General features: G+C 32.4%; 6 protein-coding genes, 1 long non-coding RNA gene and 1 pseudogene across 11 annotated transcripts; 3 read left to right on the top strand and 5 right to left on the bottom strand.

The window, feature by feature from the left end:
- Nucleotides 1-3576: 3576 nt before the first annotated feature.
- Nucleotides 3577-12021, bottom strand: LOC135123464 (sodium/potassium-transporting ATPase subunit alpha-2-like; annotated as a pseudogene).
- A 25677-nt stretch (nucleotides 12022-37698) lies between these two features.
- Nucleotides 37699-38355, bottom strand: LOC135123044 (uncharacterized). Its single transcript, XR_010279528.1, has 2 exons — nucleotides 38178-38355; nucleotides 37699-38123 (listed from the first exon to the last, which is right to left on the bottom strand). It is a non-coding gene; the product is annotated as an uncharacterized LOC135123044 (long non-coding RNA).
- Nucleotides 38356-44456: 6101 nt separating this feature from the next.
- Nucleotides 44457-61501, top strand: LOC135123789 (uncharacterized). The gene is made up of 3 exons (XM_064048666.1): nucleotides 44457-44510; nucleotides 44566-44651; nucleotides 60801-61501. The coding sequence occupies exons 1-3, from the start codon at nucleotides 44457-44459 to the stop codon at nucleotides 61375-61377; spliced, it is 717 nt and encodes a 238-aa protein (XP_063904736.1). The 3' UTR covers nucleotides 61378-61501.
- A 6882-nt stretch (nucleotides 61502-68383) lies between these two features.
- On the bottom strand, nucleotides 68384-69774 carry LOC135123788 (uncharacterized). The gene is made up of 3 exons (XM_064048665.1): nucleotides 69009-69774; nucleotides 68734-68948; nucleotides 68384-68677 (listed from the first exon to the last, which is right to left on the bottom strand). The coding sequence occupies exons 1-3, from the start codon at nucleotides 69772-69774 to the stop codon at nucleotides 68384-68386; spliced, it is 1275 nt and encodes a 424-aa protein (XP_063904735.1).
- An 11254-nt stretch (nucleotides 69775-81028) lies between these two features.
- On the top strand, nucleotides 81029-87676 carry LOC135123463 (cilia- and flagella-associated protein 57). The gene is made up of 9 exons (XM_064048121.1): nucleotides 81029-81258; nucleotides 81314-81587; nucleotides 83970-84235; nucleotides 84397-84851; nucleotides 84901-85610; nucleotides 85657-85974; nucleotides 86028-86312; nucleotides 86359-87426; nucleotides 87475-87676. Exons 1-9 carry the CDS (start codon nucleotides 81050-81052, stop codon nucleotides 87607-87609), a joined length of 3720 nt encoding a protein of 1239 aa, XP_063904191.1. The 5' UTR covers nucleotides 81029-81049; the 3' UTR covers nucleotides 87610-87676.
- On the bottom strand, nucleotides 87657-93886 carry LOC135123467 (platelet-activating factor acetylhydrolase-like). The gene is made up of 6 exons (XM_064048125.1): nucleotides 93589-93886; nucleotides 88950-89050; nucleotides 88785-88899; nucleotides 88211-88724; nucleotides 87990-88160; nucleotides 87657-87941 (listed from the first exon to the last, which is right to left on the bottom strand). Exons 1-6 carry the CDS (start codon nucleotides 93632-93634, stop codon nucleotides 87713-87715), a joined length of 1176 nt encoding a protein of 391 aa, XP_063904195.1. The 5' UTR covers nucleotides 93635-93886; the 3' UTR covers nucleotides 87657-87712.
- LOC135123474 (deoxynucleoside kinase-like) lies at nucleotides 93430-102236 on the top strand. The gene is made up of 5 exons (XM_064048142.1): nucleotides 93430-93600; nucleotides 93883-94042; nucleotides 101454-101760; nucleotides 101801-102025; nucleotides 102077-102236. Exons 1-5 carry the CDS (start codon nucleotides 93524-93526, stop codon nucleotides 102094-102096), a joined length of 789 nt encoding a protein of 262 aa, XP_063904212.1. The 5' UTR covers nucleotides 93430-93523; the 3' UTR covers nucleotides 102097-102236.
- Nucleotides 102123-284351, bottom strand: LOC135123475 (protein dimmed). Of its 5 annotated transcripts, none has more exons than XM_064048143.1 (7): nucleotides 284275-284351; nucleotides 207458-207512; nucleotides 160837-160918; nucleotides 117211-117378; nucleotides 117011-117171; nucleotides 103371-103507; nucleotides 102123-103317 (listed from the first exon to the last, which is right to left on the bottom strand). In XM_064048143.1, exons 4-7 carry the CDS (start codon nucleotides 117362-117364, stop codon nucleotides 103182-103184), a joined length of 588 nt encoding a protein of 195 aa, XP_063904213.1. In that variant the 5' UTR covers nucleotides 117365-117378; nucleotides 160837-160918; nucleotides 207458-207512; nucleotides 284275-284351; the 3' UTR covers nucleotides 102123-103181. The 5 variants fall into 5 exon arrangements, with proteins under 5 accessions (XP_063904213.1, XP_063904217.1, XP_063904215.1 ...); XM_064048147.1 differs by having other exon boundaries at nucleotides 117011-117156; XM_064048145.1 differs by lacking the exon at nucleotides 284275-284351 and adding an exon at nucleotides 256354-256385.
- Nucleotides 284352-288358: the final 4007 nt, after the last annotated feature.

Raw genomic sequence — 288358 nt, 5'->3', positions numbered from 1 at the left:
TGGAGAGAGGGAGAAACAATAGAGCATATGCTGGAAGGATGTGAAGGATTGAGAGAATCGGAGGAAAGTAAGGAAGAAGTTCTAAACGAGGATGGAAGAGGACTGGACTGGATGAAAGAAGTACGAAAGATAAGGGAACTAAGAAAGCTCGAATATTTATTTTGATGATTTATTTGTATTATGTAGATTAAGTTAATTTGTACTTGCACTGGGAATCTTATTAAGCCTGTAAGGCGAATAATAAATTAATACTACTACCCTACACATATTAAGAAAACTAAACTCCTGAGCGAGAAAAAATTGGAAATGAATCTTTGTTTCGGACTAAAAAAGGAAGCAAGATGTTATTTTTTTTATTATTTTTGAAAGAAATGTCGAAATCTAACTTTTTGCAAATTCTTGAAGTGGATTAATAAAAGATAATGAAAGTAGGGAAAAAATAGTTGTCGAACGTGGTCGAGCGATTAAATTATAATTTTCATAATTAAATGTGTACAGAAATTGTTATAGACTGTTATTTTTTGGATGATGTCAAGTTCTTTTTCGACGGCTTTTCGGCTTAACGGAATGTCTAGTAATCTAAAAAAAAGGGAATTGAAAGTTGAAAATTACTTGTTTCAATTTACCAGCAAAGTCATAATTATCCTTGATTGTGTATTTATTTTGTAAGGGAACAACTTTTCTTAAGTCATTTTGTTAATTAATGACATGGGTAAGTGATAAAGGAAACTACTAGTTTAATAGGGTAACTCCAGTAACATTTTATATGTAATAAATATTGAAGTTCTAACATTTAAATAATATGGGTAACGACGGATTTTTTTTTAGAAAATCAATATTGGTTTTAAATATTAAATATATATTTATTTTCAATGTTTAATACTTATTTAGTTCAGAACATTTAATAAATGTTCTTCATGTGAAAGGGGGTATGGATATAAAAAAAAACTTGTATGGAATACAATATAAAATTTATTAAACACAAAAATACATTGTCACTGAAAATAACAGTGTATTTGAAACGTTGCGGCAATATTTATACATTTAAAAATTATTTGTCCTAGAACCAATTCCTTGAAAATTTGTACCAGGTGATTTTTTTTTTAATTTTTGCTGTAGTTACCCATGATACTTATGTCAGCAGTGAAACTGAAACTGCTGACATAAGCTTCATGGGCAACCAGAGCATAAATTTTAAAAAATCACCTGATGTGAAACACAATCTAAATTTTTTAAACATAAAAATAGACTGCCAACTTAAAATGAAATAAAAATACATTGTCATTGTCATCGTCATGTTCTGCTACATTTCAATCGTTATACAGAAATATTTATTTAATAATTATTTGCTCTATAACCAATTCATTGAAAAGCGATATAATTAATTAAAATAAAAAAAAATCATACCTCATGTTTTTTTCAATGAGAATTCATTCTTGCTTTTGTCTGCGCTTAATGAGGTCCTACCATTTTTTAAATTTCAGTAGTTGTGGCGTTTTTGTGACGTTTCCGTGTGGTACCTATTATTAAATTAACTTACCAAGTTCGTAATTTTTAAGAAATCACATAACTTTACATATTGTAGCCTTGTTAATTGTGAGTTCACTAAAAGAGAGCTTATTTTTTTCCTTGCCCTGAGAACTTGAAAGCAATTTGGTTCGTTATTAATAATTTCTTCAAAATGGCATACATGCTTTATTACGTCTTCTCTTCCTGACAAATAAACATTATTATCAGTCTGAAACTAGTTTATAAATACTAGGAGTTAATAATAATGATAATAATAAATGCTTATTTTTTCAAATTAATTGTTAATATTGCTCCAATAAAAACCCTATAAAATAAATTACTTACAAGTTGTCCCAACATGGTACTTTTTTTTTCATTTTTGTTGTTCGGTATCTTGATAAAAATACATTTCAAATTCATATATAAATTTATAAAGATAAAATGAATATTATATAAATATTTGTAATATCTAGTCAACATTTAATATTATATCAATCTTGTATAAATATTAGAAAAATATTGCTTGCTACTGGGGAATGAAGCTAGTGGATCTTGGGAAGATCATATAGTCTGGGAGTTGAAGGGTCCATTGGTATGAGAAAGGGTTTATTTGTCTCAAAAAAAATGTTAATGTATTCGTTATGCCTTCTAAGGTCAAACGTACAACTGACATGAAATTGGGAGTGATATATTTGAGTAACATATTGAAAGTGTCTGTGCTTAGAAAACTATTTACTTTCTTAATGTAAGTACTCCTCTTTGTTCATAATAATTATGCAGTTACCTTTATCAGTTTTTGATACTAATAGATTGTTTTTCTTAATTTTCGTTCGTAAGGACTCAATTGTTTGAACTTCAGTATTTGGGTCACAAGAAATTTTGTTGTTGCTGATTGAAGTTTTGAGAAATTTTTGTAAAACAGAATGGATTTTTGGAATGTCATTATTTAGACAGAACTTACCTAGCCCTTGAAGTACAATACAACAAATCCGGCTTTTAAGAAAAATGATAAGGTTTAATTTTGCGATTTTTTTTTAGGATAACTCTTATAAATTAAAATTAAATTATGTATACGTCATCTTAAAGTAAAGGTGAAGGAGCACGTTATGTGTATGTTTCAAGTGAATATTCCCATTTCAAAATTTTGTAAAGACGTCTTGAACATTTATGCAAACACACGACTATCAGTTTGGAGTGAGCTGTTCTTGACTTAATCAATAAAATAAATTGATTCATTCTTCAATTTCTGAGTCACTCTATATAAACAATTCTAAAAAACATGAATGCAATAATAAAACATGAAGGTAGACATTCGTCCGATGGATTATATTACCATACTTACAATAACAACACTTGTTTTACTTCATTTTTAATGGATTAAGAAGTAGACGACGATTCCCAATTTTCAGAATATGAAAATACTGCAATTTTCTGAAAATTGAAAAGATGTTAAAAAAAGTCTTTTATCACTTTGAGTTTTTCGCATACAGATTATATTCACACATTTATGGTTACATGTTGCCGTATACCTACCAGGATAATAATTTGTCAAAATACAAATTTAATTACCTCCCTGAGCATGACCAATCCTGGCAAATGAGTTCTTTGTTATCGTGCTCTCAAGAAGACCTTCAACGCGCTGATGGAAACGACTATTTAAGTCTTTTCGATCGCTATAATTACGAAAAAGGAAAATGCTCGGATGGAATGATTTATGGCAGTGCGACTGGCGGCAGTGCCCCATTACTACTTCCAACTGTTTTATATCAAGTCGCAAATCATCATTAGATCTATAAAAAACGAATGAGCAACATCAGATTACCATTAACGCATACTGTATGGATGCGTTTTTCATTAGTGCTCTTCTTGTACTACTTACATGAAGCTTACTTTACTAGTTATATTTTTTCATAATTTAACAACTATACTTGAAATTTTGTCGTAGACCACTCTTAAGTTGAATCATTGCAAAAAAAAAACAGTTACTATCCTCAAGAATATAATTTATTCTAACTAATAAATAAATATTATAAAAATAAAAGCATATCCTTAAATATTGTTACTACTATCAATAATACGTCTCTACGTCAATAACACCCTCCGGATATTTCCTTATCATGAACCTCCTCAACTCATCATACCCAAAAATAATAAAAGCGAAAGGAATCGTCGGCAAAATAACGTCGACCCCTACAGGGTGAAACTGCAAGAACATGTTAATCCCCGGACAGTACACCGCAATGGCTGCAATACTAAGCTCGACAAAAATCCCCATATTCAGCACCCAGTTCGTCATCCCTTGCTGGAACAACGACAATCGCCTCGTCTTACAAATAATCAAATCTGCCACTTGCGTTATAACGATCGACAAAAAGTAAGCACTGTAACACTTATGCATCAGAACCTTCCTCTCCTCGTACGTCCACTCCTGGTCGTACGAGTCCGTCACAATCGCGTCGTTGTCAATCCACGCCTCCCTCAAACCTGGAAGAACATGGCCAAGAGTAACGGGAAAGCACGCCGGTGGTCCTTGTACCTACGAGCTTGTCCCAGTGGAATCCGTGCTCCATCATGCACAGGAAATAGGCCGCGAAGGCCGCACACGTCTGAATCACCCCGATCTGGGCGTAGGTCAACAGAATGAGGCGGTGGTTCACTAGTTTGTCGTAGAAGGGGTCGCGGGGGCGGCGGGTCATGATATCGGCCTCGGCTTTTTCGTAGGCGAGACTGATGGCAGGCCAAAGGTCGGTTCCTCGAAAAAAAGAACTGTGAAAAAAGGAACACTGGGCGATAATTAATAATTACCGACGTCGATGACCATGATTGCCAAAATTCCGACTACTGGGGGGAAGTTGATGAAGACCATGGCGATGAAGGGGACGATTTCGGGGACGTTGGAGGTTAATAAGTAGGCTATGCTTTTCTTGAGGTTGTCAAAGATGAGTCTGCCTTCTTCGACGCCGGTGACGATTGAGGAGAAGTTGTCGTCTAGGAGGATCATGTCGGCTGCGTCTTTGGATACTTCGGTTCCGGCAATGCCCATTGCAATACCTGTTGGAGAAAATTTCAATTCAAACAAGCCAAGTTTGTTGCGAACTAAGTAATCGCATCTTCCTTCTGACTCAGGAAAATACCAAGCTCACAACAGCTCACTTTTGATCCCTTCTTACCAATATCAGCCTTCTTCAACGCCGGCGAATCGTTGACCCCATCCCCCGTGGAGGCCACTATGTGCCCCAGTTTCTGGAACGCCTCCACGATCTTCAGCTTCTGCTGGGGACTCGTCCTGGCGAAGACGATCTCCTGGTAGTTCAGCATGTTGTTTTGCAGTTCCGAGGAACTCATCTCTCGAAGATCGTTCCCGGTGATGACAGCGGCATTGCACATGCTTTTCTCCTTCTCGCTGACCATATTGACCGCGATGTCCCGGTTCAAGGCGATGTCGTAGGCCGTGACGCTGCCTGGCGACAGGATGCCCACTTGTTTCGCGATGGCGGCGGCCGTCAGGGGGTGGTCCCCCGTCACCATGATGACCTTGATTCCCGCCGTCTTGCACTTGTTGACGGCGTCGGGCACGGACGCGCGGGGAGGGTCCATCATGGAGATGAGGCCGACGAATCTGAGTCCTGGAAATAGTGAGGGATATCTCATTTTTACAGAAGTCTAAGACGGAGTTGAACTTACCGTTCAAAGGAAAGTTTTGTTTGTCGGCGTCGAATTTGTAATTCCTATCGTAGGGGTCAGTGGGAAGATTCAAGTCTGCAAATGCTAGAACCCTTTCTCCTTTGTTGCCTAAGTGGTTGATGGCTTTGGAGATGCCTTTCTTTAGGTCTTTGGTAAAGGGTTCGGTTTCGTTGAAGCGAACTATCGTAGTACAGCGATCTAGAATTCGTTCTGGGGCACCCTTCATTAAGAGTACGAAGCCGGTTCTCGTTTTGTGGATCGAGACCTGGTATTTGTTTGTGGAGTTGAAGGGAATTTCGCAAACCTGAAAATATTTCACAGGTAGTTACTTTACCTGGACATTAGTAATATACAAATTTACTTTGATATTCTTAAAATTTTTAAATAACATTTACTATGCAAAATTTTGAGGTGACGTCATCACATTATTGGTGGGGGCGTTAAGACAAATTTTGGTTAGCGTTTTACCATCCACATGATATTCCCAACATACACACTATATGTTTTTGCAAAGAGAATTCGAACAATGGGAAAACTCGAAAAATTAGATTCGTTATCTACGAGAAATTTTCTATAAAAGAAAAAACATCGAAAAATCTAAAAAATCGAAAATCAAAAGACCATAAAATACTTATAATGGAAAAACGAACAATTCAGAATTCAAGAAAACGAAAAATCAAAATGGACATCCAAAAATCGAAAAATTGAGAAATTGAAAATCGAAAAATCGAAAACTCGCAAATGTACAACTCAAAGATTGAGAAACTGCGAAATCGAGAACTTGAGAATTCGAAAAATTGAAAAATGAAAAGAGTGAGAATTCGAAAAATCGGGAAATTGAGAAATTGAGAAATGAAGAAAACTAGAAAACGAGAACTCGAAAGACTGAATCATCAGAAAACCAGAAAAGAAGAAATTTGAAAAATCTAAAAATCGAAAATTGAGAAATTGAGAAATTCAGAAGTCGGAAAATTGAAAAATCGAGAACTGAGAACTAGACAACTTGAGATATTAAAAATTGGAAAAAGTGAGAATTCGAAAAATTAAAATGAAAATTCGAAAAATCGAGAAATCGAGAAATCCAAAATGAAGAAATCGAGAAATTGAAAATCGAAAAGTAGAAAACTGAGAGCTCGAAAATCGAAAAATCTAAAATTCATAAATTGGGAAATCAAGAAATTGAAAATCGGGAAATGGAACACCCGGAAAATCTGGAACCAAAAAATGGAGAAATCGAAAAATCCATAGATTGAGAATTTGAAAAATAAAAAAAATAAAAAAATAGAGAATTCGGAAAATCGGAAAATCGAGAAATAGAAAAATGTAGGAACAAAACTCTGATAAAATTGAGAAACTGAGAAAACAAGAAAAAAGAAAACGAAAACTGAAACATCGGAAACCGTAAAATCGGGAAATGCAGAAGTCGGAAAATTGAAAAATCAAAACATAGAAAATCCGAAAAACTGGAAAATCGAACAACTGAAAAAGCGAAAAATTGAGAATTCGAAAAATCGAAAAAGTCCATACATCGAAAAATCCAAACACCGAAAAATAGAAAATTCGAGAATAGAGAACTCGAAAAATTGAAATAAACTACACGTCACAAGTTAGGGATATTTTAATTAATTTAACTTAAGCTTAGTTAAATATTTGGAAAAGTTAAAAGGAAATAGTAATAAACATGGCTTTCGTCGATATCACTAATTTTTGACGCGCAGTTTATTGAAATCCGGAAAAATTGAGAATTTGAAAAATCAAAATAATTTCGAAAAATCGAGAGATCATGAAATCGAAAATCGAGAAATCTAAAATTGAGAAATCGGGAAATACAGATCGGGAAATTGAGAATTCGAACAATAGAAAGTTTACAAAATTGAGACATAGGAAAATGAACATCGAAAATCGAAAATCAAGAAATGGGAGAAACGAGAAATTGAGAAATCGAAAAATCGAAACACCAAAAAACCAAAAACTCAAAAAAATGAGAATGCTAAAAATCGAGAAATTGAAAAATGTAGAAACAAAAATCAGAGAAATTGAAAAATTAAGACGACTAGAAATCGAGAACTCGAAAAACTAATCATCGGAAAACCGAAAATTCGAAAAACCAGAAAAGAAATTTGAAAAATTTAAACATCGAAAAGTGAGAAATTGAAAATTCGAAAATTCAAAATGAAAATTCGAAAAATCGAGAAATCGAAAATCGAAAAATTTTGAATCAAAAAATGGAAAAATTGGGAAATTGGGAAATACAGAAAGAACTCCAACACTCGAAAAATGTAGAATTGAAAAATCAAAAAATTGAAAATTCGAAAATCCTAAAAATTTTAAAAATTCGAAAAATTCGACAAATCGAAAAAATCTTTATATCGAAAAATCTAAACAGCGAAAAATATAAAATTCGAGAACTCCAAATATTGAAATATTGGAAACTAGAAAAATTGAGAATTCGAAAAATCAAATTGAAAATTGGAAAAATCGTGAGATCAAGAAATCGAAAATCGAGAAATCTAAAATCGAAAAGTGTTAAATCAAAAAATGGAAAAATCGAGAAATTGTGAAATACAGATCGAGAAATTGAGATTTGGAACAATCGAAAACTAATAGAATTGAGACATGGAAAAACGAAAATCGAAAATCAAGAAATCGAGGAAACGAGAAATTGATATATAGAAAAATCGGAACACCGAAAAACCAAAAAATCGAAAAAAATTGGGAAATTTGAAAAATGCAGAATCAAAAATTTGAGAAATTGAGAAATTTTAAAGTTGAGAAATTGAGAATACTAGAAATCGAGAACTCAAAAAGTGAATCATCGAAAAAACAAAAATTTGAGAATACGGAAAATCCAAAATTCAAAAAATCAAAAAGCAAAAGTTCGAAAAATCTAAACACCGAAAATCCGGAAATTGAAAATTAGGAAAATTAAAAAATAAAAAAAGTGAAACATCGAAAAATACGAAAAAATCCATGTTCAAAAATTTAAACACCGAAAAATCGAGAACTCAAATAATTGAAATATCGAAAAGCAAAAAATCTGAACATCGAAAATCGAGAAATTGGAAACGCGGAAAATTAAAAATTCAGAAAAATGAAATTCCTAAAATCCAGAAATCAAAAATCGAAAAATCGAAAAATTGAACAAATTGAAGAAAAGATGAAAAACCTAAAAATGCGAAAATTCGAAAAATCGAAAGAAGGAAAAATTGAGAAAATCGGAAAATCAAAATGAAATTTCGAATAATCGAAAAATTTAGAACTTGAGAATTTGGGAAATCGAGAAATCGGAATTGAGAAACCGAGAAATCGAGAAACTGAGAATTCGAAATATCAAAAGGTTTAACAATTGAAAAAAATCTCGAAAATCGAAAAATTTAAAAACTACACATTGAGAATTCGAAAAATCAAAACAACAGAAATCGAGAAATTGAGATTTTAAAAACACTTTTTTAATAAATAGTTATAAACATATTTTCACTTTCCGAGCGTAAACTAAGGAAATATTGTAATAGACTCTATCGGGCGACTGGCTACTTTCATGTTTTCTGGACATTCCATGATCCTTAAGAGTACGAAGATAGATCGTTCGTTTACGTTTGTCTCTCTAATAATCTCCGACTTTACTGGAGCGATTGTGGTCAAATTTTGACTCTATATTTTATAACTTTTAAAGAAGCGGGATTTGCTGGACTGTGCTTCAGGTGCGAGAGGAGTTCTGTCTAAATAATCCGAGAGATAAAGAAGCATGTTATGCGTGTGTTTCAAGTGAGTATATGCATTACCATCATTTTAGCATGATATATTTTTTAGGCGCCTTGTGTAAACTATTCAAACATAAAACTGCAGTCTTCAGAATTTCTAAATTTTCTACAATAGAATTAGAACTACGGCCACAGTCACACAAAATTTATTAAGTGTAGCGTCAGTCGTTTATAAAATTTAAAAATCTAGATCACTGATATCCTTTTCCTGAGAGGATCTTTATTAGAAAAAGTAAATATTAGTGTTAAGCATTGATTTTTGATGTAATGAAATAATTATTATAAATATTCTTTTGTTTAAATATTATTTACATAATGTTATAATGACGTTTATTAAATATTTAGAAAAAAATTTGGTAAATTTTGATTAAATATTGTGGTTACACGTAATGCAGTTTACAGAGGGAAAAAACACGTCAGCTTCGAACTATTACAATGGTTCTCATGCAATTTATATCTGCGTATTTTCTAGGACATCTTTTCCACTATCGCATTTACGTGCATTTACCTTGGATGTTTTTTAGTTTATTTTGACTAAAATATATGGTGGTCCAAATTGATGGTTTCCTCTCCAGCAGATGAAATCTTCAGTCGGTGAAGGTTGTTATTCATATAGTTAACTCAAAGATTTATAAAAAAATTAATGGATGAGAGAAGAACGAGAGCTTTAAATCAAGTGGATCAAGTCAAGGAAATAAAATCCTTGTGTCTAATTTTAGCCAACTTTTTAAATTTAATAAGTTTAAGCAATTTTGTACGAAATGAGTTCGAATTGTAGTCAATTTCTAGCCATGCCTTTGATTTAAACCAATCGTAAATATCGGTAATTGTTAAAGTCGTAATAGTCCACGGTCTTCCAGGATCTCTTTTTATTCCGGACTAATTAAATACACATTTGCAGAATCACGTTCTGATCTTTGTTTTCTTTTTGTTCCTTCTTTCGTTCTCTTGTAGCAATTCAGAGAAGCGTTTATCTAAATTAATCCCAAAAAAGCTTGTGTTTTCCTCTTAACAATGTTGGCGATCAACTTTCAATTAAGCGAATTTATAACTAGTTTTTTCAGCGCTCTCGTGACGCGTAACGGTAGAACAGATACCTGAATGTTTATTCAATTCGTCTCCAGACGACCAGAATAAATTAAAAGTTCGCAATAATTTGTAGTTTCGGTTGATGACAGTTTTGATATTTTTAGGAAATTGTCAACATTGTAATTTGTATAATAAATTCCAGGTCATTATTCCTAACGATCTTGATTTCCGACTACTAATTTTAAGACGTCATAAAATTTATATTTATTGCATGGCTCCGTTACTCCGCCAATTGTGGATTAGAACTGTGGCTTAAATGTTGCGCTTGGCTATAAATTAAAGGTTGTACAACAGTAATTACAGGCTATGTTAAAAGTAAAGGACAAAATGAAGAAGACTGTAAAAGGCTAACTTTGTCTTGTCGTCTCAGCAACAATTTGATGACGTATCAAATAAAATCGTACAGTCTAGTCTTTACCTTTGGAGTCTCCCTTCGTTTAGCTTCAACGTTCCCCGCTATCATCTCCATACACTTGAGCACAGCCGACTCGCTGGCATCCCCCAGGGTGGCTCTTTGGTCTACAGGAAGATTTTCTTGCCCAGGCACGAAAGTAGCTCTACTGCACAAAATAGCTATCTGAGTTAGAGCGGCAAACGCTTGACTTTGCGAATCTAAAGATTCTAGACCTGCCATAACATAATAGGCCTCGTTATCGTAAAATAAGTGCACCACTGTCATCTTGTTTTGTGTCAGAGTCCCGGTTTTGTCTGAGCAAATCACACTCGTGCAGCCCAACGTTTCGATCGCTTCTAGTTTCTTCACCATGCAGTTTTTCGAGGCCATGCGCTTGGAGGTGAGAGTCATACACGCGGTAAGGGTGACGGGAAGACCTTCTGGTACGTTGGCGATGATCAAGGCGATGAAGTAGAAGAAGGAAGTGAAGAAGTCGTAGCCGTACGCCATACACACTATGAAGAACAGGAGTCCGATGGCTACTGCCAGGACTGTGATGAATTTGATGAAGTAGTTGATTTCTTTTCGGATTGGGGTGTCTCCTTTTTCGAGTGATGTGGCTAAGTTGGCGATGGCCCCGATGAGGGAGTCGTCGCCTCGTCTCACTACTATTCCTCTTCCGGTACCTGCAGGAGTGTGAATTTTTAAAATACTCGTAGGTGAATACTGACTAACCTTCAATCACACAAGTACTGAAAAACGCCATATTCGGCGACTCTATAGGTATAGGGTCTGACCTATCCACAGCTCTGGCTTGGGGAGACGACTCTCCTGTAATCGCACTATGATCAACCTTAAGACCTTGACACTGGATGAGCCTCAAGTCTGCAGGAATCCACTGTCCCGCTTTAAGTTCAATCACATCTCCGAGTACCACTTCTTCGCTTGGAATCTCCGAAGCCGTACCACCTCTGATGACCGTAGCACTTTTCGGAGTGAGCTTCTGAAAGCTTTCTATGATTGCCACGTTCGCGGATTCCTGGTAGAAGCCGAAAAATCCCGTCACGAGAATAACTATAGCGACTACAGTAGCTACAAAAAAATTAACCGTGTGATTATTCCACCGACAAAACTTTACCAAAATAGAGCTGCTCGGTAGCTTCTTCTTTTCCCTGACTATACATGATGCCGAACATCACCACCGCCATGATAACTGCCACCCATAGAAGAGCCGCGAAGCCGCAGAACAAGAAATTGGCCAGAATGAGCCATTTTGATTTGACAGGTGGGGCGGCGAGGAGGTTGGGGCCGTCTCGGGCAAGCCGGTTTTGGGCTTCGTGGGGGTGGAGGCCCTTTTTGAGGTTTGTGTTGTATCTAGAGGGGATATATGGGTGAGTGGTTGTTTCCGCGGGGGATTTTTTACCTCCTTTCTAGTTCCAGAAACGATATTAAATGGTCGTCGATTGAGTATTCATTTTTCTTTTCTTCTAGTTCTTTTTCTGTTAGTTTAACTTTTGATCTCGACTGGTACGAGTTTCCACGTTTGAGGTGAGACATTTGGGGAAAATTTGGGGCAAACTTCAAGTGTACTTCAAATGCGTGACATGTGGGTTTGCCACATGACAGATGGGTGAATTGTTTGACGAACGAATATAAAAATAATATCTAAGTACCCTGTGCAGGTTGGGACGTACTTTTTCATAAAGTACAAGTTGTAAGGTACCGTAATAACACCCAAGCTGACTTTTCATCATCTGGTATTCATCAAGGCTTCACCTTAGGTGCAGTCTTATTCCCGTTATTTATTAATAACCTAACGTACATGCCGTCTTTTAATAAATTGCTTTTGCTAACGGCTTGAACATAGTCATGATTATTGACTTCCAGGAAGGCATCATGTATAAAAGTTTAAATAATAGATTTCGATGTTTTACTTTCCGAGTGTAACCTAATAAAGCATTGTAATCAATCGAGTCCATCTGGTGATGTTTCATGATTCCTAGAGTACGAAAAACTAGGTCTCCCGGTTCCACCTGGCCTCTGTCGTCTGTCGTCTGGCGTCTGTCTGTGTCTATTTTTATTAGACAGATAATCTTCGAAACTACCAGACTGATTGTTGTCAAATTTTACATATAGATATGTTAGAAATATCGTCTAGATGGTTGGATAATCATTCCCACCAACAACGGGATGACGTCATCTCCAAAATTTACAGTCCAGATACTCCTGCACTTGTGATTTGTGAATCCGTGTTGATTTGTGAGCCTAGAGGTCTACGAAAATTGTATAACAATATTTTGCTGTTTAAATTAGAAACTGCAAAACGGATAGCTCTGAAATTTTGCAAATGTTTTAGGGTTATGGTAAGCATGGTCGATCATTAATCAAAATTTATTCGGTTATCCTCTCCCAAAAAATTGATTACGTCAACTCAAAATGTTACCGAATAAATGCTCTCAAATATGCAAATATTATGAATTTATACTTGTGGTTTAGCAGTGCTTTCACGTTTTTTAAAATTACTTGTACAAAATTTTTGTTATGGAAAAACTCACTTAAAATATAGGCATAGCATGCTTTTTTAGGGGTTATCACAAAAAAAAAAATTCGAAGAGTCTGTATTTGTTCTTCTACACTTCAAAATAACATAGACGATCTATTTACTAAATTCAAAATTATCTTTAACTATACAGAGTGTTTTATTTTTAAGGCGTAACACACAACTTAGTTTTTTTAACGAAACAGCCTGTATATATCTTTACGCATTTTGATTCCTTAGCCTTTACAACCTCAGTTTACTTTTGAAATTCCGATACGACGTTGCCACGGTATTCCAATTTTCTTGAAATTTTTTGGCACAAAAAAATCACAGTAGGGTTATTTGTAAATTCTGTTTTACAATATTTTGTGCGGAAATAAAACAAGGTACGCCCTTTGTTGTGGTGTAAATGAGATTAAAGTTTCATATACAGAGTGTTTATCAAAAATATTTTAATTATTACAATTTTCAAATATCGTTGTTTCAGTTTTTTTCAAATGGAACACCGTATATTTTAATATTGCAGCTTATTCCACTTTTTCTCTTTCTTCTTTGCTGAGTATTTTCTATATTTAAAGTTGATAGTTAGGAGATTTTTACTTTTGTATGAGACACGTCGACATATTAGAAGATTGAGGACAAAAAAAAAGAGTAAGAAGATACAATAATAAAATACAGTGTTCCATTTGAAAATCTGAAATATAAAATAAATTGTAAAGTTTCCACAAAATGTAAGACAAACTTTAGAAATAACTCTATTGCAAGTTTTTTGTGAAGCCTTCTACTGCCACAAAATTTCAAAAAAAATGACAACGTCGCATCGGAATTTCAAAAGTAAACTGTGGCAAGAAGAGCTCAATCGAAATGTCTAAAATATATAGGGTGTTTCATTTAAAAAAACCAAGTTGTGCATAACGTTTTATAAACAGAACAGTCTGTGTAGTTAAAAATAATTTCAAAGTATAGTCCTCACAGAAACATTTTTTTTTTTTTCAATTTTGGTCTTGACTTTTTCTTCTATTTCTAATAATTAATTAATGAGACATCGAGGATCGCGCCTTCAGTGACTCATTCTGTAATCAAGAAGCAGAAACACTGAATCTGACGATTTTTATTTCCCGAGCGTAGGCAAAGGAAGTATTGTAATCGAGACATATCATGACCCTTAGAGGACGAAGAAATAGGTCTCCCGTTTCCGTCTGTCTGTCAGTCTGTCTGTCTGTCCGTCCGTCTGTCTGTCTGTCTGTCCGTCTGTCCGTCCGTCTGCCGTCCCGGTTTTTATTAGACAGCTAATCTCCGAAAGTACTGGGCCGATTGATGTCAAATTTTGTATTTATCTTAGATATGTCATGCAGATGGTAAAACGCTAACCAAAATCTGTCTAATCATCCCTACCACTAATGTGATGACGTCACTTCAAAATTGTACGTAGTAATTGGGTTTTAAATTGTATCAAATAACATAGTCTTACACATGTAGTTTATGACTCCGAATTGAGATTTTACCCGAAAAGTCCAGATTTTTGAAAAAAAATCAAAATTAGGAAACAACATTTTGACATTTAATTTGAAATCTACAAAACCGAATGCTTTGAAATCTTGCATAAAGTTATCATAAGTATGGTAAATTTTTAATCAAAACGTATTAGCTCATCCCCCCTAAAAAATTGATGACGTCACCCCAAAATTTTGCTGAATAAATCTTGTCTAAAAGGTACAAAATATGATGAGTCTGTACTTGTAATTTATCATTCCCTTCATATTTCTTGAATTTGCATATACAGGGTGAGTAAAAAAAAAATAATGAATGCGTGAATTTATTTTATTGATTAAATCAGAAACTTCAAAACCAAATGCTTTGAAATTTTGAAGATGTTTTAAAGTTATCATAAGCACGGTAAATTTCTGATCAAAATGTATTTGCTCATCCCCCCTAAAAAATTAATGACGTCACTCCAAAATGTTGCTGAATAAATCCTATCTAAAATGCACAAAATATGATGAGTCTGTACTTGTGATTTATCATTCCATTAATATTTTTTGGATTTGCGTATACAGGGTGACTCAAAAAAAGTCATTGTATTTGACCTCACCTGACCTGACCTGACTTGACCTGACTTGACCTGACTTGAACCTACTTGATTTGGCCTGATCTGATCTAACCCGAGTTCAAGCTAAGGAAATATAATGAAGATCCATCGGTCGAATAAGTACTTTTATGTTTTTAAACGTTTCATGACCCCTAGATTACGAAAAAATAGGTTTCCCGTTTCTGCCTCTCTGTCTGTCCGTCAGCCGTCATCTGTCTGCCTGTCTGTGAGCTTTCGTCTGAATGCCAATTTTTATTCTAAACTACTGGACCGATTGTTGTCAAATTTTATAAGTATATGATTTAAGAATATCGTGTAGATCGTAAAACGCTAATCAAAATTTCTCCAGTATTCCTACCCAAGAACTGACTGACGTAAATTTAATGTTTTCATTGTAACTCCTATTTAAGTTTTATAAAATGATATACTTTTGTACTTGTGGTTTATGGATTCGCTTTGATGTTTATTAGAATCACTGTGTAAACATTTTTATCCAAAATTTCGTCACCTAAAATAATTTTGGTGTGTAATAAAATCGTTAACACAGACAGACAGACGAAAACCACTACAAAAAAAAGAAGGAAAGTAGGTAAATTTAGTATTAAACAAGTTTTTTTACAGTTTTTAGAAAATTGTTCAATTTTCCAGGTTTCTGAAAATTTTGAATTTTATTCAATCAAAATAGTATATTACATATCGAGGGTGGTAAGAAGCTAATTACGAACGAAGTTTACACACGAGCGAGCGTAGCGAGCGAGTGATGTAATATGAGTTCGTAATTAGCTTACCACCAGAGTTGTGTCATATACTTTTTCTACGATCTATAATGAAGAATCACTTTCAGAAGAATTTTTTTTGGGAAAGCAAATATTTATAGTTGCTATGGAAACTACCCAAACAGGCACGTAATATATATATATTACGTGCCTGTTCATTCATTACATGCCAGTGGGTGTAACTATGGTTTTACTATGAGGCTAGACAGTTCGTAATTCATGGATTACTATGTGGGAGTAGAAAAAGGTTTATTTAATGTTTAATGACAATTAAAGAGGTTGTCATTAAACCTGTCAAACATTTTTAACCGCTTCAGGAGTTTATTTTGTTAATGTGCGACTTCCTGATTTCCTCTTAATGCTACCATTCTTACGAAATAATTTTATCGCATAACTGACTCCCTAAAAATTAGTTTCATGAACAGCAAAATCCGGGAATTTTCAGAATGAATGTATTAGCAAGTTACTATGGTGCACGTAAACTTACTAAATCTATTTTCCGTATTTTTTAAGTTATTACGTTAGGAGAAAAATATTCAATACATTTTTTTACTCTCAAAGTTCTTAAATTTGCTCATAAATCCTCGATTTTTTTTATTTCGCGGCGAATGCGGATGTACATTTGTAGCAACTATTTTATCATCCACGTCTGAATTTATTTACGAGCGTCAACAAGCCTAAACATTTTTTCTAATTCCACAGTCCGCTCCAGCTCCCGGAAAGTTCACGTTTAATTTGCACAAATATTTGTTGGTAAACAAATTATATTAACATAAACCAGTGTAGGAACAGCAGTGGCGTAACGAACGAGTATTTGGTTTTATTTATTTATTAATGAAGGATTTTAGCGAAAGAACTCTAATTAAAGACCATGAATGAGAACATTTATTAAAGCCATAACTTACTCGGGCTGGTGAGGCATCTAACGGAATTTTCAACGTCTCGGTGTGATTAATAGGTAATATATTGTGACCAAGCGCGTTTTATTGCACGAGACACATAAATCCAACGGCTACATCTGTTAAATTACAAAGTTACAAGCGTGAAAAATGGCGAACTTTTTCTAATAGGTGAACGAGAGACTCTTGTTTCTTGAAATTTGTGGACTTCAGCTACAACGGTATCTAATTTCTTCATTCCTTCATTCCTTCATTCCTCTTGTTTCTGAAAATTTATGGGCCTCATCCACGTTATAGTCTGTCTAATTGTCGTAATTACGTTAGATCGTTCTCCGCATACTCGCCACATTTCACAACAATTATTACATCTTCGAGATACTGCTCCGATAAAGGATGATATATGTTTTTCCTGTCTAGTTTCGATGATGGATAACAAAGGATTGTTTAGATAATTTCAGCTAGATAATAAGCAGCAAGCGCAAGCTTCGCTTGCAGGCGAAGAACGAACCCGCTATTCATAATTTTTCAACTGCAGGTGCTTTTATTTTTGTTGTAGTAAATAGAAAAGATTGTCGAAAGATCTCGCGAGATCACTAATGAAGAAACTCGGTAAATCTTGCGTGGTAAAATATGGCTGTCTTAATTTGGCAACAAAGGACGTATGCATACAAAAGGAGGATGATTATATGGGTCATAAATAAACCCAGCCTGACCTCCGAATTTTAAATAAGTTATTTGGGAGGCACGTAATTCCAGGTGGTCACTCATCTTGTAACTTATAAATATGGAAAATTATTTGATGTGGATGCAGCAAAATAATAAGCTTGCATTCTTTTCAGTGGCGAAGGTGACGTACAGAGGCTTGCAAAAGTGTAGATCTGGTCGTATATTGCAATCACTGATTTAACATTTTGGACCGCAAAAGTCTGAGGAACAAGTAATTTGTTTAATAATAGTCTTTGCTAATAGAATGATAATTCATTTCCTTTTATTAATTTGGCAATTTGTAATTTATTGTTTAATAATACTTATTAAGTTATATTTCGGTCAAACAACTTGAGTTGAAGATCCAAATTATTTTTTAATAAAAAATGAAAATATAGTAATATAATATAATAATTTTAAGAAATATTAGGTTTTTGCTTTTTATTAAATGTGTTTTGTAGTTAACTTGCTTCGATAAGTGATCGAATGACGCTCTTGAAGGAACCAGTGGTACACAGTTAAGTATTTGTTGTAATAAAACAAACCTTGTGAAATATGTTACCCCCAATAGTTCCCCACAATTTAGACTTTAAACATGTTTTGTTTTTTGTTGTGAAAAGAGGACTATGTATATTAAGAAAAATATATATATAAAATATAAGCCCCGCCCACCCACCCTATCTCAATTGTAACGAATTTTTCATTTGCTGTCAGTGCAAGGGACGGAGCATAATTGCAAAGTTCTCATTCTCCACAAAAATGAGCGAGAAAATGTAGTTGGAATTTTTTCAAAAATTTTCCGTAAAATCCGTTGTCATTATGATGCCTTTAAATTAATGACAAAAAGGAATCCAAAATTTCCAAAAATTTTTCAGAAAATCGCAATCCTCATTTTTCTCCAAGAAATTGTAATGTGAAATATATTTTTAAATAATTATGTTGTTCAAAGAAAACTATATGATTAACCAAAAAACAAAGCCAAAAATTAAGCCCCGTCTATCTGGATCTCAATTGTCATTAATTTTTTATTCGTTGTCTCACCGAGGGCGGGGCATAATTACAAAATCGATATTTCCCTACAAACATTTACTATTTTAACCATGTTTTACGTTTCTTGTTGTGAAAAGAAGAATACGTATGTTAAGAAAAAAAATAAATAAAATATAAGCCCCGCCCACCCACCCGATCTCAATTTAGATCAATTTTTCATTTGCTGTCAGCGCAAGGGACGGAGCATAATTGCAAAATTCTTAATCTCCACAAAAATGAGCGAGAAAATGGAGTTGAAATTTGTTCAAAAATTTTCCGGAAAATCCGTTGTCACTATGATGGCTTTAAATTAATGAGAAAAAGGAATCCAAAATTTCCAAAATTTTTCAGAAAATAGCAATCCTCATTTTTCTCCAAGAAATTATAATGTGAAACATATTTTTAAATAATTATGTTGTTCAAAGAAAACCATATCATCAACCAAAAAACAAAGCCAAAAATTAAGCCCCGCCTATCTGGATCTCAATTGTCATGAATTTTTTATTCGTTGTCCCACCGAGGGCGGGGCATAATTACAAAAGCGATATTTCCCTACAAACGTTTACTATTTTAAACATGTTTTACGTTTCTTGTTGTGAAAAGAAGAATACGTTTGTTAAGAAAAAAAATATATGAAATATAAGCTCCGCCCACCCACCCTATCTCAATTTAGATGAATTTTTAATTTGCTGTCAGCGCAAGGGACGGAGAATAATTGCAAAAATCTTATTCTCCTCAAAAATGAGCGAGAAAATGCAGTTGAAATTTTTTCAAAAATTTTCCGGAAAATCCGTCACTATGATACATTTAAATTAATGAGAAAAAGGAATCCAACATTTCCAAAATTTTTCAGAAAATCGCAATCCTCATTTTTCTCCAAGAAATTGTAATGTGAAACATATTTTTAAATAATTATGTAGTTCAAAGAAAACCATATGATCAACCAAAAAACAAACCCAAAAATTAAGCCCCGCCTATCTGGATCTCAATTGTTCTGAATTTTTTATTCGTTGTCTCACCGAGGGACGGGGCATAATTACAAAAGCGATATTTCCTTACAAACATTTACTATTTTAACCATGTTTTACGTTTCTTATTGTGAAAAGAAGAATACGTATGTTAAGAAAAAATATATGCATAAAATATAAGCCCCGCCCACCCACCCTATCTCAATTGTGATGAATTTTTCATTTGCTGTCAGCGCAAGGGACGGAGCATAATTGCAAAATTCTTATTCTTCACAAAAATGAACGAGAAAATGGAGTTGAAATTGTTTCAAAAATTTTCCGGAAAATCCGTTGTCACTATGATGCCTTTAAATTAATGACAAAAAGGAATCCAAAATTTCTAAAAATTTTTCAGAAAATCGCAATCCTCATTTTTCTCCAAGAAATTTTAATGTGAAACATATTTTTAAATAATTATGTTGTTCAAAGAAAACCATATGATCAACCAAAAAACAAAGCCAAAAATTAAGCCCCGCCTATCTGGATCTCAATTGTCCTGAATTTTTTATTCGTTGTCTCACCGAGGGCGGGGCATAATTACAAAATCGATATTTCCTTACAAACATTTACCATTTTAACCATGTTTTACGTTTCTTGTTGTGAAAAGAAGAATATGTATGTTAAGAAAAAATATATATAAAATATAAGCCCCGCCCAACCACCCTATCTCAATTGTGATGAATTTTTCATTTGCTGGCAGCGCAAGGGACAGAGCATAATTGCAGAATTCTTATTCTCCACAAAAATGAGCGAGAAAATGGAGTTGAAATTGTTTCAAAAATTTTCCGGAAAATCCGTTGTCATTATGATGCCTTTAAATTAATGACAAAAAGGAATCCAAAATTTCCAAATATTTTTCAGAAAATCGCAATCCTCATTTTTCTCCAAGAAATTATAATGTGAAACATATTTTTAAATAATTATGTTGTTCAAAGAAAACCATATGATCAACCAAAAAACAAAGCCAAAAATTAAGCCCCGCCTATCTGGATCTCAACTGTCCTGAATTTTTCATTCGTTGTCTCACCGAGGGCGGGGCATAATTGCAAAATCGATATTTTCTTACAAACATTTACTATTTTAACCATGTTTTATGTTTCTTGTTGTGAAAAGAAGAATACGTATCTAAAGAAAAAATATACATATATAAAATATAAGCCCCGCCCACCCACCCTTTCTCAATTGTGATTAATTTTTCATTTGCTGTCAGCGCAAGGGAGGGAGCATAATTGCAAAATTCTTATTCTCCACAAAAATGAGCGACAAAATGGAGTTGAAATTTTGTCAACAATTTTCCGGAAAATTCGTTGTCACTATGATGCTTTTAAATTAATGAGAAAAAGGAATCCAAAACTTCCAAAAATTTTTCAGAAAATCGCAATCCTCATTTTTCTCCAAGAAACTATAATGTGAAACATATTTTTAAATAATTATGTTGTTCAAAGACAACCATATGATCAACCAAAAAACAAAGCCAAAAATTAAGCCCCGCCTATCTGGATCTCAATTGTCATGAATTTTTCATTCGTTGTCTCACCGAGGGCGGGGCATAATTACAAAATTGATATTTCCTTACAAACATTTACTATTTTAAGCATGTTTTACGTTTCTTGTTGTGAAAAGAAGAATACGTATGTTAAGAAAAAATATATGCATAAAATATAAGCCCCGCCCACCCACCCTATCTCAATTGTGATGAATTTTTCATTTGCTGTCAGCGCAAGGGAGGGAGCATAATTGCAAAATTCTTATTCTCCACAAAAATGAACGAGAAAATGGAGCTGAAATTTTTTCAAAAATTTTCCGGAAAATCCGTTGTCACTATGATGCCTTTAAATTAATGACAAAAAGGAATCCAAAATTTCTAAAAATTTTTCAGAAAGTCGCAGTTCTCATTTTTCTCCAAGACGTTGTAATGTGAAACATATTCTTAAATAATTATGTTGTTCAAAGAAAACCAATGTTCAAGCAAAAAACAAATCCAAAAATTAAGCCCCGCCTATCTGGATCTCAATTGTCATGAACTTTTCATTCGTTGTCTCACCGAGGGCGGGGCATACTTACAAAATCGATATTTCCCTACAAACATTTACCATTTTAACCATGTTTTGCGCTTCTTGTTGTGAAAAGAAGAATACGTATGTTAAGAAAAAATATATATAAAATATAAGCCCCGCCCAACCACCCTATCTCAATTGTGATGAATTTTTCATTTGCTGTCAGCGCAAGGGACGGAGCATAATTGCAAAGTTCTTATTCTCCACAAAAATGAGCGAGAAAATGGAGTTGAAATTTTTTCAACAATTTTCCGGAAAATCCGTTGTGACTATGATGCCTTTAAATTAATGAAAAAAAGGAATCCAAAGTTTCCAAAAATTTTTCAGAAAATCGCAACCCTCATTTTTCTCCAAGAAATTGTAATGTGAAACATATTTTTAAATAATTGTTGTTCAAAGAAAACCATATCATCGACCAAAAAACAAAGCCAAAAATTAAGCCCCGCCTATCTGGATCTCAATTGTCATTAATTTTTTATTCGTTGTTTCACCGAGGGCGGGGCATAATTACAAAATCGATATTTCCCTAGAAACATTTACTATTTTAACCATGTTTTACGTTTCTTGTTGTGAAAAGAAGGATACATATGTTAAGAAAAAATATATATAAAATATAAGCCCCACCCACCCACCCTATCTCAATTGTGAAGAATTTTTCATTTGCTGTCAGTGCAAGGGACGGAGCATAATTGCAAAATTCGTATTCTCCACAAAAATGAGCCAGAAAATGGAGTCGAAATTTTTTCAAAAATTTTCCGGAAAATCCGTTGTCACTATGATGCTTTTAAATTAATGAGAAAAAGAATCCAAAATTTCCAAACATTTTCCAGAAAATCGCAATCCTCATTTTTCTCCAAGAAATTATAATGTGAAACATATTTTGAAATAATTATGTTGTTCAAAGGAAACCATATGATCAACCAAAAAACAAAGCCAGAAATTAAGCCCCACCTACTGGATCTCAATTGTCATGAATTTTTTATTCATTGTCTCATCGAGGGCGGGGCATAATTACAAAATCGATATTTCCGTACAAACATTTACCATTTTAACCATGTTTTACGTTTCTTGTTGTGAAAAGAAGAATACGTATGTTAAGAAAAAATACCTATATATAAAATATAAGCCCCGCCCACCCACCCTATCTCAATTGTGATGAATTTTTCATTTGCTGTCAGCGCAAGGGACGGAGCATAATTGCAAAATTCTTATTCTCCACAAAAATGAGCGAGAAAATGGAGTTGAAATTTTTTAAAAAATTTTCCGGAAAATCTGGGAATTCGCCCAAAAGGAAAGAGATGTCGTAGAGAATTGCCTTTCAGTTACAAATCTGAAGCCGTCGTCACTATGATGCGTTCAAATTAATGAGAAAAAGGAATCCAAAATTTCCAAAAATTTTTCAGAAAATCGCAGTTTTCATTTTTCTCCAAGAAGTTATAATGTGGACCATATTCTTAAATAATTGTATTCTTCAAAGAAAACCGTATGTATCAAGTAAAAAACAAAGCCAAAAATTAAGCCCCACCTATACCTGTCTTGATTTCAATTGTCATGAATTTTGCATTCGCTGTCTCACCGAGGGGCGGAGCATAATTACAAAATCGATATTTCCCTACAAACATTTATCATTTTAATCATATTTTACGTTTCTTGTTTTGAAAAAAAGAATACATATGTTAAGAAAAAATATATATAAAATATAAGTCCCACCCACCTCAATTATGATGATTTTTTTTATTCCTCGTGAGCCTCGGTGGAGGCGGAGCTTAATTGCAAAGTTCGTTTTTTTTTCAAGAAATTACTCCACATGTATGCGCCCCGATCTCAATTGTGATGAATTTTTCATTTGCTCTCACACCGAGGGGTGGAGCATAATTGTAACATTCATATTTCTCAACAAATATTTAGGGCTAGTGGGTGGACCTTATATTTTACTTTATTCTTTAATATGCTGTATATGTATACATTAAGAAAGAAACACAAAAATTAAGTCTCCCTCCACCGATCTCAATTGCCATGAATTTTTAGTTCGTTTTCAGACTGAGGGGCGGAGCATAATTGTCAAATCGATAAAAAATAAAATCAAATTAATAAAAATCGAATATATGTAATTTGTCTCAATTATTATTTTTTTTAGTGACACTCACAGTAATCATACACATCGAAATATCAAATACAACACTGAATTGGTAGCGGCTCTTCTGCTGTCGGGCACTCGATTTTGCATTGACAGAACGCATTATTCTAAGAAACCATAAACTCAAAACAGGAAACCGAAACGACCGACGGTCACAACTTACGATTGTTTCTGCTCATTTGATAACTTGGTCCAACAAATTAAGGGAGACCTAGTTTTCCTTACTCTAAGAATGAAACGTGGAGAAAACATGGAACTACCCATTCGCCGTTACAGTAGTTCCATAGGGATGTAAAAATCCAGACCGACGGCAGACAGACGGACAGACAGACAGACGGAAACGGAGACCCATTTCTTCGTAGTCTAGGGGTCCATAAAAGGTCGAGAAAACGTAAAAGTAGAGAGTCGGCCGACAGACTCGATAAGTTGGTAACACACTATCATCATGCTTAGTGTAACATTGCTCGCATTTAAAATTAATATAGTTTTCCCTATCAAAAAATAATGTCACTTTCAGCACCTAAAATTTAGGTTTTTATTGAAAAATGCCTGTTCCAAAAAATGCTGGGTAAATTTTTCATTAATATATAATACATTTTTTATAATGTCACCAATATAATTTGATACTTATGTTACAATAATTATATGCCACATGACGTCAATTACTCTCTGCGGGGAATAAATAAACAAGTTTTAGTCTTAAGCGTTCTGCAATTCCTGATCATATCAGTCAGCGTGGAAAAAGCAGTTTGCCAAAAATGGACAAAACCGTACGTACTGGTGTGACAAAAACGCGAATTCCTTGACAAGATCTTTTATTCCAGTCGTCTCGAATGCGTCCTGACTCCTCACACAAACCGTAGGTTTTCCCGTACAAATAATCCCACCCGCTCTTGTTTGCTCAAGGGGTCGAATCCGCAAATACGGTCCTGCCTAGACGGTGGAGAAGTCAAGCATAGATCCTCTAGACGGCTTAATTGAAATGCACAAATTAGCATAACCACTTCTCGGTAAGGGAATAACTGGACCTGTGTGCTCAATGAGGTTCTGGACAGACCGTGTGTGTCTTTCGCTGAATTTCTGTTTTGTTTGTGGCGAGTTCCATGTGGGGTTTGAGAGAGCCGTCTGGATGCTTGCTTGGCTTTGTGGTAGTGCAGAGATGTTTGCGCAGATTTAATTTGCTGGAGCGAAGGTCAGAATGCAATTATTGGCCGTGTTGAGCATAAGTAATAATTCTTAAGCGTGATTAATAAACATTGTTATTTTGTTGTGTGGCTGGAAGGCTGTGGCAGTACTGGAGGTACGTTATGTCTGTGTGTACCTATGGAAGTAAATGGGTTTGTCTGTAGGCGGTGGGAATGCGGTCTTGTAGTTTCCTTGATTTTTGGGAAAACATTGTTTGCAGTAAGACGTCGGTCGCATGCGTAATTTCTCTAGGAATTTGGTGTCGTCAATTGTAAAGTCTATGAAGGTTGACATTATTATTATTATGTTTAGAATATTTTTCAATTATGACATTTCAATGATATAAAGAATAATATAAAAAATATCTAAACTGTTAAATACACAACAGTTTTTGGCGACGAGTGATTAAAAAACATGGCGGAAAATTTATCAACATTACTAACCGCCCTTATATATTACAAAACCAACGAACATCGACTGCAAGTATACAAGAAGTTTTGCAAACTCAGGCTATAATTTTCGACGGATTTGATGAAAGCGTTGAAAATTTTGAGACTTACAGCCTAAAAAGACTCGAAAATTTTTTCAGATTAAGAGGTTTGCATAAAACCGACAAAGAAACTAGTGCATTCATTAATTTTTTTTGAGTCACCCTGTATAAGCAAATCCAAAAAATATGAATGGAATGATAAATCACAAGTACAGACTCAACATATTTTCAATACTTTAGATAGGATTTATTCGGCAAAATTTTGAGCTGACGTCATCAATTTTCTGGAGGATATAAGTAAGGGGTTTTGCAGATTCAAAATTAAATTACAAAATATTGTTTTATAATTTTGATTTTCTTTTCCAAAAATCTGGACGTTTCGGGTAAAAACTTAACACGGAATCATGTGTAGGACTATGTTATTTTATACAATTTAAAACTATTTTACTATGTACAATTTTGAAGTGACGTCATCATATTATTGGTGGGGATTTTGGTTAGCGTTTTACCATCTACATGCTATTCCTAATATAAATACAAATTTGACAACAATCGGCCCAGTACTTTCGGAGATTATCTGTCTAATAAAAATCAGTGACGGCAGACAGACAGACAGACGGAAAAGGGAGATATATCTCTTCCTCCTCTGGAGACATGAGAGGTCGAGAAAATGCAAAAGTAGAGAATCGGCCGACGGACTCGATTACAATACTTCCTTTGCTTACGCTGGGGAAGTAAAAATGCAGGTAAAATGGAATTTGATTACGTCATATCAAAAAATTATTAAATTAACATTTACTAAATGTGGGAGCAGAAATCTAGTTTTGCTTTTGGTTTTTATTTCATTTTTTTTTTTTTTCATAAGATGCTAATAAAATTAACGAAGCAATAAAGCAATTTCCTTATCAATTAAATAAATTAGTCATAGCCAACAATGGGATAACGTCATCTCCAAAAGTTAACAATAGTAATGTTTTTTAAATTTTATAGAATAACGTACTCTTATATATGTGATTTATGAATTATGGTAAATCATTAAGCAAAATTTCTCCATTTATGCCTTCCCTCCAAAAGATGATGAGGACCTCTTACAAATTATAAATCCGAGTGTATTTAATTAATTAATTAAGTAATTAGTCCTCCTATGTGTTGAGGAGACAAAATCAGTCAAACTTCATTTTCATTTAACGCAAGTGCTTGTTATCTGAACGTGCTAATAGTCAAATTCTTTCGAAGTATAAATATAAACAGTCGAAATAAAGCTTGTAGTGAGAAATTGAAAACACATTTGTTCCCGTTGGTTATCTATTTTAAACAGCGGTAGATGGGACTTGCGGAACGAGCGCGGGAAAAATTTAGACCGGTGCTTGAAAAGCCGTATTTTACTTCATTTAAAAGTAGGTATATAAATTTTGGATTCGGGCTATTGGCGGCTCTGGAAAATTCTTGATTTCCAGACGGTCCCATGTGCCTCTGCCCGTGATATCTCTTGAATTAATTTGAATCCTTTGTGGGTTTTGTTTTTGAAATAGTTTGAAAGAATCTCGAGGACCCCTTTTTTGTTTTTGAAGTAGTTTGAAAGTACCTAGGGATCCCTTCTCTTGTTTTCGAAGAAATTTAAATGGATTTCGGGGACTCCTTGTTCCTGGTTTTTGAAGTAGTTTGAAGGAATCTCGGGGACCCTCAAGTCTAGTTTTTGAAGCAGTTTTAACGAATTTTGGGGACCATTTAATTCTGTTTAATGCGAATACGAATATGTTTATTGTACAAGTAAAATAACACACTAAAAGTCAAAATGCAGTTGTTTTTGAAATAGTTTGAAAGAATGTTGGGGATCCCTTGTCTCATTTTTGAAGTAGTTTGAAACAATCTTGGGGACCCCTGGTTTGAATTAAAAACGGTTTGAGTAAATCTCGGGGAACTCTCTTATTTCGTTCTTGAAGTAAGTAGAAATAATTTTGGAAATCTCTTGTTTTGTTTTTGAAGAAATTTGAAAGAATTTCAGCCCCCCCCCACCCGCCTTGTTTTTGCAGTAATTTGAAATAATCTCGAGGACCTAACAACACTCTATATTTCCAAATTGTTTAAAAATCTCAAAAGTGGTTCACCTTTTCAGAGAATAGAACGTAAAAGAAACAGAAAATTATAGATCTATTTCTATAGTACCGATGATTGGAAAAATAACTGAAAAAGTACTCTTTAATCAACGTAGCGACTTCGCAGAAAATTTCATTTTAAACCCTTTTGTTTTGTTTTTGAAGTAGTTTGAAAAAATTTCGCGGATTCCTTTTTTGTTTTTGAAGTAGTTTGAAACAATCTCGGGGACTTCTTGTGTCTGGTTTTTGAAGTAATTGAAATAATCTTGGGAACCTCTTGTGTTTTATTTTTTAAGTAATATGAAAAAAAATTGGGGATGTCTTTCTTTTTTTTTTGAAGTAAATTGAAGGAATCTCAGTGATCGCTTGTGTTTTTTTTAAAGAATTTGAAAGAATCTCGTGTTACCCTTTCTTGTTTCTGAAATTATTTCTTAGGAACCCTACTGTCGGATTTTTGAAGTTGTTCGAAACAATCGCGGGGACCCCTTGTATTCGATTTTTGAAGCAGTTTGAACGAATATCGGAGATCCCTTTATTTTGTTCATGAAGTAGTTTGAAAAAAATTTGGAGATCCCTTGTTTTGTTTTTGAAATAATTTGAAACAATTTTGGAACACCGCTTGTGTTTTGTTTTTGAACCAGTTTAAGTCTCGCGAACTCCTTGTGTCTGCTTTTCGAAGTAGGTTGAAAGCATCTCGGAAACCCCTTGTTTTATTTTTGAAGTAGTATGAAAAAATCTTGGCGACCCCGTTTATTTATTATTTTTTTATTTTGAAGTAATTTGAAAGAATCTCGGGAGCAGCTTATGTGTTGTTTTTGAAGTAGATTGAAAGAATCACGGTTGAGAAATGTTTAGCATTGATCCCAGACACACGTTTTCCGGGTTTGGGTATTGTTAGTTTTAAAGGGTTTCACATGGTTTCCTCTCGGTGAACTTTTAAATCTTTTTTTCTTTTATTTCCTGACGAAGGAATTGGACGAAACGTAGAAATCTCTTCGGAAATTGATACAGTAGAAACAACAGATATATGAAAACGCCACAGCTATTTAGTATTTCTAACGAAATTACAGTTATTGTTGAAATATTCAGCACATCTAAGGTCGAAGGAGCAAGCGTATAGGACTAAAGAAAAGCATTTACCACCGTGTGAGCAAAGTAAAAGAAAAAAGTTTACTTAAAAGTAAATATATATTTGGTGGTAAATTTGAAAAAACGAACTAAATCTGTGCAGTGTAGACGCCCCTCATTTATAACTAAGTACTAACTGCTGCTGTTATTAACACCAGTATGCAAAATACTACACGTCTAATTACCATTATCGCAGAATAACTATCACCTCAGATGCTCACTCTCATCCCATTCAAAAAACCCCAGACTCGCAAAAACTCCAAATTCGCCCCAACGTGCAAAATATGCAAATCCCCTAACACCGTCATTATCAGCAATTAGCGTGCACGCAACAGTCCACAAACAATCCTTTCCTCTTTAGCACCATCGTGCACCCGGCTGACCATTGCCACTGCACCCAACAGCAAACCATAACAAACGTTCTTGCAATTATCCCAGGCCTATAAATGACGAAATAATCTCGTGAATTGTTTCTATAAACAGCACAACTCCATCCATCCGTAATTACCACCCTCCATCTCCCTCCATCCACTTTCCTCGCAGGCGGCTGAAAAGAGAGCAAACATCCAACGTGAAGAGCACGACCTGGAGTGACCTTATGGTAATGCCGAGACCCTACGGCGTCCATGTTTGATCTTCGGCCGAAAAAATCGGACATGTGTACATGCAGGAGGAACACAAAACGTTGCGAAAAGAGAGAAGGTTCTGGGTCAAGTTTCAGTTGTCTTAGGCAGGATGGTGTTTGCCTGAGGTGGAGTGGAGGCCTTTCGAGACGAAATTCTAATTTTTTGACGTGAAATGAACTTTTTCCAGATTCAAGACATGAAATTTTTTATCGAGCCGAAGTCGAGATCAAAAATGTGGAAAAACACTTTTCCTGACAAGTTGCACACACGATTTTTAAAATTCGGTACGAGACTACGGAATTGAAACAGTTTGGGTTTGTCTAGATAATGCCAGAAACTTAATCGAGTTATGTTTTAGCGATAACAACGGTCTATTCTTTGGAATAAGACGCATTCATTGTGATGTCGTATTATCGGGATGAACCATTCCATAATGATGAATGCATCTTTACAATGGAAATCTTAGAAATGCTCCCTGAAATTAAGATGCAGGAGGCTGCTTAATTAAAACATATTCAAAATGTGATTAACAAAACTAAGCAGTAATAGAGTAAATAGGGGTAAATAAAACGAAAGGTCTCAAAAGTTTTAATTAATATTGTTGATCACTTACAAGAACGACGTGAGCACACTCCACAAACACTTGTTTAATTTTTTGAATACAAAAAAAAAATTATTCGTAAAAAGTCTTCATAATGTAGAAAATAATTCGCTTTTCTACTTGTCGTCGAGGCGTCGGCTGATTTCAAAACATTGACACAATTTTATTTCTCTTTTTTAAATTACCAATTTTCAAAAAATTATTATTAAATAGCTCAAAAATGCAGTTTTACAGGTATTTTAGTTTTTTTTAAGACAGTTAAAAACCATGAAACAGATTTTTTTTGTGTTTCAAGGTAGGGGAATATTCTGAATAACTTTAATAATTTTTTTGTACTATATTATTATGGACATAGCTAAGGAAGTATTATAATCGAGTCCATCGGAAGAAAAAAGTAGTCTCCCGTTTCTGTCTTTCTGTCTGTTTGTATACATTTTTATTAGACACGTAATCTCCGAAACTGCTGGACCGTTTGTTGTCAAATTTTGTATATGTTAGAAATATCATGTAGATGGTTAAATACTAGCCAAAATTTGGCTAATCATCCCCACCAACAATTTGATGACGTCATCTCGATGAACCGTATTTTAATACGAGTTGAATATTATTATTAATTAAATACACTCGGATTTGTAATTGTAATTAATTGTAGAAAACGATGTCTATTAACATCATACTTTTGTATTCTGAAAATTATTAGAAATATCTTCTAGAACCGTTGCCAAGTTGTCGTTGATAGTAACTTATGCCGTATTTAAAGGTTGATTACAACAAAAATTTACCATTTTAGACATGTTTTAAGTTTGTTGTTGTGAAATAAATTACTACACATATTAAGAAAAAAAGGCAACCTCAGTAATGGAACTTCATTAGTTTTCCATTTGTAACACAGAGAGCGAGAATTTCAGCGCGTTGTGTAGTGTTAGGTCAACTGTCAAGAAATCTCAATCTCTCACCGGAACTACTATACATTGTTATGAAAGCTTTTTGAAAAATTTAAATAAAAAATTACATTATTGAAAAAGATCAAATTAACATTGAAAAAACAAAGAATATTAGTGGAAATATCAGAAACCACGTTTAATATTCTCTCTTGGAGTCCTGGCTGCTTTGTGGTCTGTTAACATAAACTCGAGTTTTAACCCCACAGAAAAAAGTCAAGTGGGTTAAATTAGGTGACCCAGCTGGCCGTTCAACTGCTCCTCTTCGTCCTTCCCACCTTCCAGGAAAAGTTTCATTCAAGTAATTTCATACTTGACGTCCGAAGTGAAGTAGTGCTCCATCTTGTTAGAACCAGATGATAGACTCTGCAGCTAAATTTGGGTTGGTCGCATTAAAAATTATGAATTTTGAAGAATTTTAGATCTTTTTCGGTTGTTAACTTTTGGGAAAACAGTTTTTTTCGGGTGCCCAATTTTTGGTGGTTTACAGATATTTAGGTCAGAGAACATAGAGAAGCGTCATAGTTTAAATTAAATGACGGTTGAGGACTCCTCGACTTATGTTGGCAACAGTGTTTGTCTCCAACTAGGAATAAAATTAACTAGAAAAAATGTCATAATATTTTGAACGACGCGTTTTTCTTTCGACAAATTGACACTAGATTTACCAGAATATTACAAGCTGCTTACTGTTTCCTTCACTTTAATTCAGACCACACGAGTTACAGTACGTCGTCTAAGAACTTGTTTGAACTACAGACCAAAGCGCACTCAGGCCAATGTCGACTCTAAGCGTTCGGAAACGATTTGATTTATAAGCCATGATCCGTGATCGGATACACACCTAACCGGTTTCGACCATAATTTCTTGCTGTTTCAACTTTCGAATTGTCAGTTTTCCGAAATTTTAGTTTGGGGACTTTTCAGTTTACTCCTATTATTCAATTTTTGGATTTTACAATTTCTCAATTTTTCAATTTCTCGGTTTTCAGTTTTTCTCTCCAATTTTACGATTTTTAAATATTTTGACTTTTCAATTTTTGACTTTTATAAACTCTTTATTTGTCGATTTCTCGATTAATTGATTTTTCAGGTTTTTTGGTTTTTCAATTTTTCTATTTTTTCAGGTTTCGATTTTTCAACATCACTTTTTTGAGTTTTCTATTTCTCAATTTTTCAATTTTTTAATTTCTCAGTTTTTGGACATTTCAGTTTTGGGATTTTTCAGTTTACTTGTTATTAAATTTTTCCATCTTACGATTTTGCAGGTTTTTGATTTTTCAATTTTTCGATTTTTTTAAGATTTGGATATTTCGACTTCACTTTTTTTATTCTCAATGTTCCGATTCTTTAGATCTCAGTTTTGAGATTTTTCAGTTTTTCAATTCGTCCGTTTTTCTTTTCATTTTTCAGTTTTTCGATATTTCAATTTTGGGATTTTTCAATATTTCTGTTCTTCGCCTTTTCCAATTTTGACTTCTGGATTTTTCGATGTGTCGACTTTTTATTTTTTCGATTTTTAAATTTTAGATTTCTCAATTTTTTGGTATTTTAATTTTTCAATATTTAAAATTTTAAATTTTTAGATTTCTCGATTTTTCATTTCATCTCTTCCATATTTCAATTTTTTAAATGTTTCGATTTCTTAATCTTTCGACATTTCGACTTCCCGGTTTTAGATCTTCTGTTTTTCAATTGTTTTTTTTCAATTTTTAGATTTTTAAATTTTGGATAGATTTTTCAGCTTTTTGATATTTTAATTTTTGAATATTTAAAATTTTAAATTTTCGGATTTCTCGATTTTTCATTTCAGTTCTTCGATATTTCAGTTTTTCAAGTTTTCGAATTTTTCAAATGTTTTGATTTCTTAATCCATCGATTTTTCGACTTCCCGGTTTTAGATTTTCTGTTTTTCAATTGTCGTTTTTTCAAATTTTTGATTTTTCAATTTTTCAAATTTGACATTTATAAACTGTCAATTTTTCGATTTTTTCAATTAATCGAGGGTTTCGATATTCCTGTTCTTCAATTTTTTAATTTTGTGATTTTTCAGGTTTTTGATTTTTCAATTTTTCGATTTTTTAAGGTTTCTATTTTTCGAGTTCATTTTCTGGATTTCTCGCTTGCTCAATTTTTCGACTTTTTAGGTTCTCAGTTTTTGGATATTTCAGTTTTCGGATTTTCCAGGTTTTGCATTTTTCAGTTTTTCTTTCATTTTTCAGTTTTTCGATATTTCAGTTTTGGGATTTTTCAATATTTCGATTCGACTTTTCGATTTTTGGCTTCTGGAGTTTCGATGTGTCGATTTTTTTACTTAATTTTTCGGTTGCTTAATCTTTCGATTTTTCGATTTCCCGGTTTTAGATTTTCTGTTTTCAATTGTCGTTTTAAATTTTTCGATTTTTCAATGTTTTGATTTCCTGATTTAGTTTTGTGTTTTGATTTTCCTGTTCTTCAATTCTTTAATTTTTTGATTTTTCATATTTTTGATTTTTCAATTTTTCGATTTTTAAAGTTTCTATTTTTCGACTTCACTTTTTTGATTTTTCGATTTTTCAGTTTTTAGATATTTCAGCTTTAGGATTTTTCAATATTTCAATTCTTCGGCTTTTCTATTTTTGACTTCTGGATTTTTCGATGTGTCTACCTTTTTATTTTTTCGATTTTTCAATTTTTGAATTTTTAAATTTTAGATTTTTCAATCTTTTGATATTTTAATTTTTCAGTATTTCTTAATTTTTCGATTTTTCGGTTTTCAGTTTTTCTCTCCAATTTTACGATTTTTAAATATTTTGATTTTTCAATTTTTGACTTTTATAAACTCTTTATTTGTCGATTTTTCGATTAATTGATTTTTCAGGTTTTTCGGTTTTTCAATTTTTCTATTTTTTCAGGTTTCGATTTCTCAACATCACTTTTCTGATTTTTCGATTTCTCAATTTTTCAATTTTTAATTTCTCAGTGTTTGGACATTTCAGTTTTAGGATTTTTCAGTTTACTTGTTATTCAATTTTTCGATCTTACGATTTTGCAGGTTTTTGATTTTTCAATTTTTCGATTTTTTTAAGGTTTCGATATTTTGACTTCACTTTTTTGATTCTCAATTTTTCGATTCTTTAGATTCTCAGTTTTGAGATTTTTCAGTTTTTCGATTAGTCAGTTTTTCTTTCATTTTTTAGTTTTTCGATATTTCAGTTTTGGGATTTTTCAATATTTCTGTTCTTTGACTTTTCCAATTTTGACTTCTGGATTTTTCGATGTGTCGACTTTTTACTTTTTCGATTTTTAAATTTTAGATTTCTCAATTTTTTGGTATTTTAATTTTTCAATAATTGAAATTTTAAATTTTTCGATTTCTCGATTTTTCATTTCACCTCTTCCATATTTCAATTTTTTAAATGTTCCAGAAATTTCCATGAATAAACCTTGTAAAGGTATTACTGTTTGTCTTTTCCAAAGCTTTTGTGCTAATCAAATTCGAAGTGCCACATTTTTCACTGGTCAATGTTCCAACCAACAAATTGGCGACATGAATCTGTTGTTTCATTTAAATTAGATTATGGCCTGTAATTTATAACTTATACGTATAAGTATATACTATAGTGTGTTCTAACCATTAAGATGACTTAAACTTCATTAACATTATAAATTAAAAGTTAAAATTAAAACTTGACTGTAGAGATTAAAACTCCAAACTTTTTTCTACATTTCTACCAACGGAGAAAGCGGCGGAGGACGAATAACTGGACGGAATTCGAGCTTCCTGCCAATGTAAATGTCACTTAAAAATGAAATTCTCTAGTGATTTTCCTATGGACCTAACTTCGTTTATAAATGTCATTCATAATTTTTTAGGTTATAGTAACGAGAATTTTAAACAATGTCGAATGAATGCCTAGGGTAAAGAATCAAGGCAAATTCATAAACCTCAAAGACAGGAATATGTTATTTTATAAATTAAATGGCATTTACTAAAAAAATTGAGGAGACGATATCCTTAACTTACAAAATTTTCAAAAATTTGGGACATTTTTGAAAAAATCACACAAACTGTTTTCACGGTTAAATTAGTGGTGATGGACCTGCCCTTAACAAAGCCATGCTGATTAGGCGTAACTACGCTGAATGCATATGAGTAAATAAAATAATGAAAATATGTTCAAAAAATTTCCAATTGGCGCTGTTTTTTCTTTTTTTAAAAGCCTATCCCCGCCCGTTCGTTTCGCCTCCATTTCAGTGACTCAACAGAAATAAAATCGTTAGAATGAAAACGAGTGGACGGAACTAGACTTGCTAAGATAAGACTGACTTTGGTAAATGACATACTTTCTAGGAACAAAGGGTGGGTGGGCGGGGCAAGTACTTGAAAAATAAGACTGATTATGTCAAATTAACATGCCCTCTAAGAAAATAAAGGGCAGTTAGGTGGGGCTATTGCTTGCTTATCAAAGAGGGTAGGAAAAAGTTGAACTTAGTCCCGCCCACCCACCCGTTCTCCCATTTTTTTTCTTCTGATATAAAAAATAAATTTTATAACAAAGAGTATATAAAAAAAGATTAACGCTTTTTTAACAGGATACGTTCTATTAGTTCCCATCCGCACTATACTAACGAACATATAATAACCCCGCCCACCCACCCTGCCTACATTTCAGTGATTCATTCTATTGCGAATGAAAGGTGGATCTCAACTGAACAGAGATAAAATCGTTAGAATGAGAATAGCGTGTGTGGGTGGGGCTAGTACCTTGTAAGAGAAAACTGATTTTGGTAAATGACATACCCTATAAGAAAAGGGATCATGGGAGGAGCTAGTACTTGCTAAGATATGACTAACTGGCAAATAACATACCTTCTAAGAAAAGAGCGGGCGGGTTGGTGGGGTTAGTATTTGATAAGGTCGATTTCTTAATCTTTCGATTTTTCGACTTCCCGGTTTTAGATCTTCTGTTCTTCAGTTGTCGTTTATTCAATTTTTCGATTTTTAAATTTTAGATTTTTCAGTTTTTTGATATTTTAATTTTTCAATATTTAAAATTTTAGATTTTCCGATTTCTAGATTTTTCATTTCAGTTCTTCGATATTTCAGTTTTTCAAATTTTAGAATTTTTCAAATGTTTTGATTTCTTAATCTATCGATTTTTCGACTTCCCGGTTTTAGATTTTCTGTTTTTCAATTGTCGTTTTTTCAAATTTTTCATTTTTCAATTAATCGATGTTTTGATTTTCCCATTTCTTGACTTTCGAGGGTTTCGATATTCCTGTTCTTCAATTCTTTAATTTTTTGATTTCTCAGGTTTTTGATTTTTCAATTTATCGATCTTTGAAGGATTCTATTTTTCGTGTTCACTTTTTGGATTTCTCGCTTGCTCAATTTTTCGACTTTTTAGGTTCTCAGTTTTTGGATATTTCAGTTTCCGGTTTTCCATTTTTCAGTTTTGAAATTTTTCGATTTTTCGTTTTTGGAGTTTTCGATGTGTCGATTTTTTTACTTTTTCGATTTTTCAATTTTTCGATTGCTTAATCTTTCGATTTTTCGACTTCCCGGTTTTAGATTTTCTGTTTTCAATTTTTCGATTTTTCAATGTTTTGATTTCCCGATTTAGTTTCCCATTTTTAGCTTTTCTTTCATTTTTCAGTTTTTCGATATTTCAGTTTTGGGTTTTTTCAATATTTCAATTCTTCGGCTTTTCTATTTTTGAGTGCTGGATTTTTAGATGTGTCTATCTTTTTATTTTTTCGATTTTTCAATTTTTGGATTTTTAAATTTTAGATTTTTCAATTTTTTGATATTTTAATTTTTCAATATTTCTTAATCTTTCGATTTTTCGACTTCCTAGTTTTAGCTGTTCTGTTTTTCAATTTTTCAATTTTTTATTTTGGCCTATTTCGGTTTCTCAGTTTTTCCAGTTTTCCAGTTTTTCGTTTTTTGATTTTTCCGCTTTTCCAATTTTTCAACTTTTAACTTTTTGTTTGTCGATTTCTCTATTTTTCGATTTTTCGACTTCATCACTTTTCGATTTCTCGTTCTTTGATTTTTCAATCTCTCAATTTTTCAATTTTTCGAATTTTTAAGTTTTTTGATTTCTCGATTTATTTATCATCGATTTATCAATTTATAAATTGTTCCATTTTTTAATTTTAGATTTTTCGATTTTGACCTATTTCGGTTTCTCAATTGTTCGACTTTTCGACTCCACGATTTCTTGATCTTTTGATTTTTCGATTTCTCGGTTTTTAGATTTTCCAGTTTTTCGATGTTTCGACTTTTCAATGTTTCGGTTTTACGATTTTTTAAGGTTTCGATTTATTAGATTTTTCGAATTTTCGATTAATTTAATTTTTCATTTTTTTTCTCACTGTTAATATCATACAGTGTATCGAAAACAACCAGAAAAATTATCACTAAAAACATTTAAAAATTCATACAAAATAAAACACAGTGTTTCCAAAACATTTTCCCGAAAAAAATCCATTGGGTTAATACGATTTCAACAATATTCTTAGTTTAAGACGTTTTGCTAGTATAAAACACAAATAAAGAATTAAATCTTAGTTAAACAAAATATGTAAAATCATCTAAATATGTACCAAAAATATTCACTTGGTCGTTATAAAAACCGACCAAACAACTATTTCCCGCAGAAATTATAGTCCAAACCAACCAAATCGCTTAGAGTCGACATTGGCCTGAGCGCGCTCTGGTCTGTAGATCAAACAAGTTTTCAGGCGACGAACGTTTTAGGTCTTGTTCGGTTGTTGACTTTTGGGAAAACAGCTAAATTTGTAAGATTCAACCTTGATTTTTCAAACGCCAAATGTCGTGGTCCAGAAGTAACATTTTACACCCTACTATTTACTAATAATAATAGTGATAATCGTGAACAATGGACAAAATTTTCCAAAAAAAGAAAAAAAATGTTCAGAGAGAACGAAACGTCAGAAAAAACATCAACAATTCTTCAGCGCCTTTATTAAAATTGAATCCACAATGACAAATCACCGATTAGTCGAACTAAAAATTACACACAATCACAAATTGAAATCTACTATTCTCATTTCCAAGGACCCACCCAGAACCACGTCAAATTTATCAAAACCTCATAACTCTACAACTGATAGTTATACTGCCTTTGCATTCTCGAAGGCACAATGACCACCTCTAAATGTTCCAACTTATTGAACCGCTGAACATCTTCATCACGACGTATCGTAACATCGGGCAATTTTCGTATTTTCTCGATGTCAATTTTATCAACACCCAGCTCCTCGCAGCAGGTTTCGATCAGGTCACGATAGTTCAATTTGTTTTCGTCGTAGTCTATCTCGATGAAGTCTTTGTCGTCCAGGTTTGCGACCCGCATACGCAGGACATACGGAACTGAAAAGCGTTTTCGAAAGTTAGATAACTAATTAACGAATTTAATTAACTTGCCTGGTCGTGGTGCAGCTCGGGGACGCAGAGACATGTCTTTATTGGTATAAGTGCTTGTAAGGAGGAGATAAGCACGGAGCGACACTCTGATAAACAGTGGAGGTCTATGTGGTTTTGTTGGGCCTGCAAGAAACTGTGGGACTGAAAAAGCGGATGGTAAAAAGAGGCGGTTGTTGGGTGCTACTTGATTTGAAAACTACTTATTAATCGGTAGATAACGGAGGAATTAATTTTAGATAAATAATTTCATTAAGCACAGTTGCTTTATTGATGTTTTTGTGATTTTGATGAGACGATTCAAGCAGCTCGGAGAGTTGGTTACGTGTAGGCAAACACATTTACTGCCGGTTTATAACTTCGCAGAAACATTTTTAAAATCGTTTGGACGATTAAACAGTCGTTGGCTTTTGTGTAAAGCAGTCCCATAAGCGCTTTCGCTAAAAAATAATGTTATTGGGATAATATATTTTATTGCGGTGTTTGTCACTTGTGGTTTTTTAAAATGTATTGTAGTTGTTATTGTGTTTACATTTTCCAAATTTTTTGGGTACTCTAAAATCATCGAAATTTTAAAAAGTATTTTTCAGAAAGAGATTATAGAGTGTGATCTAGAACACAGGCAATTTTTAAAAATTATACAAAATCGGTAAAACTTGTATACAACATCCAAGACTGCGTAAAAAAGTCAAAAAACACTGTTTACAAAAGTCGTTTTTTATTCAAAAATTAGATTTAAAATAGGTAGAAGATGAAATTGATTTTTCAGTAATTCATACAACCAAAATATAAGCCCCGCCCACCCACCCTGTCTCATTTCTGATGATTTTTTTTATTCGTCGTGAACCAAGGGGGCGGAGTTTAGTTGCAAAATCCTTATTTCTTTACGAGAAATAAAAACATGTTTTTGAGTATCGTGTTGTTCAAAAAATACTATGTGTATTATATTATATATATATATATAATATATAATATAATATAGATAGTATAGATTTCAATAATTTGTTTCTATAGATTTTGTTCTCATCTGCTAAAACAGTTGCATTTTTCCTGTAATTTTCATAATTAAAATATCTCTAGCAACTTTCCTCAAGGGAACGCGGTCCGTACTAGTGTGAACAATTTAAAGCAGATAACCTACGGGAAAAATACTATTCGAAAAATTGAAAAACTGAAAAATGGAGATTTTGAAAAATTCCAAAATTAAAATGACGGATGATTGGGAAACCGAAAAGTCGAAAAATCGAAGCATAAAATTTAAAAATCGAAAAACTGAAAAATCGAAAATTTAAAAAATCGAAAAATTGAAAAACCAAAAACCCGAAAATTCAAAAACTCAAAAATTCAGAAGTCGAATTAGGCCAAAATCGAAATACTGAAAAGTTAACAATTGAAAAGTTAAAAATAAAAACATGATAAATCGAAAAATGGAAAAATTGAAAAATCGAAAAATCGAGAAACTGAGCAATAAAAAAATCGAAACATCGAAATTTTGATAAATCGAGAAATCGAAATATTGAAAATCCGAAAAATTGAAACATCGAAAAAGTAAAAAATCCAGAAATTGAAGATATCGAAATTTTGAGAAATTCCAATACTGAAATATCAAAAAATTAAAAGTCGAAAAATCGAAAAATTAAATATCTAAAATTAGAGAATAAGAAAAAAACTGACAAATTGAAACATAGAAAAGTCGAGAAATTGGAAAATCAATAAATCGATTAATCTAGAAATGAAGAAATCGAAAAATAGAAAATTTAGACACATCAAAAATTGAAAAATTGAAAAATATAAAAATTGCAAAAACGAAACATTTTAATTTCGTATAACAATGAAAAAATCGGGAAATCAAAAAATTTAGATAAATTGAGAAATCCTAAAACTGAAACATTAAAAATTTAGAAATTACGTAAATTAAAAAATTAAATAAGAAGAATTGAAAAATTGAAAACCCGGGAAGTCGAGAAATCGAGAAATCGAAACACCTAAAATTAAAAAAAATGATAAATTAAAATATCGAAAAATTGGAAATTCGAGAAATCAAAACAACAAAAAATCGAAAAATAAAAAAATTTAAAATCTGAAATTTAAAAATCGAAAAATTAAAAAATTTCGAAACTGAAAATTGAGAAACCGAAAAGTTAAAAATTGACAACTGAAAAATTTTAAATAAAAAAATCGATAAATCGAAACATCGATGAATTGAACAGTCAGAAACTCGAAACATCGAAATCTCAATAAATAGAAATATTAAAAAATTGAAAAAATTAGAAACCTAAAAATCAAAAATTTTAAAAATTAAAAAATTAAAAAACCGAAAAACAAAACTCAAAGTCTAATTTAAAACTCGAAAAACTGAAAAATCGAGATATTGAAAAATTCCAAAATTAAAATGACGAAAAATCAGGAAATCGGAAAGTCGAAGAATCGAAAATTTAAAAAATCGAGAAATTGAGGAACCAAAAACCTAAAAAATCGAAAAATTAAAAAGAGTTAGTAATAGAAAAATTGAAAAATGAAAAGAAAATCGAAAAATGGAAAAATTGAAATATCTAAAAATTTAGAAACCGAAGAATTTAAATTTAAAAAAAAAAAATTAAAATACCGAAAAATTGAAAAATCCAGAAACCGAAACTTCAAAAAACCAAAAATCTAAAATTTAAAAATCGAAAACTTGAGATATCGAAATATCCAAAAACCGAGAAATCAAAAATCCAAAATCGAAATATTGAAGAATTGAAAAACTGAAAAATCGAGATATTGAAACATTCCAAAATTGAAATGACGAAAAATTAGGAAATCGAAAAGTCGAAAATCGGAAATTTAAAAGTTAACGAAACGAAAATTGAAAAATTCAAAATAAAAAAAAGATATATCGAAAAATGGAAAAATTTAAAAATGGAAAAATTGAAGAATCGGAAAATTGAAAAATTCCAAAACCGAAACGTCGAACCATTGGGAAATCGAGATTTCGAAAAGTCGAAGAATGGGAAAATTAAATATCGACAATTAGAGAATAAGAAAAAAATTGACAAATCGAAACATCCAAAAGTCGAAAAGTCTTAAAATGAAAAAATCAATTAATCGAGAAATGAAGAAATCGAAAAATTGAAAATTTAGAAACGTCAAAAATTGAAAAATTGAAAAATAAAAAAATTGAAGGCTCGAAAAATTTTAATTTCGTACAACTGAAACATCGGAAAATTGGGAAATCGGAAAATGAAAAAATCGAGAAATCGAAAATTTGAAGAATCGATAAATGGAAGAGTCGAAAGCTGGAAAAATCCCAACACTGAAATATGGATAAATTGAGAAATCCTAAGACTGAAACATTAAAAATTTAGAAATTCCAAAAATTAAAAAATAAAATATCGAAGAATTGAAAAATTGAAAAGTCGAGAAGTCGAGGAATCGAGAAATCGAAACAACAAAAAATCGGAAAATTAAAAAAAATTAAAACTGAAATTTAAAAATCGAAAAACTGAAAAATCGAAAAATTGAAAAATTCTGAAACTGAAACGATGAAAAATTGGGAAATCAAAAAGTCGAATAATCGAAAAATTAAACAATCGCAACCCTGGAATAGAAATAGATCAAAATCTAAAAACCGAAAAGTTAAAAACTGAAAAATTTAAAATAAAAAAAAACAAAAACTCAAAATCTCAATGCATATTATAAAATTTGAAAATCGAGAAATCAAGAAATCGAAACATCAAAAAACCGAAAAACATAAAAACTCAAAAGTCTAATTTAAAACTCGAAAAATCGAAAAACCGATAAATCGAAAAATTGAAGAATCGAGGAACTGAAAAATCGAGATATTGAAAAATTCCAAAATTAAAATGACGAAAAATTAGGAAATCGGAAAGTTGAAAAATCGAAAATTTAAAAAATTGAATAATTGAAAAACCAAAAACCTAAAAAATCGAAAAATTGAGAACTCGAAATAGGCCAAAATCGAAAAATTGAGAAATTTGAAATAAAAAAAAAGATAAATCAAAATATGGAAAATTTGAAAAATCGAAAAATTTAGAAATCGAGAAATAAAAATTTGAAAAAATTAAAATACCGAAAACTTGGGAGATCCAGAAATCGGAACTTCAAAAAATCGAAAAATCTAAAATTTAAAAAACGAACAATTGAGAAATCAAAACACCAAAAAACCGAAAAATGTAAAAACTCAAAGTATAAAATTTAAATATCGAAAAATTGAAAAATCGAAAACCGAGAAATCGAAAATGCAAAATCAAAAAATTGAAGAAATGAAAAATTGAAAAATCGAGATATTGAAAAATTTCAAAACTGAAATGACGAAAATTTAGGAAATCGAAAATTCGAAGAATCGAAAATTTAAAAAATCGAGAAATTGAAAAACCAAAAATCTGAAAAATCGAAAAATTAAAAAGTTAGCAATAGAAAAATTGAAAAATTAAAAGAAAATTGAAAAATGGAAAAACTGAAATATCCAAAAACCGAAGAATCAAAAATTAAAAAAAAAATAAAAATTAATATACCGAAAAATTGAAAAACCCAGAAACCGAAACTTCAAAAAAACCAAAAATCTAAAATTTAAAAATCGAAAACTTGATATATCGAAACATCCAAAAACCGAGAAATCAAAAATCCAAAATCGAAATATTGAAGAATTGAAAAACTGAAAAATTGAAAAATTCCAAAATTGAAATGACGAAAAATTCGGAAATCGAAAAGTCGAAAATCGAAAATTTAAAAAATCGAAAGAAACCAAAAACCTAAAAAATCGAAAAAATTGAGAAATCGAAATAGGCCAAAATCGAAAAATTAAAAAATTTAAAACAAAAAAAGAAATCAAAATATGGAAAAATTTAAAAATCGAAAAATTTAAAAACCGAAGAATCAAAAATTTTAAGAATTAAAAAATTAAAACACCGAAAACTTGAAAAATCTAGAAATGGAAACTTCAAAAATTAGAAAAATCTAAAAAAAAAAATCGAAAAATTGGGAAATCGAAACATCAAAAAAACCGAAAATTGTAAAAACTCGAATCATAAAATTTAAAAATCGAAATTTTGAAAAATTCCAAAATTGAAATGACGAATAATTGGGAAACCGAAACGTCGAGAAATCGAAAATTTAAAAGATCGAAAAATTGAAAAACCAAAAACCTGAAAATTAGAAAAATCAAAAATTCAGAAATCGAATTAGGCCAAAAACGAAAAATTGAAAAGTTAACAATAGAAAAATTGAAAAATAAAAAATAAAAAAATGATAAATCGAAAAATGGAAAAATTGAAAATTTAGAAATGTCAAAAATTAATTTATTAAATAAATTGTAAAATTTTGATTTTCTTTTAAAAATCTGCATACGCGGGGTTAAAAATGAGGGTTACAATTCTAGGTGAGACTATTTAGCAACACTTTGAGCCGACGTCATCAAGTTTTTGTAGGAGATAAATATACATTTTTATTAGTGATGTTTGAATAATGGCTTTAGTTCTAATTGCGTTAGAGCCATGAACGTAAAAAGAACGAACGTGAACTGTGAATTTACAAACAGTTAAATAAAGTTTATGTCAATAATTGCACATTTCAAAATAAAAAATCGTTAATTAACTGACCTTACACTAATTATACTCGTTGAAGGGGGACCGGGACGTCCAGTTATGGTTTGCGACGAAAAAATCAATTTGGATTTACCATCACATGTAAACATTTATTCAAAACCACAACAAACTTTATATTTATTTACAGAAAAACATAAACAAGCTTTCGACAAGTTATAAATCTTTTTTCAGGAAATGCTTTTATTTCCACATAACGTAGTTTTTAAGGTCATCAAAGAAAATAGTGTGTGCAACTTGCGCGTAATTTAATTTTTCCACACTCACCAAACCGACCAAAGGCTTAGTAGTTTCTAAACACATTATCGTAATTTCATCATAATTAAATCACACAATAACAGTATCTCCTTTATTAATTCACTTCTCAACAGGAACCTTTTATTACTCCTCTAAGCAGTTTACTTTTCTCGGAACGGCCTCGGCTCTGATCAATCACTGCCAAAAATCGCTTCCTCTCCGAATCCCCATTAAATTTAATTAAGCCACAATTAAAACAGCTTCATTGAAGCCAGCCGAGAAAATATTTACAAACATCATTAAAAGTAGGTACGCGAGATCGTTATGCGGTTCCTCGATTCCGACGCGAGCAAGTCGTCCGAAGCTCGATTAATTAAGCGACCCTCGAGCCGAAACAAGGCCAATAACTTTCTTGACTCGAGTATTGAGACGCACTGCAATAAAAATGTTGAATGCTCTTCGGGCTGCCGCCATTGAAGTCGGGGTGGCGATCAATAAGGTAGATATTAAGCTGTTACTATTGTATTGTAACAATACAATAGTCATCATAACAGAACGGTTCAAGGCGGCACGACGGCAGACGGTGCTCTCGAACGTTGCTCGGTTTGTGGATGGAACTGCAGCATCCGAAGATGAAAACGTAAGTAGTCTGCAACCAGCAAAACATTTAGCGCACAAATGTTTGATAATGTCGCGATTATCGTACTTCTGGCAAATGTAGATATAGTACATAACTGCTGTGTGTGGTTTGCTTTCTTTATTTATTTATTGTGAGCGTAAACAGTAAAATGAACCCGATTTTATCAGCGACTGTTATTGATATTCTATCAGTGTTTGATATCGGTGACTCAATATTTCCGTGTACATAGTTACATGCATGTTGCAAGTGAATCGGGAACAATGGTAAACATGGTGGCGTAGGTCATGGATACTTCAGTTACATACTTTTAAAATATGTGTATCTACGAGTATTTCGGTTTTGAAATATATCATAAAATGGAGTAATATTTTGTGCGATATAATGAAGTTTGAACATCTGTGGAACTAACGAGAAACTTATTCGTTTTCTGACGTGGTGCACCCTCACCCTCTATAAACAACTTGGGGTTATCATTCGTTACTCAAGAATTGAACAGACTCCGCTATATCTTATTATTTTTTTATTGGTACAAATGGCTTTTTTAATGGATAGCTTTGTTGATACGCCAAATGCGTTTGATAAGTTGATGAATGAGATACTCGTTTACGTTTTTTGCCACGATTGTTTTCTTCAACGCACCATAGAACTGAAAATGTGTCTAAGTAATTAAGACAACTATCAGATATATTGAATGATAGCAAATACACAAAAACATTATATTGATTTTTACTTCCCGAGCGTAAGTAAGTAATGTAGTCGAGTCCATCGGGCGCCTGGCTACTTTAGTTGTTCCTCGACGTGTCATGACCAAAAAAGCCCGGAATTATATTCAGAAAAAAACATGTAAATATGCGTATATATGTGCAGAGAAATTTGGCATTATATGCAAAAATTGCTAAAATATGCAAAGAAAATGCAAAATACGCAAGAAAAAGTATACACTAATATTTTATTTCTATAATTTCTTACAACATCTATAACTTAGATAGTACATATTTGGACTTAAGCCAATCAGACACCCTACGGGCGACGAAACCATCAAATTTTAGCTATTTTTGTCGAATTTTATTAAGTCTGAACTTTATTTCGACTTAAACGTCCAGAAACGTTACTTTCGAAGCGTGTTGTGTATTTAACAGTTTCGATAATTATTCTTTATTTCATTGAAATGTCATAATTGAAAATTATTCTAAAATTTCATAACAATATTGTCTTCGTTTTTAACCGAGGGGTAAACCGCCGACCATCAAGTGTACAATTAATTTCCTTTTGACAATGACAATGATGTTGAATTTAAACCTTTTTTTACCAAGTGTTTACTAACGTACGGTGACTAGGTAAGCTGAGGTGTTTTCCCTTTAGACGAAAAAAATAAATAAATAAACTGTATTGTGCTGCTAAGCAACAAACTGAAATGTTTAAGAAAAAAAATCTGATTTTACTTACAAAAAGAACGCTACTCTAAAATCGAGGTTTTAGATGTCTAAATCAATAGAGTAAGTATACGTTCGAATTTTACACTTTCTTGGGTCAAATGTTTGTTCTAAAAGTGGACATATGCAATATTCTAGATTTTTTGCACATTCAGTCAGAAAACCTTATGGTCTATTTAATTTTGAAATTAAAAATGTCTGGTGTGTACAAATTAGTTCGTTTAAATCACTCAAAGATTTAATACATTATATTATATATTTTTATTAATTTTTTAATAAATTATATTATGAAATTTTGACTTTACGAAATTAAAAGTACATAAGGCCAAGGATATTTTTAGTTACGTCAGCAGTTTTTACTTATCAGTGAGTCATACTCATAAGGCAACAACGACTGGCTCATACGTTCACAGAGGTAATTAATGCATACCAAATAGTCCAAAATCATTTTATTAGGTTCATCCCTGTGTTGTGCATACAAGATCATGTTAAAGTTTGACCTACTAAATCAAACTTATAATAATAACTTAAGTCATTACTTTTTAAAAATTGGGTTTATTCATTTATTATGGTAGCATAAACAGAAAAAACAAATAGTTTCATTTATTTTATTAAATGTTAAAAAAAAAAACGCTAACTCTAAACATAAAAGTAAAGCATTTCTGTTGGATCATAACAAAATAACACAAAATAAAACAACTTCTTAAAAAATACTTACCCCATAACCTGGGTCGAGATTTGTGTATATATTGTAGATGATGTTGAAGTAAAAAACTGTGCTAAATTCTAGCTACCCATAAATACAGATGATAACACTTTCAATTTTTTGTTCACAACTTCCAAATGAAGGATATTAGAAAAAAACTTTTGAAATGCAAAATTTAACACGTAAGAATTTTTTTTTGTATAATAAAGGAGTGAATAACCCCACTTGATAAATTTTCAGAGGTAATTTTCCCATTTAAAAGTGTTCATGGGCACCTAGAATTTTGCACAGTTTCTTACTTTAGTATTCTCTACGATATATACTTGTACCATCCTCGACCCAGGTTGAGGTTACATTATCACCAGTGCGCGGAAATTTATCTTGCGGCTGCAATTCCCCAGTTGAAGTAAGGTGTGTTTTACGGCGAGTAGCGGGCACTCTTTGATCTGGTCCACAAGGTCGTAGCCAGTGCGTCTCTAGGAGTGTTTACAGCTAGTAAAAAAACTACTTCTATATTACTATATTACTTCAAATAATAATACTCGGTGCCCTTATTAATTTTTCAACCACAGGACCACAGATTTGTGATCTTGAAATATTATATTATGTTGATATAGTCCAAAAGAAAAATATATTTGTAATCTAAGTATCGACGCGGCAGCACTGGTACGAGCGTCTGAGATATTATTCCGGCCGTTGATTATCACAAATTTTAATCACATCACTTAAAAAAAAACTAGAATTAAATAAAATATTTTTTCAATAATTTTTTTCCAAAAACTAAACTGCCTCTTCTGAGTACCTGAGGTGGAGGTAGTTTCATTATATATTCATGTTCTTGGATCTCCCCCTGATCTTTAATGTCCGGAAACATAAAAGCATCCGGAATTTTTGGATTTTCAAAAAATCACAAAAAGTAGGGTTAAGTGATAACACTTTACCAATGTAACATTTTTTGTTTTGTTTTTGAGTTGTTAATTGCCCTATAATATAATCGTCTATATTTAAGTCTGGTTTAGAACGATCAGTCTTACTATTTTCAGCCTTGAGATTCAAACGAGGATTCAAATCATCAGAATAATTTGAAGAATTCAAACTTTCGGTGTCCGTGCTGTCATCATATTCGATACTACTTGGGTTGTCTAAATCAGATGAGTCACTTGATATATTATAGCGTCTTTTTTGTTTTCCAATTTGGACTGGTTTTTGAATTTGAGATGCATCTTTATGTTGAAGGCAGGTATCTGTTTCTGAGTTAACTCTACTACTAGTTATTACATTTCTTATTTTGAATAAATCTTTTGAGACGATCCACACTGACGCGATTCTTTTCATTGTCTAACAGCCAGCAAAGTGAAGACTTTTTTATAACTTTTGTTGTACAACTTTAATATTTGTCGAGCTGAAATATCATGCTGTCAGTTAATGATATTATACTGGAATTATCTATCATTATGGCCTTAAAAGGTTATTTAATCTCCACTTTCAAGATTAAATTGATATTTTCTTTCTTATGATGAATGCTATGACTTATGTCGTGCATGTTACGTTTATTAGTTCTAGAAAATATCTAGTTTAACTGGATTTGCTATGATAATTTTGGATTTCCTTTGTTTTCCTGTTGATTTCTCGTTAATTTCTCATTGATTTCCTCTTGATTTCTCGTTGATTTTCTCTTGATTTCCTTTTGATTTCCTTTGATTTCCTGTGATTTCCTTTGATTTCCTCTGATTCCCTTTTTGATTTCCTGTGATTTCCTTTAATTTCCTCTAGTGTCTACAATTGATTTCCTCTGCGGTTTACCCCTTGTTTTTAACACTGTAACTTGATTAATATATATAACAGTCTATCCTACCTTATTTCATAGTTCAATCAGTAAAATATTTAGATTACAAAATTAACCTCTGAACTGGTTTCTTAATTCTGGTAGATCGACGTATCGCGGGCTGTGCGCTTGTTTCTAGACTCATTAATTGTTGTTCAAGTTGATCATCTTCTTGAACAATATAAGTGGTAGTGACTCGACACCTGCCGGTACAATTTGTTCTTCTGTTGACCTAATTTCTTTTTCTTGAATGAGCTCTTGATTTAGTGTGTTTTCTGTTGACTGAATCAGAATGTTGGTGTTTGGAGAATTCTTATCTTATAATCAACTTCTAGATCCAAGGTAGTGCCAAAACATGTTTCAGTGTTGATGTTCATTTTCTTCTCCACATTACAGGAACGAAGTTAATTGTAATGATGCTTTAATTACATAACCATCATCTAGTTCTACTAAATACTGTAGATTACCAATACATTTTGTAATTATTTCATACTTCCATAATCCATGTCTTGAATAATTTCTGGATTGAACTCTATCGCCCACTTGAAAATGTTTCTCGAAACTCGAATTGTTTTTCTTTTTTGCTGATTCAGTTGGTCTCATAAAATCTAACTTGGTTCGTACATTTCTTCCTAAAAAAAGTTTAGAAGGTGCCTGTCCAGAAGATAGCGGTAACTCGATACCGCAGGAGGAACTTACAAAGTTTCGCGTGTAAATCACCGGGTTCATACATCATGCATTTAAATTTTGTTTTTATGTTTGACAGTATCCTTCTGCTTGACCATTTATGGCTGGATGTCCTGGTGCAATCATCTGTTGTTTAATACCATTCCGTCCACAAAATGCTCTGAATTCATTTGATTTGAAGATGGTCGCATTGTCACTAACTAATATTTCTGGTAATCCATACCGGCTAAAGATTTCTTGTAATGATACGTGGTGCTCGCTGATGTAGGAGATTTTTTAACCATAATTACTTCCGGCCATTTGGATTTGGCGTCAACAAGAATTAGAAAATGATGGTTGTTAAAAGGGCCTGCATAATCCATGTGTACACGTTGCTAATTCTTTTCTGGTATTTCCCATTGATGAATCGATGCCTTTGTAGGATTTTTCTTAACATCGCAACAAGCTTGACAACTTCTAACCATATTTTCGATGTCAGAGTCGATGTTTTTCCGGCAGCAATAGTGTCTTGCTAGATATTTCATTTTAACCATTCCTAGGTGTGTTGAATGAAGTTCTTGTAGAATAATGTGTTGTAATTTTTTTGAAATTACCACACGATGTCCTCGAAATATTATTCCATCGTGCAGTGAAAATACTAGATCTCTTCTGGTTCCATTTAGAATTTCTTTCTTCATTTTACATAATTTTGGATCTATTCTTGTTTCTTTTTCAATTTCGTGAGCTGTGACTGTTTCCGCATTAATCTGATTAACTAAAATCTTATTTAACACGTATTGATCATCAGTTTTTCCTTCTTCTTTTGGTGATAATTTCAATGGACTTCTGGAGAAATAATCAACATTTACAATCATGTTCACTGGATTTTCGACATCCGATGGAATAATTGAAACCGGTTAAAAATTGTGCCATTTCTTAACATTCTGGTTGCAGATAAGGTTGGGAGTTGTTTTTGAGGGTTTAAAATAATACTCAGTGGTTTATTATCCACAATTGGAATATATTTCCTTCCATAAATATAATGAAAAAATCTTTTGAAACTCCAATAAATGGCTGTTGCCTCTTTATCTAATTGACTATAACTACGTTCCGCTTTTGTCAACGACCTGGATGTAAAAGCCACTGGTCTTTCAGATCCGTCTGGAAAACGATGTGACTTTAACACCTGAAAGTCCATCCGGGCTGGCGTCTGTGGCAAGTGTTATGTCTAAATCAGGTGTAAATGACATGAGAACTCGTTTACTGGCTATTTCAGCTTTGGCTTTTTTGAACGCTGTTTCACATTCGATAGACCATTTAAAATTTGTGTTTTTTCTCAACAGACGGTTTAATGGATATAACATCCTGGATGCACTGGGAATAAATTTTGTAAGTATAATACATCACCATTCCAAAAAAACGTTGAAGTTCTTCTAAAGAGTTCGGCCTTGGTGCTTCTATGATCGCTTTGATTTTATCTTCAGATTTTTCGAGTCCTTTTTCTGAAAAAACGTGACCCAAATATTGAATTCTCTTCTTGAAAAATTGACATTTTTCTCGATTCGGATGCAGATTATATTTACATAATCGTTCGAGAACTTTAATTAAACTAAATTTACAGTCTTCAACAGAAGAACCTTGAACCATTATATTATCAAAATACGCTGTGGTACCTTCTAAATCGTGAACAATTTGATCGATGACTTTATGAAATTCATTTGGAGCCGTTTTGATTTCAAAGAAAGTTGTTTACGTAAATAGGTATTTCGATCAGTTGAAATTGTTTGTATTCGTGCACTTTCATCATCAATAGGAACATGTAAATATGCTTTGAAGACGTGTTCTGTACAGAAATATTTACAATTTTTCATTTTATTGAAAATATCTTCTATTCTGGGAATAGGATAACGATTATCTTGAAGTTCATTGTTGATAGTTACTTTGAATTCAGCACACAGTCTAATGTCACCATGCTTCTTCGGCACAATAACCAAAGGTGTTCCCCACTTGAAGTGATCAGTTTGTTAATAATACCTTGAGTTTTATAAGTCATATAATTCCTGTTCAACTTTCTCTTGGAGAGCGTAAGGAACTCGGTGGGGCTTTATAAAAATTGGTTGTGCATTAGCTCGAAGAGATAAAGAGCATTGATAGTTTGGAATTTCACCACCTTTTGGTTGAAAAACGTCTCTGAATTGATTGAAAATTTCTGACATTGATGGTTGACAAGTAGAAATAGAATAAAAAACATGAAGACTTATCCGTAGGTTTCGAATCCATCTTCTTCCTATAATGGCTGTACCATAATCAGAAACGACAAATAATTCTCCCATGAACTTCTTTTTTTTATATGTAAGAGGTATTCGTATGTAACCCTAGCATATAGAAATCCCACGGAGGTTCATTCAAGAACATGTTGACAAGACCGTCACATTCAAACATGTCGATAGCGGTAACCAACTTGCTGATATATTTACAAAAGCTCTCCCAAGAAAATTGTTTGAATCACTTTGTTCTAAGAAAATAATTAAGGAGGAGTGTGAAATTAATTATTTTATACATCTAGTGGTTAGTATGTTTGTAGGTGAGTGAGAGGACCAGATAGAAATGAGTAGTCAAAATGGCAACAAATGTTCGAAATGTTAGAGAATTTGTATGGCAAAAAGTCAGATTATGAAATTGAAGGTCTGCAGCGAAAATTTTTCGGCTTTCTGTTTGACAGCATAAAATCAGCTGTTGAAAACTGCAATGAGATACAACAACTAGCTCAAGATCTCGGCGCACAGGATGGAAACGACTATGAATAGTGGGCAATGACTCGAATGCTCACCATATTGCCACAACGTCTCTACCATTTTCGCACATCATGGGACAGTGTCACTGGAAATCAGAGAACCATCTCAAACCTGATTGAGAAGTTGAGATTAGAAGAGGACAGAATTAAAGCAGCTGAAGGATCAAGTGAAACTACAAGCAACAACGCACTCGTGATGCAGCACTAGAAGAGAAGCCAACAAGACAATCAAAAACAAAACAAGCAAGGTGGAAGTGCTGCCAGCATTTGTTTAAAATGTGGACAGAAGGGACATATAAAGAAGTACTGCAGAAACAAACCTTGTGGAAAGTATTTGGTCTACTGTAAAGAAAATTACCCCTGTCATCTCTGTGGTCAAATAGGTAATTTTACCAAGGAGTGCCCAAAGAAGAATGATGACAAATTGGATAATGAGAGATCGGAGAGGAATGAGAGAAGATTCGGAGGTCGTTCGAACAAACTTTATGTAGCCGTCGGTTTGTCGAGTACTGAGCTTCCAAAACAACAACGAGTGGAAGATGTCAATGCTAACTGGTACCAAGACAGTGGAGCCACACAACATATGACTTCCAACAAAACCTGGTTTGTGAATTTGATACAACTGAAGCAACCTGTAACAGTCATTATGGGAGACTCAAATCAACTCAAGGCCTCAGCGGTTGGAGACATAAAACTTGAAGCCTACAATGGTAACAACTGGAGACTAGTCATTCTGGAAGACGTGCTCTATGTACCAGGTTTGAACTTTAACTTGATTTCACTCAGTCAAGTGATGGACAGAGGACAGATTGAGACGTGCAACAAAGATGTATCAATTATCAAGTCAAGTGACAACCAAACTGTTCTTACCATGGCTCAACGAGAAGGAAATTTGTATAGAGTGAATCTCCGACTACCCAGTATGAACACCAGCCTAATTGCAACTTTAATTGTCATCTGGCATGAGAGACTTGCACATCAGAACCTGAAGTACGTCAAGGACATCCTAGACAGGAATAACATCAAGTACATAGATGACTGGAACAATCGAGTCTGTGAAGGATGCATTTATGGGAAACAACATCGAATTTCACATCCCAAAAATGAGAAGGTAGCAGCTCAATCATTGGATCTAGTTCATGTAGATCTTGGGGAAATGAATCTCACGTCGATCGGAGGAGCGAAGTATTTCCTGATCTTTAAAGATGGTTATTCGCACTTTGGAACCGTTTACTATCTAAAGTCGAAAGATGAAGCTCCAGACAAGCTGACGATATTTCTGACACAAGTTGAAAATCAATTTGGAAGGAAGGTGAAAGAACTGAGGTCGGATCATGGAACTGAAATAAAGAACAAAACCACATGTCAACTTTTGAAGGAGCGAGGAATCAGTCATACGTTCTCAAACGTTCACACACCACAACAGAATGGCAGAATTGAAAGGGAAATGCGAACCGTGGTGGAATCTACGAGGTCGGTCATACATGCGCGAAATTTGAAAGAAAATCTACGGGCAGAAGCTGTCAACTACGTCGTGTTCACCTTGAATCAGACTGGCACCAGCTCAGTCAACGCCAAGAGTCCAGCAGACTTATGGTTCGGTCGTTGCATTGATATCAACAAACTGAGGAGTTTCGGATGTGACTGCTACGTTCTGAAAACTGATCATAGAAGGAAGAAACTCGACAAGAAGTCTAGGAAGGGAATCCTTGTTGGATATGACACCGAGTCATCAAGCTATCGAATATACATACCTGGAGAAAGAGAAGTCATTTGCTCTGACAATGTGATTTTTGATGAAGAGAAAACAAGACACCGAGACATTATAGGAAGTGTGCCAATAATATCTGAAAAGACTGATCTAGGTCATGAAGATGAAGAATACGAGTTTGATACAAGTCTGAAGAATGAAGATCAACAGCAAGAAAATTTTGAAGGCGAAATTACTGAAGATGAAGATGAAGAGACAGCGCCTCAGACAAGGCGAGGACTTCGTGATCGATCAGCGATAACAATGCCACACCGACTGAAAGATTATGTACTCGACGATCTCACACCGAACAGAAGTGCAAATGTAGCTTTGATAGAAGAAATCCAGGATATCACTGTCAATGAGGCACTGAAGGATGATAGATGGAAACGTGTGATGCAAGAAGAACTTAATTCTTTGACACAAATGAAAACTTGGAGACTTGTGAAATGCCCGGAAGGAGTTCAACCGTTGACATGCAGATGGGTGTTACGTGAGAAGCCAGATGGATGATTGAAAGCACGTTTGGTAGCACGCGGTTTTGAACAAGAAGAAGGGATTGATTATACGGAAACGTTCAGTCCAGTAGCTCGTCATACTTCAATTCGTCTTATGCTGAGTCATGCAGCTACCCAGAAGATGAAACTTGTTCCCTTTGATGTCAAGACAGCTTTCCTATATGGTAACCTGGAGGAGGAAATTTACATGCATCAACCAAAAGGATTTGAAGATGGCACCAACTATGTCTGCAAATTACAGAAAGGATGATATGGATTGAAACAGGCTCCGAGGAACTGGCATGATACGATTTCAAAATTTCTTGAGAAGAAAATAGGATTAATGAACACCGATGATGATCCCTGTTTGTATTACAATAAGGATAAGACTATCCTAATAACTTTGTTCGTCGACAACGGACTTATCGCTGGCTATGATGAAAAGTACAAGATACTCGACATCATCAACTCAAAATTCGAAATCACATACAGCTGTCAAGTTCAAAACAAGGTCGCATACCTCGGAATGGAAATTCACATTGACAAAGAAGGCATCTTTGTAGGTCAACCAAAGTATACAGAGAAGATCATTCGACGCTTTAAATTCGATACGTGCAATGCAAAGTCAACTCCCATTGAGAAAGGCATGGTAGCAGGAGAAGAGGACAAGATGAACGATCAACCCATATCGCCATCTGTCCCATACAGAGAAGCGATTGGAAGCCTGTTGTACCTGGCCATAATTTCTCGACCGGATATCAGTTTTGCTGTTAACTTTCTAAGTCGCTTTAACGGAAAGGCAATGATGAGTCACTGGCGAATGGTAAAAAGGATTTTTCAATATCTCAAAGGAACACCAAATCATGGTATTTTCTTTGACGGAAGCGACACACTCGTTGCTTACTCGGATTCCGACTATGGTGGAGATCCTGAGACTAAACATTCAACTACGGGAGTACTTGTGATGAGAGGAGGACCAATCGTTTGGTACACACAGAAACAACGTTTGGTAGCAACATCCACTGCTGAAGCAGAGTACCGAGCAGCCGTGTCTGCAATTGACGATGTTTGTTGGATCAAAAGAATTTGTCTGGGACTTGAAATTGTAAAGGAAGATAAACCCATCGAACTACTTATCGATAATCAAGCGGCAATTCATATGATGTACAACGCTCATGAAGGTAAAACTACAAAAGGAAAGAAGCATACAGAAATCCCACGGAGGTTCATTCAAGAACATGTTGACAAGACCGTCACATTCAAAGATGTTGATGGTGGTAACCAACTTGCTGATATATTTACAAAATCTCTCCCAAGAAAATTGTTTAAATCACTTTGTTCTAAAATAATTAAGGAGGAGTGTTGAAATTAATTATTTTATACATCTAGTGGTTAGTATGTTTGTAGGTGAGTGAGAGGACCAGATAGAAATGCGTAATCCAAATGGCGGTGTAGTCTTGACATTTATTGAAGGTATTGAAAGCAAAGTCTGTGAGGGTTCGTCATTTTATTATTAGTATGTGAATTGTCAGGAATGTTTCTTTAGTTACAAGGCACCTTTTTGTTCAATAAAGAAACCCAAAGAAAACTTAACATTGTCTGACTTGAAAAACAAAGAGAGTTTAACACTTCTTCTTTTTATATGTCACAGGTATTCGTATGTAACCCAGAGGGTTAAATATTTGTTTTGTTTCGGAACGAAATTGAATGTTTGTACTTCGAAGAGTCACTTTAAAATTCAATTGCCAAGAATTTGTACTGTAATGCACATTCTTGGTTCATAAGCTGACGAAGAAGTATTCAAGATGTCGATAATATTATTTATTTGAAATTCTTCATCAACGGAGGAATTTGAGCCGATGTCGACGTTTTTGACAGTTTGTCGATTTTTTTGAAGTAATGTAGAAATACATAGGTACTTTATTTGTGTGCCCTTTTTTGCGACAGAGATTACAGTGAAGTTTTTCTTTAATGCGACAATTGTCAGTTTGATGATTCTTTTTTCCACAATGGAAGCACAATCCGGATAGACCCAATTTTTGTAAATTTATGCTTCGACCTGTTATTTTTGAAGATTTTTGATGTGAAGATCTATTTTGACTATATTTTGATGCTGACTGTCCTTTAGTAAAACCAATTTTATGTACATTATTTGACGCATGTGAAGAGTTGTTATAAAATTCTCGATTTTGAATTCTTGAAGCTTCGATTGCCAATGCTGTTTGTAATGCTGTATCAAAGGAGACGTTTATTAAGTGAAGAATTCTTTCTCTAATGCTGGAATCTTGTAGTCCTCGGATAAACTGAGTTCGTGATAACATGTAGATCACTGATTTCGAATAAGTAAAAGAAGGAGGTTCTTTTTCTTTACATTCCGTTTTGAATTCACTATTTTTTAATAATTCCTTCAATCCTGCAACGAATGTAGAAATTGATTCACCTGGTTGTTGAACTCTTGAAAAGAGTTTATGTTGTTCAGCTAAAACATTTTTCTTCGGTGATGATTTCTGAGAAGATCCATTAATTCTTGGTAGGTTTTTGTAGCTGGTAGTTCTGGAGGGGTCAAACTTGCAAGTAATTTGTAATGTCTGCTGCCCAAACAATTTATTAATAGCATAACTTTGGCATCACCAGTTTTTATGCAAACCTCTTAATTTGAAAAATTTTCGAGTCTTTGACTGTAACTCTCAACATTTTCAACGCTTTCATCAAATCCGTCGAAAGTTATAGCCTGGGTCTGCAAAACTTCTTGAACACTTGCAGTCGGTGTTCGTTGTTTCTGTTATGTAGAAACCAATCCACTAAGGGCCGTTACTAATGCTGATAAATCTTCCGCCATGTTTTTTTAATCACTCGTCGCCAAAAACTGTTGTGTATTTAACAGTTTAGATATTTTTTATATTAAGTATTCTTTATTTCATTGTAAGTTTCTGTCTTTTCTGAATACTATATATCTAGTTGTTCGAAAAAATTTCTGAAGTAGATATGTCATTAGTAACCCAAATTTCCGTGAGAAGTATTAAATCAAAATTAAACGATGAGACTGAATGAAAGAAATCAATAGTTTTGGAACGTAGTCCTCCGACATTTTGATATATGCAGCTGATGGGAAATCTGCAATTGGAAGAACTAACTAATTTAAAGATACTATCTTTGGTATACCATTGACGTGTCTTATCTCAAGATCTTTTTCTCCATTATTTAATCGATCATTCAGTTCCAGCTTCACTTGTTGATAAAAATCTAATTGTTTTTTGTTCGGTCGAAAGTAAGAAATATTAGTAAAATTTGGGTTATCCTTCAAACATTTAGTATTCCTTGAAACATCTATAACATCATTCCTGGAATTTAGACAAATCTTAATTTAAGGAATATGCATTTTGTATATAATAATTCGAGCCTTATTAATTAAATTTAAGGCATTGAATGGATGCTGGGAAAAATTTTGTTGTCCATAGAACGTTACGTAAAAGACCATTTCTGGACAGGCCGCACAAGGTGACACTGAAGATATGCTGCAGTGGAAAATATATGTTTCTACAAAATAGGTGCAACACAAAACACTTCCCCTCAAAAGAGTTACTAAAATTATGTATCAAGTAAAGGACAGAGTTATATCTCTACAATACTCTACATCGTTTGGCGTTCCCCACTTTATCCAATTCCTCGCTCTGTGGTTCGCTTGGTGCTACCTAAATTTTCTTTATGTATGTCATTTAGATCGACCGCAGAGTTCATGATTTGCGTGTTGTTTTCCATCACGAACTCTACTCTGTTTACCCTTCGCACCCTCTTTTAGCACCCACTTCGCTCTTTGAAATCTTAATATCGTACTTAAAAAACCACGCCTCGGATTGTTTCATAAAATAGATTTTCAAGTTGCAGAAAACTTACTTCTAGAAAATTCTACCGGAAGGATAACCACCTTTCTTATATTGCTCTGCGTGAGAATTTTCAATAATCTCATGAATTATAAAATGAGTTCATCAAGGATTTGATGTCAGAGTCATTTAGAACAAGTTCCCAGTTTACTGACGATAAATAGTAATTTATGTACTCATAATTTGCTTCACCAAAATTGCATAACCAGTTAACAGTTAATACCTACTTGAAGCGATGGAGTTAAAATTTATAGGTACTTTAATCGAAACACGACGATGATGGTCATTAATACTGTGAATAATTCATCACATAAAAATTTGTAGCATACGTTTAGTTGTCGCAGTTAGTGTGATTCACCGTTTTGGCATTGATTTTTTGACTTTTTTGCATGTTCCTGCATTTTTGTGTCCTAAATTCTTTCTTGTTTCACTAACTAGTTAATTTCTTTTGAAGTTATTTCATGTTTCTTCTCATTCTTTTAATTCCCATTTAATTCAATGAAAAACGGGTTATCTAATTTCGAAATTCTCAGAACACAATACCGTTGTTTTTATCATTTGTGCTTCAAGGTACACAAAATTCTGTCAAATTCATTTTGACCATACACTTTGTAAATTTTGAGCCGTAACTTAACTTAGACATGTATAATTTGAAATTTCACGGCTATTCTCACTTCCGCGTCTCCCTACAGCAACAAAATTTATTTACACTGTAAATTTAGATGTTTCTTAACTGTAAAAAAAGGTAATCGATTTTAATTCGTGAGCTGACAGACACTTTTTCACACATTTTATGTCGATTTTGATTTTACGTGTGTAAGTATTTTAACGGTATTTAAATGAATTTTAAATGTGTGTACTGTTTTATGTTAATTTATGCCCATATATTTTATTTAGACGCCGCTTGTTTGGAATTTATTTATGTAATTTAATATTTAAAATGGTCACTTTTCAAGGAAGGTCAGATGGCTATTTTTTATTCAGACCTTTCTTTAATGAAAATAAGTTAACAGCATGTGTAATTACAAACAAAAAAAAACGTAATTTCAAATACTTAAGCCACTACTAGTTTGAAATGATAATTCAGGCTAATCGACCTCCGGGAGAAAGGCAGATTGAGATTAACGTACATCGACGATCGTATGAATACATGCAACCAATTAAAGTCGCAGGTACATTTTGCCTCTAAAATCTAAGTACTCCAGGATGCATCTGCATGATGTAGTGCACGACCTGGAAAAAATGAATTGGCGCAAGCTATGATTATAAGACTGGAGTCGGCAATTCTGCACGGTATCATCATACTATGTTGTCAACCTGTTTTGCCAATAAAATTAATTGGTGCATGTGTCGCCATGTTATAAATAGCTATTCGAGGTGCACATGCTTCCTGTCGATTAAAATTAGAGTTACTCACAGGCAAATCTAGTGTTCAACTGGATCAGAAATTTTATATATTTCTTGGTCCATTAGCATCAATTTAGGAGCTTATCTTAATTTAGGAACAAAGTGTGGACCTCAAAATTCTTGCATAGTAATTTTTATTTAAATTTTATAAAATAACATTCTCCTACACTTGTAGTTTATGAATCCGTTTTGATTTTTGTAAAAAATATAATAATTATTACCTATACCTATAATTTATACAACAACCGACACTGTAATGTAATAGTGATTTAATGATTGTTTGTTTGTAGTTTTATTATTCTCTTGTTGTACCAGCAGTAATAAAAAAGTTAATTATCCACTATTGACATGATAATTTTCCATCTATGTAATGTAATAATTAACAATTAAATAATAAATAACAAAATCAATATCATATAATCAATAATAGTAATAAATGATCCGATTTTGATTCTTATCCCAATTCCTGTTCATATAATATAGGGTTCCATTCACCATTCCCATTATCTTGGTGATTGTGTCATTATTGGTGTCACAATATGAGCTCATAAGATTGATTATTCTCTTCATACTATTCATTGGAGAATACAACCCCAAGTTTTTCCTATAATGTAATGCCCTAAATATTATGTGATGTCGACTATTAGAAAGCAAGACAATAAATAAGATGTGTCAATTCTACCTTGCACCAACTTTTCTTAAAAACTTGGCCCTTGACCTATTTATGCGTACTTCAACCAAATCCAAAGCATAACGATTCACCAAATTTTCATTTGAAACTCCTCTTGTAGGATTGTGCTGTTATCAGTACTCCAACCTAGACAGTAAAATTGTTATAACTTAGGTATGAGATTCAGCTTCACTTTACATATAAAAGGTCCAGGGCTCAAAAGGCAGGGTCTCCTTTTTTTCTATTATTACTTTATAAAGGGTACAATTAATTTATCCGAAATTCTTAGGGTGTATTAACTTTGATAATATCAATAAAAATTGAAAACAAACTTCTAATTTAGCTAAAACTAGCGAATAATTAAATTATTGTCGATGCCGTCACCTGATGGATTCGAAAACTGTGATTCACAGGATTCGTAAATAATATAGCATCATCTGGTGGTTAGTAAAAACAACGTGTTGATTCAAGATGAATTAAAAATAAATCGTAAAAAAACTGACGTTTTATTTCTTTACAGCTACTTGATGTTCTTGCTTCTCCTCACCACCGCCATCACCGCCACCGACTCGACGCCCGCCCGCAAGAAGCACGAGCTCTTCACGAAACTCGGCTTCAAGCGCATCAAGGCCCCCAACACCCACCACCGAAAGCGGTTGGCGGTGGAGTCCCGCCACCACACCCGCTCCGACGACTCGCACATGTACGTGATCAAGCTGCCGCCCAACCCCCATTACTACGCCCACTACGCCCCCAATTCCTTCGCCATTCCGCGCAAGAACATCCCCGTCGATTTTACGAGCAACGGCAAGCCCGCCAAAGTCTATCACTGGAACATTCCGGTGATTAAGAAGATCGTCTCCGCCAAGCACAAATCGCGAACGACCGACACCAACATCCCTAACGATATAGATTTTCAGAACGAGGTGTTCGACAAGCCAGAGAAGGAGAGGAAAGCGACGAAACCTACCTATTACGTGCCTGTGAAACCCAAGAAGGCTTCGTTTATGAAGTATTTCCCCGGAAACGGGAAATTGCACTCGTTCTACGTTATCGAGAGCAGTAAAAAGGCACATTATCACAGGTTGTTGCCATGACGGTTGCCGAGGGTGGAGATGTTTGTGCAATACAATGGGTCGTTCTAGACTGACGTTTGTGCTTATATTTTTCAGTTTTATAATTATGTATTCTTTGTTTATTATTAATACATTTTTATTTATATGGGGAGCGTTTTCGTTCAGGGAACTGGAAGTCAGACTAGGACTTCCAGTCTGACTTCTTAATTTTCTGTTAAAGAAAATTTTGGCTATAGTTTTGGAATAGATAACTACATTGCAAATTTTTTGACAAATTAACACTTGCAAAGACATAATCAATGCGAACACCAAACATATCTACTCTGCTCCATATTGGGAAATAAGATTAAATTACAAAATTAATAAGTGTAATAACATTAGAAAACAACTAGGTCAACTCTTACAATATACTAGAGGAGTTAGAACACCACATATTATGACATGTACGGGTTCGATATTGACCAAAAATAATTTTCATCTTTATTATTGAATACAATACAATAATATTACAAATTAAAGACGCTTTATTACAGAAACTTTGCATATAAAGCGTTGAAAATTTTGAGAGTTGCAGTCAAAGATTCGAAAATGTTTTCAAATTAAGAGGTTTACATAAAAACGAAAAAGAAACTAGTGATGCCAAAGTTATGGTATTAATAAATTGTTTGGGCAGTAGACATTACAAATTACTTCTAAGTTTGACCTCTCCAGAACTACCAGCTACAAAAACCTACCAAGAATTAATGGATCTTCTAATAAATCATCTTGCACCGAAGAAAAATGTTTTAGCTGAACAACATAAATTCTTTTCAAGAGTTCAACAACCAGGTGAATCAATTTCTACATTCGTTGCAGGATTGAAAGATTAATTAAAAATTGTGAATTCAAAACGGAATGTAAAGAAAAAGAACCTCCTTGTTTTACTTGTTCGAAATGTGATCGACATGTTATTACGAGCTCAGTTTATCCGAGGACTACAAGATAAATAAATAAATCTTTATTGCCCTATAGATCCAATCCAATTACAGGACAATTTACAATTAAATAAATAAACAGAATATAATATAATAGACTAAATAATTATGACACTCTGTACCTATAATAAACTACTTACAAAACATAGATCGATCTAAGTGCGCAAATCATTTCACGGAGTGATGATGTGTTTATATCACACAGGTGAGATATAGAATTGAAATGAGAAGCCATATTAAACACGGGTGATTTAACAAGTATATTTGTATTGGGTTTACGTAAATAAAACGTTAAGGTTTGTCTGGAATTTAATCGAGGAATCAAGATATTGAAGAGGGATAATAAGTGACTGCAATCAAATTTGTTCCGAAATATAGAGTACAATAATTTTAGACTATAATGTATCCGCCTAAATTCTAAAGAGTCGACATTAAGAGTCTCTAATAATACACTATGATTAAAACCCCTGCCGGGATAAACATCAAATATTCTGAAATATAAAAACTTAAGAAATCTTCTCTGAATGTTTTCCAACCTAATCTTGTAACAAAAATAATAGGGAAGCCATACTACACTGCAATATTCCAATCTAGACCTAACGTAAGAGTACTACAGAGTTTTTAATACTAATGGATTTCTAAAGGTACTGGTGTTCCTGATTATAAATCCCAAACACTTCATTGACACATTTATGATACTGCTTACATGATCGTTAAAATTATGTTGGTTATCAAAAGTTATACCAAGATCTTTTATTGTTGAAATTCTATTAAGTGGAAGAAAGTTACAGCTGTACGCAAATAATATGGGATATTTTTTCTTTGAATATGACATTATTTTGCATTTAAAATAGTTCAAAGGGGGTTTATTTACCTCACACCAAGCATGTATTTCATTGACACTGTTCTGCAGATGACCACAATCCTCCTGTGTATAGATCCTAGTGAATATTTTTAAGTCATCAGCAAATAAGAGCTTTCCACAATCAATTATATTAACAATATCATTGATAAAATGTAAGAATAATAACGGTCCTAGGTTGGAGCCCTGAGGAACACCCGATGTCGATATGTAGGACCACGATTTGAATCCATTATAGGTCACATATTGAGATCTACTGTTTAAGTAAGACTTAAAAAAATTCACTAAGGGACAGTTAAATCCAAATAAAATAAGTTTATTCAAAATGATAGTGTGATCAATTTTGTAGAACGCCTTCGAAAAATCCGTATAAATAACGTCCACTTGCCCCTGATCATCAAGGACATCAGCAATATGTTGTGTAAAACAAGTAAGATTAGAGACAGTAGAACGTTGCTCCATGAATCCGTGTTGAAAACTAGAGATATAAAGACGACAAGAAGTATAGAGTATGTGAGTAAATAGTCATTTCGAGGACTTTAGAAAAATTAGAGAGCACAGAAATTGGTCTATAATTAGTAAATAAAGATGCATCGCCACCTTTTGGGGCAGGACATACACGTGCAATTTTCTATACCTCGGAAAAGGTAGAAGTCGAAATAGATAAATTAAATAATATTTTCAGTGGTTGAACAAGCAAAGAAGAACAATCTTTAACAAAAAAAACTAGGTATGTGATCGTCACCAGCGGTTAATTTGTTTTTCAATTTTTTTATAGCATTTTTAATATCATTTTCAGAAATATTCATTATACGAGTAGTAACATTAAGAAAGGAGGCTGTGTCAATACGATCCGTCGAATTATTGCTAGTAGTAAAAACACTACTAAAATATGTAGCAAATCCGTTAACTATTGATTCTGGGGTAGAGTAAGTATTATTGTCCTAGTACGTAACAGCTGGAATTCTTGTTACATTTTTTTTGTCGTTGACATATTTCCAAAAATATTTTGGATCAGTTTTTAACTTAACCTGGACTGTGTCAAGATATAACTTGTATGCAAGAAATACTTGAGACTTAATTAAAGACCGCAAACGTTTAAATTTATTCAGCTGCTCTACATTACCTGTTTTTTTGAATTGCTGTAGATATTTATGTTTTAGCTTAATATTCTTAATTATTTCAATGCTGTACCAGCTTGGATATTTTCTAGAAGACTTTTGAATCTTAAAAATAGGAACATATTCATCAAACAACGAGTACAAGATTGAATAAAAATGAGAACAAGCATCACTGACATTTGTGAAATTCTGTAAGCTTGACCAATCTACTTCTACTTAAAAGGACGTTATACAATGCCGTAAAGTTTGCCTTTTTAAAATTATATACCTTATACTCCACATTTACTGGAAAATTACGAGACTTATAGGGACTTTAAAATTCATATCAATATTTAGAGTCGGATGGTGGAAATCTTCAGGGACTAATAGATGATCATATGGACAACTTTACAGAGGACATTAGATATAACTAAATCTAATATGTGATTATTTGAATTAGATATAAGATTACACTGGTTGAGGCCATTGTAGGATAAGAAATTATTGATTAATTTAGATTTTGAGTCGTTTATACTTAAATTATTTCAATGTGAAATATTGAAGTCACCCATTATTAAGATTTGTTTTTTGTCAATAATATAAAGATCCAGAAGTTCAAAGAAATATTCGAAATCAGATAAAAAAAAATTTGGCGGTATATAAACGATTATAATATAAAGAACCATTCGAGGACCTAGTCTGACTTTACAGCCAACAATATCAATAGAAGGTATGACATTGATGATTTCATTTAAATTAAGCATTTCTGGATTCAGTTTGCTTTTTAAAGCAAGAAATACACCTCCTCCACGTTGTTTGTGGATTAGTAAACATTTCCTATCACAACGAAAAACGACATAATTATTATCGAAATATTCACAATTACAAACCTCGTTAGACAGCCAAGTTTCGGACAAACCGATGCAATCAAACTCATAAACAGTAGCAGCAGGATAAAAGCTGTGAACTTTAGTCCTCAAACCGCGTACATTTTGACAGTAGATACTAAACGTTATTTCGGAAGAAAAATTATGAGGAGAAAGATCATTGATTGCTATAATGCTAGTGCCAAACACGTCATGTTTCAGTTTATCAACACTGTATTGATATACGTAACAGTTGTTGTCCCATGCTGCATGTTCAGTATTTATGTCTTCTTGATTGGTTTTTGACTTCAGATTTACGCAGTTGACACAACAAAGTTTATTAGCATTGCAGTCTTTAACACAACACCGCGGAGCTTCAAGAGCACAAAAGATTGAGCAGGGATCTAATCCAATAAGACAATGACCAATACTTAGAGCTTTTTTGTAAGAAGAAAGATCAAGTTCAATTAATGCTTGGAAGATTTTTACATTTTTCTTAGTCGAATGGATTTTTAAAAGCTTAGGTACATTCAGAGCTTTCGCCAAAAATGAACTCGTTTTCATTTTTAAGATAGGTTAGTAGATTGTCCTCTTGGATGTGCTCTGAGAAGCCTGAAATTATAATTTTAGGACGTAATGGTTTAGTTGCTTGAATGTCATAATCATTAGACAGCTTATCCTTTGCAATTTCTTTAAGCTTACCAATATTATCGCAACCAAGTAATACACCACCGTCTTTCAGATTTTTTACTTTACCAATGTTTAAAGAAGATGCTAATGGATTGACGCTAGTGATAATATCAGCTTTAGTTTTAGACATGGACTGATTCTTATCCTTTGGTTTAATAATGATTGTACTTTGTGAATTTTTTACTAGAGTGTGTGGATATGAAGTTTTGGCATTTATTTCATCTTGACTCAATCCCTTTCCTAAAAGATCACGTGGTTGCAAATTTTTCTGTAGCTTAATAACTTCTGTACGTAACTGAGAATTCTCTTTAGATAATATCTGAATTTCTGTAGTTAGTTCTCCAATTTGATCAGCTAAAGGTTTGGTGTGAATTTTAATAACATCTTCAATTAAAAGCATAAATTCTGCAACAGACAGATTAACATTCTGCGAAAATGGTATGACAGACTGATAAGCAGCGCCAAGAGGCATAGAAGTCTTACTTAGGTATTTCACAAAAACTGCAACTCCACGATGAAAGTTTTTCGTCCTGTTGTAATTTATCGAGTGACTCATCATCTAAACCTACACAAGTTAAATGATAATTCGAATGACAACTTCTGGTGCAAGCAATATAAGCCTCATACCGACTAATTGTGCGGTTATATTTGCCGCATTTAATAGCCATTTTCAAGTTAGTTTTATTCAATGATAAAAGAAGTAAATAACAGAGCTAGAAATACACTGCCCCCCCTAGAGGGGAACACTTCTTTATCGTTCGATTAAGAACTTTAACAAAAAAGAGTGCAGAAAAATCGCAAGTAAAAAGTAAATAAAACCTCTGAACCTGAAACAGAGGTTATGGTGATAAACAATATTAAAAACTAATGATAAAGCAAATGGCTTACCCTAATAGGAATGTAAATGTCAAAAACACCTCCTGTATAAAATTGAGGCTCAAACCAGCGAATTAAACTAATAGAAAACACTAGTAACTCAACGAAACACATCGCCCGTCCAACGTGTTTAATCGAAAAAATCAAGATTCCAGCATTAGAGAAAGAATTCTTCAATTAGGAAACGTATCCTTTGATAAAGCATTAGAAGCAGCATTTGCAATCGAAGCTTCAAGAATTCAAAATCGAGAAGTTTATAACAACTCAAAACATGGGTCAAATAATGTTCGTAAAATTGGTTTTACTAAAGGTCAACCAGCATGAAAATATAATCAAAATAGATCTTCACGTCAAAGATCTTCAAAACTAACAGGTCGAAGCATAAATCTACAAGAATTGGGTCTATCCGGATTATGCTTACATTGTGGAGAAAAGAATCATCAAACTGACAACTGTCGCATCAAAGAAAAACTTCACTGTAATTTCTGTCGAAAAAAGAGCACACAAATAAAGTATGTATTTCTACATTACTTCAAAAAAATCGACAAACTGTCAAAAACGTCGACATTGGTTCAAATTCCTCAGTTGATGAAGAATTTCAAATAAATAATATTATCGACATCTTCAATACTTCTTCGTCAGCTTATGAACCAAGAATGTTCATTACAGTACAAATTCTTGGCAAACCAGTTAAATTTGAGTGTGATACCGGCAGTCCAGTCAGCATCATTTTAAAGAAAATCTTCGACGCATTGAATCTTAAAGTGACTCTTCGAAGTACAATCATTCAATTTCGTTCCTATACAAAACAAATATTTAAACCTCTGGCTTAGGGGAAACCAGCCTATGATAGCATACTTAACTTTGACACCTTATTATAAGCTCATCTATGACATTAGGGATTTTTTTGTGGGTAATTTAAACGAGCAATTATATTGAAATTGATATTAATTCATCAAATTTTCAATATATTCAATATTTATTTTGAAAAAAAATTAGAACCAAAAACCATGAAGTGTGCCATCATAGGCAGTACTCTTCTTATGATGGTACAACCGAATTTGTAGAGTTTTTTGTTAAGTAATGTTAATTTTTATTAAGAATTGACGGGTTATTATGAAAGTACTTAGTATAATAGATTTAAGATAAAGGACTACAATTTGTAGCAAAACGAATCAACAAACGAATAAACTAAATAGAAATCATCAAATAACGAAACATTAAGGCAAAACTTAACAAAAAAAGTTATTCACAAAGTTCGCAGATGAATTGCTTGATTCTTTTTTCAACACCCGCGCACTCACTGTGGCACCAGGAACCACAACTCTGACATGAAATCCACATTTCTCTTATTTTCGACCTAGAGAATATATCATTGCAATATAAACATGCAACATCAGCTTCATCGTCATTAATGTCTTCGACCTTTTCATTATCACTGACATAATCCGTTTCTTCTTCAACCAAAATTTTCCTTTTTGCTTTTCTTTATAACTTTTTCCTCTCCTTTGTTGTTTTTTCTTCTACTTCCTTTTTTAATTCATCAATGTCTGGGGTGGAATTTATATGTCCTTTTTTACTAGGTTTTCTTAATCTTTTCCTTGAAGCTCCAAGTGAAGCTTGCGGCAATGGATGTAGCTCATGAATACTATAACATCTTCATTTCCTCGTTGACGGAAATCTTTCTGTCGTGGACTTAGTTTTGGCAAATCCTGATGTTGAAGGTTCAACTTCAGTAGCTTCTGGTGTTCCAGAGCCTAATTTAGGCAGTTCAACGTCTACGTCTCCGTGTTGTGGTTGTTTTTGACCATTTTGGCATTGGTCATGTTCGGTTAACGGTCCATCGGTTGTGGAAGAGGGTTGGAACATCCAATCAGGAAAGATGTTTTCATCGAAGGGATATATTCCTGTTTTGGCAAACGCGTGTACTGCATAATTTGCGAGTGTAGCAGCCTTCAAATACGCTTTATTGAAAAGACCAGCTACTTGCAAATGTGTGACGATTCTACCAGGATGTTGTTTAAGTCAAGTCTGAATTTCTTGGCCGTAATAAGTTTGGAGATGTGAAAAAAAAAACTACATTCAGGGGCTGTAGCCGGTGGGTAACAATGTGCGGGAAAACAGAATAGTATCACACCATTATCTTTCGCGTATTGTAGCACTTCTAGGCTTTTGTGGCTGCTGTGGCCGTCCAATAAGAGTAAAACCTTGTTTTCATTCGAAGCTTTAGTGTAATGTACAAAATGTTCCAACCATTGTACAAAAATCTTTGAACACATTCAACCGTTTAGTTGACAATAGGCTTTGCTGCCCATTGGAGCGTTCTCCATCAGCTCATTTTTCATTCTTTTTCGTGGAAATATAAAGTCTGGTGGCACAAACGTGCCCATGGCATTCATACAGCATACCACAGTTAAATGCTGTCGTCGTTCAGCACTAGACAGCGCTCCAACTTGCTTTCGTCTTTTAGTGGTTAGAATTTTTTGTGGTAGTTTTTGTACTATACTGAGACCAGATTCGTCAATGTTGTAAATATTTTCTGGTGGAAAGTTATATTTTTCCATAACCTCGTTCAGAGATTTAAAATATAAAGCGATATAATTTTTATTGAAGGCTTGTGCCCGAGCAGCTGAGGTGTTTTCAGGCCTTCTGAGAAATATCTGTGGATTTCGTTTTAAAAATCCCTGAATCCATTTATCACCAGCTGTTTCTTTTTCTTTGTTAAACGGGTTTATTATATTATTTTTTGATGCAAATTCGAAAATTAACTTCTTTAAATCCTTTAATATGAAACCGAAAAATTTAGCTTCCATATCCTTTATATGTTGAGCAAATTGATCTTCCATCTCCCGACTGAATACTGGTCTTTTACCCCCGAAATCTCCTTTGGTACTGTTACAATTGTTTTTAAATCTTCTGCGCAGTGTGGTAGCAGGGACATTGAAGATTTTGGACGCTAATTGCCATCCCATCTTTTTTTCCCGAACATTTCGCAAAGCCTCTGCCATGTTTTTTTCCTCCCATAATTGCCTCTTAGCCTTACTGGACATTCTACTTGAGGCTGCAAGTGACATTCCTCTGTCATAAAAAAAGACTTCTCAGTTTTTATGAGAGTCAAAACCTTATACCTATGATGGCATACTATGTCATCAAAGGAAAAGCTTTGGTATGCCATCATAGGGAAATTCGAGGTTTTATTAAAATCAATCTCTGTATTTTTTCATTTACAACAACCCTAAATCGGCACCTGTATCACATGTGTCACATGTATAGAAAACATGAATTAAATTGGTGCCCCTGAGTTAAAGATATTAAGAACATGATTTCAACTTGATTAATGTGTAAAACTTACTTGGAGAGTCAACAATATTTCATTTATTTTTCTGCCTGCTTTATAGACATTCATGTCCAAGTAAAGACAGCATCTTGAACAGGTGATTTGACCGCGAAATTCAAATGGTCCAAAAAATTTGAGGGTATGCCATCACAAGCACCATGCCATCATAGGCTGGTTTCCCCTACATACGAATACCTGTTACATATAAAAAGAAGAAGATCATAGCAGATGTATTTGTCGTTTCTGATTATGGTACAGCCATTATGGGAAAATGGATTCGGAACCTACAGATAAGTCTTCATGACTTTTATTCTATTTCTACTTGTCAACCATCAATATCAGAAATTTTCAATCAATTCAGCGACGTTTTTCAACCAAAAGTTGGTGAAATTCCAAACTTTCAGTGCTCTTTATCTCTTCGAGCTAATGCACAACCAATTTTTATAAAGCTTCGCCGAGTTCCTTACGCTCTCCAAGAAAAATTTGAACAGGAATTAGATGACTTAGAAAATCAAGGAATTATTAAGAAAATTGATCACTCCGAGCGGGAAAGACCTTTGGTTATTGTACCGAAGAAGAATGGTGGCATTAGACTGTGTGCTGATTACAAAGTAACTATCAACAATCAACTTCAAGATAATCGTTATCCGATTCCCAGAATAGAAGATATTTTCAATAAAATCAAAAATGGCAAATATTTCTGTACATTAGACGTCTTCAAAGCATATTTACATGTTCCTGTTGATGATGAAAGTGCACGAATACAAAGAATTTCAACCCATCGAGGTACCTATTTAGCTAAACGACTCTTCATTGGAATCAAAACGGCTCCAAATGAATTTCATAAAGTCATCGATCAAATTGTTCAGGATTTAGAAGGTACCACAGCGTATTTTGATGATATAATGGTTCAAGGTTCTTCTATTGAAGAATGTAAATTTCGTTTAATCAAAGTTCTTGAACGATTACGTAAATATAATCTGCATCTGAATCGAGAAAAATGTCAATTTTTCAAGAAGAGAATTCAATATTTGGGTCATGTCATTTCAGAAAAAGGATTCGAAAAATCTGAAGATAAAATCAAAGCGATCATAGAAGCACCAAGGCCGAACTCTTTAGAAGAACTTCAACGTTTTCTTGGAATGGTGATGTATTATACAAAATTTATTCCCATTGCATCTAGCATGTGATATCTATTAAACCGTCTGTTAAGAAAAGACACAAATTTTAACTGTTGTTTTTTATAAACACATATTTTTTTATTGATGTTAATGATAAAAATATTTGTTTTGTGACTTTATTTTCATTAAAACATAATAAATAGGCAATTAAAACTTGAAATAATAAAATCTAAAGCAAAATTAGGACGGGTCAAATTTGACCCACCTTGAGTGTCTATGTAAAAAAAAATAGCTTGGGCATCCGAGGGTTAACCCATTCATGTCATTTATGCGAATGAGTAAATTCCCCAAAGAAGTTTTGTGTGGCAACTTTATATACCACTGTTCACATCAAGTTGCCTAACCAATCAACTCCCTCCTTCAGGCGCTACAATATAATTTGCAATACAAAAAGTTTGTACTCTTGACTGACTAGATAATCAATCGTGTTACATATTTTGTCCTTAGTTGTTGCGCATATATATTGTATATAATTTTTTTGTGACGAACATCTAATATTGATACGTTTACACTTAATCACCGATAAATCTAATCCAATCCAATCTAATACAAAAAAAAATAGCCATATATCTTACAAAAATTTGCACTTCGGTGTTCTGCTCATACAGGGTTAATCTTTTTTTAAAAAATAAGCTGGATATATATAATACAAAAATAGACTTCACTTTCCAAGTGACATATAAAAATAAAAAAAAAAGTTGTTGCGCATTCTACACCCAGAACATGTTATTAAGTCTCTACTTCGCATATGAAGTGATCAGTCTGATCAAATATTACCATTGTCATTGCTAATAGTTATTTTCGTGTGTTCAATAAAATGAACCATACTCCGTCTCTATTCGTTGACAATTGTTGTGTCGTCGAAGATTTAACAACGGCGATCAAAGACAATAATATTGATGAATTAAAAAATATGTATACAAAAGTGTTAAACCGAATAAAAAACGAAGATGGTTTCACATTGCTTCAGGAGGCTATGCTACACAATCGGTAAATAAACCAACCTTCATCTATACACAAATTTTAACACAACTTAATTCCAGGAGAGAAATATTCGACTATTTGCTGCAATTCCAAGATGAAGATGATTTAGAGTTTCGCAACATGAGATGTCAAACGGCGTTAGCGTGTGCACTCACTAGCAATAACAAAATTGATGATTACTATGCGTTGAAGTTACTCGAAAAAGGGGTATCATTAGAGGCAAAAGATTGGTACCAGACTTACCTACATGGTGCAGCTGCATGTTCACCAAGAATAACAAAACTTTTACTTGATAAAAGAATTGATGTTAACGTAAGAGATCGGTACGGTTATACCCCAATACATGAAGCAATTCAAGAGATATTGTAAAAAGGGCGGTTGAAGATATTGGGTTAATTTTCAGAAATATAATTCCTTTTCCCGCTCGAATTTTTGGAAATTTAATTACTATCTTTTCGGTTATTTAAGAGGTATCGCAAAAAGGCTACAGAGTCATAACCTAGAACGAGTCCCGAGTATCTTTTTTAAGACGATTATGAAGGAATCTCGAGGGTCACGTGTGTCAATTTTAAAATCTCACAATAATCTCGAGGTCCACGAAATCTATTTTAAATTATTAAGACACAATTTCGGGATGCCAACACTTTAAATATTGTGTTGTTAAAAGGAGACTATATACATATTAAGAAAAATAAAATTTAATTTTTTGGAAATTAAAATCATATTTTTTGGGTTATTTGAAGAGATATTGTAGACACTTTTTTTTTCTACTCGACTAGAGCCACTTTCGTCTTTTTTTTTTAATTTGGAAATTTAAATCGCATCTTTTTCAGTTAATTAAAGCGGCATTTTCAGTAAAATTCATCATTTTTACCTTGAAAATACCCAAATTCCCCATTTTTTGGATTTTTTTTTTAATTTAAATCAATAAATTCACTCTAATTTTTTCGGTTATTTAACAGGTATCGAAGGGCGCTAAACAAATTCTATAAGGTAACGCAGTCAATTTGTCATTTGAATACAGTCACTTTCACATTTTTTTAGAAATTTTGAGAAATTAAAGTCTTATTTTTGTCGATTATTTGAAAAGACATTGTAAATATGATTTCGGATTCGTACTTTGCGGAAAAATCTTTTTCCACTACCACTTTTTTCTGCTCGTTCACTGCTTTTTGTGAAAAATTTTGGAAATTTAATCTTCAATTTTATCGATTATTATTATTTGAAGAAGCCGATAATACTGCAGATTTGTAATCTCTAATCTAGCATCAGTTTTCTATAAAATATTATCATTTCCCGACTTCATCATTTTTTGGAAAATTTTTGGAAATCGAAATATCGTTTTTTCGGTTATTTAAGAGGTGTAGTATTCAGATTCGTAATCCGTGGAAAAGTGTCTATAGACTGACATTTTTCCTTTCAAATAGCACATTTACGTTTTTTTTTTGAAAATTTTTTGAAAATTAAAATCGAACTCTTTCAGTTAATTAAAGACTTAAAGAGGTGTCCTAAAACAACTTCATACTCTGAATTTAGGGTCAATTTGGTATACCATCATTTTTTGCTTAAATATGCACAATTTTATGATTTTTTGGAAAATTTGTGAAAATCTTATTTTATTCTCTTCTACATATAATTTACGAAACATGACAAATGGAATTACAAATTCGTAATCCTTGGTGAATTTTTCACTTGGATAGAAACGCTAACCCAAAATTTGTCTCATCATTCCCACCAATAATGTGATAACGTCACTTCAAAATTAAATATAGTAAATGGGTTTTAAAGTACTAACCCCGCCCACCCACCCTCTCTTTTTTAGAAGGTATGTGATTTGCCAAAATCAGTCTTATCTTAGCAAGTACAAACAGAAAATTAAAAGTTGAAAAATTGCTAATCGAAAAATTGAATAAACGAAGAATTGAAAAATCCGAAAAGTGAGAAATTAAAAATTGAAAACTCGAGAAATTGAAAATACAAAAATTGCAAAATCTGAAAACTGAAAAATTTCAAATGAAAACTGCAAAAGTCGCATATCTTAAAAATGAAAAAACAAAAATTAAAAGTTGAAAAATTGCATATCGAAAAATTGAAGAAACGAGAAAGTGAAACAATTAAAATTGAATAAATGAAAAAATAACAAAAATAAAAAACCGAAAAATTACAAAATATAAAAATTGAAAAAATCAGAAGTTGGAAAATTGAAAATTTTAAACTTGAAAAAAATGAAAAATTGAAGAATTGAAAAATTCAAGCCAAAAGTCGAGACGAGGGAAGTTCTGTCGAAATATCTCCAATTTTTCTAATAATACGTGGGAATTTTTTTATTTAATCAATTATATGAACAAAAACGGGGGATCTATTTTCATTTTCTAGATCATGTAAAACGTCGAGACAACCTGAAATCAACTATTAGGGATTTGATTTCTGAAAAAAACAATAAGAGCCCCCAAAGAGTTGGGCGGAGGTGAGTTTAGCGTTTTCTAAAGAGTTTTATAAGCAACCGACCCCCTCTTCATTCCAGTGACTACTCTTAATATTATTCAATCTTATCTTGACAACTACTAGCCCCGCCCACCCACCCTCTATTTTCTTAGAGGGTATGATTTTTGCCAAAATTAGTTTTATCTTAGCATGTACTAACTGAAATATCGCGGAACGTTTTTAGAAAATATTTTGTAAATAAGCTCAAAATCACAAGTACAAATTAACAGTTTTATTCTCTTCTTAATAGTCTTCCTATTAGCAGTACACATAAAAAAATTATAACTTTTGAAACAAAAATGTACAATGCTTAAAATGAAAATAAATTACATATAAAATTACAATCATTTTTATATTTTCTATTTTCTTGGTGTATGTGTACAAAGGATATTTCTTGACAAACAAAAAACCATTCCTTTTTAAATGGAACTATCCACTGCTAAATCAAAGCAAAAAATGGAAGACCAAAATAGCTTATTCCTCCCTGGAGAAGTAAAAAAACGAAAAAAACCCTCGGCTTAATTCGAGAACGCGGTCTCGGAAAACTCTCGTTTTTCGAGTCCACGAGAATATGAATTTTACCGCAACTTTTCAAGGTTCTCTCTCTCAAAATGGACCAAAGTTTAAGATCAGTTTAAATGTAAATAGGTATGTTTGTAAGTCAAATACATTACGAAAAACTTGTCAAGAGTCTCAATATCAAAATTTGCCGCTTTTCAAAACAATGAATGATTTTATTAAAAATTTAAATAAATTGATTTAAAGTAAACTTAAGAAAAAAATTAGGAGGAAGTTATATTAAGTATTTTCGCCTTTCTATGTGCATTCATGTGCATTTTTCATCGATGTGTCTTGTATATAATTTTTTAATTATTATTATTATTTAATAATCAGTTATTTCTTAAGCTTACTAACCGAAGAATTAAGGTCTGTATAGAAAATAACCATTTTAAAACCTAAAAAGGAAAGTTTAAAAATGAAGAAAATACCACTAGATTACTACCTTGGGTATCAATTCATAATTGACATCCAGCACCTTATCCAGAGAATACTGCAAAGGTGATATAGTGTTCATGAGAAAGAACAGCAGTAGTTTTTTATTTTTATTGTCCCAGAGGTAGAACTGAGAGCGACACAAATTTTCAAAAATATGTGTACTCTAAAAAAAAATCAACTCACAATAAGCATGATTGAGTTGTGGCTAAATTTACCCAGTTTGCAAGACGTTGAAATTCGATAAATATGGGTGAAAAACTTAGCACGGCTGCTAAAGAGAAACTGAAAATTCGGGGGTATGCCACTGTGTTTTTGTAATTCTGAAGAAAGTAAAAAATGTGAAAATTCATCTATTCATCTATCTTACCGCTTACTGCCATTGCGAAAAACATAATACTTCCCATTGCCAAAAAAATAGTAGCGACGTAAAAAAGACCAGGAACGTAATACATCTTGAAGACTTTTTTCGAAAATCGAAAATATTTTCGCGAATGAAACGTAGAACTCGTGTAATTAAGTACTTACGAGCAAATTTCATGGTGCTTACGAATGCAAAAAATAAGTCTCCTGGTTAGTGTTTTTTGGAAAGTCGCATGGTAGTAAAGGTGTAATGAGTTTTTTTTTGACTTATGTTTGGGCACCTTTCTAATATGTTGGCTTAAAACGTAGAGCTGAAAAATTGAATGTTTTAAGATGTACGTGAAAGTAAAAACCATGTACACTGTCATAAAAATTAAAAATATAAAAGTATAGTAATACGGGAAATAGAAATATTTTAACAATGAAGGTTGGTAATCTTGAAAGAATTTCATAATAAAGAGCATATCTTCAGCTTTTTCGATAATGGGTAGAAAAAACAGTGCCATTAGCGCAGTGGCAAACGTAGATAAGACGCAATTAATTTTGATCCACTTCGATTCCAACTGAATTCGTTTTTTAAACCTGAAGCCTGCTGAGTCTAGTTCTAGGGCAAAGTTGTTTAGTGTTTGAAGAAGCATTTCATACTTATTTTCGTTGTAAAAAACTACAATGATGGTTTCTATTTGCTACAACAATTGATTTGTTAACAAAATTTTCAATTTGAATTACACTTACCAAGAAGTTCGCAAAAAATGTCGGCGAATGTTGAACGAAAAAAGAAGCAGGATCTTCGATGTGTAAAATTTGAAAAATAAAAACTATTTGAGAAAACACATATATTAAAAACGTCCATATTAGTGAAGCTTTGATAAGTCTGCTTTTCATGGGTTTCATCAGAAGCGTTTTGATGAATTGTAAAGGATCATCTAAAAGTGACATTCGATTATGGGAATTATTAAATGTAAAGCACAACTTTTGAGTAATTTTGGGCGCTCGTCGTCCATCGTTGATGATGATGACTAAGATCCAAGGCGTAGTTTATTTGAACATGGCGATATTTTTTGTGTAATGTATGGATTTATACTTAAGAACAAAACTTTTATTCATTTACTTGATTGAGAATGTTAGAATGCTTTTATCCAGAAAACATTAACTATTAATTATTTACGGTTCTGAAGAAATTTTCACAAAAGCTAATACTTAATAGTGTTTGCGAATATTTAGGTGAAATTACTTTCTCAGTTCTTATTCAACTGAGGATTATCATTTATGAGCTGCTTTATTTAACTAGACTTCAAAAATAGAATAAAGTCCCTTAAATTTAGGGTCCACTTGACGCATAGCTATTTTCATATTTTCTTGACATTTCACAGCACTTAGGCCACGAAAAATTGGTCTCAAAATAATGATAAAATAAGAACAATAGTAAGTAACAATTTCTTCCACGCAGTAAAGTAAATGAATATGAATAACATTTTTTTCAATTGTGGCTTAATTCATAATTTTAGTTCTCTGTTTTGTGGAGACAAACTCATTCAAGTTGAACAAATTTCAACGTGACATTCTTTCGATGTATAAGCATAAACACTCGAAGTTAAGCATGCTGAGAGGGCATTTTTGTTAAACGTTGGTTATTGTAATATACTTATTTCACATTGTGAGTACTTGTGTGGCGCTCCCACAGCACAGGTTCTGAGGGGGTGTTATTATATCTTTTACTTTATAGAGGTTATCACAAAATAAAAATCGCAAATCAAATTTTATAATTTTTCGAAAAGCAGGATTTGTTGAATTTGTACTTCAGGCGCGACGAAAATTCTATCAAAATAAACTTCACCAACTTGTTTTGTTTTACTGTTTGTTAAAACGTACATATAAATGCTCCTATAATTTGAATTCAAATATTTCGTCTCGAAGTACGGCGAGGGGTTTAAAAAAAAATACTGAAAAATCAAAATATGAGTTATGCAACCAAACATACAGGGAAACATTTTTATTAATAAACATTAGTTTATTAAATTTGGATATGTCCAAATCCGTCCAAATCATGACCGAAGCAAAGAATACTTACTAGAATACTACACGCAGCAAGCGTGATATTAAACCTTTTTGGGAAATTTCGGAGAAGGATGCAAGTAATACGGATTCCGGATACTTTACAACCTGGTTTTCGGCGCACCATGCAACAGACTCAGCATAGGTTTTTTGGTAAAGCATTTTGCTTCTTTCTGGAAGTAAATTTAGCGAAACCACACTTGCCTTTTCTACTTCCGGAGGCGTTAAAGTATCCATTTTTACATAATTCTCCATTTTGAATCTTGATTCAGGAAATTTTTGCCATTCAGAAATATGACATTTTAGGTTAGGAGGTGTATATCTGGTTGCCTGAAATCATGCATTAATAGCCCTTATTATTGAACGATTTTCGTACATAAATCATGCATTATTCGCCTCATTTATAAACGATCCCCGGAAAAAATATGAATGGGATGGCCATATTCATTAATAGAGTTGGCCATGGTCGAAGCCACCCATCCTGTAACCGTAATCCATGACCTGGATTCCCGATACAGCCTTTAGTTTTTGTATCCATATTTAAATTTGCCGCCACAGCTACGTAATGACTTGACCTGCGTTAATGACGATTTCTCTTATTCGTTTTTTAGTGTGTTAAAAATTTGTGGCATATTGAAATATTTGTATCCATTTATAACATTTGATTTAATTTTTGATTTTTTTTTTGGAAAGGTATTCCACTTAATGATAATGTGTCTATTAACAGATGTGTTATTAATTACTGTTATGACTTTAGAGAAAAATATTATCTTTTTTTCTTTAAAAATAGGTATTTATTACCCAATAAGAAACTACAACACATTTCTAAATACTCGTACAGACATAACGCGAATAAAAATAAATGAACTAAATAATAAAAAAGGTTATTCAGTAATACGAAAAAGGATTAGGACATCATGTGAACTAGGTAGCTGGATTTGCTAGGATAATCAATTGTTTCTCAAACTTATAACTCGGAGAATTAAGGTCTGTGCAGAAAACAACCATTTTAAAATCTGAAAAGAAAAACATTAAAAGAAAGAAGAAAAATATTACCGCGTTATTACCTTAGGTATCAATTGATAATTTATAAACAACACCCTATCAATAGAGAATTGTAACGGCGTCATTGCATTCATCAGAAAAAAGAGCAATAATTTTTTATTTTTGTTGTTCCAGATGTAGAACGGACAGCAACACAGATTTTCAAAAATATGTGCACTCTAAAAAATTGAACTCACAATAAGCGTGATATACATATTGGTTTCAGCCAGATTTACGCAGTCTGCAATATGTTGAAACTCAGTAAATATGGGTGAAAAAACTATGATGGATGCTAAAAACATACTGAAAAATCGAGGATACGCCACAGTGTTGGTATAGTTCTGGAGAGATAAAACAAGATCAAAATATATGCACTTTAACCGCTTACCGCCAACGCAAAAAACATAATACTTCCCATAGCCAGAAACACATTGACGATGTAGAAAAATCCAGGAACATAAAATGTTTGGAAAATTTTATTCGAAAATCTAAAATTTTCTGCGAATTAAAAGTATAACTAATGTTAATACGTACGTGCAAATTTCGTAATGCTTACGAATGCAAAAAACTAGTCTCCTATTCACTCTTTTCTGAAAAGTCGTATCGTAGTAAAGGTGTAGGGCGTTTTTCTTTGAGTTATGTTTAGACATCTTTTTGATAAGGTGGCTCAAAATATAAAGCTGAAAAACTGAATGTTTTAAGAAGTAGGTAAAAGTAAAAACCATGTACACAGTTACGAAAACTAAAAATATAAAAGTATAGTAGTAAAGAAAGTAGAAATATTTTAACAACGAAGGTTGATAATCTTGAAAGAATTTCATAACAAAGAGCATATCTTCAGCTTTTTCGATAATGGGTAGAAAAAACAGTGCCATTATCGTAGTGGCGAACGTAGATAAGGCACACATAAATTTGATCCACTTAGATTCGAACTCAATTCTGTTCCTAAACTTGAAACCTGCTGAGTCTAATTCTAGAGCAAAGTTATACAGCGTTTGAAGAAGCATGTCATACTTATTTTCGTTGTAAAAAACTACAATGATGGTTTGTATTTGCTGAAAGAATAGGAGGAACAATCGTGTTCACAAAATTTTCGGTTTGAATTGTACTTACCAAGAAGTTTGCAAAAAATATCGGCGAATATTGAACGAAGAAAGAAACGATATTGTCGGTGTGTAAAAGTTGAAAGACGAAAACTATTTGAGACAATACATATATTAAAAACGTCCATAATATCGAAACTTTGATAAACTTGCTTTTAAAAGGTTTTATTAGAAGCGTCTGAATAAATTTTAAAGGGTCATCTAAAACGGTCAGTCACTTTATTGCAATTATTAAATATAGAACACAACTTATTCTGAGTAATCTTGGATGGTCGTCGTTCATTTTTGATGACTAATAAACGTACTGACTACCTAAGAATATCTTCTGTATTTTATATGAACACAAACGAATTTGTGTGCGTAACTTATAGATTTATAATTAAGAAAAAACTGCTACTAATTGATTTAATGAACTCTTTTTTGGTTAAGAAAATACGAGCTATTAACTATTAACTATTCCTAGTCTGGTATGTTAAAGCACGCAGAGGGTAATTATGGTACCATTAACGAGCATTCCTATGAAACATCGAAACTTTCGTTGAGAAATTGTAATGGCATAATTCTATATTCATAAATTGCTTTCCAAATTCTTCTTCGAGTGACTTATCTTTATGAGATAACAAAACTTCACGCATAGCTTTTTTCATATTTTGTCGACATTTCCTACCTCCTAGAATATGAAGCAACTGGTCCCCCATTTCCGTCCCTAAATCCCAAACTCTTTCCGCCGCCACTGGCCCTTCCCCCTGGCAACGCGTCAACAAACCGCCCTCAGTCGAAAATGTCTACTTCGCCGTTTTTGCAGCCCCGTCTTGTTTTGGGGTTGCGCACCGATGTTAAGGGTAACGCTCAATTCATCACCGACGAGGACGTCATCTTCCCCGTGGGAGCGGTTTTGAACGTCAACAACATCAACCAGAAAAGGCAAAAATACATCAGACTCGCCGAGAAGGGCCGAAATGTGACCGAAGTCGTCGTTAGCCCCAACAAGTAAAGTCTCAGTTGGAGTTCTCGGGATCCAAAGTAGAGAATTCTTGTGTTTTAGGAAGCTGGTGGCTGTGGTGGAAAGCGGGGAGAAGCCCTTCGTGACGCTTTGGTGTCCTTTGACTTATAAGAAGAAGCGGCAAATCAATTTGCCCGCTGATAAGGAGAGCTGCGCTGATAAATTCACGGCAGTGGCGTTTACTTTCGATTCGAAATTTCTTATGTGTGTGACGGGGGAGCCTGACTGGACCTTGTATGCCTTCAAGTCTGATAAAGGGAAGCTTGAGAGTACCGGGAAGGCGAATAATTTGGGGAATACGGGATATGTGAGACATGTATGTCTTTATTTTTATTTTGTTAATATATTGATAGATGTTAGTAGGTATTATAGGGTTCTATGATTTTTACTGTCTGAGCGTACATATGGTTCATGAATCCGTCTTCAGTTTTTACGCTAGACATCCAGATTTGTCCAAAAAAAAAATCAAAATTGTATAACAACATTTTGCAATTTAACTTTGAAACTGCAAAACTGAATGCCTTGAAATCTTAAAAAAAATTATTTCTTTAACCCCCTCTCGAAAATTGATGACGTCATCTCAATATCACAATTTTTCGTTTCCCCTTTTTCGATTTTTCAATTTTGTAATTGTTTGATATACAATTTGTTATTTTTCGTTTTTTCAGTATCTCAATTTTTAATATTTTAGGTTTTCAATTTTTCGTTTCCCCAATTTTTCAAGTTCTTGACTTTTTTCAATTTCTCGATTTTATATTACAATTTTCTGTTTTCTCCATTTCCTTTATTTTTTCAATCTTTGATTTTTCAACTCCTCGATTTTCCAATTTTGCAGTTTTTGCAATTCTCAATTATCCCATTTTACGATTTGTTTAATTTTCAATATTTCGTTTTTTTGATTTTGAAATTTCTCAATTTTTAATCTTCGATTTTTCAATTATTCGCTTCTTCAATTTTTCAAGTTCTTGATTTTCAATTTTTAGATTTTTAAAGTTTTCATTTTATACTTTTTCGTTTGTTCATTTTTGAGTTTTCAATGTTACTATTTTGCAATTTTTCCTTTTTTTTGATTCGAGATGTTGAAAAACTGAAAAACTACAATTTAGTGAATCGAATCATTGGAAAGAAAAAAAAAACGAATCGTATCGAGAATTTGGAAAATCCAAAAATCATAAAATCAGAAAATTGTATAACCGCCGAAAGTGTGAAGTCAAAAAAATTTGAAAAATTAAATATCCAGAAATGTAAAAATTCAAATTGAAAAATTAAAAATCAAAAAATTGGATAAGTGAAAAAGTGTTAAAATCTAATAATTCATAAATGGATTGCCGAAATCGTAAAAGTGAAAAATTAAAAAAAATATAATTATTGTTACATATTTAAAATGAAAGCTAGAAAAGTTGCAAATCACAAAACGAAAAAACGAAAAATTGAAAAATCTCCAAAATTTACATTAGTAAATATTATTTCAAAACAAGATAATATTCCACATGTGGTCTATGAATCCGTGTTGGGTTTTTACTGTTGACATCCAGATTTTTGGAAAAAAAAACAAAATTGTATAACATTTTGCAATTTAACTTTGAGACTGCAAGACTGAATGCCATGAAATCTTCAAAACGGTTAAAGGTTTTCGTAATCATGGTAAATTCTTAATCAAAATTTATTCGTTTATCCCCTTCTAACAAATTGATGACATCTCAATATTTCCCTTTTTTTGTCGATTTTACAATGTTTTGATTTCACAATTTTTCGTTTTTTCATTTTCTTTATTTTTTCAATTTCACCATTTGTCAATGTTTCGGTTTCATAATTTTTCGAATTTTCAACTTCAAATTCTTCAATTTTTCAATTTCTGAACTACCAAATTTTTCAATTTTTCATTCTTTAATTTATGGATTTGGAATTTTCCAATTTTGTAATTGTTTGATATTAGAATTTATTTTTCGTTTTTTCAGTATCTCAATTTTTAATTTTTTGGATTTTCAATTTTTCGTTTTTCCAATTTTTCAAGTTCTTTTTTTTTATTTTTCATTTATCGATTTTATATCACAATTTTCTCCATTTCCTTTATTTTTTCATTCTTTGATTTTCAACTTCTCAATTATCCCATTTTCCGATTTGCTTTATTTTTAATATTTCGTTTTTTCGATTTTTAAGTTTTTGAATTTGTAATCTTCGATTTTTCAATTTTTCAAGTTCTTGATTATCAATTTTTAGATTTTTAAAGTTTTCATTTTATTCTTTTTAGTTTTCCCATTTTTGATTTTTCAATTTTACAATTTTGCAGTTTTTCCTTTCGAGAAATTGAAAAATCGAAAGATTCAAAAATCGAGAAATTAAAATAAGAAAAACTAAAAAAACGGAAAAAATCGAAAAACCAAAAAAACTAAAAAGATGCGATAATTTGTAAACTCAGGAAAACCAAATATTGAAAAATTGAAAAATCGCAAAAGTGGAGAATTGAAAAATTGGAAAATCCAAAAATTATTAAATAGAAAAATTCTGAAATCGCCAAAAATGTGAAGTTGAAAAACTGTATCACTGAAAGAAAAAATGAAAATCGAAGAATTGAATAAATGAAAAAGTGAATAAATATATATTTTTTTAAATATAAAACAAACAAAAATATTCATAGCTTTGTTTTATAAAACTGCATACATACATATTTTTCTTTAACTTTTACCGTTTGTTTTAGATTGCTTGCAACCCAAACGACGCCAATCTGCTATGCATCGTCGGTGACGGACTAATCAAAATCATGGCCTGTACTGACTATTCCTGGCGGCAATATGGATACAGCAAGGGCGATCAATGGAATTTCACCTCAGCAATTTGGTTGTCCCAAGATCGACTCATGGTTGGAACCAACGAGGGCAGACTCTTAATTATCGAAAGCGGAGAGTTAAAGTTTGTGTTTAACGCCGCTGATCTGCCAATGCTAGACCTCAAAGCCAAAGACGAGTAAGTTTTAATTTTATCACTCATTTTATGAAAAGTCCCACACAAAATAATTGACTATGATTCGTTTGTGCTAACTTAGGAGTCGTAAGCCGAGGTAGGTGCCACTAAAAAACGAACAAAGGTTGTTCATTTCTAGAGGAGTTACTGATTTTTCTTTTTAGGCTTCAACAGACTTCCCAGACTAGCTTAAAGGATCTCAGCATTTCGGATCTCCGTCCAGGAGAAGACTACAGTATTCGATCCATGATACACTTCCCTCGTGGATTCGCCTTTGGGTATTTAAATGGAACGGTCCATTTATACGAAATGGAAACCCCACACAAGTACATCAAGCGCAACGTTTTTAAAATTCCTGAAGTCATCCTCGAACGAGAACTCGAAGAAGAAGCAGAAGAAAACCAGACGAAGATTAATTGCATAGCCATCAACCCATCACAAGGACGAATAATCGTTACTTGTAACGTAAGCCAGGTTTACCACGCCATGTTATGGATGCAAGATTCTTCGGCAACTGTTGCCGTGGAGAGTATGTTTACCGAGTTAGGATCGAGGTTGCACAATGGACCCATTGGTAGTATGGCACTATGTAGCTGGAAACCCATCGTATTAACCGCTGGTTGGTAAAATTTTACACAAATTTTATACTAGTACTAGTGTATCTGTAGGTAAGTTGGATCGCACTCTCAAGATATGGAACTACGAATCAGAAGAGCTAGATCTGGACCAGACATTCCAGGACGATCTTTACGGAGTCGATCTTCATCCCAGCGGTCTCTATGCTATAGTTGGTTTTTCGGACAAACTTCGCTTCCTTACCATCATGATCGAAGAATTTGAAACCACGCGAGAGTTTAACATTAGGGTTTGCAAGCAGTGTGTTTTCAGCAAGTTGGGTCATATGTTTGCCGCTGCTAACGGCAACGTCATCCAGGTTTATTCTTCCGTAAATTTCGAAATGATGTACAACCTCAAAGGGCACAATGGAAAGATCAACGGCATATCGTGGACCAACGACGACAGAAAAATGGCTTCTTGTGGGAGCGAAGGGGCGATTTATGAATGGGGCGTATCAGATCAGAAGAGGTTGTCGGAAGTTGTTATGAAACAGTGTGAATTTACCGGGGTTGCCATTACTACAGACGGAAGATCTATTTATGTGGTCGCCAACGATGGACACATTAGGGAGTTTATGAATGCCAACATTAATAGGGACGTGTTGCTGACACCCTCTGGTTTGGATTCTATGGTGTTGTCGAAGTTAGACCAGATGTTGTTTGTCTCCGGGAATGCTGGTAGTATTTACAACGTCAAGTTGCCCCTTCTGGAGAAGGCTGAATATCAAGAGTACAGCGTCCATGGAGATACCGTCACACATGTAAGTAAAATTGTGACTAACATCTATACCGTTATTGTTTTTCTAGATGTTGATTGCTTTCGACGATAAGTTTCTCTTCACTGGATCTGCAGACGGAACTCTTGTGATGTGGAAACTTTTGAACACTGAAGGCAAAGCAATAAAAATGGACAAGGATTTCGAAACGTCTAAAGATATATTGATATCGCGGCAAATCCTGGAAGAACGAATAGCGCAGACGAATAATCTACAGATGAGACTGAAGGAACTTGAGTCGGAATATGCGTACCAGCTACGTCAAAACGACGTAGTCAACAGCTTAAGAATGCAAGAGATCCATTCTGGTTATTGCCAGGCTATTGAAGAACTCAAGGAAAAGAACGAGGTGACTTATCCAGAATATTATGACACCTTTCCTCACTTTAACCAAAATTACAGCAACTTGAAAACGACCACGTCCAAGAAATCCACAACATAAATCTAGACATCAAGAAGATGAAACTAGACCACGAAGAATTCGTACGAGAACTGGAAGCCAATTACAACGAAAAACTAATCTACGAATACGAAAAATTCCTGAGACTGGAAGAAAAAATGGAAAAAATGCGACGCAACTTGGAGAAAGAATTAGACGACCTAGCTGCTGCAAAAAAAGCATCCGAGGAAAAAATAACGAACGAGTTCTTGGAAAAACTGGAAGAGAAGCAAATGCAATTCGACGAGGTGACAATCTATAGATTGTAGCACAACTTGTGACAATTTTTTGCAGTTGGTTGAACAAACAGCTTCAAAAACTAAAGCCCACGAGTTGATCAAGCAACAAATCGAAGAAGATGCAGACAGAGAGATCTACGAAATGCGAACATTCCATGCCAAAGAACTCAAAGAAGAGCAAGACTTGAACGTGAAAATCCGAGGAGAGACAGCCATCGTAAAGAAGAAGTTGATTTCGTCGCAGAAAGAAATAGACGACTTGAAAAGCAAAGTGTACAACCTGGACAACGAGCACACTAAGCTGAAGAAGTCGATCATCAACTTGGAAAAAGACATCGTCGACTTGAAGAAAGAGATCTCCGAAAGGGACGCAACGATCCAGGATAAGGAGAAGCGCATCTTCGACTTGAAACGCAAAAACCAGGAGCTGGAGAAGTTTAAATTTATTCTCGATTTCAAGATTAAAGAGTTAAAGTCGCAGATTGAGCCTCGTGAACGCATGATCCAGGAACAAACCGAGCAGATTAATGCTATGGTTAAAGAGTTGGAGAATTTGCAGAGGGTGATTCTAAGTTTGGATTTGCAACTGCATGAGTTGAGGGAGAAATTGTACGCTTCTGATATGGAGTTGAAGAAACAAGTGACGAGGAATTATGTGATGAATCGGGCGATAAAGAAAATCAAAACCGATATCTTTTTGGCTAGTGGGCAAGTTCAGAACGTCCCGGCGCTGATTAAAATCGTGAAGGATATGTACTTGAAGTACAACATAGATGAAGATTTTGCGATAACTCAGGCGGAAGATACGGAAGTGAAGAGCGAGTTTATGAGGCAGAGGGAGTTCTTGGAGAGGACTGTGACCAGTTTGCAAGTGCAAGTCAATAAGAGTTCGTCTACTTTGAGTGCTGATAAAGTCAAGCTGACTGAAGAGAATGCTGTTCTTTTGGTGGAGACTAATATGTTGAGGAAGGAGTTGAAGGACGAACAGAAGAGGAAGGAGAAGTTGCAGTCGATTTTGGGAGTGAATCAGAAGTACTTACCGCCGAAGGTGGCAATGGAGAGGGTACAGAATGCTACAGCGACTAGAGAAGAGATTAGGAATCAATACAAGAAGACCATTGAAGTAAGTTGGTTACCATTTAATTGTAAGTTGATGCCTTTTTGTTTTTAGGATCAAGAGAAAAATGTGCAAGTTCTACGTGACGAAAATGATAGGCTTCTTACAAAGATTTTATTGGAGGCGTCTAACAACGAACCTCAAATTGCAGCCGAGTATTCGACTGTAATAGAAGACAAGGTTGAATGAGGAATCCAACGTGCCTTTTATTTTGTTGAATATTTATTTAGACACCGTTTTAAAATATATGAAAATATATTAAAAAAATAGTAAATAAAAATAACAACAAAAACTATGCCCAAGGTTTAGTTAGGCCTACTTCGTAACTTGGTTTTTCTAGCTCAAGGAATTCTCTACAGTCTGTGATGTCACTGGGGCTTCCGACATATTTATCTAAAAACTCTAGAACTAAGCAATTATTAATTTTTAAAGCAACTAGTGGGTCAAGTTTCTTCATAAACCAGTTCATCCACGACCCGAAAAGCATAGCAGTATCGCCTTGATGCTCGTGAGTGGTGTGTCTAAAACCAACTATCATCATCGTGCCTACACACAAAAAAGAAACCTACAGTATTGTATACATAGTCCTATCGTTGTTAGTCAAGTATTTCGACATTGCTTGAACATTAGAAACAATGTGGAAAGTTTGCGTATTGATGAAAACCAACGGTTGTTGCACCTTTTCGGGCAAATTGTCATCTTTAATTGGATACATCCATGGATCTAGCAGAAGACCTTGTCTGGAATCATGTTTTTGTTGCTTTGGCCACAAGAAAACGAAAATACTTACTTAAATTCCGGCCTCTGTGAAAGGGTCAAAAGGGCCGTTGCCCCTCCAAACGAATGCCCAGCCATAGTTAAAGTATCTACGTCTAATTTGCCAACTAAATCTTCTAGTTTGAATTCAATTTTCCTATCCGTGGGAACATCATCTATAACATTGTGCGGCACTTGTCCCTTATTTAGATTTAAAAGAAAGTCCAACGCCTTATTGCACTCTTTAATCCGCACTCCAATCTGCCTTTTCCTTTGGCCAAAATGATTCTTTCCCAACTGGACCTGCTCGTACTCCACGTGTGCCTTAATGTTATTTTCCGCATCGTCTTTGTTTTTGTAGTAGTACGTGTAACATGAGGACCCGCCTTTATGCTCTAAAGCTGCCACCAAATAGCCTCTTGAAGCGAGTTCGCAACAAACGTTGCTGTACAGCGCTCTGTGGGCCCCTAGTCCATGTGACAACACAATGCATTTCAATTTTTTGTCCAGTTTTGGTTTACTTCCATAAATTACAGGAATATCGTGTGCTGTTAGAATAAATCCATATGAATGAGGGGAAACTTTCTTATAACGATGGATTAATTTACCTGACCACCACTGCATGAAGCGGATGACAAATGGGAATAAGAATAGGACTTTGGCTAATCCAAGGATGTAGCCGTTGCCTGTGGGCATCCAAGGGATCCATCCACTGCAGTTACTCTAAAAATGGAGATTATTTTGACTGCGGTGGACCATGAAAAGGGACTTACTGGATCGTTTTTGTCCTCGCTAGTGGGGTAATATAAACGCATGAAGATCCCCTCGGGGCTGTAGTCCAGCATCACGTCCATGCACCCGGGCAAAAATTGTCCTAAAAAACAAAAAAGATACAAGATATAGAAAATGTGGTAACACAAAATAAGAACAAGCAGTTGCAACATTCAGACAAGTAATTTTAATTTCTAAATAACTTGCGCAATTTTCTTTTTGTTTCTAATGGATTATACGTAATTAAAGTAAGAACAATGTCGAATTTAAAGCAGTTCCTCCTATTAAATCGTTTTCGTTGTATGTGGAAATGAAGGAATAATGAACTGTTTTACCATTAACACATACAGATGTAAACAATATAAATGAATTTGTTAATTGGTAGCTGTTACGTTATAAAAGCATGCATTTAAAAATTTATATTATTTGATGTCTTAGTAGTAGGAACGTACCTACATGGTTAATTAATAATATTAACATTCTAGAGCATTGACATTGAAACCGCAGTTATGAAACGATCTTGTGAAAGAAATGTTACCGGAAGTAAAACTTGATGATCTAATGTTTACAGTCCCACTCTTTCCACTTGCGTCATTAGAAACAGATGATTTTTGGCAATGATTTAACTTCCCAAGCGTAAGCCAAGGAAGCACTGTAATAGTGTCCATCCAGAAAATCGTTACCTTCATGTTTTTTTGTTTCATGCGCCCTAGAATACGAAAAAATAGGTCTGCCATTTTGTAAATGATATTAGTTTTTGTTACGCTAACATTACACAAAAAAACTAGTGAATTAGAAAATAAATGCAGAGGAAATCTAAATGAAATAAAAGTGGTACCACAGCAACAAACTTTATTTAAATATAGATTAAAATTCATTTTATCAGATTTCGTACATATCAAAACTGGTCTGATCTAAATCTTACAATCAAAATTGAAGATAATATTATTATTCCTAGACCGCACTCGGTTATCTTTGAAGAGTTACTTACAAATAACACACTAAACTAGGAAAAGGACATTATCTACACGTCATATCAAAGTTCAACTCTATATATTATCTTATAAGCAATGTACGAGATGAATATTATTATTTGAAGCAGCTGATCATTCAATATCATAGTCAACAGAATCTACATTGGAATTTGGTATTAAATTAGAATTCTTTTCCGTACATTAAATAATTGTATAATATTTGCTCCTATCTTATGAAATTTAATTATCGAAACGTATTTTCTCTATTTTATGCATATTTTTTCTTTATAACGCAGAATTTACATAATATGGTAGTAATAACTGTTACTAATGATTGAAGCCAATTTTTTGTGTTGGCAATTCTGAATTATTGGCATCCATGCTAGTACGTCAGTTCACAGTTGTCAATTTTGACATGAGCACGCCAACCAAACGTGCTGATTGGTTGAGACGATGGCGGCTGTCACAAACGCCATTTTGAAAATCAGGTATGCCATTATACAATTTTAGATAGGTTGCCAACCTGACAAAAATTTCACAAACATTAATAGAGATTATTTCGAAGTTATTTCGCATTTCCCATTTTGTATTTCACATTTCGCATTTTGTATTGCTCATTTCCAACTGCTCATTTGAGAATGCGAAATAAGATGTGAGGAATCAGAAATTATGTGCTTTACTTTGTGAACTCTGTATGAAAAAAACACGTCATGAACCACTGGAAGAAAGCACAATACGAAGATTTCTGGTAGTAAGCAAAAGAATAAACCACCACAATATAATTCAACCCTTTGGAGAAAATTACTTCACTTAAATTTTGGCACACGTTTTATAAAATTAGAAAATCACGACCGAATTCAACACCTAGAAGAAACAATTTAACTTTAGAGATTCGGGTTATTACATTGGTAAAGAATATCTTGAAGCGGGATCCACCACAACACTCCCCACAAAAGAGTGAAAACTGTGCTTGGCGTCGTTTCTTATTTCAAATTTCGCATTCGTTTGACATTTCTAGCATGTTTAATTTCGCATTTCTAATTTTCTATTTCGCATTTGAAATTTCTTATTTCCCAGTCCGAACTTTGTATTTCTAATTTCTCATTTCTCATTTCGTATTTTGCATTTCTCATTTCTTATTTCTCATTTTGTAGTTCTCATTGTTCCTTTAACATTTGTAATTTTTTCTTTCTCATTTGAGAATGAGAAATTTAAAATAGGAATGATGAGTGCGAAATGAGAAGATATGAGAAATGATGTGCTTTCCATTGTTTTCGGGTCTTTAATTTCTAAATACTTTGTGAAAGAAACATGTTCAGATCCACAGAAAAAAGCACAACGATATAAAAATTTCTGAAAGCAAGCAAAAGAACAAACCAATAAAATGTAATTCAAGCTTTCCAAGAAAAATTTTTCTTCATTTCAATTTTGTAATTTTGTAAAATTAAAAAATCGCGACATTTGGAAGAAACAATTTCACTTTAGAGACTCGGGTTATTATGTTGATTTATTATTTGCTAATAATTAAAGTTTTCAAGTGCGATCCACCACAACACTCCCCGCAAAATAGTAAAAAATATGCTTGGCGTTTTTCACTTCAAAGTTGACATCCATTTGATATTTTTAGCTTTTTAATTTCTTATTTCACATTTTTTAATCCACTATTTCACAATCCTAATTTTCTATTTCGTATTTGGCATTTCTTACGTCTCAGTTCGAACTTCTCATTTCTCATTTCTCACTTTGTATTTCTAATTTCTCATTACTCATTTCGTATTTTACATTTCGCTTTTCGTATTTCTCCTTTTACATTTTTCATTCTTAATTCCGATTTCTGATTTGAGAATGAGAAATGAGAAACCTGAAGTTTTTCGAGAAAATTTTTTCTTCACTTAAATTTTGCCGCACGTTTTGTAAATTATAAAATCTCGACCAAATTCAACATTTTGAACAAACAATTTCACTTTACAGACTCGGGTTATTATGTTGGCAAAGAATGTCGCTTATTATTTGCTAATATTTAAAGTTTTCAAGCGTGATCCACCACAACACTCCCCACAAAAAAGTAAAAAATATAGTGTGGTGACGGAATTTGAATTCGAATTTCTGCTAGGAAATTTTAGTGACAGGGTTGGTAGATGTTGGCTGGCTTGGTAGATGAGTCATTCTGTCCGGTGGCGTCACTTTTGGTTTGTTTGTTGTGTGTGAAACCACGTGGTGAGTAAGCTACCTTAAGTTTAGTTAGTTTGGTAGTTAATAAAAAAGGGAGAGTCTAACACGTGGTGGAAATTTGTTTTGTTGTTTGTTTGGGGCAATGTAAAACAATGGCCCACAATGCAGCTTCAATTTTAAAAATTAACCAATAACTCTTCTAACTCTTCAAAATATATTTACTTGTCCCCTCCAAAAAATTGATGACGTCACCTCAAAAGTTTCATGTCTTCCTATTTCTGATGCTTCATTTCTCATTTTCCATTTGTTCTCATATCGTATTTGTGATTTCTTATTTCTTATTGCTCGCTTCTCATTTCTTATTTCGAATTTCAGATTTCGTGTTTCTCATTTGTCATTTCCCATTTCTGCTCAATTCTCATTCCTCATTAATTGTAAATTCATCAAAAAAATATAAACTGCGTTTAAAACAATTTCTCTTAGTTTCTCTTAATTTTTTAAATATAAATATTTGCAAATCTTGTATTTGTGTGTTGTACAATGTGTGTAAATTGTTTACCATTATCGTTATTATTTTGTAAACTGTTAAACTGTCAACTTGCCAATCTCTGTCTGATTGGTCTGATGAGAATAAAATAAAAATTAAAAAAAAAACATCTACAACTATTTAGTGGTAAGGCTACAAAAAAATGGGGGAGAACGAGAAATTTAATTGCGTTACAGAAAAATAATGGATTTGAAACAGTCGCTAAAAAATAATATATTAAGGAGAGATCTAAGTGAAGATGTTGACTTCAAGTTATTCATTATCATAATGTACATATGAAAATAGGTTAACTGAAATACATACTTAGCTTTAAGTATATTATATTACTTATTTAATTTCTCATACTTAATAAAGTTTATTAATGTTTTGTAATATTTTTAGTGCCACTGTTGTCAGTGTTAGTTTTAGTTGCTTCTTTTCATTTTTAAAATTCAAATTGATAATTCATGACAACAAACTGTCAAACTTTGTAATGCTAATGAAACTGTATAATCAGGGTTTTGTTTTTTTTAACTAAACCTAATAGGTGGTGGAATTTGATTTTGAATTAAATTATAGACTAAGGGCACGAATGTTGTGTGTGGTACTTGGGGCCACAGATTATAAGTAACGGAAATTGTCCACATTTTGTAACCCTTATACCTAGACCTACACAGACTCTACGCCACTGGTGAGTTAATGATTAATGGAAGATTACCACATCATTGTAATTAAACGCGAGAATAATTTTTTTATAACGTAATGATAATCATACGCACTTTTTATGGTATTTTTAGCAAAGTAACAAAAAAGTCATTTTTATTGTGATAAAAATTTCCGATGCTCTTCTTCTGTCAGTTGTCAAATTGACATTGATGCTTAAGATGTTTCGTTTAGAAATGAAATGAAGAAAATTGTGTTAAATCCAGTTTTGTGCACCCGATATTTCCACAACTGTCGAATACTCACCAGTAGATTCAGGTAAATGTTGCACTTTTCGCCCGAACCCCCACATTTCGCGTCAGCAAAGATCCAAACACAAAGCACAAAAGTTAGGTTATGACGCTGGTAATGTTTGTTGCGTTTTGACCAAATTGGAAAGTCCGAGACTATTAACTTTCTTTATGTTCTGAACTCCACGATGACCTAAATCGTTACTGCATCACCTGAACTGACTCGCGGTTTCTGTTATCGTTGTTCAAAGTTCATAATGTGCGAACAACACTCACATCGTTATAAACGACCTTCTGTTCATTCTTCCAGGAAAGAATCTCAGTTCCGCGTCAGAGCAAGAATCCCCACGACGATGGAACCTTCGACGGAGAAGCGACCTTTTAAAGTGTCCATCGAGGGCAACATAGGGGCTGGAAAGTCGACTTTGGTCGAGTACTTTAGTAAAATCACTGGCATAGAAACTTATGGAGTAAGTGGATTCGTACGGAAATTTGGTCTATCAAAACTGGTTTCTATTAAAATATAATCATACAGGTTTTTTGTTCACGATTTTGGCGTGTTTTTATTATGTGGTTTACACAGCTGATCCAAAATATACTCGTGATTGTTATGCAGTTGAAAACGAGTGTAAACTGGATTTTGTAAAAATAATGGTGAAATATTCATCTTGGAGGTGGTGTTGTGGAAACTAACGTAGATTATGACGTCAATGAAAGTGTAATTGGCATAACAACATTGTTTGCAGATATGGTGCAGCGCGTCAGAAGAAATAAATGAAACGAATTTGAGTTGGCTGCATTTTCACGTTTTGGGTTGGTAATTTGATTGTATAAATGTCAATTACGTTGTCAGTGTTTTGAGGTTAGAATTAATTGTTGATGCAAGTAATTACATATCTTAAGAATACAGATAACTAAATTCTGCCCTTGTTGAACACAAAAATCTTTAAATGTTATTTTATTGTTTTGTGTAGATTTTTAGTAATCTGCAAAATAATAAAAATGGGTCGTAAATTGTTTACCGTCTGGGTTTGACCTTCAACCATATTGATTTATAATGGAAATTAAGTATAATTTGATGCAATTTTGGTGGTCAAATGAAGCATAAAGATTAGTAATTCCAAACATGTTATAAATTGTATCACTTCAACCTCAAAGTTGTCATGACGAAACACGTCAGTATAAACAAATTATAAATCAATTATTTTAACGTTTGTGGAATTTGAGTTTATTATCTCATTTTAAAACGTTTTGAAACGTCCACACACTTCCAAAATTGAGTCTGCTATCGTCATAAGTTAGTTATAGTCGGTCCTTTTACTTCCCGAGTGTAAGCAAAGGAAGTATTGTAATCGAATCCATCGAGCGACTAGCTAGTTCCATGTTTTCCCGAGGTTTCATGACCCCAAGAGTACGAAAAAATAGGTCTTCCGTTTTTGTCTGCCTGTCCGCTGTCTGTGGCAATTTTTATTAGAGAGATAATATCCGAAATTGCCGGACCGATTATTGTCAAATTTTGTATGTATGTTAAAAATGTCGTATTTACAATAGTAAATGTTATTTCAATTTTATAAAATAACATACTCCTCCACGTGTTGAGTTTTAACCCTAGGCATCAAGATTAAAAAAAATCAAAATTGTATAAAGTTTTACAATTTAACTTTGTAATTGGAAAATCGAATGCTTTGAAATCTTGCGAACGTTTTAAGGTTATTGGACACATGGTAAATTGTTAATCAAAATTTATCTGTCCATGCTCCCTCCAGGAATCGTCATCTTACAATTTTGGTGAATAAATTTTAATTAAAATTAAATTTTTGGTCTTTCGTTTTCGATTTTTAGATTTCTCGATTAATACATTTTTCGATTTCTTGATTAATCGATTTTTCAACTTTTTGATGTCCGATTTCTGGACATTTCGATTTCTCGATTTTTAAGTTTTTCAGTTTTTCGATTTATCAGGTTTTTGATTTCTCAGTTTTTCGATGTTTTAATTTTGGGATCTATCAATATTTTGGTTTTTTAAAGTTTTAGATTTTTCGGTATTTTAATTTTTCGATTTCTCGATTTTTCAATTTTTTCGATGTCTTCATTTTTCCATTTTTCAATTTCTGGATTTTTCAATTTTCGGAGATTTTGATTATAAAATTTTTTAAAATGTAGATTTTTCAATTTCTCGATTTTTCTATTTATCAATTTTTCCAGATCCTAAATTTTAGATTTTGCAATTTTTTTATATTTCTGTTTAAATTTTTAAATTTTTCGTTATGAATTTTTTTTAATACCTCGATTTTTCAACTTTTCAGCATTTCGATTTTCCAATTGTTCGTGAATTTAGTTTTGGGATTTTTCAATTTCTTGATTTCTCGTTTTTTTGATTTTTAGTTTTTCGATTTTTTAATTTTTACATTTTTCGATTTTCCAATTTTTCGCGAATTTACTTTTGGGATTTTTCAATTTCTCGATTTCTCGGTTTTTTGATTTTTAGTTTTTCGATTTTTAAATTTTGCATTTTTCGATTTTTTAATTTTTCGATTTAACGAATTTTCGCTTTCTGGGCATCTCGATCTTTCGATTTTAAAAATGTTTCTGTTTTTAAAAGGTTTTGATTTTACGATTTATTGATATTCTGATATCTTAATTTTTCCATTTTTCAGTTTTTCGATTTCTCAATTTTCTGATTTTTCGATTCATAGATTTTTTTAATTTTTAAATTTCTAGATTTTTCGACCTATGCATTTTTCGATTTTTCGACTTCTCGATTTTTCAATTTTTCCAGAATCCAGTTTTGGAATTTTCTAATTTCATGATTGGTTTTTTGTTTTTAGTATTTCGATTTTTTAAATTTTACATGGTTCGATATTCCGATGTCTTAATTTTTCCATTTTTTGATTTTTTGATTTTTCAAGTTTTCGATTTCTCAGCTTTTTGACATTTCAATTTTGGCATTTTTTCAATTTCTAGATTTTTCAATTTTTCGAGAATTCACTTTAGGGATTTTTCAATGTCTCGATTTCTCGTTTCTTTGATTTCCAGTTTTTCGATTTTTAAATTTTTCGACTTGTAAAAATGTTTTGATTTTACGATTTATTAACATTCTGGTGTCTTAATTTTTCCATTTTTTGATTTCCTGATTTTTTAAGTTTTCGATTTCTCACTTTTCTAGTTCTTCGATTTTTCTAGTTATCAATTTTTTTAAATCTTTAATTTTAAATTTTCCAATTTTTTGATATTATGATGTTTAATAAATGTTTCAATTTTTCAGTTTTTCGATTATTCAATTACGTATGAATTTTTCGATTTGCAATTTTTCGTTTCGATTTTCTATTGTCTTTATTTTTCAAATTTATTTTTCAATGTTCTGATTTTATTTTTTTTTTCAATGTTTCTATTTTATAATTTTTTGTTTTATCAATTTCAGTACTTTTCAATTTTTCCTTTCTCCAACGTTTCGATTTGCAATTTTTCGAGTTTTCACTTCTAAAATTTTTCGCTTTTTCAGTTTTTAATTTTTCAGTTTTTCGTTTCAATTTTCTATTTTCTTTATTTTTGAAATTTTTCTGTTTTTCAATGTTCTGATTTTATAATTTTTCTTTTTCAATGCAATTTTAGTTTTCAACTTAGTTTATTTCAATTATCCAATTTTTCATTTCCTCAATTTTTCGTTTTAGGATTTTGCAATTTTTTGACTTAAAATTTTTCGAGTTCACAATTTTATTTTTCAGTTTTTCGATTCTTCAATTTTTCATTTCTTCAAATTTTCCGTTTGCAATTTGTCGTTTCGGTTTTTCATTTTCTTTATTTCGACAATTTTTCGGTTTTTCAAAGTTTCCACTTCATAATTGTTTTTCAACATGTACATATTTTCAATTTTTTGTTTCTCCAACTTTTGGATTTGCAATTTTTCGAGTTTACATTTCTAAGATTTTTCGATTTTGCAATTTTTCGATTTGCAGTTTCGCAGTTTTAATTTTTCAATTTTTCGATTTTTGAATTTTCACTTCAATTTTTTGATTTTCAATTCTTCGTTTCCATTTCCTGTTTTCTATAATTTTCCAATTTCATATTTGGATTTCTCTCTGTTTCAATTTTTCGATTTATTTTGAGATTTTTCAATTTTTTGATTTCTCATTTTTCGATGTTTCAGTTTTGGGATTTATAATGTTTTGTTTTTTTAAGTTTTAGATTTTTCGGTTTTAAAGTTTTTGATTTTTGAGTCTTTCGATTTCTGAATTTTTCGGTATTTTAATTTTTCGATTTCTCGATTTATCAAGATTTCGATGTTTCGATTTACCATTGTTCAGTTTTTCTGATTTTCAATTTTCTGACTTTTCGTTTTGATTTTTTTCTCTCGGTGCTTGAATTTTTAGATTTTTCGTCTTTTCGGCATTTTGATTTTCCAATTTTTCGATGTTTCGTTTTTTCAATATTTCTAACCAATTTTTCGACAATTCAGTTTTGGGATTTTTATTTTTAGTTTTTCGATTTCTCGACATCGCGATTTTTCGATTTTTAAAATTATTAGACTTTTAAAAATGTTTTGACTGATCGACATTCCGATGTTTTAATTTTTCCATTTTTAAATTTCTTGATTTTTCAAGTTTTTGATTTCTCACTTTTTCAATATTTAAATTTTGGGAATTTTTCAATTTTTCGAGATTTTAATTTTTTAGTTTTTCAAATTATACTTTTAAATTTCCCAATTTTTCAGTTGTTGGATTCTTCTATTTATCAAATTTCTCGAATCTTAAATTTTAGATTTTTCAATTTTTTATATTCCGATGTTTAAATTTTTCATTTTTCAATAAATTTTTCGATTTTTCGATTTATCGAGTATTTAATTTTATAAATTTTTTCTCGATCTTTTCATGTTTCGATTTCTCAGTTTTTTTTCTCCTGAATTTTTCGACTTTTCGGCATTTCGATTTTTCCATTTTCCAATTGTTCGACAATTCAGTATCGAGATTTTTCAATTTCTTGATTTCTCGTTTCTTTGATTTCTAGTTTTTCGATTTTTAAAAATCCTTTTGCGATTTATTAACATTCCAGTGTCTTAATTTTTCCATTTTTCGATTTCCTGATTTTTCAAGTTTTCGATTTCTCAATTTTTCATCATTTAAATTTTGGCCATTGTTCAATTTTTGGATTTTGCGATTTCTAAATTTTTTAGTTCTTCGATTTGTCTATTTATCATTTTTTTTTAAATCTTTAATTTTAAATTTTCCAATTTTTTAATATTTACATGTTTAAATATTTCAATTTTTCAGTTTTTCGATTTTTCAATTTCCCAATTTCGATGTATCGATTTTTTTAATTTGATAACATTTTCGATTATTCAAATTTCAATGTTTCGATTTGCGGTTTTTCGTTTCGATTATCTATTTTTTTCATTTTCCCCATTTATATTTCAATGTTCTGATTTTTTTTTTTCAATGTGAAATTTTTCAATTTTGGGATTTTTCAATTATTAGATTTTGCAATTTTTCGCGAGTTTTCAATTTTTAATTTTTTAACTTTTCAATTCGCAGTTTTTCGTTTCGTTTCGCTTTCAATTTTTATTTTTCAGTTTTTCGATCCTTTAATTTTTTTCATGTCTTCAAATTTTCCGTTTGCAATTTGTAGTTTCGGTTTTTTATTTTCTTTATTTTGACAATTTTTCAGTTTATCAATGTTTCCATTTTATAATTGTTGGTTTTTTCAATTTCAATATCTTCAACTATCAACTTTTGGATTTGCAAGTTTTCGATTTTTCGATTTTTAAAATTTTTAGACTTTTAAAAATATTTTGACTTATCGACATTCCGATGTTTTAATTTTTCCATTTTTAAATTTCTTGATTTTTCAAGTTTTCGATTACTCACTTTTTCAACATTTAAATTTTGGGAATTTTTCAATGTCTAGATTTTTCAATTTTTCGACATTTTAATTTTTCAATTTTTTAAAATGCAGATTTTTTGATTTCTCAATTTTTCAGTTCTTCGATTTTTCTATTTATCAATTTTTCCAAATCCTAAATTTTAGATTTTGGAATTTTTTTTATATGTCTAAGTTTAAATTTTTTAATTTTTCGATTTCTCAATTTTCAATTTCTCGATAATTTGACGTATGGATTTTTCGATTTCTCGATCTTTTCCTGTTTGGATTTCTCGGTGTGCGGATCTTTCGATTTTCCAATTTTTCGAGAATTTAGTTTTGGGAATTTTCCATTTTTTGATTTCTCATTTTTTTGATTTTAGTAGGTTTTGAATATTTAAATTTTGGGAATTTTTCAATTTTTCGAGATTTTAATTTTTTGATATTTCGATGTTTAAAAGTTTCAATTTTTCAGTTTTTCGATTTTTCAATTTACCAATTTCGATGTATCGATTTTTTTAATTTGATAAATTTTCGATTACGTTTCAATTTTTCGATTTGCAATTTTTCGTTTCGATTTTCTATTTTTTTTTTTTTAATTTTTCCAATTTATTTTTCGATGTGAAAGTTTTCAATTTTTGGATTTTTCAATTATTAGATTTTGCAATTTGTCGTTTCGGTTTTTTATTTTCTTTATTTTGACAATTTTTCCGTTTTTAATTTCCATTTTATAATTTTGTTGGTTTTTTCAATTTCAATGTCTTCAGTTTTTCGTTTCTCCTACTTTTGGATTTGCAATTTTTCGATTTTTCATTTTTTTTGTCTCTTCAATTTTACCACATGCAATTCTTCGAGTTTTCATTTCTAAAATTTTTAGATTTTGCAATTTTTCACTTGTTCAATTTTTTCGATTTCCCAACGTTTCGAGAATTTAGGGAATTATTCAGTTTCTCGATTTTTTTTGGTTTTGCAGTTTTTCGTTTTTTTACATTTTAGATTTTTTGATGTTTCGGTTGCTTGAGCTTTCGATTTTGAAAATATTTGATTTTTCAATTTTTCGATTTTAAAATTTTTAGATTTTTCAATTTCTCCATATTTCGATTTTTCCAAAAGTTTTTTTTTTTTCGTCAATTAAGAGAGCGTTAGTCACGCCACTGGTTTAGAGTTTATCAGAAAACAAAAATAACAAAAATTTTTATAATTTTTCAAGTCCTGTCGAAATAATCTTTGTCCACCTATTTTTCCCCAATGTTCAAACTTCAATTTTAATACCATTGTGTTCTTGTTTAACCCATTGCTGCCGACCAAAATTAATATACAGCAAAATCATTAAATTTGTTTTTCAAGTTTTAACGCACTGTGCGTTACTTGTTGATAAATGTCCAGAACATTTAATTTCATCAACAAAAACATAGAAATAATGATAACATAAAAGGCGATAATCGTGTTTTTGTACGATTATGCGTTCGTTTCTATTACGAAATGATAAAAAATAAATAAAACCAACACCGACATTTGCTGTTTATCAAAAAAAAAAAAAAAAAGAAATTACAGTGGACACTTCGAATTTTTAGTTTTGTTGTGTTGTAGCGCATTCATTCTCGTTGTGTTTTTTGAATGTGTTTATTCGGCCATGCTTCAATTATTGAAACGTGTGTTTACAAAACTAAAGAAAGAGCCCCGATAAAAACGAATCAGATGCAGGTACTCTTGAAAGGTATGCAAAAAAATCACGAGGATTGAGATCTGGAGACCGAGGAGGCCACCGTCCTGGGAAGTTCTTGTTAAATCAGCCACAGGCTTAATGAGTAGGAGCCCAAGAAGTAAAATGACCTATAAGGTGGTTTCCAACCTGACCTGACCTGACCTGAGAAATTTCACTAAAAAATTCACTTGACACTTTCGTTCCCATAATATTAAGCAAGCTTTACTCCAAACAAATAAATAAGAAATGAGGGACACTTTTTACATACTTAAGTCATATACACTTAAGTTATTAATACTAATGTTAGTAATTGATATCTTTAGGAACCCATCGACTACTGGCGCAACTTAAACGGCAGCAACCTCCTAGAACTGATGTACTCCAACATCAACCAGTGGTTAAAAGTCTTCCAAACCTACGTTCAGTTAAGTCGACTTAAAGTTCAAACTTCAAAACCCAAAAACCCTGACACCACAGTACAAATCTTTGAAAGGTCGCTCCAAAATAACAGATATTGTTTCGTCGAGTTGGCGCGAAAGAGTGGATCCTTGAGTGAGCCGGATTACGCAGTATTGGACGAATGGTACAAATGGATACAAAATAATATCAATATTAATTTAGATCTGATAGGTACGTGATGTCAAGAATATCGTCCTTAATTTTATCTTAGTTTATTTAAGAAGTACACCTGAGGTGGTTTTTGAAAGGATAAAGGCGCGGGGACGTCCTGAGGAGAGAGGAATTTCTTTGGATTATTTAACGCAGTTGCACCAAAGTCACGAAGAGTGGCTTATTAAAGGCAAACACAACTCGATTCCTGTTTTGGTGATGGACGCGGACCAGACTTTAGAAGACGTCCGAGAGCAGTTTAAGTTGAACGAAAGTAGAATCTTAGGTATGATGTTCGTAATTGGTGGAGACAAAAAGTAATTTTTTGTTTGAGCAGGTGGCAAGATGAGTGGATAAGTGCCTTGGTTCGTTGATAGAGATCATTCAAGTGCAAGATTCCTGACATTTTTATTTGATATTTATACATATTTTGAATGTGATTCTCATGATTTGTAATATTTTTACAAGAATACACTTAATACATGTCATAAAATATATAGTATATTTAATTAACTTCTAACTAAAACTTGTGCAAGTTTCTACAATATCACATTTGCGTTTGGAACTTCATACTCTTTCCATTCAGACCGTACAAACTGTCCACTTCGAGAGGAAGGTCAAATCTAAGCTATGGATGACAGTCTGTGAACAATTTGCACATGTTCAATTCATTCTTGAGCATAACTTTAGAGTATTTTGAGGTTCGACCTCGTTCTAGGTAACTTTGTTCGTGTCATTTCGAGTCCCGATATGGAAGTTCTAAATCCACAACTCAGCTTCCATACTTCGCATGGATGGAGTTGGAGGAATCACAATGACACTTATCTTACATATCTAAGGTACATACTTCAAGATATAAGTCAAAGGTAGTTATGTCATTTATATAAAATAATTTAACACATCCTATATACTTTTAAAAATAAGTGAGCGGTGCAGCGCCTGCACCGCTTAAGTGTCTTTTATGTAGCGCATCTTCCTTACGTAGCTAGTAACGTCTGTATATAGAAATTATTTTATATACACTATCTATACATCTATCATTCACGACACAACACGGAAGCACATAAAATCACATTTGCTTTATCAAGAAATTACAACCACCCATCGTAGGCCTAATCTAGTAACAGATATGCACATTCATAAAGTCATTCAAGTTGAATAATTGCACAGAATAGAGCTCTTTATGTTTAAATTCATATCATAAATAGTACATTTAAATTTGCGCGCCAACGGCAGCAATGCGCAACCGACCAGGGCGAGCCTTCCGCGCATTTCGGCGGGAATCTGATCCGTTTGAAATCGTTATTTGAGCGTGTGATCGATCGCAATCAGCAAATTGCTGCGGCCTCGCTTCATTGATGCTGTTTTCAGTTTTATGCCTTAAATCTAATCACTTAAACTTTAAATACGGAATGCATGGCGGTTTTATGGACGTCCAGACTTCAGCGGGAGTTCACCAGCGCGTTCTCCTGGTGATTTTCGAGATTTTGCTGGAACATGGAGTTGTTGTTTTGCTCTCGTGTGCTTTCTTCGGTTGTTTCTAATTCTACTGTACTGTCTTCTTCGACGTCTTGGAATCTGAAAGAAGAGACGTTAGTGGAGGAAATTGAATACTGAGAGGGGGTAGTTACGTGTAGTGTTTTTCTTCCCCTCGCATCTCGCAGATGACGTTTGTGAGGGCCATTATGTAGTTTTTGGCTAGGGTTAGGGTTTCGATTTTGGACAGTTTTCGTTCCATTTTTATGTGTGGGATTACTTCTCTAAGTTGCTGTAAAAGAAAAAGAGAATTAGTTAAACATCGGGATACAGTTAGTATATATATTGTTAGATTGCAAATGTTTCCACCACAAGGTTAATGAATACATTATAATTGTCACAGCGTCTCGGTAAGTAAAATAGTCTCTTATTTATTTACTTGTGAGAATCATTCACACAATGCTGATGAACCACGAGGAATTTGAACACAACCACGTATACATTTGACTCTAGTCACTAAATTTTTTTTTAAGAAATCGCCATCAGTGTCATTTCGGGTTCATTCAAAGAACAAAAGGTTGCTGGAAATATGGTTACCCAGTTTGGAACGGAATAGAAAACTCGTAAGGTTGTGGGAACATACAACTACCTTTCCTTTCCGAAGGATAGCAAGAAAAGTAATTTGGAAACGCGTTTCATAATGCGAAGAGAAATGAATAATGTATTTATTCCTGGGAAAATTTATAAGATAAGAAGAATCACGTGTCGGAAACTCAAAACCTTGTATTTGTTGGGTAAAGATCAATAAGTTTTGTATTTTATGCTTGTCTTGCAAAATTACTGGAAAAGCTCTTTACTTAGATGCAAAATGAATACTGGAATAGTTTTTCATAGTTTTGAAGAAGCAAGCCCCACCCGCCCGCCCTCGTCTCAATTGTGATGAATTTTCTTATTCGTCGTAAGCCGAGGGGCGGAGCTTAATTTTGGCTTTCTTAAAACTTTTCTTTGAACAGCACGTTTATTTAAGAACATGTTTCAAATGGTATTAAATTAAGCTTCGCCTCCTTACTTAACAACGAATAAAGAAAAATCGTCACAACTGAGGGTGGGTGCGCGGGGCTTATGATTTGATTTTTTTTCTTCGTAATATTCACATATTCTTCACTACAAAAGACTGAAAACATGTTTAAATGGTAAATTTTATATCCCACAATTCTATATAAATTTACCATTTTAAACAAGTTTTCAGTTTCTTGTCGTGAATAGAAAACTACGCACATAAAAAAAAAATGGCAAAATACAAACCCTGCCCACCCGCCCTCATCTCAATTGTAATGAATTTACTTATTTGTCGTGAGCCGAGGGGCGGAGCTTAATTTTGGCTTTCTTTTTTACTTAAAACTTCTCTTTGAACAACACGTTCATTTAAGAACATGTTTCAAATGGTAATTTTTCGTTGAAAAATAATAATTTTGTAATTAAGCTCCGCCTCCTCACTCACAACGAATAAAGAAAAATCGTTACAACTGAGACAGGGCGGGTAGGCGGGGCTTACGATTTGACTTTTTTTTTCTTCTTAATATATATATTCTTTACAACAAAAGACTGAAAACATGTTTAAAATGGTAAATTTTATCTACTACACTTCTCTACAAATTTACCATTTTAAACAAGTTTTCAGTTTCTTGTCGTGAATAGAAAACTGCTCACATAAGAAAATAAAACGCAAAATACAAACCCCGCCCACCCACCCTCATCTCAATTGTGATGAATTTACTTATTTGTCGTGAGCCGAGGGGCGGAGCTTAATTTTGGCTTTCTTTTTTACTTAAAACTTCTCTTTGAACAACACTTTTAGTTAAGAACATGTTTCAAATGGTAATTTTACATTGGAAAATAATAATTTTGTAATTAAGCTCCGCCTTCTTATTCACAATGAATAAAGAAAAATCGTTACAACTGAGACAGGGCGGGTGGGCGGGGCTTATGATTTAGTTTTTTTCTCTTCGTAATATATATATTCTTCGCAACAAAAGACTGAAAACATGTTTAAAATGATAAATTTTATCTCCCACACTGCCATACAAATTTACCATTTTAAACAGGTATTTAGTTTCTTGTCATGAATAGAAAACTACGCACATATAAGAAAAAAAAAGGTAGAATACAAAACCCGCCCACCCGCCCTCTTCTCAATTGTGATGAATTTTCTTATTTGTCGTGAGCCGAGGGGCGGAACTTAATTTTGGCTTTCTTTTTTACTTAAAACTTCTCTTTGAACAACACGTTTATTTAAGAACATGCTTCAAATGGTAATTTTTCGTTGAAAAATAATGATTTTGTAATTAAGCTCCGCCTCCTTACTCACAACGAATAAAGAAAAATCGTCACAACTGAGACAGGGCGGGTGGGCGGGGCTTATGATTTGACTTTTTTTCCGCGTAATATAGATATTCTTCACAACAAAAGACTAAAAACATGTTTAAAATGGTAAATTTTAAATCCCACACTTCTCTACAAATTTACCATTTTAAACAAGTTTTCAGTTTCTTGTCGTGAATAGAAAACTGCTCACATAAGAAAATAAAACGCAAAATACAAACCCCGCCCACCCGCCCTCATCTCAATTGTGATGAATTTACTTATTTGTCGTGAGCCGAGGGGCGGAGCTTAATTTTGGCGTTCTTTTTTACTTAAAACTTCTCTTTGAACAACACTTTTATTTAAGAACATGTTTCAAATGGTAATTTTTCTTTGAAAAATAATAATTTTGTAATTAAGCTCCGCCTCCTTACTCACAACGAATAAAGAAAAATCGTCACAACTGAGACAGGGCGGGTGGGCGGGGCTTATGTTTTGACTTTTTTTTCTTCTTAATATATATATTCTGCACAAGAAAAGACTGAAAACATGTTTAAAATGGTAAGTTTTATATCCCACACTTCTCTACAAATTTACCATTTTAAACAAGTTTTCAGTTTCTTGTCGTGAAAAGAAAAGTACGTACATATATTAAGAAAAAAAAATAGTAAAATGCAAACCCCGCCCACCCGCCCTCATCTCGATTGTGATGAATTTACTTATTTGTCGTGAGCCGAGGGGCGGAGCTTATTTTGGTTTTCTTTTTTACTTGAAATTTTTCTTTAAGCAACGTTTACTTAAGAACATTTTTAGGAATTAAGTACCAACGTGACCCACATTATTTAACAGCTGTATTAATGCTCTTTTTTCAAAGGTGTCTCAGGAGACTATGGGAGGTTATAGTTCCTGGCGCCATCTACCGGTGGTCACAACAAAACTTTTAAAAAGCGCACGAAATTTGCGTAAAAACTTCCTTGAATGCAAATCGTGCGGCGATGTCAAAAATGTCAAGCTTATAGGTTAATTTTTGTGAAAGTGCTGACATACATAGCACAAGAGACAATAGAATGTGCGTTTTATCCGAGAATATTAGTATTTCAACTTCGGTCAACACTTTGATAGCTGCCTTGACGATTATTTGCAAAATATATGGAGCAAAGAATTGTGTAAAACAGAAACAAACAAAAGGGTAATAAATACCTTTACGACTATTAATACCAAAACAACGAAAACGCAAAAATTGCAACAGACGTAATTAAACTGGAGTAATCCCGAAAAAAAGTAGTTACAAAACCAGAAATAACAAACTTTTGAAGTCCGATGAAAAACATATTGACAAAGTATAGAAAGATGGGTCAATTGTCACTATTGTCAGTGTTTATTCGTGTAATTTGGTGACTTTTTTGTATGCTTGTTGGTAACTTCGATGTAACATAATAGAGTCATTAACATATTTCGAATTCGAAAACGTGTACAGTTTTCACGATTAAATGATTTTGATAGCATGTGTATGATGCAAGATTGTCGATTCGAGAAATCGTTGCTCGTTAAAATCGGGTCGGCTACAGTGATGTAATGTTGGCACGAGAAGGCAGAGGATGTAGAACTTCAGAAACTAGACGATGAGGAGTGTTTTCTGCGACGCCACAGATTTGTAATTATTATTTAGTATTTTAAAAGCTCTAAATGTGCTCCAAATACAAGAAAGCGAAAAGCTTGTTGAGATTCGTGAAATTCTCGAATCTGATATTCAGGAGTCCTTAAAAACCTCGAAATTCTAAGCATCATATAAATTCTAAGCTTTCAAGATATTTAGAAGCTCCACGAATATTAAATAATGTAGAAGATTCCAGAAATTGTTGGGATCCTAGAACACTAGGGATGCTAATCTTTACTAGAGATATTTACAGATAATAACGATTCCATTTGCTATCATACACATTTTTTAGATTTTAGAGATCCTAAAATTTCTACATTACAAATCCTTACCGGTACCAGATACACTGACTAATATATAGTTATTTTAAATATCTCTATTTAGATTCCAGAAAGCCTAAAATTTCTTGAGATTTCTATGATAACTGAAATTCAAAGCTTTGACATTCTAAGAATTATGGAGATTCCAAAACTTTCAAATATTTAAACGTTACATAGGTTTTAAAAATTAATAAAAATCCAGCAATTGAACAGAAATTTTAGAGATCTAGAGATTTCAAAAATATTTGAGATAATTGAAACCTAGGGATTCCTAAATACATACATTAGGATTTAAGAGATTATAGAAATTATAAACATTTTGCGGTCATACAAATCCTTAATAATTTAGAGATCCTAAAATACCTACAAATATTCGACATTTTAAAGAATTACGAATCCTAAAACTTCAAATCTTTCAGAGATACCTTGTACCGTTAGATCCTAAATAGTATAATCATTTCACGGATTCTAAATAGAAAGCCTAGATTCCAGGAACTTCAGTGTTTTCGGCGATCCCATGTTTCAACAGTTCTAGATGTCTCTAGATACCAGAAAGTGAAACGTTTTTGAGATTTCTCAAATTCTCGAGACAATTGATGTCATTCTAGAGATTCTAAGAAATCCAGATATTGTAACGATCAAACGGAAATTTTAGAAATTTTATGATTCTAAAAATGTTTTAGGTAATTTAAAACCTAGGAATCCTAGAAATCTTAGTAATATTGCAGATTTTAAAGATTATGAATTTCCAAAGATTTCAGAGGATCTAAAATTTCCAGAGATTCTTATAAATTGTAGACATATTTGTGGTCGTAGAAATCCTTAAGAATTTAGAGATCCTAAAATTCCTACAAATATTCGACATTTTAAAGAATTACGAATCCTAAAGCTTCAAATCTTTCAGAGATACCTTGTACCGTTAGATCCTAAATAGCATAAGCATTTCACGGATTCTAAATAGAAACCTTAGATTCCAGGAACTTCAGTGTTTTCAGCGATCCCATGTTTCAAAAGTTCTAGAAGTCTCTAGATGCCAGCAAGCGAACCGTTTTTGAGATTCCTGAAATTCTCGAGACAACTGATGTCATTCTAGAGATTCTCAGAAATCCAGATATTGTGACGATCAGACAGAAATTTTAGAAATTCTATGATTCTAAAAATGTTTTAGGTACTTAAAACCTAGGAATCCTAGATCTCTTAGTTATACTGGAGATTTTAAAGATTATGAATTTCCAAAGATTTCAGAGGACCTAAAATTTCCAGAGATTCCTATGAATTGTAGATATATTTGTGGTCATAGAATTTAGAGATCCTAAAATTCCTACAAATATTCGACATTTTAAAGAATTACGAATCCTAAAGCTTCAAATCTTTCAGAGATACCTTGTACCGTTAGATCCTAAATAGTATAAGCATTTCACGGATTCTAAATAGAAACCCTAGATTCCAGGAACTTCAGTGTTTTCAGCGATCCCATGTTTCAAAAGTTCTAGATGTCTCTAGATGCCAGCAAGCGAACCGTTTTTGAGATTCCTGAAATTCTCGAGACAACTGATGTCATTCTAGAGATTCTAAGAAATCCAGATATTGTAACGATCAGACGGAAATAATTTTAGAAATTCTATGATTCTAAAAATGTTTAGGCACTTAAAACCTGGGAATCCTAGAGATCTTAGTATACTGGAGATTTTAAAGATTATGAATTTCCAAAGATTTCAGAGGATCTAAAATTTCCAGAGATTCCTATGAATTGTAGATATATTTGTGGTCATAGCAATCCTTAAGAATTTAGAGATCCTAAAATTCCTACAAATATTCGACATTTTAAAGAATTACGAATCCTAAAACTTCAAATCTTTCATAGATACCTTGTACTGTTAGATCCTAAATAGTATAAGCATTTCACGGATTCTAAATAGAAACCCTAGATTCCAGGAACTTCAGCGTTTTCAGCGATCCCTTGTTTCAAAAGTTCTAGATGTCTCTAGATGCCAGCAAGCGAACCGTTTTTGAGATTCCTGAAATTCTCGAGACAACTGATGTCATTCTAGAGATTCTAAGAAATCCAGATATTGTAACGATCAGACGGAAATAATTTTAGAAATTCTATGATTCTAAAAATGTTTAGGCACTTAAAACCTGGGAATCCTAGAGATCTTAGTATACTGGAGATTTTAAAGATTATGAATTTCCAAAGATTTCAGAGGATCTAAAATTTCCAGAGATTCCTATGAATTGTAGATATATTTGTGGTCATAGCAATCCTTAAGAATTTAGAGATCCTAAAATTCCTACAAATATTCGACATTTTAAAGAATTACGAATCCTAAAACTTCAAATCTTTCATAGATACCTTGTACTGTTAGATCCTAAATAGTATAAGCATTTCACGGATTCTAAATAGAAACCCTAGATTCCAGGAACTTCAGCGTTTTCAGCGATCCCTTGTTTCAAAAGTTCTAGATGAATCTAGATGCCAGAAAGCGAAACGTTTTTGAGATTCCTCAAATTCTCGAGACAACTGATGTCATTCTAGAGATTCTAAGAAATCCAGATGTTGTAACGATCAGACGGAAATTTTAGAAATTCTATGATTCTAAAAATGTTTTAGGTTCTTAAAACCTAGGAATCCTAGAGATCTTAGTTATACTGAAGATTTTAAAGATTATGAATTTCCAAAGATTCAGAGGATCTAAAATTTCCAGAGATTGGTACGAATTGTAGATATATTTGTGGTCATAGAAATCCTTAGAATTTAGAGATCCTAAAATTCCTACAAATATTCGACATTTTAAAGAATTACGAATCCTAAAACTTCAAATCTTTCAGAGATACCTTGTACCGTTAGATCCTAAATATTATAAGCATTTCACGGATTCTAAATAGAAACCCTAGATTCCAGGAACTTCAGCGTTTTCAGCGATCCCTTGTTTCAAAAGTTCTAGATGAATCTAGATGCCAGAAAGCGAAACGTTTTTGAGATTCCTCAAATTCTCGAGACAACTGATGTCATTCTAGAGATTCTAAGAAATCCAGATATTGTAACGATCAAACGGAAATTTTAGAAATTCTATGATTCTAAAAATGTTTTAGGTTTTAAAACCTAGGAATCCTAGAGATCTTAGTTATACTGGAGATTTTAAAGATCATGAAATTCCAAAGATTTCAAAGGATTTAAAATTTACACAGATTCCTATAAAATGTAGACAAATTTGTGGTCCACAAGATTTTAATTTTCGAGATTCTAGAGTGCATACCTTAGCAGACTAATTTTGGCAGATGACATACTTTCTAAGAAAAAGAGGGTGGGTGGGCGGGGCTAGTACTTGCTAAGATAAGACTAAACAATATTAAGGGTAGTCACTGGAGTGAAGAAGGGCTGGGTGGGCGGGGCTCCTGCTTGCTTATAAGATTCTTAAGAAAAAAGTTGAACTTAGCCCTTCCAAAGTGCAATGCTCTTGTTTCATGAGGGAAAATTATATAAACGATGGCCATCGTTTGCGCTGTTATTACAATTAATTAAAGTGCAGTGCATTTTCAGAAAATATTTTCGATGTTTGACTTTTTACTTCAAAAAATGACAAATTATAAAAAATCACAGTCAAGTGGATTGCTGCATTTTTTTTAGGATACTGGAAAACCTAAATTCACTAAATCTATTACTCCTTTTAGATCGAGTCACATTAGGAAAACCCTTTGAGACGAACGTTCATGATAAATTTGACAACAATTTTGGCATACACGAGTTTCTGACAACCAGTCATATAACCTAAAATATTTTAAAGTTGAAACTGTCATTTCGTGTCTACTCTCTTAAAAACGACATATTCTGTCAAGGCGGAAGGAACTCTATCAATTACCAGTCACTGGTTCAGAATCTTTGAAAAGAAAATTAATGGAATGTTCACATAAATAAGAATCAATCAATAGTATTTCATGTTAGATTTTGTTATTTTGTTCAATCCCAATTTGTTACAGTTTTGGTAAACGTACGAGTTACAGCAGAATAACAACTTTCTCGAGATCGATCACCAATTAAAATGATTTGGTTGAAACTGAGTGGGAGTCATTGGATGTATACAACACTGTCGAAAAAAACGGGGACGTTTTCAAACCAGGCTTAATTTTCATGTTGTTTCTTTTAAATTCTTTCTTAATAACGTTCACTCGATTCACCAAAAAATTACATAAATCTACATTGAGGAAAATATCTATGATGTCGTGTGCTTTGTTTTATTAAAAAAAAAAACTGAAGCCGGATCTGTTAGCCTTCAAAATCTGAACACGTGCAAATAATTTATGCAAGTAAGAGACGCCTCCATAAACCACTCCATTATTAGTTGTTAAAAACTGTAATGCTGCCATATAACCTTAAAAAATGGGGACTACTATACGATTGTTTATAATTAATGTACAGGATGTCCACAAATAATAAAGAGTTCGCAACCCAGTATACACATTGAAGGGGATAGTGAATATTAAATGTGTGTTTAATTGTTCAATATATGTAATTTTTCAACTAAATAAATATTTGAAAGGAAAGAAATTATTTATTCAATCTACGTCGTCAATCATTTAGCAATCCTGAGACAAATATTTAATATTTCGAACCGTTTAAAAAAAGTAAACCAGTTATCTGTTTTATGTAACAGCATCGACGTAGTGTTAGATACTATGTATAATTAAAACCGATAATAATTCGTTGGAAGTGATGCAGAATGTATTCAAACAAAAAGCTAATGTGATTTTGATAAATGGTGAGTATTTCACGCTTGTGTAGAGTACACAGGAGTTGCCCTTTCGTACTTTTGTTTTGAATTTGTTTGTCTTTGATTTTAATTTAACAATAGATGTTTATTTACAAATTATCAAAACCAAACAGCTAATTCTGTTTTACGGAAACAATAATAGTCACACTAAGTATCAAAGGCACAGTATATTCAAAGGTTTCTATGTAATTGTATTATTGGTTGCGTTTTGATTTCTTTAGGCGAGGAGCCTCTTTTGAATAACCTATATTTTGTATTTCAGTTGAAAATCAACAAGTTGTTTTCTTTAATTTATAATCTCAGTAGTCTCAGTGACACTCTGTCATATTATTTCATCACCTAAAATTTTTCGTCATTTGTTTTAAAATACATAATAATCTAAAAGGCCACATTTTTGTTTAAATAATAAACATGGTGAAAGTTAGTTTGCGTATGTTGGGTTGCACATTTTTCCGCTTCTTTAAAAAATGAACTATAGAAATGACAGTAACTTTCTTTTCATTCAGATGCATTCTTGCAATCACTAAAACTCAAAAATTGGCGGTCTTATAGCGGTAGATTGAAATTTTTAAAAACGGTCACCATTTAGGAAAATTAAAAATTGTAAATTTGGTGGTTGGTAATATTGTTTTGTAAAGTTATGTTTTTAAGCGTATGTAAATAGGTTTCGGCAGCTAAAGTTTACCATATGAATAACGAATTTTGGATAAAATAAAAACATAAAATTTGACCAAACATTGAAAAATCGAGAAAGTGAGAAATCTAAAAACCGAAAAATTGAAATCCTAAAAGTCGAAAAATCTGACATTATAAAAAAACGAAAAATTAAAATAGTAAAAAATTGGAAAATTCACAAATTAAAGAATTCCCAAAATTGAAATGTTGAAAAATCGAAAACTTGAAAAATCGAAAAAACGAAATATTAAAAAAATTAAAAATTGGGAAATCGATACATCAAAAAACCGTAAAATCGAAAATTCTAAAAACCAAAAAAAGTAAAGTTTAAGAATTCGAAAAATTGAAAAAATGAAAGATCAAAAAAACAAGAAATTGAGAACTTGAGAAACCGAAAAATCGAAAAATCAAAAAACCGAGAAATTAAAATATTGAAAGGTGGAGAAATCGAAGTATGCAAAAATCGAGAAATCGAAGATTCTAAAATTAAAAACAAAAATCGAAAAATCGAGAAATAGAACATCAAAAAAATCGAAAAATTTAAAATCGAAAAATATAAACATTTCGAAATATTAAAAAAGCCCAAAACTGAAATATCGAAAACTTGATAAATTGATAAACTGAAACAAATTGAGAAATATAAAAATTGGAAATTTAAAAAAATCTAAAAATTGAAAAATAAAAACCTGAGAAAACCGAATAATTTAAATATGGGAAAAACGAAAAATTGAAGAATTGAAAAACTGTAAATTTGAGAAATCAGGAAATCGAACAATCGAGAGGTCGAAAAAACGAGAAATAAAGAAATTGATTGATCGAAAAATCGAAAACTTAAGAAGGCCAAAAATTGAAAAATTAAAAAATTTAAAAATTCAAAAATTCAGAAGCAGAAAACTCGAAAAATCAAAAAATTGGGAAATCGAAAACTTGAAACATCGAGAAATCGAAACATGAATACAGATCGAGAAATCCAAAAATCGAGAAGTTAAAAAAATCGAAAAATCTAGAAATTGAAATACCCAGAAATTGAAAAATTTATCATTGAAAAACTGAACAATTTAAATAAAAAAGAAAATTGATAATTCGAAAAATCAAGAAACTGATCAATCGAAAAATCGAAACATAGAAAGCTTGTTAAATTGCGAAATCGAAAAATTGAAAATCGACAAACAGAAAAATCGAAAAATAAAAAAAATAAAAAATTGAACAATAAAAAATTTTAAATCCAACAAATTGAAAAATCTAGAATTCAGAAGTTGACCAATCGAAACATCAGCAGAAAATGGGAAAAATCTAATATAAAAAAATGACAAATAGGAAAATCGACAAATCGAAAATTCGAAAAATCGATAAATTAAAAATTGAAAAATCGAAAACCTCAGAACCCAAAAATTGAAACATAGAAAAACCGGAAAACCGAAGAAAACCAAGCAATCGAGAATTGAAAAATCTCCAAACCAAGTTCCCAAAAATTGGGAAATCTAAAAATGGAAACATTGAGAAATCGAAACATGAATAGAGATCAAGAAATCGAAAAACCGAGAAGTTAAAAATGGAGAAATCTAGAAACTGAAATAGCCAAAAATTGAAAAATTAATAATTGATAAACTCAGTATTTTAATTTCAAAAAAATCGGTAAATCGAAAAATCGAGAAATGAACAATCGCAAACTCCTTAAATCGAGAAATCGAAACACTGAAAATCGATAAATAGAAAATTCGAAACATTAAAAAAAAATCAAAAATCGAAGTCCAAAAATTTTAAATTCAACAAATTGAAAAATCAAGAGCCGAGAAGTTGAAAAATCGAAATATCGTCAAAAAATTGAGAAAAATCTAATATTTAAAAATTGAAAAAGAGAAAAATCGAGAAACCCAAAAATTAAAATGTAAAAAAATCGAGAAATTAAAGAATCGCAAAAATGAAGATTCGAAAGGTTGAAAAATCGAGAAACCGAAAAGCCGAAAAATTGAAAATTAAAAAAAAGAAAAATTGAAAATTCGAAAATTTCAGAGATCGAAAAATTGAATAATTGAAAATCTGAAAAATTGAGAAATCGGGAAATAGAACATCGATAAGTCGGTAAATCGAAAAAACTGAAGAATCAAAAAATTGAAAAATCGCGAAACTGAAATATAGGAAAATTGAAAAATCGATAAATTGTAAATCGAGAAATAAAAAAAATGAAAAATCGAAGAATCGAAAATTTCATTGAAACTGAAATTTGATAAATCGAAATACGTAAAATCGAAAAATTAAAAAACATTAAAATCGAGGAATGAAAAAATTCAACAAATTGAAAAACCTAAAATGAAAAGTTGAAAAATCGAAAGATCCAGAAATCCGAACATCAAAAAATTCGAAAAATCTAGTATTCAAAGATTGACAAATAAAAAAATCGAGAAATAGAAAAATCTAAAATTTAAAAAAATCGAAAAATTAAAGTAATTAAAAATTCAAGAACCGAAAGATTGAAAAATCGAGAAACCGAAAAATCGAAAAATTGAAAAATCGAATATCCCAGAAACTGAAAAATTGGAAAATCGAAAATTTGAAGAATTGAAAAACTGAAAAATCAAGAAGACGGGAAGTGGAATATCGAAAAGTTGAAAACTCGAGAAATTGATAAATTGGTTAAGCGAAAATTAAAAAATTAAAAAACGAAAAATTGAAGAATCGAACAATTGAAGAACAAAAAACAGAAGAATCGCAAAACTGAAAGATTGAAAAATTGAGGAATCGAATAATTGATTAATCGAAAAATCACCAAAAATTGAAAAATTGAAAAATCGAAAAATCGAAATTAGGAAAGTTGAACAATCCCCAAACTCCAGAAAAATTGGGAAATCGAAAAATTGAAGAATCCAAGAGATCTCGAAAAATCCGAAACAGAGAAATAGAAAAATTGAAACATAAAAAAAAACTTAAATACGAGAAACTTAAAAATCGAAAAAAAATTAATTGAAAAATTGGAAAGAAGAAAAACGAATCGAATTGAAAAATTCAAAAACCGAAGAATTGGAAAATTAAAAATGGAAAACTCATGAAACTGCAAATCGAAAAATTGTAAAATCTAAAAACTAAAACATCTAAAAGTTGGAAAATTGAAGAAATGTAAAATGAAATTGATAAAAATTATAAAATAGGAAAATTGAAAAATCGAAAAATTAAACAATTGAAAAATTGAAAAATGAAGAAATCGGGAAATCGATAAATTGATTAATCGAAAAGTCGAAAACTTATAAACGCCGAAAATTGAAAAATCGCAAAACTGAAATATCGGAAAATTGAGGAATCGACAACTTGATTAATGAAAAATCGAAAACTTAGAAACGGCAAAAATTGAAAAACCGAAGAATCGAAAAATGGAAAATTCAAACATTTTACAAATCGAAAAGCCGAAAAAGCGAAATTCGAAATGTTGAAAAATCAGAAAATCGAGCAATCGAATCATCAAGAAATCTAGATATCTATACATCATTAAACCGTAGAATCGAAAAAATGAAAAACCGGAAAACGAGAATAATAAAAAATAATAAGAAATCGACAAATTGAAAAATCCCCGAACTTTTTTAATACTGTCGCCATTATGAATTAACGAAAAATTGAAGGATAAAAGAAATCCAGAACTAACTTAACAAACAATATTTTGGCCGACTCTACAGTTTAAAATAATTGTAAACGGCATATAAAAATGATAAAACTATCCATGATACCTTTGAATATTTATTTCAAGTTGCACCTGGAATTCAGGCAGACTCGTCAAGCACCCTGTATATTTTGTGAAACGCCTTCCATACAATTGTAAAAGTTCCAGTGTAAACTTTAACTGTGTCCCACGTAACACGAATTGTGGTAAAAACTTAACTTTTTTTTTTCTTCAACGAGCAACAACTTTCAAGTCAACTCGCTTCCGGTCGAACTTTCAGCCCGTCTCATTTCACAAAAATGCCGGCGCACTTAAATATCACAAACCGACTACATTTCCGCAAATCGTCCGCCATCGGCCATACCTCAAACGCATCGTTGAGCGAGTGCATCCTCATTCTTTCCCTCTCATTGCTCTCCAGTCTTCTTAAGTTTCTCTCCCGCGCGCTGATGCACGACTTCCTCCTCCTCGTCGTCGTCCCGCTGGACGCACTACCACTTGATGCGCTCCCTGCACACCCAAACACTCAATTTTTACATAAAACACCGTACGATTCCGCCATACCTCCGTGCTTTCTTCGCTTTCTTCCCGTCGCTTCGTCGCTGCTCGACTCCGTCAAGTCGTCTCTGCCGTTCATCGCGTGCTTGCCTAAATCCAGGTCTTCGACTTCGACATCCTCCTCTTCTTGCCAGGGGGTTGACAGCTCGAGGGACCGCATTCTCCTGCTACGTTCTGTGGGAAGAAAACGAGTTAGTGTGTTATCCGGCGTGTTTTGTGGGGCGTTATGCGGAATTATCGGCGATTAACGCGAATATGCGCCATTGTTGGCGGTTTATGGGTTGTAAAACGCGCCTTCTGGGGTTTTATTTCGAGAGGTCGGCGTGACGGTGGTTTGGCGATGAGGAATTTGGTAATGGGTGCGGTAACGATGGTGGAAACGGGAGTTTCAAGGGCTAATTTCGAAAAATAATTGCATATTTATCAACGGTGCTGTTATCTTCGAGATTGCTAGACGGTTTTTAAATACGTTGTTGTTCGTAGTTTAAAAATGATATATTATTTGCGGTTTATCGCGTGGGCTGCAACAAAGTTGTTCAAAAAAAACTTAATGGCGATTTTGTTCTTGGAGACACTAAGTAGGTACGTCTTAGAATGCTCTCAAAGAAGACATAAAATGTTGCAAAAATCTTGTCAGAACTGCTAACAATAAAGCAGAGAGGTATAATCGTGTCTCTTTGCCATTTACTATTCCACTCAATTCGGGTCTTATTTATTTCATCTGTTTTCAGAGCATAAAATGGAGGTTTTTTTCAGAAATATATCCTTTATTCTATACTTGTATTTTCAAACAAACAAAATGTTTCACATTTAAAGGTAGTAGTATTAATTTATTATTTGCCTCACAGGCTTAATAAGATTCCCAATAGGGGTACAAATTAACTTAATCTACATAATACAGAGTTTTATATAATAATAATTGTTCTATTCTTTCTGCTTGACCACCCCTTGCCAAAGTTCCCTTTATCTTCCGTACTTCTTTCATCCAGTCCAGTCCTCTTCCATCATCGTTTAGCACTTCTTCCCTACTTTCCTCCGAGCCCTTCACATCCTTCCAGCATATGCTCTATTGTTTCTCCCTCTCTCCTATCCTACACCTTTTGTCAGTTTCATCCATCCAAAAATTATTCTCTCTCTCTTCATTTCCACACCTAAATCTCGCCATCATTCTTTTCTGCTTTATACTCTCTCTCTGTGTGTACTTTGGTACTTCATCCTTTACTATTTCTCGATACTTTGCATTATATCTAGACTACGATATTCTCGATCCGCGTTATTCCTTATCTCTTACACTCAGTTCTTCTGTCATACTCCTTCCCATTTCTCTCATTCTCTCTATTTCTTCACATGCATATCCCTTTCCTTCATAATACTTCTCTTTCGTTCCAAACATGTTTTCCCCCTTCCTTTCTTATTTCTTTCCAACATTCTTGCAATATTTTGCAATCATCTGTCTCACTAAACTTCTATTCAAATCCAACGCCCTTTTACCCGCTTCCACTCTCATGTTCTCTCTTTTTGTTTCTTCTCTCACTATATACCCCGGCGTATACTTTTCCAATCCCAATGTCCATTTTAAGTATTTTTCTTGCACTCTCTCTATTTCTTCATATTCCCTCCATCCCCAAATCTCAGCTTTGTACATAAATACACTTTTGATCAAACTATCAAACATCATCATTCTTCTTTTATAATCATGTCCAGATGTTCTCTCTCCTATTCCCCATACTATTCCTGTCAGTTTGTTCGCTTTTCGATCCATTTCTTGAATATGCTACTCTATCTGAGTTATTGCTCTTTAATGTATATCCTAAGTACTGGAATCCTTTCACCTGTTCAATCTTCTTCCCTCTCCATGCCCACTTTTCCTTCTCCTTTCTTACTTTCTTCCCAAACACCCCCATTTTTGTTTTTTCCACATTCACTTCCAATTCCTTTCTTTGTACGTAATTCTCAAAATTGTAATCATTGTTTTCATTTCTTCTCTTTTCTTTACCACAATCACCAAATCATCTGCGTACGCCAACGACCACACTTTCTCTTTGCCTACTACCACCTCTCCTGTCTGTGCTTTTCTGAACATTTCATCTATATCTCATAGATAAGCTGCAAACAATGCGGGACTGAGTGGGCATCCCTGTCTCACTCCTCTATTTGTATAAAAACTCTCGCGCTCTATTCCATTCACTCTCACCTTATTTACTATTTCTTCATTTATTCCTCCCATTTTTGTTACCAGGTACGCATCTACTCCCTTTCTCCTCAAATACACCCACATTTTCTCTCTATTCACGCTATCAAACGCTGCTTTGAAACCTATGAACAATGCGTACATTCCTCCACCCTCTTTCCTTATTTCTCTTCCCACTAAATGCTGCAGGATGTACACATTGTCCATAGTACCTCTTCCTTTCCTAAACCATGCCTGACCGTCTGGTAACATACCCCGTGCTTCCATCTCCTTTCCACTCATCTAGTATCATTGCGTATATCTTGTACGCCGTATTGAGCAAGGTGATCCCTCGGTAGTTCTTCACATCACTTTTTTGCCCCTTTTTAAATAATGGGATTATTATACCTTCTCTCCACTGCCGAGGAAACCCTTTTCCCTTCCAAACTCCATTTACCACTTCCCATATTCTTTCTTTCACTCCTTCTGTCCAGAAAATCCACGCTTCGTTCTGGATTCCATCCCCTCCTGGTATCTTTCCTCTTTTCAGTCTTTCAATCTGTCGTCCTAATTCATCTTCTTTTATTTCCGAACCTCTCCACATTTCTTCCGTCGTTGTGATTCCTTTATTTATTTTGCAACATTTTTCCTCACAACCTCCCAATAATTCCATAAAGTGTCGTTTCCATTCATGTATTTTGATCTTCGTACTGACTTCAGTCTTCATTCTTCGTTCCTTGTTTATATATCTCCATAATAATTCTTCTGTTTTCAGGGACTTTATTATCTTCTCTTCTTCTCGTTTTTCTCTATTTCTTTCTTCCCATTTTCTCCTATAATTCTCTCTTGCTTTTAAGTACTCTTCTTTCCTTCCCTTGTTATTCTTCCATTTTCTTAATTTTTCTCTTGCTTTTCAACTCACTACATTCTCCGTTCCATCAATTATTCCCCTCTTTCTTTTTTCCGTAGCTTCTACAATTAGGTTGCTCAGTTCTGCTATCATAGCTTCTATATCTTCGTTCACTTCGAATATCTTTTTTTCTAGTCTACTTCTGTATCTTTGAATTCCCACTTCATGCCATATTCTTTTTTCTATTTCTCTTATTTCGTTTCTTCTCTTTTGTTTTTCGTACTCTTGCTCTTTTCCGTTGATTTTTATTTCTAGTGGCGTGTGGTCTGATTCTACCCTTTCCCACATTTAAAGGTATATAATATACTATTTTTTAATTTTTACTTCCTATTTTACAATTTTTCGCTTTTTATTTTCTTTATTTGTTTATTTTTTCCGTTTTTCAATGTTTCGGTTTCATAATTTTTCGTATTTTCAACTTTAATTTTTTGAAAATTTCAATTTCTCGATTCTAAATATTTCAATTTTTCAATTCGCAATTTTTCAATTCGCAATTTTTCAATTCGCAATTTTTCAATTTTGTAATTTTTCATTTTTTTCTTTTTCATTCGCTCCAATTTTAGATTTTCGACGCCTCAGTTGCTTAAGTTCTCGATTTTTATTTTTCGTTTTTTCGAGTTTGCACTTTTTCGATATTTCAGTTTCTCAATTTTTAATTTTCCTATTTTTCATTTCATATTTTTCCGTTTCTTCTTTTTGATGTTTCAATTTTACAGTTTGCAATTTTTCCATATTTTTTTATTCGAAAAATTGAAAAATCGAAAAATTAAAAAAGTGGAAAAAATTGAAAATCAAAGAACTGAAAAAACGAAAAATTGAAATATTGAAAAAAAAAACTTAAAATCGAAGAAGAAAAAACGAGCTGAATCGAAAAATTGGAAAACCCAAAAATTGTAACACCGGGAAATTATAGAATCGTCAAAATTGTAAACTCGGAAATCTGTAAATCTGTAACATTGCAAGCTCGAAAAGCAGGAAACTTGAATATTCAAAAATTCAAAAATTAAAAATGGAAAAATTAAAAATTCTAAAATTGAAAAATAAAAAATTGAAAACCGAAAAATTGAAAAGTTACACATTAAAAAATATATATATATAAAACCAGAAAAATTGAAAATCGAAAAATTGAAGAAACGAAAAATTGAAAAATGAAACAAAAAAATTAGAAATGGAAAACTCGTGAATTTGCAAATCGAAAAATTGTAAAATCAAAAGGCTGAAAAATTTAAAAATGAAAACTCGAAGAGTTACGTATCGTAAAATGAAAGCAAAAAAAATTAAAAATTGAAAAATTGTAAAGTTGAAATATTGAAAAACTTGAAAACTCGAAAAATTACAAAAATCGGGAATTTTTTTTATAATTTTTCAAACAAGCGGGCCGTGGGAAGTTCTGTTGAAATAACATTCGACCGATTTTTTACAATAGTCGTAGAGCTTGTTTTTTGAATTCATTAAAGTATCATACTTTAGTCACCCACACCGCCACTGTCGATAATTCGAACGCCTTATATTACGAAAACACACTTGTTTATATTTGGTCAGATTTTTAAATAATTTAATATTATGTGCCATAAGTTATATTATTGATTTTTAGTACTTAAAAAATTAAAAAAGTTAGATGTTAATCTCTTTTAAATACGTATTTACAATTCGGAATTTCTCTAGTAAGTAATTCTAAATTATAGTGTCTTTAAGGTCTTTATAATATTTGGAATCTTTAGAATCATTGGAATTTGTCAAAGCTTTGTAACATTTTGGAAACTCTGGAATCTTTAAAATCTTTGCAATTTCTATATCCTTAGGACTTTTAGATTTTTGGCATTTCTAGGATATTCAGCATTTCTAGAGTTTAAAACATTTTTTGGATTTTTGTCGAGCGTTTTAACATTTTAACTCTCGACAATGTTTAAAGTAGCTGGATCTGTGGAATCTCTGGATTGTTTAAAATTCCTGGAATTTTGTACTCCGTCGAGTTTTTGACATTCTTGGAATCCGTAAGTTTTAGAATAAGTATTTGGAGTTTTTTCAGAAGATCGGTAAAATTTCTCTAAACTTTCTAATTTGTAGGATCTTTAAGATCTTTAAAATGGCTGGAGTCTCTAGAATTTTTGGAACATTTAGAGTATTTAGAATCCCTAGAGTCTTTAGAATCTCTAGAGTTTCTATAATCTTTAGAACTTTTAGATTTTCAGCATTTGAACAATTTCAGAGATTTTTGTGGTTTACCCACGGAGTTTCTATAATTTTTAAAACTTCCAGATTTTCAGCATTTCTAGGTTTTCAGTATTTTTACTATTTCAAACATTTTTTAGTTCCTTGTTTTTTTAGCATCTTTACTATTTTTAAAATATCTGGAATCTTTGGGAGTTTTGAAATCTTTGAAACCCTTCTAGTCCTTAAAGATATTGGGGTCTTTGGAGTCCTTCAGTTTTAGAATATTTGGAATCTTTCGGAAGTTCGCTAAAATTTCTATAATCTTTCTAATTTGTTGGATCTTTAGGGTCTTCACAATGTCTGGAGTCTTTAGAATCTTTGGAATGTTTAAAATACCTAGAATTTTTAGAATCCCTGGAGTTTCTATAATCTTTAGGACTTGTAGATTTTCAACATTTCTAGGCTTTTCAGCATTTCTATAATTTTAAAGATTTTTTGTTCTTTGGTTTTTTGGCATCTTTACTATTTCCCAAGTATTTGGAAACTCTGGAATTTGTTAAATTTTTCAAACCCTTGTAGTCCTTACAGTTTTTGGAATCCTTCAGTTTTAGGACATTTGGAATCTTTCGGAAGTTCGGTACAAATTTTCTAATCGTTCTAATTTGTAGGATCTTTAAAGTCTTCAGAAACTCTGGAATCTTTAAAATCTTTGCAATTTCTATAATCTTTAGGACTTTTAGATTTTTGGCATTTCTAGGCTCTTCAGCATTTCTAGAGTTTAAAACATTTTTTGGATTTTTGTCGAGCGTTTTAACATCTTAACTCTTGACAATGTTTAAAGTAGCTGGATCTGTGGAATCTCTGGATTGTTTAAAATTCCTGGAATTTTTCTACTCCGTTGAGTTTTTGACATTCTTGGAATCCGTAAGTTTTAGAATATTTTGAGTTTTTTCAGAAGATCGGTAAAATTTTTCTAATCTTTCTGATTTGTAGGATGTTTAAAGTCTTTAGAATGTCTGGAGTCTTTAGTCTTTTGGAATGTTTAGAATCCCTAGAGTTTCTATAATGTCTAGAACTTTTAGGTGTTCAGCATTTCTAGGCTATCCAGCATTTCTATTGGCATTTTTGAAATTTTAGAAAACCTTGTAGTAGTTAAGAGTTTTTGACATTATTTGAATCCTTAGGTTTTAGAATACGCGGAATTTTTTCAGAAGATCGGTGAAATTTCTCTAAACTTTCTAATTTGTAGGATCTTCAAGATCTTTAGAATGGCTGGAGTCGCTAGAATTTTTGGAACATTTAGAATAGTTAGAACCCTAGAGTCTTTAGAATCTCTAGAGTTTCTATAATCTTTAGAACTTTTAGATTTTCAGCATTTGAACAATTTCAGAGATTTTTGTGGTTTACCCCCGGAGTTTCTATAATTTTTAAAACTTCCAGATTTTCAGCATTTCTAGGTTTTCAGTATTTTTACTATTTCAAACGTTTATTATTATTTCTATATTTTCTATAATTTTAAAGATTTTTTTGTTCTTTGGTTTTTTGGCATCTTTACTATTTTCAAAGTATCTGGAAACTCTAGAATTTGTTAAATTATTCAAACCCTTGTAGTCCTTACAGTTTTCGGAATCCTTCAGTTTTAGGACATTTGGAATCTTTCGGAAGTTCGGTAAAAATTTTCTAATCGTTCTAATTTGTAGGATCTTTAAAGTCTTCAGAATGTCTGTAGTCTTTAGAACCTTTGGAATGTTTAAAACCACCAGAATATTTAGAATCCCTGGAATTTGTATAATCTTTAGAATTTTTAGATTTTCAACATATCTAGGTTTTTCAGCATTTCTATAATTTTAAAGATTTTTTTGTCCCTTGTTTCTTTGGCATCTTTACTATTTTTAAAATATCTGGAAACTCCGGAAATTCTTTAACTCTTTGAAACTCTCGTAGCCCTTGAGTTTTTCGAATTCTTAGAATTCTTCAGTTTTTGGATAGTTGGAATCTTTCGGGAATTCGCTGAAATTTCTCTAATCTTTCTAATTTGTAGGATCTTTAAGGTCTTAAGAATATCTGGAGTCTTTAGAATCTTTGGAATGTTTAGAATCCCTAGAGTTTCTATAATCTTTACAACTTTTAGATATTCAGCATTTCTACAATTTTAAAGATTTTTTGGTTCTTTATTTTTGGCATCTTTGCTATCTTAAAAATATCTGGATTTTAAAATTTTTTTTAAACCCTTGTAGTTCTTAGAATTTTTGGTATCTTTAAAATTCTTCAATTTTAGGATACATCAGAAGTTCGGTGAAATGTCTCTAATCTTTCTAATTTATAGGATCTTTAAGGCCTTTAGAATGGCTGGAATTTTTACAATCTTTGGAATCTTTAATATTTCTATAACTTCTAGAATCCGCGATGTATAATCCTTAGAACTTGCAGATTTTGTGTTGATAATTCTATAGAGCAATTAAATGAACCACTCGGTATACCATAATTTATATGTGTTCCTGAAATGTCCAATAAAAACACTTACTGACGAAATTTGGCACATATCTGTTGCTAAATAATCATTAAAATCTTTATGTTAATTTTCTTATCAATAGAACTTAAAATAAATGTGAGAGGAAAATAAATAAACAAATGACACATCATTATTACTATGTGACTAAAAGTGACTTAACGTTAACGAGCGATTGCCAAACCAGACAGAGATATTAGAGGTTAACATCAAGTCACCTTGAAATAAAATTTTAGAAAATCTAATGCACTAATCACTAGATATGGTGGTTCAAACAGTGAAATACTTAATACACTGAAAACACCAAGGTCCAAGAGTGATTAAGCAATTATAAGGTTACTGATTCTACTCTCAAATCAGTATTAAAGTTCTCTATATTTGTGTATATTTCTAGGAATGTCAAAGCATCTAGAAATTTACCGTAGCTAATTTTCACAGAGACATCAACTGAACAGATTAATTCGATGTGTTCAGAACAACTATTAATACATTCCACAAGGTGACAAACACACCTCTATTTTTTTTCCCGAATAAAGAAAGATATGCTAATTAATAACTTCAAGTTTATGTAACAGGATTCTTAAACTGCTCAGCTTTGATAAAGATAAATCAGAGAAAACAATTCCAGCCACAGTTCTATTTGTTCCCTCAGAGACTAAGGGATAAGAAGTTTTCAAAGATTTACACCTTCGGCCCGAGTTTACAAAGCGTCTCAGATAAAGCAAGACCGAGGGAAAAGTGTCGGATTTATGAAATCGGCTATAAAGATTGTAATCAGAAACATATTGGACAAACAAAAGGTCAATCATCACAAAGTTCAAAGAGCACATGTCTGATCCGAGATCTGGTGTGTAATATAATGGTCAACTTATTTTAAATTATTCAGATTAGAAAATTCGGGTTCCGTGCGGAAAAAGCCGATGCACTCGGAATGCGTTATGTTTTCATGTAAGAAAGGTCTACAGGGTTTTATTTGTCCCAAGGATTTATAGGCGATCACAAAAATTGATTTTCCTTAATGACTTTAGCTTCTAATTACTAAACTCCGAACATCTGAGTCTTTGTACTCTGTAATGAGGCTTTGTATTTACTCTGGAAGGGACGAAATAACACAATCCTGGGGAAGTTTGTACAGAGTGTTTCATCTCGATTGATTAATCAAAATAACTTCACCTGTGTGGGAAGTCAGTTACACTCAGGAACAGTGTAAACTTTATTGTGGCATTTTACGACAAATTTCGTTTTTTAACTAACAAGTATGACATTTATGAAACAATAGCTGAACGAAGTGCTCCCAAATTCTCGTTTATTTTATGAAACGGAGTTAAGATGAAAACGGAAATAAATAAGTACGACAAAACTGAAATGAAATCTTGAGTGACATTTTCTAGAGTGGATGTATGAGAATTCCCAAACCTTGACGACATCCTTGACTTTTTCAAAGACATATCGAAATAACGTCTTAAAGAATCAGATCGAAAGAAAGACAGGGTGGATTAAGCCATAATAACAAAGCACCCATCAGCTTTATTATATTGATTAATTTTTTGGAACATCCTCTATAGTTTAGAATACTCCATTATTGTAACTGTACGATTCCAAGGATTCCAAAAACTCTGAAGATTACAGGGGTTTCTAAAATTTCAAAAATTCGAGAAATTCCAGATATTTTAAAAATACTACAGATGCCAACAAGCCAAAGAACCAAAAAATCTTTAAAATTGCAGAAATGCTAAATACCTAAAAGTTCTCAATATTATAGAAACTCCAGGGATTATAAAGATACTAGGGATTCTATATGTTCCAAAGATTCTAAAAACTCCAAACATTCTAAAAACTGTAAAGATCCTACAAATTAGAAAGATCAGAGAAATTTTACCCAACTTCTGAAAAATTCCAAATATTCTAAAACTGAAGGATTCCAAAGATGGCAAAATCTGTAAGGACTACAAGGATTTCAAAATTTTTAAAAATTCCAGAGATTCCAGATATTTTAAAAATAGTAAAGATGCTAAAAGACCAAAGCACCAAAAAATCTTTAAAATTGTAGAAATGCTGAATACCTAAAAGTTCTAAACATTATAGAAACTCCAGGGATTCTAGAAGATACTAGGGATTCTATATGTTCCAAAGATTCTAAAAACTCCAAACATTCTAATAACTCTAAAGATCCTACAAATTAGAAAGATCAGAGAAATGTTACCCAACTTCTGAAAGATTCCAAATATTCTAAAATTGAAGGATTCCAAAGATGCCTTAATCTGTAAGGACTACAAGGATTTCAAAATTTTCAAAAATTCCAAAAATTCCAGATATTTTAAAAATAGTAAAGATGCTAAAAGACCAAAGAACCAAAAAATCTTTAAAATTGCAGAAATGCTGAAAACCTAAAAGTTCTAAATATTATAGAAACTCCAGGGATTATAGAACATACTAGGGATTCTATATGTTCCAAAGATTCTAAAAACTCCAAACATTCTAAAAGGTATAAAGATCCTACAAATTAGAAAAATCAGAGCAATTTTACCCAACTTCTGAAAAATTCCAAATATTCTAAAACTGAAGGATTCCAAAGATGGCAAAATCTGTAAGGACTACAAGGATTTCAAAATTTTCAAAAATTCTAGAGATTCCAGATATTTTAAATATAGTAAAGATGTTCAAAGACCAAAGAACCAAAAAAATTTTTAGAATTACAGAAATGCTGAAAACCTAAAAGTTCTAAATATTATAGAAACTCCAGGGATTATAGAAGATACTAGGGATTCTATATGTTCCAAAGATTCTAAAAACTCCAAACCTTCTAAAAACTGTAAAGATCCTACAAATTAGAAAGATTAGAGAAATTTTACCCAACTTCTGAAAGATTCCAAATATTCTAAAACTGAAGGATTCCAAAGATGGCAAAATCTGTAAGGACTACAAGGATTTAAAATTTTTCAAAAATTCCAGAGATTCCAGATATTTTAAAAATAGTAAAGATGCTAAAAGACTAAAAACCAAAAAATCTTTAAACTTGCAGAAATGCTGAAAACCTAAAAGTTCTAAATATTATAGAAACTCCAGGGATTATAGAAGAAACTAGGGATTCTATATGTTCCAAAGATTCTAAAAACTCCGAAACATTCTAAAGACTGTAAATATCCTATAAATTAGAAAGATCAGAAAAATTTTACCCAACTTCTGAAACATTCCAAATATTCTAAAACTGAAGGATTCCGAAGATGCCAAAATCTGTAAGGACTACAACGATTTCAAAATTTTCAAAAATTCCAGAGATTCCAGATATTTTAAAAATAGTAAAGAGGCTAAAAGACCAAAGAACCAAAAAATCTTTAAAATTGCAGAAATGCTGAGAATCTAAAAGTTCTAAAGATTATAGAAACTGCAGGGATTTTAAAGATATGTACTAGGGATATTAAACATTCCAAAGATTCTAAAAACTGTAGAGATTCTAAAGACCTTAAAGATCATACAAATTAGATATTAAAGTTCAAAGATTTAAAAAATCTTTCAAATTCCAAAAATTTCAGATTCAAAAAGTTACAAAGTTTTCAAATTTAAATAATTCTAAAAACTCCACACATTCCATAGATCTTAAAGATCATGTAAATTAGAAAGCTTAGAGAAATTTTACTGAACTTTTGAAAAGATTCCAACTATTCTAAAACTTAAGGATTCCAAGAACGTCAAAAACTCGAAGAAAATAAACGGCGGGTGGGCGGTGCTAGCACTTGCTAAAATAGACTTATTTTGGGAAATGACATATCCTTTAAGAAAATAAATGACGGGTGGGTGGAGCTAGTATTTGCTAAGATAAGACGGATTTTGGCAGATGACATACACCCTAAGAACATAAAGGGTGGGTGGGCGGGGCTAGCACTTGCTAAGATAAGACTGATTTCGACAAATGACATCCTTTAAGAAAATAAAGGGCGTGCGGGCGGTCCTAGAACTTGATTTTGAAACTGATTTTGGCAAATGACATCCTCTAAGAAAATAAAGGGCGGGTGGGCGGGGCTAGTACTTGTCAAGGTGAGACTGATTTTAGCAAATGACATCTTCTAGGAAAATAAAGCGCAGGTGGGCGGGGTTAGCACTTGCTAAGATAGTCTGATTTTCGCTAATAACATATCCTTTGAGATTAATGACAATTTTAAAGGGTGGGTGGGTGGGGCTAGTACTTGTTCAGCTCCATCCTGCAAGGAGCCGTTACAAAGGAAACCTTGACCGAATTTTAATTACCTTTTATTTGCCGAATATTCGTCGATAGTTGTTTAATTTTTTTGCGTATTTAGATTTGTAACTGCTGGTAGGAAATAAATGTCGAATATTTTTTATTCTGTTGGTGATTTTATCGACAGATTCTAAATACTGAACTGATTAATGGAAGTAGGTTTTGCGGATTCCAGGAATTTCGAAAATTCCAGAGACTCGACAGATCCCAGATACTTAAAAAGTTGTGAAGATGCAACAAATGTTTAAAATTCGAAATAGCAATGCCAAAAATCTGAAAGTTCTAAAGATTATAGAAATTCCAAATTGTAAATTTAAAAAAACATCCAACAAAATCTTAAAAATTTTCAAGTACCAAAAATCAATAAGATAACTTATGGTACAACATATATACTGAATTATATATTTAAAAATCTGACCAAATATAAACAAGTGCGTTTTGGTAACAATGCGTGCAAATTATAGACAGTGTCGGAGAATGCTCTACAAGAATTCTAAAAACTGATCGAAAGTTATTTCGACAGAACTTCCCGCGCCTCTAAAGTACAGCCGAACAAATTGCGCTTCTTTGAAAAATTATAAAAATTGTTTGCGATTTTTATTTTCTTATAACCTCTATAAAGTTAAAAACCAGTGCCGTAAAAAACGCTCTCGTAGCTTTTTTGATTTCAATTTTTCGGTTTTCAGTTTTAAATTTTTTAATTTTTCGTTTCTTCAATTTTAGATTTTTCAAAAATTCCAGTGATTCCAGATATGTACAAAAATTGTAAGCATGATAAAAGTCAAAAAATCTTTAAAATTTCAGAAACTGTGAAAATCGAAGTTGCAAAGATCCCAAAAATTCCAAAGATTTAGGCCACAAAGTTTTTAAATTTACATCACTGTAAAGACTCCACACATTCTAAAGATCTTGTAGATCCTGGAAATTAGAAATTTTGGAGAAATTTTACCGACTTTCTAAAAAGATTCTAAATATTGTAAATCTCTGGAATATCAAAAATTCCAGAGATTCCACAGACTCCAGATATTTTAAAAATTGTGAAGAACGAAGATCCATAAAATGTTTATAGTTCTAGAAATGCTGAAGACCCTAAAAGTGCCGAAAATCTGAAGGTCCTAAAGATTCAAATTGTTACAAAGCTTTGACAGATTACACTGAATCTAAAGATTCCAATTATTCTAAAGATGCTATAATTTAGAAAGGTTAGAAAAATTACAAACTGTAAATATACAAAAAATATCCAACATAACTTTAGAAATTGTTTGAATATATAACCCAGTTAATATTTTCAAGTGTAATTAACGTGGAAAAAATGTTAAAAGACTAAAATGAAAATACCACATAATTTTTTTAACTTCAAAAATACAGTTAAAATATTTAACAGTACATAACGATAAATCGTAGTTTTTTGTCCAAAAACCGCCTTAGTTTTAAAGACCTCAAAAAGAAATCAAGGAGTGTAAAATCGGGAGATCTTACAGGCCACTGAACGTTCTGATTAGGACTTTATTTAAGTCACGGTGGAAAATTCAAATCTAAATAATTTATATTCGGTGGTCAGCAAGATCTCCAGATCTTCACCACATAAGTTCTTTTTTTAGCTTTATTTGTCCGTTCAATCTCACATTTTCAAATTCATTGATGTTTCTTTTTTCAATTTGATTCATTCATGAAAATGTCAAAGATGAAGATAAAACCGAAAGAAAAATTGATAGACAATGTAGAAAATTTGGGGCAATCAGAGAACACGGAAATACATCAAAGAAAAAACCGACGAATAAAAAACCGAATGGGAGAGTTTGAGAGTTAAATTATGAGTTTAGAATGTAAAAAGAGACACAATGTCGACAAAGAATCAGAAAGTATTACTCTAAAACCTAATATGTCAGGAGGTTATGTAGCTTGTAAATGTGTCATATTACGTAATATTTTAGATTAAATATTCATAATCATAACAAACCACAAATTTCAATTTTTTATGAGTTTTGACAAAACATCACAATCTTTTTTAAATTTAAGTGAGTATATGTCTTACCTCGATGTCCATAAAAAATTTACCGTCACTGGCTTCAGAATTAAAAGTAAACTGTTGACGCACTTTTAAATTATCCTTGCTATGGACACAATATATGTGAAATATTTGAAAAAATAATTCAAAGAAAACAACGTAAAAGTAAGGTATGTGTACAATTTTAAACAGGCATTTGCGGTTTTTACTTAATTGAGAATATTAATATGCATTTCAAAACAAAACAAACTAGTTGCTACGATTATATAACCGACAAATAAGTGATGTTAATGCATTCTTGCATAGGCTTACAGGCTTACAGTGACGTGGTGACATTTCGTTAATCGTATGAAACAATTCACGACAAGTTCAGTTCTTCCATGACCCCCGAAGAGCTCAAATTTATTTATTACTGTAGATTTAGTTAGCTAAGTAGTTATCGAACTAAGTACAGTGTGAACATGTTGTTAAGAATAATGGCAGTTTTTAATTAAATAAAATTCATTAGAGAGTAAAAGTTAACTTTCGCCAAAGGTATTCCCTTTTTATTACATTTTTAATTAGCGACAACCGCAAAAGGTGTTTTACACAGTGTTTAAGCTTGTGCGGCTTTGTATACACGTCCAGTTGATTTAGTTTAATCACATTTTTATACTCGTTGCACTGAACATTTTTTCGACTGTAAAACCATACAACGTTGGAGGATGCTCTTTCGACTCAGCGTCCGCTGTGGTCTGTCTTTAGCAAACCTGGTCATGGCCTACCGAATTTCGTGAAATCGTATGACCTTTCCGTTTTTTGTCTATCGTCTACGCTTACATTAGCGTTAATATATCACTTTCTAAGTGAAAGATTTTGTAATCGCACAATAACTTTCTCGAAAACGGTAATTAGTGATGCGTAGTGTGCTCCGATCGGCTCTTTAACCGCGCATTTTTTCCAGGAGAGAGCCGCCAACCCTGCATACTAAGCCCCCGAAATTGAGTTTCTATATTTTGATGAGAAATTGAAATTCACCGCGTGGCAGACCTGCTTGAAAATTCCCCGACGCGCAACTTAAGTTGGTAATTTTCAATCTATATTCGCGCAGTGTTGTCATTTTCGCGGAAAATATCAATTTTACTTTTTTATTTTCATGTTCGGGGTGGAGATTAGCGGGGGTCCGATCTGGGGCGAAAACGACACTTAACTGTTCGAGTGCTGCTGTGTGCGAAAAAATCGCGCCAGCGCCAGCCCACTGCACACTAGACTACTTCACTGAGGCGTTAGTCCACTGGGGGCACATTTCTCGTTTCGGTGAAATTTTCGAACGTGCACGCGACAAGATATCGAGTGAAACTGAACTGAATTATTGGAACGAGTTTTAAAGAATTTTGCGCTCTCCCGTTATATGGTGAATGGCAATGTAAAAATCTAGGTCGGTCAGTTCGGTTTGGGAGCCGTGCACGCCTCCCCCACTTTCTCGACGTCTACCTATTATAAATCCATTGTTGAAAAGTTCCTGCTTCTGATCAAATTGTTTGCAGGTTCATTGTCGGCGGAAATTAGACGCGAGATCGTCGGCTGGTGACGTAACGACTGCGGAAATAAGGACGGGCCGCTGGCGGCTCCTTGAGGTTCGACGGTCCGGGCTGAGGTTACAGTTAAATGCGGCTGCAGCGAGTTGCGCGGACGATGAAATTTTGACACGGCCACGAATGAAGAGTCTGTCAAACGTCAACATTTTTCAAAACGATGAGAATAATTTTTAAATGACACATGTCCGCATTCTTATTCTTTATTCATAAAGATAACAAAAACCAAAGTATCCGTATACCATACTTGACTACCATCAACCATAAACATTATATTAAGACCCGTCAACCTTGTCCATAGTATTCTCAAATACAGAGTGTCCCAGTTGGTTTAGTATACAAGGTATAGATTAAAAATTGCACATAGAATAGCATCTAGAGTTCTGTCTTCAAAGGTACAATAAAAAAATGGCATTACTAAAAAAAGTTATCTTAGACACATCTATTACAGAGGAAGGGGAGCATGACACAGAAAACCCACAGGTGGGGTCATGTTGTGAATTACACTGATTGTGTTTACGCCCTGTCGTTAACCTCCGTCCTCACGAGATTTGTAGAGGAAATCTTTCTCTTTCCACTCTCGTAGTAACAAGTATGTAAATAGACAGTGATACATTTTTCAATTCCTCGATTTTTCAATTTTCAAAATTTTTAATTTTCCAATTTTTGGATTTTCCAATGCCCGTTTGTACTGTACTTTTAATCACCTGATTAACGTTATGCTTTATTTAATTTGACACATTTGTTTGACTTTTTTTATCATACATGTAGCTTTCTTTTCACAATAAGAAACTTAAAACATGTTGAAAATGCTAAATTTTTGTAGAGAAATATGCAATATTCGGTCTAACAACGAATGAAAAATTCATCACAATCGAGATCGGGGCGGGTGGGTGGGGTTTAATCTTTGTTTTTTTTTAATATATAGAGTTTTCTTTCAACAACAGAATCGTTAACATGTTTTCAGATTCTTGTTGGGAAAAAAGATTTCGTACATTAAGAAAAAATGGACATAATATAAGCCCCGCCCACCCACCCCTTCTCAATTGTGATGAATTTACCATATGAAACATGTTTTTAAAAGGGTAAACCGTTATAAGGAAATTTTTATATTACAATTAAACTCCGCCCCTCGGTCTGATTAGGAATGAAAAACTCATCACAATTGAGATCGGGGCGGGTGGGTGGGGCTTAATCTTTGTTTTTTTAATATATAGAGTTTTCTTTCAACAACAGGATAGTTAACATGTTTTCAGTTTCTTGTTGGGAAAAAAGATTTCGTACATTAAGGAAAAATGGACAAAATATAAGCCCCGCCCACCCACCCTTTCTCAATTGTGATGAATTTTGTATTCATCGTGGAGCTTAGTTAGAAGAAATTACCATATGAAACATGTTTTTAAAAGGGTAAACCGTTATAAGGAAATTTTGATATTACAATTAAACTCCGCCCCTCGTTCTGGTTAGGAATGAAAAACTCATCACAATTGAGATCGGGGCGGGTGGGTGGGTCTTAATCTTTGTTTTTTTTTAATATATAGAGTTTTCTTTCTACAACAGGATCGTTAACATGTTTTCAGATTCTTGTTGGGAAAAAAGATTTCGCATATTTAGAACAAATGGACAAACCATAAGCCCCGCCCACCCACCCCTTTTCAATTGTGATGAATTTACCATATGAAACATGTTTTTAAAAGGATTGAACGTTATAGAGAAATTTTGATATTACAATTAAACTCCGCCCCTCGGTTTGATTAGGAATGAAAAACTCATCACAATTGAGATAGTTTAATTTTTGTTTTTTTTAATGTATAGAGTTTTCTTTCAACAACCGGATCGTTAACATGTTTTCAGATCCTTCTTGGGAAAAAGATTTCGTATATTAAGAAAAAATGGACAAAATATAAGCCCCGCCCACCCACCCCTTCTCAATTGTGATGAATTTACCATATGAAACATGTTTTTAAAAGGGTAGAACGTTATAGAGAAATTTTAATATTACAATTAAACTCCGCCGCTCGGTCTGATTAGGAATGAAAAACTCATCACAATTGAGATCGGGGCGGGTGGGTGGGGTTTAATCTTTGTTTTTTTTTAATATATAGAGTTTTCTTTCTACAACAGGATCGTTAACATGTTTTCAGATTCTTGTTGGGAAAAAAGATTTCGTATATTTAGAAAAAATGGACAAAATATAAGCCCCGCCGGTGGGTGGGGTTTAATCTTTGTTTTTTTTCTTTATGTACATAATTTTCTTTCAATAATTTTTTGGCACAGAAAACAAAAGGTATTATAATACAAAAGACAGTGTCAATATATTATTCAATAATTTTTCACTGTACTTGTAATATAACGGACGTAGAATAACTTGTATTTTCTCGATTTTCTCGAAAAAAACTGAAGAAACGAAAAACTGAAAAATGTAAAAATTCAAAAATTAAAAATTTTAAACTCGTGAAATTTCAGATCGGAAAACTGGAAAATTTAAAAAGGAAAACTCGAAGAGATATCGCAGAATTGTAGAAAAGAAAAACAAGAAATTGAAATATTGCAAATGCAAAAATTGACGAAACGAAAAACTAAAAAAGTGAGGTTGAAAAAACAAGCAATTTAAAATCGGAACATTGAAAAATTGAAAAATTGTAAAAATAAAAAAAATAAAAAGCTGAAACGAAAAATTGTAAATGGAAAAATTAAAAATTGAAAACTCGAGAAACTCAATTCGAAAAATTGCGAAATCTATAAATTGAAAAATTCAAAAGTTGAATACTCAAAAAACTGTAAATCGAAAAAATGAAACAAAAAACTGAAAGATTGAAGAACTGAAAAATTCAAGTCAAAAAAACCGTTAACTACGCCACTGGGTCTTAAATTTTTTGAAAAAGTGGCATTAATTTGGCTGCATTTCAGAGGCGAGGGAAGTTCTGCTGAAATAACCTTCGACCAATTTTTTAAAACAATGTTGGGGAACTTTGGTATTCTGTTTTCTTATTGTGACCTGACCTGTTTTTGAGTAATTTTGAGACCCCGTTTTTTTTTTGAAAAATTTCTTAGAAGCCTTTTCATTTGCCAACATCAGGTACTAGCCCCGCCCACCCACCCTCTTTTCTTAGAGGGTATGTCATTTGCCAAAATCAGTTTTATCTTAGCAAATACTCATTACTAACTTTAACAAAAAATGATCCAAATATGGAAATATCACTACCTTACTCATATGTATAAGGCAGCAATTTTGAATATTTTCTCTAGTGTTTAGTTGGTTATCCTTTAACGGATTTTTCTTTTGTTGGTTTTGTTTTTGTTTATAATTTATACGCGTATTTTTAAATGTTTTTTTTTTGTTTATTTGTTTTATCAGTGTTGCCAATTTGATTTTTATAAAACTAGGTTTTTTTCGTAATCTACTTGACTGCCGAAACCCCGTACATAACGTATTGAAGAGTTAATCCGCCATTTTCTAGACACCCGGTATATACATATTTTTTATTTATTACAATTTGTAAGTTAATCCGCCATTGTCTAGACACCCGGTATATAGATATTTTTTATTGATTAGAATTTGTAAATATCGATCTTTTGTTTTTTTCTATTAGAACATTCTGTATTTTATTAATGCAACTTATTTTGTTGCTTTGTTTTCTTTGTTTTTTTAATATTTAAAGTTGACAGTTGTTGCGATTTTCACTTTTTTTAAGAGATACATCGACACATCCAAAGAAAAAGAACAAAAAATAGACTAATATGTATTAATATTATTAATTATTATATAGAAATATTAGTATTTCAAAAATTGTTCCGTTTTAGACTTTTTTTATGAACATCTGTATATTAAAATTTTATTTGCGTGAGTATCTTTGTTTATCTCTCCGTAAAATTTTGCAACACAGATCTTGAAAATAACATAACTGCGATTTTTTTGAGTCACCCTGTATATACAGTTCTAAAAATGTGACAAGCATATACTCATTATGTTTTGCACCGTTTCGATGGGATTTATTCGACAAAATTTTGAGAGGCGGGGCTAAACAGATATATTTTGATTACAAATTTACCATATTAGATAACTTTGAAACACCTGTAAGATTTGAAGGCATTCGATTTTGCAGTTCCTGATTTAATCTATAAAATAAATGGACTCATGCATTTTTTTGAGTCACCCTGTATAAGGAATTCTAAAAAAATGAAGACAATGATCAATCGCAACTATAGACTCATCCATCATATGTTACACATTTTCGATAGGATTTATTTGGTAAAATTTTGAGATGACGTCATCAATTTTTTGGGGAGATAGACAGATATATTTTGATTAAAAAATTATCGCGCTTAGGATAATTTTAAAACGTTTGCCAGATTTCAAAATTAATCCGTAAAATAAACTGAATCATTCATTTTTTTTGAGTCATCCTGTATACGAAATTCTAAAAATATGAAGGGAATGATAAATCACAAGTATAAAGTCATCATATTCGGTAGGATTAGGCAAAATTTTGAGATGACGTCATAAAATATCAATTTGGTGTGATATAAATTTTGTCAAAATTAATCTTATTAAAAAAAGGTTATCTGGGTTTTTGGATTATAATTAGGCAATGTGTTAAAATTCATTCCTATTCTTTAGTGTTAAGTTTACTTTGTGTTTAGAAATGTATTAGTTAATTTATTGTTATTTTCTGTAACTGGGTGAAAACACCTGTAGAAAATAAAAATCTATTATTATTGTGACACTGTTGGTGGTGATAATTAGACAAAGTTTGTTTAGCGTTTTTCCATCTACATGACACTCATAACACACATATAAAATTTGACAACAATCGGTCCGGTACTTTTGGAAATCATCTGTCTAACAAAAATCCACGCGGACGGCGGATAGACAGGCACACAGACAGGTAGACGGAAACGGAAGATCTATTTTTCAGAAGTTCCAAACGCAAAGATTGTGGCTGCATATACATTTTAAACAGAGAATTAATAAAACTGGGCATGCACTCATTGGAATCTGATTCCTGCATTTACCTAATCGGTGAAGGGGAAATGTCATTATTGTCACGCGAAAGAATTTGGCATGCATAAGGCAATTTAAAGAAAAAAATATGAAAGTGTCTAAAATGAAATAAAATGAAATATGGGAAAGCTCAAGGACGTTTGGGAATGTAGTTTAAGAATGATCAAACCGATTGGAAAGTGGAAATGTCCACACCTAGAGTTTTGGCACGTTAAACTCAAAAATTACAATTTATTTCAAAACATCGAGAACACATTTTACTAAAACCGAACAAAATTTACAAGATTAAAAATTAGTGAATAGATTCTACGTTACACTAAAACATACCAAGGAACATTATCATATTAATATGTACTGCGATTTCTAACACAAAAATTGTAGCATACTGTTGTCGACAGAATTATAAAATTAATTTCGTTTGTATATATTTATGCATCGAAAGAATTCGACGATTAAGCACGTAGCCACAAAACTGAAGAGACGACTAAAATTATTAACTAAGCGAAGAAGTAGTAAAACGTTCTGTATATTATTATGTGTAAGCAGCTGTCATTATGATGTATAATGCTTATTTTACTATTATCAAACATATACTGGCGCAACATTATTGTATTCTCAAATTTTCAAGAAAAATCGTTCTTGATTTCATCTCCAAATAGTTTAGATTAGAGTAAAATCGAAAATTCGAATAATCGAAAACTCCAGAAATCAAAAAGTCGAAAATTAAAGAATTAACAAATTAAAAAAAAAAATCGAGATATTGAAAAGTATAAAAATCGAAAAATCTAGGATCGAAAATCGAAGAATTCGATGCATCAAATATTCGAAAAATAAAGAATTGAAAGATTGTAAAACAATGAAATGGTTAAAACTGTATAACTGAAAAATTGAAAAATCGAAAATTTGAAAAATCAAGGATCGAAAATCGAAAAATTCAATGAATTAAATATTCGAAAAATAAAAATCGAGAAATTGAAGAATCCAAAAACCGAAAAGTAAAAAATCAAAAAATCTTTCGGTAAGTCAAAAAATCGAAAATTTGAAAACTCCAGAAACCAAAAATCGGAAATTAAAAAAAATTGACAAATAAAAAAATTAAAGAATTAACAAATTGTAAAAAAAAATTAAATGGCAAAACTGAAGAACGGAAAAATTGAAAATCCGACAAACCAAAAATCGAAACATCGAAAAATCGAGATATTGAAAAGTATAAAAATCGAAAAATCTAAAAACTGAAGAATGGAACAACTGAAAAATTCAAAAGTCGAAAAATCTAGGATCTAAAATCGAAGAATTCGATGATTCAAATATTCGAAAAATAAAATCCGAAAATGGAAAATTGAAAAATGAGAAAATATTCCGGAAAATCAAAAAATCAAACAATTGAAAAAAATCGAGAAATCGAAAATGCTATTAATCGAAAACTCGAGAAATGAAAAAATCGTAAATAAAAAAAAATTGAGAAATCGAAAAATTGAAGAATGGAAAAATTGATCATTCAAAAAATCGAAAAGTAAATAAATGTAAATGGCTAAAACTAAGGATGGAAAAATTGAAAATTTGAAAAACTAAAAATGAAACATCGATAGATCCAGAAATTGAATAGTATGAAAATTGAAAAATCTAAAAACTGAAGAACGGAAAAAATGAAAAATCGAAAATTCGAAAAATCAAGGATCGAAAATCTTAAAAATCCATGAATCGAGAAATAAAATCAGAAAATGGAAAATCGAGAAATCGAAAAATCCAAAAACCGAAAATTAAATATCAAAAAATCTTTAGGAAAGTCGAAAAATCGAAAATTCCAATCGAAAACTCTAGAAACCAAAAAATCGAAAATAAAAAAAACATTGAAAAATCGAAAAATGGAATGGAAAAATTGAAATGATTATTCACGAAATCGCAAAGTAAATCTTTGAAATGGCTAAAATTAAGAACAGAAAGATTGAAAATTTGGAAAGCAAAAATGATACATCGAAAAATCGAGAAATTTATAGGAATAAAAATTGGAAATTCTAAAATTCGAAAAATCAAGGATCGAAAATTGAAAAATTCGATGAATCAAATATCCGAAAAATAAAATCAGAAATTGAAAAATCAAACAATCTTTCGGTAAGTCAAAAAATCACAAAACTGAAGAATCGCAAAATTGAAAATTTCAGAAATCAAAAAATCGGAAATTAAAATAAAATCGCAAAATCGAGAAATTGATAAGTATAAAAATTGAAAAAAGGAAAATTCGAAAAATCAAGCACCGAAAATCGAAAAATTCGAAACACCAAAAATCGAAACATCGAAAAATCGAGAAATTGAAAAGTATAAAAATTGAAAAAAGGAAAATTCGAAAAATCAAGCACCCAAAATCGAAAAATTGAAAAATCAAAAAATATTTCGAAAGTCAAAGAATTGAAAAACTGAAAAATCGAAACATCTAAAATTTGAATAATCTAAAATAAAAAAAAGGAAAATTAAACAAAAATTATATTCAAGAAATCGAAAAGTGAAAAAATTTAAATGGCTAAAATTGGAAAACGGAATAATTGAAAATTATAAAAACCAAAAATCCTAAAATCGAAAATCGACAAATCAAAAGATCTTCCAGAAGGTCAAAAATCGAAATGTAAAAAAAATGAAATAGCTAAAACTGAAGAACGGAAAAATTGAAAAATTCAAAATTTGAAAAATCAAGAATCGAAAATCGAAAAATTCTAAAAATAGAAAAATCGAAAAATCGGAAAATTGAAAATTCGAGAAATCGAAAATCCAAAAATTTGAAATTCAAAAATTCGTAAAATCAATTGTTGGAACATCGAAAACTGGAAAAATAAAAAAAAACAAGAAGTAAAAAAACTGAAAAATCGAAAACTAAAAAAAATATAAGATGGCGTCATAATTTTTTTTTATAGATCTCTAAATAATTAGTTATTAATTATTTAATTTTCATAATTTGCTAAAATACGATCCACAACGTCATTTTTACTATTGACAGATGCCATTTTTTCGGAATTTTAGACTGACATATGAAAACATATCAGAATTACGAAGTTAATTCTTTAATTTTGAAGTTATGGTAAAAAAAGAATTGCAAAATAAAATTTTATAACGTTTACAGAATACAGTCAACATTCAGACTCGAGTTTTCTATAAATGTTAAAAGCCGACTGCAGCAAAAATTGCCCTGGATTCCTTATTGTGATTTTTTTTAACTTTTTAATTTGTAAGTAAATAAAACAATGAAGGGTGCTTGGAGTTTCGTGTCGATACCGAACAAATATCTCCTTACGAAAAAATGTGTAGAAAGCACCGCTTGAAATCTTGGCAGCTCGGGAAATAAGCGACGATATTTGTCTTTGAGGTGGAAGGATCGATAGAAATACTAATAAGCTAAAACCGAGAAAGCCAGAGAATTAATCAGGATATGGACGAAGCTGGGGCAGTGCAAATTGAGCAGATAAAATAGACACTTTAGCATTTATCTCTATTTCGTAACGATTTCTAATTATTTCAAGTAAAATATTATGGACTGTATTTAATAAATCGGAGAAATTGAAGGCAAACCAGAAAGCTGAAAATATTTATTAGCGAGAAATTTTATCACACACACTACACCTCCCGAGCAGAAAAACCAAAATACCGGGAAGACAAAAAGGCAGGAAGACAAAAAATATAAACGCTCGATTTATTGTAATTTGTTACTTAATGTTAATCCTTTAAGTGGAACCAGTTTTCTCCTTGATCACCTATTTTAACTCGTCTTACGTGAAACTATGTATAAAAGTGCGAAACCACACTAACAGGACTCGTTACGGATTTCTCACTTTTTTCCATACTTAATTAAGACCAAAAAAGGAAAACCACAAACCTTTTGAAGATAGATAATAGTTGGAAGAATTAAAAAAATGTACTTTCTTATAACGGTTACCGAATTAGTTCGCCATTAAAAAATCCACATGTGACACGATGAGTCACTTCTAAAATATTATACAAACGTGCATCTATTGCATTTAAGGTCATATAAAAAAAGCAAATTTTTACAATTATTATATATTTTTTGAGCAACCTTGAATTTTATGCTCTACCAAATAATCCGACGACTGTATAATTTTGCTACCTTTTCACTCCAACATGTTAATTCTATAAATTTCTATTCTTATATCACACCAAACGTATTTCCAAATTCTTTCAAAAAGCCAACACCGAACTCGTTCTGCACATAAATTAGCCGCTCGCAGAATGCAAATGTCCCATAATGACAATTTTCCCGTCTCATTTAACCTTTTTCCATTTAGCAAACCTGCCTAGCATTATGTAAATAAACATTAACAAATAACATTTTACTTTCAATACCTACAACTTTCATTTTAATTTTATTTACAACTTATTCAGCCATAGTGCAACAATCCGAGCAATTGCGATCGCTTACATAGATGACATTTACGTACAGGAAACACCTAATTAATACAAAATAACGAAATAATGCGGCGTTGCCACCAAATGTCAAAAACGTCAATCGACGCACGTGACGGAAGTGCACGAATAATTAACGGTATTAGGAGTGGAGCCACATTTTAAACGTAAAAGAAAACTGAAATAAAAAAAACAATGGGAAGGTCGTTCAGAAATTTATTGGAAATGTCGACCTTGGCGCGAACAGTCGCCAGAGAAGCGAATATTGTGGACGAAAAAAGTATTAGGAGACGGATTTTTTCCGCACTAACGTAAGGTTATGGTCATTATATGCTCTTGTTTCCTGTTTCCGGGTGCATGTTTCCGTCAAACAAACCACGTTTGGACGCTTTTGCCTGTCCCACGGGGCGATTCTCTGGGATTGTTGTCACGTAACGTGTTAAGGTAATTACAGGGCGTCATTTTAGTGTATTGATTTATTTATTACGCTGTGGATAGGTACAGGTTTGTTTGTTTTTCTCCGATAAAGTTGGAAAAAAATGATTGTTCTCGATATGACGTAATAATATTTTCTAAGTTAAATGTTTGCTTACATCCTACTCAAAGTTTTATTTAGCCATTGAAATCAATTACGTTTGGTCGGATTCTCGACATATTGAGACGACAAATAGCAGATGTTGACTTTTTCTTTGCGCAAATATTTGAACAACTTCAATCATAGGCTTTCGGATATGACACGAAGACAAATTAAAGGAAAAATAAAGGATGTGGGGAAGTGTCTCGGCTTTTTCGCGAGTGTGCGTGAAATAATGATGTCACACGCACGAGCGATAATGTAGATTTCAAGCTCGTTGCTATTATGTTGTTATTCTCTGTGCTGTGCTCGTTTGACAGGTAACATTAGCGCAAATACAAAACCTAAACATTGAAAAATACAAATCTGAGATAACTTTGTATGATTCAAAACGTATAGAAATTAAGAAATTATTAAATTATTGTAACTTTTTTCAGAACTGAATATATTCTTAGCGGTAGTTATCATTTTTTGCGCAGCTTTCAGTATAACTAATGGCCAGTGAAAGTGGCCAGAATCCTTTAGGTTCTTGTTTATATTCAATGATATTAAAGATATAGCAAAAACAAGTGTCTCTGCTTCCAGTGAGTTAAAGTTTTCAAGTACGAAGTGGCAAAAATAAAAAATGTTACAAAATGTGTATTTGCAACCACTTGAAAAAATTTCAAATAAACTAACAAACACAAATAAACCTGCAAAATACACAGGTCATGGTTTCCACTGCAGTTTTCCGACTTTGTTGGTGGCTGCTGACGGAGTTACAACGAATTTATTAATAAAGTAAGTTGCTCATGGGACTAGAAAGGTTAAGGAAAAAAAAAACCGGAAAAACGTAGTTTTCTTTTTGAGCCAAAGCTACGAGTATAACGTATTTTAACTTGTAAAAATCTGACAGTGTAGGTAATATTATCGCTCATCCGGTGATTAGATTTATTTTTTCGTTAAACTATCCATTTTTTAGTTATTGTTGATTAAAGCAAGAGGACAGTATAGAGATCTCTATACTGGGTAAGACCTAAAGAGAGCATTTTTTTTGTAAATGTAGGCAACCAAACATCTTCTTTCGTCAAAAACAAGCCAAGAAAGTGTATGATTTGCGATATGTTTATCTTAGTAGCTATTACCTAAGGTAAGGTTGATTTTGGCAAATGACATACCTTCTAAGTACCTGCTAAGATAGTACTGATTTTGGACGGCCGAGGCTATTAGCTGCCAAAATTAGTTTTATCTTAGCAGATACTAGCCCCACCCACCCACCCTCTCTTTTCTTAAAAGGTAGGTGATTTGCCAAATAGATCTTAGATTACCAGGTACTCACCCCACCCACCCGCCCTCTGTTTTCTTAGAGGGATCTCATTTGCCAAAGTCAGTCTTATCTTGGCAGGTACTAGCCCCCTCCACCCCCCTTCTATTTTCTTAGAATGTATCTCATTAACAAAATTCAGTTTTATTTTAGCAGCTACTAGTTAAGATAAGGCTGATTTTGGCAAATGACATACTCTTCTAAGAAAAGAGAAGGCGAGTGGGCGGGGCTAGTACCTGCTAAAATAAGACCCATTTTGGTAAATGACATACTGTCTAAGAAAAGAGAGGATGGGCTGGGCTAGTTCCTGCTAAGATGAGAGTAATTTTGGTAAATGAGCTACTCTCTAACAAAAGAGCGGGCGGGTGGGAGGGGCTAGTACCTGCTAAGATAAAACTAATTTTGGCAAATGCTATACCCTCTAAAAAAAGTGACGTTAGACGGGCAAGGCTACTAGCTGCCAAAATCAGTTTTACCTTGGCAGATACTAGCCCCACCCACCCACCCTCCCTTTTCTTAGAAGGTAGGTGATTTGCCAAACTAGATCTTAGATTACCAGGTACTCACCCCACTCACCCGTCCTCTGTTATCTTAGAGGAATCTCATTTGCCAAAATCAGTCTTATCTTGGTAGGTACTAGCCCCCTTCAGCAACCTTCTCTTTTCTTAGAAGGTATCTCATTAGCCAAAATCAGTTTTATTTTAGCAACTACTAGTTAAGATAAGACTGATTTTGGCAAATGACATACCCTTTGAGAAAAGAGAGGGCGGGTGGGCGGGGATAGTACATGCTAAAATAAGACCCATTTTGGTAAATGACATACTGTCTAAGAAAAGAGAGGGTGGGCGGGGCTAGTTCCTTCTAAGATGAGAGTGATTTTGGCAAATGAGACACTCTAACAAAAGAGCGGGCGGGTGGGAGGGGCTAGTACCTGCTAAGATAAAACTGATTTTGGCAAATGCCATACCCTCTAAAAAAAGAGACGTTGGACGGGCGAGGCAAGTAGCTGCCAAAATCAGTTTTATCTAACAAGATTCTAGCCCCACCCACCCACCCTCTTTTTTCTTAGAAGGTAGGTGATGTGCCAAAATAGATCTTAGTTTAGCAGGTACTCACCCCACCCACCCGCCCTCTGTTTTCTTAGAGGATCTCATTTGCCAAAGCCAGTCTTATCTTGGCAGGTACTAGCCCCCTTCACCACCTTCTTTTTTTTAGAAGGTATCTCATTAGCCAAAATCAGTTTTATTTTAGCAGCTACTAGCTGAGATAAGACTGATTTTGGCAAATGATATACCCTTTAAGAAAAGAGAGGGCGTGTGGGCGGGGCTAGTACCTGCTAAAATAAGACCCATTTTGGTAAATGACATACTGTCTAAGAAAAGAGAGGGTGGGCGGGGCTAGTTCCTTCTAAGATGAGAGTGATTTTGGCAAATGAGACACTCTAACAGAAGAGCGGGCGGGTGGGAGGGGTTAGTACCTGCTAAGATAAAACTGATTTTGGCAAATGCTATACCCTCTAAAAAAAGAGACGTTGGACGGGCGAGGCTAGTAGCTGCCAAAATCAGTTTTATCTTAGCAGATACTAGCCCCACCCACCCACCCTCTCTTTTCTTAGAAGGTAAGTGATTTGCCAAAATAAATCTTAGATTAGCAGGTACTCACCCCACCCACCCGTCCTCTGTTTTCTTAGAAGGAGCTCATTTGCTAAAATCAGTCTTATCTTGGCGGGTACTAGCCCCCTCTAACCAGCTTTTCTTTTCTTAGGAGGTATCTCATTAGGCAAAATCAGTTTTATTTTAGCAGCTACTAGTTCAGGTAAGACTGATTTTGACAAATGACACACCCTTTAAGAAAAGAGAGGGCGGGTGGGCGGGGCCAGTACCTGCTAAAATTAGACCGATTTTGGTGAATGACATACTGTCTAAGAAAAGAGAGGGTGGCCGGGGCTAGTTCCTGCTAAGATGGGAGTGATTTTGGCAAATGAGATACTCTCTAACAAAAGAGCGGACGGGTGGGAGGGGCTAGTACCCGCTAAGATAAAACTGATTTTGGCAAATGCTATACCCTCTAAAAAAAGAGGCGTTGGACGGGCGAGGCTAGTAGCTGCCAAAATCAGTTTTATCTTAGCAAATACTAACCCCACCCACCCCCCCCTGTTTTCTTAGAGGGATCTCATTTGCCAAAATTAGTCTTATCTTAGCAGGTACTAGCCCCCTCCACCCACCTTCTCTTTTCTTAGAAGGTATCTCATTAGCCAAAATCAGTTTTATTTTAGCAGCTACTAGATAAGATAAGACTGATTTTGGCAAATGACATACCCCGCAGGAAAAGAGAGGGCGGGTGGGCGGGGCGAGTACCTGCTAAGATAAGAGTAATTTTGGTAAAAGGGATACCCCCTAAGGAAAAAGAGGGCAGTGGGTGGGACCAGTAGGTACCAGTTAAGACTGATTTTGGCACATGACATATCCTCCAAGAAATTTAATTTAATTGAGTACTATAATAAAAGACACTAAAGACTCCAAAGCACTTTCAAATTGTTTTCAAACAAGAACCTCAATATTTTTAAAATTTTTCAAAAAAAAAACGGGAGCCCAAAATGAACTCATAAACAGGTCAGATTAGAATTTTCCAAAAATCGAACAGTCCCCGAAAATTGTTTTAAATAATTTACAAAAAAAATTTTCATGGGCTCCTAAAATGATACACCATGGGTACCCAAGAATCTCCCGAAGTAAAAAAAAAATACTGGGTCACCCAAGATTTTTTCAGATTGATAAACAATAAAACATTAAAAGCTCAAAAGATTTTTTTCAAGTTCATCCAGCAACAAAACACCAGATTGCTTTAAATTTATCCGAAAATAAAACACCAGAGGACTTAAAATTAACTGCGAACATTTTAAACGTAAGGTTTTGAAAAATTTGACGATTTTTGATAGGTTAAACATTTTTAACATTGTTGTCAAATGGAATTTTATCAAATTATTACAAAAACAACACGACCATATCTATGTACTTACATTATAACTCCACCAAAATGTGAGGAATTATTTGACTATTTTTCCAGACTCACCAGTTAGCGTAGAGTTAATCCGCCATTTTCCAGGCACCCGGTATATTTATCTTTTCATACTAAACAGATCCAGTATCTTGTCTGAGAATTAGCTATCAAGACTTAACAAAACTTCAATGAATCGAACGTAATTCGTATGTTTAAACCGTTCTGGAGTTATGAACAGATCGGGTTTCTGGTCCGAAAATTGTCAAGCAGGACTAGAAAGGTTCAAAGAATCGAATTCTCTAAACCGCAATGCGAAGTCTTGAACCGTTTTGGCGTAATGCCCAAATAAATAAGGAAAGATTTGTATTCGGAAATGATTTCATCCTAAATCTCTCTATAATAAACAGATGGAGTTGGGGTCTGAAACTATTTTGGAGTTATGTCACGTTAAATTTGAAAAACGGACTTTCACCGATTTAGTGTCCGGTTTGAAAATTAGCTAGTAGAACTAATAAAAAAATTAAGGGAAAAAGACCAAAATAATTAAGTACCTATGAAGTCTGAAATATATTTTTTACCATGAAGAGGTTATTTTCCCAAGAAAGAGTGCTATGAATCAAATTAAAATACTGTTTTTCCAATTGCATCTATGTGCATTTTCTCTTGTTGTTTCCGTCACCTGGATAAATTTTATTTTTATGTACTGTTGATAGCTTTCTTGCATTTTATATTCGGGTTGATAAACTACCTACCTTATTATCCATTTTCTTATCTTTACTACATTTTTGTATTGCGACCAGCGATTATATTCGATTTATGTGTTGCCTTAATGTTCTTTCCTTTCAATGTTGAATGTTTTAATGTACCAAGTGCTACAACCATTAAATATAAGATACGAAAAGACACATAGTAATCAATAAAAAACAAATATACTTAAGTCATATTAATAAATAATCGCATCCATTTTTGTACAGGTACTTAATATAGTTTGTCTGCCAATTTTTACTAAGAGAAATAGATTGCATCTAAACAGTTACCAACTACTTAGCTAACTCTGTGCCAGTTCAATAGTTACGAAGTTAGTAATAACAGAACAACTCACACGTTTCTGCTTCCAAACATTATTATTCCGCACAATCAACGTGGCTTTACAGCCGCCAGATCGATTTGTACGAACTTACTACCTTGACATAATGACTGGCCTCTCGCTCGAAAATCACGATCCCGTGACATCATATTATAAGTACATTGATTTCTCTAGTGCCTCGACAAGGTTCTACATGGACGAAGACTCGCCAAACTTGATCCCCAAGGAATCAGAGGTATCTGTTTCTACGCTAGCAAACACAATAGTCGCTAACTAAAGTAAGTAAAAGTGGGAACTGAACCAAGTGGCAAAGGAGCTTTCCAGGGATCCCCTTGGGTCCCACTTTGTTTCTGTCATTTGTTTATGATTCGACTCGCCTGACTTTAAAATCCGCTTTTGCGCTGAGACCATTAGTTAAAAATTTTTACTAATGCCTCTTCGACCATTTTCATGGTTTGTGGTCATCTAGTTTTGGAATTTGCTGAAAGTATCCATCATTATCCGAGAACCCAAAGTTCTGAATAGGTTATAAATTCACCAGTACGTGAAACAATGCAAAACCTATATACCTTGAAAAGATAATAAAAATCCCACTTTGTGCAGTAAAACACAAAGTTATTTTGTTACACATAGAAAGAAAATTGAAAATAAATTAAACTGAACTCTCTACGGGATAACAAGGATTTAAATTAGCATTTTTAAATCTAAGTGTTACAGTGTTTGGATCACTTTCCTTTCTTACGATGTTATTTACACAAATTTTTCTGATGAGTCGTGTCTTCAAGCATTTTGGATTGTAATAATTTTTGTGTCTACGATATAATTAAAAAAAAATGATCGAAAGCTGTTGCGACAGAACTTCCCCCGCTCCTGAAATACAATGATATTTTTTTTGGGTCACTCTGTATACGCAAATCCAAAAAAATAGAATGGAATGATAAATTACAAGTACAGACTCATTATATTTTGTACATTTTAGATAGGATTTATTTGGCAAACTTTTGAGCTGACGTAATCAATTTTTTGGAGGGGATAAGTAAATATATAGTGATTAGAATTTTATCATGCTTATCATAACTCTAAACCATCTGCAAGATTTCAAAGCATTCGGTTTTGTAGATTCCAAATTAATTGTCAAAATGTTGTTTCCTAATTTTGATTTTTTTTCCAAAAATCTGGACGTTTCGGTTAAAATCTCAATTCGGAATCATAAACTACATCTGTAAGACTATGTTATTTGATACAGTTTAAAACCCAATTACTATGTACAATTTTGAAGTGACGTCATTACATTAGTGGTGGGGATGATTAGACAAACTTTGGTTAGTGTTTTACCATCTACATACTATACCGAATATAAGTACAAAATTTGACAACAATCGGCCCAATACTTTCGAAGATTATCTGTCTAATAAAAATCCGGGACGGCAGACAGACGGACGGACAGACAGACGGAAACGGGAGACCTATTTCTTCGTCCTGTAGGGGTCATGATAGGTTGAGAAAATGCAAAAGTAGAGAGTCGGCCGACAGACTCAATTACAATACTTCCTTTGCTTACGCTCGGGAAGTAAAAATTACATACATACACCAGAGTAGCAAAAAATAGAACAGAAAAATTATTTAGAGATTACAAACTGAACTTATTCGTAAAGAAAATAGAAAAAATATCAAGGACAATATTCCAAAGACCCTGACCGTGTTCAATACAGTGACTGTCCCTGACTATGTTCCGGAGGCTTTAACTAAGTATGTCCTGGGGTCTGGCTGTGCTCTGGCGGTCCTGATTGTGTTTCGAAAGTCCTCACTGTCCCGGAGGCTCTATGTTCCGGGGGGCCTGACTTTGTTCCAGAGGCCCTGGCTGTACTCTGAAGGTCATGATTGTGTTCCAGTGTTCCTTGAATGTGTCTTGGGGGCTTGGACTGTGTTCCGAGGTCCCCGATACTATTCCCGAGACCCTGATTATGTCCTAGAAGCCAATACTGTGTTTCAGAGATCGTGCCTGTGTCCTGAAAATCTTAAAACTGTGTTCTCGCGCCATGACTCTGTTCTGGAGACTCTTGACTGAATGCTGGATACTCGAATTGGTGTTCCGAAAGCCCCGAAAGTTGTGGCGGCCATGATTATACTTCACAAGCTGTGATTCTGTTTGGGGGGTCTAACAGTGTTCCAGGGGCCCCAACATAATTCCGAAGAGTACCACTGTATTCCAGAGACCTTAATTTTCCCTGAGGTGTCCCAGAAGCTCTGACACTGTGTCCCGAAAGCCTTATCTGTATTTCAAGCCCTGACTCTGAGACCTCGAAAACCCTAAAACGGTGTTGCGAAGGCTATAATGGTACCGCGGAGAACTATTTCTGCCTACCGGATACTCTGATTAGTGTTCTGAAAACATTAATTATGTCTTGGAGGCTAATATTATGTTTCAAAGGTCGTGACTGTGTCTAGAGAATCCTGAAACAATGTTCTTGAGATCATGATTTTGTTCCGGAGAACTCTTAACTAAATGCTGGATAACCGGATTGGTATTCCGAAAACCCTGAAACCGTAACTATATTTTGATAGCCCTAACTATTTTTCGAAGGCCCTGACTGTGTTCCGGATGCCATGATTGTGCTTCACAGGCCCTGACTCTGTTTCGGGGGCTCTGACAGTGTTCTAAAGGCCCCAATAGATTTCTGAAGACTCACTGTATTTCAGAGATCCTAACTGTCCCGGAGTTTCTGACTATGTTCCAGTGGCACTTATTATGTCTCAGAGATCATGACTGTGTCTTGGAATCTCTGAAACTGTGTTCAGGAGCCATGAATGTGTTCCGGAGGACCCTTCACTCTGTGCCAGATACTCTGGTTGGTGTTCCAAAAGCCCTGAAACCGTGTCCCTGAAGTCTTAGCTATATTTTGCTAGCCCTAAGTATGTTTCGAACGCCCTGATCATGATTGGCCTCTGTGTCTGTTTCGGGGGCTCTGATGGTGTTCCAAAGGCTTCAATACAATTCCGAATATTGTCACTGTATTCCAGGGACCCCACCTGTTCCAGAGGCTTTGCCTATGTTCCAGTGGCCCTTACTATGCCTCAAAGATGTTGACTGTGTCCTGGAAACTCTGAAACTGTGTTCAGGAGCCATGAATGTGTTCCGGGGAACCCTTTACTGTGTCCCGAGAGCCTTATCTGTATTCTGAAGCCTTTACTGTGTGTCAGAGACCCTGACAGTGTCTCCAAAAGCCTAAAACTGTGTTGAGAAGGCCATAATTGTCCCGTGGAGAAACATTTTCGTTTCCCGGATATCCTGATTGGTGTTCCGACAGCCTTGAGACTGTAACCAGGAAACCTTAACTGTATTTCGAAAACCTTGACTGTGTTCTGGAGGTCCTAACTATGTTCTAGGGTCTCAGAAATTATGACTGTTTTCAGGAAACACAGAAACTATGTTGACTGCGTTTCGGAGACTCTGATTTTATCTAGAAGTCTCGACTGTGTGCCCGAGACCTTGACTATGTTCCTGAAATTTGACTCCATATGACCTGACTTGACCTAACCTCATCTGAATTGTTCTGTCCTGATCTAACCTCACCAGTGAGGTGATGACTGTATTCCGGAGATCTATTTTCGGCAAAAATAACTAAGTGGTGATGAGAAACTATAAACTTAATGAGGAAGAAACTAGCAATAAACATAGGAAAATAGCAATACTCAAAACTATCAGACTAAGAAGAACTTGTAGACTTGGAAGAAAAGTGGAATAGACTTAAAATTTTCCGACAATCAGTTCAGTAGTTTCGGTGTTGATCAGTTCAATAAAACCGCCAACAGACAACAAACAGACACAAAAAAATGCAACAAGTATACATCCTACGTCATAACCGCGACATTAATAACAAATTAACGTATGGAAACTGATTTACCAAATCCTTCAAAATTTAATTTAGACGCCCATGACGTATGTGGGCGAAGGTTTCACATACGTCACTGTATTACAGCAAATTAAATTCCCCACTTTGCTTGCTAAAGATAAGAAAATGCCAAAAGCGATAATTTCCACCATTCTACATTTTTCGCCGTGTTTGATTGTGAAATGCCAAAGAAAAAAGGTTTACGAGCGCTCGTCAGGCCTCGTGCGGCAACCGCACACTCATGGTAAAGCACACGCTTTTATAAAAAAAAAACTGGCAGCCTTGAGGCAAACTTTGACAACACAAAACACAATTTAATCAGGCAAGAATTCGAGGTCAAAATACAGTTTCATTTTTAAATGTACTTTTATCGCAAAATTCACCTACCAGTAGCCGCTTATGCAATCAAATATACAAAAAGTATCACAAAGCGATAAGAAAAATGAATATTAATGTGTGCCAACCTCAAGCATACAAGTTATTCAAAATACGTACGAAATCTAAATGAGGGGCAATCTTTAGATAAACCGAATACACGTGCTATCATGAACACCGCTTTATTCGTTTTTTCCGAGATATTTTCGCGTGATTATGTGTAGCCTGGAGGTAGCCCGTTGCATGTAATTAAAAACGAATTTGCTGATGGTATTCGGTTTTTTATTTTAGGTTTTATAATGCACCGGCCTGAATTCAAAAACGAAACCTTTGAATTGCAAAAACGATTGTATAATGAAACGAGTTAGTCTGAAATTTGGAATGTCGCTTTGCATAATGGAAGTAAAACAGTCCTGCCTACGTAAATTCATGCCTCACTTATTTTAGTAACTATGATTCTGATTGCTTGTATAATAATCCAGTTTGTATAACGCTACTATTATAAAATAATTAAATTTACACTCAGTTTTGTAATAAATTCCTGCGACAGGGTACCACAAGCCTAATAATACTGGTAATGCGTAACGTAATTCCGTAAATGATGAGTTTTTATTGGCATCATTTTCTTTGCTATATGCTGTACTAATAATGCGACAAAAACAATGTTACGTGTTGGAAATAACACAAAACGACATTTAGGAAGTAGTTTGGGAGTTTCACCTTGCTCGCGTGTTGGGTGTAGGGAAAGGTGGGCCGAAGTGGATTATTTCGACATCCAAGTTTTTGAAAAAAAAAACTGTAACTAACACGATGAATATCAAACATAGATGGCATGACAGTCTGTCTTTTAATGCTCCACCTTCCCCTAATTAATTCCCGCTAAACTTTTAAGTAAATTCTCACAGAAATATCGACAATGTAATTAAGCCGAGCACTGCATTGTCGTCGTCGTGTCGTTTGAGTTAATGCCAAACTAGTTTTACTTTCAGTCTCGCTTTTAATTACCTTTCAGGTCAATCGTAAATTGTGGCTTATTAGACCTGGACATTCATTTCAAACACGTCCGCCATAAATAACGAATTTATTCTTTTCATATGAAAATCGCTGATTTATTACACTCGACAATAAAGACATAGAACTGTTACTAATAGAATCTTATTTTTCCGCAATTTGTTACACGAGCCGACACCTGTGGATACCTTTACTTTAGCGTTAGCGAAATTAATTTATGTGGAGTCGCCTTTCTATTAATAAATCCGCAAGATTTATTCGAAATTAATGTTCATACGAGTCGCCAAAAATACGCCAACGAGTTCTGAAATTCTAACGACGCGATTAGGTTATATTTTTTTAATGACAACAAGATAAATAAACAGTAACAGATACGAAAAACACGGTAGTTCGGGCCCGTTTAGATTTTTTTCTTTTTAAATTATTTATAAATGCTATTTGAACGAATGCCTAATTAAAAACTATTACAATATTTGTAAAATATTGTTTTCATTATTGAGGTAGTTATAACTGGTGCGAGTACGTCTACGTTGACCAGAATTTCCACATTTTCCAAAATTTCTAAAATTTTCAGGCTCCAGTTATACCATAAATTTGAAATTCAAGCTTTTCCAATATTTTCAAGACCTCTAGGTCTACCACACTTTCTAGATTTTTCAGATTTTCTAAAATTTATAGATTTAACAATTTATCATACCTACAATGACTTTAAAACGTCTGCAAGATTTCAAAGTATTCAGTTTTGCAATTCTTGATTTAATCAATAAAATAAATTGACTGATTCATTAATTTTTTTGACTCACTCTGTATAAGCATATCTAAAAAATATGAATGCAATCATAAATTACAAGTATAGAGTGATCATAGTTTTCACAGCATATATTAATTGCTGCACCCGTGCCGACCAATCACAACAAAGTACATCGGCGCTAAATTCAAACTGGCCCAAAGTCGAATATTATTGCTCTCATCTGTGTTTTTTTAATTCGCATCGATTTTTGAAGTTTTTAAGATTCTTAGCTTTTCCATGTTAAGATTTCTCAGTTTTTCCATATTTATTTTGGAATTGTTGCATTTTTTTTTTGTTGTCGATTCTTCAGTTTCTCGATTTTTATTTCGTCAATTTTTTCAGGTTTCAATGTTATAATTTTTAGGTTTGACAGTTTCTCGTTTTTTCGATTTTTCCATTTTAAGATTATTATTTGATTTTTCAATTGTTGATTTTTTCGTTGTCCGATTTTTTACTTTCGCTATTTTTTCAACATTTCGGTATTTAATTTTTTCGATTTTACAGTTTCTATCATTTTCTCAGTTGTTCCATTTTTTAACTGTTTTTTCGTTACCCAATTTTCAGTTTGCCAATTTTTTCAATTTTTCGATATTTCAAGTTTGGTTTTTCAATTTTTCATTTCTTTCTTTCTTTGGAATTTTTAGAATCTCTGGAATCTTTACAGTCTTCAAGATTTATAAGATAATAATTAGGGTATTCAAGGCCTTGAGTGCTTTTAGGATTTATAAAAAAGTAAAGAAAGCAGCGACTTTTACGATTGTTAGGTCTTTAAGATTTTTGTTTTCTTTAAAGTCTTTGGAATTTTTAAAATCTTTGGCATCATAAGAGATCACGCGATTTTTACAAGTTTCAGAATCTTTGGCTTTTTGGAATTCCTCTAGAACCTTTAGAATCTTTCAAGTATTCGAAACAGAATTTTAGCTTTTGACCCCTTAGAGTCCTTAGAGTCTTTAGACCCTTTAGAGCCTTTAAAGTCTTTAGTCTTTAAAATCTTTAGTCTTTCCAATCTATGGAAATTTTGAACGCTTTGGGAATTACTAGGAGTTTTATAAAGCCTAAAATTTCTGCAATTTCTAGGATCATTAGTACTTCCAGGTTCTTAAAAAATTTTAAGATTTTGTTGAAGTTCTTGAAAAATTTTGCTTTTGAGGAAGTTGCCCAAAATTCTCAAAAAATTCGGAGATATAGATTTCGTCTTATTGATTTTAAAAACATAGCGTGTTTATGCTCCCAGTGCAATATTTAAAAATACTTATTTTGAAAACATTTTTTTTTAATTTTCAAAATGTTCAGGTTTTCCAGATTAGTCCAATTTTTCAGATTATCCGGAGTACACAAAATCACCAGAATTTCCACATTTTCCAAAATTTCTAAAATTTTCAGGCTCCAGTGATAGCAGAATTTTGAAATTCAAACTTTTCCAATATTTTCAGGACCTCTAGGTCTACCACATTTTTCCCACACTTTCTAAAGTTTTCAGATTTTCTAAATTTATAGATCTCAAGGGTCTAAATCTTTGGAATTTTTAGAATCTCTCGAATCTTTACAGTCTCCAAGATTTGTAAGATACTAATTAGGGTATTCAAGGCCTTGAGTGCTTTTAGAATTTTTAAAAAATAAAGAAAGCAGCGATCTTTACGATTGTTAGGTCTTTAAGATTTTCGTTTTCTTCAAAGTCTTTGGAATTTTTTAAATCTTTGGCATCATAAGAGATCACGCGATTTTTACAAGTTTCAGAATCTTTGGCTTTTTGGGATTCCTCTAGAACCTTTAGAATCTTTCAAGTATTCGAAACAGAATTTTAGCTTTTGACCCCTTAGAGTCCTTAGAGTCTTTAGACCCTTTAGAGCCTTTAAAGTCTTTAGTCTTTCCAATCTATGGAAATTTTGAACGCTTTGGGAATTACTAGGAGTTTTATTCTTAAAAAATTCGGGGATATAGATTTCGTCTTATTGATTTTAAAATCATAGCGTGTTTATGGTCCCAGCGCAAAATTGTTTTGAAAACATAATTTTTTTTTAATCGAAAAAATGCTAATATTTCAGTGGGCGATGCTGGGAGAACGGTAAAAGTTATTGAAGAAATAAGACTTAAACTACCTTCTGGAGTTCGAAGTCTAAAAAAATGACTTTGGCTAAATTTCGAAATGTGTCGAGGATTGACCCAAATTTTAATTGTTTTAATTGTCATTGAAACATTTCGCTGTTGAAAAAATTAGCAAAAAATTCTCAAAAAAATCTGGGAAACAGATTTCGTCGTGTCGATTCCAAAAATATTGTGTGCAAGATTTGAAAATATTCGGTTTGAAAAGATATATGTATATACTCCTATATTTTTTAAATTGAAAAAATTGTCACATATCATTAGGCGATTTTATTTAAATAGTTCACTTTCGAAAAATGTTAAAAATTGACCGAAATTTTGATAATATTGAAAAATTTAGCTTTTGAAAAAGTTGTCAGAGAATTCTGGGAAATACTCGTGGATTTTGTCGTGTTGATTCCAAAAAGATAGCATGTCTATACTCCCGGGGAAGTATTTAAAAATACTCGGTTGAAATATTTGTTTTAATCGAAGAAATTGCAATAATTTAGTGGGTGGCTCTGGAAAAATTGTAGAAAAACTGAAGAGATGAAGCCGAAATTAACTTCGAGAATGACTTTTGTTCAATTTCGATTATTTTTGAAAATTGGCGGAAATTTTCGTGATACTGAAAAATTTTTAGAAATATTCGGTTTGAATTTTTTTTTAATCGAAAAAATTGCAATATTTCAGTGGGCGATTCCTGTAAAATCGTAAGAACTACCGAAAAAAAAATAACATTGAAAAATTTTGCTTTTGTGAAAAATTGTCAAAAAATTCCCAAAAAATACCTGTAACATAGATTTCAATTTCTAAAATTGTCGAAAATTGGTAGAAATTTTAATAACTAATAAAAGTTTTGCTGTTCAAAAAATTCCCAGAAAATTTTGGTATCTAAATTTCGTCGTGTTACTTCCAAAATCAGAGCATGTTTAAGTTCCCGGGGTAAAACTTAAAAATATTCGATATAAAACTTTTTTTTCTAATGGAAAAATTGTGGAAAAATGATAGGGAAATGAGGCGGAAATTAGCTTCCGGCAGTCGAAATTTTATAAGAAAATGTTTTGATTCAATTTCAAAAATTTACGAAAATTGTCTGAAATTTTCGTAATTTTGAAAACTTTTGCTTTTGAAAAGATTGTCAAAAATTTCCCAAAAAATTCTGGGATGTACTCATTTCGTTGTGCTGATTCCAAGAACATAGTGTGTTTAAGCTCCCGGAGTAATATTTAAAAATGTTCCGTTTAAAATTTTTTTTAAATCGAAAAATCTTGCTATATTTCAATGGGTGATTCTGGAAAAATGGTAAGAGATATTAAAAAAATTAGGCCGAGACGAGGATAAGGAAATGTTTTTGATTCAATTTCCAAAATTGTCCAAATTGGTAGAAATTAATAATATTATCGAAAAATGTTGCGTTTCAAAAAAATTGCTAAAAAATTCTGGCATCTAAATTTCGTGGTGTTAATTGCAAAAACAGAGCATGTTTAAGCTCCCGGGGTAATACTTTTTTTAACATTTTTTCTAATGGAAAATTATGGAAAAATATTAGGAACTATTGAAAAAATAAGGCCGAAACCTGCTTTCGGAAGTCGAAATGTATAAGAAAATATTTTGACTCACTTTCAAAAATTCACGAAAATTAGCTGAAATTTTCGTAATATTGGAAACATTGGCTTTTGATAAAGTTGTAAAAAATTTCCTAAAAAATTCTGGGATATATTTAGATTTCGTTGTTTGATTCCAAGAACACAGTGTGTTTAAGCTCTTCTAGTTTCCTTTTGTGAAAAGATGACTACGTAAATTAAGTAAAAAGGGCCAAATATAAGCCCCGCCCACCCACCCAATGTCAATTGTGATGATTTTTGTATTCGTCGTAAGCCGTGGGGCGCAGCTTAATTGGAAAATCTTTATTTTTCTACAATTTTAAACATGTTTTAAGTTTCTTGGTGTGAAAAGAAAACTACGTATATTAAAAAAAAAAACAGAGACAAAATATAACCCCGCCCACCCACCCTGTCTCCATTGTGATAATGTTTTCTATTCGTCGTGAGCCAAGAAGACGGAGCTTAACTGCAAAATCCTTATTTATCTACAGAAAAGCAGACTACATATATTAAAAAAAGGGAAAAAATATAAACCCCGCCCACCCGCCCTGACTCAATTGTGATGATTTTAAAAATATTCAGTTTGAAAATATTGTTTGTAAATCGAAAAAAATTGCAATATTTCAGTGGGTGATTCTGGAAAAATGGTAAGAGCTATTAAAGAAATGAGGCCGAGATGAACTTTAGGTGGTAGAAATTTATAGTAAGTTTCTTTGGTTCAATTTCAAAAGTTGTTGAAAATTGGTAAAAATTTTAACAACATCGAAAAATTTTGCTTTTCAGAAAATTTGCCAAAAAAGTACCAAAAAATACCGGTAACTAGATTTTCGCGTGTTAATTTCAAAAGCATAGCGTGTTTACGCTCCCGGGGGGTAATGGTTTAAAAACATTCGGTTTAAAATTTTTTTTAATGGAAAAAAATTGCCATAGTTTAGTGGGCGATTGTGGCAAAATAACAGGAACTATGAAGAAATGAGGCCGAAATTAGCTTCTGGAAGTCCAAATTTATAAGAAAATGTTTCGGTTGCATTTAAAAAATTGTCGAAAATGTGCCGAAATTTTTGTATTGAAAATGTTTACTTTTGAAAAAATTGACAAAAATTTCCCCTGTTTGAAAATATCTTTTTGTTTTAAATTGAAAAAATGTGTAACGATTTAGTAAGCGATTCAAAAAAATAAGTAGGAGCTATTGAAGAAATGAGGCTGAAACACTAGCTTTTGGAAGTTGAAATCTATAAGAAAATGTCTTTGGTTCTATTTAAAAAATTGGTGAAAATTGTCCGAAATCTTCACAATATTAAAAAATTTTGGTTTTGAGGAAGTTGCCAAAAAATTACCAAAAAATTCTGGTAACTAAATTTTCTCGTGTTAATTTCAGAAACATAGCGTGTTTACGCTCCCGGGGTAATGGTAATGGTTTAAAAATATTCGGTTTAAAATTTTTTTTAACGGAAAAAAATTGCCATAATTTAGTGGGCGATTGTGGCAAAATGACAGGAGCTATTGAAGAAATGAGGCCGAAACTAGCTTCTGGAAGTCCAAATTTATAAGAAAATGTTTTGGTTGCATTTCAAAAATTGTCGAAAATTTGCCGAAATTTTTGTATTGAAAATTTTTGCTTTTGAAAAAATTGACAAAAAATTCCAAAAAAATTCTGGGCTATACTTAGATTTCATCGTGCTGATTCCCAAAACATAGCGTGTTTAAGCTCACAGAGTAATATTAAAAAATATTCGGTTTGAAAATATATTTAAAAGAAATTGCAATATTTGAGTAGGCGATTCTGGAAAAATAGTAGGAGCTACATATTGAAGAAATGAGGCCAAAACTAGCTTCTCGAAGCTGAAATTTGTAAGGGAATGTATTGCTTCAATTTTTCAAATTGGCCGAAATTCTGGTGATATTGAAAAATTTAGCTTTTGAAAAATTGACAAAAAAATTTCAAAAAATTCTGGGATACAGACTTCGTCGTATTTTTTCCGAGAACGTAGTGTGTTTAAGCTCTGAATAATATTTAAAAATTTTCGGTTTGAAAATATATTTTTTTTAAACTGAAAAAATGTGTAAGTATTTAGTGAGCGATTCTAAAAAAATAGTAGGAACTATTGAAGAAATGAGGCTGAAACACTAGCTTTTGGAAGTTGAAACCTATCAGAAAATGTCTTTGGTTCTATTTAAATAATTGGCGAAAATTGGTCTTCACAATATTAAAAAATTTTGGTTTTGAGAAAGTTGCCAAAAAATTCTGGGACATAGATTTCACCGTGCTGATTCCAAAAACATAACGTGTTTAAGCTTCCGGGGTAAAATTGAAAAATATTCGGTTTGAACTTCTGGAAGTCGAAGAAAAAAAGAAATTATCATAGGGGAAGATATTGAAAATTTTGCTTTTGAAAAAGGTGACTGAAAATATGTTTTATATTATAGGTTGGTTTGTCCCAATATTATTCGTGAATAACACTGTATATAAATATTAAAAAAAAAAAAAACAAAATACACACCAAATCATATAACATGCAAAATCAATAAAGAATCTCAAATTCAACTTGACAATGGATCAGTCGTACCAACTTACAAACTAAATGCATGGCCTACTAAATATCAAACATTAACGAAGCCTCTGTATAATGCATTTACGTCTTTTTTAAATGGCAGCAAGCCATGGAAATCTGTTTTTTCTAGAGATATAAGTCAGATGTACCTAAGAACATCGTGAATATAACATAACTTGATAGAACCAGCAACAGAGCGTGTCTAACCTCACTTTCTTGTTGCTGTTTTGTTTTCTTTTATATGTCATTTGTCTGCGGCATTGTCGGTTTTACTTATTTCATCTGTAGATTGCGACGTTGGTGATTTTTTCATTTTCATGCAGTCTTTACGAACAAGATCTTATAAATTATGTATTTTAGACAATAGGTACATTAACCACTTACCAGTCGAACAGTCCAATCAGCATCTATAGAGGCCTGCCACCCCTACACTTCCCCTTTTCAGTTACCAGCCAGATCCCGTAACCTGCAACACGAAAACCAAACCAATCAAATATGCCGACCTGAAAACCGCAATCGTCTCTCATTCCGTATTTCGATTTTAAGACAACAATAGATTATTTGACGCCGAATGCCTCATACGTCTTCGCGTAGGCGAAACACACATCACACACACATCAAGAATGATTACGTCGGTCGCCTACCATCTTTGTGATGTAAAAATGCGAAAGAAACAAATCCTAAAAGCTCGCATATCCTGCTGGAATACACAAGGAGCCATCCTTAATCCGTGTCCCCTGCTGCCTTCAAAGGATCTCGGACGCTTTGCGAGATGCTCACGTGACGGACCAAGAAGAAGAGAAAAACAAACCGGAGACCTTAAAAGAACCGAATCAACGTCAGCACCGCCGGCGCTGGGGGCTGGTGGCGGCGTTGTTTTCGCTGTTGTATACAGCAGGAGTGATTAGAGTTAAGACGAGACAGAATCGATATTCACACAATGAAAGCGGACACTAATATAGTTTTCGTGTCAGCCGCTTCGGAACAAAGTACTAATTGAGGACTCATAACAAAAATAAAATGCAATTAGGGTCTATTCGAAGGGGAGGAAATGAGGGTGGATGCTGGGGCTGGGGAAGGGAAGGTGGTGCAAGACGGGGTGACGACGTACGAAGACGATTCGAAAAATTAAGGCCCTTTCTACCTGTGCCCGAAGGCGAAAAGGAGTTCCGAGAAACGGCTTTTAGATATAAATTAACGCTGGAAAGGAGCAATTACTTGGCCTACTACCAAAGCCAAACAATTAACCCTAGGTAAATCAAATTTGTCACAAGCATGGAACACTACTTGCTTAACAATCTCAGATTGCGACACCAATGTTAAAATTGATTCTTAAAATGCTGGATTATTACTCAAAAATCGGTAGCGATTTTTTTAATTGCAAACTGTAAATTCTCATATATTTATTTTATAAATCATAATATAGTTCTCAAAACTTCCAGCCAAGGACACATTTTCACCACAAAAGCTGTTAAGGAAAGCACTAAAATCCCACGCAGATTTCTTTATCCTCTCCGATCTCGTAGTTACATGTATAAGCTCAGCCAAGGTTTTGCAGACGCAGTAATGTAATAACATTGGATACATGAAATTAATTTTATAATTACCGTTAATTCAGAATCCCATAAAAATATTCTTACTTTGTAATTTTGTTCAAATTTCTGGAGGAAATTTATGAATAATAATAATCAATGTTAGTGTTTTCATAACATCGTCAAGAAATCCCCTATGTTAAAGTCAAAAAGCAAGTTACATATTGCATTTTCACCTCCTAAGCGTCAGCTAAGGAAGTATAGTAATCGAGTTCATGGAACGAATGACCACTTTTATGTTTTCTCGACGTTTAATGGCACCTAGAGTACGAAAAAAGTAGTCTCCCATTTCCGTCTGTCTGTCTGTCTGGGGTCTGTATCCTTTCTTTCACTCCTTCTGTCCCGACCATCCACGCTTCGTTCAGGATTCCATCCCCTCCTGGTGCCTTTCCTCTTTTCAGTCTTTCAATCTGTCTTCCTATTTAATCTTCTGTTATTTCCGAACCTCTCCACATTTCTTCCGTCTTTGTGATTCTTTTATTTATTTTGCAGCATTTTTCCTCACAACCTACCAATAATTCCATAAAGTCTTTTGCATTCATGTATTTTGATTTTCCTACTGACTTCAGTCTTCCTTCTCCGTTCCTTGTTTATATATCTCCATACTTCTTCTTCTGTTTTTAGGGACTTTATTGTCTCCTCCTCTTTTTCTCATTTTTCTCTTTTTCTTTCTTCACATTTTCTCCTATAATAATTCTCTCTTGCTTTTAAGTACTCTTCTTTCTTTCCCCTGTTATTCTTCCATATTCTTAATTTTTCCCTTTCAACTCACTACGTTCTCTGTTCCATCCATTATTCCTCCCTTGCCATATGTATATCCTTCTTTTTTCCGTAGCTTGTACAATTAAGTTGATCAGTTCTGCTTCTATATCTTCTTTTACTTTGAATTTCTTTTTTTCTAGTCTACTTCTGTATCTTTGAATTCCCTCTTCATGCCATATTCTTTTTTCTATTTCTTTTCTTTCGTTTCTTCTCTCTTGTCTTTTGTACTCTTGCTCTTTTCCTTTGATTTTTATTTCTAGTGGCATGTGGTCTGATTCTATCCTTTCTCCCACTTTGAAACTCTCTATTTCTTCCCACGCCTCTTCGTTGACAATCCCATAATCTATAATTGATTCTCCCCTGGCCCCTCGTACGTCCATTCTCCTTCTCTCTTTCTTTGTTTCCATTCAAAATTTTCCATCCCATTTGTTCTATTCTCTCTATCTTCCAGAATATTTTCCCTTCTTTGTTATTTGCTTTGTCTTTTGATCCTCTTTTCTTAGAGATGTTTTTATTTATAAATATAATATCATATGTCACATGTTTCACTCGATTTTGACATGCCACAATTTTTTTATTTAACTAAGAATTAATTCTTTAATTGATTTAAAATTTAATTAAATTAAAATTTATTAATTAAATTAAAATTAACAATATTGCTGAAATCGTAATAATCCAATGGATTTTTTTCGGGAAAATGTAGCGATTTTTATGTTTTTGGAAATATTGTGTTCTACTTTGTATGAATTTTTAAAGATTTTAGTGACAGCTTTTGTGGTTATTTACGATTTTTTATGTTTATTATTTATGTATTTGTATGATATTAACACTGAGAAAAAAATCAAAATAATCGAAAATTTGAAAAATCGAAAACCAAGATGTCAAAAATCGAAATATAAAAAAATTTAAAAAGTTAAAACTGAAAAACGAAAAATCAAGAAATCAGAACTCCTAAATCAAAAAATTGAAAAATCGTATAATTGAAAATTGAAACATCGAAAAAGCGAGAAATTGATAAATCGAGAAATCAAAAAATTTAAAAATTCGAAAAATTGGAAAATTGAAATACCGAAAAATCGAAAGATCAAAATATCGAGCGAGAAGTCGAAAAATCGAAAAATTGAGAAACCGAAATAGGCTAAAATTGAAAAGACGGAAAGTTAAAAATTGAAAAATTGGAAAATCGAAAAATCTAAAAAAGGAAAAATAAAAGAACAGCAAAATGGAAAAACAGAAACCGAAATAGGTCAAAATAAAACTCATAATCGAGAAACTAACAATCAAAATACCGAAACATCTGAATCTCGATAAATCGGGAAGTCAGAATATTGAAAAATCAAAATATTTAAAAAATGAAAAATGAAAAAATCGAAAATTTGAAAAAACGCAAAATAAAATCTAAAACCGGGAAGTTCAAAAATTGAAAAATCCAGAAGTCAAAATTCGAAAAGTCGAAGAATCGAATTATTAAAACTGAAATATCGAAAGACTGAAAAATGAAAGAAAAACTGAAGAATGGAAAAACTAAAAAATCCCAAAACTGAAATGTCCGAAAACTAAGAATCTAAAAGATTTGAAAATTGAGAAATAGAAAAATTAAAAAAGTGAAATCGAAAAATCGAAACCCTAAAGTAATCGTAAAATTGAAAAATCAAAAACCTGACGAATCGAAGAATTGAAGAACACGTAAATCTAAACAGTCGAATGTCAAGAAATGGGAAAATCAAAACATCGATTAATTGAAAAATCGAACAATTGTGAATTTAGAGTCAAAAATTGAAAAACTGCAATATTTAAGAATCGTAGAAGTGAAAAGAAAAATTGAAAAATCGTAAAACTTAAACATCGGAGAATTGAGAAATTGAAAAATTTTAAAATTTTAAAATCGAAAATCTAAAAAAGGAAAAATAAAAGAACGACAAAATGGAAAAACAGAAACCGAAATAGCCCAAAATAGAATATCGAAAATTTATAGATTGAAAAACTCATAAACTCAGAAACTAACAATCAAAATATCGAAACATCTGAATCTCGATAAATCGGGAAATCAAAACATTGAAAAATCAGAAGATATAAAAAATGAAAAATGAAAAAATCGAAAATTTGAAAAAACGAAAAATAAAATCTAAAACCGGGAAGTCCAAAAATCGAAAGATTAACAACATTAAACATTTGAAAAATCCGAAAACTTGAAAAATTGAATAATCGAAAACGAATAAGTAAAAAAAAAATCGACACATGGAAGAATTCAGAAGTCAAAATTCGAAAAGTCGAAGAATCGAACTGAAGAATGGAAAAACTAAAAAATCCCAAAACTGAAATGGCCGAAAACTAAGAATCTAAAAGATTTAAAAATTGAGAAATCAAAAGCCAGACGAATCTAAGAACTAAAGAACACGAAAATCTAAACAGTCGAAAGTCAAGGAATGGGAAAATCAAAACATCGATTAATTGAAAAATCGAAAAATTGAGTATTTAGAAAGTCAAAAATTGAAAAATCGTAATATTTAAGAATCGTAAAAGTGAAAACAAAAATTGAAAAAACGTAAAACTGAAACATCGGAGAATTGAAAAATTGAAAAATTGAAAAATTTTAAAATCGAAAAATTCAATAAGAAATAATCTGAAAAATTTCCAAAAGTGTAGTTGAAAAATAGAAACTTTAAAAATTGAGAAACTGAAATATCGAAAAACTGAGAGTTTATAAAAGTTAAATTTAAAAAGTTGCAAAAAGCAAATATTAAAAAATCCTGAAATTGAAAAATTGAGAAATTGTAAAAGCGAAAAATAAATAAAGTGAAAAATCCCAAAACTGAAATTTCGAAAAATTTGAAAATCAAAGAAAAACTGAAAAATTCCAAAACCGAAATATCCAAAAACTGAGAATTTAAAAAATTGAAAGATTGAGAGATCGAAAAATCAAAAAGGTGATGTCGAAACATCGAAACTTTAAAAAATAAAAAAATGAAAAATCAAAGACCTTAAAAATCGCAAAATTGAAGAATTGAAGAACTGAAACATCGAAGCAGTCGAAAGTCAAAAAATGGGAAAATCAAAAGATCGATTTATTGAAATATCGAAAAATGAAAAATTGAAAAGAAAAATTGAGAAAACGTACAACTGAAACATCGGAAAATTGAGAAATCGAAAAATTGAAAATTGAGAAATTGAAAAATTGAGAAACTGTGAAACCGAAAAATTGAATAGTAATAAATAATCTGAAAAATCCCAAAACTGAAATTTCGAAAAATTGAAACATTAAAGAAAAACTGAAGAATGCTAAAATTGAAAAATCTCAAACGAGAAATATCTAAAAACTGAGAAATTAAAAAATTGAAAAATTTTAAAATCGAAAAAATCAATAATGAATAATCTGAAATTTCCAAAAATTGAAAAATGAAAGAAAAACTGAAGAACGGAAAAACTGAAGAATCTCAAAACTGAAATCTCTAAAAACTGAGAAATTAAAAAATTGAAAAATTGAGACATCAAAAAGTCAAAGAAGTGTAGTCGAAAAATAGAAACTTTAAAAATTGAGAAACTGGAATAACGAAACATTGAGAGTTTATAAAAGTTAAATTTCAAAAATTGCAAAAACCAAATATTCAAAAAAACGTGAAATTGAAATCGTAAAGTGAAAAATCCCAAAACTGAAATTTCGAAAAATTGAAAATCAAAGAAAAATTGAAAAATCTCAAAACTCAAATATCCAAAAACTGAGAATCTAAAAAATTGAAAGATTGAGAAATCGAAAAATCAAAAATGTGATGTCGAAACATCGAAACTTTAAAAAATAAAAAAAGTGAAAAATCAAAGACCTTAAAAATCGCAAAATTGAAGAATTGAAGAACTGAAACATCGAAGCAGTCGAAAGTCAAAAAATGGGAAAATCAAAACATCGATTTATTGAAAAATCGAAAAATGAAAAATTGAAAAGAAAAATTGAGAAAACGTAAAACTGAAACATCGGAAAATTGAGAAATCGAAAAATTGAAAATCGAGAAATTGAAAAATTGAGAAATCAAAAAGTCAAAAAGTGAAGTCGAAAAATCAAAACCTTAAAAAATTGAAAAATTTGAAACATCAAAAACCCAAAAAATTGAAAAATGGAAGGATTGAAGAAATGAAAAATCGAGAAACTGACACTTTATAAAAGGTAAATTTGAAAAATTGCAACAAGCAAATATTTAAAAATCGTAAAATTGAAACATCGGAAAATTGAGAAAAAATTGAAAATCATCTTTTAGAGTAGCATAAGCGGTAGTCTAATGAATATTGCCTCTGTAGGGCATGCAAAACTGATGGCCTTTAATATGTAGGCTGTTCGTAATGCACCCATAACCGGCAGGTGTCGAAAAAAGATAAGTCTATTTCATTTTGATTGTTTGAAAATATTGGTGCTTAATATTGCGGTGCTTGCGAGTTTTCAACCACCAGAATAATACAAGCCAATTTTATACGGCATATCACGGTTTTCACTCTAGCGTTAGAACCTTTGAATGTTGAAGCTATCAAAGCGCATAAGTTTAATAATCTTCCGTGTGCGATAAACTTAGTGTGGAGTGAGAAATCCGCAAATGTGGGAATAATAACAGTAAGTAAGTAACTACTATGTATTCTGTCACGAAGAGGAAATAACTTCGTCAGGCTCTACTAGAACTTAAATCCAATTCCAAAATTAATGCAGCTCAAACTTATGCAGCTGTAATGCAATTATCTCGAAAGGGCAAAGAGAAGATAGGAAAATTTCGCGCACAACTTCGTTATTTCTTATTTCTTTCGGTGAATTAACAACGCAAAAAACGTTTAGCTGGTGACACTTGACATCGACGACGAACCGTCGGGAATAATTCTGCACAGACAATAAATTAAGTCCAAAGTTGTATGCCACAGTATAAACGGCTCACAAACTTGTCAATCCTATTACCTAAGTTAAATGGAAATAATTATCCTTTAAATGTAATTCAGAGGGAAGATTAGAGCTGTCTGAAGTACGACACAAGTTTCATTAATTAAAATTTAGCAGAAATCCACTTAATCAGCATTTTAAAAACGTGTTTTGCGAAGTCTTGGATATTACGAAAAGCGAATTTTAAACAGACGCGATTAAAAAAACCAAATTGGAATACGCGAACGCTCAAGACTGGGGTGTATTGTTGAATGAAAGCAACCGTTTTGGAACAGGTAATAATTGCTCTTATTTACAGGCTCGTATCAATTATCACTGCGAAAATGAAAGTGATTGACGTTTGAAACCCGTTTAACCAACCACAAGGTGTTATTATGATTGCTTGTGACTTGTACTGAAAGTTAGTGATCTGGACATTGATCATTGAAGCTAAAAAAATTTTTGCACTGGTATAAGGAAAGGTCATTCACTTTCGGTAACTCGTTTGTAACAGTTACCGTTTCACGAATGCAAGAAACATTGAATAAATAGGTGTTTTAAGGACTTTTTCTTTTTGTAAATAGCGGCCAAATTAGGAAATGTTAATGACTTGGTTGTTAGGTGTTTAACTCGTAAGTTTTGTGGACGAAATTGTTGACGATGGACATTCCAAGCGGTGTCCTTAAAATTCAATGAAAACAAAGTTATTTATCAGAACCACTCTACAATAAATTGGACGTTGGGTCTTAGGAATGTTGTTTATTTTTTACTGTATGAATCAATAGTTTGTTACTACTTAAAAACCAATCAAGGCTAATGCAAATACGAGCGTGCGTTTTGTGTTTGCCCAGTTGGAAACGAGTAGAAAAATATTTTATTATTATTATTATTATTATTATTATTATTATTGAAATACGGGAACTCAACAGGTATGTAACCCATTTACCGAGATCCACAACTACCAAAAAGAAAACAAATTTAATGAAATAAATAAAACAAACAAAGAAACCCCAAACACATAGAAAGAACTAAATAGATAATTAAGATAGAGTTTGGAGTTTTTTTTTAATATCAGCTGGTTTGCAACAAAATATGTCAATAGTTTCTTCTACATTCAAATAGTTCAAAACTGCCAGATACAATGGCGAAGATTTTAACATATTAGTTCTAGAATGAGGGAGTTCAAAAATTCTGCCACTCCTTAAGTTGGATCTAGGCACACGTAAGTAAATTTGGCACACGAGAGCAGGACAATTAATGCCATTATTAATAATGTTTGATAGAAGAACGATACTATCCACGCTACGTCTTTTTACCAGACTTGGCATTTGAAATCTAAATAGCAAAAGATCATTTGGAAAACCTTGTACAGGATAAACACCATCCTCCAAAAATGCAATAAATTTAAGAAAGCGTCGCTGCACTTTTTCTACACTGTTGATATGAATATTATAAATAGGATTCCAAACTACAGATGCATATTCAAGTCTAGACCGAACAAAACTAAAATATAACATCTTCAACGAATCTATCACCTCTATTCCTTTGGAGTTGCGAATGATAAAGCCAAGAGATTTGTACGCCGACGCAACGATACATTCAATATGCTGTATGAAATTCAACTTTAGGTCAAATGTAACTCCTAAATCTTTTATATGGTGTAGTCTTTCCAAAACGTTACTAGCTATGGAATAATCAAAATCGATAGTATTTTGTTTTCTTGAATAAGTCATGACATAACACTTACTATAGTTTAGTGGAAGATTATTATTTACAGACCAGTTACTTAATGTATCCAGATTACGTTGAAGATTAAGGCAGTCACTCCAATTTCGAATTTGATGGAAAATTTTTAGATCATCAGCATAAATTAGGCATTTCGCTGTTAAATGTAAAGTTAGTTTTGAAGATGATGTTGATGAACATATAATCTTAAGAAAAAAACAGACTTCACTCAATTTTGTAGTCCTCAGGATTATTAGGTAAGCGTTATTAGTGAAGTAAAAGCAACGATGGCAGGAGCAACAGTGAAAAAATGTATCTATAAAAGGTTTCTAGATCAGCAAATTTTCAACTTAAACTAGGAAAGAAAAGTATAAAAAATTCTTTCGAAACTAATACACAAAGGGCCCCGGAGATTCTTTCGTATTAAAAAAGACCTTAGGGACCTCTAAGTTTCTTTCAAAGTTTTTCAAAAACAAACCACCCGAAGCCCTTGAGCTTGTTTTAAATTCCTGAGAAAAAACACAAGGAGCCAGGAAAATTCTTTCATGTTCCTCTAAAAACACACTAGGCGTCCTTAAGATTCTTTTAAACTCTTTAAGAAACAAAGCAACACGAGTTTCCAAGACTTTTTCAAAATCCTTCATTATTAAAACACGGAGTTTCAAAAATTCTGTCGCAGAAATTTGTTTTTGTGTTTTGACACAAAAATCTGTAAGAACTTTTCAAAATATTCAAAAAATAAAAGCACCGAGAGTTCTCGAGATGATCTGAATTCTGACAAAAATAGAGACATTGGACGCTCTCAAGATTCTTTTAAACTTTACAGAAATAAAACACAGAGTTTCTAAAGATCTTCTTTTCAAAAACAAATACCAGGACCCTTTAAGATGATCTGAACGTCTGGGGTAAAATAAAGCAGTATAAGAAGTAAAAAAAAAGTTTCAAATTGTGTCAAAAATAAAACACGAATAGTCCTGAACATTCTTTCATATTCTTAAAAAGAGGCACTAGGCGCTTCTAAAATTCTTTCAAACTCTTTCGGAAAACAAACAGGGAGATTTTCAAAATCTTTTCAAACTCTGTCAAACACAAAATACAATTAGCCTCAAGATTCTTTCAATGTTTTTCAGAAAATCTACAGAGATTCTCAAGATCTTTTCATACTATTTTGAAAAACGAAACACCAGGAACCCTCAAGATCATCTAAATTTCTGAGGTATAAGTAAAATAAAAAATCTTTCCAAATTCTGTCAAACACAAAACCACAAGCAGTCCCGAATATTCTCTCATATTCTACAAAAATGACACTAGACCCTTCCAAGATTCTCTTTCAGAAACGAAACAGAAAGGACCTCAAGATCTTTCCAAACTCTGTCAAAAACAAAATACAAACCATCCTGAAGATACTTTCAAACTGTTTGAGAAACAAAACACAGAGATCACAAGATCCTTTAAAACTTTTTCAAAAATAAAACATCAGGAGCCTTGAAGATGGTCTCAATTTCTGAGGCAAAACTAAACAATGTAAGTAAAAAAGAGATCGTTTCAAATTCTGTCAAAAATCAAACACAAACAGCCTTGAAGATTTTTTTCTATTCTTAAAAAGAGACACTAGGCGCTTCCAAAATTCTTTCAAACTCTTTCGAAAAACAAATAGGGAGATTTTCAAAATCTTCTCAAATTCTGTCAAAACATAAAATACAATTAGCGTCAAGATTTTTTCAATGTCTTTCAGAAACAAACTACAGAGATTCCCAAGATCTTTTCATACTATTTTGAAAAACAAGACACCAGGAACCCTCAAGATCATCTAAATTTCTGAGGTATAAGTAAAACAAAAAGATCTTTTCAAATTCTGTCAAAAACAAAACACAAGAAGTTCCGAAGATTCTTTGATATTCTAAAAAAAGGCATTCAGTGCCCTCATGATTTTTTCAAATTCCTTCAAAACACCAGGAATCTCCAAGATTTTTACAAATTCTGTCAAAAAAACAACAAGCAGTTCCGAATATTCTTTCATATTCCAAAAAAAATGACACTAGACGCTTCCAAGATTCTCTTTCAGAAACGAAAGAGAAAGGACCTCAAGATCTTTTCAAACTCTGTCAAAAACAAAATACAAACAATCCCGAAGGTTCTTTCAAACTGTTTGAGAAACAAAACACAGAAATCTCAAGATCCTTTAAAACTTTTTCAAAAATAAAACACCAGGAGCCCTGAAGATGGTCTCAATTTCTGAGGCAAAACCAAACAATATAAGTAAAAAAGAGATCGTTTTAAATTCTGTCAAAAATAAAACACAAACAGCCTTGAAGATTTTTTTCTATTCTTAAAAAGAGACACTAGGCGCTTCCAAAATTCTTTTAACTCTTTCGGAAAACGAACAGGGAGATTTTCAAAATCTTCTCAAATTCTGTCAAACACAAAATACAATTAGTCTCAAGATTTTTTCAATGTTTTTCAGAAACAAACTACAGATCTTTTCATACTATTTTGAAAAACAAGACACCAGGAACCCTCAAGATCATCTAAATTTCTGAGGTATGAGTAAAACAAAAAGATCTTTTAAAATTCTGTCAAAAACGAAACACAAGAAGTTCCGACGATTCTTTGATATTCTAAAAAAAAATGCATTAAGTGCCCCCAAGATTTTTTCAAATTCTTTCAAAACACCAGGAATCTCCAAGATTTTTTCAAATTCTGTCAAAAAAAAACCACAAGCAGTTCCGAATATTCTTTCATATTCTAAAAAAATGACACTAGACGCTTCCAAGATTCTCTTTCAGAAACGAAACAGAAAGGACCTCAAGATCTTTTCAAACTGTCAAAAACAAAATACAAACAATCCCGAAGATTCTTTCAAACTGGTCGAGAAACAAAACACAGAGATCCCAAGATCCTTTCAAACTTTTTCAAAAGTAAAACACCAGGAGCCCCGAAGGTGGTCCCAATTTCTGAGGCAAAACTAAACAATATAAGTAAAAAAGAGATCGTTTCAAATTCTGTCAAAAATCAAACACAAACAGCTTTGAAGATTTTTTTCTATTCTTAAAAAGAGACACTAGGCGCTTCCAAAATTCTTTCAAACTCTTTCGAAAAACAAATAGGGAGATTTTCAAAATCTTCTCAAATTCTGTCAAACACAAAATACAATTAGCCTCAAGATTCTTTCAATGTTTTTCAGAAACAAACTACAGAGATTCCCAAGATCTCTTCATACTATTTTGAAAAACAAAACACCAGGAACCCTCAAGATCATCTAAATTTCTGACGTATAAGTAAAACAAAAAATGTTTTCAAATTCTGTCAAAAACAAAACACAAGAAGTTCAGAAGATTCTTTGATATTCTAAAAAAAGGTAATAAGTGCCCCCAAGATTTTTTCAAATTCCTTCAAAACACCAGGAATCTCCAAGATTTTTACAAATTCTGTCAAAAAAATCACAAGCAGTTCCGAATCTTCTTTCATATTCTAAAAAAATGACACTAGACGCTTCCAAGATTCTCTTTCAGAAAGGACCTCAAGATCTTTTCAAACTTTGTCAAAAACAGAATACAAACAATTTCGAAGATTCTTTCAAACTGTTTGAGAAACAAAACACAGAGTTCCCAAGATCCTTTAAAACTTTTTCAAAAATAAAACACCAGGAGCCCTGAAGATGGTCTCATGTCTGAGGCAAAACCAAACAATATAAGTAAAAAAGAGATCGTTTCAAATTCTGTCAAACATAAAACACAAACAGCCTTGAATATTTTTTTCTATTCTTGAAAAGACACAGTACGCGCTTCCAAAATTCTTTCAAACTCTTTCAGAAAACAAATAGGGAGATTTTCAAAATCTTCTCAAATTCTGTCAAACACAAAGTACAATTAGCCTCAGGATTCTTTCAATGTCTTTCAGCAACAAATTACAGATATTCCCAAGATCTTTTTATACTATTTTGAAAAACAAAACACCAGGAACCCTTAAGATTATCAAAATGTCTGAGGTGTAAGTAAAACACAATTTTTTTTCAAATTCTGTCAAAAACGAAACACAAGAAGTTTCGAAGATTCTTTGATATATTTTTTCAAATTGTTTTAAAACACCAGGAATTTCCAAGATTTTTTCAAATTTTGTCAAGAAAAAACAAGCAGTCCAAATATTCTTTCATATTCTTAAAAAATGACACTATGCGCTTCCTAGATTCTTTTTCAAAAACAAAATAGAAAGGGCCTGAAGATACTTCCAAACTCCGTCAAAAACAAAATACAAACAGTGCCGAAGACTCTTTCGAACTCTTTCAGAAAGAAAACACAGAGATCGCAAAATCTTTTTAAACTTATTCAAAAATAAAACGCCAGGAGCCCTCAAGATGACCCGAATTTCTGAGGTAAAACTTGCTCATAAGCAAAATAACGTTTTTTCAAATTCTGCTAAAAAAACGCAGTTCCGAAAATTCCTTCATATCTTTAATAAAATAAAACTAGACGCTTCCAAGATTCCTTCATACTCTTTCAGAAACTAAAAAAGATATCCTAAATATTTTTTTAAACTATTTCTATATAAAACACCAGGAGCCCTCAAGATGACCTGAACTTCTGAGGTAAAACTAATATCTTTTCAAATTCTATGCAAAACAAAAAGCAAACAGTTCTGAAGATTCTTTCATATTCTTAAAAACAGACACTAGGCTGTTTTCAAATTCTTTGAGAAACACATACAGATCTCGAAGATCTTTTCAAGCTGATGACGTTTGAGTTTCTGAGATGTAACTAAAACAAAAAGATCTTTTCAAGTTCTGTCAAAAACAAAATACGAAAATTTCCAAAGCTTCTTTTATCTTCTACAAGGGGTCCGGAAGATTCTTAATCCTTCTAAAAAAAAAACCGCTAAGCGCTCCTAAGATTTTTTCAAATTGTTGTAATAATGAAACACCACAAATAACGGGGAGTTTTTGAAATTCTTTTCAAAATCAAAACACAATGAACCACAAGATCTTTTCATATTCTTTCAACGATAAAATTGATTTCAGTAAGTTTACTTGATTAACTTTTGGAGTTATTGAGTGTACACATAATGATTTTTTTAGAAACAGTACTTTTAGACGAAATTTTTCCAAATAAATCTTACAGTTTTAAGAATTTTATTTTACCTGTTGGTGTTGATTTTGTTAAACGACCATTGTTTTTAAATAAAAATTAACAAAAAAAATGTGTTTATAAATCGATAGCAGAAGAGAAGACTACACAGATTGAACGCATAAGAAAGTAGGGAATACAAAAAATGCCTTGACAGCTCTCGTAGTAGTTGTTTTAGTTACACCAAAGTAAACAGTCCTAGGATCAACGTCCGGTTAAAAATTTAAAATGTAACAAATGCAAATTGATCGACCACTTCGCAAACGAATGCAGAACAAATAAGAAAACAACGACCAGTTGCACTTCTGGTAAAACCTGGAAGATGATTAATTAAGAATAATTAACATATTAAACAACGCAAACACAAGAAAAGAAATCTTTTTAATGAATGGAACTTTAAATCGACACTGATTCTAATGAGAGGATAATACCATTAAAAGGATACAGAAAGACAAATAAATGAGAGTATCGGGTTAGAGGAACAAATGTGGCACTAGTTAGATCGGGAACTGGGAAGAGAAAATTCAAACCCGTGGGCAAAACAGAGTCATCTATAAAATGGAACGACAGCCAGCATTAAATGAGAACTGAGGTCGTAAATGCGTCAGAAAATATTGTTGACAAACCGGCTCTTAGCAAATTAGAAATGGTAAAGTGGAATTGAAATTGGATGGAGATTAAACAAGGTGTAAATCAAATGGACAATAGTTTTCGAGAGGAAATAAAGGGCGATGAGGATCAAAATTCTGTTTAGTTAGTTCAGGTGTCCCGCAAGAATCAGTGTTGGGTCTGTCGCTATATCTACTATACAGGGTTGCTAAAAATATGGCAGCAGCTGAATATCTGGCGAACTATTATTGGATCTTCTTGAAATTTTGTCTAGTCAAAATTTCAGAAACGGCAAATACAATGATAAATTATTTACTATGAATAAATTCTAAAATAGAAAATTGAAGTTAGCTTTGAAAATATTTGTCTGGTAGAAAAATCCGCCCAACGCATAAGAGCTGCGTTAGAAGAGAGACCACGCCCTCACAAAAACCACCATTCACACGCACTTAAATAGAAGCCCTCAAAACGCTGGAACCGTCGAAACCTGATATCGAAATTTTACCTCATTCTGGTAAGCAAAAAACGGTGAAAACTTCTGTGCGTAGCCGGGTCTGGGTGCAGCTGATTGTCGCTCGAAAACAGGTATTGTGGAGAAAATGCCACTAATTTAGAACAGTACACTTACCTAACCGGATACGAGTTAATAATACCGAATTAACTGCTCTCTGACAAGAAATATGGAAATTTCTTGCAGGCGGAACGCGATCAGAGCGCATTTTTCTCAAGTCTCGTTAAATTAACTTGGCAAAAAGCCGAATTAATTTCGAAAATAACGAGGCGCGGAAAGCGAACTATTCGTCAACTATGTTGCGTTTTAAAGTTTTCGAAGAAAATGTATTCTCGGTGCTGAAAGGAATGTGCTACCTGAATTATCTATGTTATTAATTAAAGAGGTGTCGTCGCTACTAAAATTTTCTGGCAAGTGGATCTTCTGAAATGTTTGAAGATGGAAAATTTGGTTTTTAGCTTTTGTTCCTGACAAAATGAGCTTTGAGTTCAAAGGGTAAAAGTAATTGTAAAAGTGACTGAATTACTCAAAAAAAGTAATTCGTTACAATTACTCATTGCATCTTTTGAAAAGTAATGCATTACAATTACTCATTGCTTGAAAAGGAATTGCAGTACAGTAATGAATTACTTGTAATTGAATTACTTCCAACCACTGGTGTTTCTTCAGGCACCTATTTTAAGGTGAAAACTCAGCAATATTTGAGGGAAAAGTTTAGTCTGCAACTCTCAAGGAAAACTTATTTAGCTCACGTATGAATTGAAACTTCCTTATGCCTGAAACTTCTGGTGTTCTTATCCTTGAAAATGTTTCTGGTATTAGAACAACAAATTGTTACAATTCTGATGATATTACGAAAAGTATAATTGTGGCTTTAGAGGCCAATAAATATTAAGAAATTGCAACGTCTGGTAAATACTCGAATCATAAGTGGTCTGAAAGTAATGCAATGAAGGCTGCAAAATCTATGCGTGTGCCAAATGTTACGTTTCAACCGACAGATTTCATTACACTGAAATTGAAATAACGTCAATTTCCAAAAGATGAAAAAAATATAAAGTCTTTTCAAAAAACCGTACAAATATAGTCTTCGACTTTTTTATATTTATAATAATTCATAGGATATCGGGAGAGCACACCTTTTGGCGCACCTATATATTATGAAACACACCATATAGGTATATTAAATTTGGTTGATATAGTGAAAATTGTTATTGGGAATTCTGTCTTCTATGTGTGATGTTACTTTTACCGGATGACTTCTTTAATTTCTAATCTAGTGTTCTCTGCCCATTACGTCACCAAATTACGTAGGTCGTCTCTTAGAACATACAACTTGTGCTTGCCTACAATCTCGCGCATGGATCTCGCGTCATAACCTAAATTGTGTGTTGTTGTCACTTTCGCAAGTTCAAGTTACGACCTACTTTTCGGTGGAATTTGTTTTGTCAAGAAATTCTTAGGTGACTAGATCAGAAATAAAAATCACCCGGAATTAGAAACAAACAACGAAAAACTAACCAACTAATGTAGGTATATGTCTACTAAAAATATTTTGATGAGATCCAATCGAAAAAAGAAAAAACTAAACGGGTGATCCGTTCAGTTTTTTTTAAGTATGTTAGTAAATTTGGATTTGTGAGTCACTAAGCACTCGATCCTCGATATCTCATCAATTATTGGAGACAGTGGCGGCGTAGCGTGGTTTTCTATTGAGCACCTCCCCCCATATAATAAAACAACAAATACTAAAAATGCTTAGAGGTTTTTATTTTGGCAAAATATTTAATATATAAATAGCTGAAAATTGTCATTTATAAACTCCGTTGCGAAGTTGCCGTTGATAGTAACTTTGATGTTCAACTTTAAAGGGGTTGTAGAAGAAAAGTGGAAAATTTAAGTTTATTACTAAAAAAACTTACAATTTCAGATATGTTTTAAGTTTTTGTTGTCAAAATAAGTCTACACATGCTAAGAAAAAAGGGCAAAATGTAGCCCCGCCCACCCGCCCTATCTCAATTGGGTTGATTTTTTTTATTCGCCGTGAACCAAGGGTTCGGAGCTTAACTGCAAAACTCTTATTTCTCTACGGAAATTAAAAACATGTTCTTGAGTATCATCTTGTTCAAAGAATACTATGTATATTAAGAAAAAAATTAAGCCAAAGATTAGCCCCACCGATACCCGTCCTGATCTCAAGTGTCAATTATGAATAATTTTTCATTTGTTGTCAGATCGAGGGGCGGGGCTTAATTGCAAGATCCATATTTGTCTACAAGAATTTACTATTGTAAACATGTTTCTGAAAAGACGACTACGTAGATTAAGAAAAACGGCAAAATATAATTGAAGAAATAATCAGGTCAGACATTTTTTTGAGTATCGTGTTATTCACAGAATAAAATGTACATTAAGAAAAAATTATGCCCCACCCATGCCTGCCCTGATCTAAATAGTAATGAAGTTTTCATTCGTTGGCAGACCTAGGGGTGGAGCCTAACTGCAAAATCCATATTTCTTTACACAAATTTACCATTTTAAACGGATTTTAAGTTTCTAAGAATAAAAAAAATCAGCAAAATTGAGGTGGGGTTTGTATTTTGCCTACTTTTTCTTAATATACGTAGTTTTCTTTGAACAACACGAAACTCAAAAACATTTTTTTAATTTCTTGTAAAGAAATAAGTATTTTGCAGTTAAACTCCGCCCCCTTGGTTCACGGCGAATAAAAAAAATCATCACAATTGAGACAGGGCGGGTGGGCGGGCTTATATTTTGCCTTTTTGTTTTAATAGGTGTAGACTTCTTTTCACAACATGAAACTTAAAACATCTTTAAAATGGAAAATTTGTATAAGGAAACATCGATTTTACAATTAAGTTCCGCTACCACCGTCCCTCCTTTACGCCGCCACTGCTTAGAAATATAACAAACAAGTCAAAGACCAAAGTTATTTGTTCTTTAAGGACTATACCCTAAAATTATTTTTAACTATACAGTGTGTTCTATTTTGAACAACTTAATTTTTTTACCTGGAACAGCCTATATTTCTTTACACATTTTGATTGATCCTTTCTGAGCCTACAACGACAACTTTTTTTTTAAATAACAATCCTATGACTTTTTGTTAACCCTTCCACTGCCAAAAAACTTCAAGAAAATTGGAATAACGTAGCAACGTCGCATCGCAATTTCAAAAATATTTGTAAGCTGAAAACAGTGGTGAAAATCGCGTTCCGAAATTTTCATAAATAATTAAATAAACTGATGTTGTGTTGTGTTATGTGACATATTTGGAGATCTTATTTCATGTTGCATTTACAGTGCAACCAATCATACGAGTTAAAATTCCAGGTTCCAGAAGCCAATGGTCGTTTGAAACACTAACCGGTATATGGAATTTCCCAAATTAGCGATTTATTGCGGTATTTTACTAAATTAATTTTTTCAAACCGGTTGGACACTACATTACACTACATTATCCTATTATCTTTGTAATAAATTAAAAACCTGCTACTATGTGCATGCAGCTTTCAGAGCGACACATTTTTTTCTAACATTTCTGTATTTCTAGTTTCATAAAACTACAAACTCCACAAAAAAACGTCACTTTACTCGCAATGTGCACAATATACATATTTTAACACCGTTTGTACACTTTAATTGGTCGTAGAAAATCGGTATTTAAAGAGCAAAACCTTTTGTTATCTTAGCACAGTACTTTGTAGGTTATCATATTCTTTACAATAATGGCACAACAGATGCAACTATTATCCAGCAATGTTAATTAACACAGTACGATGCGAAAAATGGACACATCCATTAAAATAAGTCTAACACCATTTCTAAAATTACCGCCGTCGTTTCTCAAAAATGAGACATTAGCACATAATACTTGACACCATTTACGACAAAGGATCTTCGTTACGAAAACTACAGTTTGCACCGGTACCAATTAGCATTCAATACTTTTAATCGCGTAGGTAGTTTACTGTAAAATCGGTATTTTCTTCGATTTGAAGCTGCATATTACAGGCGCCTCGTAATGTCACGCTACAATAACTAGGTATGTGATTGTTTTCCGTTTCCACGTGTTTACATACATGCCTTCCAAAGTCACACGCTGGTGCTAACTGTATTTAATAAACACTCCTTGCCTTGCGAAGGACGTCGGAGCCACGCCCGTCGTTACCGTTAGATTTTGGAGCAGACAGAATTAATTCGTGACAATGACGATTACAAATTACAAAGTACTGTTTAGCTCGCTGTGATTAAATTCTGCAGGGGAGTGTTCAGTTCATGGGAGGAGGAGAAATGGGTGTACGGAGTTCGGCGTTGCGAAAAAGCTGGAGGGCGTAGGTATTTAGAAACGGTTTCAAAATCCGGTGGTAAGTCGATTGGGACCAGAAATGGCAGTTTTGCCGAAACTGTTTGCAGAGCTTGTCTTGGGTGATGTTGGTGTTAAAGGTCAAGTCTCGGCTGGGGAGTTTATTTGGGATGATTTAATCACGACCAGCAACGAGGGTACACAATCCCCAGGAAGCGGTCTCCGGAGATTGTTTTTATACAGGGACACTAAAAACTATGGAAGGGGTCGAATATCGCGAGAACGAGTAGTAGATTATATTACGGAAGAACAAAATTTATAGTTGTAAATACAAGATATAAATTAACTAGCAATAATTAGAGAGCGGTTTTATAAGAACAAAAAAATTACGAATAAGCGCTTAAATAAGCACAACATTTTCAATAAAAAAGTTTTATTTTAAGCAAAAAAGCATTAAAAACATAATCGTATTACAAATCAAAGAACACTTCTTAGAACTTTGGATAAAATATTATTACAATAATCCTAAACTTTATATTTTACACACGTATTTCAGTTTTCTTTAAAACAATTTGTGATTGTAATATGTTCCAAGTTGTCCACTGCAAAAATTTTTCGCCGTTCATATATATAAAATGTGTTTAAAATTGGAGAATGTGCGTTCAACATCCACACTGTTGTTGGCGCAAATTTGAATTTTGCAACTAATGTTGAATCTAACTCCAAATTTTCCACCTTCTGGCCTTGTAAAACACGAGCAACGTCGGAAAGAACACCGAAACCTGCATTTTGATTTAACACTTCGTCAAATTTTTGAGATACTCTAAGTACCAATATCACCCCTTATTGTTTGCTTGTTGTTTAAATTCTTTCACTAAGTTTATGGCATCTACCAACAACATGTTGGGTTTTTCTAACTTTTCTATTACCTCACATACGAATTGACAATTGCTTCTTAGAAAAGCTAGATCTTGTCGCAACTCTTTGTTTTCCAAAATATTTATGCAATCTTTAATCGATTGAGAAGAATCTTGGCTAAACTCCGTAAGTACTTCCACAAATTCTTTGACATATTTGTCATAATATTAAAATGTAACCATGTTCCCCACCTCATTATAATCGGCTCTGGGGGCAATGGTATGTTTGGAAATTTTTCCTTAAAATGTTGCACTCTTAGTGGGGCTTTAACAAAAATCTTTTTACCATTTGCCACTAATTTATTAACAGTAGGAAACTGCAAACGTATTCCTTCAGCCACTCTGTTTAAACCGTGGGCAATGCAAGTAGAGTGAATTAAATTGGGGTACAATATTTTTAGATTATTCCCTGCTTTCAACATATAACGAGCTGCATCCGAGATCATCAATAAAATTTTATTCGCCGGTACGGCATTTGGCAAAAATAGTGAAATATCTAACATTTTCAAACTTACTACATACCCTCGACTAGAGAAATTTTCATTTAAGATTCCAACAATTAAACTTGCCACGTATCTTCCACAACTATCGGTTGTTTCATCGACAGCGTACCATAAATAATTATCTCCAATGCGATGTTTAATTTCGTTGTAAACTTGCTGAAATACTGGGCCTACATAATTTTTTCGGAGAGTACTTTCAACCGGAATATGTCGATTGCAGTGTTTTTCAAGGAATTCTTGAAGAGGGCCTTTCTCCAATTTTTTTAAAGGTATATTGGACTGGATTATCATTTTACATAAATCGAAATTAAACTGAAACTGCTCATCTGCTGTGGAAGAAGATGCAACAGATTCATGTATGGTCTGTTGCTTAATTTTAGAAACTTCAAACATTTTCTTCCTTTCTACATGAAGAGTCGTTCTGACATGTTGCGTCACATTATATTTTTTATCACTTTGAATCTAAAACAACGTACATATACAGGATTAACAAAGGAAAATAGTTAAAAAAAATTAGAGAGTTTACGGTTTTCAGACAAGCTCTGCAGAATATTTTGTTGTTTTCAAATTTTAATTCTGGAAAATCCCTTATCCACTCATCCGGCGTCGATTTTACTTTCGGCATTCTTTTAAAATATTAGTAATATTACCAAAAAGAACTCAACATGTAACAAGGGCGAACCACGTATAACACTGTACTACGACAGATGCGATAGACTGATGGTTGTGAAATAAACGGTTCATTTACTTACTTCCATTAGAAAAGTTTTAAGGTAGGTAGTTGGGTACAATAATCCTTTTTTCTAGAAAATCTTCAACGGTCTTGCCGCAAAATGCCGAAAAAGAACATCTGGTTAAAAGCTTTAATTCATTATCAACGGAAGTAAGGATTTAAAGTCATAAAATCTATGGAGTATTTTTCCAATCCTATAATAAAATTTTATTACCCAAACGACCGGAACCTATTCACAGAAAGGGTCTTGAGTAAGTGTACTTCAATGGTCAAGTCCAGGTAAAATGCATACGATACGATACGGCTAACTAACAAGTATTTGTCATCCCGACAAGGCCGGCATTTGAACAAAATATGCATTAAAACTCATATTCGTCGAAAAAAGCATTAAATAAGCATATAAGTTTTAATATGCATAAAATTTGAAAAAAAAGCAAATAAACATAAAAAAATGTGTGAAATGACTCCAGATTGTATCATAGTTACAGATATAAAAAAGTTTTGAAGTGCTTACATTTTTCACAAAAAGCATTAAACCTAGAAATCCGCTCTCTAGTCATTAATATAGATAAGGAAAAGGATAAGTCCAAGGACCGACCCTTGAAGAACACCAGAATGGATTTCAAGATCAGTGGAATGATCGTTCTCCAGTGCCACAGACTGACATCTGTTTGACAAATAAGATGTTAGCAAATTCAATTCAGATCCAACAATGTTGTATGATGCCAGTTTACGTATGAGTAGTTCAACAGACAAACAGTCGAATGCTTTCGACAAGTCGCAAAACAAAGCTCCCATATAATATTATTGTCAAAAGCATCATTAATTTTTGAAACGAGATGAGAGACAGCAAGTGATGTGGATTTGATTTTCCTAAATCCAAACTGTGTCTCACAATAAAGATTCTTTGTTTCAAAATAGTGTGTCAGTTGGACTTGAAGGTCCTTCTCGAAGATTTTACTTAATATGGGATTTATGAAGATGGGTCTGTAATTATTAAGTAGTTTTGAATCACCTTTTTTGAGAATAGGAATTACTTTAGATTTTTTCAAAACTGACGGATAAATACCAGTTTGAATGACATTGGTTAAAAAGAGTAGTTAAAGGGTAAACAATAAGATTTTTAATACATTTAATAATTTTTGAATTTAGGCCAAAAATATCTTTTACTGGAGAATTTTTTAAGTGAGAGATGATATCACGGACTTCATTGTAAGATAATAATTAACTGAAGGCAAATTTACTACTCGGGAGTTCAAATGTTGAAGATGTGTACTTATTTACGTCTGTATTATCCGGTAAATCTTTAGTTCATTCAGTTGGTATATTGGCAAAATAGATATTAAAATCATTGGCGGAAAAGGAAATTTCATGTGAGACAGTATGTTTATTAACTAAATGTTTAAGATGTAATCATCATGGGCTCGTTGCCTAGCTTTTTTTATTTCAAATCTATAAGTTTTTTTAAGATGCTTAATTTGCTGACCAACATCTGCATCTTTTGTTAATCGATAGCAGTGATAAAGAAAATCGATTTGGTTGCGCATGTTTTTTAGGTTATTATTAAACCAAAAAATATTAAGAGATTTTGAATTAGAACTTACTTTTCGCGATGGAAAATGTCTATTTGCAGTAGCAGGTAATAAATACATCAGATTATCACATTTTTCATCTACAGTTAAATTTGAAGTTCTGATAAAAGACCAATCACGATTTTCAATTTCATTATAAAAAGTAAATAACCCTAATGAAGTTATTGGATTTATAATTTTTTCGTCTTTCAAATAACAAAGCACATACATACATTGAACAAGATGCCACTGTGGTCAGATATATTATAGTTCAGGACATAACTGGATACATAGTCTTCTTCTAGGTTTGATAAAAAGTTGACTAAACAAGACTCTAAACGTGTGGGTTGATGCACAGTATAGTATAAATTGAAAGATGAAAATAAATCACAAAATTCCCTCAGGTTGCTACTGGATTTTAGAAAATCAATGTTGAAGTGGCCAGTGAACACTAAGGCACGAGATAAAGCACACACTTTTTCAAATAGGACATTCATAACACTTCAGAATATATTCATATCACCTTTTGGAGGTCTGTAGATAACAAAAACAAGTAAATTAAGTACCTTTGATTCAATTCCACATAGTTCAAAGTGATCTTCTATTGTTAAAGCTAATATATCATCTCTGCTCACAAAATACTTAAAGTGTGAAGAATGGACAAAAATGGCAACACCGCCATGAGTGGTTGAAGATCTGCAGAAAAAATTTACTAATTTATAATTGTCTAAAATTACGCTTGTGATTGATTCAGCCGACTGGAACCAATGTTCAGAGATACAGATTATAGAAAATTTAGGAAATAGCGCATTAATTTCTAGTACTTTATTACAAAAGCTCTGCACGTTTTGATGGTATACGCTAAAATTTATGTGGTTTCTGTGGTGACTGTAGTTGGTGCAAAATTGTGTGGTCTGTTTATACATGATTGATAATACCTATTAACATATGTATTAGCAGGCCAGAAGTCTGGGTTGCATAAAAGAGCTTGATATTTTAGAGGAGCTTTGACTGTGAAAACACTAGAAGATGTTTTCTTATTGAGATGGGGTGGTTTTTCATCTACAAATTTAGCTTCAGTATCAATTTCCTGTAGTCCATCTGAAATGTCCGTGATTGTTTGCTGAGGAGACAAATTAGACACGTATAATCCAGCAGAATTTTTCTACAGAAACCAATTTTGCTTTGGCTCTCGTGGGTAGTTCCTGATTACGAGAGATATTTTTTTTTATTAACACGCCTTGATTCTTTAGACTGACCTTCGGCTGTGGACTTAACAGAGAGTTTCTCTATTTTCTTGGCTTTATTTAAGGTGTTATCTTGTGGGTAGGAATCAGTTGATGTTGCTTTCAATCTAGAGCTATTATCTTCAGTTATTAGTTCACTATTTGTTGTGTGCGAGGGTATTAGTGGAGCAGAATTTAAGTTAGTTGGCAGAGACGATGGTTGAATATCCTTATGAAGGAGAGGTGGAGTTTTCTTAGGTTCAGTGGAAAGAGTTGGATCATCATTTTCGGATTCAGATTCACTATTATCATCTATGCGGCGATGAAAATCAGAAAAGTCAGAAAAACGTCGCGAATTTGTTGCAGCTTTATTTATATTACTGATATCACCTGGTTGATTATAAGTGAAAGTGTGTGTGTTATCAGCTATTGTTTTTAGACCTACACATGTCATTCGTCTTTCCCGCACATCAGAATTTTCATCTTTATAAGTGGACGAAATAGAATTCATAGGTAACAAAGGTCTTACTTTTTGCAACTCCTGCCTTAGAGCTGTCAGATCTTGCTATAGTAAGCTCAGGAGTGTTGTCTGCGCTTCTATCAACGCTTTGCAGCTGCTAATTTCTTCACAAAGGTTGATATTAGCTTCACTGCACTCACAACCACAGTTAAAGGTTGTCATCTCCATATTAATAGCCCCAGAATTTGATTTTGTTCGAAAATTTGGTATTTGAGAGAATTCCTGTTCCGAAATATTTGCGCTAGAAACGGTGATAAAGATGACCTATTGCTAAGCCAGTGTTTTGTTTATAAAACGAAACATTGAATTTAAAAAAATATATTTAACACTAATTTCACTAATATGATTAAATTGAGGATATGTGATAGGCGTAAATCTGATTCAAATAAAAGATCACTGACTAATTGGAGACAGACTAGAAAAGAACCTGGTGGTACGATTAATTATTTTAATTTATCAACTAGATTATAATTATTGTCGACTGCGTATTTATTATGAAATGCAAGAATTTTTCTTAAAATGATGTTAAGCCATTTTTTAATTGATGACATGGGGAATTGATAAAGGAAACTACTGGTGCGATTTTGAACGTATGTCTTCTCGGTTTCGCATATTTTACAGATTATGCAATTAAATAAACACATGTGGAATGTTGGTTGCACACTGACATAAGGCAATTTACAACCGAAGGTTAGCTCTTTCTTGTTGAAAACTAGAAAAACTAGTGAAAGAAATAACTTCTGTAGATTTTGCATTGATCTAAATAATAATTAATGAACCAACCGTATATTGAATGTGTGTAAAGGGTGTAAGATAATGAAAATTTCCATGTCCTCGAACTCGTCACCAGATAGTCAAAGAGATACATTTTTTATAAGTGCCAGATCAGCTTCAAAATTTAATCAGTTGTTTGATTTTATACCTTACTTGATTCTACACAACGTCAGCGTCATTAGTCTGCTTTTTCAGGGTGGAACATTTTTTTTAATCGCAGGGTACAACTTAAAAAAACTTGAAATCTAGCGAGAACACTTTTCATACTTAAAAGGCACACATTTCCCCTGGGTGGCCCTATCAATTCAAAAATTACGCGAATGTGAACATTTGCAAAGTTGGCTTACTTTGTTCGGACACCGACGCATGTTTACAAGGTAGGTGTACGTAAAATGGTAATGTCAAAAACAAGATTAATTGAGAAATATATCTTCGACGGCAAAATTAATGGAGAAAGGGATTACGTGATGTTGGAGGCCATAACAACTTTATTATTATAGATCCACTTTCACATTGTCCTTGTAGCACGAGCAACCGTTCAATCTTTGCGAAGAAATTCTTCTAATACTCTACGGGATTAAATTAATGAATATTTAGCAGAATTTTAAATAGTTGCCCTTACCTATTGATACTAATTTACTATTATTCAACTTACTGAGGGTGTTCATTTTGTCTGTTCACGCCTGACAATTTTTGCTTAGGCAACATATTATACACCCCAGAGGCGACTTCGTCCCATTTAATTTTTTTGTAATAAGGAATTAATTGTTGTTCAAGTTGATCATCTTTTTGAACAATAACTGGTAGTGACTCGACACCTGCCGATACCATACGTTTTTCTGTTGACCTAATTTCTTTCTCTTGAATGAGCTGTTGGTTTAGTGTGTTTTCTGTTGATTGAATCAGAATGTTGATGTTTGGAGAATTCTTACAATCAACTTCTAGATCCAAGGTAGTGCCAAAACCTGTTTCAGTGTTGATATTCATTTTCTTCTCCACATTACAGGAACGAAGTTGATTGTAATGACGCTTAATTACATAACCATCATCTAGTTCTACTAAATACTGTAGATTACCAATACATTTTGTAATTATTCCATACTTATACAATCCATGTCTTGAATAATTTCTGGATTGAACTCTATCGCCTACTTGAAAATGTTTCTCGAAACTCGATTTGTTTTTCTTTTTTGCTAATTCAGTTGGTCTCATAAAATCTAGCTTGGTTCGTACATTTCTTCCCAAAAAGAGTTCAGAAGGTGTCTGTCCAGAAAATAACGGAGTAACTCGATACCGCAGGAGGAACTTAGAAAGTTTCGCTTATAAATCACCGGCTTCATTCATCATGCATTTAAATTTTGTTTTTAATGTTTGACAGTATCGTTCTGCTTAACCATTTGTGGCTCGATGTCCTGGTACAATCATCCGTTGTTTAAAACTATTCCGTTCACAAAATGCTCTAAATTCATTTGATTTGAAGATGGTTGCATTGTCACTAACTAGTATTTCTGGTAATCCATATCGGCTAAAGATTTCTCGTAAATGATACATGGTGCTTGCTGATGTAGGAGAATTTTTAACCATAATTACTTCTGGCAATTTGGATTTGGCATCAACAAGAATCAGAAAATGATGGTTGTAAAATGGGCCTGCATAATCCAGGTGTACACGTTGCCAATTCTTTTCTGGTATTTCCCATTGATGAATCGATGCCTTTGTAGGATTTTTCTTAACATCACAACAAGCTTGACAACTTTTAACCATATTTTCGATGTCAGAATCGATGCCTTTCCAGTAGCAATCGTTTATTGCTAGATATTTCATTTTAACCATTCCTAGGTGTGTTGAATGAAGTTTTTGTAGAATAATGTGCTGTAATTTTTTTGGAATTACCACACGATTTCGTCTAAATATTATTCCATCGTGCAGTGAAAATTCTAGATCTCTTCTGGTTCCATTTAGAATTTTTTTCTTCATTTTACATAATTCTGGATCTGTTCTTGTTTCTTTTTCAATTTTATGAGCTGTAACTGTTTCCGTACTAATCTGATTAATTAAAATCGTATTTAACACGTATTCATCATCAGCTTTTTCTTCTTCTTTTGGTGATAATTTCAATGGACTTCTGGAGAAATAATTAACATTTACATGTTCACTGGATTTTCGACATTCGATGGAATAATTGAAACCGGATCAAAATTGTGCATATCTTAACATTCTGCTAGCAGATAAAGTTGGAAGTTGTTTTTGAGGATTTAAAATAATACTCACTGGTTTATTATCCACAATTAGAATAAATTTCCTTCCATAAATATTATGAAAAAATCTTTTGAAACTCCAATAAATGGCTGTTGCCTCTTTATCTAATTGACTATAACTACGTTCAGGTTTTGTCAACGACCTGGATGCAAAAGCAACTGGTCTTTCAGATCCGTCTGGAAAACGATATGACAAAACACCTGAAAGTCCATAGGGGCTGGCGTCTCTGGCAAGTGTTATGTCTAAATCAGGTGTAAAAGACATGAGAACTCGTTCACAGGCTATTTCAGCTTTGGCTTTTTTGAACGCTGTTTCGCCTTCGATAGACCATTTAAAATTTGTGTCTTTCCTTAACAGACGGTTTAGTGGATATAACATGCTGGATGGATGCACTGGGAATTAATTTTGTATAATACATCACCATTCCAAAAACACGTTGAAGTTCTTCTAAAGAGTTCGGCATTGGTGCTTCTATGATCGCTTTGATTTTATCTTCAGATTTTTCGAGTCCTTTTTCTGAAATGACATGACCCAAATATTGAATTCTCTTCTTGAAAAATTGACATTTTTCTCGATTCAGATGCAAATTATATTTAGGTAATCGTTCAAGAACTTTAATTAAACTAAATTTACATTCTTCAATACAAGAACCTTCAACCATTATATCATCAAAATACGCTGTGGTACCTTCTAAATCGTGAACAATTTGATCGATGACTTTATGAAATTCATTTGGAGCCGTTTTGATACCAAAGAAGAGTCGTTTCGCTAAATAGGTACCTCGATGGGTTGAAATTGTTTGCTTTCGTGCACTTTCATCATCAACAGGAACATGTAAATATGCTTTGAAGACGTCTAATGTCCAGAAATATTTGTCATTTTTCATTTTATTGAAAATATCTTCTATTTTGAGAATAGGATAACGATTATCTTGAAGCTGATTGTTGATAGTTACTTTGTAATCAGCACACAGTCTAATGTCACCATTCTTCTTCGGCACCATAACCAAAGGTGTTCCCCACTCGGAGTGATCAGTTTTCTTAATAATACCTTGATTTTCTAAGTCATCTAATTCCTGTTCAACTATCTCTTAGAGAGCGTAAGGAATTCGGCGAGGCTTTATAAAAATTGGTTGTGCATTAGCTCGAAGAGATAAAGAGCATTGATAGTTTGGAATTTCACCAACTTTTGGTTGAAAAACGTCGCTGAATTGATTGAAAATTTCTGACATTGATGGTTGACAAGTAGAAATAGAATAAAAGTCATGAAGACTTATCTGTAGGTTTCGAATCCATCTTCTTCCCATAATGGCTGTACCATAATCAGAAACGACAAATAAATCTCCCATGAACTTCTTTTTATATGTAACGGGTATTCGTATGTAACCCAGAGGTTTAAATATTTGTTTTGTGTAGGAACGAAATTGAATGTTTGTACTTCGAAGAGTCACTTTAAGATTCAATGCATCGAAGATTTTCTTTGAAATGATGCTGACTGGACTGCCGGTATCACACTCAAATTTAACTGGTTTGCCAAGAATTTGTCCTGTAATGAACATTCTTGGTTCATACGCTGACGAAGAAGTACTGAAGATGTCGATAATATTACTTATTTGAAATTCTTCATCAACAGAGGAATTTGAACCGATGTCGACGTTTTTGACAGTTTGTCGATTTTTTTGAAGTAATGTAGAAATACATACTTTATTTGTGTGCCCTTTTTTTCAGCAGAGATTACAGTGAATTTTTCCTTTGATGCGACAGTTGTCAGTGTGATGATTCTTTTTCCCACAATGTAAGCACAATCCGGATAGACAAAATTCTTGTAAATTTATGCTTCGACCTCTTATTTTTGAAGATTTTTGACGTGAAGATCTATTTTGATTATATTTTGATACTGATTGTCCTTTAGTAAAACCAATTTTATGCACATTATTTGACGCATATTATTATTATTATTATTATTATTATTATTATACAAATCGATCGGGCAGAGGCCGAAGCCTGTTATGCCCGCGCAGTTCAGAGTGATAAACACAGGTTACATACAGGTTAAATACACATCCATGGCCGACTCCATTAATCTCTAAAGAGATATGGCCGTTCCATTCGGTATTTTTTGGCAAGTGCGGAAAGTATGCCATGAAGTGACCCTAAACTGTCGGACTCTGGTGGTCCTTACGCATATTAATTTTTAATTACAGATTTCTTTATTTGCTGACATTGATGTTTTATCCTAATTTGAGCGGAGGACTAAAACTTATTCAAATTCTCATTTTGTAGAGGTTGTGAAACAAATATCGGACATTGCACTGAACATGTTTCCAGTTTTAAAATTTGAAAGAGCTTGTGAAGAGTTGCTGAACATAATATTTCCTCACCTAGAGAAGAACCCTCTATTTAAATGTGAAAAACATAAACGTTTAGTTTGTAAATTTGTTGTAACAACTGTAAAACCTGTTTTGGACAACATGTGTCTTGAAACCACAGATTTAGTTAAGACAAAATTGTTGCAGCACAAACCAGTCAGCAGAAAGGCTCTAAAGTTGTAATTTTCTTTTTATTATTATTTAGTGCATAGGTATTCAGGTATATCTACTTACATTAATATGATTAGAATTTTCCATTGTTATTTTTATTTATTCCATTTGATTTAATAAAATGAGTTCTGTTATAAACATTCCTGATCTGAATTTGACTTTATTAAATTACAAATTGTCAAAATTTAATATGGCAACTCAATCGGGGTTGTATTTTTTTAACATTTCCATTGTCAGATGGCACCACTTTAGAGAACTTTTCAATTGTTTGGAAAGCCAATTTATAAACGCCCATTGGAACGGCCATATCTCTTTAGAGATTAATGGAGTCGGCCATGACACATCTAAGTACTAGCGACATCTAGAGTATCATATCTAATTTTAAAACTAATGACGGAAGGACTGCCCACTATTTCGTCACGTAAAGAGTTCCAGTGATGAAAGACTCTGTTGGAGATAAAGAACTGTCGGATTGTAGTTCTAAAAACCTCTCGAAGCAATTTAAAACGGTGCCCTCGGGTTCTTTGGTCGGTATTTAGAGTGAATAGGTGACGAATTGGAGACAGCTGATTCGTCAACGCCTGGAAGGTGACAATTAAGTCGCCTCTCAGGCGCCTTTGAGTCAAACTGGTCAAATTCATAAGTGACAGCCGTTCGGAATATTGAGGACGTGTTCTACCAAACGGGACTCTTGTTGCTCTTCGTTGTACAGATTCCAGCAGAAGTAAGTCTCGTTGTAGAATGGGGGTCCAGACAGCGTTAGCAAACTCAAGGATGGGCCTCACGAAACTTTTATAAAGTTTAACAAACGTGGAGTAACTGGGTTTGCAGAAAGCCTTGCTTAAAAGATACAGCACAGAATTAGCTTTTTTAACAACACGTATGATGTGTTGCGACCAAGAGAGATCTGAACTGATGGTTACCCCCAGGTCCTGACAATAATCCTTTTTCTCCAATTGCACGCCACCAATGCTGTACGTGAACTTGGGATTGTGTTTTCCAATATACAGGACGTTGCATTTTTTAATATTAAGAGGCAAAAGCCAGTCATGAGACCATTTAAGAATAGCGGCAAGGTCCTGTATCAAAAGCGAATTGTTGGTGCTGGTATTGTAAAGTTTGACATCGTCTGCATACATGGCAAAGGGGGATGTTAAAATGTTTTTTAGATCGGCGGTGTAGGCCAAAAAAAGTAATGGTCCCAACGTTGACCCTTGTGGTACTCCACTCTGCATCTTAACTGGTCTGCTGAAAGAATCACCCACTTTTACAGAAAACGTACGCTCGCTGATGAAAGACTCGATCCACTTGATGAGATTTCCACTTATACCTAGACACTGCAGTTTGTACAACAAACGACGTTTGGGGACCTTGTCAAACGCCTTGGAAAAGTCTAAAAAGATGACGTCGACAGAGTTGCCACGATCAACCTCTCTAGTCCAAACCGATAAACAGGTGAGAAGGTTCGATTGGATCGACTTTCCGGGGAGAAAGCCATGTTGCTCGTTCGGAATTAAGTGGTGATCTATTAAGTATTTAATCAGCTGGTCATATATTATCGATTCCATGATCTTACTGACCACGGAAGTAAGACTAATAGGTCGGTATGATGAGTTGTTATAAATTTCTCGATTTTGAATTCTTGAAGCTTCGATTGCCAATGCTGCTTCTAATGCTTTATCAAAGGAGACGTTTACTAACTGAAGAATTCTTTTTCTAATGCTGGAATCTTATAGTCCTCGGATAAACTAAGCTCGTAGTAACATGTCGATCACAGATTTCGAACAAGTAAAACAAGGAGGTTCTTTTTCTTTACATTCCGTTTTGAATTCACAATTTTTAATTAATTCTTTCAATCCTGTAACGAATGTAGAAATTGATTCAACTGGTTATTGAACTCTTGAAAAGAATTTATGTTGTTCAGCTAAAACAATTTTCTTCGGTGCAAGATGATTCCTTAGAAGATCCATTAATTCTTGGTAGGTTTTTGTAGCTGGTAGTTCTAGAGAGGTCAAACTGGCAAGTAATTTTATAATATCTGCTGCCTAAACAATTTATTAATAGCATAACTTTGGCATCACTAGTTTCTTTGTCGTTTTTCATTTTCATTTTCTATGTTTTTGAATACATGGTGTTTCCAGCAAGATGGGACCACAGTTCATCAAAGACACCGTTTTCAAAATTTAAATCGGTTAATGTAAAAATCACACGTGGTACTTACACAATACTTTTATTTTTTGTTATCGAGTTCGTAATCGAGTGCCACATTTCCGACAAAACATCGTTGAAATTTTATCTTGAATCATTAATGACACCTTAAAGTAAGATTTTTGATTGTGGACATGATATTTTATGTAAGAAAGCGATTCCGCCTGTCAGTAATGCCGTCCCATACATGATAAAATGCGGCGGGTTATTAAAAATACGATATACTAACATGTTCCACATTACTTGTACAAATCATGGATTACACCATAGTTACGAATTTATTAAAGATAAATCTTTCAATGTTGCTACACTGATGTGTATCGTATCGGTGAAATAGATTTTAAAAATCGCCATACAAGGTAGCTTTACACCAAGAGAGAAGCAATAAAAACACGATCAGAGACAGCCATGAATTTTTGAAAATTTGTCTTTGATAGTTTTTTATTGCTCTCTTGTATCCACGTGTCACCCGTCGTCCAATGACGTACATGATATTAACATACATTTCGAAAATGGATGCATAAGTTCAATATCGCTGCATGTCTATTATTACTACGATGGGGCGCGACTAGAGTTCGATATGTGATTGTGGTGGGAATTATTTACCACCAGTTCACCCTATACCGTCGAACTCTACTATTGATAAAATTCAACAGAGTTCCGGTTGGGGTGAGGACTAAGCGCGTTGGTGGTGACAAATGTGACGTCACCTGGCAGCCAACTGGCGAAATTAACATATTGCCTTTTTGTGTAGTCTTGTTTTTTGTAGCTTGTTTGAAAGAGAATGAAAAGTTATCGTCCTCGACCAAAGGCAATCTCACGTTGAGTATTCTGGTCACTACTTTAATTCCATAATTGACATTTGACCATGGTTTGACATTTTTGACAAGCAGAAAAAAAATAGTACAATGTACAATTTAAATTTCTTAAGAAACGCTGATTGCAAATTTGGAGGACTTACAGCAAAGAATCGAACAAAAATGCCTGGAGATTAATAACAATCCCATTATGTTGCTGTTGACGTCAAATGAGGTCAAACTGATCCAGAACCCCCATCACTTTCTGTGGACATAAGAGGTTTGCTAATGTCCGTCGTCATGGAAACGAACTGAGGTTGAAGTGAGTTAGATATAATAGGCCAGATCTCATGAGTTGCTAGAAAGTGATGGGGGTTCTGGCTCAGTTTAACTTAGTTTGACTGGGGGGGTCTCAATCAAATGAAAACCAATTTCCTTGAACATTATACATATTTAGGTTTAGGAATCGACTTCAACTGACACTTTGAGTAAGTAACTGTACGTACATACGACTAAACTTTTGTAATTGAAGTCCTATCAAGGGTTGACTAAAGTCAAATGGCACTTTATAAAATGTAAACCACTAACCATTAAAATGTGTCTTTTAAAAATAATTCTGCTAATTTAAACATGAGTCAATGGTTTGCTCCCCATTTAGGTTAAATGCGTGAACGGGTTTTCTTGAATATGCATATAAACCCAATAGGTGTCCACAATTAATGAAGATGTTTAACGATTTAAAAAAAAACGGTATAATGCAGCCGTAAGAAATGCAAAAATAGCGGTTAACGACGAACTCATTATCAGAAATAAAACTCCAAGGCAATGTTGAAGGTTATAAATTAGTAAAAAAAATTTAAAAAAGGGTACGTGATGAAATGATGACTCATGTCGTGATTCATGAAACAAGATATATTGGCTGATATTTCATATTTCTTTTCGAAAAGATTAAAAATGCGAGCGCAGTGAGCATTTTTAGGTGTTATTAAAAATTACTTGTCAGTGTCCCTGAAGAGCTAAATTATTATTGATTGTCTGCTAAACGTAGGGAGATTGTTTTATGACACTAATAAATTACTTAAAAAAATTGGTCGAAGGTTATTTCGAAAGAACTTTCCTCGCCCTTAAGTGCAGCCTAACAAATTCCCCTTCTTTGAAAGATTATGAAAATTGTTTGCGATTTTTATTTTCTAATAATCTCTACAAAGTTAAAATTAGTGGGGACAATAAAATATTAGTTAGCAAATAACCAAAGGGTGAAAATACTTTTTGGAAAATAGAAAAACTGAAAAATTGAAACATTGGAATCTTGTAAAATCGAGAAATTTTAAAAATCGAAAAACTGAGAAACCGAAAAATTGCAAAATCTAAAAATTTTAAAATCGAAAAATCAAAAATTTAACAAATCAAAAAACTGACAAATCGGGAACGAAAATTCGAAAAATTGTAATTTCAAGCAACTGAAAATTTTCAAAAATTGAAATGTTGAAAAATTGAGAAATCAAAAACTTAAAGAATCGAAAATTCGAAAAGCCGAAAAATTTTTAAAATCGAAAACCCTGAAATTTAAAAATTCTTAAATGGAAAAATTGAAGAATCGAAAATTTTAAAAATCGGAGAAGTGAAGAATCGAAAAATCGAAAAATCTAAAAATTTAGAAATCGAAAACATTAGAACTATTGATCGAGAAATCGAAACTTCAAAAAATTGAAAAATCTAGAATTTCAAAAATTAAAATATCGAAAAATTGATGAATCGAAACACTGAAAATCGAAAAATTGAAAAATTGAAACACCGAGAACTTGAAAAATTGAAACATTGAGAAATTGAAGCATGAAAAGTTCGAGAAATAGAATAGCTGAGGAGTCGAAAAATTATGAAATGCGGAAATCGAAATTACTCACATTCGATAAATCGAAACATTGAAAATTTGAAAAACTGGTAAATTGAACAATTAAAAATTTGAAACATGGAACTCTCTATAAGTCAAATAATCGAAAAATAGAAAAACTGGGAAATTAAAAAACCGCAAAATCTGACACCTAGAAGTCGGAATATCGAATAATTAAAATAGCGAAAAACTGAAGAATAAAAAAAATTGAAAAATTCAGACAACAAATCGTCACAAAATCGAAACATTGAAAAATCGAAAAATTTAAAATTTAAAAAATCGAAACAATAAAAATTCGAAAAAGTTTTAAAAATTCCGGAAATCGATAAACAGAAAAATCGAAAATTCAAAAAACCCAAAAATCGAAAAATGGACAAATTGAAAATCGAGTAATCGAAGCACCAAAAAATTATGAAAATGAAAAAATCGAGAAATTAAATTGAAAAACTGAAAAATATAGAATCGAGATTTCAAGAAGTCGAGAATTCGAAACATTGAAAATTCGAGAAATCGAGAAATTTGGAATTTAAAGACTCAAAAATCGAAAACTCAAAAAACGAAAAATCGATTAACCGAGAAATAGAAAAATCGAATAATTACAATATCGAAAAACTGAAGAATAGAAAAATTCAAAAATCCAGGTATCAAATCGTCACAAAATCGAAAAAGTAAAAAGTCCGGAAATCCAGAAACCAGAAATCGAAGCACCAAAGACTTAAAAAACTGAAAAATTAAGGAATGAAAAAATTTAAAACTTAAAACATCGAAAAATTGAAAAAGTAAAAAATCGGGAAATCAAAAAACCAAAAATTTAGGAATGCCAAAATTTAAAAAACTGAAAATGAAAAAATCGAGAAATTAAATTGAAAAACTGAAAAATATAGAATCGAGATTTCAAGAAGTCTAGAATTCAAAACATCGAAAATTCGAGAAATTGAGAAATTGGTAATTTAAAAATTGAAAAATCGACAAGTCAAAAGAAAAATCGATTAACCGAGAAATCGAAAACCCTAAAATTTAGAAACTCTTAAATTGAAGAATTGAAGAATCGAAAATTTTAAAAATCGAAAAATTTAGAAATTGAAAAGTCGAAAAACCGAAAAATCTAACACCGAGAAGAATCGAAGTATTTATTTAAAAATCGAGAAATCGGGTCTTCAAAAATTCGAAAAACTCAAAAATCAAAAAATTAAAAAATCGAGGAATAGACAAACCCCAAAAATTGAAAAATCAAAAAATTAAATAATCCAAAAATTGAAAAATCGTATAACTGAAGTATTGGAGACTGAGAAACTAAAAAATCGAGAAATCGAAATTTTTAAAAATTGAGAAACTGAACTGAAAACCTAAAAATCAAAAAATCGAGAAATCGAAGAGCCGAGAAATCTAAATATCTAAAATTCGGAAAATTAAGGAATAGGAAATTTAAAAAACTGAAATTCGAAAAGTCGAAAAATGAAAAAAATCGGTTAGCCGAGAAATCAAACCATCGGAACACCGAAAATCTAGAAACATCAAAAATTGAACACATGAAGAATAGACAAATTTAAAAATCGAAAAATTGAACATTCGTAAAACTGAAATATCGGAAACTAAAAAATTAAAAAGCGAGAAATAGGAAATTTGAAAAATAGGGAAAATGAATTAAAAAACTGAAAAATCGAAAAATCTAGAAATCGAGAAGTCGAGAAATCCAAACACAAAAAAATCGATTAATAGAGAAATCGGGAAATCGAAAAATCGAAAATTTACAAACGCGAAAAATTGAAAAATCTAAAAATTTGAAATCGGGAAGTGGAAAAACCACAAATTTAGGAACGCCAGGAATTGAAAAATTGAAAAATCAAAAAATTTAAAATCGAAAAATTGGAAAATCGTATAACTGAAATATTGGAAAACTGAGAGACAGAGAAATTAAAAAATCGAAAAATCGAAATTTTGAAAAATCAAGAAATTGAACTGAAAGCTAAAAAATCGAGAAATGGAAAAATTTAAAATCGAGAAATCAAGACGTCGAGATTTCGAAACATCGAAAATTCGAGAAATCGAGAAATTGGTAATTTAAAAAACTAAAAATTCGAAAAGTCAAAAGACGAAAAATCGATTTATCGTGACATCGAGAGATGGAAAACCCTAAAATTTAGAAACTCTTAAATTGAAAAATTGAAGAATCGAAAATTTTAAAAATCGAAGAAGCGAAGAATCGAAAAATTGACAAATCGTAAAACTCAAAAATCAAAAAATCAAAAATATAAAAGATCAAAAAAGTGAAAAATCGAAAAATTAAAAAATCGAGAAATAGAAAAACCAAAAATTTTGGAACTCTAACAAGTGAAAAATTGAAAATCAAAAAATTAAAGAATCCAACAATTTGCAAAATTGTATAACTGAAATATTAGAAAATTGAAAGACCGAGAAATTAAAAAATCAGGAAATCGAAATATCTAAAATTCGGGGAATCAAGGAATGGGAAATTTAAAAAACCGAAATTCGAAAAGTTGAAAAATGAAAAAATCGGTTAGCCGAGAAATCAAACCATCGAAAAACCGAAAATCTAGAAACACCAAAAATTGAAAACATGAAGAATAGACAAATTTAAAAATCGAAAAATTGAAGAATCCAAAAATTGAATATTCGTATAGCTGAAATATCGGGAAATTGAGAAATCAAAAAATTAAAAATCGAGAAATCGGAAATTTGAAAAATAGGGAAAATGAATTAAAAAACTGAAAAATCGAAAAATCGAGAAATCGAGAATCGAGAAATTCAAACATTGAAAATTAGAGAAATTGACAAATGGGAAATTTAGGAAACTGAAAAATGGAAAAGTCTAAGAATCAAAAAATCGATTAATAGATAAATCGGGAAATCGAAAAACCGAAAATTTAGAAACGCGAAAAATTGAAAAATCTAAAAATTGAAATATCGGAAAAATCGAGAAATTGAACTGAAAAACTGGAAAATTTTATAAAGAGAATTCAAGAAGTCGAAAATTCGAAACATCGAAAATTCGAGAATTCGAGAAATTGGGAATTTAAAAACTGAAAAATCGAACCGAGAAATGGAAAAATCAAATAATTACAATATCGAAAAATTGAAGAATAGAAAAATTCAAAGATCCAGATATCAAATCGTCACAAAATCGAAAAAGTAAAAAGTCCGGAAATACAGAAAAGGAAAAATCTAAAAATCGAAAAATGGACAAATTGAAAATCGAGAAATCGAAGCACCAAAAACTTAAAAAACTGGAAAATTAAGGAATGAAAAAATTAAAAATTTAAAAAATCGAAAAGCTGAAAGAGTAAAAAATCGGAAAATCGAAATTGAGAAACCAAAAAATTAAGAAATCGAGAAATCGGAAATTTGAAAAATAGAGAAAATGAATTAAAAATCTGAAGAATCGAAAAATCGAAAATTTAGAAACGCCAAAAATTAGAAAAACGAAAAATTTTAAAATCGAAAAATTTTAAAATCGAAGAAGTGAAGAACCGAAAAATTGAAAAATCGTAAAACTGAAATGTCGGAAATTTGGAAAACCGAAAATTAAAAAAATCGAGAAATTGAAATTTTGAAAAACCGACGAAATGAAGAATCAAAGAACCCAAATGTCGAAAAATTAAAACAATTGAAAAATCGAAACATTAAGGAATCAAAATACTCGTTACACGATTTTGATTTTTTTCCAAAAATCTCGATGTCTAGGATAAACATTCAACAAGGATTCATAAACCACAGTATCAGTAATATCTTATTTACTTTTTAACATTTACGTAACATTTTTTCGACAAATGGATACATTTTGATTAACGATTTACCATCTTTCCAATGACCTTTGCAAGATTTCAAAGCATTCCATTTTGCAATTTAGAAGTTAAATTATATGTATTGTAAAATGTTATAAAATTTTTATTTTTTACAAAAATTTGGATTGCTAGGGTAAAAATTCAATCGATCCGATAGTTTCGGAAATTATCTGTCTAATAAACACCGACATAGGCGGCGGAGAGACATACAGGCGGAAACGGGAGGCCTATTTTTTCGTACTCTAGGGGTCTTGACACGTTGAAAAAACTATAAGTATACACTCTAACGTGTGAAATTATAAAATGAGCCACATATTATCCAAAATACATCAGCGACCAATTAGAGCTATAGCCAATCTAAAATATCGTAATTTATAACGGGTGTACAATAAAAAATATATCTGGAGCAAACCTAGAAATTGTTATTTGCCATTTATTTATAACAGCACAATTATTTTCGGAGACTAAGTGGGCAACCGAATATACTTTAAGACATGGATGGTTTCATCATTATCGCATTTATTTCTGCTAAAAATACAATAAAACTGTGACTAACAAGTACCACATTGGTACGAGAAGGTTTCTTCTTTTCTATATTTCGGAAAAGTTCTCAGATCCTGGCCTCGCTCGAACTAAAAATCCAATTTTTGCCCCCACTTAGCTTCCCAATTAACTGGAACTAATAGCTAGTTTTCCACTTCGCAATGCGGGCAAACACTGTTCACGCGTTCAAGAACAACCATTCTGCTAATGTATCCGGTTCTGCAGTTATGACGAAATTCGTCTTGTGGTGAATGTTAGAACGATTCGGTACCACCCATTTTCCGTTTGTTTTCACAACGGTGGTAATCAGTCTGGTTCTAGTCTGGTCCGGCAGGCTAATTAGAGGCTCGGAACATGTCTAGGAGAAAGTAATTTTGACATTGCAACCGAAACGCTGTTTTAATGAGCTTTCTTTTTGCGGGGAGAATTTGAATTTGATCGCGCAAACTTGCTCATGGTTACGCAAAAAAAGTCCCGTTGCTAAACTTGTTACAGCGGGTTCAAGGAACCAACAAAGAGAAAAACAGAGCTGGGATTTGGCGTGGTGAAATGGGAGGCAAAAAGCGGACAATGGAAGTTGAAGAAATTGGAAAGTACCACGAAGTGAATACTGGAGGTTTTTGTAATTTTAATTATTTGTAAAATATTCAAAGGCTGCAACGTTAAAAACGATATTAGGTGCTTACGTAGATAATAGCGCAGTAACAGTACGTTATCAACTTATCAAAATGCTGATGGCCGTATTTTAATGAATGCTTCTACTTTGAATTTTTTTAGAACTACAAATAATTGCGTTTTATCGATAGTTGGTGAAGCGTTAGTTTATGAATTTTCATATGTTATATAAATAACTACCTACTTCAGATTTTTGTTAAGATAACACAACATTTTCTGACATAATCACTCGATGATTTTATTTTGGTGAGAAGATTTTATTGTTTCTGTTATCTTTATCTAGCCAGCTGAAAATAAAGTGGTTCCTACTTGTACAGCGGTTATCTAATTAATACGTAATTACAGCAACGAATCATGCATTGAACGGAACGTTTGATAGGTACCACTTGTCAAACTAATGCATTTTTTTTTACTGATGACTCTCTTCATACAATAAGATTGTGCAGATGGTACTAATCCTTGAACTACAGCCCATCAAATCCTGCTTCTTTGAAAAAATTATACAATTTTCGCGATTTTGGCATTCCAATTTTCCGTTTTGCAATTTCACGAGCTTTCAATTTTCGATTTTTCAGTTTTCTATTCCTTCAAATTTTTGGTTTGCAATTTTCAGTTACGGTTTTTATTTGATTGATTTATTCAGTTTTTTGTTTTTCAGTGTTCTGATTTTATAATGTTTCTTTCTTCAATGTGAATCTTTTCGATTTTTCAATTTCCCGGTTTTCAGTTTTTCTTTTTTTCAATTTGCTTTTTTTATTTTTAAATTTTTCGTTAATTCAAATTCTGATTTGCAATTTTTCTAGTTTTCATTTTAAATATTAGAAATGATAATTTTAAAAATTTTTCACTTCTTCAATTTTATGATTTTAAATTTTTTCCATTTGTCAATTATTCGATTTTGGATTCTTAATTTTCTGTACTGTTCAGTTTTTCAACGTCACACTATAATTTTTCGATTCAATTCGTTTTTTCTTTCCAATTTTTCGACTCGTTATTTTTTTTTTCGTTTCTTCATTTCTTCAATTTTGCAATTTTCCGCTTTTTTAGTCTCTCGACTTCAAATTTTTACGATTTTTTTCAGTTTTTCGATTTTCAATTTTTCGATTTTTCAATTTTTAGAATCAAATTAAACAATAATTGCAAAATTGAAAAATCAATAAGGAAAAAACGAAAAAGTATAAAATGGAAATTTTTAAAAATCTAAAACTTGGAAATCAAAAACCTGAAAAATTGAAGAAATGAAAAATTGAAAACTAGAAAGATTTTAGAAGTTTTACGACTTTACAATTTTGACAATGCTATAATTTTTCGTTTTCACAATTTTTGGGTTTTCAAATTTTTCGATTAAATTCGTTTTTTCTTTCCAATTTTTTTCGATTTTAAAGTTTTTCGAGTTGTAGTTTTTCAATGTTTCAATTTTTCGTTTCTTAGATTCATCGATTTTCAATTTTTCGATTTTTCAACATTTGGAATCAAAAATAAGAAAAATTGAAAAATCAATAATGAAAAAACGAAAAAGTATAAAATCAAAATTTTGGAAAATCTAAAAATTGGAGATCAAGAACCTGAAAAATTGATGAAACGAAAAATCGAAAAATCGAAAGATTCAAAATTGAGAAATTTAAAAATCGAAGTAGTAAATTTTGTAAAATTCGGAGAACAGGATAATTGAGAAATCTAAAAATTGCAAAATTGAAAAATTGAAAAATTGGAAAATCAAAGACTGAAAACTGAATAAACAAAAAATTACAAAAACCGAAAGATACCTTGAAAAACAAAGGAAATGAAAAACGAAGAAGTGTGTATAAAATTTACGATTTTAGAATTTTCCAGTTTTTCAATTATTTGATTTTAAATTATTTCATGTGTCCGATTTTTAATTTTTCAATTTTTGGATCTTGCAATCTACAGTTTGTCGACTTTACAATTTTGACGATTCTATAATTTTTCGATTAATTTCGTTCTTTCTTTCCAATTTTTCGCTCCTTATTTTTTTTTTGGATTTTTAATCTTCTCAGTTTTTAGTTCTTCAATGTTTCAATTTTTCGTTTCTTCAGTTCTTCGATTTTTAAATTTTCCGCTTTTTTAATTTCTCGACTTCAAATTTTTCCGATTTTTTTAGTTTTTCGATTATCAGTTTTTCGATTTTTTAATTTTTAGAATCAAAATAAAAAAAATGCAAAATTGTAAAATTGAAAAATCTACAACGAAAAAACAGAATAAAATGGAAATTTTTAAAAATCTAAAAATTGGAAATCAAGAACCTGAAAAATTGAAGAAAGGAAAAATTGAAAACTAGAAAGATTTTAAAAGTTTTACGACTTTACAATGTTGACAATTCTATTATTTTTCATTTTTACAATTTTTGGGTTTTAAAATTTTTCGATTCAATTCGGTTTTTCTTTCCAATTGTTTTCGATTTTAAAGTTTTTTGATTTTTAGTTTTTCAATGTTTCAATTTTTCGTTTATTAGGTTCATCGATTTTCAAATTTTTCGATTTTTTAACATTAGGAATCAAAAGAAAGAAAAATTGAAAAAATCAACAATGAAAAAACGAAAAAGTATAAAATCAAAATTTTGAAAAATATAAAAATTGGAAATCTAAAACCTGAAAAATTGATGAAACGAAAATTTGAACAATCGAAAGATTCAAAATTGAGAAATTTAAAAATCGAAAAAGTAAATTTTGTAAAATCCGGAAAACAGGATAATTGAGAAATCTCAAAACTGCAAAATTGAAAAATTTACAAATCGGAAAATCAAAGACTTTTGAAAACTGAACATACAAAAAATTACAAAATCGAAAGATTTTTTTGATGTTTTCAAAGGAAATGAAAAACGAAAAAGTATGTATAAAATTTACGATTTTAGAATTTTCCAGTTTTTCAATTATTTGATTTTAAATTATTTCCTGTATCCGATTTTAGAATTTTTCAATTTTTCAATTATTGGATTTTAAAATATTTCATATATGTATTCGATTTTTAAAATTTGTATTTCTCAATACACGTTTAATTTTTCAATTTTCGATCTTGCAATGCACAGTTTTCCGACTTTACAATTTTGACGATTCTATAATTTTTCGGTTTTACAACTGTTCGATTTAATTCGTTTTTTCCAATTTTGCGACTCCTTTTTTTTTCGATTTTTAAGTTTATCGGTTTTTAGTTCTTCAATGTTTCAATTTTTCGATTTTTAGTTTTTCAATTTTTAAATTTTTCGTTTCTTAGGTTCTTCAATTTTCAATTTTTCGATTTTTCAACATTTGGAATAAAAAAAAAAGAAAAATTGCAAAATTGTAAAAAACTGAAAAATCGAGAATGAAAAAAGAAAAACTAAAACATGAAAATTTTGAAAAATAAAAAACTGGAAATCAAGAATCTGAACAATTGAAGAAACAGAAAATTATAAAATCGAAAAAGATTAAAAATCGAAAAAGCAAATTTTGTAAATTCGAAATATTGAAAATTAAAGAAATCGTAAAACAGGATAATTGAGAACTCTAAAAATAAAATTGAAAAATTAAAAAAATGGAAATTGGTTTTTTCTTTCCAATTTTTCTTTCTATTCGTCAATTTTTTCGATTTTTACGTTTTTGATTTTTAGTTTCACAATGTTTCAATTTTTCGTGTCTTCACTTTGTCGATTTGCAATTTTTCGATTTTCTACTTTTTCGATTTTGCAGTTTCTCGTGTTTTCAGATTTTTAATGTTTGAACTTTTTCAGTATCTCGATTTTTCAAAATTTGGAATCAAACAAAAGAAAAATTGCAAAATTGTAAAACTTAAAAATCAACAATGAAAAAACGAAAAAGTATAAAATGAAAATTTAAAAACATTAAAAAATTAGAAATCAGAAACCTGAAATATTTAAGAAACGAAAAATTGAAAAATCGAAAAAACATTGCAAAATAAAGGAAATGAGAAAACGAAAAATTATGAAATAAAATTTACGATTTTAGAATTTTTCAATTTTTCAATGACTTATTGGATTTTAAACTATTTCATATATTCGATTTTTAATCTTACGATTTTTAAACTTTGAATTTTTCAGTACATACTTAATTTTTCAATTTTTGGATCTTGCAATGTATAGTTTTTTGACTTTACAATTTTGACGATTCTATAATTTTTCGATTTTACCATTTTTGGCTTTTCCAATTTTTCGATTCGTTAATTTTTAGATTTTTAATGTTTCAATTTTTCGTTTCTTCGGTTCTTCGATTTACAATTTTTTAATTTTCCACTTTTTCGATTTTGCAATTTCTCATTTTTTCAGTCAATTGATTTTTCAAGTTCTTCCGATTTTAGTTTTCCGATTTTTCAACATCTGGAATAAAAAAAATTGCAAAATTGTAAAATTAAAAAATCAACAATGAAAACACGAAAAAGTATAAAATGAAAACTTTAAAAATCTAAAAACTAGAAATCAAGAACCTGAAAAAAGTGCAAAAGCGAAAAAACGAAATGTTGAAGAAATCGGAAAATCGGATAGTTGAGAAATCCATAAATTGCAAAATTGAAAAATATTAAAATTGGAAAATCGAGGAATTGGAAAATCAAAGATTGAAAATTTGAAAAATTGAATAAACGTAAATATATAAAATCAAAAGAAACGTTGAATAAAGGAAATGAAACAACGAAACTTGTAATATAAAACTGAGAAAATAACATCCAAAAAAATCGGGAAAATGAAAATTAGAAATCAAGAACTTGAAAAACTGGAAAATTGAAGAATGGAAATATTGAAAAATTATATAATTGAAGCATTGAAAAGCGGGAAAAACTGAAAAAAATAGAAAACGAACAAACAAAAAATTGTGATATCAAAAAATTGATCGAAGGTAAATAAATCCAGATTTTTCGAAAAATGATAAGGGAAATATTTTACATGCTTCAGAGAAGATTTAATAATGTTGGACAATTTTGATGTTTTTCAATAAACCTGTATGTATGAGGTAAAACTCAACACGGATTCATAAACCACATGTGAAGGATTATCTTGTTTTATGAAATTGACATAATATTTAGTAATGTAAATTTTGTCATCCCATTGTTGGTGGAAATGTTTATCCAAATAGGTTAGCGTTTTACCATATACATATATATTTCTAAAATACCTACTTATAAAATTTGAAAACAATAATCGCTTCCGTAGTTTCGGAGATTATCCGTCTAATAAAAATTTAGACAGATGATAAACAGACAGACAGACATACATAAAACAAACATAAAAGGAGCCAGTCTAGTGGACTCAATTACAATACTTCCTTAGCTTACGAAAAAACAATACCTATCGACTACATTGTAGGACAAGCATGACAAAATGGGAAACAGTAAATCTGTAACAATATATTTATTCTCTTCAATTCTGATTGTGCCAGTAGCGAGTGGGAGTTTCACCTTCCATGTGCGCGTAAACTGGAAGTAATCTTATTATACCGAAATACACTACGAACCCACATTTAAATTATCATAATGCACTTTTTTATTTATGTAAACATATAATTTTTACGTCACTTTAGTACGTAACGTTTGAGATACGAGCTGATAGCCCGCCCATCTATATAACTGTTATGAAACCAACTTTTTCCAATTAAAAATGAACCCATTTAATAATTTCTTCGTGTGTCTAAGAGGATAATTTTATCTAATATCAATCAAAAATAAATGTCTAATTTATTATTATTATTATTATTATTAAAAGATAAAGGATAAAGGGCCCTGTTATTTCTGCAACAAATATTTGATAATCGCAGTGTACTTCTTTTCTTTGCCAAGAGTACACCGCAAGAAAACAAAAAATAGGCGGAACTAAAAAATTCTTATCAGATTAAATAAATGAAATCTAGCCCAAGAGATAAAGTTGTATTCAAGCTATAGATATGTTTTTTTAATTTGCTGTCAAGGTCCCTTTTAATGTATTATCTCTTAACAAATCACAGCTGATCCAGTTTATCTAAACTTAATCAAGAAAGTGTTAACCTTTGTGTTTGTTTGTCCGGAGGCTATAGAAAGTTAAAACCGTACCATACGAACGAGTTATGTGCCACTGATTTGGCCATAAACGTATTATTAATGAAGATTTTAAAGTTATTAGGACAGTGGCGGAGGTGGTAAAAAAGTTTTTTTTTGGCTTGAAGTTTTTTGATTTAGGTTTTTGGCGAAATTTTATATCACTTAATCTTCCGAGTATTAAGTGTTCCAGTGACCTTTGCAAACCAATACGGAAAGTACGGTAGTTTATTTTTAATTGTACTTATGTGATCCTTGTACTCCTCGTTTCTACAATTATCTTTGTTCGTTATATGTTAAATAGACCGATTAAAAAATTGTGATGGCAGTGCTCCACATAAACAACTAATAAACATGGTGATTCAATAAAAATAATAACGAACTACAAAAGGGGCAATTATAAGCCCCATTTTCAACTATTGGAACATTTTTTATCTACTAGAAATATGGGATTAGTTAGAGTAAAAACACTACTAAAAATTATTAAAGCAACTTACCTTTATAACAGGGTATCCCAAAATTTTTACAAGAAATATCTTGTTGAATGTTGATCTGAAACAAAAAGTGTGGTTAGGTCAGTGTTAAAAAATATATTGATTTGTTAATTACAAGTAGATACCGATAGTTACATATAGTCAGTTCTAATTCAAAATAGTTTCGATGTGTTAATTTTCTCAAAATATAGAAAGTCAACACAGAACTTCCTAAAACCGATGGCGATTCTACTACACTTTGAAAAAATAATTCTTTTTTTACATTGGTACAAATACATTATTCTAAGAAACCATAAACTCAGAATAGGAAGCGAAGATATCCAACGGTTATAATTTACATGATCCAAAAATCGCTAGGCGTCTGGCCGTTAACCCCTACACCTTTAAAATTCCTTAGATAGGGATCAGTTTGGTGTGATATATAATTGATAATTTTAATTTTGATGTTTTTAAGATTAGGAGGATGACGCTTTCACATTTTCTGTGTAATAAAAATCGACACAGGCAAACGGAAACAGAAGACCCACTTTTTCACAGTATAGGGATCATGCAACGTCGAGAAATACTTCCGCGGCTTACACTCGGGAAGTAAAAAGGAAGTTGAATGCGAAGAATGCAAAGAGTTAAGTAAAGAAGTAAAACTACTTGTGAAAGCCCGGAAAACAGAAACCATGGCAAGAATCTGGGAACAAAATGAAACACACAAAGAAAAACATAAAGGATAAGAATGGAAAGATCTCAACACAAGAAAAAGTAATAACCATGGTTGATAAAAAAATTGGTCTAAGATTGCTTGGATAGAACTTCCCTCGCTTCTTCTTTGACAATTTATAAAATTTGATTTTGCAATTTTTATTTTGTGATAACCTGTAGGTATAATGTGCGGACAAAATGAAATATATTTAAAGTAGATAACCAACGAAAAAAATATATTCTCAGGAGAATCATTCGGTCCAGTAGTTTCGGAGATTACGGCAGACGGCAGACAGACAGATAGACAGACAGACGGAAATGGTAGATCTGTTGTTGCGTCTTTAGCTTACGTTCGCAAAATAAACAGAAGGCAATTGTATAGACGAAAGGAGGAAAAACGGCTGAAAATTTGATAGAATCTCTGAAAAAGTATTCGATGATATAAGAAGAAAAGACCTATGAGAAAGCCTGGATAAAGAGGAATAAACCAAAAGCAGTTCACAAAACAAATCGAGCATTATATAACCATTTATATTTGTTAACTGTACAGATCTATAGACTACAACAGTCTCAATCTGTATTTATATTGTAATTTGAAGAAGAAAAGTGGAGGATTTAAGCTGATTACTACAAAAATTTAACATTTTAGACATGTTTCAAGTTTCTTGTTGTCAAAATAAGTCTACACATACTAAGAAAAAAAAGGCAAAATGGAGCCCCGCCCACCCGCCCTATCTCATTTGTGATGATTTTTTTTATTCGTTGGGAGCCAACTGCAAAATCCTTATTTATCTACGAGAAATTAAAAACATGTTTTGAGTATCATGCTGTACAAAAATACTATGTATATTAAGAAAAAAATTAAGCCAAAGATTAGGCCCCACCTATACCCGCCCCGATCTCAATTCTCAATTGTCATGAATTTTTCACTCGTTGTCAGATCGAGGGGCGGGGCTTAATTACAAGATCCATATTTGTCTACAAGAGTTTACCATTTTAAACATGTTTTAAGTTCCTTGTTCTGAAAAAACGACTATGTATGTCAAGAACAAAGGCAAAATATATGTCCCGCCCATCGACCCTATCTCAACCGGCAAGAATTTTTATTCGTTGTCTGACCGTGGGGCGGAGCGTAATTGCAAAATCGATATTTCTCTATACAAATTTTCCATTTTAAACATGTTTTATGTTTCTTGTTGGAACAGATGATTACACATATTAAGAAAAAAAGGCACAACATAAGCCCCGCCCACCCACCCTATCTCAATTGTGATGTTTTTTTTTTAACCATCGACAGCCAAAGGAGCGGAAATTGCAAAATTTTTATTATTTCTCTTGAAGAAATTACCATGTAAGACATTTTTTGAGTATCGTGTTATTCACAGAATACTGTGTACATTAAGAAAGTCGAATAACCGAAAAGTCGAAAAATGGAAAATTTTAAAAATCAAAATCCTGAGAAATCGAAAAATTGGAAAACTGAGGACACGAAAAATCGACAAATAAAAACATCGATAATTCGAATTTAGTAACAACAAAATTTGTAAATGTGGAAAACAGAAAATTTTTGAATGATCGAAAAATTGGGAATTGAAAAACTGAAGATTCAAAAAATTGAAATAAATTGAAAAATCGAAAAATGGAAACACCTTAGTCGAAAAGGGAAAACAAAAAAAAAAACGATTAATCCAGAAATCGTGAATTCGAAAAATCAACATTGAAAATTTAGAAAAACCGAAAATTGAAAAAAAAAAAAAAAAAATGAAAAAATTTAAAAATCGAAAAATGGGGGAACTAAACTAAAATATGGGAAAATCATCGGGAAATCTAAAAATTAAAAGGTCGAGAAACGGAAAATTAGAAATGTCCAGAAAGTAAACAATCGAAAAATCTCAAAATTAAATTATCGAAAAATTGAAAATCTAAAAACGGAAGAATAAAAAAACTGAAAAATTCCAAAACTAAAATATCGAAAAATTGAGGAATCAAAACTCGAAAAATTGACAAATCAAAAAGTGTAAAAATCAAAAAATCGAAAAGACGAAAAATCAAATAATCACGGAATCAAGAATTCGAAAAATCGACAAATCGATAGAAAACACTAAAAATCGAAAATTTAAAACATCAAAAATTCGAAAAATCAAAAACATGAAAAATTGAAAAATGGAAACTGAAGCAGCGAAAAACTGCAAAATCAAATTAATTACATTTCGCCTTTTTGTTTTAATATGTGTAGACATATTTTCGCAATATGAAACTTAAAACATGTTTTAAATAGAAAATTTGTATAAGGAAATATCGGTTTTGCAATTAGGCTCCGCGCCATAATTGGAAAAACATATGTCCTTGCAAAAACCATTTTAACCATGTTTTAAGTTTCTTGTTATATATAAAAAGATGGCAATGCATATGAAGAAAAAAAAGGCAAAATATAACCCCCGCCCACCCGCCCTCTCTCAATCCTGATGATTTTTTTTATTCGTCGTAAGCCGAGGGGCGGAGCTTAACTGTAAAAGTCTTATTTTTCTACGAGAAATTACCATGTGAAATAATTAAGTAATCATGTTACACAGAGAAAACTAATTGTATTAATTAAAAGTGGAAACCAAAACAGAAGCCCCACCCATCCGTCTCGATCTCCACCCGCATGAATTTTATTCGTTGTCAGACCGTGGGGCGGAGCGTAATTGCAAAATCGATATTTCTCTATATAAATTTACCATTTTAAACATGTTTTATGTTTCTTGTTGGAACAGATGACTACACATATTAGGAAAAAAAGGCAAAATATAAGCCCCGCCCACCCACCCTACTCAATTGTGATGATTTTTTTTAACCATCGACAGCCAAAGGAGCGGGAATTGCAAAATTCTTAATATTTCTCTTGAAGAAATTACCATGTAAGACATCTTTTGAGTATCGTGTTATTCACAGAATACTATGTATATTAAGAAAGTCGAATAACTGAAAAGTCGAAAAATGGAAAATTTTAAAAATCAAAATCCTGAGAAATCGAAAAGTTGAAAAACTGAAGAAACGAAAAATCGACAAATAAAAACATCGATAATTCGAATTTAGTAACACCAAAATTTGTAAATGTGGAAAACAGACAACTTTTAAATGATCGAAAAATTGGGAATTGAAAAACTGAAGATTCAAAAAATTTAAATAAATTGAAAAATCGAAAAATGGAAACACCTAAGTCGAAAAGGGAAAACGAAAAAAAAACGACTAAACCAGAAATCGTGAATTCGAAAAAACAAGATTGAAAATTTAGAAAAACCGAAAATTGAAAATTCGAAAAATGAAAAAATTTAAAAATCGAAAAATGGGGAAATTAAACTAAAAGATGGGAACATCATCGGGAAATCTAAAAATAAAAAGGTCGAGAAATGGAAAATTAAAAATATCAAGAAAGTGAAAAAGCGAAAAATCTCAAAACTAAAATATCGAAAAACTGAAAATCTAAAAACGGAAGAATAAATAACTGAAAAATTCCAAAACTAAACTATCGAAAAATTGAGGAATCAAAACTCGAAAGGTTGACAAATCGAAAAGTGTAAAAATCGAAAATTTCAAAAATGAAAAATATGAAAAATCAAAAACCTTGAAAATCAAAAAATGGAAAAGTCGAAAAATCAAATAATCACGGAATCGACAAATCGATAGAAAACACCAAAAATCGAAAATTTAAAACATCAAAAGATTGAAAAATCAAAAACATGAAAAATTGAAAAATGAAACTGAAGCAGCGAAAAACTGAAAAATCGAATTAATTACATTTTCCCTTTTTGTTTTAATACGTGTAGACATATTTTCACAACATGAAACTTAACACACGTTTAAAATGTAAAATTCGTTAAGGAAATATCGATTTTGGAATTAGGCTCCGCGCCATAATTGCAAAAACATATTTCCTTGCAAAAACCATTTTAACCATGTTTTAAGTTTCTTGTTCTAAAAAGATGGCTATGTATATGAAGAAAAAAAAGGCTAAATATTACTCCCGCCCACCCGCCCCACCTCTATTCTGATGTTTTTTTTTACTTGTCGTAAGCCGAGGGGCGGAGCTTAATTGTAAAGCGAATAGCAACGTCAGCGGCAAATTTATAAATCGACCTTTAGGTTGAACAACACTAAATGTTACGAGAATATCATTCACTGCTCTGTAACGATGATCTAGATCTTCGTAAAATCTATCAAGACATTATTTTTACTTCTCAAGCGTAAGCGAAGGAAGTATTGGAATCAAGTCCGGCGGCGTACTCTCTACTTTTACATTTTCTCGACCTTTCATGAACCCTAGAGTACGAAGAAATAGGTCTCCTGTTTCCGTCTGTCCGTCTGTCTGTCTCTCCGTCTGTCTACCGTCCAGATTTTTTTTTCTCCATAAGATCCGAATAAATAATCAACAATGAACACGGTTTACACAGCTATATAGTGAGATCAACGCTATGAAAATGAGATTCCTCGGGAAAATGTAAGAAAAACGAGAATCGATAGAATAAGAAATGATGTAATTAGACGTAATGAAACCAATGGGATCAATAATACAAGACAATTGAGCTGGTACGTGCACAGAATGACTAATAACAAGCTGACAAAAGAGTGTAAGAAAGTAGCACAGAAGAGGCAGTCTGGGAAGAACATGGAAAGAAAATATAAAGATATCAGCATAAAAAAACGAAGACAAAAATATCCCGAAACAGAAAGATCTAGCGAGAAGTCTGGTCTTGGTGGTCTGACATTTTAAGGTAGAAAAATTTAATTAAGTAAGAAACAATAGACAAATTAACAAGCAGTGTAAAATGAAATTAATACGAACAGTTTAAATAAATAACTGCTAATAACAATGATAAAAGATAATAATACAATAATAGTAAATTGGTTGTTGCGCCACAGTGTTTCTTAATTAATTGTGAAAGGTGGCTTCTTCATTATCACCTCATTAACGTTACGAGTCATAAAAATAATATTGTCAATTTATACATTGTTGTTGAATGTTTTTGGAACCAAGTACCACTGACAGGTAAACAAAGAAAAAACACTTGCGGACAAATTAAAAGTAACGTATTAATTAGCTACCATTCCACGATTGCCAAAAAATCGACTTTATATACGAGCGATAAACGCTATCTCAAGTATACAGGTCGTCCTGTATTATAAACGTTCCTAATCCTTTTATCTCCCTCGGAATCCAGCTCGCGTTGACAGCCAACAAAAACAGCCCGCGACTAATTAAATCGTAAAAAGTCAATTTCCAGCAATAATCCCACGTAAATCCGCCACCGCCAATAATCCACAACGACGATCGTTATCTTGTTTTACTTATTATGCACGAATTTTATCTTCGTGGAAAGTTCAAGTACGTTTGAACCTCCTGCTGTTTGCTCTCGGTTTGTTTTGATTCGGCGCCGTGGAACATTTCGGGCCGTATTCAGCGTGGTAACCTTTCAATCGGAAAGCGCGATAAAGAACAAAATTCGAGAGGCGATAAAGAACTCGTTTTAATTATTATTTTATGTATACAACGTTGTGAAGTCGCTGATAACGGCAGATTAAACGCGGGTAGAAAAACAGACAACTTTCTCTATTTCGACATGGACGTTTTCTGATTTTATCGGCTTTTATTGGAGCGGGCGGCGGGTGGGGCGGCAAACGTTAATGGTGTGAGAGGGAAAAGAGGACGCAGACAGGGGTGGCTGTCGCCCTTTCGACGATCTACATAAAAAACAATTACGGGAGATTGCGGAGACGCGGCCCACTTCGGTTCGCCGGCCGAATTTCATTGGGAATTCGGTCGCACGCACGAGCGGCTGATGCGAAGAAGCTTTAAAAGTTGACGTAAACGTGGCCTAGATCGGTTTGAAGGTAGATACAATCAAACGGTTCGGTCGAGTGGATTCTCGGCTCAAGAACTTGGCCGAAATGAATTAGTGGTCATTTCCGAACTGCGGTGCAAATTGGGCTCAAAAACATACAATGACTTTTTGTTTCCAAAAGTGCTTATTGCAAGCCTTCAGTAAATCTTCAAGAATATGGTGGTGATGATTTACAACGCTTTCCTGCTTTTGGTTGATATTATTATAACCTAAAATGTTTATGCACTTCTGAGCTATTTATTAACTTACTCTCGCGTAGTATTCAAAACTTCAGAAATTTAACTATAAATATAATTATAACTATAATATGTAAGATACCAGAACAGTAGTTGCAAAATTTTGTACCTCAGTTCGGTTACGGATCAGAAATATACCGCAGTTTGAAGAGGCCGGAAAAGACTGATTTAAAGTTTACACTTTCAGCGGACCTCCATTATCATAGAAACTTTTGACATGGCGTCATCAAATTGTAGGTAGGGATGAAAAGACAAATCATAGTTGTCGTAAAGGACGGATAGGCATCTGGAAATCTGGAATTTTCCAGAGACGCTGGTAGCCGTGGGGCAGCAGACCGCCGGTATCCAAATCCAAATTTTAAATACTTTCAAATGGAGTCATATTTCGGTCATTCAGGTGCCGGTCTAAATTTTTCCCACGCTGGTTCAGCAGATCTCACCACGACGAACTCCGAGATTCTTTCAAATTACTTCAAAAACATGACAAGGAATCCCTAAGATTCTTTCAAGTTACTTCAAAAACAAAGCAAAAGGGGGTCCCCGAAATTTTTACAAATTACTTTAAAAACCAACCACAAGGGGCCCCCGAAATTATTTCATAGTACGTGAAACACAAAATACAAGGGGTCTCCGAGATTTTTTCAAACTACTTCAAAAAGATGACAAAATTGGTTCCCGAGATTCTTTCATACTACTTCAAAAAACAAAAAAGAGTCCCGAAATTCTTTCAAATGACTTTAAAAACAAAGCAGAAGGGGCCTCCGAAATTATTTCATAGTATTTCAAACGCAAACCACAATGGGTCCCGAGATTCTTGCAAATTACTCGAAAAACAAGGCACAAGCAATTCCTAAAACTCTTTCAAACTAAGAACTTCAAAAACAAAACAAAAGGGGTCCCTGGAATTCTACCAACCACTTCAAAAAGCAGACACAAGGGATCCAAAAATTCTTTCAAACTACTTCAAAAACAAAACAAAAGGGGTCCTTGAGATCCTTCAAACTACTTTAGAAACTAGGCACAGATATCTCCGAGATTCTTTCCAATTACTTAAAAACAAAACAAAGGGGTCCCCAAGATCTTTCAAACTGCTTCAAACACCAAGCACAAGGACTCCCTGAGATTCTTTCGAACTATTTCAAAAACAAAACACTACGGGTTGTCCCAGATTCTTTCAAACTACTTTAAAAACAAAACAAAAGGGGTCCTCGAGATACTTCAAATTATTTTAGAAACTAGGCACAAAATATCCGAGATTCTTCCAAATGACTTCAAAAACAAAACAAAGGGGTTCCGAAGATCCTTCAAATTTCTTCGAAAACCGAGCACAAGGAGTCCCCGAGATTCTTTCAAAGTGTTTCAAAAACAAAAGACAATGGTTTTCCGAGGTTCTTTCAAACTATTTTGAAAACCTGACACAAGGGACTCCTAAGATTATTTCAAAATACTTAAAAAACAAGACAAGTGATCCTAAATTATTTTTAAACTAATTAAGAAACCAAACAAGAGAAGTTCCCCCCCCCCTATCCATCAAACTACTTCAAAAACAAAACAAAAGTGTTCCCAAGATCCTTCAAACTTCTTCAAAAACCAAGCACAAGGAGTCCCCGAGATTCTTCCAAACTACTTTGAAAACCAGACACAAAGGGCTCCTAAGATTATTTCAAAATACTTCAAAAACAAGATAAGAGATCCAAAGATATTTTTAAACTACTTCAGAAACCAAACAAGAGAAATCCCCGAGATCTTTCATACTACTTCAAAAACTAGGCACAAGGAAGCCCCGAAATTCTTTCACACTACTTCAAAAACAAAACAAATGGGGTACTCGAGATACTTCAAACAACTTGAGAAACTAGGCACAAGATATCCGAGATTCTTTCAAATTACTTCAAAAACAAAAAAAAAGTGTTCCCAAGATCCATCAAACTTCTTCAAAAAGCAAGCAAGTCCCCGAGATTCTTTCAAAGTGTTTCAAAAACAAATGACAATGGGTTACCGAGGTTCTTTCAAACTACTTTGAAAATCAGACACAAAGGGCTCCTAAGATTATTTCAGAATACTTAAAAAACAAGACAAGTGATCCCAAATTATTTTTAAAGTACTTCAGAAACCAAAGCAGCATAGTCTCCCCCTATTCATCAAACTACTTCAAAATCTAGACACAAAGGGTTTCTGAGATTCTTTCAAACTACTTCAAAAACAAAACAAAAGGGGTCCTGGAGATACTTCAAACTACTTTAGAAACTAGGCACAAGATATCCGAGAAACTTTCAGATTACTTCAAAAACAAAACAAAGGGGTTCCCAAGATCCTTCAAACTTCTTCAAAAACCAAGCACAAGGAGTCTCCCAGATTTTTTCAAACTAGTTCAAAAACAAAAGACAATGAGTTTCCGAGGTTCTTTCAAACTACTTTGAAAACCAGACTCAAGGGGCTTCTAAGATTATTTCAAAATACTTAAAAAACAAGACAAGAGATCCAAAGATATTTTTAAACTATTTCAGAAACCAAACAAGAGAAGTCCCCGAAATCCTTCAAACTACTTCAAAAACTAGGCACAAGCGACCCCCGAAATTCTTTCACACTACTTCAAAAACTAGACGCAAGGGGTTCTTGAGATTCTTTCAAACTACTTTAAAAACAAACAAAATGGGTTTCTGATATTCTTTCAACCCACTTCAAAAACCACACACAAGGGATTCGCGAGATTCTTGCAAACTACTTCAAAAACAAAACAAAAGGGGTCCCGGAGATTCTTTTAAACTACTTAAAAAACAAAAGAAAAAGGGTCCTCAAGATTCTTTCAGATTACTTCAAAAAGAAAATAAAAGGAGTCCCTGAGATTTTTTCAAACTACTTCAAAGAACTAGGCACAAGGGGCCCTCGAGATTCTTTCTTCAAAAACTAAACAGCAGATGACCTCAAGATTCTTTCAAACTGTGTACTTGAAAACAAAAGAAATGGGATTCTTAAGATGCTTTGGAACCACTTCAAAAACCAGGCACAAAAAATCTCAGATATTCTTTCAAATTACTTCAAAAACAAGGCAAGCTATCCTAAGATGCTTTTAAAATACTTCAAAAACAAAACAAAAGGGATCCCCAACATCCTTTAAACTACTTCAAAAAACTAGGCACAACGGATTTCCGGGATTCTTTCAAACTACTTCAAAAACTGGACACAAGTGGTCCTTGAGATTCTTTCAAACTACTTCAAAAACGAAACACAAATAGCCTCCGAAATTCTTTCAAACTACTTCAAAAACAAAACACAAGGAGTCTCCGAGATTTTTCGAATTACTTCAAAAACAAAATTAAGGAATCCCCAAAAGTTTTTCAAATTACTTTAAAAACCGGATACAAGTGGCCTCCTAGATTCTTTCAAACTACTTGAAAAACTAACCAGTAGAGGTCCTCAAGATTCTTTCAAACTGTGTACTTAAAAACAAAACAAATGGGATCCTTGAGATGCTTTGAAACCACTTCAAAAACCAGCCACAAAGAGTCCCAGATATTCTTTCAAACTACTTTAAAAACTAGAAAAAAGGAGTCCCCGAGATTCTTTCAAAGTGTTTCAAAAACAAAAGACAATGGGTTTCCGAGGTTCTTTCAAACTACTTTGAAAACCAGACACAAAGGACTCCTAAGATTATTTCAAAATACTTAAAAAACAAGACAAGTGATCCCAAATTATTTTTAAACTACTTCAGAAACCAAACAAGAAAAGTCCCCCCCTTCTCATCAAACTACTTCAAAAACTAGATACAAGGGGTTTCTGAGATTCTTTCAAACTACTTCAAAAACAAACAAAAGGGGTCCTCGAGATACTTCAAACTACTTTAGAAACTAGGCACAAGATATCCGAGATTCTTCAAATTACTTCAAAAACAAAATAAAGGGGTCCCCAAGATCCTTTAAACTTTTTAAAAAACCAAGCACAAGGAGTCCCCGAGATTTCTTGAAACTAGTTCAAAAACAAAAGACAATGGTCCTCGAGATTCGTTTAAATTACTTCAAAAACAAAACAAAAGGGGTCCCCAAGATCTTTCACAGTACTTCAAAAATCAGGCACAAATATCCCATAGGTTCTTTCAAACTACTTTAAAAACAAAAAAAAAAATGGGTTTCTGAGGTTCTTTCAATCCACTTCAGAAACCACACACAAAGGATTCGCGAGATTCTTTAAAAGTATTTCAAAAACAAAACAAAAGAGGTCCCGGGGATTCTTTTAAAATACTTAAAAAACAAAACAAAAAGGATCCCCGAGATCTTTTAAACTACTTCAAAATTTAGGCACAACGGATTTCCGAGATTCTTTCAAACTACTTCAAAAACAAAACACAAGGAGTCTCCGAGATTTTTCGAATTACTTCAAAAACAAAATAAAGGGATCCCTAAAAATTTTTCAAATTACTTTAAAAACCGGATACAAGTGGCCTCCTGGATTCTTTCAAACTACTTCAAAAACTAAACAGCAAAGGTCCTCAAGATTCTTCCAAACTGTGTACTTAAAAAAAACAAATGGGATCCTTGAGATGCTTTGAAACCACTTCAAAACCAGGCACAAAGTGTCCCAGCTCTTCTTTCAAACTACCTCACAAGTGGTCCTCCAGGTTTTTTCAAATCACTTCAAAAACAAGACAAGGTATCCCAAGATTCTTTTAAAATACTTCAAAAACAAAACAAAAGGGATCCCCGAGATCTTTTAAACTACTTCAAAAACTAGGCACAACGGATTTCCGAGATTCTTTCAAACTACTTCAAAAACTAGACACAAGTGGTCCCTGAGATTCTTTCAAACTACTTCAGAAACAAAACACAAGGAGTCTCCGAGATTGTTTCGAATTAGTTCAAAAACAAAATAAAGGGGTCCCCAAAAGTTTTTCAAATTACTTTAAAAACTTGATACAAGTGGCCTCCTAGATTATTTCAAATTATTTAATTGATAAAAAGGACATACGCGGTCTTTCAAACTATGCACTTCAAAAACAAAACAAAAAAGGATCCCCGAACTTCTTTTAGGCTACTTCAAAAATCAAACACAAGGGGTTCCTGATATTCTTTCAAAATATTTCAAAAACAAGACATTTTAAATGATTATCGTTGTTACTGAAAGTTGTCTAACAGACTTGGCTCCAGTTATAAGCTAACATAATGAACATTTGTCCACTAATTGTCCACACTTAGTTATAAAATGTTATTTACATATATACAGGGTGATTCAAAGCGTTCCTCAATAATTTTAATGGTGAATTATATGGCAAAAAGATAAGTAAAAACTTCTAGTAAAATTATGATCATTTCTGAAAAATAGAGAAGATGCATAATTTTTAAATCTGCTGCGTTATCAAAACCACTTTCTACCGTTGTTAATTTTGATACCTCAAAAAACGCACGGTTTCCGTAGCTGTTGCAGTTGACTTGTCTTGGAAATGCCATTATTACGTATTGTTTGGTAACGTTCAAATATAAGTATTAATTAATTAACCACTGTGGAAAGTAACTTTGATCATTCACTAAATTTCAAGATTTTCTAATGGCTCAACAATTTGATTTTGTAAACGCCATTAAATTTTATAAACTAATATACTCTTCCTATACTTATGGGTTATGAATCTACCTTGATTGTTTACCCTAGTCTTCCACATTTGCATTATCGCATTTCGTAACAGTAGCAGAACACTGACGTTAAACTTGCCATTAAACGTAGCTTTTGTTACATAACAGTTATATCTGGCCACGACATCTTCATTCAGAGCTAATGTCTATATAAAAAAAAAACACAAACTTTGGTTTGGGCCCCACAAAATCTTCCGCTGCACGCCGCTGCAAAATCCACAAAATAAATCAAACATGTAGCAACCCAGGATTTTCTTATTTATGAACCTCCAGTGCAGTAACCCACATTCGCGTGAAACGTGTTCATCTTCCTCGAAAGACCAAGAGTGTAAATTTTTGATAAGCGATAAATAATGTATTCAGAAAATGTCGCTCGGCTGGTACGGCCGCCAGCCCCACCTTGGCCTATACCCAAGATCTGGTACAATGAAGTGGCAAAAATTCTTCACATTCAGCTGGCCCTGAGATGGGTGATTAATAACTGGTCCGAACGGTTCTGCCGCTTTTTACGAGTGAAGATGTTCGGCTTCTTGTCTGGTAGGCATTTCGGCAGACTTGCTGCGTTATGTAAACACGGCGAGAGTTACGTAATGGAGGGGATGCCATTTTCTGATGAAAGATGAAGTGATAGTCTGGGTGATAGTAGTCGTGCGATAGAATTCATTTTTGCTTTTTTGATGTGGAGATGTAATTGGGTTCATTTGTGGTTGGGGCAGCGGCGTGGAGGTGTGAGGAGGTGGGGACGGGAAATTCGGGTGAATTTGATGAAGACATATGAGAAACCGAGGAAACAAGAACAAAGAAAAGAAATATAATAGAGCAGATTGCAAGATAATCTGATAAGGCGGCTTGCCATGAAAAACAATGAAACGAGTCTTAGATTACGTTTCAACAGTACGATTACCTGTCAGAGCTGTCAGGGTCTACTTCAAAAATTTTACATCATGATGGATTCAAAATTATTAACTGAGAATGAATATGTTGCGGAAAAAGGCATTGCTTGCAGCAACGAAAAGTGATTTTGATATATAAATTCGAAATCATCAGCTAGCTGTCTCGAAACAATCTCAAACATTGTTGTCGTACTTGAAACGAATGCTTTAAATAACATAAACTCGATTTTTTACATAACCCACAGAAAAAAGTCAAGTGAGGTAAAATCGGGTGACCTAGCTGGCCCTAACATAGAAAAGGAAACAAAAGCAAACAGAGATGGAAAATATTGTGGATGATAATAGAAGAAAAAAGGACAGAAGCTTCGAAGAAAGAATCAATAATTTAGAGAAGAAGTTGGAAAAAAAAGAGAGGCAAGAAAGAAGAAACAATTTCATAATTACGAGTACGGAAATAAGGGAAAAAAACAGATGCAAAAGAAGTAGAGGAATTTTTGAAAAAAGAAATTGAGGTAAAAGTAAAAGTATTGGAAACAATAATTATGGGGAAAGAGTAAAGCAAGAAAATACTGGTTAAGACGCTTTGGGAGGAAAAACAAGAGGTGATGAAGAATAAAAATAAACTGAGAGAAAAGAGAATATATATTGATAATGATTGGACAGTACAAGGGCAAAAAATTCAAAAAGGAATTAGGGAGGTAGCTAAAGAGGAAAGAAAAAAGGATACAGAACAAGGGTGGGATATAAGAAACTGGAAGTAGGGGACAAAATGTATACATGGAATGACAATAAAGGAAAATTGGAAGAAAAATTTCCCAAATCAAGTCAGCACTAACCGAAGAAAGAAACAGAAAGGGGAGGGGTAGTAATGATAGGACAAATAAAGATTTTAGGTTTAAGAATGTAAATTTTGTACATAATAGGGGAATGGGAAAGAAGAATGGGGAAGATAAATGTGGTTTAAAATTACTCTTTCAGAATATTGCGGGTCTGAAAAAGAAAGATAATTTATTTTGTGACTACTTGAAAAATTTTGATTTTGTGGGACTAACAGAAACATGGATATTAGAGAGAGACTGGAACAAAGTGAAAGACGTGTTGCCAAAGGAATTTCAGTGGAAATTGCAAGGGGCAAAAAAAGAAAAACACAAGGGTAGAGCAAAAGGTGGAATCATAACAGGAGTGAAGAAATATATAAAAGAAATAGAAGAGGGGGCAATAGAAATGGAAGGCATAGTTGAAAGAAAACTGACTGTAAATAAAAAAAGATGGAGAATCTGCACAATATATAGTAGAGGAATGAGAAACACGAAACAAGAAATACAAGAAAAAATCGAAGAGTCGGAAGAAGAATTTCTACTGTTAGGAGGGGATTTTAATGCCAGAATAGGGAACAAAAGCAGGGAAGAAGACGAGGAAAACACACGAAAATCGAAAGATAAAGTAGAAAACAAAGACGGAAAATTGCTATGGGAATCAATTGAAGAAAGAGGTTGGGAAGTCTTGAATGGGGTGAAGGAAGGGGACGAGGAGGGGTAATTTACCTGGATAGGTAAAAGAGGGGAATCGGTAATAGACTACGTAATAGTAAACGGATTAGCAGAAGAAGAGGTACAAACATTCAAGATAGGAGAAAGGGTGGACTCCGATCACATGCCACTAGAAGTAAAAGTGAGAGGCATAAGTAGAGGGAGCGGATGCTTAAGGAATGAAGTAGGAAAACAGAAGAAGATATGGGTATGGAATGAAAAAGGAATTGAGCATTATAAAAAAAATGTTGGAAGTGGAATTTAAAAAAAAAGGAACTGAAAAGAAAATGGAAGAACTAAAAAGAGAAATTGAAAAAGCAGCCATAAGAAATGAAATTGTAACGAGAAATTTAGAAAAGAGAAACAGATGGTGGGGTTGCAGATGCAGAGATTTAAAAACAGAAGCAAGGAAATATTTACGAAGGTGGAAAGAGGGGAAAGGTATAAAAGAAGAGTACTGGCAAGCAAAAAATAATTATAGAAAACGATGCGAAGAAAAGAAAGAAGAGATACAGCAAGAAGAAGAAGAAAAAATTAAAGCGATAAGAACTGAGCAAGAGGCATGGCAGCATATAAATAAAGAACGGAAGAACAAAATCACGATTAGTGAAGACATACCTATAATACAGTGGAAGAAACATTTTATGGAACTGTTGAATGGAAAGGAAGATAGAATTGTAGTGCAAGGTAGTAAAACCGAGATTGGTGGTAGAGAAAGGGAGGCTGAGATTCGAGTAGAGGAAGTAGGAAAACAAGTAGGAAGACTGAAAAGAGGAAAAGCACCGGGGAGGGATGGGTTGGTAAACGAAGTGTGGATATTTGGGACGGATGGGATGATTGAAAGATTGAGCGAGTTAACTAATGATGTGTGGACGGGTAAAGGTTTTCCCAGGGAATGGAGAGTAGGGTAAATATGCCCAATTCATAAAAAGGGTAGTAAAGAAAAAGTAGAGAATTATCGCGAATAACTCTTCTAAATACGGCATATAAACTGTACGCAATGGTGTTAAATGAAAGGTTGGTGACAGAGATGAACGAAAAGAGTATATTACCGGAAAGTCAAGCGGGATTTAGAAGAGGTAGAGGGGCTATGGACAATGTATATATCCTGCATCATCTAATAGAAAAAGAGTTGCTAAAGGAAGGAGGTCGCTTATATGCACTGTTTGTAGACCTAAAAGCCGCGTTTGATACGGTGGACAGAGAGTTTTGTGGGAATGCATGGAGAGAAGAGGACTGAGTGAAAAGTTAATTGTAGCAGCAAGAGAGATTTATAGAGAGACAGTGACTAATGTGAGAGTGGGAGGAATAGAAAGTGAAATGTTTTGGACGACGAAAGGATTGAGACAGGGATGCCCATTAAGTCCCAGTCTGTTTACTTGTTACATAAGCGATATCGAGGAAATATTTAGAGGAGTACAAGCGGGAGGAATTGTGGTGGGGAGAGAAAAGTTATGGTGTTTGGCATTTGCAGATGATTTGGTAATATTGGCGAAAGAGGAATGTGGAATGAATGAGAGGAAAAAAAATCTGCAAAGATACTTTAAAAGAAAGAAACTGGAGGTAAATGTAGAAAAAACAAAAATGATGGTGTTTAGAAAAAAAGGGAGAAAAGGGGAGGAAAAATGTGGCGTTGGGAAGATCCAATCATAGACACAGTAAAGGAGTTTAAATATTAAGGATTTAAGTTTACAACAACTAACACGGTAAAAGCAGACATAAGAGAAAGAAGGGTCAAAGCAATGCAGATAATGGGAAGGGTGTGGAGTATAGGTGAGAGAATATTTGGACATGACGTAAGAAGAAGGATGAAAATGTTTGATAGTTTAGTTAGGAGTGTATTAATGTATGGAGTGGAAATATGGGAATGGAAGGAATATGCAGAGATTTAAGCAGTACAAGCAAAATATTTGAGGTGGATGTTAGGGCTACGGAAAGAGACGCCAAACTATATAGTAAGAGAAGAATGTAAACGAGAGAAATTAAGAGTATACACTGGGAAAAGAGCTGTAAAGTATGATGAAAGGTTGAAAGAAAGAGAGGAATGTAGGATATTGTATGAATGCTGGAAGGAAAAAAAGGAAGCAAGGAAAGAACATCACAAGGGTAGACAAGAATATTATGAAAGACTAGGATACGCATGGATGGAAATAGAGAGAAAAAGAGAAATGGGGGTGAGTATGAGAGAAGAGTTGTGTATGCGTGACAGAGACATAGATAAACAAGAGAGAAGAGCGAGTGTAAGTAAATCTAGGTACAATGCAGACTATAGAAAGATAATAACAAAAACAATACCAAAGTACCTAGACAGAGAAAGCGCGAAAGAAAAAAAAAATAATTGCGAAATTTAGATGTGGAAATCAAGAAAGAAATAATAAGTTTTGGGTGAGAGAATGTGTAGGATGTGTGGAGAAGGGCGAGAGACGATAGAGCACATGCTGCATGACTTTTAGGAGAGCAAAGAAAGAGAGGAGAGTGTGACAGAGTTATTGAATGAAGACGGAAGAGGGGTGGAATGGATGAAAGGGGTGGAGAGCACAAGAGTAAGGCTGTGGCAAGGGGGGATGGGGTAAAGGAAAAAAAATGAGTTATTTGGTTTATAAAATGTATTTATTTGGATAGGTAGGTAGGGTAAAAAATAAACACTTACTACTAACTCAGATACAGCGCATATTCAAGAAATGGTCCGAAAAGCGAACATGGCATAAGAATAGTATGGGGAATAGGAGAGAGAAAATTTGGACATGATTATAAGAGAAGAATGATGATGTTTGATAGTTTGATCAAAAGTGTATTTATGTAGAGAGCTGAGATTTGCGGATGGAGGGAATATGAAGAAATAGAGAGTGCAAGAAAAATACATAAAATGGACATTGGGATTGAAAAAGTATACGCCGGGGTATATAGTGAAAGAAGAAACAAAAAGGGAGAAAATGAGAGTGGTAGCGGGTAAAAGGGCGGTTGGATTTGAAGAGAAGTTTAGTGAGAGAGGTGATTGTAAAATATTGCAAGAACGTTGGAAAGAAATAAGAAAGGAAGGGGAAAAGAGGGTTGAAACGAAAGAGACAAGTATTATGAAGAAAAGGGATATGCATGTGAAGAAATAGGGAGAATGAGAGAAATGGGAAGGAGTATGAAGGAAGAACTGAGTATAAGAGATAAGGATATAGATAAGCAAGAACGCAGATCGAGAATATCTAGAAAATCTAGAAAAGCGTATTATAATAAATGTAAATAATAATATTTTTCAAGAGAGTAACTAATTAGTCAATAAAATAGCTAGTTAATAGAGTAATAGGATAATGTGTAAAAAAAGTTATTTTTCTTGCATATTTTGTATCTATTTCTTGCATATTTTAGCAATTTTTTTTATATAATGCCAAATTTCTTTGCATATATATGCACATATTTACATATTTTTTTCTACTTATAATTCCGAGCTTTAGTTGTAAGTTAACAACAAATAATATATCCAAGGCCTGCTCCAAATATATTTTTAATTGTACACCTATTATAATGGAACATTATTGAATACCTACTATATACATTTTGAACATCGTAGTTATCCAATTATTTTCAAAATTTATAATTATCTGTTCATAATTTAATTAACAAAGTTCATTAGACTTTATCAAATGAATAACCCGATTAATCAATAATTAAGTTATGAGTTGTAAACAGCAAAACATTAGATCTATACAAAAACTAGATTTAACCTTTAAGCCTATGCAAAATTTCAAAGCAGTTAGTTTTGTAGTTTCTAACATAAATTGTAAAATTATATTGTATTATTGACACTTTTTCCAAAAACCAGCAGAGACAGATAGACTCACTCCCTTAAACAAGAACAACATCTAAAATGTCAACGCAATAATATATTTTTAATTTTAAAATTCAATAAATCTTAAAATGTTGTTCAAATTATCATTACTTTTTTTTAATATACTACATATCATCAAATAAAAAGCCTTTGGGGTAAATTTTCTTATTTTTGGCCCATCATGGTGATTTCGCATTGGTTTTAACTCCATTTGGTAATGAACTTCATGTCGATAAACTTGGAAATGACGACTTTCAACAAGATGGCGCACCAGCTCACTGTATATTACAAAATTCTACCCACATTTTATAATTTTTATCCTCTTTTTTCGCACTTTAAAATTGGTCGTTTTATACATCCACGTTTCATCCCTTTCAACAAGGTTTGTATACCAAATTGTATACCAAAATCACTGAGAAAACGTTTCATAATTTTTCTTCTAGTTGTCTACCAGTTGAAGAGCTATTAATAAATTTTGGAAACAAATCGGTTATATTCCATTATTGTGGTTTATCGTAGAAAAAATAGTCTATACAACTCTCATTAAATGGCCATTAGGCCACTCATGTTACGACACTCGCCGAGGCTCGTGTCGCAATTCTATATTCGTGTCTAACAGTTGGGTTTCTAAACTCGGTATTCTCTAGAATTTATAAATAAATAAATGTGTAGCGTAATTACCCACGTATTAGGTAAATGAGAAATAACAATAATTTTAACAAACATTAAAACCCAGTAGAAAGTACATATTCAGGAAAATTGTGAAATCCCGTAAAAACCTCTCCTCGGTGCCAAACTCCCCGCAAACAAATTACTTTTCTGCTGTACCCGTACTTTTTCCATTTTTAATTCGAGTAAAATCCGTCCCGACAAGATTAATGGTGCGATGTCGAGAGCAAATATTTAACAATTATGATTAAGACCCAGATGGAGGATCGCCCCAAGCCGTTTGTGATTCCCAATCGCCGAGCACGGTATAAATGGAATTCCGTCGTAAACACTTCTTATCTGTTTGAGACGCGAGTCGTATTTTTCTCGAGATTGGTTAAAAATAGCGGCTATCTTTTTATTGTGAATAACATTTAGAATGTTTGTTGGGTTCGCGAGCGTGGAATTGTCATTTTTTGAAAGATTGGCTGCACCTATTGCATTCTTACGCCTGGATAAATCTTACCTGAACAATGCTGATTGTTTTGGTTGCGAAATGATTTGAGTCGAGGAAATATTTGTTTGGGATTACGTACGATTGCGGAGAGTATCGAATGGGGAGAGGAAAATTGCAGAAGGATAAGTTTTGTAAATGTCTTGTAAGAAGAAAGTGGCTAAAGGGAGGGTATGATCGTATTATGCGGTTTTTCTGAGGTCAACTTATTCATCACGATTAAGGTTTGTGTAAAGTGTGAGCTGTAAGTTAAAACTGAAACACCGAACGAGAAGTGAAACAATGAAACAATGGAAAATGTGTAAGAACATTAGCGCATTTTCCACAAAATATCAAATAACATGCCTATACAGGGTTGCTAAAAAGTGTAAAAGCAGTTGAATATCTGGGGAATGGATAGGATAGGATAGGATTTGTTTTCAAGATGTAAAGCACCATTGTCAATTTTTGAATAGAAGAATTTTGTCTTAATTCAGAACTGTAACACATTCATAAAAGTTAGGCGTGCATCTCAAAAACAAATGAAGTATAAAATCTGAAAAAATTACAAAAAATAGAACTTCAGTATTCTATATATATTTTAGCGACCCTGTATAAAAATGTGACATCGACCAAGTGTACAAATCTGAAAAAGTTAGTAGAGGGTGGATATTTCGGTATCCAGTGGTGTTTAAATTTGAATACTTGTTTAAAATTGATACAGTTTTGACTTTTAACATTTTAATACCCATCCAAGACAACTGTGTAATTTAAACACCTGGTAAAATGAAAATACTAAATAGTAGTAGATATTACTATTTTACCATTAATTGTTATCCTTTATCACTTTAAATATTTATTTTTGATATCGGTTTTAAGTAAGTACACCCGTCCACTTTGTCATTAATGAACTTATAATAAATAAATAATGAGTTCATATTACAGATATAACTCAGATTTGTTGACTGACTGTTGGGAGTATATAGCGAATTTTGATATCGAAGGTTTCGCAGAAACATATGGATAAAAATAAAAGGGTGTTGAAAATAAAAGAAGAAAGGAAGAGCTAAAAGGGAAACAATAATAGGGGTAAAACAAGAAAGGAAAGAATTAAAGATGAACTGGAGTGAAGAAGAAGAAGCAAAATGAATGTGAAAATAAGAGGGAATAAATGGTACATTATTTACTAAGGACATGACAACAATGAAAAAAAAAAATGGTCGAAGTTTATTCGATAGAAGTATAAGTCTGCAATTTTCGATAAGCTTTACAGAAGCAGGCAAATATTAATAATAAGTTATTATACTAATAAATACATGTTTTAAGTCTCTTGTTGTCGAAATATGTCTACACATACTAAGAAAAAAAGGCAAAATGTAGCCCCGCCCACCCGCCCTAACTCAATTGTGATGATTTTTTTTATTCGTCGTAAGCCAACGGGACGGAGCTTAACTGCAAACTCCTTATTTCCCTACGAGAAATTAAAAACATGTTTTGAGTATCATGTTGTTCAAAGAATATTATGCATATCAAGAAAAAAAAATAAAGCCAAAATTAGGCCCCACCCATACCCAATTGTGAACAATTTTTCATTCGTTGTTAAATCAAGGGGCGGGGCTTAATTGCGAGCTCCATATTTGTCTACAAGAATTTACCATTTTAAACATGTTTTAAGTTTCTTATTCTTAAAAGACGACTACGTATATTAATAAAAAAGGCAAGGTGTTTTTTTAAATCGTCGAGAGCCAAACGAGCGGAATTTAAATGCAAAATTCGTATTATTTCTGCAACAAGAAATTATCATGTAAGACATTTTTTTGAGAATCGTCTTGTTCCCAGAATTATTATGTATATTAAGAAAAAATTAAAGACAAAGATTAATTCCGACCCATAGCTGCCCTGATCTAAATAATGATGAAGTTTTCATTCGTTAGCAGATCTAAGGGCGGACCCTAATTGCAAAATCCACATTTTGCTACAAAAATTTACCATTTTGGAGGTGCTTTAGGTGTCTAAGAATAAAAAAATCATCAGAATTGAGACGGGGTGGGTGGGTGGGGTTTATATTTGCCCTTGTTTCTTAATATACATAGTATTCTTTGAACAACACGATACTTAAAAACATGTTTTTAATTTGTTGTAAATAAATAAGTATTTTGCAGTTAAGCTAAGGTAGGACTGAACAATATTAAGAGTAGTAACTGGAACGAAGAAGGGGTGGGTGGGCGGGGCTAATACTTACTAAGAAAAGACTGCTTATGGCAAACGACATACACTCTAAAAAAGTAGAGGGTGGGTGGGTGGGGCTAGTAGTTCTTAAGATAAAACTGATTTTGGTAAATTACTGAACAATATTAAGAGTAATCGCTGGAATGAAGAGGGGGTGGGTGGGCGGGGCTATTGCTTGCCTATAGAAGATTCTGTATGAAAAAATTAAAATTAGCCCCGCCCACCCACCCGTTCTCTATTTTGTGTCTTCAGAAATAAGAAATGAATGTTATAGCAAATAAGTAGTACCTACAACAGTACGTGTGGGCGGAGCTAGTATCTGCTAAGATAAGATTGATTTTGGTAAATGACATATTTTCTAAGAAAATAAAGGGTGGGTGGGAGTTGCTAGTACGTGCTAAAATAAGACTGACAGTAGAAAACGACATACCTTCTAAGAAAACAGACGGCGGGTGGGCGGTGATAGTACTTGTTAAGAAAAGATTGATTTTGGCAAATCACATATCCCCTAAGAAAAAAAGGGTGGGTGGGCGGGGCTAAAACTTGCTAAGATAGGACTGAACAATATTAAGAGTAGTAACTGGAGCAAAGAAGGGGTGGGTGGGCGGGGCTAATACTTGCTAAGATAGGACTGAACAATATTAAGAGTAATCACTGGAACGAAGAAGGGGTGGGTGGGCGGGGCTAATACTTGCTAATATAAGACTGATTGTGGCAAACGACATGTTTTCTAAAAAAGTAGCGGGTGGGCGGGGCTAGTAGTTGTTAAGATAAGACCGATTTTGGTAATGGCGTTCTTTCCTACGTCATACCCGATGTATCCTGGAAAGTAGCAGGACGAGACGCAGAAGAGCAATGAAGCTGACCCACAGCCAATATACATAAACTTTTCTTAGAAAATATTTTATTTTTATAAATTTTTTATACTACATAAAGTGCACTAGTTGTTGTATATAGCGCTATCCATAACAGCAAAAAATTGGTTCACGGCGAATAAAAATTCATCACAATTGAGACAGGGCGGGTGGGCGGGCTTACATGTTATCTTTTTGTTTTAATATGTGTAGATCTCTTTTCACAACATGAAACTTAAAACATGTTTAAAATGGAAATTTTGTATAAGGAAATATCAATTTTGCAATTAGGCGCCGCGCCATAATTGAAAAATCCATATTTCCTTGCAAAAACCATTTTAACCATGTTTTAAGTTTCTTGTTATGAAAATGATGGATATGTATATTAAGAAAAAAAGGCAAAATATATGCCCCGCCCACCCGCCCTATCTCAATATTTTTTTATTCGTCGTGCTCCTAGAAGGTGGAGCTTAATTGCAAAATCTTTATTTTTCTACGATAAATTACTATTTGAAATATGTTCTTAAGTAATCGTGTTATACTTACAAAGAAAACTAAATGTATTAACTAAAAAAGAAAACCAAAAGGGAAGCCCCACCCATCCGTTTCGACCTCAATCGTGATGGGTTTTTCATTCGTTGTCACACCCGAGGGCGGAGCCTAATTGCAAAATCGATATTTTCCTACAAAAATTTACCATGTTCAACATGTTTTTTACCTTTTATGTTGTAAAAAGAATTCTACACTACACATATTAACGAAAAGGAGGAAAAATGGAAGAATACATTACAAAGAAAAAGGAATAAAGGATGCAGGTAGGGAAATCGGAAAAAGGGAAGCTGGTACAAAATTAGGAGAAAAAGGGGTGAAGGTATTGTTTTGGAATGTCCAAGGGTTGCGAAAAAAGGAAAAGGAGTTCTGGGACTACGTGGGAAAAGTTTTCATTCGTTGTCAGATCGAGGAGCGGAGCGTAATTGCAAAATCGATATTTCTCTATACAAATTTACCATTTTAAACATGTTTTAAGTTTCTTGTTGGGAATAGAGGACTACACATATTAAGAAAAAAAGGCAAAATGTAAACCTCGTCCAGCCGCCCTGTCTCAATTATTGTGATGATTTTTTATTCGTTGTTAGTCTCGTGAGCCAAGGGCAGGAGCTTAATTGCAAAATCCTTATTTATATACAAGAAATAAAAAACGTGTTTTCGAGTATCGTGTTGTTCAAAGAATACTGTGTTTATTAAGAAACAAAGGCAATATATAAGCCCCGCCCACCCGCCCTATCTCAATTCCGATGATTTTTTTATTCGTCGTGAGCCAAGGAGGCGGGCCATAATTGCAAAATTCGTTCGTTAAACGTCGAAAACTATCTTTAACAATACATAAGAACTAACAGAAAGCTACAGTGTAGAAAATGATGGCAGCTTTTTAAAATATGAAGGTATTTGTGAGCAGGTGATTAAATGGCTTAATATTAGTGGACCTCATTATCTGTATCAAAATTTGATTTTCGTGGAATTTGTGCTGTCAACCAGAAAAATGTCCCCCCTACTTCAGGGGATTTTCTTTCAAGGTGGCAGCACTGCATTCTACGACAATTTGATTGGTTAAAAACCCAACGTTAACGGCAACGTAACGGCGAAAGTTACAAGTTGGTCATGTCGAACGTCACTCAACCGGCGTGCCAACTTTCAACGGCAACGTCAACGGATGATATAAACGACGCATACCTTCGCTGCGTATTTATCTTACAACGGCAACGTCAACGACAAATTTATAAATCGACCTTTAGGTTGAACAACACCAAATATTGCGAGCGTGGCGACACAATAATAAGTAGTGGTAAGAGAAAAAGATAAGCTCCTCCGTAGTCTAGTGGTAAGGGCACCCGCCCGGCACGCGGTAAATGTGCGGTTCGATTCCCACCGGAGAAGCAACGTTTTTCTTCGCTTACCCTACACGAGAATACCATTGATTGCTCTTTAACGATGGTCTAGTTCTTCTTAAAATCTATCAAGGAATTATGTTTACTTCCCAGGCGTAAGCCAAAGAAGTATTGGAATCAAGTCCGTCGGCCGACTCTCTACTTCTACATTTTCTCGACTTTTCGTGAACCCTAGAGTACGAAGAAATGGGTCTCTAGTTCCCGTCTGTCCGTCTGTCTGTCTGTCTGTCTGTCCGTCTGTCTGTGTGTCTGTCCGTCTGTCCACCGTCCCGATTTTTTTTTTTTGTATGTTTTTGCAGAGTAATTCATCTATAAGTATTCTCTAGCTGGGCGAGTGAATAGCCGTTGTCACCCCTTGGTGCTTGGTACCCGGGCCAGACCGCCACCATCCTTTACGCCGCCACTGAATCCGCCTTAATTTTTTACCCTAGCCGTCAAGATTTCCCCAAAGAAATCAAAATTCATAACACCCTTTTATACTAATTTAAGTTTTTTCTTCTTACACTGTGACCGGCATTATTTGTTTTTTCTAAACGTATCGATTTCGTAAAATATCGAACTCACACATTTGTCACATAATAAAATAAATTATTTTATGAAAAAGAATGATACAATGTTCATCGCTTAGAAACGCTCCATTAGCAGTGATACAACCTATCATGAAATATAGCCTCTCCTACGCCCAGAAATGTTTCTTGTGAACGGTCTTTAAAAATTCCCTCTTGTAAATCCTTGAGACCAACGGGCGGGGTTTTATAAATAATCGACTTTGAATGTCTCCTGAAGGAAAAGGCGATGGGTGCAAGATCATGTGACCAAGCCGGTCATTCTGTATATCTGTCCTATTTGCTCGTACATTTTTTTTTCAAAATCAACCATTTTAAGTATTCCAAAAATTAAAAAATTAAGCGCTGATCACGCCCCTGTGACAATAGTAAAAAAATCCTAAATTTTATAAGACTTTCTCACGAAACAAAGCGCTACCTCTCGAAAATTTATACCCATAATCACGGTTTAAACCTCCAGACACGCAATGAAAACCGAATTTTTCTCCCGAGACCAGTCCTATAAGCCCGATAACATTTCTACCGCAATAAATGTGGCTAAACTTCGGAATGAAACAGGCATTTATTTACGTCGTATTTTGTAGGAGTACCCATTCAACACACATTAAAATGTTAATAAACTCCTAACAATGACGCTATTATTAAAAACTTTTCCGACAATGGATATTTGGTGTTACGTTGATAACGTGGACGTAAAACTGAATTAGGTAGAAAATTCTTTTTTTTCGTCATTCGAAGCAACGTCACTAGCTTCAATAAAAAATTTAAACTGCATTTTTTTTTAAGTTATGCAACGGAAACACGTGATTTGGGGCAATTTTATGGCAACGAATCACGGGAAAGTTGCGATAAAATGTTTGGTCTGACTGTTAAGAAAATTTTAGAAAAATTCAGTACACACGTAGCGGTTCCGGGAAAAATATTGTATTGCTTTTTTTATTACTTGACATGGAAACACGTCGTTTAGATTTTAAACGTGAATATGCAAATGAGTATTATTTAAAGTCGTTTTTTCTGCGCTGCAATAATCACGAGCGATGTTCGTATTTCTTATAAAATATTTACGATTAGAGCGGGTCATGAAAACAAGACGAGTACTTACTGAGAGGGTAAAATTTGCTTTCACATTTATCTTCAACTCAATATATAGAATGTCAAATTTTCAATAAACACGTTTCACTTTAATTTCCGGTGAAGTTATACGGCCGAACGTACGACTTACATTCCGCTGTAGAAATTTCGCCCAAAAACCACACAACGTTCGTTCATTTCTTATCAAACTAACTCAGACCTCGTTTAATAACTGCCATGAAATCTAAAAGCAATACACTTAACGAAATAAAAATCCACAGCGCAGGTACGGCAATAAAACTTTTCTCAACGAGCTTGTATCCGTTATATTCGGTGCAAAAATACGGCCCATTGTTTGCCCGTTTATTATCGGCGATATTATCGTCGATAACGAGCAGAAAGTGGGGTGCTCAAGATATAAATGTCAATAAAACAAAGTACACAAAATCCTCTCCAATTTGTCCGATAAGTATTTAATCTTGTAAGAACTCAGCAGTCGAGGAAATGACATTCTCGAAAAAACCGCACCGTCTCGAAACGACACGTTTCAATCGCTCCGATACGCTTTCATCCGAATAAAAATTTATGAATTTATGCGATCGAGGCGAAATTCGCGGAAAATTCTATTCGAGCGGATTATCTGTAAATTTAAATGCATGTCGGTGGTACCTCCTTCAACAGGTGGTTTATAAAAAGCAAATCCTGCGGAATACGTACATTTTAGAGTGAAAGTGTATCGATTCGGGCGGTATTTTTGTGGCAATGCGGGTTTGTACTGTTGCGGAATGGAAAACGTGATGGAAAAGGCGACAAAAATCGGAAGGATTTGGTGAAGGATGAATGTGAAACGATAGAATGATGTGAAAGGAGAGCTTGTGGGAATAATAAGAGAATTAAAGATGTAACAGTATTTGTCCTGATGACCACAAATGTTCTAAATTGACGGTCCGGGAACTCGGGGTTCGGATCCACGCACAGTTAAGTCAATTAATAAACTAATTATATTTTTTGTAAATTAAAAACCGAAGAAACAATGATAAAAAACTTCTCATAAACAAAACCACGCCTCACAACTTGTTTAGTTGATGAGTAACGAGTATTAATTTAAAAAAATCATCAAGTTTACTTTGACATTTTGGTAGAAGGAAACGTAGCAAAAAACGCATGTAGATGATTAATATCATAATTGATATTTGAAGTTGTCATCGATCATAAATTTGAATTTCAGAGTTTACTTAAAAACAAAAATCAATGGCAACTTGAATTTTTTAAATGAACATCCGTTATGTGCTCAACCCGTATTCAAATTTTCCATTGTATGTATAAAAAATTGGTCGAAAACTGTTTCGACAGAACTTCCCTCGCTCGTGAAGTACAGTGAAACATATCCAGCATTTTTAAGTTGAGTTTTTATTTTATAGATTGACATATTCATTAATTTTTTTCACCCACCTGTATAAGCAAATCTAAAAAATATACTTCGGATAGATTTAGGAATTGAATTCGTTACTATGGAAATTTGCAATTTAACACCTTTAAATTTCACAAGTTTTTACAAGATTAATAGGGTGAAAATCAGTTTTACCTTAACAAATACTTGGTCCGCCCACCCGCCCCCTATTTTTCCAGAGAATATGTCATTTGCCGAAATAAGTCTTATCCTAGCAAGTACTAGCCCTGCCCACCCACCCTTCACAAGGTATGTTATTTGCCAAAATCAGTCTTATCTTACCAAGTACTGGCCCCGCCCACCCATCCGTTATTTTCTCAGAAGATATGTCATTTGCCAAAATAAGGCTTATGTTAGCAAGAACTAGCGCCGCCCACCCGCCTTTTATTTTCTCAGAGGGTAGTACTTGCTAGTACTTGCTAAGATAAGTCTTATTTTAGCAAATTACATATCCTCTGAGAAAATAGGGGCGGGTGGACGGGGCTAGTTCTTGCTCAGATAAGACTGATTTTAGCAAATGCCATACCCTCTGAGAAAACAGAGGGCGGGTGGGCGGGGCTAGTACTTGCTAAGATAAGACTGATTTTGGCAAATGCCATACCCTCTGAGAAAACAGAGGGCGGGTGGGCGGGGCTAGCAGTTGGTAAGATAAGACTGTATAAGGCCCTAATAAATTTGTAAAAACTTGTTAAATTTAAAAGGTCTTAAATTGCATATTTTCATAGTAACGAGTTAAATTCCTAAATCTGATTGGATATTTATTTTTTAAAAACCCAGTCATTAATTTTTCTGAGACACCCTGTATAAGCAAATTTAAAAAAATATTAATTATATATTAAAAATAAATTACAAGTATAGACTCATCATTTTTTGCACATTTAAGAGAAGATTTATTGAGCAATGTTTTGAGGTGACGTCATAAATTATTTAGGGGGGATGAGCAAATAATTTTGATCAAAAATTTACCATGCTTATGATAACTTTAAAACATCTCTTAAGCAAATTTAGAAAATATAGACTGATCATATTTTGCACATTGTAGATAGGATGTATCCGGCAAACTTTTGAGATGACGTCAACAATTTTTTGGAGAGGATAAGTAAATATATTGTGATTAAAATTTTATCATGCTTATCATAACTGTAAACCACCTGCAATATTTCAAAGCATTCGGTTTTGTAGATTCCAAATTAAATATTAAAATGTTGTTTCCTAATTTTGTTTTTTTTTTTCCAAAAAACTGGACGTTTCGGGTAAAATCTCATTTCGGAATCATAAACTACATGTGTAAGACTATGTTCTTTGATACAATTTAAAACCTAATTACTATACATAATTTTGAACTGCCGTCATCACATTAGTGGTAGGGATGATTAGACAAATTTTGGTTAGCGTTCTACCATCTACATGATATTCCTAATATAAATACAAAATTTGACAACAATCGGTCCAGTACTTTCGGAGATTATCTGTCTAATATAAATCCGGGACGGCAGACAGACGGACAGACAGACGGGCAGACGGACAGACGGACAGACAGACGGAAACGGGAGACCTATTTCTTTATCCTCTAGAGGTCATGATATGTAATGCAAAAGTAGAGAGTCAGCCGACGAACTCAATAGCAATACTTCCTTTGCTTACGCACGGGAAGTAAAAATCAATGGCAACTTGAATTTTTTAAATGAACACCCGTTATGTGCTAAACCCGTATTCAAATTTTCCACTATATGTATAAAAAATTGGTTGAAAGCTGTTTCGACAGAACTTCCCTCGCTCGTGAAGTACAGTGAAACATATCCAGCATTTTTCAGTTGAGTTTTTATTTTAAAGATTGACACATTCATTAATTTTTTTGAGCCACCTGTATAAGCAAATCTAAAAAATATGAATGCAATGGTAAATCACAAGTAAAAATTTATCATATTTTGCATGCTTCGGTTAGATTTAGGAATTGAATTCGTTACTATTTAAATTTTCAATACCTTTTATTTTCAGAAGTTTTTACAAGATTAATAGGGTGGAAATCAGTTTTATCTTAACAAATACTTGGCCCGCCCACCCGCCCCCTACTTTTCCAGATAATATGTCATTTGCCGAAATAAGTCTTATCTTAGCAAGTACTAGCCCTGCCCACCCACCCTTCATAGGGTATGTCATTTGCCAAAATCAATCTTATCTTACCAAGCACTGGCCCCGCCCACCCACCCGCTATTTTCTCAGAGGATACGTCATTTGCCAAAATAATACTTGTGTTAGCAAGTATTAGTTCCGCCCACCCGCCCTTTACTTTCTCAGAGGGTAGTACTGGTTAGTACTTGCTAAGATAAGTCTTATTTTGGCAAATGACATATCCTCTGAGAAAACAGAGGGCGGGTGGGCGGGGCTAGTACTTGCTAAGATAAGACTGATTTTGGCAAATGCCATATCCTCTGAGGAAACAGAGGGCGGATGGGCGGAGTTAGTACTTGCTAAGATAAGACTGATTTTGGCAAATACCATACCGTCTGAGAAAACAGAGGGCGGGTGGGCGGGGCTTGTACCATCGGGGACACGGAAAAGTGGGCAGAGGTGTCACACAATTGTCAAAATTTCTAAACCAGGCCTTAGATATTCATAACCACGCTTTTAAAGTTTGGCGTATTTCTCATTTTGACACTGACAAAGTGGAAGCTTTATTAAATTTGTTTCAATTATATTGACATGCAGCTATTGCTCGAGATTTGTTAAAAATTGATACAGCTGGCATGTCGAATCAATTGATATATTTCAAAGTTAATTTGACAGTTTTTTCGAAAATATTAATCATATTGACGCTAAAGGTGCATTTACAGACTGCCCAGAATTCCATGTCCCTCATAGTACCTGCTAAGATAAGACTGATTTTGGCAAATGCCATACCCCCAAACTCTGAGAATGTAGGGGGCGGGTGGGCGGGGCTAGCACGTGCTAAGATAAGACTGATTTTGCCCCTATTAAACTTATGAATACTTGTTAAATTTAAAAGGCGTTAAATTGCACATTTCCATAGTAACGAGTTAAATTCCTAAATCTGATTGGATATTTATTTTTTAACAACCCAGTCATTAATTTTTCTGAGACACCCTGTATAAGCAAATTTAAAAAATATTAATTATATACTTCTATTAAGTATAGACTTATTACATTTTGCACATTTACGATACGATTTATTCAGCAATATTTTGAGGTGACGTCATAAATTATTTAGGGGGGATGAGCAAATACATTTTGATCAAAAATTTACCATGCTTATGATAACTTTAAAACATCTCCAAGATTTCAAAGGATTCGGTTTTGCAGTTCCTGATTGAATCAATAAAATAAATTCATGCATTCCTTAATTTTTTTGAGTCGGCCTGTTTAAGCAAATTTAAAAAATATAGACTGATTATATTTTGCACATTTTAGATAGTAACTTTTGCGATGACGTCATCAATTTTTTGGAGGGGATAACTAAATATATTTTGAATAAAAATTTAATTTTTAAAACATCTGCAAGATTTCAAAGCATTCTGTTTTGCAGATTCAAAATTAAATTGCAAAATGTTCTATAATTTTGATTTTTTTCCAAAAATCCGGACGTTTTGGGTAAAAACTCAACACGGAGTCATAAACTACGTGTAAGATTATGCTATTTTATACAATCTATACTATATATACTATGTACAATTTGGAAGTGACGACATCATATTGGTGGCGCTGATTAGACAAATTTTGGTTAGCATTTTACAATCTACATGATATTCCTAATATAAATACAAAATTTGACAAAATCGGCCCAGTACTTTCGGAGATTCTCTGTCTAATAAAAATAGGGACGGCAGACAGACAGACCGACGGACAGAGAGACAGACGGGCAGACAGACAGACAGACAGACAGACAGACGGAAACAGGAGACCTATTTCTTCGTACTTTAGAGATCATGAAAGGTCGAGAAAACGTAAAAGTCGGGCGACTGACTGGATTACAATGAGTTATTAATTATAGGTCAAAGTATAACACAACACGAGTAGGAGAGTCGTACAACAAATTCCACAATTGTTTCCGAAACTTTTACTTGTTTATATTTTAACATTGTAAATACTGACGTTTACATATTTATTCCATCGAGATATCAACGTTTTCGTTACAACCTCAAACTTTAGGAATCACTGATTATTTTAAAGTTTTCTTTTCGAATAAAAAACACTGGTCGTTCTCAACATCCTTGGAATAATCAAATATGTTTTTTAATTCACGTAGTTTTAGTACAATTTTTTAGTTTACTGCCCTCTGACAAGTTAACAATATCGTTTTTAATCAGAAAGCCTAGTTAGTGTGTATTTTAAAAAAAGGCACGATAATGCGAAATCAATATCAGATACACGTAATTGTTAAACACTTTGAATTGTACTCGGGCACCATTTTTCATGCGTGTGTATTTTCATCGGACCAAATGTTGCGTCGCTGTTGAAAACAGTATTCCAAGTGAATCCTTCTTCATCCGTAAACAGGATGCAATTTGAAAAGTTAAGGCGTTCACGACATTGCTGTAACAATCATTCGGAGTAAATTACACGACGTGGAAAATCAAAGCTTGCACTTTTTAACGTGGTATGGATTGTGTCTTGTTATAGGTATTAATGTACGATGTACCACAAACTGAGAAACTTCAACTTCAGCTGCAAGTCGGCAGGTGCTGAGTCGGGCTCTTCGACGCGTTCCAAAATTTGTTCTTCAGCTTGCAGTATTCTTTCTGTCCTATCATGGGATGTAAATAAAACAGAACTAAGTAAAGGAAAATCATTACCTAAGCAAATCTATCGAAGATAACAATAATCCATCGCCTGCTTCGGGTAACTGATTAAAATGATTCACCGCGGAGATACAGAAATTGTGGCGGATTAATAAGATGGATGAATAATTTACATAGATTAGTTAAGAATGGAAACCAGCTTAACTTATATCTAAATATGTTTAAGGAAAAAAGATTTCTCAACCTTATCAGACAAATTAAGTGACGCTTTGGAAAATACGGGGTAGGAGTAGATAATAAGTTCAATGACAATACGATGCAGAACATCACACATTTTAATAACGACATCACAATTGCGGGCAAAACTCCACTTGAGTTCACTTCTAACGGTTCCATAATTTGGTTCTTCTGAATTGTTATCAGACCTTGACGATACCCAAGGGTTAAAAATGCGAAGACATGTCAAGGTTTTCTGTCAAGCGTCATTACCTTCCTTTAATAAATTGTTAGTATCTACTAATTATCGTTTCTGATTTTGTTCCAACTGTTCTAGCTATCCGTGTTATCTTCACCTATCCACTTAATTTTCAGTTCTCTACCTTATCACTCAATGGCTCCACCGCGCTATCTCGAAGGAGCCCCAAAAATTGTAGAATTTTATTTCCATTTACAAGCGCATATCAACAATTTAATAACTGTACAAAAAAAATATAGCATAGGTTAAAAGTGAGAAACAATACATTTTAATAGACTGAGATAAGAATGTGATTTGTCACTATTACTACTTATGTCATTTATGTGAATCAATTTAAGTGAAGTGCGCTATCCGGAAGTAGATTTTATTGAACACACTTAAATAAAAAAATTATAGATTCTGATAAAATGTTATAATACCTATGGTAAATTAAACGACCTTTTGTCGGAAAATACACGATCTGAAAGACCTTGCTACTGTTACCGAAAATTTTTAAACAGCATTTTAATACAGCAGACTAATCACAACAAAACGCATTCAAACGGACGCCAAATTCAAATATCGTGTGCATTCAAGTGTTTTTTCCAATATTGTTAATTTTACAGATTCTTCAGTTTTCGATTTTACGATTTTTCAATTATTCCATTTTTGCTTTGTTAGTTCTCCGAATTTACAATTTTTTGAGTTTTAACTTTTAGGTTTTAATTTTCCAATTTCGTGTTTTTTATTTTTCAGCAAAAGAACAAATTTATCTGAACTGAAATATTCGAAATTCTGAAAATTGTATCATTGAAACAATGAAGAATACAAAAATTTTAAAATGAAAAATCCAAAAAGTTCAAAATGAAAATCGAAAAACTAAAAAATCGAGACACCGAAAAATTGAAAAATTGTAAAAATATGGAAAAATTTAAAATAAAACTGCAAAATCAGATAACTGAAAAATTGAAAAATCGACCAAATGAAACAATTCTGCAATTTTTCGAATAAAATTTTTCAAATTCTCGATTTTTCATTTTTTAATTGTTCAGCAAACGGACAAATTTATTCACTCTGAACTTTTGAAAAACCGAAAAATTGTAACACTGAAACATCAAGAAACAATAATTAAAAATCGAGAAATTGAAAAAATCACCAAAAAGAAACAAATTGCAGTTTTTATATCGAAAATCTGCAAAATTTTTCAAATTCTCAATTTTTAATGCTCTATTTTCTCCAGTTTTCATGTTTTAATTGTTCAACAAAAGGACAAATTTATTCAAACCGAAATTTTGAAAAATTAAAAAATTTCTAAATCAGAAAATACAGAACACTGAAACGTCTAAAAATTATAAAATTGAAAAATCAAACAGTTTAAACATTGAGAAGTCGAAGATTTGAAAAAATAAAGAAAAATTGAAAAAACCGAAAAAATGAGAATCAAAAATTGAAAATGAAATTTGAAATATCGAAAAAATGGGAAATTACACAAGTGGATAATTGAAAAAACAATTGAAAAATCGAGAAACTGAAATATAGAAACCTGAAAACCCTGATTAATTAAAAATCGAGAAACCGAAAAGTCGACAAACGAAGCAATTCTGCAATTTTTCGATATAAAATTTTTCAAATTCTCAATTTTAATTTTCATTTTCTCAGTTTTTCATTTTTTAATTGTTCAACAAAAGACAAATTTATTTAAACCGAAATTTTGAATTGAATTGAAAAATCAAAACATTGAGAAATCGAAGCATTGAAAAAATAAAGAAAGCGAAAAAATGAGACTTAAAAACTGAAAAATGACACTTGAAATATCGAGCAATTTAAAAATTGAAAATTCGAAAAATGAAAAAATTCAAATATTGAACAATGGGATAATTAAAAAAACAATTGAAAAATGGAAAAATTGTAATATTGAAACCTGAAAACCCTGATTAATTAAAAATCGAGAAATTGAAAAAACGAAAAACAAAAACGTCTATAAATTAAACAATCAAAAATACAAAAAAAATTAATTTCAAAATCCAAAAATTTTAAAATGAAAACCGAAAACTAAAAAATTAAGAAATTATAAAAAAGAAACATGGAAAAATTGTAACATCGAAAAGACGAAACGCCGAAAAACTGAAAAATGTAAAAACTGCAAATTAAAAAATCGAAACATACAAGAATTTTACTGAACAATATCATCAATGGAAATCGAAAATCCAAAAAATCGAGAAATCGAAAAATGTAAAAACGAAACAGAAAAATGGAAAAATTAACAATTAAAAAAAACAAAAATTTAAAAATCTCGAATTGAGAAAATAAAAAATCGAATAAACGAAACAACTTGGAATTACATTCTTGGAAGTACTTTATTTTTAATTTTTCATTTTCTCAATTTTTCGTTTTTTAATTTTTCAACAAAAGGACAAACTTATTAAAAAATCAGAAAGTCGGATAATTGTAAAACTGAAAAATCAAAAAATTAAAATCTGAAAAATCGAAAAGAAACATTGAAAAACCGAACAATTTAAAAATTGAGAAATCGAAGAACTGCAAAAATAAAGAAACTCAAAATCGAATAATTTAGAGATCAATAATTGGAAAAGGAAAAATTGTAACCTGAAAAATGAAAAAACTGAAAATTTAAAAAACAGAAAAATCGAACAATTGCAAAATTGAAAATCAAAAATAGAAAAAACGAAACTTGAAACACCGATAAATTTAAAAATAGTAACCTTAAAACGTGAGAAACTGAAAACTTCGATAATTGAAAAAACAACTGAACATTTGAAAAATAAAAAAAAAAGAAACTATAAAATCGAAAAACTGATTAATTAAAAATCGATAAATAGAAAAATCGACAAATTATAAAATTCAAAAGTTGAAGAATGTCAAAATAAACATCGAAAAACTGTAAAATTAAAAAATCGAAAACTGAAAAATTGAACAATAAATAAAAATCGAGAAACTGAGAAATCCTAAAATCGAAAAGCTAAGAATCTTAATCTCTTTGGGCCAGTTTGAATTTAGCGCCGATGTACTTTGTTGCGATGGGTCGGCACGGATGCGGAAATTAATGTATGCTCACAAAAAGACTCCAAGAAGTGTGCTTTAAATCCGTCAACGTAAACGGAAATCCGTTTAAAGATATCGAATTTTAATCAGTTAGAATTCTGGAGACAATTCGGAGATAGACAGGTAGATAAATGATGCGTTTGCGGTGACACCAGATAAACAAATTGGCTTACCATATTTTATATTAATGTGAGATTACTGTTTTTTTTATCAGCACTTTCGACGCGGTACAAAGGAAACTCTTTATCTCAAGAAACAGACTTCTCTGCTAAATGTATTGTTGCTACTTATCCATCGATCTTTCCATCTTTTCCAAGCCGATAAGAACGTTTGAAATTCTTAGAATTTTCCAATACAGCCCAAGGACTACGAGTACTTTAATTAATTTCGAAAAATTTCAATCAAGATACCTCGTAAATGGAATATTTGTTAAAGACCAAAAAAATTTATTGGTGGTCAGGGACGGAATCGTGATTCTCGATTTTTTTCTCTGCACTAAAAGTGCCATACAAATCTCACATAAAACAACGCCAGCTTACGAACAAATAAAAAGTGTTTCCACCATCGGTAATTTAATTCAGTTCGTGAAAGCTTTCAAGATGTAAATTCCAGCTTGAGTAGTTTTTGCTCGACAATGCTGTCAAGGGGAGTTTTATCCATTAAATTTCATTTATGCTTCTATCTTAATAATATCACAGAATCCAAGCTCACTGCAAATAGATGTGTCGAGCGTCTCCAAACATTTAAAAATCGTGGGTAATTTAGTCCGTACAGTAGGAAGTTGGTGTTTTGTTTCACTGCCGTTAGATGTCTTTGACCGCAGTATTCCCAAGGGGAAGAAAATGTAGATCCCAGAGTGGTAGAAATCAGAGGTGGATCTAGACTGTTGGGGGCCTAATACTATTATTTAATTGCACATTTTCAATACTTTAATATAAAAAAACAATAACAAAAAATACAAAAATAAAATATAATACTTAAACAAACAGAAACAAATTAAATAACAATTTTCTTTCTGCACTTGATGTCAGCATACGTTCGTATGGCGCTGTCATACGTAATTGACCTTGTGATGTCACTCTCAATTGCAAGAATCGACAAAGAACTTAGTCTTTCGTTTTTCATTGTCGATCTATATTTATTTTTAATAAAATTCAATTTAGAAAAAGCTCTTTCAGCTTCACAACTGGTCACTGGCACTGTCAAGAAGATCTTAACTACTGTGTACAGATTCGGGAAAATGTCAATGAGATTTTTTTTAAAATGCAGTCGAGTGTATCTGAACATGTTACAGTACGTTTCTGAGCTAAGTCAGCAGAAATTTTTAAATATTCCTTAAATTGTAAACATCCATTCTTCAATCCTAATTCGATGTCCTCATTGTAACACTGTAAAACACAGTCAACGCTGTCTTCGTCAATATGTGCTACATGTTTGTTTGTAAGGTCCGTTAAGAATTTGAATTTCTTTACTAGTTCATTATATACATTTTTTCTTCTGGTGAGTTCGGTTATTAAAGTGCCCAAGAATCGATTAAGAACTTCCACGAGAAATTTCTCACGACATTGTAGTGGACTAGTCCTTGTTGTGCCGTCCGAATATTTATAAATTTTAATCCTATTCTTCGCATTACTATAATTTTCTTCCACTTTACTGCTAAACCCCTTCGCTTGCAATTCATAGTTAAGGGGACTCGCTAGACGAGATATAACATTTTTTTTGTTTTTTTCTATGAAAAAATGATATTAATATAGATGTATCATACATCAAACTGCAGCTTTTTTCATATTCTAGACGGCAGAGACCAGTTCAATTAACTAAAAAAATATGGCTGAGAAATATCGTAAAAAATGCACCATTGTATGTTTTCTTTTCAAGTTTTTTGAGTCATAACTATCATAGAATCGCTTGAAAATTCGCACATGGACAAAACATCACTTTTTACAGGGCGCAGAGTCATTAAATGTTTGTTAGTGGTACAATATGTTTAAATAATAATGTGTTTATTAAAATCAAAATATACCACAAATTAATGCAAAATACGTCGAATAATTTTAACAGGAATATCAGAGGAAAATTAATGATCTCTTGGTTAGCAGAGTTTTTAACCAAAACTAACAGTTATTGAAAAAAATGGGTATCAATTCGACAGAATTTGAGCAGTTAGTTCAGTACTTTGCCGATAGGAGCGCCATTAAAATTTACGGAAGCGACTTTCCAGGTAAAACCCTTATCGTCTGCTCTACCATAAGCTCATTGTTAGAGTTCTCGGCTGATTTTTCTAATTTACGGCAAGGAACTCAGTTTTATAACAAGCCGCCAGGACCGGCCGTAGTAATCTATTGTTAAGGAAATTAACTTTTACGCAATGAGGTACTATCATAAAACCGAATTAAAACTGGGGAACTATAATATTTTTACTCCACTCAGGATCCTGAATTCAATACACATGATTACTAAAAATTCATTGTAATATTATTGTTAATATATATTTTGCTTTGTTAATTAATAAAACTAATAAACATATTTATAATAATAATAAAAAATATATAAAATACAGCTTTTGTTTAACACGTATAAGTAGCTAAGTGTATCTACTACTTATCCCAGAAAGGAGGTGTTTTAAAAAAGCCCTACGCCCAGTAACTTCTCCCTTCATTGTTTACTCGAAAAAAGTGCTCGTATATGTTTTCATTTGCCGAAAGATCATTTTCAAAATATATTTATAATAAAAATATGCAAGTCTTGGTGATGAAAAATGTACTCCTAACAAATTATTAAAGTACATAAAAAAATAGAAACAAATTTTATTTATTTTAAAAAAATCTCTCGCAAAGGCAGGTTCCTCTTTCTTCTTGAATCAATTATTTTGGGCAATAATGCGCCAAAGTAAAATCTGCCAAGTTTATCTGCCATCTTTTTATATATATTTTTTCGCCTTTATAAATTTTTTCTATATTTATTCCTTTGGGTGTCCATACAACAAAATAAACTTGTGAAATACCCGTAACAAGCATTTGTCCCTGGACTTGAAAGTAGTAATCATAATTTTTTTTTAGTTTCAATTCTGTCTGTCAATGTAAAAAATTGGATAATTTTTTTTCTAACCGCTTCTTCGGGAGACAAATCTTGCGATTTTGAAGGGCATTTAATTTCGACTAATGCACTCCTATCCTCTAGAACCCTGTCTGGACTAGCAGCCAAGTAAGGAAATTGTTTTGAAATAAACAAGCCACACCGTTCAGTTTTTGTATTTTTATTTATTTCAAAACACTTGACAGCTTTTTCCTCACTTTGCTGTCCATAGTATGTATGACTATTACCTCTAAATGTACTGTACAACAGAGACTCCACAGTTTTAGCTATTGCTGTAGTCGGTCTAAGTTTGTGAATACGTCCAAAATTTGAAGCCGTAACCCTAATTTCTCTTTCTTTTGCCCAAATGTGTCTGTTGCCTAGTATCTATTTCAATTTGGTCTAAATTCAAAGATAATTTTCTCAAAAAAACCTCTTTGGCTGTCACAAATGTTTCTACATCCATGACAGGATTTTCTAAAAAATATTTAAACCGTAATCGCAGTCGGGACCAGCATACGTAATTTTTTTACGACATATTTTTTTTACGAACACTTTGTCTAAGACGAGCTTGTTTTATAGACGAACAATATTTTTTTGTTATTAAACCAGCACCGTTTTAATCACAATATATTTACTTAATTGATGACGTCACCTCAAAATTTTGCTATAAATCCTATCTAAATTGTATAAAATATGATGAGTCTCTTCTTGTGATTTATTCATGTTTTTTGGATTTGCATATACAGGATGACCCCAAAAATTAATTAATGCGTAAATTTATTTTATTGATTTGATCAGGAACTACAGAACCCAATGCATTGAAATCTTGCAAATGTTTTAAGGTTATAAAGAGCATAATAAATTTTTAGTCAAAATATATTTGCTTATCCCCTCCAAAAAATTGATGACGACAGCTCAAAAGTTTGCCGTATAATCCTATTTAAAATTCACAAAATATGATGAGTCTTTTCTTGTAATTTATCATTCCATTAATATTTTTTGGATTCGGATATACAGGGTGACTCAAAAAATTTAATGAATGCGGAAATTTATTTTATTGATTTCATCAGGAACTACAAAACCGAATGCTTCAAAATCTAATGTGAAAAAAAAACATAATAGGCATGCAGTCGTCACCTTTCCAATAGCGAGGGAACTACTGTCTAAACTCTTTAGACAAATTTTTTTGATTTTCCCATTTTTCCATTTCTCAATTTTTCAATGTTTCAGTTTGGGATTTTTTCACTGTTTCAATTCTTTAATTTTCCTTCCATTTTTAGGTTGTTCAATATTTCAGCTTTGGAATTTTGCAATATTTCGTTTTTTCAATTTTTCAAATTTTTGATATTGTGTTTTCTCGGTTTTTAAACTTTTCAATATTTTAATTTTTCAGTTTTTAGAGTTTTAGGTTTTTTAGATTTCTCACTATCTCGACTTTTCGATTTTTCAGTTCCATGATTTTTCAATTTGTCGAATTTTTAAATTTTAGATTTTTTGTTCTCGATCATTCAATTTTCTGAGTTATCAGGCTTAGATTTTTTTTTGTTGTTCAATTCTTGCATTTTTAAAATTTTTGTTTTTGAAATTTTCCTATTTATCAACTTACTGGGATTTCAATGTTTTGATTTTTTGATTGTTCAATTTCTCGATTTTTTGAATGTTTAGTTTTTGATACGATTTTTTTTTTTTATTTTCAGTTTTTCAATTTATTAACTTTACGATATTTCAAATTTATGATTTTTAATTTTTTTTTATTTTTCAGTTTTCAATTTTTGATATTTCTAAATTTTTCGCTTTTTCAATTTTTCGATCAACTGATTTTTTGATTTTCCCATTTCTCTATTTCTTGATATTTCAATTCTTTCTTCAATTGAGATTTTTCAATTTTCCGAGTTCTGGATTTTTCAATGTTTCAGTTTCGGATTTTTTTCACTTTTCCGGTTCTTCAATTTTCTTTCCATTTTTCAGTTTTTCAAGATTTCAGTTTTGAATTTTTTCATTTTTTCGATTTTTCAATTTTCCTTCCATTTTTCAGTTTTCCAGTATTTCGGTTCTGAGATTTTGCAATGTTTCGGTTCTTCAATTTTTCCATTTTTTGATGTTTCAATTTCTCGGTTTTTCAATTTTTCGATAGGTATTTTAATTTTTCAGTTTTTAAGTTCTAGATTTTCCGTTAATTTTTTTGGAAACATTTTTTTTTTACATTTAAACGGAAGGGGGCCCCTTACCTTCGGAGGTCTGATGCTCCAGCATCACAAGCATCCCTATAGATCCGCCTGTACTAGAAATATTAATAGTTTAATATGTCCAATAAAGTTTTGTATTTAATTATTACTTTCGAGTACTAAAAAAAAAAAATAATTTTCAAATTTCTGTACCTTAATATAAACTAAAAAAATTTTTAACTTACTAACAATGATTACTAATACTAAAAATATAATAAAATAATAAGTCAGAAAAAACTATTATTAGATTTACGTCTGGCTTGATATGTGACTAGAGTGTTAATGTTTGATCTGACTATAAAAATACGATAAAATTTTGGCAATTAATTTATTCACTTCCCAACTGACATTGTCTGATTTTTGATTACAATGAATTATATTCCAATCCAGCGAAGTATGTACTTACATATCGCTCAAAATTGGCATTAAGAGAAATGACACCTATACCTTGTCAACAATGTCACATAAATCTTAATTTATATGACGTTTGAAAATAAATATTACAGGTTGTAAACTGACAGTGTTTTTTTACGAGCAAAAAAACATTCACGTGTAGCATACACAAAATCTCCCTACGGAATTATCTCTGATTATTATCTCGCTAGGGAATAACACTTCACCTAACCCTGTCCCCATTTTGAAAGGGGAAAAACATAAACATATGCATGTCGGAGCACTCCCTTCAACAGGTGTTTTTCCTTATCATTCCAAAAGCAAATCCTGCAGAAAACGCACACTTTACAGTGAAAGTGTATCGATTCGGCGCTATTTTTATTGACGATGCGGGTTTGCACAGTGGCGGAATTGAAAAACGTGATGCCTCAAGGTGATAGTGGTCACAGTTCGCACCTGCCGTAATTGCCCATTTCCGAGGTGATAAGCGAAATTATGAAAATTGGGGATGGGTAGACGAGTCATGAATTATGCATTATCTTTTAATCAGTTTTGATTATTTGCGGAGCGAGCAAATATTTGGTCGGGACATTTGGCGGTCTTCATTAGCTTTTATTAAATTTCGCGGTTTCGGATTAATTTTGTTAGTGACTGGCGGAATGGTGTCGGTGTGGAGAGGAGCGAGACGGCATGCTAAAATAAATTGATTAAACATGCAGCATTGATTTGTGCTCGGTTTTTTATTGGTATTAAACGATGCGATTTTGCGTGGTCGGATTGGGGTGAAAAATTGCTGTTTCAATAATCTAATATGCATTCGGGTTTGATTTGGTGGCCCACAAAAATCATAAGCAATGAATTTCTACCTGTTTCAACTTTCGTAAAGCAAATTTAGTAGAACTATATACAGGGTCTTCATAAAATATTATAATCCAGGAAGGCCATGACTTTGTTGAAATTGTGTGCCGCTTTTCACACTTTTGTGGAAACGATTACACTAACATTGGAATTTTTATTTTTAACGCCACATTAGTGGAAGTACTGTTTCGGCGCCAACGCTTCATCATATTCTGTCGGATGTCAATAATTTTTTCGTTTTTACTGATTACTGGTGCGTTTTCCCACACTTTGTGCGTTAATGTTGTTTTCATTTGCTGTCTTCCCCTTTTTTCGAACTTTAAGTATCTCAAAAAGCAGTGTTTATCAAAATTTCAGATCATTGTAGAATAATCTCAGGTAATGAACACAGAGGAATGACTATGGTCAGTGTTACAAATAGCTTTTTTAGGTTAGAATGGGTTATTCTTTGGAGCAAAACACGTTCATCATCATGTCCTATTAGCGTAATGGGGTGTTAAATGAAGATGGGTTCTGAGTGTACTCTGTGGATGCGTGTAAATCTGGTGAAATATCCTGTTGTCATCGAGGAAGGATCTTTGAAGACGCACATACGGCGAATTGTGGCCAGATTTAACGACGTTAGTAGTTAGTGAAGACGTTGTTGTGGATTTAAGAACGAGAATGGAACAAAGTCCGAACAAATCTTTGTCAAAACTCTGTTTACAGTCCGGAGAATTCAGAATTTCAAGATCTTCAAGCTCTGAAGGTCTTCAAAATGATGAGATCTCTGGAATATTTGGCGTCCCTGGAATTCATTGAATTTCTGAAATATTTTATGATTTCTAGAATAGATTGTTATCGCATATCTGGATTTCAGAAATGTCTAGGATTTGCAGGATCTCTAAAATTTTCAAAATTTAGGAAGTTACAGAGATTTTGGGGAGCTTTGAATCCTTGGAAGTATTTTCACAATTTCAGGATTTTTAAGGTTTTAAAGTCTTCACAATGCTGAGATCTTTGGAATCTTTTGCATTCTTGGAATTTATTGAGTTTTTGCAGTATTTATGATTTCTAGAATCCTTACGGTCTACAGTATATCTAGGATTTTTGAAACGTCTGGGATTTCTAGAATCACATAAAATCTATAAAACAGCAAAAATTATAGGGTCTTTGAAAACCTTTCCATCGTTCGAAGAATCTTCAGAATTTCGGGATCATCAAAATCTTCAAAGTCTTCAGAATCGTGATATGAACGTATTTTGGTAATCTGTGAATCGTTGGAAACATTTTTAGAATTACAGGATTTTTATGGTCTTATAGGTCGTCAAAATGATGAAAGAATTTATTGAATTTGTGCAGTATTTATGATTTCTACAATCCTTACGGTCTACAGTATATCTAGGATTTTTGGAACGTCTGGGATTTCTAAAATCACAGAAAATCTATAAAACAGCAAAAATTATAGGGCATTTGAAAACCTTTCATCGTTCGAAGAATCTTTAGAATTTCGTGATCATCAAGATCTTCAAAGTCTTCAGAATCGTGATATGAACGTATTTTGGTAATCTTTGAATCGTTGGAAACGTTTTTAGAATTTCAGGATTTTTATCGTTTTTTAATTCTTCAGACTGATGAAAGAATCTTTTGTATCCCTGGAATTTATTGAATTTCTGCAGTATTTATAATTTCTAGGATCCGTACTGTCTACAGTATATTTAGGAGTTTTAGAACATCTGGCATTTCTAGAATCCTAGAAAATTTATCAAATAGCAAAAATTACAGGGCATCTGAAAATCTTTCTGTCGTTCGAAGACCTTGAGAATTTCGGGATCATCAAGGTCTTCAAAATCTTCAGAATGATGAAAATTTCTAAAATTTTGCATTCCTAGAATTTATTGAATTGCTGCAACAATTATCAGGATATCTAGTAGGTATATCTAGGATTTCAGCAGTATCTAGGATATCTAAAATCTCAAAAATCCGTAAATATAATTTCCTAAGTTGCATGGTTTTTGGAAATCTTTGAATCGTTGGAAAATTCTTCACAATTTCAAGATCTTTAAGCTCTTCAAAGTCTTCAGATCGTGTTATTTTTCGCATCCCCGGAAACTATTTAATTTCTGTGACATGTAAAATTTCGAAGATCCTTAAAGCCTATAAAATATCTAAGATTTCTAGAATCTATAAAATCTGAAAAATCTCAAAGAATACGGGAATTTTGAAAATTGTTGGAAGAATCTTCAGAATTTCAAGATCTTCAAGCTCTGAAGATCTTCAAAATGATGAGATCTCTGGTATATTTAGCGTCCCTGGAATTCACTGAATTTCTGCAATAATTTATGATTTCTAGAATAGATTATTATAGCATAACTGGATTTCAGAAATATCTAGGATTTCCAGGATCTCTAAAATTTTCAAAATATCGGAAGATACAGAGATTTTGGGGATCTTTGAATCCGCTGAGATCTTTGGAATCTTTGGATCCTTGGAAATTATTGAGTTTTTGCAGTATTTATGATTTCTAGAATTCTTGCGGTTTACAGTATATCTAGGATTTTTGAAACATCTGGAATTTCTAGAATCACAGAAAATCTATAAAACAGCAAAAATTATAGGGGATTTGAAAACCTTTCATCGTTCGAAGAATCTTTAGAATTTCGTGATCATCAAGATCTTCAAAGTCTTCAGAATCGTGATATGAACGTATTTTGGTAATCTTTGATTCGTTGGAAACATTTTTAGAATTTCAGTATTTTTATGGTCTTATAGGTCGTCAAAATGATGAAAGAATTTATTGAATTTGTGCAGTATTTATGGTTTCTACGATCCTTACGGTCTACAATATATCTAGGATTTTTGGAATATTTGGGATTTCTAGAATCACAGAAAATCTATTAAACAGCAAAAATTATAGGCCCTTTGATGACCTTTCAATCGTTCGAAGATTCTTCAGAATTTCGGGATCATCAAGATCTTCAAAGTCTTCAGAATCGTGATATGAACGTATTTTGGTAACCTTTGAAATGTTTGGAAACGTGTTTAGAATTTCAGAATTTGTATGGTCTTTTAGGTCGTCAAAATGATGAAAGAATTTTTTGTATCCTTGGAATTTATTGAATTTCTGCAGTATTTATGCTTTCTAGAATCCTTACGGTCTACAGTATATCTAGGATTTTTTGGAACATCTGGGATTTCTAGAATCACAGAAAATCTATAAAACAGCAAAAATTTACAGGGCATCTGAAAATCTTTCAATCGTTCGAAGACCTTCAGAATTTCGGAATCATCAAGGTCTTCAAAATCTTCAGAATGGTGAACATTTCTAGAATTTCGCATACCTAGAATTTACTGAATTGCTACAGCAATTATCGTTTGTAGGATATCTAGTACATCTAGGATTTCAGCAGTATGTGGGATTTCTAAAATCTCCAAAATTTGTAAACATAATTTCCAAAGTTGCATGGTTTTTGGAAATCTTTGAATCGTTGGAAAATTCTTCAGAATTTCAAGATCTTTAAGCTCTTCAAAGTTTTCAGAATCGTGTTATCTATGGCATCCCCGGCAACTATTTAATTTCTGTGACATGTACAATTTCGAGGATCCTTAAGGCCTATAGAATATCTAGGATTTCTAGAATCTATAAAATCTGTAAAATCTCAAAAAATACGGGAATTTTGAAAATCTTAGAATCGTTGGAAGAATCTTTAGAATTTCAAGATGTTTAAGCTCTTGAAAATCTCCAAAATGATGAGACCTCTAGAATATTTGGCGTCCTTGGAACTTTTTGAATTTATGAAATCTAGAATCCTTGAAATTTATAACATATCTAGGATTTCATGAATATCTAGAATTTCCAGGATAATCTGGAAAATTTCGAAAGTGACAGGCAATTTGGAAATCTTTGAATCATTGGTACTATTTTCAGAACTTCAGGATTTTTAGGATCTTAAGGTTTTCAGAATAATGACATTTTCTGGAATCTTTTGTATCCCTGGAATTTACTGAATTTCTGAAGTATTTACGATTTCTACAATCCTTACGGCCTGTAGCATATATTACCGAGCCTTTGAAAACCTTTCAATCGTTCGAAGAATTTTCACAATTTCATGATCATCAATATTTTCAAAGTCTTCAGAATCGTGAAAATCTCTTGAAGGTGTCGCATTCCTGGAATTTATTGAAAAACTGCAGTATTTATGATTTCTAATATATCTAGGACTTCAGGAGTACTCGTATGAAGAATTTGTAGAATCTCTAAAAAAAAATCTGTAAATGTAATTTCAAAAGTTGCAGAATTTTTGGAAATCTTCAGAATTTCAGGATCTCCAAGCTCTTCAAAGTCTTCAGAATCGTGGAATCTTTCGCATTCCCGGAATTTATTGAATTTCTGCAGCATGTACAATTTCGAGAATCTTTAAGCATAGCATATGTAAGATTTTAGGAATATCTAGGACTTCTAGAAACTATAAAATCTGCAAAGTCTCAAAATATACGGGAATTTTAAACTTTTAATCATTTGTAGAATCGTCAGAATTTGAAGATCTTCAAGCTTTGAAGGTTTTCAAAATGATGAGATCTGTGGAATATCTGGTGTCCCTCGAATTTATTGAATTTCTGCAATATTTATGATTTCTAGGATCCTTAAGGTTTATGTACTTATATTTAGGACTTCTATTTCTATTCAATTTTGGACATCTTTGAATCATTAGGACTTAGGAGAATCTTTACGCTTATCAAGGTTTCCAGAATGGTAAAAATTTCTGGAATTTTTCGCAGTCCATGAATTTATCAAATTGGTGCAATATTTCGAGAACCCTTAAGATCTACACTATTTCTATGATTTCTGGAATATCTGGGACTTGCAGGATCTGTAAAATCTATAAAAACTTAAAAGTTCCAGGAATTTTGACAGTCTTTCAATCGTTGGAAGAATATTTACAATTTCAAGATCTTCAAGCTGTTGAAGATCTGCAAAATTTTGAGATGTATGGAAATTTGGCGTCTTTGGAATTTATTGAACTTGTGCAATATTTAGGAGGATATTTGAAACCTATAGCATATCTCGGTTCGAAAGTTACAGGGATTTTGAAAATCTTTGAATCGTTGGAATTACTTTCAGAATTTCAGAATTTTTAAGGTCTTAAGGTCTTCAGAATGATGAGATCTTTGAAATCTTTTGCATCCCTTAAATTTATTGAATTGTTGCAGTATTTAAGATTTCTAGAACCCTTACGGCCTTTGAAAATCTTTGAATCATCCTGACTTGACCCCACTTGATTTTTCAATTGGATTTTTTGTGCCAAGTACATGAATGTGATCACTGATCAATAAACAAATAAAAAATGGATGTAAAAAGTGTATGTAAGTACGGAGATTAATTGCAAAATACTTATTTCTTTACAAATTAAAAACCTGATTTTAAGTATCGTGTTGTTCAAAGAATACCATGTATATTAAGAAAAAAAAAATTACACAAATATAACATCTTTTAAGATAATAATTTTTGTAATAACAAAAATTACAGAAGAATGTTTTCAGGTGCGAAGGAAAGGACTTTAGACCAATTTTTTTGGTCAATTTTTTTTTGTGGATTTTCATATTTCTAATGTACTTCAAGTTTTGGCTTAGATTTTAACGGTGCTGATTCTAGTAACGGACTCTAGGTAATCAATTTTCTCAGTTACTGCAGTTTTAATTTATTTTCATTTTCTGGGGCCTTGAAGCGGCTAATTCAAAACTTAAATAACAAATAGGTGACACTTTCAATAAAACTACACAAAAATTGTACTTCCTCGATGGGCAAAACAAACAAAAAACATAAAAACTAAGGGATGATCGGAAAATCTCCTAAAACTGTGTACACGTCTAAAGTACATTGTCAGATTTTTTTTTGCACTTGCTGAATACGATATCGTAAGCTGGGTCGGATTTAATATTTATGGGACCCCACGCAAGACACGAATCCAGGCCTCATCTCTCAAAGTTAAATACATACTTTATTACAAAGTATTTTACTACATACACTTATATGCAAACATTAAATATGCATAGAACAATTTATTTTCAAAATTGGAAGCCAAATGCCCTCTTTAACCCAAATGTAGTGCAAAACACTGTGTTTTAATTTAATTAATAGTTAAAATAAAATAACGACTTACCGGAGGGACATAAAGGCTACCCGTGCAAGCGCCTAAAACAAGGAAATTCTTTTTTATATGGATCTAGTGTCTCAAATTCTCCTCCAATAGCAACGTATTATTAATAAGTTTTCTGAAAAATCGGTTCCAATTAGTTTTGTATTGGCGACTTAATTTCTCATCACGAACAATGGAGCATATAGTTAATAACAAATTCAACGCCTGATTAGTCACGTTGAATCGAGATATTATCTTTTAAATTAGGAAACGCTCAATAAATATTTTAGGCCATCAATATGTCGTCCAGTGATGCAGAAACAAATCTGTTAGTTTTTTTTTTAAATTGCAGTGTCAACGATAAGAGAATCATGAAATGAGTAACATACAATTTTAAATGAAACAGCCTGTATAATGATGTCAGCGGAATAGACAGGTTCAACAAATAAAACATGTGTAAAGTGAGAGAAAATCAAAAATTAACAAAGAGAAAATAAATATGAAGTAGCCCAATATACATACAATTTTAATTATAAACTTTAAAGACAGACAGTACTTAACTTCACTCACTTTACTCGCCCCTGAAGTACAATTCAACAAATTCTTCCAATTCTTGGAAAAATTGTAAAATTTGATTCTACGAAATTTTATTTGTGATAACCTCTATACATAAAAACAGATACAGACTATACCAGTAACCCAAACTCCGCCACTGTCTTTGATTCAAATGCAGTATGTTGCTAAATCACAAATAAAATTCTAGCGATCATAGAAATTTTAAAAATTGTAGGGAGAGAGAATTTCTTTTTTTTTCAGAAATTTGAGCATTAGAATTTCCAGCGAACATTAAAGAGATCGAAGATCCGCGGAATATAGAGTTTTCACGGTTCTAGAAGATTTTAAAAATTTTGTACATCATAGAAGTTTCAGGGATTCAAATTTCTTTAAATTTTGGAGGTATTAGACCTTTTCCGTGTTTTGGAGTTTTCTGAAATTAGATGTTTACGAGATTTTCGAAGTCTCTCTAATACTTTAGAGATTCTGCAGAAAACGTATTAAATTTTTACATTTAAGAGATTTTACAGTTTGGAAATATCGAAAATTCTGATGATTCTCGAAATTTTGGAGGAACGAAAATTTTAGAATCTTGAAGATTTTCAGAACCTAGAATTGTAGACATCTTGATTATTTTTAAGAGTTTGCATGTGTTGGAAATTTTGGAATGTTTCAAGATCAAGATGATATTTAGGAAAATTTTTAGGTTTTCAAGATTTTTTTTAGATATTCAAGAGAATCTAAAACTTCATATATGCGGAGGATTTTAGAGATTAAAAAATTTTACGAATGATTCTACAAATTTCGAAAAACCCAAATTTTTGACAATCCAAAGACTTTAGAACTTGACCAATCTTTTATCTTAAATTTGCTATATTAATGTTCTGGTTAATCTACAGAATTTTGCAGATTCTAGATGTTACAAACAAAGATTCTAGAGATTTCAGTGCTCAGAAATAAAAAAAGGTGTAAATTTTGGAGATTACAGTAATGTGGGCTGTTTCAGAAATTACATAAATGTATGAGATTGTAGAATTTTGGAAATAATCAAGGTTCTAGAGATTACAGATTTTGGATATTCTAAAGGTTATAGAATTTTGAATCTTTTCAAAATTCTATTCTTTACGTTCTATTCTTTTCATCCTTGAATGGAATCTCTAATATCTTAGAGATTCTGGAGAAAACGTATTAAATTTTTCCATTTAAGAGATTTTACAGTTTGGAAATATCGAAAATTCTGAAGATTCTCGACATTTTGGAGGAACGAAAATTTTAGAATCTTGAAGATTTTCAGAACCTAGAATTGTAGACATCTTGATTATTTTTGAGAGTTTGCATGTGTTGGAAATTTTGGAATGTTTCAAGATCAAGAGGATATTTAGGAAAATTTTTAGGTTTTCAAGATTTTTTTGAGATATTCAAGAGAATTTAAAACTTTATATATGCGGAGGATTTTAGAAATTAAAAAATTTTACGAATGATTCTACAAATTTCGGAAAACCCAAATTTTTGACAATCCAAAGACTTTAGAACTTGACCAATCTTTTATCTTAAATTTGCTATATTAATGTTCTGGTTAATCTACAGAATTTTGCAGATTCTAGATGTTACAAACAAAGATTCTAGAGATTTCAGTGCTCAGAAATAAAAAAAAGATGTAAATTTTGGAGATTACAGTAATGTGGGGTGTTTCAGAAATTACATAAATGTATGACATTGTAGAATTTTGGAAATAATCAAGGTTGTAGAGATTTCAGATTTTGGATATTGTAAAGATTATAGAATCTTGAATCTTTTCAAAATTCTATTCTTTTCATTCTTGAATAGAATCTCTAATATCTTAGAGATTCTGGAGAAAACGTATTAAATTTTTACATTTAAGAGATTTTACAGTTTGGAAATACCGAAAATTCTGATGATTCTCGAAATTTTGGAGGAAGGAAAATTTTAGAATCTTGAAGATTTTCAGAACCTAGAATTGTAGACATCTTGATTATTTTTGAGAGTTTGCATGTGTTGGAAATTTTGGAATGTTTCAAGATTAAGATGATAGATTTAGGGAAACTTTTAGGTTTTCAAGTTTTTTTTAGATATTCAAGAGAATCTAAAACTTTATATATGCGGAGGATTTTAGAGATAAAAAAATTTTACGAATGATTCTACAAATTTCGGAAAACCCAAATTTTTGACAATCCAAAGACTTTAGAACTTGACCAATCTTTTATCTTAAGTTTGCTATATTAATGTTCTGGTTAATCTACAGAATTTTGCAGATTCTAGATGTTACAAACAAAGATTCTAGAGATTTCAGTGCTCAGAAATAAAAAAAAGATGTAAATTTTGGAGATTACAGTAATGTGGGCTGTTTCAGAAATGACATAAATGTATGACATTGTAGAATTTTGGAAATAATCAAGGTTGTAGAGATTTCAGATTTTGGATATTGTAAAGATTATAGAATCTTGAATCTTTTCAAAATTCTATTCTTTTCATTCTTGAATAGAATCTCTAATATCTTAGAGATTCTGGAGAAAACGTATTAAATTTTTACATTTAAGAGATTTTACAGTTTGGAAATACCGAAAATTCTGATGATTCTCGAAATTTTGGAGGAAGGAAAATTTTAGAATCTTGAAGATTTTCAGAACCTAGAATTGTAGACATCTTGATTATTTTTGAGAGTTTGCATGTGTTGGAAATTTTGGAATGTTTCAAGATTAAGATGATAGATTTAGGGAAACTTTTAGGTTTTCAAGTTTTTTTTAGATATTCAAGAGAATCTAAAACTTTATATATGCGGAGGATTTTAGAGATAAAAAAATTTTACGAATGATTCTACAAATTTCGGAAAACCCAAATTTTTGACAATCCAAAGACTTTAGAACTTGACCAATCTTTTATCTTAAGTTTGCTATATTAATGTTCTGGTTAATCTACAGAATTTTGCAGATTCTAGATGTTACAAACAAAGATTCTAGAGATTTCAGTGCTCAGAAATAAAAAAAAGATGTAAATTTTGGAGATTACAGTAATGTGGGCTGTTTCAGAAATGACATAAATGTATGACATTGTAGAATTTTGGAAATAATCAAGGTTCTAGAGATTACAGATTTTGGATATTCCAAAGATTATAGAATTTTGAATCTTTTCAAACGAAAACTTTAGAATCTTGAAGATTTTCAGAACCTAGAATTGTAGACATCTTGATTATTTTTAAGAGTTTGCATGTGTTGGAAGTTTTGGAATGTTTCAAGGTCAAGATGATATTAAGGAACATTTTTTGGTTTTCAAGACTTTTTTTTTGATATTCAAGAGAATCTAAAACTTTATATATGCGGAGGATTTTAGAGATTAAAAAATTTTACGAATGATACTACAAATTTCGGAAAACCCAAATTTTTGACAATCCAAAGACTTTAGAACTTGACCAATCTTATATCTCAAGTTTGCTATATTAATGTTCTGGTTAATCTACAGAATTTTGCAGATTCTAGATGTTACAAACAAAGATTCTAGAGATTTCAGTGCTCAGAAATAAAAAAAAGGTGTAAATTTTGGAGATTACAGTAATGTGGGCTGTTTCAGAAATTACATAAATGTATGACATTGTAGAATTTTGGAAATAATCAAGGTTCTCGAGATTACAGATTTTAGATATTCTAAAGATTATAGAATTTTGAATCTTTTCAAAATTCTATTCTTTAGATTCTATTCTTTTCATTCTTGAATAGAATCTCTAATATCTTAGAGATTCTGGAGAAAACGTATTAAATTTTTACTTTTAAGAGATTTTACAATTTGGAAATATCGAAAATTCTGAAGATTCTCGAAATTTTGGAGGAACCAAACCTTTAGAATCTTGAAGACTTTCAGAACCTAGAATTGTAGACATCTTGATTATTTTTGAGAGTTTGCATGTTTTGGAAATTTTGGAATGTTTCAAGATCAAGATGATATTTAGGAAAATTTTTTAGGTTTTCAAGATTTTTACTTCCCGAGCGTAAGCAAAGGAAGTATTGTAATCGAGTCCGTCGGCCGACTCTCTATTTTTACGTTTTCTCGATCTTTCATGACCCCTAGAAGACGAAGAAATAGGTCTCCCATTTCCGTCTGTCTGTCCGTCTGTCCGTCTGTCCGTCTGTCCGTCCGTCTGTCCGTCTGTCCGTCTGTCCGTCCGTCTGTCCGTCTGTCCGTCTGTCTGATTTTTATTAGACAGATAATCTCCGAAAGTAGTCGACCGATTGTTGTGAAATTTTGTACTTATATTAAGAATATCATGTAGATGGTAAAACGCTAACCAAAATTTGTCTAATCATCCCCACCACTAAAGCGATGACGTCACTTCAAAATTGTACATAGTAAATGGGTTTTCAATTGTATAAAATAACATAGTCCTACACATGTAGTTTACAACTCTGAATCGACTTTTCACCCGAAACGTCCAGATTTTTGGAAAAAAAATCAAAATTATAAAACAACATTTTGAAATTTAATTTTTAATCTGCTAACCAGAATGCTTTGAAATGTTGCAGATGTTTTAAGGCTATAAAGAGCATAATAAATGTTTAGTCAAAATATATTTGCTTATCCCCTCCAAAAACTTGATGACGTCAGCTCGAAAGTTTGCCGAATAAATCATATCTAAAATGTACAAAATATGATGAGCCTGTACTTGTCATTTATCACTCCATTCATATTTTTTGGATTTGCATATACAGAGTGACTCAAAAAAATTAATGAATGCGTAAATATATTTTATTGATTTAATCAGGAACTACAAAACGGAATGCTCTGACATGTTGCAGATGTTTTAAGGTTATAAAGAGCATAATAAATGTTTAGTCAAAATATATTTGCTTATCCCCTCCAAAAACTTGATGACGTCAGCTCGAAAATTTGCCGAATAAATCATATCTAAAATGCACAAAATATGATCAGTCTGTACTTGTGATCTATCACTCCATTCATATTTTTTGGATTTGCATATACAGGGTGATTCAAGAAAATAAATGAAAGCGTAAATTTATTTTACTGATTTACTCAGGAACTACAAAACCGAATGCTTCGAAATCTTGAAGATATTTTAAAATTATCATAAGCATGGTAAATTTTTGATCAAAATGTATTTGGTCGTCCCCCCTAAAAAATTTATGACGTCACCCCAAAATTTTGCTGAAAAAATGCCATCTTCAATGTGTAAAGTATGATGAGTCCATACTTGTGATTTATCACTGCATTAAAATTTTTAATATTTGCTTATACAGGGTGTCTGAAAAAAATTAATGACGGAGTGAATTGATTTTGCAAAACTGAATACTTAGAAATCTTGATGTTTTGAAGTTATTGTAAGCGTGGTAACTGTTTAATCAAAATGTATCTCTTTATCAACCCCAAAAAAAATTCATTACGTCTTCTCAGAATTTTGCTGAATAAAGTATATGATCTGACTATACTTGTAAAATTTTTGATATTTGCTTATACAGGGTGTCTGAAAAAAATTAATGACGGAGTGAATTGATTTTGCAAAACTGAATACTTAGAAATCTTGACGTTTTGAAGTTATTGTAAGCATGGTAACTGTTTAATCAAAATGTATCTCTTTATCAACCCCAAAAAAAATTCATTACGTCTTCTCAGAATTTTGCTGAATAAAGTATATGATCTGACTATACTTGTAAAATTTTTGATATTTGCTTATACAGGGTGTCTGAAAAAAATTAATGACGGAGTGAATTGATTTTGCAAAACTGAATACTTAGAAATCTTGACGTTTTGAAGTTATTGTAAGCATGGTAACTGTTTAATCAAAATGTATCTCTTTATCAACCCCAAAAAAAATTCATTACGTCTTCTCACAATTTTACTGAATAAAGTATATGATCTGACTACACTTGTAACTAATCATTGCATTCAAATTTTTTAACTTGCTTATACAGGGTGACTCAAAAAAAGAAATGAATCAGTCACTTTATTTTAGTGAATAAATCAAGAATTGCTAAACTGAATATTTTGAAATCTTGCAGATGGTTAAAATTGATTGTGAGCATGGTAAATTGTTAATGAAAATATATCTGTTTATTCCCCCGAAAAAATTCATGACGTCATCTACAATTTTTGCCAAAAAAGTTTAACTCAAAATGTGCAAAATATGATGAGTTTTAACATAAGCAACTGTGGCCTGTGGTTTAGTGGAGGTGGAGTGTGCAGTGCAATTAGAAGTTCCGGTAACAGATCCCGGCACTTCCAACTTTTTTCGCCCATCAAATCAAGAACAGCACTTCCGATTTTCGCAACAATAATGTTATAATATTTATTTATTTGTTATTGTGTGTTCGTGAATAAGCACCATAAATAGCAAATGTTGAAATTTTTTTTTGTGATCGGAAGAATATCTCTTAATCATTTTATATATTGTCAATACATGATTAACTTCGACTGTTAATATTTATACATCGAGAGAAGCAGAGAAAAAGTACATATGCATTTGCTTCAGTTACGCCACTGACCGTGTCATTTCTTTATCGCACGTTGAGACATAGTTTATATAAACAAACTCCCAGCCATAGCAAAAAGCGGAAGTTGGAAACGACGAGCGGCGCGGGGGGAATCACTTGTTTGGGTGGCGAGACGAAACAGTTGCGATTGCGAAATGCGAAGCCAATTCGAAAAAAACTGTTGAAGAGTGAGTGTCATTGAGGATATATATCTCCAAATTTTAAAAATTGGACCAAGTTACAATAATTGTTGCCAGGTAAGTGCAGATATTTTGGATTTGCATATACGGGGTGATTCAAGAAAATAAATGAAAGCGTAAATTTATTTTACTGATTTACTCAGGAACTACAAAACCGAATGCTTCGAAATCTTGAAGATATTTTAAAATTATCATAAGCATGGTAAATTTTTGATCAAAACGTATTTGGTCGTCCCCCCTAAAAAATTTATGACGTCACCACAAAATTTTGCTGAATAAATCCTATCTAAAATGTACAAAATATGATGAGTCTCTTCTTGTAATTTGTCATTCCATTCAAATTTTTTCGATTTGCATAAACAGGGTGACTCAAAAAAATTCATGAATGCGTAAATTTATTTTATTGATTTAATCAGGAACTACAAAACCGAATGCTTTGAAATCTTTCAGATGTTTTAAGGTTATACAGAGCATAATAAATTTTTAGTCAAAATATATTTGGTTATCTTCTACAAAACACTGATGACGTCAGCTCAAAAGTTTGCCGAATAAATCGTAACTAAAATGTACAAAATATGATGAGTCTGTACTTGTGATTTATCATTCCATTCATATTTTTGGATTTGCATATGCAGGGTGACTCAAAAAAATTAATGAAGGCGTGAATTTATTTTATCGATTTAATCAGGAATTACAAAACCGAATGCTTTGAAATCTTGGGAATATTCTAAAGTTATTATAAGCATGGTAAACTTTTGTTCAAAATGTATTTGTTCATCCCTCCTAAAAAAATTGATGACGTCACCCTTAAATTTTGCTGAATAAATCCTATCTAAAATGCAAAAAATATGATGAGTTTGTACTTGTGATTTATCATTCCATTCATATTTTTTAGATTTTCTTAAGAGGTGGTTCAAAAAAATTAATGAAGTCAATTTATTTTATTGATTAAATTAAAGGCAACACTTATTATTAGTATTACACCCCAACCAACCCAATTTGGTAGACACAAAATTTGTTAAAGGAAAAACTCGGTTGAAACATAAGGGTAGCATGCTTATTTACATCGACTTTAACATTACAGACCTGCATTTGTTTTATGCGTTCACTTGGTTCCGCGAATGTGAAATAGACATGTTTATAATCAACCAATTGTGAATTTCACCGTCAAGAATTAAAATAAAACCCAATGTTTTATATAATAAGCGGAAGTCGAAGCAATAAAACCGATGGTCGTTTTGTTTACAGTTTCTCTGTTTGACTCTCAAGTATGCTGTTAGCCTGTCATCTTAAATTAAGAATGTTTATACATACACGATTTTCAGCTGTCTGGGATACGTATACGTGAGTAAATTGTTTCGTTATTTTATTAATTATTACAAATCAATATTCAAAACGACCCAATTCATTTTCCTGAAAATTTGAGAATATAATAATTTTATTCTTAGTATTACACTACATCTATCCCAAACTGATATACGTGTCCTTGCAAAAATGTTGATGACGTCATCGCAATTTTTTTTTAAATTCCCACTACAAAAATGTAATGAGAAAAAACACAATAGGCATGCAGTCGTCAAGTTTCCGACAGCGAGGGAAGTACTGTCTAAACTCTTTAGACCAATTTTTTTTAGATGTTTTATAGATAACTTTATATATGAGGAGGATTTTAGAGATTAAAAAATTTTACGAATGATTCTACAAATTTCGGAAAACCCAAATTTTTGACAATCCAAAGACTTTAGAACTTGACCAATCTTTTATATGAAATTTGCTATATTAATGTTCTGGTTAATCTACAGAATTTTGCAGATTCTAGATGTTACAAACAAAGATTCTAGAGATTTCAGTGCTCAGAAATAAAAAAAGGTGTACATTTTGGAGATTACAGTAATGTGGGCTGTTTCAGAAATTACATAAATGTATGACATTGTAGAATTTTGGAAATAATCAGGGTTCTAGAGATTACAGATTTTGGATATTCTAAAGATTCTATTCTTTTTATTCTTGAAATTTTAAATATAACAAAAATTTTAAAAGACTATACAGCACTGAATATCTGGAAGTTTTCGAATATTGTGAATACTTTGTAGTATTAGGAAATTTTAGATATTTAAGCATTTTGGAGGTTTTGGACATTTTAATTGCTCTAGGGATATTAGATTTTTCTGAAACTTTGGATCCCTTTGGAGAGAATTTTAAAATTTTAGGAATTACAAAATTTTACAGATTTTGAATGTTCTAAAGTCTAGAGATTAAAAAACGTGTTAAAAATTTTCAAAAATTTAGTTTTTTGGGATACTAGAGTACCAATGATTACAGAAATTTAGGAATTTAAGAGATTTTACAATTTGGAAATATCGAAGATTCTAAAATTCTAGATATTTTGTAAAACCCTGAAAATTTGTAGATTTCCATGGTTCTAGAAATACTGTACCTTTCAAAATTTTCAGAAATTTCGATATACAAGAGAAAATGTTTGGGAGCTTCTAAAAATTTTAAAATTTAATGCATTCTAGAAATTTTAGACTACCTATAAAGATTTTCGAGATTCTGGAAGTTCTAGAAATGCAAATTTTAAAAATTTCGAGACTCCAGAATATAATGCAAATTTTTGACACTATAGAGACTTAGACTATTTAGAATTTTAGGAGGGATTATCGATTCTAAAACCTCTTATATCCACAAAATTTTTAAGATTGCAGACGTTTTAAAAAAAGTTGTAGAGATTTTAGAGTGTCTAGAAATTTAATAAATTTAACAAATTTTGGAGGTTTTGGGAATGAAGGGTACTTCAGAGAGTACAAAAAATTATGACTTTCTAGAATTTTGTAAATACTGAAGATTCTAGAGACTACATATTTTGGAAATTCTAAAGGTTGCAGTATTCATTAAAGTAAAACTAGTTGCATTATTTAAGTATTTTTTCCTAAGGATTTAAATTGACGTCAAAGAAAAATCAAGAAATTTAGTATTAAAAAAAGACAAAAAATTCAAAATGATCATACAAAGATTATAATCAGGAAACTCAAGGGACAAATAATTTTAATAATATTAATAATGCTTAACATTTTATTAAAGTGTGATAACAAATAAACGAAATACCAGTCTATTAGGTCGTGAATTTTAATTTTAGAAAACATTCAAAAACAAAAATTTGACAGCTAAAAGAAAAAATTGAAAAAAATTTACTGAAAAAGACGCAGAAATATAGTTCCGGATCCGAAATAACGAATATTGATGAAAGAACTTTTGACACTACTTGAGTACTTTTATAATTTGCCTGCAAACACTGAATTGTAGGTTATAAATCCGGAATTTTAAGTTCACATGAGTCACAAAAAGATTGACCAGACGTCACTTGGTCAGTGTTCACTGTTTCAGAACCAGAATTATACGTACAAACACGAGAACTAAATGAGTAGATAAAAATAACTTCAAACAAATGAAAAACTGAATAAATAATGAGCAAAATTTAATCTGACTTTTTCTAAAAGAAAAAACAAAATTTACTTAACTGAGTGATGGGGATTTTAAACGGACTAGACAGTTCACAAAAACAATAAAACGGATTATAACGGCTTAAATTTAAAGCCTGGTTAATAATCTTTTAATTAAACGATTCACTGTGGGAACGCTGGAAATAATGTTATTAAAGAAATACAGTTAATTTGATCACTTTTTTTTGTCGTCACAAAAATCAAAACGCAAAAATACATAAAATTACGGCGATTTAGACGCTCTACGAGAATTTCTTGCATGAAACAAGAAGACAATTAACATTATTTCACACCTTCGAGTAATAGGTGTCAAAATTCCACAGTCGTCCACGAGCTCAGATTAAATTTCCTATGCTATTGTATACAGTTGTAGGTGTTTATATTTACATATTCATTACTTGCATCACTCATAGAATGTTTTATGCGTTGATGTCTTCCTGACTTCCAATCCAACTAAAAAAGATTTATTGCATCTTTTTATTGTTGTTTATTTCTCGGAAGATAAAATGACTCTCAAGTATTGATCGCTCCTTATCAAATCACCAGTCGATTAACTTTAAAAGAATTCTAATGCTCCGTAACCACGTTAATCGTTTGCTGAAATATGGCAATTAGAATTACAACCGGCTTTAGCCTGCAGACAAAAACGCAATTAATCAATGACAGGAATGTGTCAGCCTGGAGCCGGTCCTGAACGCAAGAACGCCACGAGGTGTCGAACTATTAATGAACCAGAAAAGCATACACTGATCAGGACACGCCCATTTCAATTTTAATTAAATTGAACGAGATCATTTGCAATTTACATTTTGCCATTTTCAACCTGGATATGTAGTTTTCAGTACGTTTCATTGTGCAGAAAAGTCAAGGACGTTTTAAAATTCAACAATTAGCAGGTATTAATAAATTTGAATAATTAAGGAAGCTATTTTTGGCCGAAAACGGCAACAAACGGACTGTTGGAAGCATCTTTTTTCGCGTTCTTTATTTTTAATTTTATTGTCGTTTTTAGACAAACAGGTTGATAAGTGGGCTAAAAATACGTGAATAAAAATAGACGGGTTACATAAGCTTGCCCTTTTTAGAGAGTTAAATAGGTAATCGTGGAAGATATATCTGCAGAGAAGTAAATAACAAAGTGTCTCAGCGAGATGTATTGGAAGTCGGAAAGTTAATAATCTGCAAACTTATTAAACTGCAGCTTCATCCTCAGATATTAAAAATTCCTTTCAGCGGAAACTAGTAGACACAGCAGATTTGATAACGGTAATCTCCTAGTTAAAAGTTATCAAATCGATTTATTATAGTTTAGGATCACGTGAGCTCTAGATATGAATGAAAAATATGTTTATGATTCGTTTATTTGCTTTAAGGAAATTGCAAGGCTTGCATAACCGTAAGGTAAATCGAAACACTATCGAAAGTAAAAACAAACAAACAAACAAAAGTGAATGACATAACAATATGTGACGCAAATACAACAAAGAAAAATTAAAAAAATTGATCGAAGGTTATTTCTACAGAACTCCCTTACCCCTGAAGTACAGACCACAAATCCGACTTCTTTGAAAAATTATAAACATTTTTTGCGATTTTTGTTTTCTTATAAACCCTCCAAAGTTAAAAAAATCAATTCTTCAATGTTTCTTTTTTGTTGTTTCTTGTTTCGATTGCAATTTTTCGAATTTACAATTTATCAACTTGTATTTACAATTTTACGATTTTAGATTATTTCCATTTTTCAGTTATTGGATTTTAAGTTTTTCATTTATTCGATTTTAAATTTTTCGATTTTTAGTTTTTGAATTTCTCGAGATTTAATTTTACAATTTTTTGATTCGATTGTTTTCTTCTTCATTCGAATTTTTCAATTCATTGATTTTTAAAATTTTTAAGTTTCTCGATTTTAGTTTTTCAATGTTTGAATTTTTCATTTCTTCACTCCTTCGATTTGCAATTTTTCGATTTTATACTTTTGGATTTTGTAGTTTCTTGTTTTTTAACTTTTTCGAATTTTCCATTTTCCGACCTTTTAGATTTTTGATTTTTCAGTTTTTCAAATAAAAAAAAATGGAAAAATTGAGAATTGTAAAATTCAGTACCAAAAATGAAAAAACGAAAGAGTATATAATGAAAACTTGAAAAAATTTAAAAACTGGAAAAAACTGAAAAATTAAAAATCTCAAGTTTTCGACTTTAACTTAATAATCAAAAAGTGCAAAATCGTAAAAAGGGAATACATACAATCGAGATTTAAAAAATTAAATAAACTGGAAAATCGAGGAATTGAAGAAACGAAGATTGAAATTTTGAAAAATTGAATAAACAAAAAATTGTGTTATGAAATCGAGAAAATGAAAATTAAAGAATCGGGAAAATGAAAAATAAAAATCAAGAACTTGAAAAATTGAGGACACGAAACATTAAAAAATCAAAATATTCACAATTGAGAACCTAAAAAATGAAAAAGTTTGATATAAAATAGAAAAACTGAAAAATTAAGTTGCAAAAATGAAAAACTGAAACCGAAACATTGAAAAATAAAAAAATTAAATTAAAAAGATGAAAAAACGAAAAATTATGATATAAAAGAATTGTAAAAACAAAACTGGTCGAAGGTAAATATTAAATCTAGATTTTCGTTTTCTTATAACCTCTATATATTATATCTAACCAATTCCTGAATATTTCTTTTTTTGCAATTTTTCCGATTTTCGAATTTAAATTTTTCACTTTTTCACTTTTCAAGCTTTCGGATTTTTCAGTTTTAAGATTTTGCAATTTTTCGTCTTAAAATTTCTTGAATTTTTGATTTTTAGTTTTCAAATTTTTCAGTTCCTCAATTTTTCATTTTTTTTTTGTCTTTTCGGTTTTTGCAATTTGCAATTTTTCTAGTTTTCAAGTTTAAATTTTTCAGTTTTTCAATTTTCCAACTATTGAATTTTTAATTTTTTAAGTTTTACAATTTTTAGATTTTTCAATGTTCTAATTTTATAGTCTTGTTTTTCCAATTTCAGTTTTTTCAGTTTTTCGTTTGTTCAATTTTTCGATTTGAAATTTTTCAATTTTTTTATTTGTTCAATTTTACGCACCTCTTGGAGTTTTCATTTTTAAATTTTTCAGTATTCCGATTTTCCAACTTTTGAATGTTTCAATCTCTAGATTTAGTAATTTTTCGATTTGCAATTTCAGGAGTTTTCAATTTCTAATTTTTTAATTTTTCGATTTGCAGTTTTTCTATTTTTCAATTTTTCAATTTTTCGTTTCTTCAGTTTTTGATTTGTAGTTTTGCTATTTTTCATTTGAAAATATGTAATATCAAAATTTTAACAAGTTATCACTTTTGCGATATATGATTTTACAATTTTTCAATTTTTATTTTTTTAATTTCTCGATATTTAATTTTTCAATTTTCCCATCTTGCAATACCTATTCCTATTACAGATTTTCGATTTTACAATTTTGACGATTCTATATTTTTCGATTTTACAAATTTTTGGGTTTTGCAGTTTTTCGATTTTTCAGCTTTTCAATTAAAAAAAACGAAAAAATTGAAAATTGTAAATCCGAAAAATTAAAAATAAAAAAAAAACAAAAAACATAAAATGAATACTTTGAAAAATTTAAAAATTGTAAGTCAAAAACTTAAATAATTGAAGTAACGCAAAATTGGAAAATCGAAAGATTAGAAATTGAAAAACTTAAAATCAAAAAAGTACAATGTAGAGAAAACGGAATATGTAAAATCGAAATATTAAAAATAACAGAAATCGGAAAATCGGATAATCGAGAAATTCAAAAATTGCAAAATTGAAAAATTTCAAAATTGGAAAATCGAAGGATTGAAAAAACAAAGATTGAAAATTTGGAGAATAAAATAAACGAAAAATTATAAAATCGAAAAAACATTGACAAAATTAAGGAAATGAAAAAACGAAAAATTGTGTGATGAAATCGAAAAATTGAAAATTAAAAAATCGGGAAAATGAAATATAAAAATCAAAAACAAAATTGAAAAAATCAAGTTGCAAAAACGAAAAAGCGTGAAGCCTAAACCTTGAAAAATGGAAAAATGAAATTAAACAAAATGAAATCACGAAAAATCGTGATATAAAAAATTGTAAAATTGAAGAAAAAAGAAAAAACGAAAAATTGTGATATAAAAAAATTGGTCGAAGGTAACTAAATTCAGATTTTTGTTTTATTATAACCTCTATAAAGTTAAAACCAATTCTCCAATTTTTTTTTGTTTCTTCAGTTTTTCGATTTGCAATTTTTCCTGTTGTAAACTTTAAATTTTTCACTTTTTCAATTTTTAAACTTCTGAATATTTCAATTTTTAGATTTAAAAATCTTCTTAATTTTCAATTTTCAAAATTTTCGATTCTTTAATTTTTGAATTTCCCGATATTTAATATTTCAAATTTTCGATATTGCTTTTGACGTTACAATTTTGACGATTCTATAATTTTTCGATTTTAAAATTTTTCGATTCTTAATTTTTTTCGAGTTCTAAATTTCTCGATTTTATTTTTTCAATGTTTCAATTTTTCGTTTCTTCGGTCCGTCGATTTGGAATTTTTCGATTTTTCCATTGTTCGATTTCTCGTAGTTTTAGTTTTTCGATTTTTAAACTTGGAATAAAAAATGGAAAAATTGTAAAATTGAAAAATCAAAAATGAAAAAACGATAAAGTATAAAATGAATACTTTGAAAAATCTAAAAATTATGGATATCAAGAACTGGAATAAATGCAGAAAAACTGAAAAATCGTGAAACCGAAACACTGGAAAATAAAAAAAATTAAATGGGAAAGATGAAAAAATGAAAAATTATGATATAAAAAAATTATAAAAAAAAATGGTACAAGGTAAATATTAAATCTAGATTTTCGTTTTCTTATAGCGTCTATGAAGTTAAAATCAATTCCTGAATTTTTCTTTTTTGCAATTTTTCGGGTTTTCAAATTTAAATTTTTCACTTTTTCAATTTTCAAGCTTTTGGATTTTGCCATTTTTCGTTTCAAAATTTCTTGAATTTTTGATTTTTAATTTTAAAATTTTTTAGTTTTTCAATTTTCCAACTTCTGAATTTTTAATGCTTAGGGTTCACAACTGTTCGATTTAAAATTTCTCGAGTTTTCGATTTTTCATTTTCAAATTTTTCGATTCTTTAATTTTTCATTTCTTTAATTTTTCGATTGACAATTTCACGAGTTTTCAATTTCTAATTTTTCAATTTTTCGGTCTTCAGTTTTTTTATTTTTCAGTTTTTCGTTTCTTCAATTTTTCATTTGTAGTTGTTCTATTTTTCATTTTAAATATATAATAATAAAAATTTTAAGAATGTATCACTTTTGCGATTTATGATTTCAGAATTTTTCAATTTTTATTTTTTTAATTTCTCGATATTTAATTTTTCAATTTTCCCATCTTGCGATACCTATTACAGATTTTCGATTTTACAATTTTGACGATTCTATATTTTACGATTTTCCAAATTTTTGGGTTTTGCAGTTTTTCAATTCGATTCGTTTTTTCTTCTTGTTAATTTTCGATCCATTAATTTTTTCGATTTTTAAGTTTCTTGGTTTTTAGTTTTTCAATATTTCAATTCTCTTGTATTTGCAATTTTTCAATGTTTCAGCTTTTCGATTAAAAAAAAAATGAAAAAATTGAAAATTGTAAACCCGAAAAATCAAAAATAAAAAAACGAAAAGACATAAAATGAAGACTTGGAAAAATTTAAAAATTGCAAGCCAAAAACTTGAATAATTGAAGAAACGCAAAATTGGAAAATCGAAAGATTCAAAACTTGAAAAATTGAAAAATTTCAAAATTGGAAAATCGAGGAATTGGAAAATTCCGATTCTTTAATTTTTGAATTTCTTGATATTTAATATTTCAAATTTTCGATCTTGCTTTTGACTTTACAATTTTGACCATTCTATAATTTTTCGATTTTAAAATTTTTCGATTCATTAATTTTTTTCGATTTCTAAATTTCTCGATTTTATTTTTTCAATGTTTCAATATTTCGTTTCTTCAGTTCGTCAATTTGCAATTTTTCGATTTTTCCAGTGTTAGATTTCTCGTATTTTTAGTTTTTCGATTTTTAAACTTACAAAAATGGAAAAATGAAAAAATTGTAAAATTGAAAAATTGAAAATGAAAAAACGATCAAGTATAAAATGAATAAACAAGGTTTGTGGGCATCCCTCAAACGTCTTAATGTCCAGCATTCTAACAAATTTTCGGATACATGTTCATTTAGCCCCAGTGAAATCAATGATTATTTTTCTTCAGTTTTTACTCCGCCACATAACTGTATGGATGCAACTAATGAAATTCTGAATAAAAAATACCGGGATGGAAGTAATTTCAAATTTTCGCTCACTACGGAAGGTGAGATTTTAGACATAATTTCTGCTCTAAAATCAAATGCGTCAGGATATGATGGAATTACCCTTCAGATGATTAAATTATGCTTCTCTGTTATATGTAAACATATGGTTCACATTATCAATTGCTGTTTAGAGACTGGCTTTTTTCCACAAAGTTGGAAAATGGCCCTTGTCCGTCCTGTTCCCAAATCAACTGTTGTCAAATCGTTATCTGATTTACGGCCTATAAGTATCCTTCCAGCGTTATCAAAAATCCTTGAGAAAGTTATTTATAAACAGGTTTATAATTACATCTCTGCTGAGGGCATTCTAACAGAAGATCAATCTGGTTTTCGTACAGGCTTCAGTACAACTTCTATTTTAGCAGTCACAGTGGATGACTGTATAGACTCCATTGATAAAAACTATGCATCTGTAGCTACATTTCTAGACTTCTCTAAGGCTTTTGATACGCTGGATCACGATCTACTATGTGCTAAATTGCAGTACTATGGTTTTGATTTAATTACCACTAATTTTTTTAGATCATATCTTTCCAATCGTTATCAACAAGTTGTGCTTGAATCAGGAAAATCTGAATTAGCATTAATTACATCGGGTGTCCCTCAGGGATCGATCTTAGGACCCATCTTATTTATTATATATACTGCCCAATTGCTAAGCATGCCTTCATCAAGTAAAAAAAGAGCGTTTGCTGACGATACGCAACTTTTGCTTCATTTTCAGCCTTCCCTAGTTGAGGAGGTGTGTAATGATGTAAATAAAGATCTTGTGAATATTGTTAAAGCTGCGTCTTCAATCAATTTAAAACTTAATGCTGATAAATGCAAACTAATGTGCTTTGCACCTAAAAAACTCCGAATGGCTATTGCTAATAATATAGATATTAGAATTGGAAATAAGAAGCTGCCTGTTTTGCAAACTGTAAAGAACTTAGGTCTCTTTATTGATGATGATTTTAAATTTAAATCTCATGTTTCGAACGTCATAAAAAAATGTTATTTGGCGCTAAAAATGCTTTATTCAAATTTTTTAATTTTGAACTTCAAACTCAGGAAAAAATTGTGTGAAGCGTTAGTATTATCTCATATTAACTACTGTTTTATAATATACTATCCATTTCTTGATTTTGTTGACAAAAATCGTCTTCAAAAAATTCAAAATAACTGCTGCCGCTTTATTTTTGGGTTGAGGAAATATGACCATGTGTCAGCCAAAATTCGTGAACTTGGGTGGATGAAGCTGGACGTAGTATTTCAATATCATTTAGCAGTTTTTGTATATCGATTGTTTAAAACTCCATCACCTCCGTACTTGCGTAGGAAGTTTCGCTCAAGACAAAGTATTTTAGATACTAATATACCACTAAGGAACCTTCAGCAGTTGTCAATGCCAAGATTTTTTACCTCTATTTTTTGTAAATCATTGTCATTTAACATTATTAAGTCTTATAATAAGTTTAATTCTGAATTGCTGTACTGTACTTCTGTGAACAGCTTTCGGAAAAAAATAAAAAACATTCTGTTGCACTCGGAATCGTCATAAATTTAGCTATCTGGGACGCCCATATTTGTAGATATATATCCTGTATCTAAATTCTTAATATTTAATATTTACTGTTAAATTATTGTGTGAATTATATATTTTTGTTGTGGTTATTATATACATATTTATATTATTATTTTCTTCATAACTATTGCATCTCTAAGTTAATTTTATTATTTTATTGTTTTTGCATTGAATATTTATTTTGTAAGGTTGAGTGGAATAGCCTATGGCTAGACTCCGCCTAATCATGTATTATTTTAACATGAATAAAGTCCTATGTATGTATGTATGTGTACTTTGAAAAACCTAAAAATTGGACATCAAGAACTGGAATAAATGTAGAAACGAAAAATTGAAAAAACGAAAAATTATAAATAGAGAAATTTGAAAATCGAAGACACGAAATAGTGTTAAATCTGAATATTAAAAATTAAAGAATTCAAAGATTGCAAAATACAAAACTTTTACAACTGGATAATCCAGGAATTGACAAATCAAATATTGAAAATAAAAAAAAATAAACAAAATTTAAAAACGGGGAAATTATAAAATAACAAACAAGAAAATTTAGGAACCGAAAATTTGAAAAATTAAAAAATGAGAAACTGAAAAATCGAAAAATGAAGAATTGTAATATCGAAAAATTGCAAAACTGAAAAACTGCACATCAAAAAAATTGCAAAACTGCAAAATTGCACTTCGAAGACTTAAACAAAAAACTGAAAGAATTGAAAGTCGAGAAATTGAGAAATTGAGAAAATTGAACTTGAAAAACCGTAAAGGGTAAATAAAAACACATTTTTCGAAAAAGATTTGATTTTGAGGGTTTTATTTTTTATAATTTTTTCAAATGAATTTTTGTTCAAAAATTTTGTGATGACGTCATCAACATTTGGAAAGACACGTATATCAATTTGGATAAATGCAGTGTAGTACTAATAATAACAGTACTGTATTCACAAATTTTCTGAAAATTGTGTGAGTCGTTCTTGATTTAACCAATGCAAAAACTGCCTCATTTATTTGGCAAAAGGTTGAGATGAAGTCATCAATTTTTTGGAAAGTGGTCAACGAATAAATTTTGATTAACGATTTACCAAAGGTAAATTTGAAAAATGTTATACAAATTTTGAATTTATTCCCAAAAATCTGGATGTCTAAGGTTAAAACTAAACATGTATTCATAAACCACATATGAAAGGATTATCTTATCTTATAAAATTGAAACAATATTTACTAATATAAATTTTGGGGAATACGTCATCCCATTGATTGTGGAGATGTTTATCCAAATTTTGGTTAGCATTTTACTATCTACATGATATTTCTAATACACATAAAATTTGAGAACAATCGGTCCAATAGTTTCGAAGATTAGTCAGACGACAGATGGACATACAGACAGACAGACAGACGGAAACGGGAGACCTATTTTTTCGTATTCTAAGGAGTCATGAAACGTCGCTTACGCTCAGGAAGTAAAAAGAATAACGTGCAGAGCCGGATTTACACAAATTAACGAAAAAAACGTGATCTTTAGAGTTTGACACGTTGCTCAATGTATTCTGGGTAGGTTGCATAGCAACAAAATCCGAGACCGGGTGGCACGACCTGAAATTTCTAATTTCAAAAAATTTATTATTATCGGTTTTCTCTTCGTCTGGTTTATCAGTGTTGCGAAGCCTGATAAGAAGCCCTTATGCACACGGCTATTGAAACTTCGCACGACAAATTCGTGTTTTGAACCCAATTTATTTTATCGTTAGTCGAGTGTAAGATAAGAAAGCCGATCTGAATTGCAGTTATTAATCCACCATCGCTACTATTGCTCTGATAACGAATTAACATTTTGTAACATTGTAACTGTGTCGCTAATCATTCGAGTGCACCTAAAAATAACCACTTTTTACAGGTATCTTCATTTGTGTGTCACTTGTGGTTGGAAATCAGACTAGATTCTTCCACTTTACCACGTCCCAGATATATTATTATTTTGCGGTTTATATAATAATATCGATGTGATAGTGATATCTGTTTATTTTTTGAAACGAAATATAATATACTCACAAAAAATGCAAGACTTTGTTCTTCGGTTTTTCGTGTTTATGGAACATTCGCTTCACGGTAATGATTACTTGATTAGTCTACACACACAAAATAAAACGTTTAATCTCGGATTAACCATAGCGTTGCCTAGATCTTTACCGGATGTCCCAGAAACTAAAGCCGCCGTTAAAATTGCAAAATTAATCTACCTCAGTATTTATTTTCCCCGTAAGATAATCGACTAACTGAATCCAGAGTAATTAAGACATTCTGTATAATCGGATTATATCATGCCGACTGATTATGCAACCAATGCTGAAATGAGTGTTATTACATCAACTGGATTTCCATAAATAAGGCATAACACATTCGAGGTTAATGATTTGGAAACATTCGCACATTCGTACTCGTAAATTACGAAAATCAAATTTTTCGAAGTTTTGGGTGATAATTTCGGGTTTTTAATTAAAGCGCTAGCCGTGTTTTGATTGTTGATTTTTACTTAACCATTTATTTAAATTTTACAGTTGCAGAGTAGAAATTTGGTTTACTGTGGAGCCAGGAAATAAATAATGTTGATTTATAAGTTGGTATTTAATTGTGCTGTATATGTCACGCCTCCGGGGACGCCCGGATTATTATTTATTTCAAGATCATATACACAGATTTAAGACGCTTAAATATTTACTTACAAAATGAAAAAGTCGGTCACAGTAACAATTATGCTAAACCCTCCTAGCAGACCAAAATATTCGGGTTATATCAGATTTTGAAATATTGTAAACACTTGATTTTTAGAATGTTCGCTAATTTTTTTTTTAATTATTATTTAAAAAGTAAATAATCCGCAAAATGTCTATAAAAATTGTAGGGGGGGGGGTATTCATCTTTAAATACAAAATTTTCAGGTTGTTTCAATTTAAAAAAAAATGAATTATTATAATTTATAGAAATAAATAGAAAATTTTTTTTTTTTCCTCTTGTGAACGCAATCCGGGGACATACTGTACATTTTGGAAAGACAAAAACGAAAAATATTTTATAAGTACAGTTCCAAGACCTTAGAAAATTACCTAAAAATATTTTCCTGTAGAATACGACTTCCAGAATGTATTTTCAAATACGGCCATTTTCGGAATTTGAAAAACAGATTTTTTTTCTCTGCAACCGTAAATACGCTACATTGTTAGAATCAGCATATGGAAATCTGTATCCCAGATTTTTTTGCGGATTTTTGGTCAATTTTTCCAAAAAAAAAACTCAATTTTGTAGTTATGAGGTTTTCGACCACCTTAAAAAATTAGGCTTCATTTTTTGAAAATTCCTACTATTTTTCTAGAATCGCCAGTATGAAATATGACAATCTTTACTATTTAAAAAAAAAATATTTTGAAACCGAATTTTTCGAAAATCTCGCGCCACACAGTAGATTTTTCTGTAGATTACGACTTATAGAATTTATTTCTACCATTTCTGAAGAATTTTTTAAGAATTTGACTTTCAAATAACTTATTTTGAAAATTTTTCTTCAAGAATGCAAATACGCTGATTTTTGGAATCAGTACGTCGAGATCTACACCCAGAATTTTTTTAGGGATTTTTAGACACCTTTTCTAGTAGTCCCATTTTTCGAAATGACATTTTCGATCTTTTTTCAACTATTTCTTAGAAATTTTTTTAATTTTTCCAGAATCGAAATTTGGCAATTTTTAGGATTAAAAAAAATATTTTCCAACCGAATTTTTCGAAAATCTTGTGTCAGGACTATACAGTATATTTTTTGAATCAGCACGTCTAGATCTATACCCAGGATTTTTCTGTGAATTTGTAGGGAACATATCCAGTAACTCCATTTTTCAAAATTTCCCGGTTAAGAGATTTTCAACCTCTTTGGAAGGGGATTTTTTTGTAGAAAACGATCTCAATTTTTCAAATACGAAATTTTTGACCTTTTAGAGAAAAAAATTTTTTGTTCGAAAATGCCTTGCATTTTTCCAGACGCTAATAACATACTTATAAAAAAATATTTCGAAACACTCCGGAGACTGTAAACATGCTCTATTTTTGGAATCAGCATGTCGAAGTATACGCCCAAGAATTTTTTCTGATAGGCCCATTTTTCAAGATTTTCCCTTTACGAAATTTTTTCGACAATTGCCTCATGAGACTTTTGTAGATTACGATTTCAAGATTTTATTTTCGGATTCATTTCTTAGAAAGTTTCTTTCATTTTTCCTAAATCGCTAATATGAATTTTGGCAATTTTTAGGATTTAAAAAGAATAGATTTTCGCACCGAATTTTTCGAAAATCAGGCGCCAGCACTATACACACGGTGTATTTTTTGAATCAGCACGTCGAGATGTGTATCAAGGATTTTTTTGTGAATTTATAAGTAACTTTTTCAGTAGACCAATTTTTCAAAATTCCCCCTTTATGAAATTTTGGATCTTTTTCTAGAACATTTTAAAATTATCCAAGAGGATTTTTTGTAGATGACGATCAGTAAATGTTATTTCCGGATTCATTTCTTAGAAAATTCGTAACATTTTTTAGTAATCGCATATATGATATACGGAATTTTCACCATTTGAAAAAAAAATATTTTCAGACCAAATATTTTGAAAAATCTTGATCCACGCTATGTTTTTAGATTCAGTTCATATATCCCAAAATTTTTTGTGTATTTTAATGCAACTAACCGAAAAGCTCAATTTTTCAAATATAAAATTTTCCCAGGCAGCTTCAAAAATTGGAGAAAGAAATCTAGATATTAGAATTTATTTTCAATTTTCAATACGTCGAGATCTACACCCAGGAATTTTTTATGCATTTTTAGGCAACTTTCCAAGTACTTGGTTCCATTTTTCAAAAAGAAATTTTTTTTTGAAATCTTGCTCCGAGACCATAAACATACTATCTAAAGTCGCGATCTTTTCTATAGAACCACTCCCTAGCGTAAATTTTCAAAATTTGTTTGGTGTAAGTGACCTTGACGGGTTTCTGGGGGAAAACATATGTGTCAAAAATTTGACAGGTTAGATGGCCTTATTGTCAATGTAGATATTTTATTTTAATAAACAGATGAACAGAACATGCAGTCTGCACGGGATACAGTGCGGCATAGCTGAGAGCAACCGAAACATTCGTGTTGTGCTAGTTTCGATTGCCATATCAACTACCGCTACAAACCGCGTTCGGCGTAAAGTACTAGATGACAGGGCTACCAACTTGACTTTTTATCGAGTTGTTCCGTAGAAATGACCGCTACTGTATACAAGAATTTCAAGAATATTTCATGGATTTTCTTAAAATACCTAAAGACATTTTCCTGTAGATTACAGTCTTCAAATTTTATCTCCCGATTAATTTCTCCCAAAATTCCTACAATTTTTCCATAATTGCTAATATGAAATATGGCCATTTTTATGATTTATTAATAATTTCTTTTGACCTTTCCCGAGCAGTAACAGTTTTGAAAATTAGAGAAACATTTTTCTCTAGATAACATGTTGAATTTCTTTTTGGTTTCATTTCTTAGATATTGCCTACCATTTTTTCAAAATCACTAATAATCTGTCAATTTTTAAAACTTAAAGAAAAATGTATTTCCCAATCGACTATTTCGAAAATCTTGCTCGAAAAGTTTAATCATGCTCTATTTTTGGAATCAGCACGTCGAGATCTACATCGAGAATGTTTTTTGGATTTTTAGGAACCTTTTCTAGTAGTTCCAGTTGTTAAAAAATCCTCTTTATAAAATTTTCGGTCTTTTTTCAACCACTTTTGACAATTACCGAAACGAACATTTTTTCAGGATCGCTAATATGAAATTTGACAATTTTTGGATAAAAAAAAATATTTCCGGACCGAATATTTCGAAATCTTGCTCTGGAACTATACACACGCTACGTTTTTCGAATCAGCACAACCATATTTATGTCGAAGAACTTTTAGGCAATTTTTCTAAAAGCCTAGTTTTGAGGTTATCATGTTTTCGAACTTATTTAACCTATCTTCGAAAATTACCTAAAGAGATTTTTGTGTACAATGTCTAAAATGTATTTTCGGCTTCATTTCTAAGAAAATTCTACCATTTTTCCAGAATTGCCAATATGAAATATGGCAAATTTTTTGACATAAAGAAATACTTAATTATATTTTTTACAACGACCTAAAATTCAGTTTTTGTGGACAAATCATAACAAAAACTTCTTTATGTACATTTTACAAACATTTTTTAGTTAAAGCTCCCAAAAACTATTATTACTACTCCGAAAACACAGCAACCGTTGGTCCAAAAAATAAAAACATTTTGGATTGAGTCCCATTTCACGGACTTAGACTATAAATTATAAATTTTTCGAAGTCTTGTCGACCATGTATGAAAATTACTCAAAAATCTCTAGAATGTATTTTCGCTTTCATTTCTATTTTTTCGAAGTCCCTAATAAAAAAAACTTGATTTTCAATCCAAACTTTTTAAACTCTCAGGTTTATCTCCCAGAATTTTTTGGGAATTTTTAGGCAAGTTTTAAAATCTCTAATTTTCTCCCTTAATGAAAATTTCGACCGTTTTTTTTGCCACCCTCGAAAATTATCCAACTAGATTTTTATATAAGTTACGACTTCAAGAATTTATTTTTGACGTCATTTCTTCGATAATTCCTACCATTTTTCCAGAATTGCCAATATGAAATAGACAATTTTGAAGATTAAAAAAAATGAATTTCAAACTCAATCTTCCGAAAAATTTTGATCCGGGATCATCAACTCACTTTCTTTTAAGATTCAGCTCGTCGAGATATCTGCGAGTTTTTTTTTATTTTGAGTCTTCTTCCAAAATCGAAAATAGGAAATAGGAAAATTTTTGGCATTTTAAAAAAATTTTAATCTGAAACTGTATCGCGTTGAATAATAAAAATAGTTGCATTTTTTTGCACTGATCTGGTACATAGAAGACCACTTTTATATTTGTAATCATTCTTTTACTTATTTATTATTATTATTATTATTATTATTCCGAAAGAAAATCCACACACAATAATATATTACCAAGATAAACGACAAAAAGGATTATTTATATTGCTACAAGCAAAAGCTGCAGCAAATGTTGAAAATGGTGGTCTGTTATTGCAAACATAAATATTATTAAAAACATTATAAAACACATCTGGTGCAACGTTTCGCTTATTTTCTTTCACAGCTCAACCAGCGTTTTAACTTTGCTTGGAAAACTATATTTTTAAATAAACACATGGAAAATTACCCAATGATTTTGAATCAGGTAATTCCGAAAAACTATTTCCATTATAACAAATGGTTCAAAAGTAACGTTAATTCTATCTATGACTTTCAAGAAACATTAAAAATCAACATCACCTTCGTCAAAAATGAAAAAATGGTTGCAGTGGGTAGAATAATTCAGACAAACTTTATACGATAAGCCTGAAGTGAAACCCGATGTTCAGTGACAGTCGCTTGACATTTCTAGATTAGTCTGTTTTCATGTTTTTAAATCATATACTTTATTTGCAATTTCAACTGTTAAAAAATACACTTTCTCAAACATCAACCACAAAAAATAATATTACTTGCTAATTCTAAGCACAAACAAAACATAAACATGAACTTAATTTACATTTTAACAACACTGCTTTAACAATACATGCAAATCTAAACTTCTTCACAAACACCTCGTCAGTCATAATTGCACATTATAAACCATCATTATCAAAACTAATACTCAAAAGCCAAAGTAGCGAAGAACACTCTAAGTCTGTATTACACTGAATTTAATTTAAACGAAACAATCCAGTCTTCCTGAAACTTTATAACTTGAGCTAAAATTAATTATCTAGTGAAAAACCAGTCCTTGAGCAACATTCGAACGAAAACAATCCCCCTAACCGGCTCCAATTATGGCCAACGTCAACATTGATTTAAAAATTTCGCATCGCCAAAACACAAATAAAAACAAAAACTCCTGTCGTTCACCCCAACAGCAGTAAAAGTCCCGATCTGACAGAAAACGACTGTCATTAACATATTGCTTCATAGATTAATTTTTAAGCCACCCTGTATACGCATTTTAATTTTTAAATTAGTAATTTTTCGGTTTTTCAGTGTTCTGATTTTGTAGTTTTTCTTTTTTTCATTGTGAAATTTTTCAATTTTTATTTTGTTTTACAATATAGGTACTCTACATGAGAAAACAATCAGTCCAGTCCAGACAGACGGAAACGGGAGACCTATTTTTCATTATCTAGGAATCAGTGTTGGTAACACCGTGGGATCGAAAATTTTCGGGATCCTAGTAGGCCACGACACACCTCAGTGGTTGTCATTGTCGGTTTCAAAATGACAATAAGTGATTTTCAAATATGGATTATATTTTGTTTGTATAGTTACTGCTGGTATTTATGTCTGTAATAACATTTATCAAGTCATCATAGATAAGAAATAGGTACATATAAAATTGTCGGTTACTTCTGCAGTCCCATTCGAAGATGAGGTGAAATAATTGCGATCATTTGTAATTTTTGTTCTGAAACCTGGTACTACGAACTCTGTATTGTAAGCTTCAGCGAAAAATAAAAATCAAGAAGTAATTACTTGATAATTCCAAACACAAACACAATATGAATGGTAATTTGCATTTTAATAAAAGACTGCTTCGACAACACTCGGTAAACATCTTCCTGAACACAATATTACCAGCTATTTATTAATCAAAACATAAGTAATACTTAGAAAATCTAACAAGCAAAAAATGTGTTCTCAGAAGGCTCTAAGTCTTAATCTTTTCGAAACAACTACAACTTCGTCGCTTCGTCAGTGAGCTAAAAATTAATCTTCGCTTGTAAAACACCCCCTTAAGCCATAATCCCAATCCCAACAACAACAATTCCCATTTACGTCGAATCACCTCATATATAAATTTTTCGTTTCATTGCACACAGCTCGTGCAAGCCACATCCTTGCCACGTTTCGTCTAAACCCATCCACTCGTTCTCGAACCTCAACACTCACCCAAAACATTCCCCAACCCTTCTGCCGCACAACCCAAAAACTGACGACCCCTCCGCACAACCCTTATTTTGCGCACCCTTTATCAACCACGTCGGCCACCGCGGCACCGAATTTTCCCCGCAGCAACCCCGTTTTTGGGGAAACCCCTACCCTAGTTCAAAGACTTACGTTATCACGTGTGTATCTGTCAGAAGAAATGTCACTCTGTACGCACTCACACACGCGTTCGTCAAAACACTGAATGATAGTTTAGTCGCGCTCGTAAAACAAACGAGCGGCACGCGCAAGCGTCCTCCCACGTCCATGCGGACGTCACGGCTTGCACGTGGTATGGGAGCTTTAGCGCCCACGTTGAGACCTGAGCCCCACGTTGGGCCGGTGGCGGCGTATTGATATTTGAAGAAATGGGGATTTTCGAGGGTACGGCCCGTGGCTGTGGGCGGCGAACTTGGAATGTCAACAGATTTCGCTCGGGATGTTGCGGTACGGGGTTTGGGGGTTGGCGGCGCGATGACTTAATGAATGGGGGTTGTTTTTCGTGTGTGGACGGGGACGGCGGCGGGGTCACGGTGTGCTTTTGTGTGATGGTTTTTGTTTATTGGATTAAAGAGTCGTTCGAGGGAGGCGTGAGGTTGAGGTTAAAGGGGGAATACGCGGACGGGTTGGTCGGATGAGTGAACAAAACACTGACAAACGTCACAAAACTAAAATGTTATTATCATTTCAGGCAAATGCATGAAAGTTGTATATAAATGTATATCTCAGAAAATCCTTTTATTTAAACCCTACTTGTTTTTGCCTAATTTCCTATTTTTGAATTTGAGTGCCTTTTTGGCATTTTCAACTTATTTTACTTTTTTTGCCTATTTTGTTCTAAAATCTGCATTCTCTATGCATATGTTTCTTGCGAAGGTCACATTTAAAATTTCCGATACTGTCAAGAAAGATAATACAGCAGGGTTTTGGGAAAAGGGTAGGGGGAATTCATTAGCAAAATGGCGACAGTTCAATAACCCAAATTTATTTTTCTGCGTAAAGTATTAAAGAATCAATTTTATTGCAGAGCTAAGTAGCTAAGTTCTAAAATAATTAAAACACCCATTTACAAACCTCGATACAAGTTGTCTCTTGCCTTTCAAGGAAAAGCTTTGATGTGTTAACTACACCAAGCCCTCCTACAACGTTTTTTTCGAGTTTTCTTCCTCTATCAATTAGTTCCTGTTGGGTTTTCGTAAAGTGAAGTTCAAAAGTATTTTAAAAACTATTTATTGTCTAGTATTATGTGTCAAGTCAAATCGTCTTTAAAGGGCAAGTTAAGGGAATGACGTTTTTCAAATAGAAAACGGCTAATTGTTCTGTAAAGCCTGTGGGAAAATTGTAAATACAAATTATTAATGTTGCATAATTCAAATGGGAAACTAGTTGTGATGTTAATTCCAACAATTTGCATAATAATTTTTGAAAAATAAATGAATAAATAAAATGTGTTATTATAGATTCCATGCCAAAAGAAATGCCACGATTTTCAATATGAAGATACTGACATGCACAAAACAAATCTAACCAAAGATATCAGGCAAACTTTAATGTCCTCATTTCATAGTGACAACCATAAAAAAAAATTACTGTGAATTAACGCAGTGGATATGTTGCGGCAAAAATGCCGTTGAAGAAACTGAACAACAAAACATTGCGCTTATTACGCAGCGATTATGTACAAAATAATTCTGGCGCAACTTGAGTCGACTGTGTCTCTTTACGAAACCTATACTCTCCTTCTAGAGGTTTCGTGATCGAGGTCTTTCTGGAATACCCATCGCGACTTCTGCTCCTAGGCATTTCTTTAGCGAACGCCACTCAGCCGCCGTCACCGATGATGAGTGGCGTTCGCTATCATCGCCTCAGAAACTAGAAAACCCATGGGCGTCGAACCGGGGCGGTGTATGGGTTTATTTCGTAACAATTATTCCTGAGGAGTCACCTTTAAGAAAGAACTACTTGTCCCAAGTTTGCGATGACGTAAGTATTGTATATTGCATAGAAATTTAAGGTTATATATTTTGTTATTTTATAGGGAAGTATATTATAGTTTTGTATGTGATTGATAGGGTTAGAACAGTTAGAAACCCATTTTACCATATTAAAAACAAATATAATTAGATTAGAAACCATTGGGCTGACTCTTTAATTAGTCTCTGGATATAGTAGAGCAATTGTATAAACAATTGGAAGACACCTAGGGGACAGTAGATAGAATGGCACTTAAAAATCGTCTAGATACTTTACAAAAAATACTGGGTACCAAAAGCGAAACGATTTAAAAATGAAACCCACTGAAATTTCTAATTTTAAATATTCTTCTCTAATATCGTGTAATGTTGGGAGATCCTTCTATAGATACAAAAATGTCTAAGAAAAATTGTTCTGCCGAAAATTTAGAAAAACATCAAATTGTTTATGCAAATTGTAACGAAGATTAGGATCGCTGATTATGCAAAATAATAAAATAAATGTAGATTTCAAAGAAAACCAGACGTTGCGTAATAATTTATTTTGCCAATTTCGGGCCTAAGCCCTCCGTTCTTATCGCGTATTTTTGAGCCGATTTTGGCTTTTTTTAGTCTAAAATCCACTGTGTGATAATTGTTATAATTATTATCTATATAATAATAATAATAATATTATACAAAATTAATGATGTTGAAGTTAATCTCCGTCGATTAATTAATCCAGCAAAGCGAATAATTGTCTCTAATGTCAATTCCCCACAGCATTTTGGAGAACCTTATTCAAACTTTAGGTTTTACTACATTGTCACATATGTCTTTTATGAAAGCTGCCATTCTTCGAGAAGATTATAGCCACGTTTTGAGTTTTCGTCGGCAGATACATGTACAACCCAATGAATCTCTTGATCTTCCTGCCTCGATGGTTCTTAAACTTGACAACACTAACTATAGAATATTCCTTAACTTTGATGATGTATGTTTTAAATGCAAACTCTCTGGTCATTTTGCTCAAGACTGCCCTTGGCGCTATAGCTGAAAATGGCGTAGCTGCTGTGAATACTTCGAAAACTAATACCGAAGCTTCTTTAAATAACAAACGACAAACAACTGACTACGCATTTGGTGAAGATAATCCATTCGATTTTTTGCTTAAGTTCCCTGATAATAATGATTCTTTCTCTGCTGAGAGGTTAAAAAAAATAGAGCTTCTGATTCTACCGAAAGTTTAGCACCTACCCCTGAACTTTTGTTGCTGATAAAATATAATTGACAACCAGGACCATCAATATTATTATAGAATTTTACTCAAGCTGTTGAATGTATGGACGAAAGTACAGTTGAAAGAGACATTCTGAATTTAGGTTATAAATATACTAACGATGTACAAGGGTTTGTTCAATGTTAAGTGATATTGTGCCGTCACTGACTCATAGTAGTATCCGAAATCGTTGCAAAAGAGTATATAAAAGACTGAAAAAAGCTTATCACAGATTCTTAAAGGAAAATGTTACTGATTCGTCATCGTTTGTTGACGATGAATCACACCCAATTTAAAATTTAAGATGGACCAAGAGGATGTTATGCAAGAATTATTTATCTCATCTGTGCTTTATACAATTACTCGCTCCCTTTTAGCTAATTTTAGTGATTTTGTTTCTTTGGTCTGCAGATTTTATCCTAATTTCTGAAACTTGGTTAAATAAGGACTTGCCTGATTCTATCGTAGCGTTACAGGATTATGAACTCTATAGATCTGAACGAAAAAGGGTAAGAGAGGAGGAGGAGTGTGTATGTATGCTTCTCGTAAGATAACTTCGATTTACAATATTTCAGTTATTGATGTTTCTATTAATGACAAGATATCACGTGCTTCTTTCACCCTTGTTATTGGATGTATATACCGTCCGTCATCTTCAAACCTTGGTAGTGATTCACTTTTGTACGATGCACTTTCTAATTAATTAGCAGACCAATATCCAAACTTTGTCGTTCTTGGAGATTTCAATTTGCCACATTTGTGTTGGACAGCTACCTCTTAAAATACACCCACTACTTCAGAGCAGTTATTGCAAAATTTGATCCTAACATCCAGTTTAATTCAGTTAGTTGACGAACCTACAAGGTTTCGACTACATCAACAGTCGTCTTTACTTGATCTAATTATCATCTCAGATTCAAATTTAATTTTCAAAATTAAATACGGTTCTCCGATTGGTAAATCCTATCATGTTACTATAACAGCT

This window comes from Zophobas morio, unplaced genomic scaffold, assembly GCF_036711695.1.
Source record: "Zophobas morio isolate AGI-343-1 ecotype UQ-CSIRO unplaced genomic scaffold, CSIRO_AGI_Zmor_V1 ptg000006l, whole genome shotgun sequence".
NCBI classification, from domain to species: domain Eukaryota; kingdom Metazoa; phylum Arthropoda; class Insecta; order Coleoptera; family Tenebrionidae; genus Zophobas; species Zophobas morio.
Note: the sequence above shows the minus strand (reverse complement) of the source record. Positions and strands in the feature narration are given on the sequence as shown.

Excerpts from the sequence above, each read along its gene's own strand:
- LOC135123475 (XM_064048143.1), bottom strand. The coding sequence starts at position 117,364 with ATGCGGTCCCTCGAGCTGTCAACCCCCTGGCAAGAAGAGGAGGATGTC. Across the intron at positions 117,172-117,210 it reads AAAGCGAAGAAAGCACGGAG|TGTTTGGGTGTGCAGGGAGC; the intron begins GTATGGCGGAAT and ends GTAAAAATTGAG. Across the intron at positions 103,508-117,010 it reads CGCTCAACGATGCGTTTGAG|CAACTTAGAGAAGTAATCCC; the intron begins GTATGGCCGATG and ends TTTCTTTTACAG.
- LOC135123463 (XM_064048121.1), top strand. The coding sequence starts at position 81,050 with ATGTCTACTTCGCCGTTTTTGCAGCCCCGTCTTGTTTTGGGGTTGCGC. Across the intron at positions 81,588-83,969 it reads ATACGGGATATGTGAGACAT|ATTGCTTGCAACCCAAACGA; the intron begins GTATGTCTTTAT and ends CGTTTGTTTTAG. Across the intron at positions 85,611-85,656 it reads ATGGAGATACCGTCACACAT|ATGTTGATTGCTTTCGACGA; the intron begins GTAAGTAAAATT and ends TTGTTTTTCTAG.
- LOC135123788 (XM_064048665.1), bottom strand. The coding sequence starts at position 69,774 with ATGTCCAGTAAGGCTAAGAGGCAATTATGGGAGGAAAAAAACATGGCA. Across the intron at positions 68,949-69,008 it reads AGCCTATTGTCAACTAAACG|CTTCGAATGAAAACAAGGTT; the intron begins GTTGAATGTGTT and ends ATTACACTAAAG. Across the intron at positions 68,678-68,733 it reads TTGACTTAAACAACATCCTG|GCTGCTACACTCGCAAATTA; the intron begins GTAGAATCGTCA and ends GCGTATTTGAAG.
- LOC135123789 (XM_064048666.1), top strand. The coding sequence starts at position 44,457 with ATGTTGAATGCTCTTCGGGCTGCCGCCATTGAAGTCGGGGTGGCGATC. Across the intron at positions 44,511-44,565 it reads TCGGGGTGGCGATCAATAAG|AACGGTTCAAGGCGGCACGA; the intron begins GTAGATATTAAG and ends TCATCATAACAG. Across the intron at positions 44,652-60,800 it reads CAGCATCCGAAGATGAAAAC|CTACTTGATGTTCTTGCTTC; the intron begins GTAAGTAGTCTG and ends ATTTCTTTACAG.
- LOC135123474 (XM_064048142.1), top strand. The coding sequence starts at position 93,524 with ATGAAGAAAATTGTGTTAAATCCAGTTTTGTGCACCCGATATTTCCAC. Across the intron at positions 94,043-101,453 it reads CTGGCATAGAAACTTATGGA|GAACCCATCGACTACTGGCG; the intron begins GTAAGTGGATTC and ends TGATATCTTTAG. Across the intron at positions 101,761-101,800 it reads TATTAATTTAGATCTGATAG|TTTATTTAAGAAGTACACCT; the intron begins GTACGTGATGTC and ends ATTTTATCTTAG.
- LOC135123467 (XM_064048125.1), bottom strand. The coding sequence starts at position 93,634 with ATGTGGGGGTTCGGGCGAAAAGTGCAACATTTACCTGAATCTACTG. Across the intron at positions 88,900-88,949 it reads GCGAGGACAAAAACGATCCA|AGTAACTGCAGTGGATGGAT; the intron begins GTAAGTCCCTTT and ends CTCCATTTTTAG. Across the intron at positions 88,161-88,210 it reads TCACAGAGGCCGGAATTTAA|ACAAGGTCTTCTGCTAGATC; the intron begins GTAAGTATTTTC and ends ACATGATTCCAG.